The sequence below is a fragment of the Quercus robur genome, chromosome 5 (assembly GCF_932294415.1).
Source record: "Quercus robur chromosome 5, dhQueRobu3.1, whole genome shotgun sequence".
In the NCBI taxonomy this organism is placed as follows: domain Eukaryota; kingdom Viridiplantae; phylum Streptophyta; class Magnoliopsida; order Fagales; family Fagaceae; genus Quercus; species Quercus robur.
The window spans coordinates 8,655,969-8,884,982 of NC_065538.1; the positions used below are offsets into that span (position 1 = coordinate 8,655,969).

Sequence of the window (229,014 nt, forward strand, 5' to 3'; positions counted from 1 at the left end):
ATATTGTGAAAATATTATAAATATAGTATTTTTATTATAAATTAGGCTTGCACATTTACCATGGATCCCTGCAAGGAGGCAATTAAATGCTGCTAACTAAAGAATAGGAAGCTCAAAACAATATTGTTAATAGTGCTAGAAATTGTAAAAGCGCTTAATTCATGTGTATTCTCCAACGTTATGGCCATAAATCTGTGCTTTTGTAATTCAAATTGTGACTAGTTCTTTCAAACTATAGGTTTGATTTTTTACCGTTCCCCTCAATCAAATCTATCATAATTTAATAAAATAGTGATTAGCAATCTTAAATTCGAAGGATTGGGACTAGAAAATGTCCCAATCAAATAAAAATAATTTAAGGGTGTTTTGTGAAAAACTCTCTTTTAATTCACTATTTTCTAGTGAATCCTAATTTTTTCCCATGAGAATTTTGTGTGTTTTGAAAATGTACCATGTAAGGCTTTTTACAGTTGGAAAAACGGGATTTGGAATGGCTCCCAAACGATGTGGAATTCGTTCCAAACCTCAGTCATTATTGTAAAAAACTTGCATTTTTATGCTTCTAAAACCCTCGCTGCATACGCATGTTTTGGCTCGTGTATGCAGTTTGTGGCTCACGTAGCAGGCCGAGGGCTACGTTGGTCATTTTTTTTTCCCAAAAATAGATTTTTTTTGCTTATTTAAAATGTTATATTTTTCATTTTAACACTCCTTAATAGGAATGACAACGGGTTGGGTTTCTTTATACCCGGACCCGACCCGCGTGCCCAACCCCAAAACCCGAACCCGCCCCATTTAATAAATGAGTTTTTTCTTAACATCCAAACCGGTCCTGTTGGGCCACGTGGGCTCCGCCAGCCACTGCAGGGCCTTAATCCATGGCCATACAATCTTAAAAAAAAAAAAAGGTTTCCCAGTTTCCCTTTCAAACACAAAATCACACAAACCTAAACTCACAGATTTGAGACACAATCTTATAAAAAAAAAAGTTTCCTTTCAAACATAGAATCACAAACAAAAACTCATAGATTTGAGAGAGGACATGAACCCAAAATAAAAATGAACCCAAATATATATATATATATATATTGGAGAACTCGGTCCACCAAGGCTCTATCTCTGATCTCGGACTCCTACTCGGCCTCTCTCTATCTCAGACCACCAAGATCTCCGATGATCGATGGGTTTCAACATTCAATCCCACCTCTAGGCCAAAGCTTAGGCCTGACCTCAACACGACCAAGAGCTCCTCCGATCATCACCAAAGGGCCTCTCTACCTGTCACGGCCTAAACCTCACATATCTCTCTCCGATCTAACTTCCATGCTTCTCCCTAGCAAATAGCAACCATCACATGTGAGAGTGAAGGTGAGGGTGGTTCAGTGAGTGAATGAGAGTGAGGGTGAAGGTGACTGGGTAAGGCCGTGTGGGGTGGCTTGAGAGAAAATGAGACTAAGAGTTATTGAGGGTGAGGTGAGAGTATAGAAAGGTGAGTGGGCTTAAGATAAGAGAGACTTCAAAGAAATGAAAATAGGGTTAGGGCTTGATATAAGTGACATATATATAGGTAGGTATTTTAGTAATTTTACTTAAAATTTAAACGGGTTCGAGTCAGGTCTAGGTTCGGGCCGGGTTTTTACCAAAACCCAGATCCACTTCAGGTTTTTTTTTTAAACCCAAACCTGACCCTATTCATTATCGAGCCGGGCTAGGTACCCGCGGATTGGGCATAAATTGCCATCCCTTATCCTTAAGTCAATTTTATATCTAATTGGGCTCTAAACTGGCCATAGACCTTAGAGTTTGAGTATCATTGGGGAATGGGGGCCCGAGTCATAAAGGGTACAAAAAGTGGTGTCTACAGGTAAAATAGATAAATTAGGTTTTTAGGGTGTAAAATAGAACTCTTTTGGTATCCCGAATGCTAGTGCTCTAAGATACAATAATTGATTACATGCATAGGCACTACAATCTATGTCCTTGTGGTGAAACAATGAAGAGATGTTAATAAACAGTCATAATACCCTAATGATAATGAGCTTAACATTTGGCGACAAAGTTTAAATTTCAAATAATTTCTTTTCCAAAAAGATACCTACATTCAAACCAAGCTTGGCCCACGCCTAATCAAACCCACATGGCTTGGCTTGGTTTGGTTTGATGTGAGGTGACACCACTTGTTGGCTAGGGTGTCCTAAGGTTTCATGGAATAACTGATATGGGATCAAGCTTCTTTACTACCCTCAACCAATATTCAAGTAGGAAGTGGGAACTTTTGAAATCAATTTCTTATTCATTAATACGGACACAACCAAGTGATACCCACGTTAAAGGTTTTATACCCCTCTATGGCTTGTTTGGATTGAAAGAGGAGGGAGGAGAAGTAAGGAAGAGTAGAGTAGAGTAGAGTAGAGTTGAATAGATTTTCGGTCAACTCTACTCTACTCTTCATCTCTCCCTCTCAATCCAAACGGACTGCGTTTCACTAAGTTCAAGTTTGAAAAAGTTGAACTCCATTGTGAGAAGGTGTGAAATAGTGAAATACTCACACATGTCCAAAATATGTACGAGTAGATCTCTACTAGGTGAATGAGACAATTTTTAAGGCCTAATTGATTATTTTATAGATACTGTATTGTTCAGATTTACAACAACAATTTTCTTCTAAAGATATATATATGTATATATATATATATATATATATGAAATGGGTTCAAGTTACACCTGGTACACATTTTTTAAACCGTTAGATTTAAGTAGACCCAACGGTTAAAAAAAGATCCTCATTATTATAAATATTCTTATTAAGATCTCATTAATTACCCTCATTTATTACATTTTAAACCTATCTCTAAACCCAAAAACATTTGACGTTTGACTCTCTCTCTCTATCTCTCTCTGTTTCTTGCTCTGTAATCCAATGGTATGAATCATAGATGCTTATCATGTGGGCACGACTATGAGTCTATGAAGTCTGAATTTCCCTTGTTTCCCTTCTCACACGTGACGTGCATGGAACGAAAAAGAAATTGTTCTATTAATTCCAAATTTCAGGCTATAAGTATCATTACTACTTTTCCAAGCATTCACTGAGGAAATTACTATGACAATTTCATACAATCAAGTCACTCTCCAGAGGTCTATAATGACCTCAAGGTGGAGGACAAAATGGGCTTCTGCCCTTTTTGGACAAATTAATTAGTCTTTTGCTCTTCTTCCCAAACTAAATAGGGATATACCCCTCTTTTGAAAATCGAGTTTTTCAAAATCGATTTAAACCCTATAGTAACGTTTTCAAGGACTTGTAGTGACGTTTATAAAGATCTATAGTAGCGTTATAAAACGTCACTATAGGTTCTTAAAATGTCATTATAAGTCCTTAAAAACGTCACTATAGAACTCCAGAGTTTTTTTTTTTTTTTAACTCGATTTTGAGAAACTCGATTTTCAAAAGAGGGGCATTTCCCTATTTAGTTTGGGATGAAGGACAAAAGGCTAATTAATTTTCCCAAAAAGGGCAGAAGCCCATTTTGTCCTCAAGGTGGATACATACACTATAAGAGAGATAATGCATACGATACGAGTGAATGAGATACATTCTCAAGCCTTGTCAACGAAAGGCATTATCTATTTTAGAGAAACTGGTCAACTATTTCGTGGAAAATGTATGTCATTAAAATAAAAACCACTGCATGGAAAACAAAGACAATAGGCCCCCAGAAACACTTTAAGGCCACTTCCAAGAAACTTCATTACAATTTCCTTCTCCCTTCAGTGCAGTCAACCAAAGCTTGGGAAAACAGGCAGATTCCTTGCAAATCCTATAAAGAAATAAATAGACAAAGACAAAGAAAAGCAGGCCAGCCTGATCCAAATTTGTTTTTAATTTCAAATGCTTCCAACAACAAAATTTTCCTAATAAATCGGAGTAGGGAAGAAAGTTCCCACCGACATGTCTCCAAATGACCATTTCTTAAACAACTTTTCCTAATAGCATTTAATGATATTTATTTAGCCATTAGATTTATTACAAATTTACAGTATAAAAAAGATATAACTTTATAAGAATTATATGAAGTATAACTTGAACCCATCTCATATATAAATAAAATACAACAATTAAAACAAGTGACCATTTATATGGCACGGTGGCCTAAAGACAACAAATGACAATACAAAGAAATAATAAAAGTGCTTATCAAAAAAAATATAATAATATTTTTCAAAAAAAATATAATAATAATAATAAAAGTGACACGATGATAACAAAAAAAATTAACAATACTATGACCCACACGTAAAGACTTTTATTTTCTTCACTGGCAATTGCAGCTCTCATAATTTGCCTGTGAATAAGTACCATGGCCCACATCGGCTACCCCTATAAAAATATTGTAAATATAATATTTTTATTATAAAAATTCAATAAAAACTCACATCTTTTTATAAAAATATTGTAAATATAGTATTTTTATTATAAAAAATCCCTTTTTTTTGTTTTTTTGTTTTGTTTTTTCAGGCGTCTCTTGCTCTACGTCGTGAAACGCCCGCTGAGGCTGAGTTCTACAAGTTTTAAGCTGTGATTGGATACATTCTCTCTCCTCCCTAATACTATATGCACATTTGTAAAGTACTGTAATTGTGTAGAATTTGTATTGTTTGGTTTTATCACGCATAAAATTTTTTTAAACAAGGATTGAGATCTATGTATCTTTCAAGGACTGAGAGTAAAAATTCATTTTTAACCTCAACCATTATATTTATTTTAATTTTTTTTAAATCTTTTATACTTTTTACTATATTTTTTAATTAAGAGAAATGTTATATCTACAATATTTTTACGACACTTTCACAACAAATCATAAGTAGCAGATTGATATGAATTATTATTAATAGACAAAAAAATAATTTCAGTAATAGGTTTAAATTAGAATTAATAACAACATACTATTTATAATTTATTATGAAAGTATTGTAAAAATATTGTGGACATAACATTTGTAAAAACAAAGAGGCCAACTACAATTCTCATATAAGTCATAACTACCATGATAAGAGCATTCACGTCAAGAATGCTAAATGGTATAGTATTTAACACATTAAAAGGCCACTTTATCCATTTTCACATCTCACTTTTAAATACACCCAATAGCAAAGGTTCTATTTTCACATCTCAGTAAAAATTTATTCATTTTTTTATTGATTTCTCTCTCCCCCCCTTTCTGTCACTCTCTCCCTCTCTCTCTTTGTCTGATCTGATGTCCACCCTCATAACCCATCATTCACCATCTCCACAAAACCCACAACCAACCACCACCCACAATCCGTCAAACCCATAATTTTCATTCCTTTTTCTTGATTTTCTTAGCAACCAAACAAACCCACAAGCATCAATGAAATAAATAAAAAATAAAAAATATATAGAGAGAGGGAGAAGAAAGGTGCTAGAGAGAAGGGAAAAAGAAAAAGAAAAAAGAAGAAGGAAAAAGATAGAGACGCTGGAGACTAGAGAGAAGGAAAAAGAAAAAGTGAGAAGCCGGATTGAGAGAAAAATATATTTTATTGAGAGAAGAGAGAGAGATCTTATAAAATATTATTATTATTATGAGATTGTTGCTACAGTAAATTGTAAAAAATGACAGTGTACTGTATCTAAGATGTTAAATTTTTAAGTATAGCAACCTTGATGTGTGTGACTTTTTGAAGGGATGAGAGCTAAAAATGAGATTTTAGCATTTTTCACATATTTGATGTGAATGCTCTAATGTGGGGAAGATGCAACTAAAAAAGAGGCCAACTGTAGTTTTTGTATAAGTCATAACTACAGTTCTTAAAAAAGAGGCCACTTAGAGCATCCACAGCAGTGGAGCTAAAAATTTAGCTTTTTAGCTCCACCAAAAGTTACTTTATTTATTTTACCTATATACATGCTGCAGCAGTGGATCTATTTTAGCTTTTAACACAATAAAATAATATAAACATCATAATAAAATAATATATCCATTACAATAAAATAATATATCCACTATAATAAAATAATATATCCTATACAATAAACAACAATCACAACCACCTTCAACCGCAACCGCCACCGCCACCGCTGTCACCACCGCCGCTGCCGCTGCCGCCACCGATGACTCTTTTTCCACCGCCGTCGCCGCCACCGCCACCGATGACTCTTTTTCCACCGCCGCTGCCGCATGATAGCAAATAATCGTCTAGTGTTAACAAGTGATTTTTTCAACCCTAAATTATACTCATACATTTTTTTTTTTTTTTTTACTAAAACAATTTCTCAATTATCATGATAGCCTATTATCGTCTCAATTTTCCGGAAGCAACCTTGGAACAATGTGAACTATGAAATGAAGGAACTTTATAAGAAAACAAATAAAATAGAATACATATTATAGTAAGAACAATGTAGTCCATAGATTTGCTCACATACATAACTCAAACCAAATTACAATAAAACTCACACACTCGCACAAGTTCCTATGACTCATATTTCTCAACATACAAAAAAGAAAGTTCCTACGACTCGCCTTGCAATTGCCATAAATGTTCAATAAGGTCCGACTGGAGTTGAAAATGAATTTCTCGGTCTCTAATGCATCCATGCCTCTCAATGTATGACAAAAATTCATCACTTTGTTCACATAACATTTGCAGAGGAGGATTATCCACTCCATCATTTTGTTCATAATCCAAATCTACCACTTCATTATCATCCTGCTCATCTTCCCACTCATCTTCAACAATCATATTATGGAAAATTATGCACGCTTTCATGATCTTTTTGAGTGTTTCAAGATGAAAAAATCGTGCAGGCCCACAGACAATTGCGAAACGTGCTTGAAGCACTCCAAATGCACGCTCAACATCCTTCCTATACGCCTCTTGGGTTGCTGCAAATAATTTATACTTCTATCCTTGTGGAGCTGGGATTGTTTTCACAAATATTGCCCACTTTGGATATATGCCATCAGCAAGGTAATATCCCATAGTGTAGTCATAACCATTAATTGAGTAATGTATTGTAGAAGCATGTCCTTCAGCAAGTTCATTAAATACATGAGATCGCTCTAACACATTAATGTCATTATTTAACCTAGGTAACCCAAAAAATGCATGCCATATCCAAAGATCATATGATGCTACTACCTCTAAAATAATAGTAGGCTCACGAATATGACCACAATATTGACCTTTCCATGCAAATGGACAATTTTTCCACTTCCAATGCATGCAATCAATTGAACCTAACATACCTGGAAAACCTCGATGTTTGCCATGAGGTAACAGTCTAGCAATGTCTTCATTGTTTGGCTTTCTCAAGTATTCTTCAGAGAAAACATCAATTACCACAATAACAAATTTTTTCAAACTTTCTAATGTAATAGTTTCTCCAATCCGCACATATTCATCTATCAAATCACCCGATATTCCATACACAAGCATTCTAAGTACAGCAGTTATCTTTTGTAATGAAGATAAAACAAGTTTGTTGGCACTATTTCTTTTTTGGACAAAGTAAGAGTCATGAGCTTCAACTTGAGATTGAATACGAAGAAAAAGAGAACGTTTCATCTGAAATCTCCTACGAAATAAAGCGGGTGGATATATTGGTATGGAAGAAAAATAATCAAGAAAAAACCTCTCATGGCCTACCAAATGATTACGTTGGATAGAACGACAACGACGTTTAGGTTGTGATGCTTCCATAACAAGTTCTTTGATTATCTCATCTTCATCTGAGTCATCAAGAAGGAATTTGCAAAACAAATAGTGATTCATGGAGCAACCTTCAAGACAATTGGAAATCAATTATTACTATAGATGCAAGATTAAAATCAAGTGAAATAAACCATAACAAAATGAATATAACTAATTCATGCACAAGTCACAACACAAACACATACATCTAAAAAAAAACAACTTGGAAATACTATGAATGCTCATTGTTCATAGATTTATTCTAAGATCTGTCATCTCAAAACCAAGCATATGATACTAGGAATGTTCAATGAATAGAAATAATTGGATGAAAGACACTCATAGTGGTTGTAACAACAAGATATATAATAGCAAGATATATAATAGGCACTCATAGTGGCTGTAATACTCATAGTGGATCAAATAATAGTTTCATTGGATCAAAGAATTATATCAATGCCTATCACAAGATCAAATGGAACTTAACAAAAGATTAAAAAGATTGCACTTCAAAGTCTTTGTTAGATTGCACTTTAAGTCACAACACAAATACATACATCTAGTTTAAGATAATTCATCAAGTGACATAAGCCACTACAAAATACATAAGCCACTACAAAATACATAAAAGTCTAAACTACATCCAAAATACAATTAAACCCATTAATTACGTGATCTTCGTTTTGCCATGATTTCCTCTTGGAGTTGTTCATAAAAAGCTTTTCGTGTTCCGGTTAAGCCACTTGTATCTATCATCATGATTCTCTCTTCCTCTATCCTTTCTTCCCGCTCAAATTTTTTCTTCTCAATCATCATTCTTTCCTTCTCAATCTTAATTTTTTCTTCCTACTTTCCTTTTCAATCGCAAGTTTTTCCCTCTCAAAAGACATTTTTTCCTCTTCCAACCGAGTTACATCCTCAATCAATTTCAATTTTTTGTTCAAATATTCCACTACATCTTTTCCGGTGGCTTTGTTCTTTCGAATGGCCTTTTTGGCCTTCCTACCAATAGCTCTCTCAAAATTGGAAGTGTCACCAAGTCCGGACCCACAATTCCCTTCACTAATAGATATTGCCTCTGAAGTTGGAGGCACGAATGATCTCGATCTAGCATTGTTAAGATCGGCAAACTTTGGTTGGTCCTTTAACATGAGCCAACAATGGTCAAGAAGAAAGGGTTTCTTGTGCTTCTCTAAATACAAAGCCTTCGCATTGGTAATCTAAAAAAAAAATTAAAACAAATATAACATGATTAATATCTTCAAACTATTGGTGAATGGACATGTTAACACTATTGTAATATAATTTATACCTTATCATCTTCGGTTATACCACTTTGATGAAGTGCGTTAGTTTGAGCCATACACCCAGCAAACTTATTTGTCTTTTCACTAATCGTACCCCAACGACTTAGCAAGGAGATAACAGTGTGTGTGGTACCAGATGTATTGTACTGCATGAAATATTCCCAAACTTTATGACGAAAGGTATTTTGTGTTTGCTCATTACTATTTATGGCATCAACACTAGTATTGAGCCATGCTGCCACTAAGAGTTTATCTTCCTCTACAGTAAAGTTAGAGCCCCGTTTTCCTTTTGTAGAAGAGGCATTTTCAACTTATGGTGGAGGTGGAGGTGGAGAATCAGAAACTGACACAGGAGTATTTTGAGACATTCCCAAAAATTGTGAGTCAATTTTTATATCCCCGTTCATAATACCCGTGATAAATGTTAGGTCTCTACGTAACTCTGTGTCCCTACATGACTCCATAAAATTAGAAAAAATATATATAAACTTCCCTGCACATAGAAAATTTCCAAACTAACATTTATATCAACACAACAAATTACAGAGACATTTATAGACATTTACAGAGACAAATTACACAACAAACTTACATTTATATTACAGAGACATTTATATTACATTTATAGACAAATTACAGAGACATTTAGATATTTATATTACAAATTACAGAGACAAATTACACAACAAACTTACATTTACAGAGACATTTATATCAACACAACAAATGTAAACTTCCCTGCACACAGAAAATTCCCAAATGTGACTCTGTGGTTTTGTGCAACACAACAAATTACAGTGACAACAAAACATGTAAACTTTCCTGCACAAATTACAGAGACCATAGAAACCACACAACAAATTCCTGTAAACAGAAAATTCTCAATATATTCCTCCATTTAGATGTTATACCCAGCAAAAATAGCAAAAAAATAACACCATTTGCCCAAAACAACATAGCAACAACACCATTTTTCACCACAAAATAACACCACAAAATAACACTAAACCTAGAAAAATTAAGCCATCAAAAAATTCACTACAAAAGAAAAGAGAGAGCACTGACCTGAAGTGGATCGGCTGGGACGGCGACAGCGTGGGTTGTGCTAGGACGGCGTGGGCTGGGCTGGGACGGCGACGACATGGAGAGCTTGATGAGTGAGATGAGAGCTTGATGAGTGAGAGAGATGAGAGCTTGCGACAGCGTGGGCTGGGCTGGGACGGCAACGGATGGCGTGGGCTAGGCTGGGACGGTGACGACGTGGAGAGCTTGATGAGTAAGAGAGATGAGAGTTTGCGATGGCGTGGGCTGGGCTGGGACAGCGACGAACAGTGTGGGTTGGGCTGGGACGGCGATGGCGTGGAGAGCTTGATGAGTGAGAGAGATGAGAACTTGATGAGTGAGAGAGATGAGAGCTTGCGATGACGTGGGCTAGGCTAGGATGGCGACAAACGACGTGGGCTGGGCTGAGACAGCGACGACATGGAGAGATTGATGAGTGAGAGAGATGAGTGAGAGAGATGAGAGCTATGATGAGTGATGATGGCACGATGGAGAAGAATAAAAGAATGAAAAAAAAATAAAGTGAGTTTTATTATTTTAATCAGGAGTTGGATTAAAAAAAATTTTTTTTTTTTAGATGTGTGCTATAGTGCACATCTATAGATAGATGTGCACTGTAGCAAATAAGCTAAAATTTATGGGTTTGGCTCCACTGCTGCAAGCCTTTTTTGGTATATTGGTGGTGCTAAAATAGCATTATAGCTTTTTAGCTCCACTACTACAAATGCTCTTAGAAGACTCTTTTTTCATCAATCAACTTCTCACCTTCCTCTATGTACTTTTTTTTTTTTTTTATCACAATTTTTTGTGTTATAATTTTGACGTGACAAACTGTGAATGACAGAGAAAAAGTAATAGTTTATATGAAAATGACAGATAGTTAATCACAATAATATAGAATAGTTTTTAGAAAAGTGGTGTTGATAAAGGTGAATCTTAAAATTAGTCAAGTTAAATATTGTATAGAGATTATATAATATTTTATTCAATATAAGAGTCAACCTCATATGTGAATAAGAAGAAAAATTACATAGACTCCAAAACTCTATGAAACAAAAACATGAGTCTCGAGAACCCATGCTCGTGTGGTGGATAGACCCTTTGTGGGGGGTGAGGAGGAGGAGGGAAAATCAAAGAGGATTGGGACTAGATAAGCCCAAAGAGGCCCAATGATGTATTGACGTAAGAGATATGGGCACAAACCAAGCATCATGGACTAAAGAGCAAAGGATTCGGCCTAAAAAAGACTTGTCTAAAAGCAGACCATCCTATGGTATTTTGAGAAGACTAGCCTGAGGAAGGTTTGTACCATAAACCCAGATCGAGGAGGAAGGTGAGCTCGAAAACATGGACTGGCAATTGAAGACTCGTAGGTTACTCATAGGATACTATCCAATGGAGGAATAGTGGAATCCCTAGTAAAGGTTGGAGGAAGCTTCTTGAGAAAGCAACCATCTCCTCTACATTAGATGCATTACACCAACTAGTTATGCTACATTTATGGCCGAACGACCCTCTTGAACAATTTTCCAACAATGTGTTGCATTCACATCTCATCCTCGAAAAGAGAGAAAGGAGAGGATGGGACAAGTTTCCCACCAAGGGAAGTATCTGCCCTCTATGTGTGGGGGGTCTAAAAAAGAAGGAGATTAAGTGCATATAAAATATTATAAATAGCCTTGTAATATTCTTGTGTCTACACTATTACTATCCACGGGTATTCATCTCCCTTGGATTGGCTGAGGAAAGTTTATATGAAAGAGACAATATTTATTTTTCCATAACATCTGATATTCTAATCTTTTTATTCTAAATATCTTTCTTATTGTCAAAGAATTAACTTTTAAACCTATCTTTACAAATTAGTTATTTCGGTTAGAAGACCAACCCAAAAGGTTATTCAGTTTTTACCGTACACACCCTCCATTTGAACATATTTTCTCTGGTTTGACAATTATTTTGTTTCATTTTCTCTTTTAGAAAACGAATTAGATAACAAGGAGAACACATGGACGGAACCATTCATTGCCCCCCCCCCCCCCCCCCAAATTTTTTTTTTTTTAAATATAACTATATATTTAGGTGCTAATTTTAGCAACATCGTTTAATAAAATTATATTTTGTCCCTCTTTGTTAAGGACATATTTTGTGTAATTGGCTAATCCTTTGACAAAACGCACTTTACTTGTAATTGGGTAGATCTAGGATGTGTTTAATACTTCAAGAAACATGTTGTTCAAGTCTAGTATTAAAGTCATGAAGATTGGATCAAGAAACAAGTGAAGAAAAGCTGTTCATTAAAGCTGGACAGATAGCTCGACACCTGCGGACAAATAGCTCGACAGCTGCTCGAAACCTCTCGATAGTTGCGGATAGATAGCTCGACACCTCTCAATAATTGGTGGATCGATCAAGAAAGCTCTCGTCTCCTTGACAGCTCCTCAATAGCTTCTCGATAGTTGTATCTGTCGAAGTGTAAATCTCGACACCTGCTAGACACCTGCTATCTATCAAGGTTACAAAAATCAGAATTTTTAGATCTGATTTTTGGGCCAGGCTTTTGTATTTGTTTAGGGTTTCTTTTCTCACAACCCTAGACCTATATAAGGCTTATTTTAGAGGCCATCACATGAGAGAATACAAGGAGAATATATGCAAAAGGTGACCGATGCCTTATTCTCTTTGAAAGAAGTTACTGCGTCTTTGCGCCTTAAGATTTTGTAACCAAGCGCTTCTTGATCTTCATTGTTGATGAAGTGAAGAACTTTGCAGCTAACAATCTTCTTCAAGTTGGTGAGTTAGTCACGTACTGGCATTTGTGCATTAAAAGGGTAGCGTTCATATATTGAAGAATTCAAAGGTTTTGAAGCAGTAGAAGGTTTTTGTTATGAGTTCATCTACGGGGATTGTAGAGTCTAAAGACAAAGGTTTTGTACTAGATCTTAAACTTCTCTTTACTATAGTGAATTACTTTTTGGGAAGGTTTCCCCCTAGGTCTTTTTTACTGTGAAACTAGTTGGTTTCATTGGTTTTCGTGGGTCATCATATCTTGTCTTATTTATTTTTTCCGCTGCATTATTTTGACATGATATTGATGTTTGTTTCTTTTAACAAGTTTTATTGATAATAAATCTAATTAGTAACTTGGATTTAAAACTTGTTAATTCTATCAATCGGGGTCTAAATTGCCCAACAGGTGGTATCAGAGTGGGTTCACTCTGATTGGATTAATTTCCTGAGTGTGATCTTTGACCCCTGTTGTCATGGATCGTGGACAATCTCTTTTGATTCCTCCTTTATTTGATGAAACTAATTATGCGTATTGAAAAGTTCGTATGAAAGTTTCTTTACAGGCTCTAGGTGAACAGGTATGGCAAGCTGTTGAAGTTGGCTGGATTAAACCAAAGGAAGTGCCAGTGGATTGGGATGATGCAACAATCATAGCCACAAATTTCAACAGTAGGGCCTCAAATGCTTTATTTTGTGAGGTGACTAATGAAGAATTCAAGAAAATATCATCCACAGAAGTTGCCAAGGAAGCATGGACCGTTCTTGAAACCATCTATAAAGGTACCAAGGCAGTAAAGACTATGAAGCTTCAACAACTCACTAGTAGTTTAGTAGAAATAAATATGGAGGAGGATGAGAACTTTAATGAGTTCTATGCCAAACTCAAGGATATTGTGAATTCTGCCTTCAACCTTGGACAATGTATTGCAGAATCTAAAATTGTTAGGAAAATCCTTAGGTCCTTACCTGAAAGATTCCATGCCAAGATCACTGCCATTGAAGAAGTGAAGGATATTGATCAAATTACTTTGACTAAGCTTGTAGGGAACCTTCAAACCTATGAGATGGGATTAGGCTTAATGGGAAAAGGTGGAAAGAGTAAAAACTTGGCTCTTAAGGGTATAGAGGAAGAGATTGAGGAATCTGAAATTGAAGATGAAGATGATGATGATAATGATGATGATGATGAGGGTGAAGATCTAACCTTCATAAATGATGAGATTATCAAGCTTCTTCAGTTTAGGAAAAAGGATGAAGGCAAACCTCCTAGGAAACCTAAATCCACAAGGAAGGGAAAGAATGAGAAACCCCCCATCCAATGCCATGAGTGCAAAGGTTTTGGTCATATGAGGATAGAGTGTCCAAACTATCTCATGAAGGAAAAGACCAAGGAATCCAAAGATAAAGGGTTGGTTGCTACCTGAAGGGATACTGAGCATGACTCTTCTGATGAGTATGTGGGTGAATGTAGTCATGTTATGGCCTTTGCTGCCATAACCAATAAGGTGACTGTGGAAAGTGCTAGTGACAGTGAGGATTCTTCTGATGATGAAGTACCCAAGAAGTTGACCCTTCAGGAAGCTTATGATAAGCTATGCACTGAATTCATAAAATCTGAAAAGACTTCTCATCTTTGTAGAAAAGAGCTTAATGAGGTAAAAACTGAAAAGGCTGATCTGTTAGTCAAACTAGATGAGACTATAAGATTAGTTGAGACTCTTGTTGTGGAGAACACCACATTAGAAGAGAAGGTCAAGAATCTTGAAGTTAAGCTTAATCAAGCTAGAACTCAAATAGAGAGGATGTTTAGTGCAAAGCTTGATGAGGTCTTGAGTACTCAAAAGCCTAGTTCTGATAAGACTGGCTTAGGATATGCTGTTTCCTCCAGTCCCTCCTCTTCCACGGCTTCTGAATCAAGGACTGTCTCTGTGCTCTAATCTAAGAAAGATAATAAAGGTATGAAATCAAAAACTGATTTGACTAATTCTAAATCCTTTGTTAGACCTCATGTTTGTCACCATTGTGGTGTTTCTGGACACATTTGTCCTAATTGCTTTAAGTTGTATCCTCATAAGCAATTCTCCAAATGGTCACAGGTTTCCTTTCAAGGACCTACACTTTTCTTTGGAGAGTTATTAAAAGTTTTGAGCTTTTTAACTCAATTTCAGGAGAATTCTAATTCTTCTATGTCCTTTAGTAGACATACTAAGACACGTGTCTTTTCATCTTTACAGCCAAAGACTCATGCTGTGTAGGTGAGAAAGGAGCCTAAGACTTAATTCTCTTTTCTGTTTGTCCTCTACTTTAATTCTTTCTATCTAAAGTAGGACTCTCTTTGCTTGATTTCTTATCCGCTTTTGGAATCATGCTTTCATGCATCTGCACCCTTCTATCATGCCTTCATGCATATGCATCTTTTTTTCATGCTTTCATGTTGTTTGTCTGTTTTTGTTTAGTTGTTTAGTCTTTATTTTATTTGTTTTTCAAAATAAAAGGAGAAAAATACAAAAACAGTGTGTGTTTTGTGTACATTGGTACTTGTGTACCTTGGATGCCATTGAAACAAAGTTTTCTAAACTTTGTATCTTTTATAGTTTAGATGAGCATTTTTATGCACAACTAAGCAAATGAGCTATGTGGCTCTTGTTTGTGATGAGTAAGATTAAATTATCTCTTGTACTTAACACTCATATCATTCTTTTTGACGGGAAGGACTAAAAAATCCTAAGAGAAAGGCATTAATAACCATCTCATCACTGTTGCTCGCCAATCATAATATGACACCTGTATGCTTCGGCATAGCAAAAGTGCAATGTCAATGTCATTTATGTGCTTAGGCATAGCAAAATTGAAATGTCAAATATCATTGGATATTTCTTTTCTCTCTATAATATGCCCATGCATGATATGCTTAAAAGAAAAATATGCAAAGAAAAATCAAAAGCAAAAAGATAAAAAATGCTTTAAAAATGATTGTAGGCGTGTATTTTTGGAGATGTGAGAGTTATAAGATGTACCTCGAAGGTGATAGTCCCCATCAAGTAGTTATGATTGTGTGTGAATTAAAGCGATTTTCTCATATCTCAAATCGTCATAACATGTATACACTTATGCAATCTTGCGATGTTTTTCACACACAACACGCAATATTCTTTGCTACTCTTGATATACTTGCAGGTACAATGTGATTTGGCCATCACAAGTTTTTATATGTGTTAATGTATGCTTACTAAACCGTCTTGACTTATTTTTGAAATATAAAATTAGTTAGACTTGCTGTGTGTGTGTTTGTTTTTGGAATCTATGTGCATAACATTTTTCTTGTTAAGAGATTTGTTTTTCACATGTTTTGCATATTTCTATTATCTTGTCATCCATAGCATCTTGTTTCATTACATTCATGCATTTATGTGGATTTCTTTGTTCCCCCTTGATCATCTTTGATCATCTTTATATTTCTCGAGTGAAGCATTCTAGCTTTTTGTTCCCTTTGTCAATCATGACAAAAAGGGGGAGAACTTATGGAGACTTTGTGGTTTTTTTTTTTTTTTTTTAAGATTCTACTTGTTAGGGGGAGAAATACATGGCTTTGTAAGGGAGAGATGTGTTTCATCCTGTTAGGGGAAGTGTTTACCTCCTTGTTGTTGTAGGAGCTTCTTTTAGCTTCTTCTTCTTGTACCTTGGGTCTTGTGACCATGTTTGCATACATTGAACTTAGCTTCTTTATATGTTGATGTATGTCTTCTTCACCTACCTTTACATGTGTTGTTTCTTTTCAATCTCCATACACATGTTTCTTATATCTTGTATGCAATCTATTATTTCTGTTTCACACAAAGATGCCTTAATGAGTTTTGTTTAAAGTGTTTTAGAAATACAGGTTGTCAAAGTCTACTTGCCATAAACTCTCTTCTTGCAAAGTTTTCCAAGAGTATGTTTTAAGATAGATTTTATTGTATTCAACAAGTGAATAAGTGTTAAGTGATTTATGACTTCTCTCATATGTTCATTTGTTTATTGTGGTTTTGTCACGGATTATCAAAGAGGGAGATTGTTAAGGACATATTTTGTGTAATTGGCTAATCTTTTAACAAAACGCACTTTACTTGTAATTGGGTAGATCTAGGATGTGTTTAATACTTCAAGAAACATGTTGTTCAAATCTAGTATTAAAGCCATGAAGATTAGACCAAGAAACAAGTGAAGAAAAGCTATTCATTAAAGCTGGACAGATAGCTCGACACCTCTCGATAGCTGGTGGATCGATCGAGAAAGCTCATGTCTCCTTGACAGCTCCTCGATAGCTTCTCGATAGCTGTATCTGTCGAAGTTTAAATATCGGGGTTACGGAAATCAGAATTTTCATATCTGATTTTTGGGCCAGGCTTTTGTATTTGTGTAGGGTTTCTTTTCTCACAACCCTAGACCTATATAAGGCTTATTTTAGAGTCCGTCACATGAGAGAATACAAGGAGAACATATGCAAAAGGTGACCAATGCCTTATTCTCTCTGAAAGAAGCTTCTACGTCTTTGCGCCTTAGGGTTTTGTAACTAAGTGCTTCTTAATCTTCATTGTTGATGAAGTGAAGAACTTTGCAGCCAACAATCTTCTTCAAGGTGGTGAGTTAGTCACGTACTGGGATTCGTGCATCAAAAGGGTAGCGTTTATATATTGAAGAGTTCAAAGGTTCTAAATCAGTAGAAGGTTTCTGCTATGAATTCATTTATGGGGATTGTAGAGTCTAGGGACAAAGGTTTTGTACTAGATCTGAAACTTCTCTTTACTATAGTGAATTGCTTTTTGGGAAGGTTTCCTCCCAAGTTTTTTTACTGTGAAACTAGTTGGTTTCATTGGTTTTCCTGGGTCATCATATCTTGTCTTATTTATTTTTTCCGCTGCATTATTTTGACATGATATTGATGTTTGTTTGTTTTAACAAGTTTTATTGATAATAAAACTAATTAACAACTTGGATTTAAAACTTGTTAATTTTATCAACTGGGGTCTAAATTGCCCAAACTCTTAATAATATCATTGATCATTATAAGAGAAATGCCACAGCTAAAAACTTTTTTACAACATTTTTACAAACTATTGAGGTAACAAATTCTTACTGGTTTGCAACTAGGTCTATCACTTATATCGCTTTTTCTACCACTTATGTCACTGTTTTACTTTCTAATAACCATAATCACAACAACAATTTGTAAAAAGCTTTGTAAATCTAGTATTTTCCTCCTTTTAAAGACCATAAAAAAATTTATAGATCTAAAATATAAAAAGGTAGATATATACAAGCCCAAAATATTAGTCCAACATCAAAAATTACCGATAGGCGATAGCAAAGCTTAAAAAAAAAATTTGAGATTAATCAACCAATTTTACCAAAAACAAACAACTTAGCCATTTAAAAAACTTTAAACAAAATAATTTTGTCCATGCCAACAAAAGACACACTCTACACATACATAATAATAATAGAAAACTTTTGCTGGCTAAGCAGTAGAGTCGAAAACCAAAACCACTGCATGCAGCTAACAATAGAACCGCCCCCCCTAACTCCAAGTCCTAGCTCTGTCCCCAAGAGAAAACAAACAAATGGTGAAGGTCTTTGACTCTTTCAATGTTTACTATACACTTAGGTTATGTTTGGTTACCGCTTATTTTGCTGAAAACTGAAAACTTATTGCTGAAAGTACTGTAGGAAAATAATTTATAAGCTAGCTGATTTTTTGGGCTAAAAGTATTGTTGTTTCAGTTGAATAGTAATGTGAACAGTAATATGAATGGTACAAAATAATTCATCTGCGTTTTTCATCTTTTTGTGGGGTTCATAAACAGTAACATGGGACCTAAGTAATTTTCAACCAAATGCGCAAAATGTGGACACAAAACTCTATCCAAACACTCATTTAGTCAGACACTTTCCCACCAAGTACTTTTCCAGAACAAAAGGATCAGACTAAAACTAGCATTGTATTGTGTCAAACTAATGTAAAATAATCAGTATTAATAATAAGATTAATATTAGGGTTATATTATATGTAATATAATACTATAACAATTGAAACTAGGATAATATATAATAAAGACTAGGACAGTATATGATAAAATGGGATTTGGCCTTTAACTCATGTCTATAAGATCCCTCCAAACTGAATGTTTTAAAATCCAGTCCAGGAAAAAGAATAAGTTCGGAGGTTTTTTTTTTTTTTTTTGAAATCCCATACTTTAATTAAAATTAAAAGAAGAATAAGGAGGTATATTAATTCTATTTGGGGTGTGAGTCCCACATTGATAAGAATAGTAATCTTATTCAAAAATTTAGTCCCACTAATTCTAAAAAGTGAGCTACATTAGTGGAGCTAAACTTAAAAATTTTAGCTCCTCAATTATATCTCACTTTTTAGAATTGGTGGTACTAAAAACAGCTATATAGCTATTTAGCACCACCATTTTAAGGGATCGAGCTATTAAAAATTTTAGCTCCTTAATTGTATCTCACTTTCTTAATGTTTGGCAACAAAATTTAAATTTCGAATAATTTAGAAAAAGATACCTACGTTCAAACCAAGCCTAGCCCACGCCTAATCAAATCCACATGGCTTGGCTTGGCTTGGCTTGGTTTGGTTCAGTGTGAGGTGACGACACATGTTGGCTAGGGTGTCCTAAGGTTTCATGGAATGACTAATGTGGGATCAAGCTTCTTTACTACCCTCAACCAATATTCAAGTAGGAAGTGGAACTTTTGAAGTCAATTTCTTATTCATTAATATGGACACAATCAGGTGATACCCACGTAAAAGGTTTTATACCCAGTTTTGGTTTATTTGGTTTGAGAGTGGAGAGAGGAGAAGCAAGGAAGAGTAGAGTAAAATTGGATGGATTTCCGGCCAACTCTACTCTACTTCTCCCTCCCTCTCAATCCAAATAGGCTGCATTTCACTAAGTACAAGTTTGAAAAGGTTGAACTCTACTCTGAGGAGGTGTGAAATTCTCACGCATGCTTGAAATATGTACAAGTAGATCTCAAGTAGGTGAATAAGACAATTTCAAGGCCTAATTCATTATTTTATAGATATTGTTGATTGTTTTTAGACCCCTTAAAAACACAATTGGATTAACCTAGGTAATTAGCCAAGTTGTTACTTAGTCCAAATTCTAAATCTAGGTTATCACAATCAAACAATCATATCATGCAAAGCAGCGGAAAGATAAATTACACAATGAGATGATCACTCAAGAAACCAAACCGATAAAAACCTGGGGAGGATTTAACCTAGCTATCCTCTAGGTAAACCTGAATCCACTTATGAAAGAATCGAAGTTGTTCAACAGGACTTAGACCACTAACGTCCTATTGCTACCCACCAGTAGAAACTTACTGACATGACCACGTGCAAGCTTCAAAACAACGGACTCCTTCTTTCTTGGATTCTCCAGCAAGTACAAGCACACCCGCTTGTGTTTCTTTAAGTTCTTATGGCAGCAACTGAATGATCATCAAGTTCTTGAACGAATCTCCTTCTTAATAATTCTAAACTTGTGTAAAGAAAAGCTCTTCATAGATCTCACAAGAGATTTACACAAACAGCAATATGAGCAACACCAAAATGTGGCTAGGTTTTGCCTTATATACCTAGGGCAAAAATACAAAACCCTAAACGTTTTAAATAAACTAGGGCTGAGTTGGAATTCTGTAGAAAACACATTCTGCCCGAATTTCGATTGATCGAGCCTAAGCTTTGATCGATCGAACCAAGCTAAAATGCTTTATTAAATTTGCATCAACTTAAATCCAACTTTACATAAATGAACTAACTTTGAGCAAGTCCAAACACGACTAAACATCTTGTTTTGATCATGGTTTGTCAACAATACATATTAGAGTTCTAAATACATAAGATCCTAAGTCTTTAGAACCTAACAAACTCCCCCTTTGGCAATCCGTGACAAAACACAACTAGTAGACGAGATATTGCATTTAGTGTTGGTGTTTGTGCTAGATATCAAGCTGCTCCAAAGGAATCACATCTGACTACGATAAAGCGAATTATACAATATATCAATGGAACTCCAGATTATGGGTTATGGTATTCAAAGGACTCAAATGCATGCCTTGCCGGTTATTCAGATGCAGACTGGGCTGGTAGTGTGGATGATAGAAAGAGTACTTCAAGAGGATGCTTCTACCTTGGTAACAATCTCGTCTCTTGGATGAGTAAGAAACAAAATTCCGTGTCTCTCTATACAGCTAAAGCAGAGTACAAAGCCACTAGAAGTTGCTGCACACAACTCCTTTGGATGAAGAAGCACTTCATGAGTATGGGATTCCTCAAGATACAATGTGTTTTCTGTGATAACACCAGTTCTATTAATCTCTCTAAGAACCCAGTTTAGCATTCAAAGTATAAACACATAGAGATACATTATCATTTCATTTGGGATTTGGTGGAAGAAAAAGTTGTATGTCTTAAATTCATACACATAGACAATCAAAAGGCTGACATCTTCACCAAGCCTCTCGATGGTCCACGGTTTGAATCCCTCCGCAAGACCATTGGTGTTGGTACAATCCCTTGACTCTCTTGTGTGCTGTGTGCTTCACCACTTTATATTGAGTTAATTTGTTAGTAAGGCACACACTTTTCTGTTGGCTATCTGTATAGCATTTTTTTTTTTTTTAATGCTTTTTCTACCTTAGTTCTCTGTACTTAATTGTTTTTAATCAATCTTTTCCTTCTTGTGTGTCAAAAATCCAAAAACCACTTAAAAAGTAGAAAATCCAAAAAGATTGATCGACATTGTTGAGTTTTGTCTCAAAATATGTTTTACCTTGTACCTTTGTGCAAATGGCTTTGTGCATCTACGAGAATAGCTTGTTCCCTATGCACTTATATCATTGTGGGATAAATTTTGAAATCTTTGTTACTGTTGTAAATAGATTTTCAACCTTGACATGAATGATTAGTGAATGGTTTTGTTGATCTTGAGACATGCATAGACTTGTGTTTATATATTTTCCCACTCTTTATTTTATTGTTTTTGCTAAAAGAGCTCACCAAATGTAAATCTCCAAATGAAAAGAGATATTGAGCTGCAAAAGCCTGTTGCACATACTAGTATTTGACTAGGAAAAAGGGAAAGCGACCAAAAATTAAAATTGTATGATGCCTAAAAGGCCAAAGGCTAACTCATCAAAATGAAATATCAAAAATTTTAGGCATCGATCTAAAAAATGAGATGTGTTGCTTCAAATATATCAAATGATATGTCAAACATGGAGCCAAATGAAAAGCTTCAAAGATACTGTACTCAAGCCTTTGTGGGAGGTCATATAAGCATATTTTTATGATTGAGATGGATCACATTATCTAGTGCTAGTTGTGTATGCCTTGATTGAATTGATCATTGAAGCTTCACATTAGACTAAGGACTATCTCATCTTTGATATTCACACACAACACACATGCCTATGTTCAATGAATGTCATATTCATTCGTGTGATTATACTTGATTAAATGTGTTTTCACATGCTCTATCTTTGTTGATCTATTACAAAAATATTTTTGAGTGTTTTAGTTGTTTTTGGAAAGTACTTTGTTTTTGCAAAAATTGTCAAAAATGACAAAAATTGTTTTGCCTTGTTCTGGCGACTCAATTGCCGGTTGAACCAGTCGCATGCCCTAGTCGTAAGTCCATCACAAAGATTTTTTGTGACTCACTAGCGACTCATTGGCGGGTAAATGCTTTAGTCGCGAAAAAGACTTAGAATATTTTTCAAAAATTTAGCATTTCATGCTTTTCGCTGCTCAGGCTGGTGACTTGTTCGCAGGTGGAAGGTCTAGTCGCGAGCGGTACACAGAGATTTTCGCAGCTCAGTTTGCGACTCTCTCGCGAGTGGAACTTCCAGTCACGATAAACACTTGGAAATTTTTTTCAAGATTTCTCTTTCAAGTGTTCTGGTGGCTGGTCCTGGCGACTTGAATGCAACTTGTCTCAGTCACGAAAATCGCGTGTTTTGGGCAAACTTGGTCAGTTTTTTAAACCTTTTCAGTTTTCCCTCGAACATCTCTGACTGTTCATCTTTTTCCTTACTTGACACACTCTCAAACACACCGTGTCTCTCTTAAACAACCTCCGTTCTAGCATAATTTCATCATTCAATCTTCAAGAAAAGGTTTACGTTTTGTCTCTTACTCTTTATCTTTCACATTTACTGCATATTCCTCTTGGATTGTGTATTTCTTCTGATATCTGTATATCTCTTGATTGTACATGGGTTTCTGTTATTCTGGTGAAATCAATGTGTGATTTTTGGTGGTTATTTTCTCATCTACTCTATCTTGAGTTAATATTAGGTCATTAGTGACACACACACACACACTCATTGTCATGTTTAGCACATACATCTCAAGGTTTTTAAGGTTTTCATCATTATCCTTGTTTTTGAACTGACCCATTGGTAATAATGTTTGTGGTTTTGTGGGGTTTCTTTCTTTATGAAATATGATGCAGAGTGAAAATGTCTCCATTTAAGAGAGCAGCATTGAAAGGAGGTACTAACAAAGGGAAGGACCTTGTCATTGATGTTGATGACCTCTCACCTAGAACAAAAAAGACTCGTTCATCATCAGGAGTGTTCGATCTCACCAAGTTTAGATCCTATACTGCTTTTTAGACTCATAAGAATTACTTCAGAGATGCTACAACTTTACTTGACAGGGTTGTTGATCAATCGTCACTTTTTGACACCGACATCCCAAAATGGTTTGCCTATAAGGATTGGAATTACCTTCTTTCCGACCTTGGTGTCGCCTATGAGAATTTGGTAAAAGAATTTTATGCCAATGCAATTATGGAAGGTGGAGAACTTAAGTGCTGGGTTAAAAGAAAAAGCTTCTCAGTCTCTCCCGCATATTTGGCAGAGATCCTTCACATCAACAGACCGATGCTCAAAAACTCACCAGTTTATGATGATCTATGTCCAGACGAGGAACTTTTTCGGGATGGTGTTGGACAAGACTTGGAATTCTCATCCAATGGAAACTCCGCCAACGTTTCTTCTCTCCCTCCAAAATTGAGAGTGCTTACAATAGTCATGTTTCATAACCTGTACCCTTTATCCAGCACAGGGTATATGAACCTTGGAAGTGCCTTGTTTCTTCATGACCTAATCTCTGATGTAGAGATTGACATCTGTGCTCATATCTTTCACATTCTATGCAAAACGGTTCTACAAACTGAGTCAAGGATATGCGTTCCCTTTTGCTATCTCATTTCTAGAATTTTGAAGCTCAAAGGGATTCGGCCAACAGATGATGACTCCCCCTGCACAAAACCGAGTCCAATCACCATGCGTACATTCAACGCTAGCATTGGTCATAGTCGGAAGAAAGTCAAATCAGAAACTTACGCATCTCCCAGTGGTTCGCGCTCCAGCTCATTCTCCTTTGACGACAAACTCGACAACATTGTGACATCTGTCCATGAATTGAGCACCAAGATGTTCAGACTCACATCTATCTTACATTATCATAGCATTCGGTGGGATATGCAATTCACCTCCCTACAAGCTCAATTGGATTAGATTCAGAGGAAGCTAGAAGAGGATATGGACTAGTTATTCCATGACGAAAAGGGGAGATGATGTTCATAGGGGGAGAACAATGAAAGGGGGAAAAATAGCTTGATCAAAGGGGAAAAAGACTATCAAAGGGGGAGATTTTAGCAAGCAGGCCTATGTTCAATATTTCTATTTAACTTTTTGCTCCTTATTAGCTTTTGCTATTTCAGTATTTTATGGAACTTGTTTATGGTAGTTTGTGCCCATGTTGCTTTTGTAAGCATTTAGGGTTTGTTTCCATGTGCTTGTAGGCTTTTATGGTTTGTACCATGCTATGCAGCCTTTATGTTCTGTTGCCTAATACTTCTAACTAAATGTTTTGCATTTTCTTTAAGTATTCTCACTCTTGTGCCCTAGTAGGATTTTGTTCCTAGATGCATATACTTTATGTATTGTGCATTGGTTGAGTGTTGGGTATGCAAGTGATTTGCATTGAGCTTATTAACTTGTATTTTCGGATGTTCATTTCAAGTGTGAATAAGCATTGTGGGTACTATTTTATAGTGATTGCCTGTTTGGTCAAGCCATGGTTTATTTCTTATTCCATTTTGCTCGATTGCATTATGCTTGTCTTAGGAGATTCCATTTTGCTTGATTGCATTATGTTTCAGGAGATTCTTGTTCATATGATTCATGAGCTTAACAGATTCTACAGTTAGGTGTGAGTGAGTTTTGTTCAATTGTTCCCAACTCACATGTTAAGTCTAGAGTTTGTTTTAGGGTTTTGTTACGGAATAGCCAAAGGGGGAGATTGTAAGGTTGAATTTTATCAACCATCTTGTTGACTTTATTCCATGCCAAATTTGCTTGTATTTTAGCAATTAGTAACCCTGTATTTAGGTGGGAATCATGTAAGGGTAGTGTGTGAGAGAGTGTGAAGAAATACTCAAGATTGTGCAAAGAAGCAAGGACTCATGACTGGATCTCGCGGGTGGCTCGCGGCTTGCAAGCTATCAGAAGTTGCACACATGCCAAGCATGCTAGAAGCTAAAAAGTCATACCAACTGTTGCACTATAGGACAAAAGTCCTAGGCTAGCGAGGCCTTTAGCTCGCAGCTTGAATTCGTGACTTAACCCAGTCACGAAGTCAAGCCACCATAACACCCTATTTGGGAAAAATTGACTTTTCATATTCCTTCTCACCCTACTATATATATATACCCTTATACCCACGATATTTAGAGAGTTTCCAGAGAGAATTTTCAAAGAGAAACCCTAGAGAAAAATAAGATTGATTCATCCATAATCTTCACATAGAGACTCTTCAAATTCCTCTACTTTCTTCCTCTCCATTGTCAATTCCTTAAGAGGTACATTACCAAAACCTTTTCTCACCATACCCATATTTGTGGAGGCCATTTGGTGTTTAGGAAGCAGTTAAGAAGGGACCAATTTCATATTGGTAGATGCTATGGTCAATTAGCGGAATCTGGCAAGTTAAAGAAGAAATATGTTTGGCGTAACCTCGTTGTAGTAGGAGCATGGAGGGTTTAGGTACATTGGGTAAATTAGGCTTGGAAGGTCTTCTACTGTTCATGTATCCCAACTACATTCTTTAGTGGATTGTTTACTGCTTGGAGGGCGACGAAGAGGTTTTACGCCGAGGGCTTCGATTTCCTCTTCGATAACACATCGAGTATTGTCCTTGTGTTTTCATCTCTCTTCCCTTAATCTTTTCCATTTAATTTCTGTTGTGGATGTGATTTTATTTAGTTTAGATTATTTATCAATTCTGTACTAAGCTTATGTTCATTTTTCGCACATTAATTATTTGATATTAAGCTTGAATTGGTAATTTGTAAATTGGGGGTTTAAACATTCAAGGTATTTTATACACTTATTGAACTTTCAGCATTCATAGCTTTGCTATTGAAGGCTACTACTTCTTTCTGAGAAGTTTGCCACTCACTAACAGGAGTTATGGGTTTCTCCCATCTGTATTCAACAGAGTTTCAGACTCTCTCATCAATTGATTTCAGGAATGCTTTCATCCTTACTTTCCAATAAGCATAATTACTCCCATCAAAGTGAGGAGGAATAACTAGAGAGTGTCCGTGTTCCATGAAAACAGAGGTCAAGGATCAGCTCAGAGATCAAAAGATCTACAACAAGAGAGCAACTTGCTCTGATACCACTTGTTTGTTTTTAGACCACTTAAAACACAATTGGATTAACCTAGTTAATTACCCAAGTGATTACTTAGTCCAAATTTCAAATCTAGGTTAACACAATCATATAATCATATCAATGTAAAGTGCGGAATATAAAGAATATAAAGATATGATGACCTAGGAAACCAAACCAGTATAAACCTGAGGAGGATTTAACCTAACTATCCTTAAGGTAAACCTGAATCCACTACGAAAGAATTGAAGTTTTACAATAGTGACTTAGACCACTAACATCCTATTGCTACTCACTAGTAGAAACTCACTGACACAACCACGTGCAAGCTCCGAGACCACAGACTCCTTCTTTCTTGGATTCTCCAACAAGTACAAGCACTCTTGCTTGTATATCTTCAAGCTTTTATTGTAGCAATTGAATGATCATCAAGTTCTTGAATTTAATTCTCATTCTTGATAATCCTAAGTATGTGTGAAGGCAAATACCTCTAGATCTCACAAAAGATTCACACACAAAGCAAAAGGAGCAACCTAAAATGTGGCTAGGGTTTCCCTTTTTATACTTAGGGCAAAACATAACACCCTACACATCATATGAGCTTAGGGCTGAATTGGAAAATTTTACAGAAAAACGTTATGCTCAAATTTCGATCGGTCAAGCCTAATTCTCGATTGATCGTGCTAGGTAGAATCATACTATAACTTTTGCAGCAACTCAATTCCAACTTTACATAAAACGCATTCACTTTGAGAAAGTCTAAACAAGACTATAAAACCTGTTTTGATCATGGTTTGCCAGTAATACAAAATAAAGTTCTAATACATTAGTTCCTAAGTAATTAGAACCTAACAAATAACAATTAGAAGCAAACATAAATAAATTGTTTCTATATACTAGGTCATTTTAACTATGACTTTGTTTTCTGAATTATCTTGTTTGTTAGCTCTGCATATGAACTATATGCGGCTATTGGTACTGGCTAGTTTCACTAAGGATGTTGTTTGTAATGTGAAAAGATAGTGACCATATCAATAGTGTAGACCATTGGATTGGTTGTTAGAGAGATTGATAAATGTAATGTTTGAAGTCCAATTCTAGAACCAACTCAAAGCTTTGCCTGAAATTCTTGACATGGACATATCTAAAAACTAAGGGATCTTTGTGATTGTAGCCATGAAGGAAAATTAGGACCTATCTTGATTGAGCTCATGGAGGCATAGTCATGTTGGAAGGGGGGAACCCAATTGGAATTGACATTAAAGAACAAACCTACTTCAGACATATAGAGATCCTTTAATTTTAGATTTTTCTAAAATGCCTTTCATTTACGGTACCTGTTAAAGAATTTTTTCTGACATTCAATGTCTCTAACTTATAGAGAAGCCCAAGACTCTTTGGAATGGTGCCATTCAACTGATTTTGGTCTAGGAATAATGTTCTCATACGAGATAAATTCCAAACGAATGAAGGTATAGGACCATTTAAAAAATTAGTTCTGAGATCAAGATATTCTAATTTCTCTAAATTGAAAATGCTAGGTGGTATATTGCCTTTCAAATAACTATTGTACAGGTTAAGCCTTAAGAGGCTAGTATTGAGATTAGAGAACCAATTAGGTATCTCATGATTGAAATGATTTCCAGAAAGATAAAGGACTCAAAGAGACGTGAAATTCACAAATCTAAGAGATGGATTCAGGCTATCAAGCTGACCATTGTACAAGTATAGCTCTGAAAGAGATGGGAACTTACTCATTATTTGAAGCCAATCAACTTCTTTGTGAAGGTCAAAGTAGCCGAGGTGAAGATATTGAATGGCAGAGAGACCAGACATCCAACGAAGGTTATCTACATAGAGGTTAGAATTATATCCAAGAGATAGATAGCGAAGGCTTGAAAGGTTCCCAAGCTGATGAGGAATGAGTTCACTAAAGTTAGCGCCTGAGAGGTCAAGATGTGTGAGCCTGAACATTAAACCAAGGAAGGTCGGCAATAGGCCAAGAATGTATTGACCCCTTATGATAAATTAACCAATTGATTTAGCCAAGTTAATTAATTAATTCAATTAACATGCGAAATGCATGGTAGCACAAACAAATCACCAATTAACTAAATATAGCAAAAAATTAAATTGACACGATGATTTGTTTACGAATGGGGCAAACCTACACAGCAAAAACCCTACCAGGTGATTTTAAGGTCACCACTCTCGAGAATCCACTATTATCAAAACAAGAAGTTACAAGTAAAGGAATCTCAGTACCTTGTACCAACCTATAGTTGAACCCTTACCTCAATACCCAATTGGACTTATTCTGTAGTAACAATCTCTCATTTTCAATGCACAGCTCCCAGTACGTGACTAACTAAAAGATGCGCGGATCCCAGTACGCGACTTGATCACCAACTTGAGAAAGATGTTGGCTGCAAAGTTCTTCAGTTCATCACATGATGAAGATCACGAAGCTCCTTGGTCACAAAACCCTAAGGTGTACAAACACAACAGCTTCTTCAAGAAAAATGAACTAGGGCAAATTCTATCTCTGGTCACAATTTACATGAACAAAACTTTGCTTCACAATCACGTAACCTTTGACGGCTCTTAAAATAATCTTTATATATGTTTAAGGTTGAGAAAAAAGAAAACCTAAACACATACTCACAGATTGGAGTGAAATTAGCTCTGAAAAACTGAATTTCATAATCCTCGACAGATAGGGTATCTATAAAGCTAGCTGTCGAGCTTTGGGCTTTAGCAACTTTTTAAACCTCGATAGATGCTAGCTATCGAGCTTTAAAATCTAGCACTTTCTCACTTGTTTCTTGGACAGATTTGCATGGCTTTAACGCTTGAACTTGAAACCTTGTTCCTTGAAGTATTAAACACATCCTAGATCTACCCAATTACAAGTAAAGTGCGTTTTGTCAAAGGATTAGCCAATTCTAAATTGACATATTTTCCTAACATCAAATCACATATGTCCTAATAGTTGGGATCGGAGTACAATTATAGTCATTGTAACTCAAATCCAAGTAATTCAAATGTTCAAATTGGAGCAACGAACCACTAATCTCACCGCCTAACCTCGAATTATTGAGGTGGAGCTTAAAGACTTGCCCAATTTTCTTGTCGCAAAAAACTTCGTCTCATATACAGCAATCTTTATGGTTAGTACAGGATGAGAGGACGTGTTCATGATCAATGAGACCACATTTGTGGGTTAGAAGAGCTTGCTTGTCTTTTTCATTGCAATAGACATTTGAGATTGACTCTACTTTGAGGAAGAAGAAGCTCAAACTAAAGGTAGTGGGAAGGAACCATACTAAGAAAAGCACATGAAGAGTTGTAAAAGAGGCATCCACAGTATCGAATAAGGAGAAGTTTGAAGTAAGAGAAGCTGAAATGTGAGTAGTGGAGGTGATGTTATTGAATATTACTACAGCTCGTGATAATCTATATATATATATATATATATATAACCAAAGCCTCTAAAGCTCCCACAATTTTCCACATCAGTACAATATTTAAAAAATAAAATAAAATAAAAAACTCTTTTCACTCAAAAACAAAACCGGATACTTATCTTTAAAAAAGAAAACAAAACCTAGCTTAACCCGCCTCCTCTCTTTCAAACCTTGCTCATTCAAATTTCAGATGCTCTCTCTTCCCTTCCGATTCTACTTTTCCTTCTCCTTCGACAAGTTCAGCCATTCTCTCTTTCTTTCTTAAAACCAAAAACCGTTTAGTGCTTTTTCCGTCAATGTTAGAAAGAGAAAGAGATCTGAGGGCTGCCACCATGTGAAACCATCACCCCCCCCCCCCCTTTAGCCTAGCCTCCACCCATATACCACCAGATTCGCTATAGTGCAAGTATTTTTAAACAAGAAAAATTGGTGTTAAATATGATTCAAGTTTTGTTATTTTGGGTTGATGGTCTTTAATTTAGGCATTTGGTTTATTGGTTTTATTTACAAACAAAAAGAAGCCGAGAATGGGTTTTTTCAATATTGGTTTCTTTTGAATTGTATGTACTAGTTGATTTTTCTGATTGATTTTATTGAATTTTGGTTTGTGTATGTGATTCAAATTTGAGAAAATTTTTAGTTGAAATTTCAGATACAATAGGTTTGGATAGATTAGTGGTTGATTAGAGTTAAAATTTTGTGTTTTTGATGACCAAGTTTATGGATATCTAGATTTGTTTTTATTTTTTATGGATGACCAAGTTTGTGATTTTTTAGGGATATTTTTGGGTTTTGCATGTTGGATTATATTCTCAAAATTTTAATTAAGCTTCTATTTAGGTGTTGAGTAGAGAAAAACATTGAAGCACAAGATAAGGGAAGCTCAATAAGTTGTGAAGGGTCTTTTAGATACATTGGTGAATTGTGAGTTTTGCTTTGTTAATTAATTTGTCAATTGTGGATTACTTTATAGGTTTTGGTAGATAATTTGTCAATTGTGGAATGAACCATAGATTTGCTGTTAATTTTTTTCTAATAAATGTTTCCTTAATGTTCTTTCTATTGCAAGTACTTTCTACTGTATGAATCCATATCTTGAGTAGGAAAATTAAAGAAGAAATCTCAACCTTTATGAGATTTTTTTACCCCAAATATGTGTTGGATAATTTTGTGATTTTGAAATTTATGCTGATAAGTTTGTTTTGTATTCTAGAGTTGATTGAATTGTAGTTTTAGCTGTGTTCCTCTTTGTATCTATGATTGAGTTTGTGCAGACACTTATATAAGTCTTTGGGTTTGGAACTCTGTAACTGAGTTTAGTAATGTGTTCCAGTAAAAGTCCTTGCTTATCAAATAAATATCTGATTGTTGACGATAATATTTTTTGAAGTGAGTCACATCTTCAATATTTTAAATAGATATTAAAATGGTGATAATCAATTTGAATTTTTTTTTTTTTTTTTTGGAAACTGAGCTATGGATTTGAATTTGTTTATTGGAAACTGAGATTGGTGTGGAGTATGTTGGTTCTAGTGGAGTTATCAGCTTCCTTTCATCACACAACATTCCTGATAATCTTAGTGAAATTGGTGTGGAGTACGTTGAGGTTAGACATTCATTACATTGTTCAAATTATGTGTTGCAACACAATCTAGATTTTATATGTTGAGGATGCTATGCTACCCTAGCCTGTTATGTGTCTAAGACTACTTCATTAGGTAGGGGGAATGCTACCCCTGAGGTGTAGCACATATTCATATTGGGATCCATAACTTTTCCCAAGTCAGATATAAAATTGGTTATAATTTATAGAATTTGCTTTTTGTGGAGTAATCTCTCTCTCTCTCTTGAAAATGATATGCACCATTTATAAGGTCTACCTTTTTATTATGACTCAGTGCAAATCACAAACCCCATGTAGCTATAGGTATTATGACAATGTACAACAATGGAGATGACAATGGGAGAGAGATTTTCCAAAGATTATATTGAAATTTTATTGTTTAATAGATTGAGGTGATTATTTTTGGAACCAATTCTTTTTATGTAAATAATTATATTAGAGTACTTATTATTGTCACTATCTAGAATAATTCGTGCATCACGTATCTTAAAGAGCTTATTTGGGATCATAAATAAAACTGTCTTTTTAATATATATGTGAAGATTCCTGGGTATCATGGTCATAATTTCAAACCCATTGCTAAGGAGAGCTTAGTGGTTCAACAAGCCTTTGTGGTTAGTCAGCTAATTGATTCCATAAGTTTATAAAAATCTACACTACACTGCATTGTTTCAAACTTTCTGCACTACACTATTTCTCTTCTATTAATGTTTCTTGAATGTTGGTTGAAAATTGAATTCTTACTGTTTTGCAGTTAGGGATTTGGCATTTTGTTATTTGGATTATTTGGTAATACGACTACAAGACAAGGACAATCAGTTTATTATCAGGATTCTTACTGTTTTGAAGGTAGGGATTTTCAATTCAGTTTTTTTGGATTTAATTTTGTGAATTCTTATCTAGGTTCATGTATGGCTGCCAATGTCTGAATTCAATTTTGATTTTGAAATTTATTCTGATGTTAGGGGTATTCCTATTTCTATTTTGTATTCTAGATTTGATTGAATTGTAGTTTAAATGAGTCTTTAGGTTTGGAACAATTCTTGCTTATCACATAATTAAGCTTTGTCACTTCAAGCATCATGGAAGGTTAATCGATAGTAGATGCACAAGATCAATCTTCACATCATGTCTACTCTTGATTTGTTGCTCTCTGAGTTGATCTTTCTCATCAACCAGTGGGAAGTCTTCCTTCTCAGTAGTAAACAACATATTTGATTCTCCATCAGGTTGACTTTTATGTTTGAAGTTTGTTCTGTGTGTAGCACAAAAAAGATACAAAAAGAGTAATTATTTTACATCAATTTGGTTTGTATTACTTGATGGATGCAATCAGGCTGAGATAGACAGGTTTTGCTGTTGACAGCTTAGGTGACATGGGGGGAGGCATTGCTTACTTGAGTGGTAGTGCTTTTGCTCTGTCCCTGTGTAGATACTATTTCATGTGATGGAGATCAATAATGATTATTCTAATGAAGCCACAAATGTCATTGCAGAAAATTTTATTAATTTTGAGTGAACATATGCAACAAATATCTTCTCAACTAAATCAATATCATTAGGAAACAAGCATGATGGGACATATTCCTAGATTGGCATATGGAGTTCATACATAACCTATTTTGCTCCTTAATTGTATCTTATTGTGAAGGAAAATCACTCACTTTGGACTTGCCCACTCTATGCTTTGACTTTGCGTTCATAAACTAGAAAAAGGAGAATTGTATGAGGCAAAGATACTGCTCACTTGAGTCACTTCTTTCCATAAAATATAGATTAAAGCTTCTCAGATTGTCGAAGAATCTATTGCAAAGAGATAATTAGAGTCAAAGCAATTATGTTGCTACTGCAATTCTTATAATTCTTTTGAATAGAAGTATGAAATTGAAACTTTGAAATTTTTTTGTTTGTTTGTTGTTGGTGCTTCTAACTACTGGAAAATTTCATTTATTGTTGTTCTGGTTATCATCAACTGTCTCATGAAAGAACAGCTATAATCAATTTGAATATTTTTAGTGGAAACTGAGCTATGGGTTTGAATTTTTTTATGATTCATATGTTAGAAATTGAGATTGGTATTGATGGTGAGATAGGTTTATATAGTAGAAAGGAGATTAATTGAATCATAATGGTCTCTAAGGTTATCAATTTGAAAGTTTAAGGGATATTGATAAGTAGGTTTGATTTTTAAATGATTAGAGTTTTGAACATAATGGTTTCTTCTATTAATGTTTCTTGAATGTTGGCTGAAAATTGGATTCTTATGGCTAGATTGTTGAATAAATATATTGCTTGAAATTCATATAGATTGTCAAATTGATTGCTGCTCATTCTCTCTCAATCGCACGCTATAGTCCACCCCCTCAATCTTTGCCTTTTATCAATGCCACCACCAAGGTTTGCTACTTTCCTCTAATTTTTTTTTTTTTTTTCTAGCCTACTTATGTATAAAATATATGATAGTTGGCCATCACGAAACCTTCTTGAAGGTTGTCCAAAAAGGGTTTCACTATTGGGTCTATGAATCTCTGTCAAAACTAATGAAAAAAGATGGAACTTTTCAATCAAATATTATTGGCCTTCTCTTTAAATATTGTTGCAGCAAAGGACTAAGCACACATGCTACTGATACAGTCAACTTCCAAGGAATGATTTATAATTTATTAGTGAATCTATCAAATATCTGCAAAATTTTCACAATCACTAAATCAGTTTTGCTTCTGACCATTTATGTATAACATTTTATCCTTCAAAATAGTCAGCATTCATCATTAAGTTTACTTCCAAGCAATAAAAAGGTTTGTACATACCTCATTATGAGACATCCAAAGGAAACATGGATCAATAGAACTCCCGTTTATTGCTATGAAAAAAACTTTTTTCAGTAGAATGTCTTTGTCCAAGTTTTACTTGAGTGTACAATTTGAAAAATATTACTTTTGTTAGGTGCCGAAGAAGTCTTACTTCCTGTGCAAATAGAAAATCTAAATGGAATATGTTGGTTTTAAGACCCCTTAAAACCATAATCAGATTAACCTAGATAATTAGCCAAGTGATTACTTAGTCCAAATTACAAGTCTAGGTTATCACAATCAAACAATCATATCATGCATAGCAACGGAAAGATAAATAACACAATGATATGATAACCCAGGAAAACCAAACTGGTAAAAAACCTGGGGAGGATTTAACCTAGCTATCCTCAAGGTAAAAAGCAAATCCACCATAAAGAATCGAAGTTCATACAATAAGACTTACAAGTCCCCACACTCGACTTCTTATTGCTACCCACCAATAGAATTTACTGACACGACCACGTGCAAGCTCCGAATCCATGGACTCCTTCTTTCTTTGGCCTTTGCAAAACACAAACACCCCCGTTTGTGACTTTGAGATCCCACTCAAAGGTTTAGCAACACAAACTCTCCTGTTTGTGACTTCAAGACCACCCTTAAAGGTTTAGATCATCAACACCTTTGATGACAAGAGAAGGCAGTAACTTCTATAATACCGGATCTTGAGATTCTTCAAGGAATAACACCAGTAGAAGACATAAGAAAGCTTTTGGGTATAAAACCCTAGATCTACAAAAGAGGCACAAGATGCACTCTAATCTCTCTAAAAAAACTCTCAAAAACCCCATTTAGGGTTAGCTTATAATGTCCTTTAAATATTGGAAAAAACAGCTTGCGATTTGGGCTTCAAACGGATAAGTTATGGCCTTTTTACGTTTTTTGATTTTGCTAATATGCGATTTTGGATCGATCGAGCCTGTCTTTCAATCGATCGAACCAACTAGCTTGTAACTCATTTGTTTTTATCCCAAACTTGATTTTTTTGTCTTGGGCTTCAATGTAGACCATTCTAAACTAAAGAGACTTAGTTTTTGTCATGTTTTGTCATGGTTTGCTAACATTACAAACTCAGTACCTAATAATCTCCCCTTTTGGCAATCCGTGACAAAACACACATACAACATAATGCCCATATACAATAAAATGCCCAAATACATCACACATCCCAATCTAAGACTCCTAATCTAGAAGTTGCCAATAAGAGGTAGAAGGTCTTGATCAGAATGTACCTGTCTTTCCTGAAACACTCAACAAACACATCACCGCATGTGTGGAAAGAAAGACAATAATATGAAACTAAATACAAAAAACAAAAGTAAATTCAAACTCTCCCCCTAAGTTAGATACATCAAAAAGTTTTTATATTCTCCCCCATTAAAAAACAATTTCAACTCCCCCTAAATAAAACAAACAAGATTCCCATATTTCATTTATTTCTCCCCCTTTTTGTCATGTATTGGCAAAGACAACTCAAACAAAGAGTAGAGTGACAGTAAACATGAGAGAAAAAAAAAAAAAAAAAAAAAAAAAAAAAAAAAAAAAAAAAGAGAACCAAGGGAACAAAAAATAGTTCAACTCTATAAAAAATAGAGGCAACTCCCCCTATGAAGAGCAACAACTCCCCCTAAGAACAACAAAGGTTAAAAATAAGCTTCTCCCCCTATAAAAATAGGAAAAACAAAACAAGTTTTGGGAAAAACAGTTTTTGGGAAACTTTAGGAGGTGGGGAAAATAAAACACACAAACCTAATCTTAAAAAAAATTAAGTTGAGGATACACATGAAGAAAAATATTCTCTCTTTCAATAAATGCAAACTTGACACTATGTGACCCATAAACAGTTGCAATAGTAGAGAAAATATTAGCACATTGATTATCCATCATATCTCTTAAGAAAAATATTTTCTGTAGTTCACAAATAAAAATAGCATATACTAAAAAGTACATAGCTCAAAAATTAATCAATCAATTTTTAAATCAAGTTGAGTACCCAATTTAGCAAAGTGTATGCATGTTATGTGTGAAACAATGAGAGATGTGATTGCAAAACTGCTAGATGGATACAAAAAACAATGCAATGCATGTGAAACCTAAACATAAATGATGCATGGAAAAATCAAAATTTTGAAAAATAGAACAATTTAATGCAGAAACTCCTCAAAGCACAATATTTCATGAATGAAATGCATGAGTATGATATTAGAAGTTTTTCAAAAACACATGAATTTAACCCAGATCTTCCAAAAACAAGATTTTCAATCAATTTGTCCTCAAATCTCAAACTTTAAACACATTTTGCATCAAAATCCAGGAACATGTAATCTTGGATGGCCACAACAAGATCACACATAATATAATGTACCAAGCTTAGCAAAGAATAACTTGTGTAGTGTGTGCAACTAGCAAAAACTTGAAAAAACATGTGAGGTGATATGTAAATAGAAATCAGTCACGATTTCTACAAAATTCATCACATAGAATTTGAAAGAGACTAACACCAAAAGAGTTACAACATATAACTCCCACATCTCCTAGAAAACAAACTTGCAATCATGTAAGTTTCTTGATTTGCCTCATATTGTACACACCAATTTTATTTTTTTGATTTAACATTAAGTCCAATAATGTACAACCAATTTTAACATTTAAACCGAGGCTACACCTTATGTTCTTTTTGTACATGTGCTACACTTTCTCGAGCACAAAATCTTACGATATGCACTAAGGTGTTCATGATTGGCTAGTAAACAGTGGTGAGATGGTTATTTATGCCTTTCTCAAAAGGTTCAAGTCCGACAGTCAAAGACATGTGACTTCAAGATTAAGACAAAGTGATAAAAAAACTATAAACATCTCCCACACAACATGCACTACAAAGCTCAAACTAGTAAAATGCAATACAAGAAGCTCATCCAAGCTAAACAAGGTATATAAACTTGTTATGTAAAGATAATATGGCCAATCCTTGATTATAATTCCAAGATGTGAAATACAAAACACAATAATCTTTTTGGTTTTAAAAAAAGTTATGACCAAAAACAAAAAGCATACATTATGCTAAATGAACAATGCAAAAGCAATGCATAACAGTGCTTAACTAAGCTATAGAGGGTATAGAAACAGGAAATATCAATTTCTTAATTAACCCTTGAGTACATGTACAAACTAGTACATACTCACATAAAATCAGAAATAGCTTAGCACTTATATAACATATACTATCCAAGTTTCTCCACAATGTCAAGCATGTTCTAAATTAAGAGAGAGATATCATAATTCATGTAATCCTCAAGAAAAATAAAACAAGACTCAAAATAAAATATTTTTGTCTTTTTGAAAATTTTACAATGTTTTTGGATTTTTTTTTTTTTAATAAAAAACATTCTAAAAGAAACAAAACAACCAAAAATAGAAACAAGACATGTCCACAAACAATTGAAAGAATTAAATTAGGGACAAGTTAGCAACACTCACCTTGGAGAATTTTTTCTCACCCATATAGCACGAGTCTTCGGCTTTGTAGGTGAAAATCCATGAGAAGCAGAGTGTATTTGAGGAATTACACCAATCTTCTGAGAAAGACTAAAATCCTGCAAATTCCTTTCACAAGCCGACAAGCTCAAATTTTTCAAAGGAATATGAAACAATTTATATGGACTTATGACAGGAGAAATATCATCACAAATCCTAGATTGAAATACAGAATGCTTAAATTTCAGTTTATGACAATTAGGATGAATGTGATCATGGACGCCACAAAAGTGACAAACAAGAACAAATTTAGGAACATCAGTATTCCTAACAACAAATCTAGTCTCAGATTTTGGTTTTTGTCTCAACAAAGAACAATTTGTTCTAATATGACCAACAACACCACAAAGGTGATAGGTAGGCACAAAAACAGATTTATTGTGCTCTCTAATAGTAGGTATAGACATAGGTTTAGAAACTTCAGTGTCTACATCAAAACTTTTACCTTTATCTAACCTAGCAAAATAAGCCTTTTCTTTATTGTTCCTCTTGAAAGGAGGGGTATAAACTTTCTCAATTTTAGGCTTAAGAGAAAAAGAAACACTTCTGTTATCAACAGTTGGCTTGGTACTAGTCAAATTTTCAATTTTAGTTTTAGATTCAACTAACTCTTGTTCCAAGCTTTTCATCTTCCCATCTTGAGAGGAAATTTGGTTTCTCAAAAATTCATTCTTTTTATTAGATTCATCTAATCTAAAAATCAATTCTTCTTTTTCAAGATTAGCCAATTTTAACTCTTCCTTGAATTTCTAAGCAATTTTCATAGATTTCAATAATTCCTTACAAAGAGTTTCATAGGCATCAATAAAATCAATAGAAGCATGAGCAGAAACATGATTAGAAAGACACTTCAAATTATCCATGATAATAGGGATCAAGGATCAGCTCTTAGATCAAAAGATCTAAAACAAAAGAGCAACCTGCTCTGATACCACTTGTTGGTTTTTAGACCCCTTAAAACCACAATCAGATTAACCTAAGAAATTAGCCAAGTGATTACTTAGTCCAAATTACAAGTCTAGGTTATCACAATCAAACAATCATATCATGCATAATAGTGGAAAGATAAATAACACAACGATATGATAACCCAGAAAAACCAAACCGGTAAAAAACCTGAGAATGATTTAACCTAGCTATCCTCAAGGTAAAAAGCAAATTCACTAGAAAGAATCGAAGTTCATACAATAAGACTTACAAGATCCCCTGCTCGACTTCTTATTGCTACCCACCAGTAGAACTTACTGACACGACCACGTGCAAGCTCTGAATCCACAGACTCCTTCTTTCTTTGGCCTTTGCAAAACACAAACACCCCCGTTTGTGACTTTGAGATCCCACTCAAAGGTTTAGCAACACAAACTCTCCTGTTTGTGACTCCTAGACCACCCTTGAAGGTTTAGATCATCAACATCTTTGATGACAAGAGAAGGCAGCAACTTCTACAATATTAGATCTTGAGATTCTTCAAGGAATAACGCTAGTAGAAGACATAAGAGAGCTTTTGGGTACAAAACCCTAGATCTACAAAAGAGGCACAAGATGCACTCTAATATCTCTAAAAAAAACTCTCAAAAACTCCATCTAGGGTTATTTTATAATGTCCTTTAAATACTGGAAAAAACGGCTCGCAATTTGGGTTTCAAACGGATAAGTTATGGCCTTTTTACGTTTGCTGATTTTGTTGATATGTGATTTTGGATCGATCGAGCCTGTCTTTCGATCGATCGAACCAACCAGCTTGTAACTCATTTGTTTTTATCCCAAACTTGAGTTTTTTGTCTTGGGCTTCAATGTAGACCATTCTAAACTAATGAGACTTAGTTTTTGCCATGTTTTGTCATAGTTCGCCAACATTACAAACTCAAAACCTAACAGAATAGAATTTTTTTTCCAAATACAACTAAATGACTATAATCTTTTTTGAATCTTTTGAAAATACTGACAAAGCAATTCAACTTGATAAAATGTCAAAATTACGTATTTTTTAATATAGCAAAATTACAAATTAGATATTTAATTTGTTTATGTTGTAATACATTTATCAACCTGTTTTATTGTCAAGCTTACATTAGTGATACTTCAAATGAATGTAGTAGCAACTTATCAAGTGAACAAGGCCGTGATTCTACAAAGTTTCAAAAAGTTGATATTCAAAGCAATATGCAACTCACACCTACATCTGTACTCAAGGAAAACAAAAGGACATATTTAATGACTATTACAAAGAAACAAAGGAAGAAGATACAAAAAACACATTTTAAAGTTTTTTTTTTCCAATTTATTTGAAATATTGATTAAGTAGTTATTTAAATTTTTGTTTCATACATTTTATGGATAATTTAGGATGTTAAAGATTTAATTCTTCATTTTATTTTAAACTTAAGTTTGATTTCTATTTTTCATTACGTAATTTAATGTTTCATATCAAAGATAGGAAACTATAAGACTGGAATTCTAATGTACAATCAAAGAGGAAGAGAAAAAAAATAGTTTATATCTTTATACACAATAGCTTTCCCGTGCATCGCACGAGTTAGCGACTAGTATATAGGGATTCTTCAATTACTTTTCATTATTATTATATTATTTTAAAGAAGACTTTGACTTGTTGACTTAAGCCAAATGCCAAACACCAATACTCGTGTTTGTTTCATGATTAGGTAAGGTTCATTAGTTTCTTATCTAATCATGTGTGGCCAGTGCAAGTTGATGTTTTGGTTCCCTCCTACGTTTATATATTACTGTTGTAGTCTGGTGTAATGGTTTCTTATGTGTAATGGTTTCTTGCTCGTGTAATCTTTACATTTTAAAAATTTGTAATGGTTTCTCATTATATATATATATATATATATTGTTAGGATTAGTACCCTTAAATCCTATTGTATGATGCTATGTATGACATTATGTATGACTTAATATTATGATTAATAAATTTGTTTTATTATTATCTAAAATAATAGTAACATGAATATTCGGACATTATCATATAGTCCATGAGATGCATAGTATATGATTTATGTGATTTAGTCATAGAAGATATAAGTCACAAGTTCTTTGTAAACTCAGAATTTTAGTTCGTAGTCGATGATGAAATTGGGCATTTCATCTACGAAGACTATAACGTATCAACTACGATGATTTGTCTTGATCATGAAAGTGGAGACTTCTAGTTGATATGTTGATATGTTGATATGTTTTAAGAGTTAAAACATATTGAACTGGATCGCTGTGAGATTTATTATTCTCCTAATGACTGTCAAATGAATAATAAATCTCACGACTTATATTTACATGAACTCTTAATCCTAAGAGAATAATGGACCTGATCATAAAGTGTAGGTTGCTTTGATATATCAGGAGTGAGATCTAAAGTAACGGTCAAAACCTCAGTATGTTGGGCAGCCACATTTAGTGTTGATGGAACATGTATTCTCAAGATGAAATTCATAGTCTCTTAACAGAGATACAAAACATTCCCTTGAGATAAGTTTAATGGGTTTGTTATTCAGAGAGTTAGGCCTAACCACTTTGGTAAGAAATTACTAAAGTATATATTTATGAAATTGGATTTCATAAATATATGATGAATAACTTAAAAGGATTAAACCAGGTACTCAAAGATTAAGATGTAGCAATCTACAAAGTGGCAGTCTACATTTATGACTTTGTATTACTACGAATATTTTATAAAGGGGTTGCATGTACAATAAAGTCTTGGGATATAATTTATAGATAAGACCTAGAGTGCAACTATATTTATATAGTGGTATTAAATATAGTTAATGGTAACTTTGGACTTGTCAAAAGTTGACAGAAAAGCCCAAGGCCCATTGGAGCTAGTGTCTTATTGGTCCCACTCCAATTCACATACTAGAGCCCAATTGGAAAGGCCCAAAAGGCTAGCCCAATTAGATAATCAATTATTAAGAGAGAAAGATACATATTTTTAAAATGAACAACTTGCATGAAATGGTGTATGTGAGTGTTGGACACTCTCTAATTTTCTCTTGAACAAATTCATATAACTAATTGAGAGACCACCCATCTTGGGCGTTAGTGGAATTGGAGTGAAGATTAAAAGTATTCCCAAGAGTTTACAATCTTTGTTTTGAAATTTACCACACCAAGGTACACTCTCTTGTTCTTGTATTCTGAAATTTACATAGTGCATGTTATCAATTTCGAATGAAGTAGATCCGTTAATTTTCCGCTATGCACATGCATTTTTCCGGCATATATATATATATATATATATATATAATTAATTAATTAATTAATTTTAGACTCTTCGATTTTTGTACTAGATAGTTTACTTGTTACAAAAATAAAAATAAAAACTTAGATGGACACATAGTGAAAAACTAGATTCCAATTGAAATCCAATTTAGAATTTAATTGAATTTAAACTTTTTGATTTTTACCTCTAATAATTTACTTAGCACAAAATTAAAAAAGAAATAGGTGAAGGACAATGACAGCAGGCTAAAGTAAACGCAAAAATAAGTGGAGGAAAAGGATAAACATTGCATTAAATTTGGCCCCTCTTGCAGTTGCAAGGAACTAAACCAAGAAACTACCTAATTAATAAGTTTGCAAGTTGGCTGCACAAGTAGGTGGCACCATGAATGGGTGGTTGAACTTGTTGGAAAGCATATTAAAAAAAAAAAAAAACAAAACAAAACTTCTATGGGTATCTTCAAGAAAATCAAAGATTAATAACTATGTTCTCAATTAAATATTCACATTTTTATTGTCTAAAATTATGTATAAAAAATAAGTTTATAGATTGAATAGTAAATAAAATCCAATTAACACAAAACTTTACATGTGATTTAAAAGCATAAAAAACATGTAATCCAACGGTTAGATATTCAAAATATGTAGGTATGTTAATTTTTTAAGTGGGAGTTGTAGCTATTGTATATATAGGAATATATATGGATAAGTTGTAATAATGATGTTTGAGTTTAGAAAGTATTGTTTCATAAAGTGAAAATTTAAGTTCTGGAATTTTCTAAGTGAAATTTTAACTAAAGGATTTTTGATCGGTCTAAACTTTTGCTTGATCGATCGAAATGATGAAGAAAATAATCTTAGAGTCACTAGATGATTCAATCGCTATTCGATTCCTGTTCAATCGATCAAAAAGAGCATTCGATCGATCGAAAGGAACTCTCAACCGATCGAAACTCGTAAAACTGAGTTTTCTGCAAAATTTTCTAGTAATTGTTCTAAATGTTTGAAGAGGTTTCAAGCCTTATGAACGGTTTTATGAAACATTTTGACTCTCTATACGTGCCTTTTGATGAAATATAACCCTATGGGTATAAATAGAGGCTTTACTTTGAGAAAAACACAAGAAATCCTGTGATCATTATCCAAAATTGCTATCTATAAAACCCAACATCTTGGTTGTATCCTGGAGACAAATTTGCAAAACCCTTTAGCAACAATAGTGTGGGGGGCAAATATTGTCTAAGAAAAATAATATTGTGCCCTCAAGTTATCTATTTTTTGTTTATCTTTTGTCTTAACTTTGTTCTTCCATTATTACTTTGTATATCCCCAACAATAAAAAGATATCAACAGAGTTTGAAATGTTTATCTCCGAACTCATTTTTAGTGTTACAATGTCGTCAACCTCTAGTCTCATGGGTCATATGACAAATATCCATTGGGCAGTTGCAGGTAATTTTAACTTACAGGTTGTCCATTAAGCAAGTCTATGAATTCGTTCAACTTGATAAAATTATTAAATTAGTAAGGAGTAGCCATGAAAATTACTTTATGAATGAATTGTGGTCCAATTCAGCTTTTAGATTTATATGCAAAACTCTTCCAAAGCTATAGTAACTATGAAAATTTATACTAAAACTATTCATTTTTGTATATTTTAATTTTTGCACCCGATGTGAATGTTTAGGGTGAGTTTTTGATCTGCGTTGTACATGTCTATTGGATTTTGGCTTGTGTTGTGTTTTATGCAGAGCTTACTTTACTGTCTATTGGATTTTGGCCTTTAGCATTTGTGTTCTTTTTGGTTGAATAATAAATTTCTTAATGATTTCTTATTAAAGAAAGAGGACGACAAAAGAAGCGGGATTTAAAACTCATCACAAGTATGAATCCAATTCAATAGAACTAATATGAAAAAGGAAGGTTCACTTTTGAGTTTTGAAAACTAGTCCATAAGCACCCATATGACCGTGTCAGGAGGAGGAGTAATTTTTCTTTTCTCCCTGCGTGTAATTTCAGTACTGGCAGAGAGGACACTCCAATTTGTTGGTTGGATGGGAACGAAACTGATGGGTTTGATTAGAAGGAAATTAATTTCTGAAAAGTATTTATTGGCCAAACCGAAAAATGAACAGTAAAATAAAGGTAATTTAGGCCAAAAAAATTGTTTACGCTTTTATTTGTTATAAAACATTTGTTGTCTCACTCAAAACTCGTCTATCAAACCCCACCCTCACTCACTGTCAGCCACCCAACTAATGTCCCGGTCAAATGTATATACTAAAGTCTCAAATGTCTCTAACAAGGCTCACTGCTCAATTATTGGTAGGTATAAAGATAGACTTAATTATTGGTATCTTAACCAAAATTAAAATGAAACTAAAGGAATATAAATATAGATTTTATAATAATTTATTATTCAAAAAATTGGTAGGTATATTCAAATTCATATCCATGTAGATTAAGTTTTGATATAAATTCAAATTTCTATTTCAAAAAAAAAAAAAAAAAAAAACTAAGTATTAATTCAAACCAAAATTCAAACAAAGTTGTAAAAGGGAGGGATGAGACTTTGTGATGGGAAATTATAAAAACACAATACCAAAACACATTTAAAAAAATCATCAACTTTAATTAGAGTTAAAAGAAAGAACAAAAATTTACCGAGAGAGAGAGAGAGAGAGTACTCACTGTTTTTTGTAAGAAAAATATGGATTGAATGGGATAAATGATATCAAATTTATATAAAATAAAATGGGGAAGAAAAAGAGATAAATTATAAGAGAGAGAAAAAGATGAAGGAATTGTAACGGTGAAATATAGAGTAGTGGATGATGTAAAGAGGCAAAGAGGAGAGGTAAAGGTTGGAAGAAGTGTAACTGTAGTATTAATAGGGAGAAGAAGAGGTTTTTTTTTGGTTGAGAGTAGTGAGAAGAAAAGTTTAAAACAAAAATGAAGAGATAGAAAATAAGTGGATGATGTGGCTCAGTGATTTAGTAGTAAAATTTATTGCATACATTATATATATATATATATATATATATATTGATGATTATTCCTTTATAACTCTAATCTCTAATCAGCATGAGTCTCAAAAAATTTTGTGATAGGACTTTATCATACGTACAAAATAAGCATAGATTTTTTTTTTTTTTTTATCTTTATTTTTTTTTAAAAGGATATTGCTATTGTGTTCATCCTTATAAGAATTTAAGCACATATTAAATTTTCATTATTTTTGACAATTTTTCTTTGATTACTTTATAATTTATATATTGTGTTGGTTTAAATGAATTTTTTCTCAAGCTTTCAGAGGATGGACTTTAGATAAGATGTTCAACTTTTACACGCCAAGCATTGATTGTAAGTCTTGTACATGGAACAAAAAGAGATAAGAAATTAAGAATATGGTCCATTTTGGTTGGCCTTAGCTTGATTTGTCTAGACATCAATTTTCTCTCTTGCCAAAAGTCCGACTTATTTTAGGCGGAAGTTTCCTTGATTATTACTTGTATACAAAATTCTAGGATCATTAAATTGGAATAGGTCCTTACTGGCCTAACCATTGGAATAGGATGAAATTTCTTCCCATCCACACTAAACATTGTGTACACTCCAAATTTTTTCTACATCACATAATGATACGTTGTGGAAAGGTGTCATCGAAGTCCAATATGATTGAGAGTTGTAGTTGAGACTATGGCCCAGAAGCTTTATTATTCGATACTTTGCGAGAAAAATTAAACACTCATTTGATGTAACAGGAGGCTATGGAATTTGACATTGTATACAATGGGGTTTGTTCTTGATGTTGTGAAATTGTTGTAGGTATTAAAAACTCTAGTTTGATTAGTTGGCAAGTCATGTTCTTTAAGCGTGAAAAGTCCACAATGAAAAACTTTTATGTTCCTACAATAAATGTTTTGGAGAGAAAATTGTTAGCCCGCCATCCCATTGGGATCCCCCCATTTATACAAAGGAAAAAAGGTCCAATACTCATGAGTATGACTTTGCGAGAAAAATTAAATACTCGTTTGATGTAACAGGAGACTATGGAATTTGACATTGTATACACTGGGGTTTGTTCTTGATGTTGTGAAATTGCTGTAGGTATTAAAAACTCTAGTTTGATTAGTTGGGAAGTCATGTTCTTTAAGCGTGAAAAGTCTACAATGACAAACTTTTATGTTCCTACAATAAATGTTTTGGAGAGAAAATTATTAGCCCCCCATCCCATTGGGACCCCCCTATTTATACAAAGGAAAAAAGGTCCAATACTCCTGAGTATGACTTTGCGAGAAAAATTAAACACTCATTTGATGTAACAGGAGACTATGGAATTTGACATTGTATACACTGAGGTTTGTTCTTGATGTTGTGAAATTGCTGTAGGTATTAAAAACTCTAGTTTGATTAGTTGGCAAGTCATGTCCTTTAAGCGTGAAAAGTTCACAATGAAAAACTTTTATGTTCCTACAATAAATGTTTTGGAGAGAAAATTGTTAGCCCCCCATCCCATTGGGACCCTCCTATTTATACAAAGGAAAAAAGGTCCAATACTCCTGAGTATGACTTTGCGAGAAAAATTAAACACTCATTTGATGTAACAGGAGACTATGGAATTTGACATTGTATTCATTGAGGTTTGTTCTTGATGTTGTGAAATTGCTATAGGTATTAAAAACTCTAGTTTGATTAGTTGGCAAGTCATGTTCTTTAAGCGTGAAAAGTCCACAATGAAAAATTTTTATGTTCCTACAATAAATGTTTTGGAGAGAAAATTGTTAGCCCCCCATCCCATTGGGACCCCCCCCCCCTATTTATACAAAGGAAAAAAGGTCCAATACTCCTGAGTATGACTTAGTTACAAGGAATTTTTGTGCACTTCTGCTTAGCTTTCTTTTCAAAATTTAATTATAATTTAAACTCTAATTTGGTGATTTCTATATGATTTTTTTTTGGTTTGATTTTGATTTAGTAAAGACATATTAGCCAAAAGAAATGAAGGTAGAGCTATTAAAGAAATCTGTACTTTCAGATTAGCAATTACTGATGGCCAATGCTACATTGTCATTTGTGGTTGTGGTATGAATACACGGTATGTTGTTTGGGCGACTAATTAAGGCAAAGAAACTAACCATATTAAAAGAGATTAGCAACTTTTTCTTTCTCATTTACCATTCGTGGTATGTATATGCCTTTTTCACATATGCTCAAGTGAAGTACCCATTAGGATTTCCCTTAACTATGATAAACATATTAATTTTTTTAAAGGAGGTTCTATATTTATTGAATGATATATATATATATATATATATATGTTAAGGGTCATTTAGCTGAATTGGCATCTCCCCATACACAAAGTGTCTAGGGTCTAATGGAGAAAATGTTCAAATTGAGGGAGTCAGGGAGAAAAGGTTCAAGTTGTGGGGTTAGCATACATATTGTAACTATTTCTAAATAAAAAAAGATATATATATATATATATATATTGTTTTCCTTGAGCAAAAGCAATTGCATTGGAAGTGTGGAGTGGATGGTTTTTTTTTTAGTCCTTGTGTATTTTGCGTTTTTTCAAATGAGTAATGGCTCCTCTTAGGCTCCTAAAATTTTTGGTTTATTGATTTTGTTATCTATAACTTGATTCTTCTTTACCTAATAAAGTTCAGAATTTTTTGTAAGTACATTTTTTCTTCAATAAAATGAATAGAAATCTCCCTTCATGTTCATACTCATGTTAATGTTCATATTTGTATCTTTTTCCATACTCAATAAGTTGTTTACTCATTTTGTGAATTATCAATTGTAGTTTAAAAAAAGTATAAACACAATATTGTTCAATTAAACTAACTAACAACATTCCAATCATTATGTGCACAACAGGGTGATGAAATGGTTGTTCAGTTTATTTAAGAAATGTGATCTAGCTAATAGAAATTAAAAAATACAATAACTCTTATTTTATATAAATGTATTTCATAAAATTAAAAAAAATTTATCATAAAACCCTTCATTGTACTTCTTAAAATCACTACATAAAAATGAAAGAAGTTTTTTCCCTAAAACAATGTTCTCCAGTCATAATATTTACCAAAAAAGATCATACCAAAAAAATTGTTCAACGCACGGGCCAATGACTAGTCTATATATATAATTAAAGCCAAAATTAAGAAAAAATCCAAATAGATTTTAAACTGGATTCCAATTATTGTCTAAACCAATGCACGGACGGTACATCTCAACACTTGAGTGGTTAGCGTTGATCCTTGTGGGTTTGGCTTAAAATAATATAGAAGCACTAGTCAACAAGTCAAGGTCTTGATTAAAATAATAATATAATAACAAAAAAGAGAAAGGGTTTAAAGAATCACTATATATATTATGACAAGTTAATTACAATATACTCACACTTCAGCTTCTCTTCCTTCAAACTTCTCTTCCTTCGTTACTATGGCCGCCTCTTTTGGAACTCTTCATGTGCTTTTCTTAGTATGGTTCCTTCCCGCTACCTTCAATTTAAGCTTCTTCTTCTTCAAAGTAGAGTCAATCTCAAATGTCTCTTGCAATGAAAAAGATAAGCAAGCCCTTCTAACTCTCAAACGTGGTCTCACTGATCATGGACACGTCCTCTCATCCCGGTCTGACCATAAAGATTGCTGTATATGGGACGGAGTTTTCTGCGACAAGAAAATTGGCCAAGTCACTGAGCTCGACCTCAGTTATTCGAGGTTAGGTGGTGAGATTAGTGGTTCGTTGCTCCAATTAGAACATTTGAATTACTTGGATTTGAGTAACAATGACTTTAATTGTACTCCCATCCCAACTTTCCTGGGTTCAATGTTTAGTCTCACACATCTTAACCTCTCAGGCGCTAACTTCAGTGGACTCATTCCTCATCAGCTTGGGAACCTTTCAAGCCTTCGCTATCTGTCTCTTGGATCTAATTTTGACCTCTATGTAGATAACCTTCGTTGGATGTCTGGTCTCTCTGCCATTCAATACCTTGACCTGAGCTCAGCTGACCTTCACAGAGAAGTTGATTGGCTTCAAATAATGAGTAAGTTCCCATCTCTTTCGGAGCTATACTTGCAAAATTGTCAACTTGATAGCCTGAATCCATCTCTTGGATTTGTCAATTTCACGTCTCTTCGAGTCCTTTTTCTTTCTGATAATCATTTCAATCATGAGATACCTAATTGGTTCTCTAATCTCAGTACAAGCCTCTTAAAGCTTACCATGTACAACAATTCTTTGAAAGGCAATATACCGCCTAGCATTTTCAATTTAGAGAAATTAGAATATCTTGAGCTCGGACTTAATTCTTTAATTGGTCCTATACCTTCTTCCTTTGGGCTTCTCTCTAAGTTAAAATTTCTATCCTTGTATACCAATAAGCTAACTAAACAAATTCCAGAGCCGTTAGGCCAACTTAAGCATCTAACGTTTCTTGATCTTGGAGTTAATTCTTTAAATGGTCCTATACCTTCTTCCGTTGGAAATTTATCTCGTATGAGAGAATTATACCTCGACCAAAATCAGTTGAATGGCACCATTCCAAAGAGTCTTTGGCTTCTCTCTAAGTTAGAGATGTTGTATGTCGGAAAAAATTCTTTAACGGGTACCGTAGATGAAAGGCATTTCAGAAAACTCTCAAAATTAAAGAATCTCTATATGTCTGAAGTAGGTTTGTTCTTTAATGTCAATTCCAATTGGGTTCCCCCCTTCCAACTTGACTATGCCTCCATGAGCTCAATCAAGATAGGTCCTAATTTTCCTTCATGGCTACAATCACAAAAATCCCTCAGGTTTTTAGATATATCCATGTCAGGAATTTCAAGCAAAGTTCTGAGTTGGTTCTGGAATTGGACTTCAAACATTACATTTATCAATCTCTCTAACAACCACATAGAATGTGATGTATCAGACATTTTTCTGAGTTCTACTGTCAAAGTGCTCAATATAGCTAACAACTCATTTTATGGACCCATTTCTACTTTCTTATGCCAAAAGAAATTTAGAAAGAATAAATTAGAGGTTTTAGATGCATCAAACAATCTCTTATCAGGAGAACTTTCTCACTGCTGGAAGTATTGGCAGTCTTTGATCCATTTAAACTTAGGGAGCAACAATCTAGTAGGTAGAATTCCCTACTCCATGGGAGCTTTAGTTAACCTCCAATCATTACGTTTACAAAACAATAGCATCTATGGAGATATTCCTTCATCGTTGAAAAAGTGCTCAAATCTGAGGCTCATTGATATGGGTGATAATCATTTGTCTATCATACCATTATGGATTGGAGAAATGACAAATCTTTTAGTTCTCTGTTTAAGATCAAGTGAATTCAAGGGTTATATACCTCAACAAATATGCCAACTATCTTCTCTTGGAATATTGGATCTTGCAAATAATAGCCTATCAGGATCCATACCAAACTGCTTGAAAAATATTAGCGCCATGGCATTACCAGATTCTTATGATATTTCATTTTCATATTCGGTGCCTTCTGTATATTGGGATATATATTCATTTTATGTTGAGAATGTTCAGTTGGGTCCCAAAGGGAAACAAATGGAATACGAAGAGAACCTCAAATTAGTTAGACTCATAGACCTTTCAAGTAACAACTTGTCTGGATCAATCCCTATTGAAATTTCAGATCTTTCTGAATTGCGTTTTTTGAATTTGTCTCGAAATCATTTGATGGGAAAGATACCAGAAAAAATTGGGAGTATGAAAGAGTTAGAGTCAGTTGATCTCTCACGAAATCATTTATCGGGTGAAATTCCTCCAAGCATGTCTAATTTGACATTTCTTAGTCTCTTGGACTTGTCATACAACAACCTCTCAGGTAGAATTCCTTCAAGCACCCAACTTCAATCATTTGATGCCCTTAGGTACATTGGAAATCCTCAATTATGTGGTGATCCTCTTCCAAAAAGCTGCACAATTGAGGAACAATATTTGAATGGATCACAAATTGGCAATGTTGAAGATGATTCCAAAAACTCCAGCTTCTACATTGGTATGGGAGTTGGATTCGCAACTGGCTTTTGGACAATTTGTGGAGCTCTCTTCTTTAATAGGACTTGGAGGCATGCTTATTTTAGATTTGTCAATGAAATAAAAGATTGGATTTATGTGACTACAATGATAAAGATGAATTGACTGGAAAAGCTAAGAGTCCGCCTTAGTAAGTGAGGCATTGTTATCTAGCCAAAAGGTATTGCTTCAAATTATATGTCCTTAATATTGTTTCTTTTATGTTAATGTTGTAGTAAGCTACTTTGTATATATAATTTAATTCATAGCTAAATATGATTGTCATTTGGATTTTATTTCAAAAATATGACATAACTTCAACAGCAACTCAATTAAATCAACCTGTATATTTCTTGAAATACTAAACAAAATGCATAACCGCATGTGTGGAAAATAAAAGTAAACAAACTAAATTCTTGATTTCAACCAACACACAATAAAGACATATGTCAATGAATAACTAATAAATATAAATCAATAATGTAAGGTTGAATTTATTCAACCATCTAATTGGCTTTATTCCGTGCCAAATTTGCTTGTAATTCAGCATTTAGTAACCCTGTATTTAGGTGGGTTTGTTGTAAGGGTAGTGAGTGAGATAGAGTGAAGATTGCTCAAGAGTGTGCAAGAAAACAGAGTGTCACGGCTGGGACTAGCGGGTGTCTCGCGGCTGCAAGCCGCCAGAAGCAGCACATGTGCCAAGCATGCTGGAAGATGAACAGTCATGCTAGCTGGAGCACTACAGGATAAAACAGGACAACTGGCCATACGGTTAACTCGCGACTGGATCTCGCGACTTAGTCAAGCCGCGAGGTCAAGCCGCAAGCCACCCCTGTTTTGTAAAACCTGACGTTTCACATTCCTCTCCCACTCCAGTATAAATACCCCTTTTACCCACGATTGAAAGAGAGCTTCCAGAGAGAATTTTGAGAGAGAAACCCTAGAGAAAAACAAGATTGTTTCACCCACAATCTATACCTTAGAGTCTCTTCAAATTCCTCTACTCTCTTCCTCTCCATTGTCAAATCCTTGAGAGGCATTATACCAAACCTGGTTCTCACCATCATCATCACTGTGAGATAGTTGTTTGGATTTCTGGGAAGCAGTTAGGAAGGAACCAATCTTCATTGGTTGATGCTATGGTCTAGTAGCGGAATCCGGGAAGCTAGAAAAGAAAAAGGTTCGGCGCAACCTCATTGGAGCAAGAAGCTTGGAGGGCTTAGGTGCACTGGGTAGATTAGGCTTGGAGGGTCTATTGCTGTCCTTGTATCCCAACTGTATTTTCTAGTGGATTGATTACCGCTTGGAGGGCGGCGGAGAGGTTTTACGCCGAGGACTTCGGTTTCCTCTTCGATAACACATCGCGTGTTGTCTTTGTGTTTGCATCTTCCTTCCTCTCTATCTTTGCCTTTTTATTATCTGCTGTATTTTTATTATGTTATGGCTTCGATAGTTTTTTAACCAATTTCGTTATATAGCATATGTTAAGTTTCCGCACACTAGTTGTTTGACATATTGCTTGTATTGGTTAAGTTGTTATTTGGGGGTCTAAACGTTCAAAGGTGTTTTTGTACACGTTTTTGAACTTTCAAATAAGCAGTTGAAACAAGAAACATATAAAATAATAAAAGTATCTCCCCCTAACATGAATAGCCCAACAAAAATATGGCAAGAGCTAAAAAGGTAAATACAATGTGAAGCACCAAGATACAATCTAAACTCCAGAAGCTCTAACCAACAAAAATGCCCTCCCCCTAAAAACAAAAACTCTACAAGTGCTCAAATATGTACTCTCCCTTTTGTGATGGAATGCCAAAGGACAATCAAAATCCATCATCAAAGGAGGTGGCGGTGAGGATCGTCGAAACTGGGCCAACTCTACGTGCAAAGCACAGATCTCATCGAGCACGTCCACCAAAATCTGGCCATGAGCCGTCCGAGCAGTCAAGACATGATCCAACATACGTCGAATGTCTGAATCATCCGAAGTAGTCGGTGAAGGATCATCAGCATGAGCAGCAGCAGCACCAAATGCCTCAACCGTATCAGCACCTATAGAAGAGGGAGGAGGGGGAACAACACCAAATGACGCACCTCTAGGACGCGTATGACCAACTCTCAAGTGAGCAGCCCTCTACTTGAGAAAGGTGGCACCTATGGGAGCTATGACATGAACGGGCTCACCGACAGGGAAATCTACTAGACCAAGAAATAACAAAATCCTATGAAATGAAAATTGGATGGATAAAAGCATGCGCTACGACAAAACTCCTATGAACTTCGTTCAAAGAACGAAGAAACAGATGTGGAAAGCTGATAGACGCACCAGAAACAAAAGTGTACAAGAACACACATCACTCAAGAGGGATGGTGTGGAGATGAGAAATAGGCCACAAAGAATGACACGCTATCCTAAAGAAAAGATAGGCAGTCTCAGTAAGCTTAACAGACGTGATCCGAGAATCAGAACCCCACTGGATAGAAGACCTAGTGATGTATGACATAACGTCATCTAAAGGTGGAGACTCCTCATAGGGATAGATAGGCTCCCTAACAACCGAAACCCCAAGAGCATCAGCCACTATCCGAGGGGTAATGGTGAACTCAACACCTCGTATCCAACTCCTAACAAGGGTGTTGGAATCATAAACGTGGCAAGAGAGATTCGAGAAGAACTCTCTAATCAGGGCGGTCAGGGGTGGATGATCTACCTCTAACAAGGACAACCAACCTTGATTCTTAAGGTTTACCCTAATGGCAGGATCTACCTCATCTAGCACAACAGAACGCTCAGCCCAAATCTTATGCTTACAGTTTAGTTTCTTATAGACCTCTCTACTTTTGTCATTCCTAAATAAATCACTCCTAGAGGGAGACTCAGAGGAAGTGGAGGGGGTCCTATGGACTCTAGTCTTCCTAGGCATGGTGCTAGGATAAGGACAAAGACACAAAGCAAGAAAAACAAAAACCAAGGGAAGACTGCAAGTTAGCAAAAAAAAAAAAATAGAACAAAAATCTATATGATGCATGAATAGTTTAAATGTCATGATGCATGCTCTAATGCAGTGCAATTAAATTCAAATTTAAATCAAGTTCACAAAATTGGCTTGGGCATAGAGTTTCTACCAAAAATTGAAAAACCACTTGCTCATTTTGTAAAAAATTTGACCAATTGATCATTACACAAGTTAGATTACATAAAATAATGATCAATTATATCAATTCAACAAGCCAATTTCATCAATTGAAATCAATTTGAACAAAATCCCCAAATTCGGATAAATACAAACCCTAGAATTTTCAATTTCGCACAACACACAAAATTGATCAAATTAACCATCACAGATCATGATTATAATATTATAGGAACAAAACCCAATGATCAATTGCAGAAAAAGAAGCTTGAATCAACAAAAATCCCAAGTTGAAAAGTTCTGAAAATACCCATGAAATTCATGTAAAAATGTATGAAAACTTGAACTAAAATGCAAAAGGAAGGGCAAAATAGACTTATCGGCTTATTAGAGAGAGGAAAACCTTGCAAAAAATTCGGAGGAAAACGACAAAAAATTGGTAGGTGAGCTTTGTCCAATTCGGAGAGAGAGAGAGAAAAGTTTGAAAAGAACTTTTGAAAAGAAAGTATGAACGAGTCAAATCTGCTTTTTTTAAAAAAAACCTAATTCACGACTTTCGATTGATCGAAACAGATAGAGGCTTCCTTTAAAAATTTTAAAACAATTTCGATTGATCGAAAACAGATTGGATCAATCGAAGCAGACAGAGGCTTCCTTAAGACTTTTAAAACAATTTCGATTGATCGAAAAACAAATTGGATCAATCGAATTAGACAGAGGCTCACAAAATTTTTGAGAAAAAACACGGTTTTTGAAAATAACAAAGACACATTTTAGAAACACCTCAATGCATTGAAATTGATGAACAAAACGCATGAGATGTGATGTAATATTTTTCAAAAACAAAGTTTTAAGCCCAGTTTTCCCAAAATTAAGATTTTCAAGCATTTTCCATAAGATTTTCAAGCATCAAAATTGTTTTGCATAAAAACTCAAAGTAATTGTAAACTTGGTTGGTCAGACCAAAGACACACACAGTAACATGTACAATGTTTAGCAAAGAGTAACTTGTGTAGTGTATGCAACTAGCAAAAGCTTAAGATACATGTGAGGTTATATGAGTATAGCAATCAAACACAAAGCCTATCAAATTCATCACATAGAATTTGAAAGAGACTATTACCAAAAGAGTTACATCATATAACTCCCACATCTCCTAGATCATAAGCTTGCAATCATGTAAGTTTCTTGATTTCGCCTCATATTGTACACACAAATTTTAATTATTCATAAATTTATTAAAAGGGCCAGGATAATGTACACACCAATTTTAGCAATTATTTGATTTAGCTTTAAGTCCAATAATGTATACACCAATTTTAGCATTTAAACCGAGGCTACAGATTATGATCTTTTTGTGCATGTGCTACATTTTCTCGAGTACAAAATCTTACAGTATGCACTAAGGTGTTTATGATTGGCTAGTGAACAGTGGTGAGATGGTTATTTATGCCTTTCTCTAAAGGTTCAAGTCTGACAGTCAAAGACATGTGACTTCAAGATCAAGACAAAGTGATCAAAACCATAAACATCTTTCCCACACAACAAGCACTACAAAGCTTTAACTAGTTAAGTGTAATAAGTAAGCTCATCAAAGCTAAACAAGGTACAAAAGACATGTTATGTGAAAATAAATTAACCAACCTTGTTTTCAAAAACCAAGAAAATAGTGCAAAACACAATTTGCTTCCTATTTCTTTTCTTTTTTTATTATTTATTTTGAAAAAAAAAAAAAAAAAAAAAAAAAAAAAAAAAAAAAAAAACAACCTAGAATGAAATGCATGAATGTTATGCAATGCAAATCCTAGAAACCAAAAAAAAAAAAAAAAAAAATGGTCACAAAGAATAGCAATGAAGCACAAGGACCATGTTAAAAAGACTCAATTAAATTGAGCCTTTTGCATCCAAAAACTTTTTAGATACACCACGAGCATGGTAGTTCTTATTCACATGGGAATGATTTCCAACTCCAGAATTAGAATAAAGGTTTAGAGCCTTTACCAATTCACCAATGAGTACCATAGGATCTTGTGCTTATGGCACAAGTACTTTTGGTATGTTTGCTCTCTTAGTAGCTTGCAGCATGTAACAGTTTGGACATATGTGTCCAAACTTTTCACAAAAATGACAAACCCATACATGCTTATCATGTGGCTTGTCCTTATAAAGGGTAGGCTGCTTAGGTTTAGACTCTTTCAGATCAACCCTAATTTTCCTAGGAGGTGTAACTTCTAAGGGCTTGACAACCTCACTCACAGGGGGTTCAGAAGAAGATGAAGGAACAAAGATAGTGGAATTGGGTGCAGACACATTGATGCTTTCTACAAAACCTAACCCAGTTTTGTCAGAAGGAGACTTTTGAACACAAAGCATATGATCAAGTTTGGAACTAGCAGACCTATTAGATTGTTCTCTAGCAACAGAAAGCTCATGTTCCAAATTCTTAACTATATCAAGTAAAAGCATGTTCTCAGTCTTCACATTATTCAAAAGTTCAGTAGCATCAAACAGTTTAACAAGCAAATTTTTCTTATCAAGCTCAAGAGATGCAATTTTTTTCAAGCCTAATTCAACATTCATAGCATCCTTTGCAGCAACTTTGCAAAGTTTATTGCAAGCTTCTTGAATATTTGCATCCTTAGAGAGTTCCCCATCAGAAGGTTTCTCTTCACCAGATATGCTTTCATTGACTACAGCAGTAGTAGTGAAGACAATGAAGTTTCCATCCTCGTCACAACTAGACTCATCATCAGAAACTTCACCATCACTAAAGGTTACAGTCATAGCCTTACCCTTAGACTTCAAGTAAGTAAGACATTCAGATTTCATATGACCATACCCTTGACATCCAAAACATTGAGGACCTATAGAATTATTTGAAGATTGACCTACTTTTTCTCTAGGTTTATCAGTGTTGTTAACCTTAGTGGGATCATTCTTCCTAAAGTTTCTAGGTTCAACAGTATTCTTATCTGTTGCCCTTCTGTTGTTGTTTCTAAGAAAATTCCTAAAGTTTTTGGCAAGGTAAGCAATCTCTGTAGCAGAGAGCTCATCATCAAATCCACCAACATCAATATCATCAACTGACTTAAGAGCCATTGATTTAGATTGGCTAGTCTTAGGTAGGTCCAACTCATAGGATTGAAGAGATCCTACAAGTTCATCAACAGTGATGGAGTCCACATCCTTGCTTTCAGTGATGGCAGTCACCTTGGGTCTAAAATCTTCAGTCAAAGATCTAAGAATCTTCCTAATAATTTTAGGTTGATCATAGATTTCACCCAAGTTTTATGCAGAATTAATAATATCATTAAATTTAGCATAGAATTCATCAAAAGATTCATCATCAAACATCCTAATGCTTTCAAATTTAGAGGTTAACTGCTACAATTTGTTGATTTTGACAGCCTTTGTGCCTTCATACACAGTCTGGAGAATATTCCAAGTAGTATGAGCAATATCAACATTAGAGATTCTCTTAAATTCCGCCATAGAAACAACGGTAAAGATAGCATTCATAACTTTGCTATTGAACGCGGCTACTTCTTTTTGAAAAGTTTGTCACTCACTAACAGGAGTAGTGGGCTTCTCCCATCCGTATTCTACGGTGATCCAAACTCTCTTATCAATTGATTTCAGGAATGCTTTCATACTTACTTTCCAATAAGCATAGTCATTCCCACCAAAGTGTAAAGTGAGGAGGAATAACAAGAGAATGTTCATGTTCCATGACAATAAGGGTCAAGGATCAGCTCAGTGATCAAAAGATCAATAAACAAGAGAGTAACCCACTCTGATATCACTTGATAGTTTTTAGACCCCTTAAAAACACAATTAGATTAACCAAGGTAATTAGCCAAGTTGTTACTTAGTCCAAATTTCAAATCTAGGTTATCACAATCAAACAATCATATCATGCAAAGCAGCGGAAAGATAAATAACACAATGATATAATCACCTAGGAAACCAAATCGATAAAAACCTGGGAGGATTTATCCTAACTATCCTCAAGGTAAACTTAAATCCACTTACGGAAGAATCGAAGTTGTTCAACAGGACTTAGACCATTAGCATCCTATTGCTACCCATCAGTAGAAACTTATTGACACGACCATGTGCAAGCTCCGAAACCACGGACTCCTTCTTTCTTGGATTCTCCAGCAAGTACAAGCACACCCGCTTGTGTTTCTTTAAGTTCTTATGGCAGCAACTGAATGATCATCAAGTTCTCGAACGAATCTCCTTCTTGATAATCCTAAGCTTGTGTAAAGGAAAGCTTCTCACAGATCTCACAAGAGATTTACACAAACAGCAATATAAGCAACACTAAAACGTGGCTAGGGTTTGCCTTATATACCTAGGGCAAAAATACAAAACCCTGAATGTTTTAAATAAACTAGGGCTGAGTTGGAATTTCGCAGAAAATGCATTCTGCCCGAATTTCTTTTGATCGAGCCTAAACTTCGATCGATCGAACCAGGCCGAAATGCTTTATTAAATCTACATCAACTTAAATCCAACTTTACATAAATGAACCAATTTTGAGTAAGTCTAAACACGACTAAACATCTTGTTTTGATCATGGTTTGCTAACAATACATATTAGAGTTCTAAATACATAAAATCCTAAGTTTTTAGAACCTAACAACTGTATTGTTCAAATTTACTACAACAATTGTCTTCTATATATATATATATATATAATACAACAATTAAAGTAAGTGACCATTTCTATGGCATGGTGGCCTAAAGACATCAAATGACAATACAAAGAAATAATAAAAGTGACATGAAGATAACAAAGAAATTTATAATACCTAGAAATAATTTCATTATGTTTTCATAAAAAAAACCATGAGTTTCAATATGTATATATAAAAGATAGAAATTTTACTCTAACCTAATTTAAGTGTATATGTGCGTGAAGTTCCGTCTTAAAAATTTGAACCCTGACTCTTACTCCCCCCACCCACCCCACAAGAACTTAACTTTGTACTTGTAAAGTGACCATTATGTCAGGGATACGCAATAATTGTATGAATTTCAATATGAGAGTACTAAGTAACGGTGCATAAGAATTTGGGCCTCTATTTTATTATAACGTTACTGGGTTTGATCTTATTTGTTAATGAACATGGGCCTTAAAGGGGGGAAACAAACCCCCCCCCCCCCCCCAAAAAAAGGCTATTTTTTTCTTCTCGTTTGTTGTAAAAATGATGGTTAATTATAGATATGCTAAATATAACAACTCTTTTTGTCAATCTCGGAATAAACTTTGTTGAAGTATAGAAGAATATTTTAATTTTTATAGCACACATTGGATTATAAACTACTTAAATTATATCTTTAGTTGTGATTACATTATATATATATATATATATATTTATTTATTTATTTATATATGTATATATAATTTTATTTGGCTCCTCTAAAGAAAAAGTCTTGATTCCACCACTGAATAAAGGGTTTTAAATAGATTATAAAATGCAACTAGAAAATAACAATGGTATTTCTATTTGCAATAGTATGTAGTGGTGGAGCTACTTGAAGACTGGTGTGTGTGTGTGTGTGTGTGTGTGTGTGTGTGTGTGTGTGTGTGTGTGGGGGGGGGGGGGGGGGGGGGGGGCTTGGCACCCCCAAAATTTTGTAAAAAATTAAGAATATTTTTTTTTGGAAATAATTTTAATTTTTTTTTTTTTAAATAACTATATCATTTTGGCCTCCCATACCTAATAATATACATATATATATATATATATTTAAGAAAGTCTAAAAATAAACATTGTAAGGACACAATTTGTAACGACCCATAATAATGTTGGGTTCGCACGTAAAAAGGCCCAAACAATATCACTTATAGAGCGTGGGTTTGAAAGGCTAGATTTTGGTCACCAGGCGAAGGTTAGTCATTTTGTTCATACAGAATTAGGCCGTGTTCGCTCGAGGAATCTTTCTCCTTGAGGCGGTCTGGGAGGCCCTGGTTCTTGGCCTTTTTTCCCAGCCCCCTTCTTGGTGCATCAACCTTCACATTATATAGCCCTTCTTGGTTGATCTTAACCCTCCACTTGTTGATCAGGCAGGTGCCTACTTCAGTACCCGTCCCATCAGCTGTCCCTCCTTGCTTTTTGTTAGTTGCGATGATCGAAGTCACCCTGTCCAGGCGTCTTTTCTCATTAACATGGTTAGGACGTTGGCGGGTGCATTTAATGCGGAGGGGACGCATTTACCCTGAACCAGTTTCGCACCGTACCCCCACGTGGATCCCATTCTACTCGCATCTCCTTCAGGGGGCTTTTTGGGGACAGCCTTCAACGAGATGTTGCTCTTCCCTTTGAAGTCTTGGAGTGCCGAGGATAGGGTCATCCTCGGCTGTGCCCCCGGCAATTCGGCCTTTCCCCATTCCTCCTCGGCAAATACCCTCCTCGGCACGGGCCCTGGGCCCTAGTAGAGCGTGGGCCGGATTATAAGTTCCCTGGCCCCACAAACATAATTTTTATTTAAATAAAATACAATCCATAAATACATATGTCAACAAATTACAATAATTAAATATTCAGCTTCTTTAAAGTGAACACATAGGTATTTTAATATTTACCTCAACAAATAAAAAGGGAAACAATTTCTAATTTTCATCCCAACACATTATCTAGGGCTTACTTGTTGTTGAGGACTGTTTTTTCGGCCCACGTGGCATTACTTCATTGGCACCCCATGCCACATCAACATATTATTGGTTTTTTTGGGTAAATCTATTTAAAGCCCAAAATAAGCTCATATCTCATTCAACGACATGGATTAGGCTCACATGGCTCGTAAGATCCTTACTTCAAGAGGCGGATTCATGGTCCACATTTCCTCTTCATCAATTGGGATCAGAACCCCACAACATTATCGACATCAACATATGGATTGGGCTTAAGCAATGAATCAAAGCTCACGACCCATATTACCTCTCTTACACTCATGGCAAGCGGCTTCTTCAACAAGAGCCCACATTTAGAAAAAAATAACAATAAAACCTGAGGTACGTCATTTCATCTTCGGCTTATGACCCAAGCTCATAAGTCTCTTTGGGGAAACTTTGGGAGTCATGGTTTGGAGGGCCAAGAGGTATTTTCAATAAAGCTCCAGCGGTTTAAAGTTGATAAAAGAAACATGTTACTTAGCGTGTCTTCTCCAACTCCCTAAACTCTTACGAGTTCGTGTGTAGCGGGTAACATATGGTAAGCATCTCTTATCACATAACACTTTAAATGATAAAATTCCCCATTGTTCTTTTCCTAAAACTTAATATTTATCATGTGACAAACACTTAATATCTCCAGCCATCTAACTGCTGGGTAACTGTTCATTCATTCCCCAGCTGTTGCTATACAAATTTAGAAACTTCATTATATTATTCTACATAAATCTCATCACTTCTTTTAGCTAAAATCCAACTCAAACACTGGCCTAATCTAATTAGCTATCTTTTATGTCCAACTATATACAAAATATTCATGATATCTTTTATACCTAGCTGCTGTCTGCCACAATCAGACCATATATGTCTCTGCCAGCTGCTAGAGCAGAGCATTAAATACTCTTCTTTCTCACCAAGATTATGTTACAACACAATTAGACATTGACCAAATCTCTAAAGCTTCCTTAGCCTTCAACCAATCTTTCTATTACTTGCTAGAAATGTGTTGTAATGGAACCTTGAACCAAAAACACAAACACCCTAAAAGGAAACATTTCCAGCTGAACCCTAGCAGCGCATTCAGCACTTGACACCTGGTTGGAAGTGATATCATCAACCATTTAATGCTGAAATTCCAGCAACCAGCTGTTATACCCAAAATAGCAAGATACCCATCAAAGTGATCTTACCATTTTTCAGCCAAATCCATCCAATAAATGTTGAATGTCCTCTCCAGCAGTCTAAAATCATCCATCTGACCTCATTAGCTTCTGCCTAAAGCACAAAGCTTTTCCTGACAACTGGAATAGCCTTTTCAAAGTAGCTATGATAGCTGACCCAACAGCCTGAGCATTATTGATTTTCCACATTTGGCTAAAACCGAAACCAACTATTGAAACTACCTTTCTCTTGCTAAAATACCTTCCTTATCTGTTACTTTTTCCCCAGTAACTCTTACCCAAAATAGCAAGAATATCTTAAAGTTAAACATACCATTTTTGGCCAAATCTTAAGATGGATTCTCTGAAGATTCATTGTTGTTTGGGACAGATTTTGGCTGATATTCTTTGCTAAAATACCCCTTTAAACTTAGCTAAATGGGACCCTTCATCAACACCTCAAAGGGGGACACCAATGGAGAAGAACTCTCTCATAAACTTCTCTCTTCCTCTAATTATCTACTGAAGCTCTTAATGAAGTACTGAACTTCTAAGTTTTTAGTTTCCAAATTAGGAACTAAACTCTTCAGCCCTTAGCTCATAAATGCCTTCATAAGCTCTCATACATCCTCTAGCACTAAATCCAATAGCTTTGCTAAACACACTACAAAACTATTACTCTCTTATACGTATTATCTCACTTTCCATATTCTGAAAGTACATATATCTTGCTGCCCATATCTCTAAGCATCTCTTTCTTCACCTCTTTTACACAATCTCATATACACTTACTACACCATTACATATAACACACCATAACTCTTCTAAACTCCACTCTCATACTCTCTCACTCTGAAACACTACTGTTTTGCTATCCATAAACACACCTCAATACTCTTCTACACTTATCTTACTGCTCCTATCTCCAAATGCCTAAACTCATTTTCATACTCTTCTCTTACAAAATCTTTCCTCTTGGAAAGCAATCTCTACAACATCTCCAGCAGTTATAATCTCATATTTTTACTATCTTTAACCACCATATCTCTCATACTTCCATATATCACACATATTATAAATACTACATCCCACAAAACATCTATATCTTTTAGCATCTCCACACTTATCAAGAGATATCAAACACTCATACTAAAAGCCTTTCTTATGGAAGGCATAAACTTCTATTACTAAAGCCCTTCTCCTAGAAGGTACCAAGACCTCATATCAAAGCCTTTCTCTTAGAAGGCACAACTACTTCTTATAAAAGCCCTTCTTTTAGAAGGCATAACTACTTCTTACATAAAGCTCTTCTCTTAGAAGGCACAAATACTTCATACAAAAGCCCTTCTCATGGAAGGCAACACTATTCATAACTTCACAACAACTACAAGAGTATTGTCAAAGGGAAAAATCATTTAAGTGCATGATAAGAAGAGCAAGCTTAACCAGCCCCTACACACAGCTAGGCATACTCTATCTCCCTCTAGTTGCACCCATTTTTCCCCTTCAATCTTGAAGTTGTCATGACAAACTGCCTCTTTACCGCTAGGGTCACCTGCTAGGATATTATCAACTTACAGAAGCTATAAAGCTGGGTTACAAACCATATAAAGATAAGTGACTTTACTTCCTTATCTTTAAATTTACATAATTAAGTATATGATTACTTCACATTTAAATGCAAATTAATTTATTCCAACTACTATTACAACTATTAACCGAGGCTTAAACTCATTTAAATGCATGATAAACTAGCCTCTACCACTGGCATTCTGTTGGAATCCTATCAACCCACTAATGCTACATAGCTAGGCTACAAACCATACAAAGATAAGTAACTTTGCTTCTATATCTTTAAATTTACATCATTAAGTACACGATTACTTTACTTTTGAATAAATACTATATTTCAACTATTATTACAATTACTATTCAAAGCTATCATATCAAAACACATATTATATATTTATTCGACCATTATCACGATTCTTAGACTTTGGCTTTAATGATTTTATAGGCTTAAAAAATACGCCAGTAGCCGTTGGACCACGTGGCCCAATGTTGAGTTCCGGATGCAACTCCCCAAAAAGAACCCGGGCCTAGTAAGGTCATCCCTCCAATGGATCACACGTGGCTGGGCATCCGAAAAAGGCCTCCAAACATTTGCTGACTCCACTAGGGAGATACATGTATTGCCATGTCATGCCTCTAAAGTCTAGAATCACATGTCATAAAGGAGAACTCGACTCCAAATACTCAAAGTGACTTGATCCAGCAGCTCGCGGCGCTGAGTCACAACAATATTATCTTATATTTATTCACGGAAATGCTATTCTGCATGCCTTTCTCTCTATACTTCGAGCTGCACAAAGGCTTGCAACATGCTTATTATGAGCTTATTGACTCCATAAAAGATGCTCTTTCATCATTCCAGCCATAGAGGGCTTCAACGGCAGAAAACCCTCTTACCGCTAGAGATATTCACTGTTATCCATCATCCAAGCCACAGAGGGCCTCAGCAGCAGGAAACCCTCTTACTGCTGGAGATATTCACTATTATCCATCATCTCAGCCATAGAGGGCCTCAACAGCAGAAAACCCTCTTACTGCTAGGGATTTGCACTCTTATCCGTCATTCCTCCATAGAGGGTCTCAACGGTAGAAACCTCTCTTACTGCTGGACATATACATTGATATCCATCATCCCAGCCACAGAGGACCTCAATAATAGAAAACCCTCTTACCGCTGGAGATATGCACTCTTATCCGTCATTCCAATCACAGAGGGCCTCAGTAGCAGGAAACCCTCTTATTGCTAGAGATATTCATTATCATACTTCATCCCAACCACAGAGGGCCTCAGCAACAGAAACCCCTCTTACCACTAGGGGTCTCCGTTATTATCTATCATTCCAGCAATAGAGGGTCTCAGCAGCAGAAACCCCTCTCACCGTTGGAGGTTTTCACTATTATCCATTATACCAGCCACAGAGGGCCTCAATAGCAGAAATCCCTCTTACCATTGGAGATCTTTCCTATTATCTATCATTCCAGCAACAGAAGGCCTCAACGGCAAAAACCCCTCTTACCGTTGGAGATCTTAGCTACTATTAGTCATTCCAGCCACAAAAGGCCCCAGCAGCAGAAACTTCTCTTACCACTGGGGGTCTCTGTTATTATCTATCATTCAAGTGACAGATGGACTCAGCAATAGAAACTCCTCTTACTGCGAGGCATACTTATCTCTTCAACAAGAGAGAGCCTCATACAGCTAGGTAGATCTATTGTTATCTAGTAGTCCAACAAGAAAAGGTCTAATCAACAGTAACCCTTTTTATTGCTGGACATGTTCATCTCTCCAGCAGCAAAGGGCCTCAGCAACAGATTACCCTTTTTTGGCTACACTATTACCCAGCAATTTAATATCAGAGGGCTTTATCAGCAAACCCTCATACAGCTAGGCAGATCTATTATTATCTAGCAATCTAATAAGAAAGGGTCTAATTGACAGCAACCCTTTTTATCGCTGGACATATTCATCTCTCCAGCAGCAAAGGGCTTCAGCAATAGATTACCCTTCTCTGACTGCACTATTACCCAACAATTCAACAACAAAGGGCTTGATCAACAGTAAACCCTCATGCTGCTAGACATATTCATTGTTATCCATCACTTCTGCAACAACAGGCCTCATCAAGCAGGAGGCCCTTATTTTGCTGAACAATCTATTCTCTTCCCCAGCAGTTCAATCAAAAAAGCCACCAATAGAAAACACTTCTTTAGCTGGATGAATTATTACATCTCAAATCCTTATTTATCCACTCACCAAATACAAAATACTCAAATAACCCCCACAAATACTTCCCACATATTACCCAAATACTCTCTGTACACAAGCCCATAAATTGCCTTGGGCCCTCTCACAAATATTACCCATTATATCCCACATATCATCTAACTTAAATTCTCCATAAATAATACTCATCATATTACTACCAAAATTGGGCCGGAAAATTACATTATCTCCACAAAGAGTCCAAACTCCCTAAAGTCCCACTACGATGTGCCTAATTCAAAGTCCAACCACGATGTGGCAAATTCAAAATCCCACTACGATGTGGCAAATTCAAAGCCCACTACGACATGGCAAATACAAAGCCCGCTACGATGCGGCACTATTTACAAAGCCCGCTATGATGTGGCACTACTTACAAAGATTGTTGCTACATGGCACCATAAACCCCGTTGCTACAGGGCACCTCTAAAACTCATTGCTACACGGCACTCTTACAAAGCCCGTTGCTACATGGCACCTCTAAAGCCCATTGCTACACGGCACCTCTAAAACCCATTACTACACGGCACCTTAAAGGCCGTTGCTACACGGCACTCTTTCTAAGCCCGTTGCTACATGGCAATATTTTTACAAAATCTCAAACTATTTATAAAAGCCCAAATGTTGATTTGGCACCTATTTTACAAAGCCCAAATACTATTTTGGCACCAACTTTTACAAAGCTCAAATACTAATTTGGCACCTATTTACAAAAGCCCAAATATTATTTTTGGCAACTACTCATAAAGCCCAAATGTTAATTTGGCACCTATTTTACAAAAGCCTAAATACTAATTTGGCACTTATTTTTATAAAAACCAAATACTAATTTGGCACCTATTTACAAAAGCCCAAATGCTAATTTGGCACCTATTTTTATAAAGCCCAAATACTAATTTGGCACCTATTTACAAAAGCCCAAATATTATTTTTGGCAACTACTCATAAAGCCCAAATGTTAATTTACCACCTATTTTACAAAAGCCCAAATATTAATTTGGCACCTATTTTTACAAAAACGAAATACTAATTTGGCACCTATTTACAAAAGCCCAAATACTAATTTGGCATCTATTTACAAAAGCTCAAATGCAAATTTGGCACCTATTTTTACAAAACTCAAATACTAATTTGGCACCTACTTATAAAAGCCCAAATATTATTTTTGGCAACTACTCATAAAACCCAAATGTTAATTTGCCACCTATTTTACAAAAGCTTAAATACTAATTTGACACCTATTTACAAAAGTCCAAATACTATTTTCGGCAACTAGTCATAAAGCCCAAATGTTAATGTGTTACCTATTTTACAAAGCCCAAATACTATTTTGGCACCAACTTTTACAAAGTCCAAATATTAATCTGGCACCTATTTACAAAAGCCCAAATATTATTTTTGGCAACTACTCATAAAGCCTAAATTTTAATTTGGCATTTATTTTACAAAAACTCAAATACTAATTTTGGCACCTATTTTTACAAAGACCAAATACAAATTTGGCACCTATTTACAAAAGCTCAAATACAAATTTGGCACATATTTACAAAAGCCCAAATGCTAATTTGACATCTATTTTTATAAAACCCAAATACTAATTTGGCACCTATTTACAAAAGCTCAAATATTATTTTTGGCAACTACTCATAAAGTCCAAATGTTAATTTGGCACCTATTTTACAAAAACCCAAATACTAATTTGGCACCTATTTTTACAAAGACCAAATACTAATTTGGCACCTACTTACAAAAGCCCAAATACTAATTTGGCACCTACACATAAAGCCCAAATGTTAATTTGCCACCTATTCTACAAAAGCTCAAATACTAATTTGGCACCTATTTACGAAAGCCCAAATACTATTTTTAGCCACTACTCATAAAGCCCAAATGTTAATTTGGCACCTATTTTACAAAGCCCAAATACTATTTTGGCACCAACTTTTACAAAGCCCAAATACTAATTTGGCATTTATTTACAAAAGCTCAAATATTATTTTTGGCAACTACTCAAAAAGCCCAAATGTTAATTTGGCACCTATTCTTACAAAGACCAAATGCTAATTTGGCACCTATTTTTACAAAGCCCAAATACTAATTTGGCACCTATTTGCAAAAACCCAAACACTAATTTGGCATCTATTTACAAAAGTTCAAATGCTAATTTGGTACTTATTTTTACAAAGTCCAAATACTAATTTGGCACCTACTTACAAAAGCCCAACTATTATTTTTGGCAACTACTCATAAAGCCCAAATGTTAATTTGACACCTATTTTACAAAAGCCCAAATACTAATTTGGCACTTATTTACAAAAGTCCAAATACTATTTTTGGCAACTACTCATAAAGCCCAAATGTTAATTTGGCACTTATTTTACAAGCTCAAATACTATTTTGACATCAACTTTTATAAAGGCCAAATACTAATTTGGCACCTATTTACAAAAGCCTAAATATTATTTTTGGCAACTACTCGTAAAGCCCAAATGTTAATTTGGCACCTATTTTATAAAAGTCCAAATACTAATTTGGCACCTAATTTTACAAAGACCAAATACTAATTTGGCGCCTATTTACAAAAACCCAAATACTATTTTGGCACCTATTTACAAAAGCCCAAATGCTAATTTGGAACCTATTTTTACAAAATCCAAATACTAATTTGGCACCTATTTACAAAAGCCCAAATATTATTTTCAACAACTACTCATAAAGCCCAAATGTTAATTTGGCACATATTTTACAAACGCCCAAATACTAATATGGCACCTATTTTTACAAAGACCAAATACTAATTTGGTACCTATTTACAAAAGCCCAAACACTAATTTAGCACCTATTTACAAAAGTCCAAATACTAATTTGGCACCTATTTTTACAAAGCCCAAATACTAATTTGGCACCTACTTACAAAGGCCCAAATATTATTTTTGACAACTACTCATAGAGCCCAAATGTTAATTTGGAACCTATTTTACAAAGCCCAAATACTAATTTGGCACCTATTTACAAAAGCCCAAATACTATTTTGGGCAACTACTCATAAAACCCAAATGTTAATTTGGCACCTATCTTACAAAGCTCAAATACTATTTTGGCAACTATTTATAAAAGCCAAAACACTATTTTGGCAACTATTTATAGAAGCTCAATATTATTTTGGCAACTATTCATACTACTCAAAAGCCCAAGTACTATCCTTGGCAATATTTTATCAAAAGCCCAAACACTAGTTTGACAAAATTTTACAAATACTCAAAAGCCCAAGTACTATCCTTGGCAATATTTTATCAAAAACCCAAATGCTAGTTTGGCAAAATTTTACAAATACTCAAAAGCCGAAGTATTATCCTTGGCAATATTTTATCAAAAGCCGAAATGCTGGGTTGGCAAAATTTTACAAATACTCAAAAACCCAAGTACTATCCTTGGCAATATTTTATCAAAAGCCCAAATGCTAGTTTGGCAAAATTTTACAACAACTCAAATAAGCCCAAGTAGTATCCTTGGCAACATTTTTTCAAAAGCCCAAATACTAGTTTGGCAAAATTTTTACAAATACTTAAAAGCCCAAGTACTACCCTTGGCAATATTTTGGAAAAATTTTACAAAGCCCAAGTACTACCGTTGGCAATATTTTACAAAAGTCCAATGCTATTTTGGCAATATCTTACCAACAACCAAAAACTACTACTTTTTTTTTGACAAATAATTATTTCATAAAAGCCTAAATATTATTTGGCAACTAATATTATATTATACTCAAAGCCCAAAGTTAATACTTTGGCAACAATATATTTCAAAAGTCCATGATTCAAGTCCATGACAAAACTATTTTATCAATGGAATTCAATCCCATATTAAAAGCCCATGGCAATTACTTATCAAAGCCCATGGTAAATCTCATGGCAATTATCTCTATGTCACTAAAATCTCATGGCAATTATCTCTATTTCACTAACATACAGGTTATCATTCAAGGCCTAAATTCAAGAAATGGAGAATTTTGCAAGAGAACCTTCTTAATCCATCTCGAATCATGCCAACATTTTGCTACATTACTCTTCAGCCTACTTCCATTGCTACATGGGGAATCTTTGCTAAAAAATGTTCTCATGAAGAATTAAGGAGCACTCTTGCTGCCCTCCACAAACAAAAATCAAATCCAAGTCTTACTTGAATACATCCAGCAATTCCATGGCACTATTCCAAGCTACCTACTGCTATATCTTCACATCACACAATCTACCCAGCTGCTGCAAAGGTCTGAAAAGTTACTGCACCAGCAAAAGTCTTGCACTGTTGGGAAGCAAGATGAGTACTCCATAGTCTTTGTTACTTCTGATCATAACCCAGCGAATGGTGAAAAATGCAAGAAGCCAATGGCCAACAACTTGACAAGAATCCACCTACCTCTGGGAAAGATGAAGTAGTCTCCAAACTATTCAAGTCCAACAGAGAATCATCTACCAACATTTCCAAGTGGCACCCTTATGATTAGTCTAGCTAGATGTAGCATCTTGCTTTCTCGAAGGTTTTATGCGGTTGTTTACTAGCTATCAACCAAAGAAAGTGCTCTTTTTCTGTTTAAATGAGTTCAACTGATTTATATGCATACATACATAGATACATACATACATACATACATACATACATATATATATATATGTATGTATGTATGTGGGTCAACTGATTTAAATGAGTTCAACTGTTTAAAGTGATTCGTGGTTCAAATAAAAAAGGATCTATATCATCTACATTCTTCATAATTAATCTGTGGGTCAACTGAAAAGAATCTATATCTATATCAGTAGCAGTTTTGGTAAGATTCTTAAGCTAGCATAATTAGGAAGCTAAGCTTGTACCCATATGTAAACAGGTGTGTGATACACAACTAAATAAAAAGCTCTCACTGGAGACAATCTTTTATGCTAAAAGCATTTAATTTTGATTTATCTGTCACCACAACATGTTTTGAATGGCTATATATTGCTCAATTGTTAGACATGCCATGATGAATCAATGATTTATGATAATAGAATATGGAATAGTAGGTAGTACTAAATGGCCTCAACTTTTGTTCTGGAATGTAAGGAAATCATCATTCACATCATTGTCCTATCACCTATGTATTGCTTGTGTAGAAGCACTGATGAGACCTTGATCGAGTTTAAAAGAATACGGTTGCTACGACATGAATTATGTAAAATTCACAGTTTAAAAGTCTTAATTATGTAAGTTTTTATCATAAGATTTTTGTGCTTTTGTCTCTTAATGTACTTGAAAGTTTTTCCACCTTTCTAAAACTTTCACTCTGAATCAAATTATTGGCTTAAGGTTGTACATACCCATTTCAGATCATTACCAGACCAGGTAGAGCTGACACAAACCAAAAGACCTATCTCCAAATCGTACCTTAATTAGATTATACCCAGCAAAGGGACTTGACTAGAATTTAAATTAAAAGGACAGCAATAGAGGGTAGAGAACCTGACCATACAACAAACTTGATTATATATTACTAAGGAATGTGTAAATAGTGCCATGGGTCCCGTGAATAGTGCACAGGACCCACTGAATAGTGCATATTCCCACTTGTGGCGCTCTTCTCAAAAAAAAAAAAAAATGTGAAACGCAAATCGCTGGGTTTTCATCAGTATCCAAACAAATACTAAGCATATCATCTGAGACATGTTCATCTTTATAGTAATCAGACTTGAGAAGGCAAACAACTGTGCTGACATGGTTGAAAGTTGTAGAAGGTAGCCTGCTTAGTGCTTAGATTGGTAAGCCCTCCTGTTTTACTTGCTATCATTGTTGTATTACATCTAGAATTAAAGTTTTCTCATATTATTCCCATTGGGTTTATTATTTAGAAGGATGTATCATAATCATAGTGGAAAGATGTTAAGCTTTCATAATCATAGGAATTTAAAGTTATCTTGACACTTCGACTTGGAACAACACTAGGTTAGGGAGTGATACTCTCCTGAGGTGTCTGGTCAAATTTTAGTCACCCCTATCTCAAGGTAAGGAGCTATAGATGAGCTGATATGGCCTCAATCATATAAGGTCAAAATAAGCTACCATTGAAAGTAGGGGAACTTAGGTTATAGGAGACATTTTTGTGTGGATTGAAGCTTCCTTTGAAGTTAATAATTTTTGTGTGGAACGCATGAGGACTTACTCATCAAATCAAAATAGTGAAACGACACATAGTGAGTGACAGTGTGTCCTACGCAATGAGGAAGAGGAAAACTTGGATCTTTTATCCCTTAAGTGCTCATGCTATCTTGTTTGGATTAGATTTGAGCCTTGGAACTGAGTTAATTTCTCCTTGCTCTTTGAAGCAGTGGCTGGCTCAATGGATGGAGGATCCAGATTTGTATAGATTGATGTTTAAGGGTGCAAGACAGCGTGCTTAAGAAGTGATAATGCTTTGTTTTGCAGGTATGCATAAGCCTCTATTGCACATCAAGCAGATCAGAGTGACTGCAGGAAAGTACCAAGGCAAGTGTATCCAGTTCTGGAGGATTGTGGGTGTTGTTGACAATTGAAGGACACTAGCAGAGATGGTGTGGATGGGGTGGTTTTGGCTATGAAGCCAAATCATGTGATGGCAAGCTATTGCAGTTCTTCCATATGCAACCAAATGGCATGTACCTAGATGCCTGGCTGTGCAAAAAGCATTAACTGAGGCTATATAGCTTGATTTTTGCAGAATTATTTCAGCAATATCTAGAGTGGAGGATCTCTTTTTGAGAAAGAAAGTCCCTTGGCAAATTTTTGTGCTGATTGAAGACCACAAGTGCATGGAAGTTGGTGAACGCTAGTGGTTATGTATGTTGTGCATAAGAGAGTCATTGCAGATCTTGGGGCCTTGGCTACTCTTGCTTTCTAATCTTATAAACATTTTTGGACTCTACTAATAGCCAACCATTCTGATATTATTGTATCTAAAAACCAAACCAGAAAAAAATGTTATCTTTATACCTTTTTTGGACTTATTTAAGCCTTGGGCATATGTCTGTGTGCATTCATTAACCTTTTAAGACATTACATAAGAGATTTGTTTCTTCGTGTAAATTCCTGTTAAAGCAAATAAGAGCAATTGACTTGACCATTTAAAATTGCTTGAGACCAGCTTTTCTTGCCTCTGGAAGCTTCTGCCATCCTGGGTATTCCATTGAGTCGTCGCTGCCCTCCAGGTAAAATTGCTTGGGCTTACTCCCCATCGGGTTTGTTCACCACAAGCAGCGCCTATAAGCTCCTTGTTTCCTGTGATGCTGTCAGACAAGCAGGAAGCTCGAATGTGGATACTCAAAAACATTTTTGGAAGGGAGTTTGGAGGCTACGGGTTCCTAACAAGATTAAACATTTTATTTGGCGAGCTTGTAATGACGCTCTGCCAAATATGAGCAACCTCTTTCACTAGCAGATTACGTCCTCTGGTAAGTGTGAACTTTGCCAACTCTGCCCAGAAAATCCGTTGCATGCCATCTGGTCTTGCAAGAATGTTGAGAGTACTTGGAGCTCAGTTCAATGCTTCCACCAATCGAGCACCCCCCAACCCCTGAATTTTTGTGACTTACTCTCTCGGTTTTTGCAGGTTCAGGAGGATTATAGAAAGGAGGTGTTTGCTATATCAGCTTGGTTCTTGTGGAATCAGAGAAACGCTATCCATTTTGGCCGACCGGTGCACCCTTCGGTTCATATCATCTCATGGGCGGGTAACTTGCTGCAAGATTTCTTGGGTATTCAAAAACTGGAGCCGGTGGTGGCTCGCTCCCCCATCCTGCAACAATGGCGCCCTCCGGAGCTAAACCAGCACAAAGTCAACTTTGATGCTGCAATATTCACAGCTACAAATTCGGCTGGAATTGGAGTGGTTGTTAGAGACTGGAGAGGTGAATTTGTTGGCGCGTTTTCTATCTCTGTGCCGCTGTCTCATACCGTTGCTGATATGGAAGCCTTAGCGTGTCGAAAAGCTGTCGAATTTGCTGCCGAGATTGGTCTGCAGAAAGTAATTTTTGAAGGGATTCAGCCATGGTTATCAATGCTTTAAATCAAGGTAGTGCTGGATTATCAACCTATGGAGTCGTCATTGATGACATTCGCTGCCAAGCTATGGTTTTTCTGTCCTCTGTTTTCAATCATGCTAGTCGTTCTTGTAACTGTGTTGCTGATGCTTTAGCGAAAAAAGCTAAAGGCAGTCAGGGTACCCAGGTGTGGCTCAACGATCCCCCTATAAGGATATTGCCTCCTCGTTGTTATTTGATGTTCATCAAGTTCTTGTTCTAATTCAATAAAATCCCAGGCTTCTTGTCTGGTTTCTCAAAAAAAAAAAAAAAAAGAGAACTTGACCATTTAATGGCTCCAGCCGAGTAACTATTGTATACATTTTTTGTTATGCATCAACAAGATATGCGTCTTTTTGAGTCACGACGTCACGTTATATAAATTTCCAAAAGAAAAACTTTGCTCAAATGGGTTAGAATGGTAATAATAAGAAGACAAATGAAGTTTAGAATAGCTTCTCTTGTTTGTTAATGGAATGATGAAAATTGCATAATTAGTTCCAATTTAAAAGGATCTAGGGCAAAACCATCTAGTCTTTTCAAGCGTGTAGTAATGAATTATTGCTATGCTGCATAACATGATCATTTTGGTTTCAGCCAAGGAACGCAAACAGTTGTAGAGAATTCACAACACTTGGTAATGTATTGGGAAATCTCATTAGTGCTTAGAGAATTTAGAAGTCATTAGTGAACTTATCAAAACCCTCATATACCTCATGACGCAAATCCATTCGCAAAGTCAAGAATTTTGAAGATGGGGTTCCCACTAAATTTTTTTAGATTACATTTTCAATCTTCATTTATTATTATTCATTTTTAAAAATGGTTACATCTGAAATCGTTAATAATGTCTTCGACTACCTTTTGTTCATCTACCCAAAAAAAAAAACCTTCAACTGCCTTTCAAAATCCCCTGCCTCTTTTTTTTCATCTCTCTCTTTCAAAGAACACAACAAGCTTTCTCTTCGTATCCTATCAACAATTTCTAGGCATTTGCTATAACCTTTTGGATTTGCAATGCAACAAATCACAAAAACTACATTACACATAAAAAAATTTCCTAGTCTGTAACAATCATCAATTCATTAATGGAAGTGAAATGCAGCAAAGGAACGATTGCATGACAATCCTTTGACTTCCAAAGAATTTGGGTGCAATTGTGAGACCAATATAGCTATTTTGTTTGAAAAGATGGAAACCAAGATATAAATCATTGTGATGCAAAAATTTCACAAGTCTAGGTTCTATGAAAGAAACAAATTTTATATTATTGAAACCCTCATATAGTTCCCATTGAATTTTATATTACATTTCAATCTTCAGTTAATATTAGTTTATTACTAATTTTGTAAAAACGGTTACATCTAAAACCAGTAATAATGTCTTCAACTACCTTTTGTTCATCTAAAAAAGAATCTTCAATAGAAAAGTAAGAAAAAAAATTAAAGAAAAGTTTCATTGTATTCTTTTCCATTATGTTCTTCACTTTTCATTGCTTTTCTCAGTTACCAAACACATCCCCAATTCAATGCAACTCCAATTTGCATGTACAAACACACTACTTCCAAGATCTACACAACAAATTTAACTAAAACACACCATATAATCGCCAATAGAACACCATTAACATGATCATCATTAACTCTTATTTTCTCATTCTTTCCAAAAAAAACCGAAAAATAAACTCAAGGCACAAGATTTAAAATCAAACACTTTATTTTTCCTTTTCAATTATTTAATTTTTCTTTGGTTTTCTAAGTAACCAAATGTAATGTAAAAAAAAAAAAAAAAAAAAAAAAAAAAAAAAAAACTAAATTCTACCAAAATTTTTATTTTAAAAAATATACAAAAATGAAAAGATTGAATAAAATAATTAATACCAGTAATTTATGTATGAGTGTACGATTTTGAAAATTAAAGGATCAAACTGATCTCTTTGAGCTCTAGAAATAGGGGAAAATGAAAGAGTGGAAATAGAGCTACTCCGTACTATTTTTCCTTTTTTGGTGGTAATTTTAGACTAACAGAATGGGTATACATGTCATTTTGAATATTTGACGGTGGATTTGGTGGTTTATGTGACAATTAATAGTAGATTAGTGGGTTTTTTTTTTAAAAAAAAAGGATAATATGTACAATTTCAATAGTTATAACAAGGGGAAGAAAGATTTGAAGGTTTCTATTGAAAATACTAGCTCTTGGCAGTTTAGTTGAGTAAACTATTTTAAAACACTACTAGTAGTATATCCTCGAATTAATTGAAAAATTTAAGCAAAATAGATAAAATATTTTATAAATATTATCAAATTGTATTAATAATTAGTTAATGAGCCACTTACTGAAATGTAGAGGATTTTATTCATGAGATTGTTTCGGAATTTGAACCTAAAATCCTTACGAAGAAAGTGAAAAGATTAGATGAAAAAGAAGAAGAGTAAATCATAGTTTTAACTTAGTTGATGCTGAGCTAATTTTTTATTTATGTTTGTCTAGAGGAAAAAATTTATTTAAGTCCATTGAATACTAATGTCTCTCGTAATAGAATTCTCTTCATTTTATCAATTTTATGGTTAAGATTTCTATTTTGTGAATTTAACAATGATAAAATATGTTCATGTAAAAATTTAAATAACTTGAAATTCATATACTTTAAATTTGTAAAATTTAATTTAAATTATGAAATAGATTGATTTTAAATAGAGATTATCATTTTCCATAAAAGAGAGTGAGGTTTTTAGCCTCAGTAATTTTATAATAAACTTCTTATTCATAGTCCTATCTTACAATAATTTAGCACTTTATACAATAATCTATGATTCATGCTACCTTTTTCAAACGATAATGTATTTCCATATCATATGGAATTTGATGAAGGAGAGCTTCCTTGAAGGTGCATAAAAGGAATATTTTTCATTTGTGATTTTGATTTGATTGTCAACTCAACTTGATGGAGAAGCATGCTTTAAGATGCCTACAATTAGCTAATATTAATGGTACAAAGGGTATAAAAATTTTGGTGTTATTAGATTTATTTTTAATTTACTAGTACTTACTACTGGGTCTCTGCAGTCTCTTTTCTCTTCTTCTTCGTATTTTCTCTCTCAACCCGGCTCTGCTTCATCTCGTTCTTTTTTTTTCTTTTTTTTCTTTTTCTCCTCTTTGCGATGATCCAGTGTTTTAAGGAGTTTACTTTGTATCTATTGGGCTAATAGATTTTTAAAATTTTTTTTTTAAAAAAAAGTTTTTGTTTTGTGAAGTTTTTGGGTTTGTTTGGGGGTGTTTGGATAGAACTTATTTTGCTAAAACTGAAAACTGAAAACTGAAAATACTGTAGCAAAATAATTTTTAAATGTGTAAATAATGCCGTGGGACCTATTTTTAATGAAAAAATTGATGAAAAGTGAAGTTTGTGAGTCTATAAACAGTACATCTATATACTGTTTATGAAAGAAAAGTCAACATAAGCTGCTAAAGAAAAAAAAAAAAAAAAGAAAAAAAAAAAAAGAAAGAGAAAACGTAGGAGAAGAAAACGCAGCCGTCAAAAGTTGGATTCAAACATGCACGTAGTCAGTTGGGCTGGGTTGGACTGACTGGTTTGATTCATGATTAGAGGGGAAGGGCCAACTGTAATAATGAAAAAAAAATGCCTAATAAAAAAAATTTCTTAGGGTCAATGGCCCGGGCCCTTTGGGCCCCCCACCGATCCGACCCCGCCACTAACTATTTGAAAGCAAAATTAAACAGTACAATAAGATGTACAAAAGTGAAGAAAAGTGAGCATAATAATGGCGGATGAGTCACATTGTGTGTCCTATTTCAGTCAGCCATGGGGACCAGGTGTTAGAATTATAACATGATATCATCATTACACTGAGCAACGTACTTTTTTTTTTTTTTACTCCTGCTTTTCTTTTGCTTTGTAGACTATATAGAAAGCCAAAAACCTATGTTGGTAATCGGCTAAGGATGGCTACTAGAGCTGCATCACATGTAAACATGCTAATCTTATCATGACTTTTGTTTTAAAATTTTCTTAACTTAAATCATATTATGATCTCTCTCTCTCTCTCTCTCTCTCTCTCTCTCTCCAAGTAGACTATTGGAAATTCTAAGTGGAAGATCAACTCATCAACCACTTCTTCAGCATATGTACTCTAGGGAGGAGAGAATGTATGGATTTAATATCTATAGTTTTATGGGTCTTTTAAAAACCAAATCGGACTATAATTATATATAGTCACACACATTCTAAAAGCCAAGGTTTCGGTTCTTAAATTAAAAGGCATGCTTATAAAAAAAATTTAAAAAATTTAAAATTATAATCTAAATTCAATTCATGGCAATCATGTCAATGACTTATTCTATAATGTTTTTTATTAAACACCTCAAATTTGGCTAGTTAAAATTAAAGATGCCTAACCTTTTATGTTATATTAAATTTCGTTCAAATAGGATGTTATTTATTATTTAGTTAATAAACTTATTTTTTATGTATAATTTTATATATTATATTAAATTTCGTTCAAATAGGATGTTATTTATTATTTAGTTAATAACCTTATTTTTTTCATATAATTTTAAATATTTAATTGATAACATTTTTTTTTCCCTTTCTAAACACGCAATGCAATAGTGGAAGATAAACCTTTTCCGACTAATAAATGCCAATAACTTTGATTCTATTTTTAGGAGCGGAGATACAGAGAAAATGGGACAAGGATCAATTATCCGGTCCCACGAGAAAAGGCAATTCCAAAGATGAAACTTCCAAGTTCCTACAGCTTTTCTTAAACTCTCCAACAAGCTATTATAGTTTTCCTCTTCAATTATTGTCTCTCTATTTTTCTCTTTTTCAAACTGAGCACACGGAATGTTTTATTTTTTTACCACCAATCGTTCAAGCCTACTCGAATCCTCAAGGTCCTCTCTCTTCTCTTATGCAATGCTGTGTGTGAATTCTCTGCTTTCTTTCTTTTTCAAACAGAGAATGTGAATGCCCAGCAATACTAGGATCACTACAGAATTCACAAGAGTTTACAATACCAATAAATGAGAGATATGTTGTAAAAAATAACTACCCCACTAACTTCTTTTTTTTTTTTTTGGTGTGGAATTAAAGACATATTAATGGGTAGTTATTTTTACACACATATCTTTTATTTATTGGATTTGATACAAATGACATGATAATATTTGATACAAAATACTTTTTTTCACCTGGCACTACCCACCAGCTTCTTTTTTTCTCATATATTTATTTTTTAAAATGGCCTATGTGCAAGGTAGTTGGCAACTTGAATGTAGACGTAGTTGTGAGAAGTGAGATTGTTGAGAATTTTATTGTGACCTCCGCCCCTCTTTCACATATTCACAAAATAATAATAATAATAACAACTAGCCTCTAAGCATGCGCGTGAGTGCATGCTTAGAGGCTCTTCTATATTTTTTAAAGGTTAAAATTTTTTGTTGATGTGAAATGCTTAAGACTTATTAAAGGTAAAAAATAAAAAATGAAATTTTTTTTTGAAAACATGAGTTTAGATAGTTGGAGCATTTCAAATACCCGAATAGAGTGTATTCTTATTTTGTAGGCAATGTTTTAGTATAAGTTAGACATATTTTTACATAACTATTCTTCAATTTTTTCTCCACTCTTTTTTTTTTTTTTTTTTTTTTGAGAAACAATTTTGTCTCTACTTAAACTTAGGAGTGTTGAAGGTATTTTTGAAGCAACAAAATGTCCGATCCAAATTAAAAAAACCCCTTAAATAGTAGTATAGATAAATAGGGAAATTATCATGTAGTCCCAACCAATAAATACAAGACACCTCATTAAAAAAAAAAAATGCTTACACAGGCTTTTATGCCACATCAGCTCAATAACCCCAGCCCATCTTAATGTCTGTTAACCCAATGTCTATTAACCCCGTTTGAGTAGAATTCAAAATTTAGAAGTGAATTGGGCGGGCTTCACTAGAATTGCAGTCTTAGTCAAACTTTCAAATTTCAAATTTCATTTTTTAGATATGCCATCTACATCAAAATTCCAAGAACCTACTCTTTCACAGTCTCCTTGCCATAGCAGTGTCCACCTCTCCTCCTTCAGCTCTCAGATCGATCTCTACAGGCCCTCCTCTCTCTCTCTCTCTCTCTCTCATTTCCTTCCATTTAGAGTTTTGGTTCTTACTATTGATTGTACTAAAATTCCTTTCTCTCTCTCAGGGTTTTTTTTTTTATTTTTTTTTTTAGGACTAGGTTCATCTGGAGTTTATTTTGCGGTTTCTGAATTGAAGAGATTGATTTAGTTTGCATTTAGGATTTTTCGTTAGATTTGATAAAAAAGATTTTTCACCTTTGTTTCTTTGGTACCGATGCTTTGATAGGCAATCCAAACCTTTTAGATTTCAATTGAGTATTTCCTTTTGGTTCTTGTTTCTGTTCTAAAAATTCATTTCTTTGGCTTGATTGAACGGTTCACTTTCTTGAATATTTACCTTTATTACTGATATGTGAGTCCAAGCATATTGTAGTTAAGTATTTCATGAATTTGAAGTTGATAGTTCACTGAATATTCATAAATTTGTAAATGGACTTTCAAATTGAAATTTCATATGATTGACCTCTTGAGAGATTGCCTTTAAGGTGTTTGTGGAAATGCTTGTTTTTCTTGGCATTTCTTTGTTGGCTTATGCTCTTATTTCTGGTGGGTGGGTATATGAAAGTGTCATTTGTGGTGGGCATGTTTTAGCTGTGTTAGGGTGGGAAGTGGATTTAGAAGGGGGAAATATATGCTTTGGCCTGAATGAGGCACTTGTAAGAGCATAGTTTCTTTTTCCTATTTTCATATGTTCATGTGTTTTATAATTTTGCATATGAGGTGTTTAAGAAAAATGCAACTTAATGATAACTATGGATGTTTGTATGGTGTAAATTAAAATGGTTTGTTGGGTTTTACTGATGTAGAATCAATTTGAATAAGAAGCAAATGCAACAATGCATAAGCATCTCTTGTTTAGTTCCATTAGAGTTGATGTCACATGCATATTACTTTTAGCAACCATGTGCAACTTCATTTTTAATTAATATTCACGAATTTTTACTTGCAGAGGCAATTAGCATTGATGCCCAAATTAGAGCAGTTGAAGTTGCCCTATGAATGAAGGTTGAGGGCTAGAGGTTAAACTGAAGCAACAGTGGGAGAAAAAGTAAAGTTGCTAGGATTGAAGTCCAAATTGGAACATTTAGATTTATTCATCTAAAATAATCAGGTCAATGTAGATGGGAAGGATAGGGAGATTTTTCCCCTCCCCCTAAGTTGAACTCTCTTGTAGTCTTTATTTAGAAGGGGTTTTTTTTTGTTTTTTTTATTTTTTTTATTTTTTTTTTTTTTCACTCTTTGTTTATATCCGCATAGTAGAGGGAAATTTCTTTTCTTTAGTTGTAAGAATCTTTTTTGATCTTTTTCTTGTTTATGTGATAATAGAGGGAAAAGAGATTGGTTGTAAATGACTATAATAGAAAAGAGATGCAAAAAAATATTGAACTTAAGACCTTAGCAACCTTACCTTTCTCTCAAATTAAGAAATATAAAGTCACGGTTTCTGCAAACTCTCTCTTTCTCTAGACGTAGGAAGCCCTAAAGCATTCAAGATCTACAAAACCCTAGCAACCTTACCCCTCTCTCAAGTTAAGAAATATAAAGCCACAGTTTCTGCAAACTTTCTCTCTTCAGACGTAGGAAGCCCTAAAGCATTCAAGATCTACAATGCACGGTATAAATTTTAGCTTATAAAGTTCAGTTTTTGTAAGATTAGTTTTGTTTATATATTAATTAATACATAGTACTTTGTTCACCATTGAATACTTATATAATCAATTTCCAATTCAGTGTTCAAGAATTAAAACAAAATTCTAACTGCGCTATCATAAAATATTATTATTAGTGTGAATTTTATGGAGTTGCGGTATTCAAGAATTAAACCAAAATTCTTTTAAATTATCTATAATATTTTGGCCTCTGAAAATTTTATCTTTTTGATTTTAGTATATTGTGTTTCTTAAGTTATAGAGAGATTATCTTTGGTTTCTGCAAACTCTCTCTCTCTCCAGATGTAGGAAGCCCTAAACGCACGGTATAACATTCAAGATCTACAACTCACGGTATAGATTTAGTCCTTACGTTTAGGTTTAGGTTTTAAGAGATTTATATATTACTACTATGTGGCTGAATTTCCCATGACATCAGTTTTATGTTTTTTTTTTTTATAATTTGTTTTATGTAAGATTAGTTTGTTTACATCAGTTCTTTATTTCAAAGATAAAGTTTTTATTTCTACCGCAAGAACTATTTAGGTATGTATCATTTGCAAGCATACATGAACTTAAATTGTCTTTTAATATATGCATGCTTTATTATTTTCTAATAGTTTTCCTGTGCATTGCACGGGTTAGCGACTAGTAATCTTAAATTTGTATACCTTTAAATTTTAAAATAGATTCATTTTAAATAGAGATAATAATTTTTCATAAAACAGAGTGAGGTTTTTAGCCTAAGTAATTTTATAATAAACTTCTTATTCATAGTCATATCTTACAATAATTTAGCACTTTATACCATACATGATTCATGCTATCTTTTACAAATGATAATGTATATGCAATTTGATGAAAAGTGAGCTTCCTTGAAGGTGCATAAAGGGAATATTTTTCATTTCTGATTTTGATTTGATTGTCATCTTGATGGGAAAGCAAGCTTTAAGATGCCTGCAATTAATTGATATTGATGGTATAAGGGGTATATTTGTTATTTGAGTATTTGATTGTGAATTTGATTGGAGGAGATGTTAGAGATCGAGATGCCATTATTGACAATTTGTTTGAAATTGATGCAAATCTTGAAGTTTTTCTTTAGAATAAAGAAATAAATAGAGTCGAAGACTCATAAGTTGAATTCTTCATTACAGAAAAACAATACTATGATAGAGTGTAATTTTAAACTAGGAATTGTATTTTAAATTAGATTTTTCTCTACAAATTTTTACATTTTTTACATATGCTTTTGTATTATTTTTCATATGTGTCTGTAGTTGCACGATTTCCCTGGCCCAACTCCTATTGATCAGGCCTTGGCCCAAAGCACAACCCACAATAAGTATTTGTAGAGGATGGGTCAAAGAACTTAGCCTCAGTGAACCTATTTGGTCTGATGCATGGACTGTACTGTTTGCAAAAAGAAATAAAAACACAAGAATGGATCTCTCACGTGTGATTCTATTATTTTCTTCAGTTCCTGATACAATTCTTCCGTCCTCTTCTTTGAGGGACTCCACTACATTATATAGTTCTCTTCCTTTCATCTCAACCTTACGCCTGTTGATCATCTAAGCATCCACCTGAGCACCTGTCCCATCAGACGCCCTCATCAGTCCCTTTGTGAGTTGCAGAGGCCAAGGTGGTACTGTTCAGGGGTCTTTTCCTCATTAATGCGGCCAAGAGGGTGGTTGGGGCGCAATTAATGTGGTGGTAGCCTTCCATGAGATATTTTGGATTTTATTCATTTTATATGTTGGGAAGATGAGCTGAAATGGCTGGGGAAAGTTCCTCGTCTGGGCTTCGTGATGTCCGAGGAGGAGTTACTCCTCGGACAGGTTCCCTTGGCGCTATTGGGATTGAGTAATGCTTCATATGAGGCTTCTCTTTGGACAGGACGCTCCTCGGACGGGCCTGAGTTTGGAATAGCCCATTATTTTTGGGCCGGGCCCCACAATAGCCCATCAAAACTCCGGTTTTTACCTCCCTCCGAGGAGAGAAGCGGGGTTTTGATGTTTGTGAGAGGATGGAAATAAGGAGATCGTGTGGCACGCGTGCGGATCGTTACTTTTGACGCGCTACAATTTACGAGGCTCGGCCATTAACTTCTGGAGGCGTTATGTTCCCTTCATCCAACGGCTTGGCGTGGATCGAACGGCCATCGTTCTTTCCCGTATTTTTAGGCAAGGGTGATCTTTTCTCTCTCCTCCCGGCTATATAAGACGTCAGAGGGGTTCAGTTCCTTCTTTTATCTGCATTTCACAAACCTCAAAGGACTCCAGAGAACTCCATCGAATCCCAGAGATATACGAACACTTGCGTCCGTTACGCCACCGTAGCCGTTTTTGTGAAGCGTTTCGTCCAAGAGAGATTTCCAGGCGTCCCATTGAGCGTTTTGTGAAGGTACCAGTACATTTCGTTCTTCTCGCCGTTTCAATTCCCTCCTCGGACTCTACTTTTCTTTTTGGTCTTTACTTTCATTTCCCCAGTTCAGTTCAGATGGGTAGATTCGAAAAATTAGTAAAAACTCCAGCCGCTATGGAGGCCTTTAGGGCGAAATACCACATTCCCCCGGGGGTTGGGCTACGGTACTGTCCTTTTGAAGGAGTATTGACAGATAGAGTTGAGGGAGAAGTCGTTATCCCCATGATTGCTTTCATAGAGGGAGGGATGACACTTTCCATGCGTAGGATTACAAGGGAATACCTGTTCAACCATAGGTTGACGCCGTATCAGTGTGCCCCGAATATGTTCAAGATACTAGGCTGTGTAGACGTCTTAGACGAGCGGATGAATCTAGGCCTCACTTGGCACGATGTGGCTTATCTGTACGAATGTCACCGCCTCGGGGATGATGGGTATTATCTTATATTCCGGAACGAGGACGTTAGGTTGATCTCTTGTCTCCCAGTATCCAATAAGACCGTGAAGAATGACTTCCTCATTGCTTCTGGGGAGTGGTTCGACGGTATTCATTGTCCAACTCGGGCAGGAAACCCAGGTGCGGCGTTTTTAGGATCGGTCCTTTTTGGGAAAGGATTTAGTATTAAGGGGTTATTATTTTTTCTTGCTTTCTGTGTAATTGGAAAATTTCATGGACTAACCCCACTTTTCTTGGTTGTTTGCAGACAAAGTTCACGTCGCTCCTCGGATAAACTTTGTGAACGTGCCAACGCTGAACTATCTTCTTAGGTCGGAGATTTAAGTTTCCGAGGACGGACAGTTGCGTGCGGCCCATCTGGTTCTGGGCTATCAACCTCTGAGCAGCGCTTTCCAGGCAATCGGTCACGCTATAAGGGCTGAGAGTCCGAGGCTGGCTAGGATTGACGTGTCCCAGGACGGGTTCCTAGCTCAACACGATCTGCCACCAGTTGTGTTGCCTGGTGTCAGAAATCCCTACTTAGCAGAGCAGCTACCTCCGGTAAACGAGCCTGGTGCTGCTGTTTTGGTTGAAGAAGGAGTTGAATCATCTCGTCTTTCCCTTGAGGAAGAGATAGACAAGTTTTACTTCGAGGAGGAAATTCAGCAAAACCCCTTGGTGGAGCTTTCTAATCCTGAAGCAGAGCAGGACCAACATTCCGCAGTTGGTGTTTCCTCAATCGTTATCTGCTCGGACGATACTTCAGACGAAGAGGCAGAGCCCATGGCAGGAAAAGGAAAGTCTCTAAAGGAGCTGATGTCCTCCCGAGGGAAAGGTCAGTCGTCGAAGGGTCAATCATCGAAGGGACCAACTCCATCACAGGTCAAAACCCTTCCCCCTGTGGTCCCTCAGGGCGTCTCGGACCCTGGCCTTAAGGTCAATCCGGACCTGAAGAAGAAAAGGCCGGTTGACACTCCTGAGGAAGGCGAGGTGGCTGCCCAGCCGACCAAGCAACAAAAAACCACACGGGCGCCAAGGAGCAGAAGGGGTAACTCCTTGGAGAACCGGGATGAGGAGAACCTTGCTGAAGTGCGCGCTGCCCCTCGTCCATGGGACCCAAAGTTGGAGCTGGATGGGGTTGCCATTCCTTTCAATGCTTCGGTCCGAGAGTATAATCGAGACCGGGCAGGGTACGTGGCGGATGCCTTAGAGCAACCCCTACTTCTTCCTCGGGACATGGAGGCCTATAGGCGGTTCTCTCAGTCCGAGCTCTTTCTATCCCTTAAAAGGGATCTCGCGATGGTAAGTAATCCTTTTACTGTTTTATTAATTTACTTACCCCTGTTAGATTTCTTTTAAGGCACTCTTGTTTCGTTCGCAGATTACTCAGCAGGTGTTCGTGGCTGAGGAGTTTTGCCGTGATAGCCGCAGTCGGGCTGAGGCTGAGGCCCAGGCTCGGACGGAGATGGAGAAAGCCTTGGGGTCCCTCAAGCACGATCACCTTAGACTCACGGACGAGTTCAAGGAGTCGGAGAACCGGCGCAAAAGTGCAGAGGCTGGTTTGAAGAGCGCCGAGACCCAGGCGGAGGACTAGCGCAAAGAGCTGTACACGACACAGCTTAACCTCGTCACCGAGAGGCAGGCAGTGCAGGATCTCAAGACTGCCCTGCAAAAAGTAGAGGATGAGTTGAGGCGGGTCAAGGAGGAGGCCCAGCTGATCCGAGAGGCTACAGAGGCCGAGAAGAATGCTGCTCGCCAGCTCGGGGCCGAAGAGACGGAGGCCAGGCTATCCGAGGAGATCCCCGAGGTATGCAGGGAGTACTGCGGTATTTCATGGGCTCATGCTCTCGACGCTGCAGGAGTTCCTGCGGATTCGGCACTAAGACTGCCCGAGAGCATCTTCTATCCTCGGGAGATCCGAGCGAATCCTGATGACGCCCAAGTGGCTTCAGAGCAGGACCTGGCGGTGCCTGATGCCGTCCTTGTGCCTGATATGGCGGAGGATCCCGCCGCAGACTCTACCATCGAGGTTTCTCTTCCTCAGCCCGAGCAGAAAGAAGATCCTCCTGCTAAAGCTTAGCCTTTTAGGCTTTCGATCTTTGCAAATAGTTAATATTTTTTTATTATTATTATTTTTTTTTTTTGAATGAGAGTTATCTTACTTTTCCCTTTTTTTGTAAGGACCTCTCTTTCTAATGTACTCGGAATATTAATATAAAATGTTCGTTTTGCTTACTACGGATGTGTGTCAGTAGCGCTCTTCTTTAAACATTTACAATCAATGTGGATACAGGTAATCGGTCAAAACAAAATGGGTTTTTGGGGCTGCACATTTGACGGTTGCGATGGTGCTAGGCTGCGCGCACGCCTTAAAAACGATTTCCTTTAAGTAATAATCTCCCAATCTATCATAAGTAATAATTTCCCTTAAGTCTGTGGTCCGAGGAACCATGCGAGACTTAGGTTCTGTTTAAAACTTATGAATAGTTGCCTTAAGTATTAATTTCCCCCAAGTCTGTGGTCCGAGGAGCCATGCAGGACTTAGGTTCTGTTTAAAACCATGAATTGTCATGAGTAATAATTTCCCCAAAGTCTGTGGTCCGAGGAGCCATGCAGGACTTAGGTTCTGTTTAAAACTATGAATTGTCATGAGTGATAATTTCCCCAGAATCTGTGGTCCGAGGAGCCATGCAGGACTTAGGTTCTGTTTAAAACTATGAATTGTCATGAGTAATAATTTCCCCAGAGTCTGTGGTCCGAGGGGCCATGCAGGACTTAGGTTCTGTTTAAAACTTATAAATAGTTGCCTTAAGTATTAATTTCCCCTAAGTCTGTGGTCCGAGGAGCCATGCAGGACTTAGGTTCTGTTTAAAACTTATAAATAGTTGTCACGTAGACCAGTAAGCGGCGGATAGTCATGAAAGAAAACGTATGCTAAGCCATTCTCATTAATAATAATACCTCCTGAGGTTATTTACATTCCATGGTCGAGGTACAGCTTTTTCATCCAAATCTTCTAGGTAGTAGGCGCCTATTCCGACCACGGATGTGACACGGTATGGTCCCTCCCAATTGGGCCCCAACTTGCCCCAAGAGGGGTTCTTTGCGCTGCCAAGAATCTTCCTCATCACGAGATCACCTGGACCTAGAGGCCGCAATTTGACGTTAGCATCATACCCTTGTTTCAGCTTCTGGTGATAATAGGCCATGTGAATCGTGGCCTTTTCCCTTCTTTCCTCGGTTAGGTCCAGACTTCTTCCTAGCAACTCATCGTTATCGCTTGGGGTAAACGAGCTAGACCTCAACGTGGGGAAATTGTTCTTGATCGGAAGCACAGCCTCAGTCCCATAAGTCATTGAGAAGGGGGTTTCACCAGTTGAACGCCGCGGCGTTGTCCGATAGGTCCACAAGACGTGCGGTAGTTCTTCTACCCATCTCCCCTTTGACTCATCTAGTCTTTTCTTCAATCCGTTCACTATGACCTTATTTACGGCCTCGACTTGCCCATTTCCTTGGGGGTATGCGGGGGTGGAATATCGATTAATGATCCCAAATTCACGGCAATACTCCCTAAAATTCTTGCTGTCAAACTGAAGACCATTGTCGGAAATGAGTGTTCTCGGAGTTCCGAAGCGGGTGATAATGTTCTTCCAGATGAATTTCTGGGCATCCACGTCCCTGATGTTGGCCAAAGGTTCAGCCTCCACCCATTTAGTGAAGTAATCGGTTCCGACTATTATGTATCGCTTGTTCCCCGCAGCCTTGGGAAAAGGCCCGACAATATCAAGACCCCATTGCGCGAACGGCCATGGACTGGAGAGTGGGTTGAGAACCCCTCCGGGTTGGTGGATATTCGGGGCAAATCTTTGGCACTGATCGCACTTCTTAGCGTATTCCTGGGCCTGTCTCTGCATGTTCGGCCACCAGTATCCTTAGGTGAGTGCCCTGTGCGCCAGCGATCTTCCTCCGGTGTGACTTCCAAATACTCCCTCATGTAACTCCTCAAGAAGAGACTCGGACTCTTCTGGATGTACGCAAAGTAAGTACGGTCCAGAGTAGGAGCGCCGATAGAGTTTGCGGTTCTCTGATAGCCAGAAACGAGGAGCATTTCTACGTATCTTCTCGGCTTCTAGTTTTTCTTCCGGTAGGATATCGTCTTGGAGGAAATTCCTTATGGGGTCCATCCAACTGGGACTCTGTCTAATCTGATGGACTTGTGTCGGGTTTCCGCTGATGGGACTGGCCTTGACTAGATCTTCGACTAGGATCATTCGTGGCAAATTACGTGCCGAGGACGTGGCAAGAGTGGCCAACGAGTCTGCATGAGTGTTTACGCTCCTGGAAATGTGCGTCAGACTGAAGGATTCAAAACTCGTCTGTAGCCGTTTGACTTGTCCCAAATACTCTTGCATCCTAGTATCTCGAGCTTCAAGCTCTCCCATCACTTGTCCAACCACTAATCTGGAGTCCGAGAATGCTTCTATTACTCTTCCACCCAATCTTTGAACCATTGCCATCCCTTGAAGTAAGGCTTCGTATTCGGCTTCATTGTTCGTAGCCGAGAATCCGAGTCTTAACGATTTTTCAATGACAGCGCCGTCTGGCGATATTAAAACTATCCCAACTCCTGATCCTCTCTGGTTGGCCCCGCCATCCACGTAGACCTTCCAATGCATGGTCCCCCCGGCTGAAACTGCGCCAACCAGTTTTCCACCCAGGTCTTTCTTCTCGGTCATCGTTTCTATAGAGGGCTCAGCAAACTCGGCTACCAAGTCTGCGAGGACCTGTCCTTTGACGGAGGGTCTGGGCATATATTTAATATCGAAGGCCCCCAAAAGAGCACTCCACATGGCGATCCTTCCTGTGTAGTCAGCGCTTCGAAGCACGGCTCGAAGGGAAAGCTGAGTTAGAATGATGACCGTATGCGCCTGAAAAGAATGAGGAAGCTTCCGGGTTGCATGCACTATCGCGAGAATTGCCTTTTCTAAAGGTAGGTATCGCACCTCGGCCTCATGTAGTGATTTGCTCACATAATACACCGGTCGCTACACCCCATTATCATCCCGTATTAACACCAGGCTTACGGCGTGGGGAGCTACGGCGATGTAGGCAAACAGCACCTCGTCTGCCTCAGGACTGGACATGATGGGTGGTCGGGACAGGTAGTCCTTAAGCTGTTGGAAAGCCTGAACGCAATCCTCCGACCATTTGAACTCTTTCCACTTGTTTATCGGGAGGTAAAAAGGCCGACATCGATCCGCCGATCGCGATATGAACCGGTTTAATGCCGCAATCAGCCAGTGAGCTTCTGCACCTCCTTCGGGTTCCGAGGAGTCTATAGGCTGTTAATGGCTTTGATTTGGTCGGGACTTACTTCTATTCCCCTGTGGGTGACCATGTACCCTAGGAATTTCCCAGACCCGACCCCGAATGAACATTTGGAGGCATTCAGCCGCAACCGGTACTCCCTTAAGATAGCGAAGACTGTTCCAAGGTCTTTCACGTGCTCGGACACCCTTTTACTCTTCACAACCATATCGTCTATATACACCTCAATGATCTTGCCCAGTTGTGGCTCGAACATCCGAGTCATCATCCTTTGGTAGGTTGAGCCCGCGTTCTTTAGCCCGAATGGCATCACCTTATAATGATAATTTCCGATGGGCGTCATGAAAGCCGTTTTCTCTTGGTCCTCTAGCGCAAGGGGTATCTGATGATAGCCCTGGAAGGCGTCCAGGAAGCTCATTCGAGGGTGCCCCACGGTTGCATCCACCAATCGATCGATTTTGGGTGGGGGGAATGGGTCCTTGGGGCACGCCTTGTTCAGGTCCGTGAAGTCCACGCAGACCCTCCACTTCCTCGTCTTCTTCCTTACCACCACTGTGTTCGCCAACCATTCGGGATAAAAGACCTCTTTGATAGCCCCTGCTCTTTTCAATTTTGCCACCTCGTCTCTTACGGCACTAGCGTGTTCCTTTGAAGGGCGTCGGGGTGGCTGCTTCCTCGGAGTGGAAGAGGGGTTGACGTTCAGGTGGTGACAGATGAGGCTAGGATCAACTCCCGGGGCATCATAGGCGTCCCAAGCGAATACGTCGACATTTTCTCTGAGAAATCTGACCAGTTCCTCCTTTTCTTGAGAGGGCAATTCAGAGCCGACCTGAAAGAACTTCTCCGGGTCATCGTTGACAGCAATCTTATCTAAACCTTCACACCTTATCTCCTCGGCCAGCCCATCGTCTTGCTTTGCCGAGGAGGCTGGTTGCTATAAGCTCTTTGGGACCGAGGACTCGACTAAGGGCCGATGTAAAATGGCGGCCACCACACACTTCCTGGCCACTGCCTGATCTCCTCAGATCTCTTCCACTCGTCCTCTGGATAGGTATTTTACTTTTTGGTGAAGTGTGGAGGTTACGACCTCTAGGCTGTGGATCCATGGCCTTGCAACTATCGCGGTGTAGGGTGAATAAGCGTCGACCACGATAAAATTCACCTCCACCACTTCCGCCCCAGTCTGTACGGGCAGTCGGATTTGCCCCTTTGGCGTAACAATCTTCCCCTCGAAGCTGAGAAGGGGGGAGTCATAAGCTGTCAAATCTTTCGGCTTCAAGTTCAGCCCCTTGTATAGGTCGGGGTACATTATCTCCACCGCACTTCCCGAGTCTACCAACACCCTTTTCACATCGAAACCCCCAATCCGCAAGGTGACCACCAAGGCATCATCGTGAGGTTGAACCGTTCCTCTCTTATCCTCATCCGAGAATCCCAGTATCAAAGAGCTTCCCTTTTTCAACCTTTTGGGCTCCCTTTGTCTGCCCTCGGAGGGGAGGCGATCCACGGCTAATACCCTGGGGATGGGTGGCCCAGTTTTTCCCGGTGCAGCGAGGATGACATGTATCGTCCCGGTGGGGGGTCTTAAAGACACGTCCCTTCGAGGTTCTTGTGTTGCTTGGCCGGGATGGCCGCTCGATGGGTGCAGCAGGTGACGTAGCTTTCCTTCTCGGACCAATTGATCTAGGTGATTCCACAGATTCCTGCAGTCCTCAGTAGTATGCCCGTGGTCCTGATGATAGTGGCAATACAAGTTCTGGTTACGTTTGGCAGGGTCTCCAGCCATCTTTCCCGGCCACCTGAAATAGGGTTCATCCCTTACTTTCTCCAGTACCTGTTGTATTGGCTCTCTGAATACGGCATTCACTGTTTGCGAGTTGCTCTGCCCAGCCTGTCGCGGAAAATCTCTCCTCGGCTGACCAGGATTGTGACGTTCCGTCCTGAAATCATTTGGTTTAAGGGGGGTAACCTTCTCCTTTCCCTTCCCTTGCAGCTGATCTTCCTCCACTCTTTTGTACTTGTCGATCCTATCCATTAGCTGTTGGACGTCAGTAACTGGTTTTCCGGTGAGGGATTTCCTTAAGCCATGCCCGGTGGGGAGACCGCTTTTGAACGTGCTGATAGCAACAGTTGTCATCTAAATCGTTATACACCTCCCAATACCTATCTGAGTACGCTTTCAGGGTTTCTCCTTCGTGCATGGATAAGGACAGTAGCGAACTAAGAGGTCGAGGAACCCTGGTGTTTGTAATGAAACGGGAGCAAAAAGCTTGAGTGAGCTGCTTGTAGGAGCCTACGGAGTTTGTCTTCAGGCTGTTGAACCACCTCATTGCCATCGATCCCAAGCTGGATGAGAAGATTTTGCACATTAGGGCCTCGTTTTGCGAATAAATCGCCATTTTTTGGTTAAACTGACTCACGTGCTCCACCGGGTCTGTTTTGCCGTGATAGATGGCGAACACCGGTTGGTTGAAGCGTCTTGGCAGCTTAGCCCCTTCGATTCTATTCGTGAAGGGTGACCTTGAGACCTGATCCAGCGCCTTCTTCATGGCGTCGCTCCCCGAACCTTTGCCGGACGGTCTCTCATACTTCCGTACAGGGCGTGGTTCCTTTTCGTAAGAAAAGGTTTCGCTTGGGGGGGGTCCTTGACCTTTGTCTGTAACTCACGTCTTCCGCATTAGAAGACTCGCCTGAGTCAGAGGGAGATCGTCTTCGCTGCGCACGTCGTAACTTCCTTTTTAGGTCATCTATCTCTCGCTGCATGGCCTGGTGACTATTTCGCCTCTGAGACACGTGACTTCCTATCTGAGTGTGACTCTGGCTCGTCCGGGTGGTATGCACACTCCCCTTACGATTCCCCCTGCCGCCTGGGTCGGTTGGGTTATTTTGCCTTTGGGACTCGGCGGGTCGTGTCCGTTGGGAGTTAGCTTGGTGAGGATCCTCCTGGTGCGGATCTAGTTCTGCCATGCTCGACCGTTGCACTAGCTGATGCCTTAGTTCTCCCCACAGACGGCGCCAATTGTAGTTGCACGATTTCCCTGGCCCAACTCCTATTGATCAGGTCTTGGCCCAAAGCACAACCCACAATAAGTATTTGTAGAGGATGGGTCAAAGAACTTAGCCTTAGTGAACCTATTTGGTCTGATGCATGGACTGTACTGTTTGCAAAAAGAAATAAAAACACAAGAATGGATCTCTCACGTGTGATTCTATTATTTTCTTCAGTTCCTGATACAATTCTTCCGTCCCCTTCTTTGAGGGACTCCACTACATTATATAGTTCTCTTCCTTTCATCTCAACCTTACACCTGTTGATCATCTAAGCATCCACCTGAGCACCTGTCCCATCAGACGCCCTCATCAGTCCCTTTGTGAGTTGCAGAGGCCAAGGTGGTACTGTTCAGGGGTCTTTTCCTCATTAATGCGGCCAAGAGGGTGGTTGGGGCGCAATTAATGTGGTGGTAGCCTTCCATGAGATATTTTGGATTTTATTCATTTTATATGTTGGGAAGATGAGCTGAAATGGCTGGGGAAAGTTCCTCGTCTGGGCTTCGTGATGTCCGAGGAGGAGTTACTCCTCGGACAGGTTCCCTTGGCGCTATTGGGATTGAATAATGCTTCATATGAGGCTTCTCTTTGGACAGGACGCTCCTCGGACGGGCCTGAGTTTGGAATAGCCCATTATTTTTGGGCCAGGCCCCACAGTGTCTTTTGTAACTAATTAGAATTAGTTATTTGTTAACTAGTTTGTTAGTATTGTTTATTTAATTGTAGTTGTACTTCCTCACTTCTTCTTCTTCTTCTTTTTTATTTTTTATTTTTTTTTTAAATACTATTATGGTGGCCTCGTTTATTAAAGTTCTGGTTCCTAATCGATTTTTTTTTTTTTTGGTAATCAATCTAAATTTCATTAGTTGTTTAAATGAATCATCTTTTTCGAACCTCATTAAGGTTCTTGAATCTAATACTCACAACAATTTCTATGATTATTTTATGATAGTTTTATATTTATTGTGGCCAAATTCCATCTACCAAGAAATAATAAATTCATTCTCCAAAAAAAAAAATTATTAGTAAGTTTTTTAATTTTGTTATTAACATTACTTATAAATTAATAATTAATTTATAAGTAATGTTAGAGACAGAAGTATTTGACTTTTGTCATTACTTGATAAAATGGTAAGTTTTTTTTTTTTTTAATTAATTTTTTTATAGAATGATAAAATGGTAAGTTGTGATCAAAGTAAGATTGCTTTTACCTTAACTTAACACTAATACCACTTTTATTATACATCAATTATAACAAATCATGTAAGTAATTATGAAAAATGTATAAAAAAAAAAGTAATTACAAAAAAAGTTAAATGTCGTTAGAGTTTTTATTTATTTATTTTTAATTTACTAGTATTTACCACTAAATTTGATGGTAAGGCCAAAAGTGATCTTAAATTTTGAAAAAATGACATTTTAATGGGTGTTAATTAAATTAAGTGGACAACTGCTGAGAGTCTTATATCTCAAATGCTACCTCTTGCTATTTCTAATATAGGTATTTAGAATTCGAATCTCCCACCCCAATTATCAATACATTAAAAAACAATTTAAGTGGGTAACTATTAAGAGTCTTGTAGTTCAAATGCTACCTCTTGATATTTATAATATAGATATTTAAAATTCAAATCCCCCCATTCCAATTATCAATATATTAAAAAAAAAAAATTTAAGCAGATAACTATCAAGAGTCTTGTAGTTCAATAATATGATTGATTTCCTTTATGTGGAGAAACAAGATTCAAGTCTCCCTTCTTCCATTTGTTATATATATATATATATATATATATATAACCTCTACCTTAGATTCACTTTTTGGAACTCAAAAGGCACACACAAATGCCTATGGAACAACAATGCTAAGACCACAATAAATTATATTACTTTTAACACAACACACCACTTAGCACAATAGATTATACAACTTCCAGCACAACTCACCAATTGGTAAAAAGTTGTGTTCTTAGCATTTTTTCCTATGGAATACCTACGGATTTAGGATAATTATATTGTAATGGTATGTGGTGAGTTGTAGCAAAACTAGTGTAATTTGTTATGATTTTAGCATTTGTTTTCCTATGAAATACCTATGGATTTTGGATAATTATATTGTAATTATTTAGTTTAGTGGTTAAACAAAGTTCTTATTTCTGTTTTCTACCATGTAGTTAGGGTTGATGAGGAGGTAGTATTAGACCATGTATCGGGTGTATGTATCGTCCCACCTTAATGTGAAACAGGCAATACATGCATTGGATGCATAGTATATCTTTTTATGAATAAAAAAAAGATAGATGTATGTTGTCGTCCCATGAGCTCTACTTTAATTAAATGTTAAAGGGCCTTACATGTCATTTTTCAATTTAAAATGTTCACTTATAAGGTCATTGGGGGCAAACTTCTTGTACAATTGGGTCTCAACTGTGGTTGGGATAGTCGCATTTGGCCTAGACAAGCCGAGCGAATAAGGCAATTTATGGGTCTGAATGTCTGATGAATGATTTTGTGGATGGTTAGGAACACAGTCAGTGGATATTTTCTCAAAGATCCCATGGAAATGCCGAGCCTATAACGTGCCGAACCTAAAAGGAAAAATGTGGCTATCAAGTAAATAAAATAAAATAAATTTGGCCACCAGCTTTTTAAAAGCATAGTTGAACGGTAAAAAAAAGATGTACAGAAGTCAAGAAAAGTGAGCTTAATAATGGTGGATAACTCACATGGTGTGTCCTATTTCATCATTACACTGGGCAAAGTACTCTCTCTCTCTCTCTCTCTTTTTCCTCCTCTTTTCGTTTGCTCTGTAGACTATTGAACATAATGGAGAGGAATCTTCCAACTAAAAAAAATAGCCAATAAACTAAAATCAAACAAAGATGAATTATTCGGTCCCACGAGTAAAAGCAATTCCAATGACGAAGCTTCATAGTTCATACAACTTTCCTTAACTCTCCAACTTTAACTATAATAGCGTTTCTCTTCAATTATTGTCACCCTATTTTTTTTCTCTCTCAAACTGAGCGCACACAGTTTTTTCAACCACCAAATCGTTCAAGCCTACTCGCATTCTTAAATAGTGGTAGTTTTAGAAATTTTTCTCAAAGTATTCTTTAATAAGAATAAATTATACAATCTAATAAAAAGAGAAATTATTAATTATTATTGTTTAGTTATTTTATTAATTTATTTGTCTTTTATAAACTATAGTAATTTGTTATATTGTTGTTTCATTAATTATAAAATTATTAATTATTGTTTAGTCTAACATAATTTAATTTATTTTTCTTTTATAATGTATTGATTAATTAAATTATTAATTATTATTTATCAGTTGCTTCCCCCAATTAATTATTGATTAATTAATTTTTTTTTGAGAATATTATATATTAGTTGCACTAGCACACATCCCATGTACATTTACTTCCCCTAAATCAAATATCCCACTCCGCCTCATGCCCCCATTTACCCCCACTCAATAGACAAGCCCCATGAGCCCACTCATAAGAGCCAATTAGATAAATTTACAATCACAAATCATAATATACTATTGTGGGGCCCGGCCCAAAAATGATGGGCTATTCCAAACTCAGGCCCGTCCGAAGAGCGTCCTGTCCGAAGATAAGCCTCATATGAAGCGTTACTCAATCCCAATAGCGCCAAGGAAACCTGTCCGAGGAGTAACTCCTCCTCGGACATCACGAAGCCCAGACGAGGAACTTTCCCCAGCCATTTCAGCTCATCTTCCCAACATATAAAATGAATTAAATCCAAAATATCTCTGGAAGGATACCACCACATTAATTGCGCCCCAACCACCCTCTTGGCCGCATTAATGAGGAAAAGACTCCTGAACAGTACCGCCTTGGCCTCTGCAACTCACAAAGGGACTGATGAGGGCGTCTGATGGGACAGGTGCTCGAGTGGATGCCTGGATGATTAACAGGTGTAAGGTTGAGATGAAAAGAAGAGAAATATATAATGTAGTAGAGTCCCTCAAAGAAAAGGGGGGGAGAACTGTATCAAGAACAAAAAAGAAATAAAATCAGACTTGAGAAAGGTCCATTCGAGTGTTTTTATTCTCTTTTTGCAAACAATATTGTCCATGCACTAGACCGAGCAAGTTCACTGAGGCTAAGCTCTTTCACCCATCCTCTACAAATAATTATTGTGGGTTGCGCTTTGGGCCAGGGCCTAATCAATATAAGTTGGGCCAGGAAAATCGTGCAACTACAATTGGCACCGTCTGTGGGAAGAGCTAGGGCATCAGCGAGTGCAACGATCGAGCATGGAAGAACTAGATCCACACCAGGAGGATCCTCACCAAGCTAACTCCCAACGGACACGACCCGCCGAGTCCCAGAGGCAAAATAACCCAACCAACCCAGGCGGCAGGGGGAATCGTGAGGGAAGTGTGCATACTATCCGGACGAGCCAGAGTCACACTCAGACAGGAAGTCATGTGTCTCAGAGGCGAAATAGTCACCAGGCCATGCAGCAAGAGATAGATAACTTAAAAAGGAAGTTACGACGTGTACAGCGAAGACGATCTCCCTCTGACTCAGGCGAGTCTTCTAATGCGGAGGACATGAGTTACAGACGAAGGTCAAGGACCCCCCCAAGTGAGACCTTTTCTTACGAAAAGGAACCACGCCCAGTACGGAAGTATGAGAGCCCATCCAGCAAGGGTTCGGGGAGCGACGCCATGAAGAAGGCGTTGGATCAGGTCTCAAGGTCACCCTTTACGAATAGAATCGAAGGGGCTAAGCTGCCAAGACGCTTCAACCAACCGGTATTCGCCATCTATACCGGCAGAACAGACCCGGTAGAGCACGTGAGTCAGTTCAACCAAAAAATGGCGATCTATTCGCAAAACGAAGCCCTAATGTGCAAGATCTTCCCATCCAGCTTGGGATCGATGGCAATGAGGTGGTTCAACAGCCTGAAGACAAACTCCGTAGGCTCCTACAAGCAGCTCACTCAAGCTTTTTGCTCCCGTTTTATTACAAACACCAGAGTCCCTCGACCTCTCAGTTCGCTACTGTCCTTGTCCATGCATGAAGGAGAAACTCTGAAAGCATACTCGGATAGGTATTGGGAGGTGTATAACGATTTAGATGACAACCATGATAATGTTGCTATCAGCACGTTCAAGAGCGGCCTCCCTACCTGGCATGGCTTGAGGAAATCCCTCACCGGAAAACCAGTTACTGACGTCCAACAGCTAATGGATAGGGTCGACAAGTACAAAAGAGTAGAGGAGGATCAGCTGCAAGGGAAGGGAAAGGAGAAGGTTGTCCCCCTTAAAGCAAATGATTTCAGGACGGAACGTCACAATCCTGGTCAGCCGAGGAGAGATTTTCCGCGACAGACTGGGCAGAGCAACCCGTAAGCAGTGAATGCCGTATTCAGAGAGCCGGTACAACAAGTACTGGAGAAAGTGAGGGATGAACCCTATTTCAGATGGCCGGGAAAGATGGCTGGAAACCCTGCCAATCGTAATCAGAATTTGTATTGCCACTATCATCAGGACCACGGGCATACTACTGAGGACTGCAGGAATTTGTGGAATCACCTGGATCAACTGGTCCGAGAAGGAGAGCTACGTCACCTGCTGCACCCATCGAGCGGCCATCCCGGCCAAGCGACACAAGAACCTCGAAGGGACGTGTCTTTAAGACCCCCCACCGGGACGATACATGTCATCCTCGCTGCACCGGGAAGAACTGGGCCACCCATCCCCAGGGTATTAGCCGTAGACCGCCTTCCCTCCGAGGGCAGGCAAAGGGAGCCCAAAAGGATAAAAAAGGGAAGCTCTTTGATACTGGAATTCTCGGATGAGGATAAGAGAGGAACAATTCAACCTCACGATGATGCCTTGGTGGTCACCTTGCGGATTGGGGGTTTCGATGTGAAAAGGGTGTTAGTAGACTCTGGAAGTGCGGTGGAAATAATGTACCCCGACCTATACAAGGGGCTGAACTTGAAGCCGGAAGATTTGACAGCTTATGACTCCCCCCTTCTCAGCTTCGAGGGGAAGCTTATTACGCCAAAGGGGCAAATCCGACTGCCCGTACAAACTGGGGCGGAAGTGGTGGAGGTGAATTTCATCGTGGTCGACGCTTATTCACCCTACACCGCGATAGTTGCAAGGCCATGGATCCACAGCCTAGAGGCCGTGACCTCCACACTTCACCAGAAAGTGAAATACCCATCCAGAGGACGAGTGGAAGAGATCCGAGGAGACCAGGACGTGGCCAGGAAGTGTGTGGTGGCCGCCATTTTACATCGGCCCTTGGTCGAGTCCTCGGCCCCAAAGAGCTTATAGCAACCAGTCTCCTCGGCAAAGCAAGACGAGGGGCTGGCCGAGGAGATAAGGTGTGAAGGTTTGGATAAGGTTGCTGTCAGCAATGACCCGGAGAAGTTCTTTCAGGTCGGCTCTGAATTGCCCTCTCAAGAAAAGGAGGAACTGGTCAGATTTCTCAGAGAAAATGTCGATGTATTCGCTTGGGACGCCTACGATGCCCCTGGAGTTGATCCCAGCCTCATCTGCCACCACCTGAACGTCAACCCCTCTTCCACTCCGAGGAAGCAACCACCCCGTCGCCCTTCAAAGGAACACGCTAGTGCCGTAAGAGACGAGGTGGCAAAGTTGAAAAGAGCAGGGGCTATCAAAGAGATCTTTTATCTCGAATGGTTGGCGAACACAGTGGTGGTAAGGAAGAAGACGGGGAAGTGGAGGGTCTGCGTGGACTTCACGGACCTGAACAAGGCGTGCCCCAAGGACCCATTCCCTCTACCCAAAATCGATCGATTGGTGGATGCAACCGTGGGACACCCTCGAATGAGCTTCCTGGACGCCTTCCAGGGTTATCATCAGATACCCCTTGCGCTAGAGGACCAAGAGAAAACGGCTTTCATGACGCCCATCGGAAATTATCATTATAAGGTGATGCCATTCGGGCTAAAGAACGCGGGCTCAACCTACCAAAGGATGATGACTCGGATGTTCGAGCCACAACTAGGCAAGATCATTGAGGTGTATATAGACGATATGGTTGTGAAGAGTAAAATGGTGTCCGAGCACGTGCAAGACCTTGGAACAATCTTCGCTATCTTAAGGGAGCACCGGTTGCGGCTGAATGCCTCCAAATGTTCATTCGGGGTCGGGTCTGGAAAATTCCTAGGGTACATGGTCACCCATAGAGGAATAGAAGTAAGCCCTAACCAAATCAAAGCCATTAACAGTCTACAGACTCCTCGGAACCCGAAGGAGGTGCAGAAGCTCACTGGCATGATTGCGGCATTAAACCGGTTCATATCACGATCGGCGGATCGATGTCGGCCTTTTTACCTCCTGATAAACAAGTGGAAAGAATTTAAATGGTCGGAGGATTGCGTTCAGGCTTTCCAGCAGCTTAAGGACTACCTGTCCCGACTACCCATCATGTCCAGTCCGGAGGCAGACGAGGTGTTGTTTGCCTACATCGCCGTAGCTCCCCACGCCATAAGTCTGGTACTGATACGGGATGATAATGGGGTGCAGCGACCGGTGTACTATGTGAGCAAATCACTACATGAGGCCGAGGTGCGATACCTGCCTTTAGAAAAGGCAATTCTGGCGATAGTGCATGCAACCTGGAAGCTTCCTCATTACTTTCAGGCGCATACGGTCATCGTTCTGACTCAGCTTCCCCTTAGAGCCGTGCTTCGAAGCGCTGACTACACAGGAAGGATCGCCATGTGGAGTGCTCTTTTGGGGGCTTTTGATATTAAATATATGCCCAGACCCTCCGTCAAAGGACAGGTCCTCGCAGACTTGGTAGCGGAGTTTGCTGAGCCCTCTATAGAAACGATGATCGAGAAGAAAGACCTGGGTGGAAAACTGGTTGGCGCAGTTTCAGCCGGGGAGACCATGCATTGGAAGGTCTACGTGGATGGCGCGGCCAACCAGAGAGGAGCAGGAGTTGGGATAGTGTTAATATCGCCGGACGGCGCTGTCGTTGAAAAGTCATTAAGACTCGGATTCTCGGCTACGAACAATGAAGCCGAATACGAAGCCTTACTTCAAGGAATGGCAATGGTTCAAAGATTGGGTGGAAGAGTAATAAAAGCCTTCTCGGACTCCAGATTAGTGGTCGGACAAGTGATGGGAGAGCTAGAAGCTCGGGATACTAGGATGCAAGAGTATCTGGGGCAAGTCAAACGGCTACAGGCGAGCTTTGAATCCTTCAGTCTGACGCACATCTCCAGGAGCGTAAACACTCATGCAGACTCGCTGGCCACTCTTGCCACGTCCTCGGCACGTAATTTGCCACGAACGATCCTAGTTGAAGATCTAGTCAAGGCCAGTCCCACCAGCGGAAACCCGACCCAGGTCCATCAGATTAGACAGAGCCCCAGTTGGATGGACCCCATAAGGAATTTCCTCGAAGACGATATCTTACCGGAAGAAAAACTAGAAGCCGAGAAGATACGTAGAAATGCTCCTCGTTTTTGGCTATCAGAGGACCGCAAACTCTATCGGCGCTCCTACTCTGGACCTTACTTACTCTGCGTACATCCAGAAGAGTCCGAGTCTCTTCTTGAGGAGTTGCATGAGGGAGTATGTGGAAGTCACACCGGAGGAAGATCACTGGCGCACAGGGCACTCACCCAAGGATACTGGTGGCCGAACATGCAGAGACAGGCCCAGGAATACGCTAAGAAATGCGATCAATGCCAAAGATTCGCCCCGAATATCCACCAACCCGGAGGGGTTCTCAACCCACTCTCCAGTCCATGGCCGTTCGCGCAATGGGGTCTTGATATTGTCGGGCCTTTCCCTAAGGCTGCGGGGAACAAGCGATACATAATAGTCGGAACCGATTACTTCACTAAATGGGTGGAGGCTGAACCTTTGGCCAACATCAGGGACGTAGACACCCAGAAATTCATCTGGAAGAACATTATCACCCGCTTCGGAACTCCGAGAACACTCATTTCCGACAATGGTCTTCAGTTTGACAGCAAGAATTTTAGGGAGTATTGCCGTGAGTTTGGGATCATTAATCGATATTCCACCCCCGCATACCCCCAAGGAAATGGGCAAGTCGAGGCCGTAAACAAGGTCATAGTGAACGGATTGAAGAAAAGACTGGATGAGTCAAAGGGGAGATGGGTAGAAGAACTACCGCACGTCTTATGGACCTATCGGACAACGCCGCGGCGTTCAACCGGTGAAACGCCCTTCTCAATGACTTATGGAGCTGAGGCTGTGCTTCCGATCAAGAACAATTTCCCCACGTTGAGGTCTAGCTCGTTTACCCCAAGCGATAACGATGAGTTGCTAGGAAGAAGTCTGGACCTAGCCGAGGAAAGAAGGGAAAAGGCCACGATTCACATGGCCTATTATCACCAGAAGCTAAGACAAGGGTATGATGCTAACGTCAAATTGCGGCCTCTGGGTCCAGGTGATCTCGTGATGAGGAAGATTCTTGGCAGCGCAAAGAACCCCTCTTGGGGCAAGTTGGGGCCCAATTGGGAGGGACCATACCGTGTCACATCTGTGGCCGGAATAGGCGCCTACTACCTAGAAGATTTGGATGAAAAAGCTGTACCTCGACCATGGAATGTAAATAACCTCAGGAGGTATTATTATTAATAAGAATGGCTTAGCATACGTTCTCTTTTATGACTATTTACCGCTTGCCGGTCTACATTACAATTATTTGTAAGTTTTAAACAGAACCTAAGTCCTGCATGGCTCCTCGGACCACAGACTTGGGGGAAATTAACACTTAAGCCAACTATTTATAAGTTTTAAACAGAACCTAAGTCCTGCATGGCTCCTCGGACCACAGACCTTTGGGGAAATTATTACTCATGACAGTTTATAGTTTTAAACAGAACCTAAGTCCTGCATGGCTCCTCGGACCACAGACTTTGGGGAAATTATTACTCATGACAGTTCATAGTTTTAAGCAGAACCTAAGTCCTGCCTGGCTCCTCGGACCACAGACTTTTGGGGAGATTATTACTTGTGATAGATTGGGAGATTATTACTTAAAGGAAATCATTTTTATGCGTGCACGCAGTTTAGTGCCATCGCAATCGTCAAATGCGCAGCGCCAAAAACCCATTTTATTTTGACCGATTACCCATATCCACATCGACCGTAAATGTTTAAAGAAGAGTGCTACTAACGCACATCCGTAGTAGGCAAAACGAACATTTTATATTAATATTCCGAGTACATTAGAAAGAGAGGTCCTTACAAAAAAGGGAAAAGTGGGATAACTCTCATTTAAAAGAAAAATAAAATAAAATAAAAAATAAAAACTATTTACAGAGATTTAAAGCCTAGAAGGCTAAGCTTGAGCAGGAGGATCTTCTTTCTGCTCGGGCTGAGGAGGAGGGACCTCGACGGTAGAGTCTGCGGCGGGATCCTCCGCCATATCAGGCACAAGAATGGCATCAGGCACCGCCAGGTCCTGCTCCGAAGCCACTTGGGCATCTTCAGGATTCGCACGGATCTCCCTAGGATAGAAGATACTCTCGGGCAGTCTTAGTGCCGAATCCGCAAGAACTCCTGTAGCGTCGAGATCATGAGCCCATGAAATGCCGCAGTACTCCCTGCATACCTCGGGAATCTCCTCAGACAGCCTGGCCTCCGTCTCTTCAGCCCCGAGCTGGGGAGCAGCATTCTTCTCGGCCTCTGTAGCCTCTCGGATCAGCTGGGCCTCCTCCTTTACCTGCCTCAGCTCATCCTCTACTTTTTGCAGGGCAATCTTGAGATCCTGCATTGCCTGCCTCTCAGTGATGAGGTTAAGCTGCGTCGTGTACAGCTCTTTGCGCTGGTCCTCCGCCTGGGTCTCAGCGCTCTTTAAACCAGCCTCTGCACTTTTGCGCCGGTTCTCCGACACCTTGAACTCGTCCGTGAGTTGGAGGTGCTCGTGCTTGAGGGACCCCAAGGCTTTCTCCATTTCCGCCCGAGCCTGGGCCTCAACCTCAACCCGACTACGGCTGTCGCGGCAAAACTCATCAGCCACGAACACCTGCTTAGTAATCTGCGAACGAAACAAGGTTGCATTGAAAAAGAAATCTAACGGGGATAAATAAATTGATAAAACAGTAAAAGGATTACTTACCAACGCAAGATCCCTTTTTAGGGATAAGAAGAGCTCAGGCTGAGAGAATCGCCTATAGGCCTCCATGTCCCGAGGAAGGAGTAGGGGCTGCTCTAAGGCATCCGCCACGTACCCTGCCCGGCCTCGGTTATACTCTCGGACCGAAGCATTGTAGGAGATGGGAACCCCATCCAGCTCCAGCTTGGGGTTCCATGCACGAGGGGAGGCACGCACGTCAGCAAGGTTCTCCTCATCCCGGCTCTCCGAGGAGTTACCCCTTCTGCTCCTTGGCGCCCGCGTAGTCTTTTGCTGCTTGGTCGGCTGGGCAGTCATCTCACCCTCCTCAGGAGTGTCAACCGGTCTCTTCTTCTTCAGGTCCGGATTAACCTTAAGGCCAGGGTCCGAGACGCCCTGAGGGACCACAGGGGGAAGGGCTTTGACCTTTGATGGACTTGGTCCCTTCGATGGCTGAACCTTTGATGACTGACCTTTCCCCCGGGAGGACATCAGCTCCTTTAAAGTCTTTCCCTTTCCTGCCATGGGCTCTACCTCTTCGTATGAAGTATCGTCCGAGCAGATAACGATTGAGGGAACACCAACTGCGGAATGTTGGTCCTGCTCTGCTTCGGGATTAGAAAGCTCCACCAAGGGGTTTTGCTGAATTTCCTCCTCGAAGTAAAACTTGTCTATTTCTTCCTCAAGGGAAAGACGAGATAATTCAGCTCCTTCTTCAACTAAAACAGCAGCACCAGGCTCGTTTACCGGAGGTAGCTGCTCTGCTAAGTAGGGATTTCTGACACCTGGCAACACAACTGGCGGCAAATCGTGGTCGGCTAGGAATCCGTCCTGGGACACGTCAATTCTAGCCAGCCTCGGACTGCCAGCCCTTATAGCGTGACCGACTGCCTGGAAAGCGCTGCTCAGAGGTTGATAGCCCAAAACCAGATGGGCCGCACGCAACTGTCCGTCCTCGGTAGTTTAAATCTCCGACCTGAGAAGATAGTTTAGCGCTGGCACGTTCACAAGACTTAGCCGAGGAGCAACGTGAGCTTTGTCTGCAAACAAACCAAGAAAAGTGAGGTTAGACCATGAAATTTTCCAATTACAAAGAAAGCAAGGAAAATAACCCCTCAACACTAAATCCTTTCCCAAAAAGGACCAATCCTAAAAGCGCCGCACCTGGGTTTCCTGCCCGAGTTGGACAATGAATACCGTCGAACCACTCCCCAGAAGCAATGAGGAAGTCATTATTCACGGTCTTATTGGAAACTGGAAGACAAGAGATCAACCTAACGTCCTCGTTCCGGGACTTGAGATAATACCCATCATCCCCGAGGCGGTGACATTCGTACAGATAAGCCACATCGTGCCAAGTAAGGCCTAGATTCATCCGCTCGTCTAAGACGTCTACACAGCCTAGTATCTTGAACATATTCGGGGCACACTGATACGGCGTCAACCTATGGTTGAACAGGTATTCCCTTGTGATCCTACGCATGGGAAGGGTCATCCCTCCCTCTATGAAAGCAATCATGGGGATAACGACTTCTCCCTCAACTCTATCGGTCAATATTCCTTCAAGAGGACAGTGCCGCAGCCCAACCCCCGGGGGAATGTGGTATTTCGCCCTAAAGGCTTCCATAGCGGCAAGAGTTTTTACTAATTTTTCGAATCTACCCATCTGAACTGAACTGGGGAAATGAAAGTAAAGACTGAAAAGAAAAGTAGAGTCCGAGGAGGGAATTGAAACGGAGAGAAAAGCGAAATGTACTGGTACCTTCACAAAACGCTCAAGGGGACGCCTGGAAATCTCTCTTGGACGAAACGCTTCACAAAAACGGCTACGGCGGCGTAACGGACGCAAGTGTTTGTGTATCTCTGGGATTCGATGGAGTTCTCTGGAGTCTTTTGGGGTTTGTGAAATGCAGATGAAAGAAGGAACTGAACCCCTCTGACGTCTTATATAGCCGGGAGGAGAGAGAGAAAATCATCCTTGCCTAAAAATACGGGAAAAAACGATGGCCGTTCGATCCGCGCCAAGCCGTTGGATGAAGGGAACATAACGCCTCCAGAAGTTAATGGCCACGCCTCATAAATTGTAGTGCGTCAAAAGTAACGGTCCGCACGCGCGCTCCACGATCTCCTTATTTCCCTCCACTCACAAACATCAAAACCCCGCTTTTCTCCTAGGAGGGAGGTAAAAACCGGAGTTTTGAGGGGCTATTGTGGGGCCCGGCCCAAAAATGATGGGCTATTCCAAACTCAGGCCCGTCCGAGGAGCGTCCTGTCCGAAGATAAGCCTCATATGAAGCGTTACTCAATCCCAATAGCGCCAAGGAAACCTGTCCGAGGAGTAACTCCTCCTCGGACATCACGAAGCCCAGACGAGGAACTTTCCCCAGCCATTTCAGCTCATCTTCCCAACATATAAAATGAATTAAATCCAAAATATCTTTGGAAGGATACCACCACATTAATTGCGCCCCAACCACCCTCTTGGCCGCATTAATGAGGAAAAGACTCCTGAACAGTACCGCCTTGGCCTCTGCAACTCACAAAGGGACTGATGAGGGCGTCTGATGGGACAGGTGCTCGAGTGGATGCCTGGATGATTAACAGGTGTAAGGTTGAGATGAAAAGAAGAGAAATATATAATGTAGTAGAGTCCCTCAAAGAAAAGGGGGGAGAACTGTATCAAGAACAAAAAAGAAATAAAATCAGACTTGAGAAAGGTCCATTCGGGTGTTTTTATTCTCTTTTTGCAAACAATATTGTCCATGCACTAGACCGAGCAAGTTCACTAAGGCTAAGCTCTTTCACCCATCCTCTACAAATAATTATTGTGGGTTGCGCTTTGGGCCAGGGCCTAATCAATATAAGTTGGGCCAGGAAAATCGTGCAACTACAACTATCAAGGATTTTGTAACTGAATTGACATCTCTCTATACACAAGGTGCTTAGATGTTTAGGGAGGAAAGAGTTTAAATATGTTGTAATTATCTCTAAAAAAAAATCATAATATACTAGAAGACAATTAATTAATTGTATCTCAATAATACCAACACCAACCATCACCAACAACCAAAAAGGGGAACAAATATTAATAAAGTGACAAGGTAATATAAAAATTTATAAATATAAAGTGACAAAGGTAATATATAAATTTATATAGATATTTATATAAATTTTTATATAATACTTTCATATATATAAGTCCGTTAAAATGATATATAAAAAATATCTAAAATTCACAACTCATTAGATATAAGTTCTTAGTCGTTTCTCAAAAAAAAAAAAAGTTCTTAGTGATCAGTCAGTGGGCACCTCACTAATCACTAGCCCTTCAGGTCAAGCCTTAGACCTGGTTTCTTAAGTTTAAAAATAAATTAAACAAAAGATGAGAAAAGACTTGCCTTTTTAAATTTGAAAATAATTAAAACAAATAAAGAGACAGCTCTGCTCATTCCCACTGTCACATTTTCCAAGCAATCTGAATCTGATAAGTGATAATTTCTGCCGGTCTTTAATGAGCTTTCCTTCTTCCCAAACATATGCTTCTCTGTCTCTACTGTACTTCGTTTTCCCCAGTTTTTCAAACAGAGTAAAGCAACAAATTATTTCTCTCTCACAGCTTCAGCCTTCACTTGCTCTACCTCTTTCTCTTCCTCTCTTACTTTTTCTTCTCTGAAGAATAGATCCAGCAAACAGGTAATTGCTTTACATGAAGACCCAATCCGTGGGTTTGCATCTGTAATCCGTGGGTTTGCTACCATCTGTAATCCGTGGCTTTTTTTTTCCCTGGTGAGCTTGCTCTGTTACAATTTTTTTTTTTTTCTTTTCAGATTTTAGTTCAAAAAACTTTTTTGGGTTTTTTTTTTTTCTTGAAAGTAGGACAAATAATTTTTTTTTTTTTTTTTTTTTATTATTTGAGGATGTTCCTAATTTTACTTGAAGGTGTTCCTAATTTTTTTTAAGGGTAAACAAATAAAAAAATTTAAATTATTATATATAATTTTTTTTTCAGGTCAGGGTGTGGCGCCGCCACTGCCTCAAGGTCCTATCTATTCTCTTATGCAATGTTTTGTGTGAATTCTCTGTTTTATTTCTTTCTTTCATTCTTTTTATATTTATTTATATGTTTCGATTTCTCTTTTGGATGATGAGAAAGCGGAGGGAAAGGTGAGGAGGAACATACAGATTTTTTTTCCTGGGTTTTGACCTTTTGTTTTATAGTATCTGAATTTGTCTAGTCTTATACGAACTGTGATCGTTAAATTACAAACACAGAGGATGCTTTTGAAATGATTTAACGTTAGTTAAATAAATTTCTGTATAAATAACAATCATAATACCGTGAGTTATCCACTTTGTTTAAAATATAAACAAACAAAAAATGTTGAATTCACTGAAAATAGAGGATGTGAATGCCCAGCAAGGCTAGGATCACTGACGCTGGCTTGTTTTTTTATTTTTTCCTTACTATTATTTTTTTAACAAAATTAAATGGTGTGAGGTAATTAGCAAATTGGGTGTAGTTGAAAGATTGTTGTGACCTTTGTTTATTTTATTAATGTCTTTCGTCTCTCTTTCACATACTCGCAAACAAAAGAAAAAATAATAGTCATTCCTTTATTAAAAAAGCAATTATATAATAGGAATTGAATCATGTGTTGTTTCTAAGATATTTTTGAGCTTTACAATCACTACTGCAAATTCATTTCTCAAATGCATAAGCTTTCACTTTATACACGTCCATCTCTTTTATTCTATCCTTTCACTCCCTCCTTAAAATAAAAGATCCATATCAAATCATTCCTTTTTTCTCTAAATTTTTTTCTTTTACTTTTTCTGTCAATTTTAATTGAAAACTACCTCTTTTATTTATTTATTTATTTTTCTTTACTGTAGTTCAATACTTGCCGCCAACAAATCTCCAATGTCTTCCATTAGCTCTCAGAAGGCCTCCTCTTCGTCATCATTTTCATCTTCAACACCTCGGTGGAAATATGATGTCTTTCTTAGTTTTAGAGGTGAGGACACCCGCACTAGTTTTACAGACCATTTATATACCGCTTTGAGGCAGAAGGGCATAGCTACCTTTAGAGACGAGGAAAATCTTGAGATAGGAAAACCTATTTCACCGGAGCTCTTGAAAGCAATAAAAGAATCGAAATTTGCAATTGTCGTTCTCTCAAGAAACTTTGCATCATCAACATGGTGCTTGGATGAACTTACAAAGATAATTGGATGCATGACTGTTTTGCCAATATTTTATAAGGTGGACCCATCTGATGTACGAAAACAAACAGGCACCTTTGCCGAAGCCTTTTTTAAACATGAAGAACGCTTCAAGGACGATATAGAGAAAGTGCAAACATGGAAAGCTGCTTTAGAAAAAGTGGCAAATCTCAAAGGGCGGCACCTACAGGATGGGTAATCCAATTTGACATATTACTTGTTTTTAGATGTTCAAACTTCAAATAAATTATCTTCTTATCTTAAGACTTGTTTTGAACTTTAAGTAAAGCAACGTAGATGTTCACACTTCATTTTTATTTTTACTTTATCTAACTAATTTACATTTTGTAATTCTTTCAAATTTCTCTTGCACCAAGTTATTTACTTTTTCTTGGTTTAACCAACAGAATAGAACATTGGATGTCTACTATCTTTTTTGGTACTATTTATGGATGGTATTTACTAGATATCATTCTCCCTTCATTGTAGGTCCGAGGCACAACTTATCCAAGATATTGTGGGAGAGTTATGGCATAAATTGAATTATGCATTCTTTGAAGATATTGAAGACTTTGTAGGAATAGAATCACAAGTGATGGAATTGGAATCATGTTTGGCTATAGGGTCTAATGATGTTCGCATAATAGGGATTTGGGGGATGGGGGGAATAGAGAGTTGTTTTTAGTAGGGTTTGGAGGGAGTTTGATGGTTGTTGCTTTCTCGATAATGTTAGGGAGGTTTGTGAAAAAGAAGGTGTACTTTCATTGCAAAATCAACTTATTAGAAAAATATTAAACGAGAGTATACAAGATGTCAATGAGGGAGTTTTTGTGATAAAAAATAGATTAAGTCATAAAAGAATTCTTCTCGTTCTTGATGATGTAAGCCAATTAAACCAGTTGGAAAAGTTAGTTGGCAAGCATAATTGGTTTGGTTCTGGAAGTAGAGTTATCATAACAACAAGGGACAAGCGTTTTCTAGATATACTTGAAGTAGATAAAATATACGAAGCTAAAGGATTGAGTGATGATGAAGCTCTTCATCTTTTGAGTTTGAAAGCTTTTAAAAAAGTCCGCCCTCCCGAAGATTATCTACAGCTATCCAAAGATGTCGTACAATATACTAAAGGCCTTCCTTTAGCTATTGAGATTTTGGGTTCCACTTTGTTCAATAGAGACATCGATCAATGGGAAAATATATTATTAAGGCTTCAAAAATTCTCGGATCGTGCAATTTTCGAAGTACTTAAAATAAGTTATGATGAACTACACGATACAGAGAAAAAAATATTCTTGTATATTGCATGTTTCTTTAATCATGAGGACAAAAATTGTGTAGTGAGGAAACTACATTATCTTGACCTTTACCCTGGTATTGGATTAGTGGTTCTAGTTGAGAAATCTCTCATAAAAATAAATTCCCTTGGAGTGTGGATGCATGATTTATTACAAGACATGGGCAGGAAAATAGTTCAAGACAAGTGCCCTGAAGAGCCTGGAAAGCGTAGCATTTTGTGGTCATTCGAAGACATTAATAGTGTACTAACAAAAAATACGGTAAGAGGTTATTTAGAAAACTTGAACATATACCCTATAATATTATTCAAAAAAGTTCAAATTAAAGTAGTTTTGGTAATCATTCATTTTGCAATTAACTAATCCCCTTTGTTCATGATTATTAGGGAACAGAAACAATTGAAGGCATAGTCCTAAAGTTGCCTGAATCAAAAGAGGCATATTGGGATCCTGAATCTTTCTCAAAGATGCATCATCTTAAATTGCTCACAATTTATAATGTTCAACTTCTTCATGAACCCAAACATCTTCCTATTGGCTTAAGATTTCTTGAGTGGTGGGGATACCCTTCAAAATCTTTGCCATTAAATTTCCAATCAAATGAGCTTGTTGAACTTTACATGTGTGGAAGCTACATTGAACAACTTTGGAAAGGAACAAAGGTAATTTAAGCATCCTTGTTCTTATTTATATTTAAGTTCCATTAAATTGTAGGGATTTGATGAAGCTAATTGTTCTTTTTTTTTTTTTTTGGTTGCTTTTAATAGTCTTTTGAGAAGTTGCAAATTATCCAAATGAATGGGTCTACAAACCTTAAAGAAACCCCTGATTTGCTCAGAGTCCCAAATCTTAAGGAAATGGTTCTTGAAGATTGTTTAAATTTACGTGAGATTCACTCTTCAACTTTGGTTCATAATAGGCTTACTCTTCTCAATCTCCAAGGCTGTGTAAATGTCAAAACTCTTCCAAGCAAGTTTGAAATGGAGTCTCTCGAGGTTCTTATTCTTTCTGGTTGTTCAAAACTAAAAAAGATTCCAGAATTTGGAGAAAACATGCAACGTGTATTAAAGCTTTATTTGGGTGGAACTGCTATTACTAAATTACCCACATCAATTGGGCATTTGACAGGCCTTGTTTTATTGAATATGGTAGATTGCAAAAGTCTTACGGGTCTGCCAAGCAACATTTTTAATTTGAAGTTGCTTAAAGATGTGAATCTTTCGGGATGCTCAAAACTTGAGAGACTACCTGAGATTGTGGGTAACGCTGAAAGTGTAGAGGAGTTGGATATAAGTGGAACTGCAATAAGAGAGGTGCCTTCTTCCATTGGTCTCTTAAAAAATCTTAAAGTGCTATCTTTCAAGGGATGTAAGGGATTATCATCATTTAACTCTACATCTTGGTATGATCTCCTCCAATTTTTTTCAAGGCCAAAAATTACAGATCCCGTGGGGTTGTCCTCTCTATCGGGTTTGTGTTCTTTGACTGAATTGAATCTACAAGACTGCAATCTCAGGGAAATCTCTAATGATATTGGTTGCTTATTCTCTTTAGAATTTATAAATCTAAGTGAGAATAGTTTTGTTTACCTTCCTGATAGCATCAGTCAACTATGTAAGTTGGCAGCATTAGATTTGACGAATTGCACGAGTCTTCGATCATTGCCAAATTTTCCAATAGATATCATAATAATTAGGGGAGATGGTTGTACCTCACTGGAAACGGTACGAGATCTCCAAAAACCTAATTCTTCTTGTAAGGGACAGCTTTATCTTACAAATTGCTGTAAACTGGCTGATAATGAAGATTTCATTGACATTTTTTTGGCAGTAATAAGGAAGCACCATCAGGTCTCTCTCTCTCTCTCTCTCTTTCTCTCTCTCTCTCTCTCTGTATTTTATAAACAACTTGCTTTGTTTGTTTTAGGGATTCTCTCGTCGTATATATGCTGATTTATTCAATTGGAGATATGATATGTTTATTCCTGGAAGTGTAATACCGAAGTGGTTTATCTATCAAAGTATTGGGGCTGAAGTGAATATAAAAGAACCTTCTTCTCATTTGTGTGATGACTGGATGGGGATTGCTGTTTGTGCTGTACTTTCTTCTCTTCTTAAATTTCCACCAGGTTGTCAGTTCATAGCAAATGGAAAAGTAATGTTTACTGACATAGGCAGTGATCTCATGCTTGATGAGTCATTCCCAGATGGTTTATTTTCAGATCATATTTGGCTAGTTTATTTGCTTCCTCAATTCTTCGAGGAGGAGGACATAAAATTACTGAACGAATGTGAAGCAAATGAATTGAGTCAGATTGGCATTAAAATTGATCCCCATGATTCGGTGAAGAAATGCGGGTTCCGAATGATATATAAGAAAGACATAGAAGAACTCAACCGAACTATGGTTCAGAGTAGCAACACCAGCATCATTCCTTGTGAGGACTTGGATGTTCCCCATCATAATTTCGACAATTTGGCAGTGGTAGTGGAAGGTAAAAGAGCAAAGCGAATTTGTGACGATTACAATGGTGCAGGACCTAGTGGAGAAGGAAGCTCTAATGATGTGCCACACCCAAAAAGGATTGAAAGTCTCACGGAATTTATGCCCCATGGTGACTCTGACTGTGAAGAGTACTTCGAATGTGGTGAGGAGATCAGTGATTAGCAGGAATCTAGAATACTCTGTAAGTCAATGAATCCAATTTTATCTTTTTTACCCTTTCCTTTGAATTAACTGTCATTACATATCTTTTTTAATCTTAGTTTTGGCGATTGCTGCATTATCTTTTTTCTTTTTCCTTTGAATTAACTGTCTTTACATATTATAGATGTGAACTCATGTATAGATCACAATCACAATGATTAGTCTACTAGATATAGGCATCTAGCTTCCTCGAAGGTTTTATATGGTTGTTTACTAACCTTCAACCAAAGAAAATGCTCTTTTTCCGCTAATTTTTATATTCTTTTTTTTTCCTACTCTGCTCTGAAATTTTTACTATTTTAAAGTGGGATAACAATTATAAAATTTATTAAAATGATTTGTATTAGCATGTTTGAGGACATTGTTAATGTGATTCTCATAAAGCAACAAACTTCAGATTAAAATTGCAATTACTGAATGTTCAACATTTCAAACATTTGGACCTTGAGCAAAACTTACTTTTATGAGTAATAATTGTGGATATGCAAAATGTCCTCATTGACCAACTAATTCAACTGAGTTCTTGATATATCCAAATATCATCTACATTCTTCATGATTGATTCATGGGTCAACCTAAAAGGACCTATATCTGCATCAGTAGTGGTTTAGGTAATTTGCTTAAGATATCATAATTAGGAAGCTAAGCTTGTACCTATATGTAAACAGATGTGTGATAAACAACTAAATAAAAAGCTCTCACCAGAGACAATCTTTTATGCTAGAAGATTTAATTTTGATTTATCTGTCACCACAACATGTGTTGAATGACAATATATTGTTCAATTGTTAGACATGCCATGATGAATCAGTGATAAACCATAATAGAATATTGAATAGTAAGTAGTACTAAATGACCTTAGCTATGTGCAACTTTTGTTCTGCAATGTAAGGAAATCATCATTCACATCATTGTCCTATCACCAATGTAATGCTTGTGTATAAGCATTGACAAGACCTTGATCGAGTTTAAAAGAACATGGGTGCTACTGCTACGACATGGACTATGTAAAACTCATAGTTCAAAAGTCTTAATTATGTAAATTTTTAGCATAAGACTTTTATGCTTTTGCCTCTTGATGTACATGAAAGTTTTTCCACCTTTCTAAAACTTTCACTCTAAATCAAATTATTGGCTTAAGGTTGTCCATACCCATTTCGGATCATGACCTGGCAAAGCTGAAACAAACCAAAAGACCTATCTCCAAAACGTACCTTATCCCAGTCAAAGAGACTTAAATAGAATTTAAATTAAAGGACAGCAATAGACAATAGAAAAACCTGACCATACAACAACCTTGATTATATATTACTAACCATATCATCTGAGACATACTCTTTTTTACAGTAATATGACTTGAGAAGGCAAGCAACTGTGTTGACAAGGTTGAAAGTTGTAGAATTTAGCCTGCTTAGATTTGTAAGCCCTTGTGTTTTACTTGCTATCATTTTTGTATTACATCTAGAAATAAGTTTTCTCATATTCTTCCCATTGTTTTATTATTTTGCAGAATGTATCATAATCATAGTGGAAAGATGCTACACTTTCATAATCATTGTCATTTGTTTTTTGAAAATCTTATATTTTTTGTATTTAATCTTGGGATGACCTTAGAAAATTTAAAACAATCTGCATCTATTAATAGTTATGTAAAGTTATCTTGACACGTTGACTTGGAAACAACCCCAAGTTAGGGAGTGATACTCTCCTGAGGTGCCTGCTCAAATTTTAGTCACCCCTATCTCAAGGTGAGGAGCTACTGATAAGCTGATATGGACTCATGATATAAGGTCAAAATAAGTTACCATTGAAAGTAGGGGGAACTCAGGTAATGGATTCTCATTTGAGGGTCATAGTTCTTAGATGGAGACATTTTTGTGTGGAATGCATTAGGACTTACTCATCAAATCAAAATAGTGAAATGAAACGTATTGAGTGATGGTAAGTATTTCTTATGCAAAGAGGTAGAGGAAAAATTTGATCTTTTATCCCTGAAGTGCTTAGGCTATTTTGTTGGGATTAGATTTAAGCCTCGGAATTGAGTTAATTTCACCTTGCTCTTTGAAGCAGTGGTTGGCTTAATGGACGGAGGATCCAAATTTTTATAGATTGATGTTTAAGGGTGCAAAAGAGTGTGCTTAAGGAGAGATAATGTTTTGTTTTGCAGGTATGTACAAGTCTCTATTGCACAACAGGTAGATCAGAGTAACTGCAAGAAAGTACCAAAGCAAGTGTATCCAGTTGTGGAGTGTTGTGGATGTTGCTGACAATTGAGGGACACTGGCAGAGATGGTGTGGGTAGGGTGGTTTTGGCTATGAAGCCAAATCATGTGATGGCAGGCTGTTGCATTTCTATCATATGGATGCCATTTCATGCGATGGCAGGTTGTTGCAGTTCTTCCTTGTGCGACCAAATGGCATGCAACTAAATGCCTGGTTGTGCAAAAAGCATTAACTGAGGCTGTATAGCTTGATTTTTGCAGACTTATTTCAACAAGATCTAGAGTGGAGGAGCTCTTTTTGAGGAAGAGAGTTCCTTGGCAAATTGTTGTGCTGATTGAAGACCATAAGTGCATGGAAGTTGGACAACGCTAGTGGTTATGTATGTTGTGCATAAGAGAGTCACTGCAGATCTTGGGGCCCTGGCTACTCTCGCTTTCAAGTCTTGTAGACATTTTTGGACTCTACTACTAGTCAACCACTCTTAACATTATTGTATCCAAAAACCAAACCGGAAAAAAAATATCATCTTTATACATTTTTTGGACTAATTTATGCCTTGGGCATATGTCTGTGTGCAATCATTAACATTTTAGGACATTACATAAGAGATTTGTTTCTTTGTGTGAAAATTCCTTTTCATTTCTCTTGTTAAAGCAAATAGGAGCAATTGACTTAACCATCTAATGGCTCTAGTCGTGTAATTATTGTATACATTTTTTGTTGTGCATCGACAAGATATGTCTTTGAGTCACATTATATAAATTTTCAATAGAAAAACTTTGCTCAAATTGCTTAAAAGGGTAATGATAAGAAGGGAAATGAAGTTTAGAATAGCTTCTATTGTTTGTTAATGGTAGGATGAAAATTGCCTAATGAGTTCTAATTTAAAAGGATATAGGGCAAAACCATCTAGTCCTTTCAAGAATGTAGTGGTGAATATTTACTATGTTACATAACATGAGCTTTTGGTTTCAACCAAGGAACTTAAAACAGTTGTAGCGAATTCACATCACTTGATAATGTATTGACTCTATTGATAAATTTCATTAGTAACTAGAGGGGGAAAAGTCATTAGTGAACTTATTGAAACCCTTGTATAGTTCATGTCGCAAATCCATTAGCAAAGTCAAGAATTTTGAAGATGGTGGGTTCCCATTGAATTTTAGATTACATTTTCAATTTTAAGTTATTATTATTCATTTTTAAAAACAATTACATCTAAAATCAGTAATAATGTCTTCAATTGCCTTTTGTTCATCTTAAAATAAGTTCTTCAACAGCCTTTCAAAATCCCCCCACCCTTCTTTCTTTTCCTCTCTCTTTCAACAAACACGATGAGCTTTCTCTTTCCTTTCTATCCCAAACGATTTTTGTAGGGAGGGCAATTTAGATCCGACCCACGGATACCCGGCTCGGCCCGATAAAGAATAGGGTCGGCTATAGGTTTTTTAAAAAAAACCCGAAGCGGGTCCGGGTCGGGTTTGGGTTTTATAAAAAAAACTCGAAACCCGACCCGGATAAGACTCGATTATATATATAATTACTAAATTACCCTCACATATATATAGTTAAAAACCCTAAACTTTTCTACTTCTCTCTGCATTTCAGGCTTTCAACTCACACCTCTGCCTCTCCCTCTTCATCTTTCAGCTCTCTCACACACACGACCACAAGCCCACAACACACACGACCACAAGCAGACTGAGTCCTCTGCCCCTCTCATCTTCCTCACGTTGCCGTCGCACCGGCTTTACCCCACGCCGCCACCACACAGGCTCTCTACTCTCTCAACTCCGTTTCGTCCTTGCCGTCGCCGATCTCGCACTGTCGCATAGTCCTCTGCCCCTCTCATCTTCCTCGCCCATGGCCACAAGCGTGACACGGCCTCACTCCACCTCATTCTCCATTTTTTTTCTTTTTTCTTTTTTTTCTTTTTTTCTGGGTTCAGTTCGCCTCAATCATGTGAGTTTGTGTTTGTGTTTATGATTTCTAAAAGGGAAAAATGAAAATCATAGATCTGAAATTTGTGTTTAGTTTGTGATTTTGAAACGGAAAATCGTAGATCTGAAATCTGTTTTTGTGATTTCTATGTTTATGTTTGTGATTGTGTTTGGATTTGTGTTTGTGTTTGTGATTTTGGGCCGAAAAATCATAAATCAAAATTTTTGTTTCTAATTCTCTCAAAAAAAAAAAAAAATTTGTTTCTGATTTTGGGCTGGAAGTCTGGATTGGTCATGAGGGACGGGGCCCGGAAAAAAAATCCGTTTAGTAAACGGGCCGCGGGTCTTGGCCCGGGGGTCGAGTCCGGATATGAAAAAACCCGGCCCAAACCCGACCCGTTGCCATTCCTAGATTTTTGGTCATTTGCTATACCTTATAGATTTACAATGCAACAAATCACATAAACTTCATTACACATCAAAACCAACTAGTCTGTAACAATCATCAAATTCATTAATGGAAGGGAAATGCAACAAAGGATTGATCATATGACATAATCCTTTGGCTTTCAAAGAACTTGGGTACAATTATGAGACCAAGATAGCTATTGTTTAAAATGACCGAAACCAAGAAATAGATTCAGGTGAAATGTCAACCAATTCCAATTTTTTTTTTTTTTTTTTTTTTTTTTTTTTTAATTGCAAAGTAAAATACTTGATTGGACATTGGGGAACTCTCTAAACCAATTGATTTTTAATATCTTTAGTAATTTGCTAATCATATACTTTTTTGAGAGAAAATGAGACAAGACCATGCCCTTGAATATATATTTCTCAATCCTTCAAAAAGATGTAGAAGTCAAGCCCAGTGAAATTGTAGACTTGATAGCCACAAACACATTGCAAAAGGTTCAGACGCTCCACAAGCATACTCATTATGGTGCAAAAATTTCGCAACTCTAGGTTCAGCGAAAGAAACAGATTATTAGAAAAAGAGATAAAAAAAAGAAGGTGGAGAGCAAAGGCAGAAGCTGCAAAGAAAGACTAGAAAAAGGAATCATCAAAACTAATTAAGAATGACATCGTCAACATGTTCCTATAGAATTTGTACCATATTCCATCTGCTAACCATAAAAGGCACAAAGAAATCAAAACTCACCAAAGAACTGAGTGAAAATGCATGCGAAGAAGTTCAAGTTGCGGGAAACATTGTACATCACTGCACGTGGAAGAGGTTTCTCAATGGTGTCAATGCTGAATACTAGTTGAGTATCATATCTCAAACTTAATTATGAATGGATTAAATGCAAAATTATACAAAGGAAGCAAATGAAAGAAGAAAATAAGAGTAAAGGTTTTATTGAGAGCCAAATAAACATAGATGTAAGCTGTATATTTCCAAGAAGTGAGTTACAGATAACTATATTAGTGTCGAAAGTGTCAATTGACAGAAAGAAAAAAAACCATAATATTTATTATTGTCATTATTTTGGTGAAAAAAAATGGTTAGGTGGGGATAGTGACACCCCCTAATCGCCCTTGGGCAAAACCTCATTTTTATGAAGTGTAAGGAGCACCACTGCTTTGCTAGTAGGGAAAGGACTCGAACCCATGCCACTAGTCCAATCTCAACGGTGGTGAGCGTAATATATTTGGAGAATATCAATCAATTGATATACATCCTACAGACATGCCTTTGCCCATAAACAACAATGTGGATGTTGATGGCTTTCACAAATAAAAATTTTCAATCAATTTCAATGATCTACAATCATAGAAGGAACAAATATGTAACCTCACTTCATAAAACTGAGGCTTTCAACCATATTAGGAATAAAAAATATTAAGCCTCAATAATAAGAGGCTTCAACGATACATTAACTACCTTACCACTTATACCAAAAACTTAAACGGTTAGGAAATGATAAACTTAAGTATTTAACCATTATTATAACACTTCCTCTAATGTGTGAGATTATACTTCCCTTTAATATGTTGGACCCAACACAAGTGATTTTTAAATTTCTTAAATGGGAGGTAAAGAATAGATAAGATTCCAACTCAAGATCACTTACTTTAATACTATGATGAATTGTTGGTTATCCCAAAAGCTTAAACTATTAGAAAATTGTGAACTTAATCATTTACTTATTATTCTAATGGTTTGAAACAAAAAGACATGTCATGGTCTTTCAACTTGAAACTCTATATTGGGTATAAATTCTCATCCACTACTAGAATAAATTTCTTCTTCTTTCCTTGTGTTTTTTAGTTTTCTATGCTGGGCAAAAGTTCTCATCCACTACTACAATTGGGTATCCCTGATTGTATATCTAATTTTGGTTTGTTGTGATAAGGATTCATAGTCGACCCCAAAATTTAGGACTAAGATTTCTTGTTGTTGTTTTACTAAGTTCCTTAAACACATTTGCCAATTGGTGGAAGCTCACATTCCCCAATTATCCTTAAACAAAAAAACTAACTATTAAGAACAACCAAGAATCCCCTAAAAAAACTAACAATTAAGAACAACCAAGAATCCCCTAACACTGCAAAATGGCTAGTACTACTGAGAAAGACATGATCTTTAAACCACCAATAGCAAGTAAACAAAAAACCTAAATAAGAATTGGCTAACCAGAGAAACACAATTTAAAGCAAGTAAACAAGAAACTAAGAATTGGGTACTCAAAGACACAAAATTCAAAGCAAGTAATCAAGAATTCACTCAACTTGGTAAGTAAAAATAACCAAGAAACAAAAATAAAATCTAGAAAATTGAGACCTAAAAGTTGTAGCGAAGTTGGAGGTCAACCTCAACGAGGGAATCATCATCGTTGTCATAATTTTCGGGGTGTTTGGATTTGTCTTTTTACTAAATTCCATTTTTTCATTAACAGTGAATTCTGTTCGGACTTGTGTGTTTTGTCAAGTTAATAGTAAATTTTTCGTGTTTATAAAAGTTTTTGCAACTTTTTTCATAACTTGATGAAATACTGAAAAAAGTAATATCACTTTCACTTTTTTTAAAAGAGGAGTATTACTCTCACTTTAACCTAATATTAATATCACTTTTATTATATACCAACCATAATAGGTCACCTAAATAATTATGAAGAAGTTATAAAAAATTTGGTATCATTAGATTTATATTTCATTTACTAGTATTTACCAAGAGATGTGATGTTAAGGTTAAAAGTGATCTTAAAGTCTAAAATCTCAAAAAAGTTCATTTTAATAGATGTTAAATTAAGTGAATAATTGCTGAGAGTTTTGTAACTCAATCGGCACCTCCTCTTATTTTTAGCTCAATGATGTAACTAATTTTCCTTTATGATGAGAAAAAAAAATTCAAGTCTTCCCTTTTCCATTTGTTATATATATATATATATATATATATATATTCTTCACCTCAAACTCACGCTTTTTTGGAACTCAAAAGGTGCAACAAATGCCTACAAAAGCCGATTGCTGTCTTGGTCTGACGATAAAAGAACTATCATCAGGAGCAGACGCTATAGGTTGAAAATCTCTAAAAAAAAAAAAAAAAAAAAAACCCTACAAAGTACCTATCGATTTATGATAATTGCATTGTAATGTTATGGTTTATTAATTAAAAAAAAAAGTTAGGGTAAATTCCAAAGTTAGTCCTATTGTTTACACCATATCTCAATTTGGTCCCTAACGTTTCACTTGTGTCAATTTCCCTAACCTTTTAATGTCGTGTCAATTTAGTCATTGCTGTTATCTTTTGGATGAAAATTGCTGACATAGTAAACGGTCCAAATAAAAATAAAAATAAATTTCCACATTGACACTTGTACTGCCACATTATCTGACAACCAAAATCCCAAACTCAACTCCATTTGCTCTCCCCCTCTCTCGTTAGTCACCACCAACCAAACCCATCTTCATCTCTTCTCCCTCATCCTCTAAGAAGTTGCAGACACCAGCGAGTTCAACTTAAGAATAATTGATTGAAATATTTATCTTATGTTACCTAGCAAATATACAGAAGTCGTGTCAGTCCATCCAAAGTGAGAAAATATGGAACTTTAGAAGTCTGGGACCACATAAGACTTTCACCATATCCTAATATTTCAACCAGATCCTAAAATCAACCATATGTATAACAAATGAAATAAAACCCAAAACACATAACTTGGTGGGTTTAAAAAAAACAAAGGAAGAGTTCCTAAGTCTATAACTATGGATACCGCCACAGCCAAATTTGCTTTAGTTTCATCTATCATTTTGTTTTAATAACAACAATCTACCAACTGCTATGTCGTTAGCTTGTAAGGTAGATTGCCCTTCAGTTGTTCCCTTCTTTGGTTGGTGGAGACTAACGAGAGAGAGGGGGAAAGGAGATAAAGATGAGTTAGGAATTTTATTAGAGTCTAGGAATTTTGATTGTCGTGTTTCAAATTTAATTTGTTTTTTTTTTTTAATTAAAAAAAAAACTGATGCGGTGGAATAGGTGTTTGTTGATGTGGCAAATAAATAATTATTTATTTTGGCCATTTGCCACATTAGAAATTTTCATTCAATAGATAACGGCAAAGACTAAATTTATACGATACTAAAATGTTAGGGACCAAATCAAAATATGATGTAAGAGATAGAGACCAACTTTGTAATTTACCAAAAAGTTATTAATACTGTCTTTAACTAGACCTGAAACAGTTCATCAATTTCGTCCCATTGGCTTATGCAACACCCTTTACAAAACTATGACAAAACTTCTCGTCCAAAGACTAAAACCCTTCCTCCCCGACCTCATTCATCCTTTTCAATCTAGTTTTATTGTGGGAAGGAAAGCTAGTGACAATGATTCTAAATCAAGAAAGTATTCATTCCATGACCATCTCCAAAAGCAAGCAAGGCCTTATGGCCCTCAAAATTGATCTTGAAAAAGCTTTTGACAGACTCGAGTGGAACTTCATTCACCATTTCCTCAAATAGTTTAACTTTCCAAATGATTGGATTGAACTTATCATGTCCTGTCTTACCACCTCTGTCCTCTCGGTCATGATTAATGGTGAGAAACTTGATCCTTTCCTTCCCTCTCACGGCATCCGCCAAGGCGATCCTCAATCCCCCTGCTTAGTAGCGGCTGGTGGGCTTATAAGAGATCACAACGGATCTTGGATCGCTAGCTTCACTAAATCCATTGGCTTCACTCACCCCATGGCAGCAGAGCTTTGGGGTCTCAGGGAGGGCCTTGTCCTAGCAAAAAACCTTAACATCAAGAATCTGCTGATAGAAATTGATGCCAAAGCTATGACTAATATCATTAGCTCTCAAAATGATACCTCTTTTGTTACACATCCTTATTCTAACCTCATTCTTGAATACAGGTCCCTGCTCCAGTGTTTTGAAGATGCTCGGATCAGTCACACCCATTGTGAAGGAAACTATTGTGCTGATATTTTGGCTAAGGAGGGAATTTTTAGTTCTAGTTCTTTTGTTTATCACTCTTCTCCTCCTTATTGTATTATGTACCAACTTTTGGTTGATGCATGGGGTGTTTGCTACCCCAGAAGTTTTATTTCCTAGCTTTCATTTAATTCAAGTTTCGGTTTACCAAAAAGAAGAGAAAGAGGAATGTTGTTGGCCTATGGGCCTAACTTCAATTAAATGTTATAAGGGCCTTACGTGTTTCTTTTGATTTTTAAAATGTTCACTTACAAGGTTGTTGGGCCAAACTTCTTATGCAATTGGGCCTCAACTGTGTCTGGGATAGTGATTTGGGCCTAGACAAGCTGAGTAAGTAATGCAAATTTATGGGTCTTTTATTTATTTATTTTATTTTTATTATTTTAAAGATAATGCAATTTAGGGCTTGGTTAATGATTTTGTGGATGATTGAGAACTACGAGAGTCTGAATCTTTTCTCAAAGATCCCATGGTCCATGGCAATGCCAAGCCTTAGGATGCGTTTGGATACCACTTATTTTGCTGAAAACTGAAAATAATAAAAAGTTACTATTCACGTGTGGGTTACTGTTTATTTACCTTAATGCACTGTTTATGTCCCATAAATAGTGCAAGAGGCGCTAGACAAAAAAAAAAAAAAGAAGAAGCCAAAAACGCAGAAACGCAAGACGCATTAGCCCAATCCAAACGTTTACTAACATGCCAAACCTAAAACGAAAAATGTGGCTATCAAGTAAATGAAAAAAATAAATTTGGCTAGTAAATAATTTCACACGTGTTACTCAATATTTTCTTCTAGGTAGATAGGGACAGATCTTCAATTATCCTCTTCTTACTTATCTCTTAAGCATTTCCAAGTGCCACTAGCCATTTATAAGCATAGTTGAACGGTAAAATATGATACAAAAGTCAAGAAAAGTGAGCACAATAATGGTGGATGACTCACATGGTGTGACCTATTTCATGCAGCCATAGGACCGGGTGTTGAAATTACAACATCATATCATCTAATCACTGAGCAAAGTACTCTTTTTTTCCTCCTCTTTTCTTTTGCTTTGTAGACTATATAGAAAGCCAAGACCTATGTTGCTAATTGGTTCATTGGCTTCATTGGATAAGGATGGCTATTAGAGTTGCACCATATGTAAGCATTGCTTATCTTATCATGACTTTTTTTTTTTTTTTTATTCAAGAATTTCTTTACCTAAATCATGGGAAGATGTCTTTTTTTTTTTTGAACTTTTAAAGTAAACCATTGTGCATTATAAAGTGAAATATTATCCACGTATTTAGCATATATATGCTAGGGAGGAGAGAATGTATTAGTTTAATATCCAAAGTTTTAAGGGTCCTTTAAAAACCAATTCGGACTATACTTATATATAATCACAAATTCTAAAAACCAAGGGTTTGGTTCTTAAATTGAAAAGCATGATTTCAATTCATGGTAATTATGTAGATGACTTGCTTGATAATTTTTTTTTTTTTTTTTAATTATTAAACCCCATCAAATTCGAATGGCTAAAATTAAAGATGCCTAGTATACACCCATTATATTTGCAAACATTCAAAGGATTTTATTCGTGATTCGCATGTGTCATAGATAAGTCAATTCATGTGGTAAGGGCAAATGTTGACCTTAAAAGATATGCTAAAATATCATTCATACAACCTAATTTAAGATTGCCTTTAAATTGGTTGATTAATTATAAAGTATATGAAATTTGCTTGAGAAATTATTTCCTAACTCATTTATATGGATTCAACCTATATATGAAAAGTCAAAGGCCTTGTAGTTGAATTGGCGCCTTCTCATGCACAAAGTGCTTGGGGGTCTAAGAGGGAAAGGGTTTGAGCTGCGGGATTAGTATCATGTTGTAATTATCTCTCAAAAAAAAAAAAAACCTTTATATGAAAAGAAAGTGTAATAAACCAAGTACGTTAAATAATTTTTTTTATCCAGTAATCATTAAATAAATTCATAATTTACACAATGGTACCTTCTGAAAAAAAGAAAAGAAAAAGTATTACAAGACCCTAGATTTAGAGGGTGTGAAATGTATTTTACCCTAAAATTTAAGATGTTACATAGCCTTAAGAAATATAAATTTTTTTATTACAAATATTTGTAATTGATCCTATTAATGAGAATTAACCCCTTTAAGAATATAGGCTAATATGTAACAGACTTGTGATCCTTTTTTTTTTTTTTTGGGAGAAGCAACTTGTGATCCATTTAAGGTGTAATTAAATCATCTTTCATTTATATGTTACTTCAAGGAATATTTTTGAAAAAAAAAAAAAAAAGCATCACCCTAATAAACCCTAGTACATGTCATGATTGTCATCGTGCTTTGTGATAGATTTTTAATTTTAAGTGTTTTACTAAATGAATAACATATTATTTTAAAAGAAAAATACCTTTATAAAAAACCCTAATCCAAACAAGATTTAACCCAAAAAAAAAAGGTTTATACAATTTTTTTTCAACCACAAATTCTATTACCAAAACTTGTAACAAACCAAGTACTCATAGCCCTTTCAGTTTCTATTATTAAACTAACAAACAAACAAAAACCAACCTTTTCCACATAATTTTCTCAGCAAACAAACAGACTTCAAGTAATAAATCAAAACCCCCAGGGGTAAATCCGGAAACCAAAAAAAAAAAAAACCTAACCTAATCTAACAACGCAAACAGAAACACACACAAACACGAACACAGAGAGAGACATAGGAATATATATAAAAGGCTCGCTGTTTTCACCTTTCGCCTCCTCTTTAACATTCCAATCAAACTCCATGGCGCAGATCCGAGGAGTTTGGAAAAACCCTAGCTCTCTCTTCAAACCTCTTTCAATAATCTTTCACTCTACTTTTCTTCAACACATTCATTGGAATCTTGTCAGTATTCCACTCAAAAACAATAAGATATCACTTTCAATAGGAAAATATAAAACAATATTTTTTTAGGTGGATTAACCACAAAAATGCGACAGACTATAATGAAAATCGACACATTGATGTTGTTGTAATTATAAATGGTGTAAATTATAAGTTTTAAAAGTTAATGAACCGATCTAAAAGTGACCCTAGATTTAGAGGGTGTGAAATGTATTTTACCCTAAAATTTAAGATGTTACATAGCCTTAAGAAATATAAATTTTTTATTACAAATATTAGTAAGTGATCCTATTAATGAGAATTAACCCCTTGAAGAATATAGGCTAATATGTAATAGACTTGTGATCCCTTCTTCTTCTTCTTCTTTTCTTCTTTTTTTTTTTTTTTTTTTTTTTTTTTTTTTGAGAAGCAACTTGTGATCCATTTAAGGTGTAATTAAATCATCTTTCATTTATATGTTACTTCAAGGAATATTTTTGAAAAAAAAAAAAAGCATCACCCTAATAAACCCTAGTACATGTCATCGTGCTTTGTGATAGATTTTTAATTTTAAGTGTTTTGCTAAATGAATAACTTAAATTAAAAGACAGTATTATTTTAAAAGAAAAATACCTTTATAAAAAACCCTAATCCAAACAAGATTTAACCCCAAAAAAAAGGTTTATACAATCTTTTTTTTCAACCACAAATTCTATTACCAAAACTTGTAACAAACCAAGTACTCATAATAGCCCTTTCAGTTTCTATTATTAAACTAACAAACAAACAAAAACCAACCTTTTCCACATAATTTTCTCAGCAAACAAACAGACTTCAAGTAATAAATCAAAACCCCCAGGGGTAAATCCGGAAACCAAAAAAAAACCTAACATAATCTAGCAACAAAAACAGAAACACACACAAACACAAACACAAACAGAGAGAGACATAGGAATATATATAAAAGGCTCGCTGTTTTCACCTTTCGCCTCCTCTTTAACTTTCCATTCAAACTCCACGGCGCAGATCCGAGGAGTTTGGAAAAACCCTAGCTCTCTCTTCAAACCTCTTTCAATAATCTTTCACTGTACTTTTCTTCAACACTTTCAGGTCCCTGTGTGTGTGTGTATATGTTTCTGTGTGATGTTATGTATGTATAGGGATGTGTATTTGGATATTTGAGTTGATGGGTCTGTTTTAAATACGCATGTTTCTTGTTTGTTCTGGTTGAAACTTGAGAGTATGTATCTCTGTGTGTGTATGTGTGTGTGTGTGTGTGAAGCTATATATAGCTATATGTATAGGACTGTGTATATGGATGTTGGGCTTGATGGGAAATGCTGAAATTGTAAAAAGTTGTGATTTTTTCTTCCTGTTTGTTCGGGTTGATAGTATATATATCTCTGTGTGGGATTGAAGGTGTATAAGATATATGGGCAAATATGTATAGGACTGTATATTTGGTAATATGGGGTGATGGGTCTGTTGTAAAAATGGCGAATTTGTATGAAGTTGTTATTTTTTTGTTTGTTTGTACTGGTTGAAAGTATGTATATATTTGTGTGTATGTGAAGCTTTATGTACAGGACTGTGTATGTGGATGAGTGGGTTGGAAAAGCGGTGAATTTGGTAGAAATTTTTGGTGTTTTTTGGTTGAAAGATTTGATATTGGATGTGAGTGTGTAGTGATTGCTTTTTGTATGTGCTATGTGTTTCTTTTGGGATCTGGGATTCGTCTGTTTGGCTTGTGATTATTGTTGTAGTTCTTTGTTAGCTGTTTGATTTTTGTGATTGTGTTTACTGGGTGCTGTGTTTGGTTTGTGTTTTGTTTGTGACAATGGTTGTAGTTCTGTATTAGATGTTTGATTTTTGTGATAATGTTAAATGGGTGCTTGTGCTTGGTGATTGAGAAGAGTAGTGGGATAGAGAATGTGATTGATGCGTGGGAAATTGATGGAATTTAGTGATTGAGGCTTGTGGGACTATTTAGTTTGATATGTTTTTTGAGGGATTTTTGGGAAGCTACACATTTGATGAAGTTGGAGTGAAAAGGCCTAGTTTTGTGTTCGTGTGTTTTTTTCTCAGTAATCATCTAGAGTGTGAGGGAATTTTTTCTGGGGAACTGTTGGCTTTAGTGGTCTTTGTAGGAAAAGGGAGCAGTTTTAGTGTCATCTCTTTCTGAGTGCTCAGAGATTCAATTACTGTATTGGAAAATAAGTATTGTTTTATGTATTCAAGTCATGTACTATAGGGTGAACTTATCGTGAGTGTTATGATTCTCAAGGGAAAATGTTTTTTTATCCATGCAGTATTTTGTGTTATATTTTTTTATATGTTCCAAGGTTACTCTGGTGGCATATTTATTATTAAGTACTGAGTGGTAACAATGGCAATGCATATTATGTTTAGTCAAACTTTGGGGGAGTGGGTGAAGTGATTTTTGTTGCTCGATGATTTATTTCTATCATGACAGATTTCTATCTACTCCTCAGAATATCTTCCACAGACATTAAGACAGAAATCTATTACTTGTATACCACTTTGTTTGGTTTGCAACTTTGGCTCTTCTGTTACATTGTTTAGCAACCCTTTTTTTTTTTTTTTTTAATAAAACTTTTCGACGTGAGGTTTGGTTTTCCATCTTTACTCGTACGCTACTTTGATCCATGCCGTAGTTTTTGTTATATTTTTTCTCCTATATTCCAAGGTTACCGCAGTGGCATATTTATGATTAAGTACTGAGTGGTAAGAGTACTATTCCGTTTTGTGCTGGATTCTGCTAATTCTAAGAGAAACAATGGCAATGCATATTGCATTTAGCAAAACTTTGGGGGAGTGGGTGAAGCGGTTTCTGTTGCTCAAGGATTTATTTCCATCGTGACAGATTTTCGTCTACTCCTTAGAATATCTTCCCCAGACATTAAGACAGAAATCTAATACTTGTATGCCACTTTGTTTGGTCTGCAAGTTTGGCTCTTCTGTTACATTGTTTAGCAACTTTTTATCACATTTTGACATGTCGTGTGGTTGTCCATCTTTACTTGTACACCACTTTGCTCCTTGAATTAGCCCGATTTTATTTATTTCCACTGAACACATAATGGTTTGATAATGATTATCTACTTTTTCTTGTGTGTATGTATTTATATTTGACAAATCATGGGATCTCTGAATTGATTCTGGAGCTTAAATATGCTATTCTGTTTTAGTCCTATGTGCTCGCTCTCTCTCACTGAAGTTTCTTATTAACTAAATATTTGTTTCTGTGGACAGCTATGGCAGGTGCAGCTCCAGAAGGTTCACAATTTGATGCTCGTCAGTTTGATGCTAAAATGGATGAGTTGTAAGTTTATTTTCTATATTCTTTATCATGGTTGCTGTTCTTCCTATTTACATATACAGCTTTTTTTACTCTTAAATTTGTTGGATCATATCATGCATGCTTTGTGATTTGTGCAAATTTTAATTATTTTTTGACAAATTGGTTGTTGCAGACTCTCAACTGATGGACAACAGTTCTTCACCTCATATGATGAGGTTTATGAAAGTTTTGATTCAATGGGATTGCATGAAAACCTTCTGAGAGGAATCTATGCTTACGGTAGGAATATAACAAATCGAACTGAGAAGAACAAATCGAAGGTGATAACAACTGGTGGGAGTTTCGGTGCTGCAGAAGGAAGAAGGAAACAAACAAAAGGAAAAAGTAAAAATAAAGAGTGAATGAATGTGCGGTGGGAGTTTGGAGAGAGAGAGAGAAGAAAATTTAAATAAAATAAAGATTGTTTGGTTTTGGTGAGAAGTTGACCTGACAATTGGCAGGTACGGAGGAGGGAGGGAATACAGGATGAAATAAAAAGAGGGAAAAGTTTTGTTTTGGATTTGGGCTTAAGCTTAACTTTTAAGCGTAGCTTTTGGTCAATTTAAATCAACTTAAAATTAAAATATAACTCAAAATTAAAATATAACCTAACAAAGATAATTATTTTATTATTATAATACAAAATTACAAATAAAGGTAAAATAAACTAAATTGAGAATTTTATTTATATTTTGTAATTTATTTATAAATTACAAATAAAGGTAGAATAAATTAAATTCTAGATATAAACGTATTTTATTTTTAAAAATATTCAAAAATATGTTTAAATATAAAATTTAATTAATTATTTAATTACTGTACTCACACCGTATTGTATCTCAATTTTTCAAAAATTGTCGTAATCCTATATCCGTACCCGTGTCGTATTTGTACCTGTGCTCATGTCGGTGCAACTTTTATGCGGTTGTTTACTAACTGTCAACCAAAGAAAATGCTCTTTCTGTTTAAATGAGTTCGACTGATTTATATACATACATATATATATTTTCAGTTCTGCTCTGAAACTCTTATTTTTTTAATGTGATTTGTGGTTCAAATGAAAAGGATCTATATCATCTACATTCTTCATAATTGATTTGTGGTCAACTGAAAAGAATCCATATCTACATCAGTAGTGGTTTTGGTAAGATTCTTAAGCTAGCATAATTAGGAAGCTAAGCTTGTACCCATATGTAAACAGTTGTGTGATAAACAACTAAATAAAAAGCTCTCACCGAAGACAATCTTTTATGCTAAAAGCATCTAATTTTGATTTATCTGTCACCACAACATGTTTTGAATGACTATATGTTGCTCAATTGTTACATGCCATGATGAATCAGTGATTTATGATAAAAGAATATGGAATAGTAAGTAGTACTAAATGGCCTTAGCTATGTGCAGCTTTTGTTCTGGAATGTAAGGAAATCTCATTCACATCATTGTCCTATCACCTACGTATTGCTTGTGTAGAAGCATTGATGAGACCTTGATCAAGTTTAAAAGAACACAGTTGCTACAACATGAATTATGTAAAATTCACAGTTTAAAAGTCTTAATTATGTAAGTTTTTACCATAAGATTTTTGTGCTTTTGCCTCTTAATGTACTTAAAAGTTTTTCCACCTTTCTAAAACTTTCACTCTGAATCAAATTATTTGCTTAAGGTTGTCCATATCCATTTCAGATCATTACTAGCCAGGCAAAGCTGAAACAAACCAAAAAACCTATCTCCAAATTGTACCTTAATTAGATTATACCCCGTCAAAGAGACTTGACTAGAATTTGTTGTATTGGACAATATTTTTGTAATGGATTGTCTTTATGTAACTTTGAGCACTTTGTTTAGTTTGTATTTTGTCATAAATTGTCAAAGGGGGAGTTTATTAGGTTCTAAGGAATTAGAAACTAATGTATTGGAACTTCATTTTGTAATGTTGGTAAACTATGATCAAAACGTTTTAGTCTTATTTAAACTTGTTTAAAGTATATGTTTTTTATGTAAAGTTAGAATCGAGTTGCTGCAGGATTTATTGTGTAAATCTGCCTAACTCAATCAATTGAGAATTAGATTTGATCGATCGAAAGTCTTACAAATTGTTTTTTCTGTAGAATTTCCAACTCAACCTAAGCCCGTTTGACGTGTAGGGTTTTATGTTTTGTCTTAAGTATAAAAGGGAAAACCTTAGTCACGTTTTCTGGTGGCTCCTTATGCTGTGTGTGTGAATCTTTTGTGAGATCTAGAGGTGTTTGCCTTCACACATACTTAGGATTATCAAGAATCAAGATTATATCAAGAACTTGATGATCAATTTAGTTGCTGTATTAAGAGCTTAAAGATACACAAGCAGATGTGCTTGTACTTGCTAGGAATCTTAGAAAAAAAGTAATCCGTAGACTCGAAGTTGTCACGTAGTCGTGGTAGTAAGTTTCCTACTCGAGATAACAATAGAATGTTAGTGGTCTAAGTCGCTATTGTGTAAACTTCAATTCTTTCATAATAGATTTAGTTTATCTTAAGGATAATTAGGTTAAATCTTCCTTAGGTTTTTTACCGATTTGGTTTTCCTGGATTATCATATTATTGTGTTCTTTATTTTCCGCACTTTACAATGATATGATATATTTGTGTTGACCTAAATCTGATAATTTAACTAAGTAATCACTTGGCTAATTAACTAGGTTAATCTGGTTGTGTTTTAAGAGGTCTAAAAACGTACAACTTGGATCTTTTATCCCTTAAGCGCTTAGGCTATCTTGTTTGGATTAGATTTGAGCCTTGGAATTGAGTTAATTTCTCCTTGCTCTTTGAAGCAGTGGTTGGCTCAATGGATGGAGGATCCAAATTTGTATAGATTGATGTTTGAGGGTGCAAAAGAGTGTGCTTAAGAAGTGATAATGCTTTGTTTTGCAGGTATGCATAAGTCTATTGCACATCAGGCAGATCAGAGTAACTGTAGGAAAGTACAAGGCAAGTGTATCTAGTTGTGGAGGGTTGTGGATGTTGTTGACAATTGAGGGACATTAGCAGAGATGGTGTGGATGGGGTGGTTTGGCTATGAAGCCAAATCATGTGATGGCAAGCTGTTGCAGTTCTTCCATATGCAACCAAATGGCATGTAGCTAGATGCCTGGCTATGCAAAAAGCATTAACTGAGGCTATACAGCTTGATTTTTGCAGACTTATTTCAACAATATTTAGAGTGGAGGACCTCTTTTTGAGAAAGAAAGTCCCTTGGCAAATTTTTGTGCTGATTGAAGACCACAAGTGCATGGAAGTTGGTGAACACTAGTGGTTATGTATGTTGTGCATAAGAGAGTCATTGCAGATCTTGGGGTCCTGGCTGCTCTTGCTTTCTAATCTTATAGACATTTTTGGACACTACTAATAGCCAACCATTCTGACATTAATGTATCTAAATCCAAACCAGAAAAAAATGTGATCTTTATACCTTTTTTGGCCTTATTTAAGCCTTGGGCACATGTCTGTGTGAATTCATTAACATTTTAGGACATTACATAAGAGATTTGTTTCTTAGTGTGTAAATTCTGGTAAAGCAAATAAGAGCAATTGACTTGACCATCTAATGGCTCTAGCCGAGTAACTATTGTATACATTTTTTGTTGTGCAACAAGATGTGTCTTTTGAGTCACGTTATATAAATTTCCAATAGAAAAACTTTGCTCAAATGGGTTAGAATGGCAATAATAAGAAGATAAACGAAGTTTAGAATATCTTCTCTTGTTTGTTAATGGAATGATGAAAATTGCATAATTAGTTCCAATTTAAAAGGATCTAGGGCAAAACCATCTAGTCTTTTCAAGCGTGTAGTAGTGAATTTTTATTATGTTGTATAACATGATCATTTTGGTTTCAGCCAAGGAACACAAACAGCTGTAGATAATTCACAACACTTGGTAATGTATTGAGAAATCTCATTAGTGCTTAGAGAATTTAGAAGTCATTAGTGAACGTATTAAAACCCTCATATACCTCACGACACAAATCCATTTGCAAAGTCATGAATTTTGAAGATGGGGTTCCCACTAAATTTTAGATTACATTTTCAATCTTCATTTATTATTATTCATTTTTAAAAATGGTTACATCTAAAATCATTAATAATGTCTTCAACTGCCTTTTGTTCATCTACCAAAAAAAAAAAAAAAAAACTTCAACTGCCTTTCAGAATCCCTGCCTCTTTCTTCTCCTTTTTCTCTCTTTCAACGAACACAACAAGCTTTCTCTTCCTGTCCTATCAACGATTTCTAGGCATTTGCTATACCTTTTGGATTTGCAATGCAACAAATCACATAAACTACATTACACATAAAAAAATTTCCTAGTCTGTAACAATCATCAATTCATTAATGGAAGTGAAACGGAGCAAAGGAACAATTGCATGACATAATCTTTTGACTTTCAAAGAACTTGGGTGCAATTGTGAGACCAAGATAGCTATTTTGTTTGAAATGTTCGAAACCAAGATATAAATCATTGTGATGCAAAAATTTCACAACTCTAGGTTTTGTGAAAGAAACAAATTATTAGAAAAAGAGAAATAAAAGGGAGAAAAGTTGTGCCAGGAGAAGGGGGGGGAGTGGGGGGTAACCACAAAAGGCACAAAGAAATCAAAACTCACCAAAGAATTGAGTGAAAATGAAGAAGTTCAAGTTGCAAGAAACATTTTAGGTCATTGTTGGCGGAAGAGGTTTCACGATGGTGTCAATGCTGAATGCTACTTGAAGAAAATGTATACACAAAAGAAGTATCCTATCTCAAACTCAATTATGAACAGATTTAGATGCAAAATTATACAAATGAAGCAAATGGAAGAAGAGAATAAGAGTAAAGAAATTATTGAGAGCCAAATAAACATAGATGTAAGCTGTATAATTCCAAGCAATGAGTTACAGACAACTAAAAAAATGTCAATTGTCAATTGACAAAAAAGCATAACATTTTCTTTTTTGGTGAAAAGAAAAATGGTTAGGAGGGGATTGTGGCACCCCTTAACCGTCTCCAAGCAAGACCTCATTTTTATGAAGTATAAGGGGCAGCACCGCTTTGCTGGTGGGGAAAGGACTCAAACCCATGATCTAAGGCCACTAGTCCACTCTCAATAGTAGTGAACATAATATATTTAGAGTATATCAATTAATTGATATACATCCTACGAACATGCCTATGCCCATAAATAACAATGTGGATATAGATGGCTTTCACAAATAAAAATTTTCAATCAATTTTAGTGATCTACAATCATGGAAGGCACGAATAAGTAACCTCACTTCATAAATCTGAGGCTTCAACAATTTTAGGAGTAAAAAATATTAAGCCTCAATAATAAGAGGCTGCAACCATACATTAACAACCTTACCACTTATAACAAAAGCTTATATGGTTAAGAAATTATAGATTTAATCTTTTAATCATTATTATAATACTCCCCCCAACGTGTGAGATTATACTCCCTTTTGACATGTAGGATCCAACACAAGTGATTTTTAACTTTCTTAAATGGGAGAAAAAGTAGAGATAAGATTTGAACTCAAGACCACTTACTTTAATACTATGATGAACTATTAGTTGTTCCAAAAGTTTAAACTATTAAAAAATGGTGAACCTAATATTCTAATGGTTTGAAATAGAATGACATGTCATGGTCTATCAACTTGAAACTCTATATTGGGTAAAATTTCTTATTTCCTAAGACCGCTACTAGAATGAATTTCTTCTTCTTTCCTTCTGTTTTTCAATTTTCTCTATTGAGTAGAAGTTCTCATCCACCACTTCAATGGGGTATCTCCAATTGTATATCTTACTTGGTTTATTGTGGTAAGGATCCATAACCGACCCCAAAATTTGAGACTAAGGTTTCTTCTTGTTGTTATGCTAAGTTCCTTAAAGACATCTACCAACTGGAGGGAGCTCGAATTCCCAAATTATCGCTAAACAAAAAATTAACAATTAAGAACAACCAAGAATCCCCTAACACTGCAAAAGGGCTAGTACTATGGACAAAGACGTGATCTTTAAACCACCAATAGCAAGTAAACAAGAAACTAAGGGCTCGTTTGGTAATGTTATTCTAATAACGTTGTTTAAGTGTTGTAGAAATACATGTGAGTGAAAAAATGTTGTGGAAATATGTGTTGTATTGTTTAAACAACGAAAACTGTTATTCAAACAACGTTACCAAACAGGCCCTAAGGCTCTGTTTGATACTGTTGTTTAAACAACAGTTTTCAGTGTTTAAATAACAATAACACTTTTAACATGTATTTCTGTAACATTCAAACACGTATTTTCATAACACACAAAACTAAACAACAATACTTAAACACTGCTACCAAACGGGCCCTAAGAATTGGGTAACCAAAGAAACACAATTCAATACAAGTAATCATGAATTCTCTCAACTGGGTTAGCAAAAATAACCAAGAAACAGAAATGAAAATTCAAAAAAATTGAGAGCTGAAGGTTGTAGCAAAGCTGGGGGTCAATCTTGACGATGGAATCATCATCATTGTCACCATGGTCGTGGCGTTTGGACTTGTCTTTCTACCAAATTCCGTTTAGAGTTGTGTGTTGTGTCAAATTAACAATAAATTTCTTGTGTTTATAAAAGTTTTTACAAATTTTTTTTAACTTTTTTTTTAGAAAGATTTTTTTATAACTTGATAAAATGCTAAGTTGTGATTGAATTAAGATCACTTTTACTTTTACTTTTTTTTTTTTTGTTTTATAAGAATGTTGCTTTCACTTTAACTTAGCACTATTATTACTTTTATTATACATTAAACCACAAGTCACCTAAGAAATTATGAAAAAATTATTAAAAAAATTTGGTATCATTAGATTTATTTTTCATTCACTAGTATTTACCATAAAATGTGATGGTAAGGCCAAAAGTGATCCTAAAGTCTCAAAAAAGTGACATTTTAATAGGTGATGGTAAGGCCAAAAATGATACCTTCTTTTATTTTTAACAAAGACATCTAGGATTCAAATCTCCTACCCTCAATTATCAATATATTACCAAGAGTTTTGTAAGTAGTAGCTTAATGATGTAACTAATTTCCTTTATGATGAGAAAAAAAATTAAAGTCTCCCCTTTTACATTTGTTTATTTAAATATATATATATATATATATATATATATATATTTCCTCCACCTCAAACTCACTCTTTTTTGGAACTCAAAAAGTGCAATAGACTCCTACAAAGTACCAATCAATTTAGGATAATTACATTGTAAATTTGTAATGTTATGGTTTAATGGTTAAAAAACAATTATTAATTCTGTTTTCCACCATGTAGTCGGGGATTGAAGAGAAAGAGAGAGAGGTATGTTGTTGGCCCATGGGCCCAACTTCAATTAAATGTTAGAAAGGCCTTACATGTTCCTTTTAATTTTTAAAATGCTCACTTACAAGGTTGTTGGGCCAAACTTCTTGTGCAATTGGGCCTCAACTGTGTCTGGGATAGTGATTTGGGCCTAGACAAGCCGAGTAATAAGTAATGCAAATTTATGTTTATTTATATTATTTTAAAGATAATGCAATTTAGGGTCTGGTTAATGATTTTGTGGATAATTTGGAACTGGGAGAGTCTGGATCTTTTCTCAAAGATCCCATGGAAATGCCAAGCCTAACATGCCAAACCTAAAACGAAAAATGTGGCTATCAAGTAAATAAAATAAATAAATTTGGCTAGTAAATAATTTCACACGTGTTATTCAATATTTTCTTCTAAGTAGATAGGGACAGACCTTCAATTATCTTCTTCTTACTTATCTCTTAAGCATTTGCCAGTGCCACTAGTCATTTAAAAGCATAGTTGAACAGTAAAATATGATTTACAAAAGTCAAGAAAAGTGAGCACAATAATGGTGGATGACTTACATGGTGTGACCTATTTCATGCAGCCATAGGACCAGGTGTTGAAATTATAACATCATATCATCTAATCCTTGAGCAAAGTACTCTTTTTTTCCTCTTTTCTTTTGCTTTGTAGGCTATATAGAAAGCCAAGGCCTATGTTTCTAATTGGTTCATTGGATGAGGATGGCTATTAGAGCTGCACCACATGTAAGCATTGCTTATCTTATCATGACTCTTTTTTGTTTCAAGAATTTCTTTACCTAAATCATGTGAAGATGTCTTTTTTTTTTTTTTGTGTTGAAGTTTTGAAGTAAACCATTGTGCATTATAAAGTGAAATATCATCCACGTATTTAGCATATATATGTTAGGGAGGAGAGAATGTATGAGTTTAATATCTAAAATTTTAAGGGTCTTTTGAAAGCCAATTCGGACTATACTTATATATATTCACAAATTCTAAAAACCAAGGGTTTGGTTCTTAAATTGCATGATTTTAATTCATGGTAATTATGTCGATGACTTGCTTGATTGTTTTTTTTTTTTTTATTAAACCCAATCAAATTCAAATGGCTAAAATTAAAGATGCCTAGTATGCACCCATTATATTTACAAACATGGATATGTAATGCAATGTTTGATCAACAAGATTCAAGATTTCAAATGATTTTATGTGTGATTGGCATATAGGTCATAAATACGCCAATTCATGTGGTAAGGGCAAAAGTTGATCTTAAAAGATATGCTAAAATGCCATTCACACAACCTAATTTAAGATTGCCTTCAAATTGGTTGATTAATTATTGTAGGTTCCAGTTAGCTCAACTGGTAAAGTCTCTGATGGTTATATAAGAGATTTGGGGTTCAATCCCCGCTCACACCAAAAACTGATTGGTGTCTTGAAAATTTCTCAAAAAAAAAAAAAAAAAAAGGACTATGATGAAATTGACACATTAATATTATTGTAATGGTAAATGGTGTAAATTATAAGTTTTTAAAGCTAATGAATTGATTTAAAAGTGACCCTAAACATTTAAAGTGTAAAATTTACCTTGAAATTTAAGATGCTGTAGCCTTAGAAATATAAATTTTTTATTACAAATATTTGTAATTGATCCTATTAATGAGAATTTACCCCTTTAAGAATATAGGCTAATATGTAACAGAATTGTGATCCATTTAAGGTGTAATTAAATCATCTTTCATCTATATGTTACTTCAAGGAATATTTTTGAAAAAAAAAAGAAAAAAAAAGCATCACCCTAATAAATTCTAGAACATGTCATCGTGCTTTGTGATAGATTTTCAATTTTAAGTGTTTTACTAAATGTATTGAGAAATCTCATTGGTGATTAGAGGGGGAAAAAGTCATTAGTGAACTTATTGAAACCCTCATATAGTTCCCATTGAATTTTGTATTACATTTCAATCTTCAGTTATTATTAGTTTATTACTAATTTTGTAAAAACGGTTACATCTAAAATTAGTAATAATGTCTTCAACTGCCTTTTTTTTTTATAGAGATATTACAATATGCTGCTAACTCCGCAGCTTGAACCCTTTCTCCCCTAGACCCTCAAGCATTTTGTGCATCAGAATGTGCCAATTCAGCTACAAAACTTTTGGCAACTGCTTTTTGTTCATCTAAAAAAGAATCTTCAACAGAAAAGTAAGAAAAAAAATTTAAGAAAAGTTTCAATCAATTGCTGAACAAGTGAACCGTCCATTTTCATGTGAGGTTATGGTGCTGCCACTTTAAAGCACTTAATTTATGTATTTAGTTATTTTTCAGTCCTCAAAAAACAAAAACAGCTAAAATAAGATTCCAAGATTCAAATTTCTACATTATATATATTCCTCCATATTTTTAGCTACAAAACTTATGCTAAAGGATTTTCAATACAAGTTTTCTACTTGGGGATCAACCAATTTTTAAGACCAATGGGCATGAATTAAAAAAAAAAAAAAAAAAAAAAAAAAAACTAATATACTTATAAATATGAGCAACCCCATTGCAATCCAAATGAAAATTCACAATAGTGATTAGTGAGCCTATTCTAATCATTTAGCTAACCAATATATAAATTTATTCTCCTTTTCATTTAACATACATACAAAGCCAAACAACTCAAACTAAGATTCAATTCAATTCTTTGACTTTTCTTCTGTTTTCCTCAACTTTCTCAGCAACCAAACCAATAATAATGAAGCCAATAAGATTATATTCACATTTCTATCCTTTTCATTCTACTTACATCACAAAACCAAACAAGTCAAATAGTAAGGTTCTTTCCTCAATTCAATTCTTTTACTTTCCTTCTCTTTTCCTCAATTTTCTCGGCTACCAAACAGAGAGTAAGGAAACCAACAAAACCTAAACAACAAAACAAATATTCAAATCACAGAAAATAAGCTCAAGAATTGAATCAAATCACAAAAACAAAAGCCAAGCACCATTGAAATCACAAAACCAATCAGCAAACAGAGAAAACAATCAAACTCCTCAAATCAATTCTTTTCCATTATATTCTTCACTTTTCATTGCTTTTCTCAGCTACCAAACACATCCCCAATTCAATGCAACTCCAATTTGCATGTACAAACACAGTACTTCCAAGATCTACACAACAAATTTAACTAAAATGCACCGTTTAATCGCCAATACAACACCATTAACACGATCATCATTAACTCTTATTTTCTCATTCTTTCAAAAAAACACCGAAAAAATAAACTAAAGGCACAAGATTTAAAATCAAACTCTTTATTTTTCCTTTTCAATTATTTAATTTTCTTTGGTTTTCTAAGTAACCAAATGTAACGTAATAATAATAATAATAAATAAATACATAAATTCTACCAAAATTTTTATTTAAAAACATATACAAAAACGAAAAGATTGAATAAAATAATTAATACTAGTAATTTCTGTATGAGTGTACAATTGAAAATTAAAGGATCAAACTAATCTCTTTGAGCGCTGGAAATGGCGGAAAATGCAAGAGTGGAAATAGAGCTACTCCGTACTATTTTTCTTTTTTTAGTGGTAATTTTAGACTAACAGAATGGGTATACGTGTCAAATATGAATATTTGACGGTGGATTTTGTGGTTTATATGACAATTAATAGTAGATTAGTGGTGTTTTTTATTTATTTATTTATTGGGTTTGAGAAGAAGTAGATTAGTGGTGTTTTTATAAGTGTCCATTTGAGTAAACATTGTTTTTTTACAATATATATAATTTCAATAGTTATAAAGAGGGAAGAAAGATTTGAAGGTTTTCATTGAAAATATTGGCTTTTGGCAGTTTAGTTGAGTAAACTATTTTAAAACACTACTAGTAGTATATCCTCGAATTAATTGAAAATTTTACGCAAAATAGATAAAATATTTTATAAATATTATCAAATTGTATTAATAATTAGTTAATGAGCCACTTACTGAAATGTAGAGGATTCTATTCATGAGGTTGTTTCGGAATTTGAACCTAAAACCCTTACGAAGAAAGTCAAAAGATCAAATGAAAAAAAAAAAAGAATTAATCACGGTTTTAACTTAGTGGATGCTGAGCTAATTTTTTATTTGTGTTTGTCTAGAGAAAAAAATTTATTTAAGTCCATTGAATACTAATTTGTCTTGTAATAGAATTCTCTTCATTTTATCAATTTTATGGTTAAGATTTCTATTTTTTGAATTTAATAATGATAAAATATCTTTGTGGGGATGAAAGGCCCAGGAGTTCATATTTACATATGTATTGGGCTAAGGGCCTAATTCGAGGACATTGAGTAGTCTAAGGACCAAAAAACACTGTCATAAAGATCCGTGTTAGTAGGTAAAAGGTAAGGTAAGGTCCGATCTTGATCGTTCAGGATGGGGTCCGAGGAGGAATGTCACCTTGGCTGAGCAAAGCCGAGGTCAGAAGATGTGGCCTGCCATCAAGAGCAACATTCCAGACCATTCCATGGATAGGGATAAGTATCAGGAAGGAATAGTACAGAGGAAAGCTATGAAATATGTAAGGAAAAGCTACTACCACTGCATTGAATGTTCTGCAGCTAACTCTCTGGTCATATTAATGAGGAAGTGATACTTGAAAAGTAGTTTTCAGCCTTCCAACTACTACCCAAAGACTTCAGGAATGTGCTGATGGGATAGAGACCAACACCAACAATCTGATCTACACGTGGATGGTAGGGATGAAAGGGGGAGATAGTATAAAATAGAAGAGAGACCCTAAGAGAAAGGGATTGGAGAATTTAAGAAGAATCACTGTAGCCATCAAAACTGTATCTGTAACCAACTTCAAGTAATATATACACAAACTGATTTTCTTGGACTGTGCCGAGGACGAATTTCCTAAAATAAATTCAGCTTACTTTTACTTTATTGTCTTCTAGATTCATTCTAACTGTTACCCAACTCATTAGAACCTAGTTTTCCAACCCACTCTCTACAAATTCATTGTATTGAGCTTTTTGGGCCTAACTCCTTTTATCGTTTGGCCTAAGTAATTTTATAATAAACTTCTTATTCATAGTCCTATCTTACAATAATTTAGCACTTTATACCATATATGATTCATGCTACCTTTTTCAAACGATAATATATTTCCACATCATATGGAATTTGATGAAGAAGAGCTTCCTTGAAGGTGCAAAAAAATCATATGGAATTTGATGAAGGAGAGCTTCCTTGAAGGTGCATAAAAGGAATATTTTCATTTGTGATTTTGATTTGATTGTCAACTCGACTTGATGGAGAAGCATGCTTTAAGATGCCTACAATTAGCTAATATTGATGGTACAAAGGGTATAAAATTTTTGGTGTTATTAGATTTATTTTTAATTTACTAGTACTTACTACTTACCACAACATGTTATGGTAAGGTCAACCGTGATCCTAAAGTCCGGGGGCGTAGCTATGTGTAAGGGTGGGGGGCCATGGCCCCCAAAATTTTGAAAATTTTGAAAATATATATAACTATTTTAATGTTTTCAAAATTTAGTCTACAAAAATAAGAGTTGGCCCCCCCCAAATATTTGATTTAGTCCAATGATGCTTTTAAAAAAAAAATTGGTCTAATAATTATAGAGACAGAACATTATTTTTCACAATTTTATTTTTTATTGTAAAATATGCTCTTATATCTGTTAAATATTTGATAAAGTTTGGCACCAAATATATTTAAATCTATATATTTTTCAACCAGTTATGTGGCAATTAACAAGTTATTGACTCATTAAAAAAATAATGTCACTAAACTATACATGAAATGTCTCTTTAGTTACTACATAATAGGTTAGAGTAAGATAACTTAAAATATGTTTGAAGTCTAACTTATTCCTCAAAATTTTGGATCATTCATGTTTTTGAAAATTTCACTTGTTCAATTGAAAGATTTTTTACTTACTTTAGTATAAAATTTGATAATTTGTATCGAAAATGAAATTTTTTAAGAGTTTCACTATAAAAATAGTAAAAAAAATTTTATTTCATGTAAGGTTGCCACCAAACATAATTTTGATTGAAATTATTAAGCTCTTTTTGTTGTTGTTTGATGTGTGTATATATATAACTTATCAAATAAAAAAGTGTGTATATAATAAAAAAGCGTATGTATATGTGTATTCTGAGTTGTCTTGATAAATATATTAGAGCTGCAACTTGGTTCCAAACAAAAATTCTTGGCTCCGCCATGCTAAAGTCTCAAAAAAATGACATTTTAATAGGTGTTGAATTAAGTGGATAACAGTTTAGAGAGCTTTGCAGCTCAATTGGCAATATATTTTTGGGAAAAAAAAAAAAAAAAAGTGAATAGATTCTAATTGTTATTACAAAAATATTTTCAACAGTCTTTTTGTAAATAAAACAAACAAGTTGAGTTATTATATAGAAGAACGTTCCAAAATGTGACCATCCACCCACTTTTTCCATTTCCCCAAACCAACTCACGTGACCTACTCAGTTTATTTCTCATCTCAATAAAAATCTTGACCATTTTTACTTCCTATTCTCATTTCCAACGTCTGTCGCTTTATGATATGTGCTTTGAGTCTCTTTTCTCTTCTTCTTCTTCTTCTTCTTTGTACTTTCTCTCTCAACCCGGCTCTGCTTCATCTCGTTCTTTTTTTGTTTTTGTTTTTCCTTTTTCTCCTCTATGCGATAATCCAGTGTATTAAGGCAGTGGGTTTGCTTTGTAACTATTGGGCAAATAGATTTTTTATTTTTATTTTTTAAGTTTTTGTTTTGTTAAGTTTTTGGGTTTGTTGTTATCAGTTGGTCTGGGTTGATTCATGATTGGAGGGGAAGGGCCAACTGTAATAATGAAAAAAAATATGCCTAATAAAAAAAATTTCTTAGGGTCAGAGGGCCCGGGCCCTTTGGGCCCCCACTGGTCCGACCCCGCCACTAACCATTTGAAAGCAAAGTTAAACAGTAAAATAAGATGTCAGTGAAGAAAAGTGAGCATAATAATGGTGGATCAGTCACACTGTGTGTCCTATTTCATTCGGCCATAGGGACCAGGTGTTAGAATTATAACATGATATCATCATTACACTGAGCAAAATACTTTCTTTCTTTCTTTTTTTTTTTTTTCTTTTAACTCCTCCTTTTCTTTTGCTTTGTAGACTATAGAAAGCCAAAAACCTATGTTGGTAATTGGATAAGGATGGCTATTAGAGCTGCATCACATGTAAACATGCTAATCTTAATCATGACTTTTTTGTTTTAAAATTTTCTTAACTTAAATCATATTCAGATCTCTCTCTCTCCAAGTAGACTATTGGAAATTCTAAGTGAAAGATCAACTCATCAACCACTTCTTCAGCATATGTACTCTAGGGAGGAGAGATTGTATGGATTTAATATCTATAGTTTTATGGGTCTTTTAAAACCAAATCAGACTTTAATTATATATAGTCACACACATTCTTTTTTTTTTTTTTTTCTTTTTTTGAGAAAAAAGTAAATAAATTTTATTAAACTAAATCAGATTGGAAAACAATATCCAAATAACTAGGTAGAGATTCTATCCATATATCTGTGTCTACAGATAAAACTGCTTTTCTAGTTAAAGCGTAAACTAATCTATTTCCTTCCCTTCGAATATGCTGGAACTTGAAATACTGAAGAGTAGTGCCTAAACTTCGACTCTCATCTATCACATGACCAAACAAAGCCAAGGTTTTGGTTCTTAAATTAAAAAGCATACTTATAAAAAAAATTAAAAATTAAAAAGTATAATCTAAATTCAATTCATGGCAATAATGTCAATGACTTGTTCCATAATGTTTTTTATTAAACACCTCAAATTTTACTAGCTAAAATTAAAGATGCCTAACTTTTTATGTCATATCAAATTTTGTTCAAATATAATGTTATTTATTATTTGATTAATAAGCTTATTTTTTTAATGTATAAATTTAAATTTTAAATATTTAAATATTTAATTGATAACATAACTATCATTTTTATTTTTATTTTTCTGAACACGCAATGCAAAAGTTGAAAACAAACCTTTTCCAACTAAAAAAAGGCCAATAACTTTGATTCTATTTTTAGGAGCGAAGATACAGAGAAAATGGAACAAAGATCAATCATCCGGTCTCACGAGTAAAGGCAATTCCAATGATGAAATGAAACTTCCTAGTTCCTACAGTTTTTCTTAACTCTCCAACATGCTATAATTGTTTTCCTCTTGAATTATTGTCGCTCTATTTTTCTCTTTTTCAAACTGAGCACATGGAAAGTTTTATTTTTTTACCACCAATCGTTCAAGCCTACTCGAATCCTCTCTCTTCTCTTATGCAATGTTTTGTGTGAATTCTCTGTTTTCTTTCTTTCTTTTTCAAACAAAGAATCTGAATGCCCAGCCATACTTGGATCACCACAGAATTCACAAGAGTTTACCATACCAATAAATGAGAGATATGTCACAAAAAATAACTACCTCACTAACCTTTTTTTTTTTTTTTTTGTGTGGAATAAAAGACATGTTAATGGGTCGATATTTTTGCACACATATCTTTCATTTATTGGATTTGATACGAATGATGTGATAACATTTGATACAAAATATTTTTTACAAACTTAAGCCTAACACTACCTACCAGCTTCTTTTTTTCTCATATATTTATTTTTTTAAATGGCCCATGTGCAATGTTGTTGACAACTTGAATGTAGTTGTGATAAGTGAGATTGTTGAGAATTTTATTGTGACCTCTCGCCCCACTTTCACATATTCACAAAATAATAATAATAATAATAATAACAACTAGCCTCTAAGCACGTGCATGAGACTAGTTGTTTTTTTTTTTTAAGGTAAAAAAAAAAAATGATTTTTTTTTTTTTTGAAAACATGAGTTTAGGTAGTTGGAGCATTTCAAATACCTGAATAGAGAGTATTCCTATTTTGTAGGTTGTAAGGACACGATTTTGTAACGACCCAAAATGATATTGAGTTCGCACGTAAACAGACCCAAACAATATAATTTGTAGAGCGTGGGTATTAAGAACTAGATTAACTTTTGTGGAATGAAAAACTTCACCCTCATGTATATTGAAGGCCCAGAACTGGCACAACAATCGGTTCTCTTTTGTAATCGATAAAGTTCTTTTGCTTTTTACGTTCTTCTTCTTCTTCAGTCTTTCTTTCTCTTTTTCTCTTTTTTGTTTCTTTTTTCTCCCCCCTCCTTGCATGTTCTTCTTTCAATTTATATAACACCCTCTGTGTTCCATCCTCACCACACACGTGTAGGTTGGGTTCGGGGGATTTCTTTCTGGCACCTCTTGGAACTTCCTATGGGCAGCTGTAAGGCTGCCTCCTTACTGTTCAGGTATCACTTCCACATTAATGCGGCCAGAGAGTTGGTTGAGAGGTAATTAATGCGGAGGCAGCTGTAGTTATAGATATTTGTTTGTCTTTTCTTTCTTATCCTTGGTCTGTTATCCCATCTTCAGTAGTGATATAATTTCGAGGTCTGGTTGTAACAAGACCGCGTCCTGATCGTCCTCGGACGCTTACTGCCGAGGAGTATGGCGTCCTCGAACGAATACAGAACTTTACCTTCGTGATATTAACTACCACCCCCCCTCGGTAATTACCCTGATGACCTGACTTGGCCTCCTCGGACAGATATGCATTCTCGGATGGGCCACAGGCCCAACGATCCTGACCTTAATGGGCCTGTTGATTGACTGGCCCCCACATGGGTAATGTTTTAGTACAAGTTAGGCATATATTTGTACCTGACTATTCTTTAGTTTTTTCTCTACTTTTTTTTTTTTTTGTTTGAGAAACAATTTTGTCTCTACTTAAACTTAGGAGTGTTGGCAATATTTTTTGAACCAACAAAATGTTTGATCCAAACATGAAAACCCCCTTAAATAGTAGTATAAATAGAGAAATTATTATGTAGTCCCAACCAATAAATACAAGACACCTCGTTAAAAAAATGCTTACATAGGCTTTTAAGCCACATCAACCCAATAACCCCTACCCACCTTAACGTCTATTAACCCCGTTTGAGTAGAATTCAAAATTTAGAATTGAATTGGGCGGGCTTCACTAGAATTGCAATTTCAGTCAAACTTTCAAATTTCAAATTTCATTTTTTAGATATGCCATCTGCATCGAAATTCCAAGAACCTGCTCTCTCACAATCTCCCCGCCATAGCAGTATCCACCTCTCCTCATTCAGCCCTCAGATCGCTCTCTACAGGCCCAAGCTCATATCTCCCTCCTCTCAGGTTAGCTTTCTCTATCTCTCTCTCTCTCTGATTTCCTTTCGTTTAGAGTTTTGGTTCTTACTATTGATTGTACTATTTCCTTTCTCTCTTCTCTGTTTTTTTTTTTTTTTTTTTTGGGTTATGTGGTGACTGGTGAGCAACTTAAAATTCCTTTCTCTCTCTCAGGGTATTTTTATTATTACTTTTTTTATAGGACTAGGTTCATCTGGAGTTCATTTTGTGGTTTCTGAATTGAAGAGATTGATTTAGTTTGGATTTGGGATTTTTCGTTGGATTTGATAAACAAGGATTTTTCACCTTTGTTTCTTAGGTACCGATGCTTTGATGGGCAATCCAAACCTTTTAGATTTCAATTGAGTATTTCCTTTTGGTTCTTGTTTTTGTTCTAAAAATTCATTTCTTTGGCTTGATTGAATGGTTCACTTTCTTGAATATTTACCTTTATTACTAATATGTCAGTCCAAGCATATTGTAGTTAAGTATTTCATGTATTTGAAGTTGATAGTTTACTGAATATTCGTAAATTTGTAAATGGACTTTCATATTGAAATTTCATATGATTGACCTCTTGAGAGATTGCCTTTAAGGTGTTTGTGGAAATGCTTGTTTTTCTTGGCATTTCTTTGTTGGCTTATGCTCTCATTTCTGGTGGGTGGGTATACGAAGGTGTCATTTGTGGTGGGCATGTTTTAGTTGTGTTGGGGTGGGAAGTGGATTTAGAAGGGGGAAATATATGCTTTGGCTTGAATGAGGCACTTGTAAGAGCATAATTTCTTTTTCCTATTTTCATGTGTTCATGTGTTTTATAATTTTGCGTATGAGGTGTTTAAGAAAAATGCAACTTAATGATAACTATAGATGTTTGCATGGTGTAAATTAAAATGGTTTGTTGGGTTTTACTGATGTAGAATTGATTTGAATAAGAAGCAAATGCAACAATGCATAAGCTTCTCTTGTTTAGTTCCATTAGAGTTGATGTCACATGCATATTACTTTTAGCAACCATGTGCAACTTCTTTTTTAATTAATATTCATGAATTTTTACTTGCAGAGGCAATTAGCATTGATGCCCAAATTAGAGCAGTTGAAGTTGCCCCATGAATGAAGGTTGAGGCCTAGAGGCTAAGCTGAAGCAACAGTGGGAGAAAAAGTAAAGTTGCTAGGATTGAAGTCCAAATTGGAACATTTAGATTTATTCATCTAAGATAATTAGGTCAATGTAGATAGGAAGGATAGGGAGATTTTTCCCCTCCCCCTAAGTTGAACTCTCTTGTAGTCTTTAATTAGAAGAGGTTTTATTTATTTATTTTTTTTTCCACTCTTTGTTTATATCCGCATAGTAGAGGGAAATTTTTTTTCTTTAGTTGTAAGAATCTTTTTTGATCTCTTTCTTGTTTATGTGATAATAGAGGGAAAAGAGATTGGTTGTAAATGACTATAATAGAAAAGAGATGCAAAAAAATATTGAACTTATTTTAAATCTTGTTGCTCAAGACATGCAGTAAGCTTTGGATGGGTTGTTATAGCTGCTTTAGGAATGACTAATACTGAAAATACTTTCAGAAAGCAACTTAGGAGTAAGAAGCTGCAATTCCAAAGATTGTTACTACAATGCTCAAAATTGAAATGCAAGCTTATAAACATGGATCATCATTCTTCGTGAGAAGCAATAGTTGCCTGGTAATAGCTATCCAATGTTCATAGCCAGACATTTCAACCTAAAATAACTTCAAATGCTCCCTGTCATTATAACAACCATTATATTAATAAACACTATAGAATGTTATGAACTAGCCTCTTGAAATTGTGAGGGAAAAAGAATTTGAGTTCTAATTTTCTGCTTTCATCTTTATTAATTTGTTTCTCTTTAAATAGCATACAATACATGACATATGTACAATACAACTTATGATAAACACCCAACTCATAACAAAAGCTTGATAAAAAACTAGCAAACAACCCAATCCTCCTCTACACTTCAGAAAGTCTAGGAAATAAGCTATTAATAATTTTTATCTCTAACTAATGAATCCATCTCATCCAAAGCCAATAATGACAGCTCCTTCATGTTCAACTTGTTGATCCTCATCTTTGGCCTATTGCTCATCCTCGATCATCTTTGGCAAGCCGAGATTCCCTCTACTCCAAGCATCTTCCAAAATGCAAATGCCTTCTAGGTTTTTTTGAATCATAACACAGAATCATTAAATTATTGTTCATCAATAAAAATCTATTGTCTAACTACTTCATGGTTTCAACTATCCAATATCCACCACTGCATCATTAACTATATTCAAAAGTACATTAAAATGCACACAAGTTTGCTAGCACAAATGTCAATTATTATTATTGTCAATTAGATTGACAAGCCTTTATACTATCAATCATTACCTTTGGTTGTGAAAATAAGATTTTTTTTTCATGGTAAGGATAACTTGAACTTCATATAAGGCATAAAAGCCAATATCTAACCAACGATATATTCAAAGTTCTAAAGTTTTTGCCTATCCAAATTTTCACCATATCTACTGAAGTTAGGAAACCATAATGCACATTAAACTTTATTTCAGGGATTCAATTCTCTCTTGCTTTGTCATTGACCTTCATTCCATGCGAATGGTCGCCAATCGAAAATATGACCAGACACCACTGCTCATGCATGTATGCCTATAATTATCACAACACTCATAAACAAAGAATAAAACTTATAGCATAGTCATAGCATTAATCTTGATATAGTATATAGAGCATTGCACCTCAGATCTAGCAACTGAAATTGCTTGCAAATTAAAGTTAAACAACACTCAAGAGTTCACGTGAAAACAAGTCCAAGAATGAGTCTTGATGATTGAACTAAGCTTTTCTCATGGAAATAAACAAGTTGAATGAAAAGCCTATACCCAAATTCTTTAAAAATGACATGGTCTTTTCATTGGGGCATTTTATCAAACACGTTGATTACAATGAGTCAGTGACAGGAGGAATGAACATAAATTGTGAAATTAATTGGCCATAAATACCTAAATACCCAAAAGAAAAATCATCAAAGAGATCAACATGGATATCAATGGCAACTAAAGAAAAACAAAAAAAAAAAAAAAAAGATCACCAAGAACACCTATGGAATAAAATGTCTTGGGCTAAGAAATCCGGCAATTTCATCCCACAAAAAGAAAGGGAAAATAGAACTCACCCCATTCATTGCTTGAATCTTGAAGCATTATCATCCTTTGTTAAAGGAACAACATACCTCTCAAATCTAAAAATTTGGATTACCCATCAAAGCATTTTGTATATCCAGGATGAGGAGGCAAGGGATTACGATAGAGAAAACATAGAGGAGGCGTGCGGTAATAAGCAAGGCAATGTTGAGGTTGCTGTTGCTGGTGAGTGGAACGTTGGAGGCGATTTCGCCAGAAATACATTTTGTTTGGTGTTGGGAAATATGTGATATTCCATAAAACAAATTTTGAAGAAAAGTTTTTAGATCCCGCCATTTACATCTCAAATTTGAATTTGGTCTAAAAACAAAATTTGAAAGCACTCTCAGAAGAACTGACGGGGTTAAAGGGACATTAGACATAATGGGTGACATGGCAGGTTAGCTTACATCATCAGTTTTTAATGATCTATCTTCTTCTTATTGGTTTGGACTACACAACAACTTCCCACGTTTTTGTATGTTTTTTCATGTGTCTTTCGTAACGTATTAGAATTAGTTATTTGTTAACTAGTTTGTTAGTATTGCTTATTTAATTGTTGTACTTCCTCACTTCTTCTTCTTTACTATTATGGAGGCCTCTTTATTAATGTTATGATAGTTTTATATTTATTGTGGCCAAATTCCATCTACCAATAAATAATTAAATTATGAGTAAGTTTTTGACTTTTGTCATTAACATTACTTATAAATTAATAATTAATGGTAACATTGCTTTCACTTTAACCTAACAACAAAGGTCTCTTTGGGATCCGCTTATTTGCTGAAAGTACTGTAGATAAAGGTAAATATTAGTTGAAATAGTACAGTGGAATCTATGAATAGTACCAAAAAGTGCAATGAAACTCATAAATAATAACAAAAATAAGTTAAATAGTAAAATAAGTTAGCAAAAATTAAGCTAGCCAAATAGACACTAATACTACTTTTATTATACATCAATCACAAGTCACGTAAGTAATTATGAAAAATGTATAAAAAAAAGTAATTATGAAAAAAGTTAAGGGTCTGTTTAGGATCTGCTTATTTTGTTGAAATTAAAATTTTTTTACTGAAAGTACTGCAGATAAAGATAAAAGTTAGCTGAAATAGTACAATGGGATCCATGTATAGTACCAAAAAGTGCGGTAGGGCTCATAAATAGTAGCAAAAATAAGCTAAATAATAAAATAAGTTGGCAAAAATTATTTTTGCCAAACACACACTAAATGTCGTTAGATTTATTTTTAATTTACTAGCATTACCACAAAATGTGATGGTAAGGCCCAAAGTGATCTTAAAGTCTGAAAAAGTGACATTTTAATAGTTGTTAATTAAATTAAGTGGACAACTGCTGAGAGTCTTGTAGCTCAAATGCTACCACTTAGTATTTCTAATAGAGATATTTAGAATTCAAATTCCCCACCCCAATTATCAATATATAAAAAAAATTTAAGTGGATATATATATATATATATATATATAAAACCTCTACCTTAGATTCACTTTTTAGAATTCAAAAGGCACACGCAAACGCCTATGAAACAACAATGCTATAATCACAATAGATTACATAACTTTTGCCACAATACACCACCTAACACAACTTCCAATACAACTCGCCACGCGGCAAAAAGTTGTGTTTCTAGCATTTTTTTTCCTATGGAATACCTATGGATTTAGGATAATTATATTGTAATGATATGTAGTGAGCTATAGCAAAACTAGCATAATTTGTTATGGTTTTAGCATTTTTTTTCCTATGAAATACCTATGGATTTATGATAATTATTTAGTGGTTAAAAAAAGTTCTTATTTCTATTTTCTACCATGTAGTTAAGGGTTGAAGAGGAGGTTGTATTAGACTATGTATTCGGTGCATGTATTGCCCCACTCAATATGAAAAGAGCGATACATGCATCAGATACATAGTATATTTTATTGTTCAAGAGACAGATAGAGATATGTTGTTGTCCATGGGCCTAACTTTAATTAAATGTTAGAAGGGCTTTACGTGTCCTTTTTATATATAAAATGTTCACTTACAAGGTCATTGGGCCAAACTTTTTATGCAATTGGGTCTCAATTGTGTTCAGGATCGTTACATTTAGGCCTAGACAAGCCGAGTGAGTAAGGTAATTTATGGGTCCGATGAATGATCTTGTGGATGATAAGGAATTACAGTAAATAAAATAAATTTGGCTACTAAAAGCATTTCCAAGTGCCACCAGCTTTTTAAAGGCATAGTTGAACAGTAAAAATAAGATGTACAGAAGTCAAGAAAAGTGAGCTCAATAATGGTGGATGACTCACACGGTGTGCCCCATTTCATCATTACACTGGGCAAAGTACTCCTCTTCGTTTTTTCCTCCTCTTTCCGTTTGCTTTTTAGACTATTGAACATAATGGAGAGGAATCTTCCAACTAAAAAAAAAAAAAAAGCAATAAACTAAAATCAAACAAAGATGAATTATCCGGTCCAACCGTGGGACTCCCACGAGTAAAAGCAATTCCAATGACGAAACTTCATAGTTCATACAACTTTCCTTAACTCTCCAACTTTAACTATAATAGTTTTCCTTTTCAATTATTGTCTCACGCGCCCATAATAATGTGTGCTTACTATGTGAATATCATTACCTCATATTATTCCATTCCACGCGCAATCATGAGCGTGGGTGTGGGTTTTTATACTATTATTATGTCCCTCAATATCCGTCATCGCTGTACTTTTATACTATTATTATGACGAAAGTCAAAAGGTTAGATGAAAAAAAAGAAGAAGAAAAAAGTAGATCATAGTTTTTACTTAGTGGAAGTTGAGTTAATTTTTTATTCATTTTTCTAGAGGAAACAATTTATTGAAGTCCATTGAATTCTAACGCGTCTCGTAATAAAATCCTCTCCATTTGATTAATTTTACGGTTAACAATTCTTTTTTTTTGAATTTAGTAGTGTACAAAAGTATCGCTTATTTAAAATTTTAATAATAATCTTAAATTTAATAATTAGCACTAAAAAATGGACTTGGCCTCCCCAATTATTTGAGTTGGTCCAATAATGTTCTTAAAAAAAATTGTCCAATTTGTCTAGTAGTTACGGAGAACGTATTATTTCTCAAATTCATTTTTTATGGTAAAATGTGTTCTCGTATTTTTTAAAGTTTTGGATCATTTATATCTTTGAATACTTCATTAATTTAATTGAAAATTTTTTACTCACAACGGTAGACAATTTTGTAAATTATATTGAAAATGAAAATTGTAAGGATTTCACTATGGAAGATGGTAAAAGATTAATTTAATTCTATGAAACATTTAATTTTTAGGATTCATCATAAAATATACTAATTTTTTATGTGTATAGATACATGTATTTATATATATGTATAAAAATTTGCATAAACTAATAAATTAGCAACACAAATCGACTCCAAACAAAAATTTCTGTCCCCGCCGTGCACTTTATACAATACATGATTCATGCTATCTTTTTCAAACGATAATGTATATGCAATTTGATGAAAAGTGAGCTTCCTTGAAGGTGCATGAAGGGAATATTTTTCATTTCTGATTTTGATTTGATTGTCAACTTGATGGGAAAGCAAGCTTTAAGATGCCCACAATTAATTAATATCGATGGCATAAGGGGTATATTTGTCATTTGAGGTTCTGATTGTAAATTTGATTGGAGGAGATGTTAGAGATCGAGATGCCATTATTGACAATTTGTTTGAAATTGATGCAAATCTTGAAGTTTTTCTTTAGAATAAAAAAATAAATAGAGTCGACGACGAAGACTCATAAGTCGAATTCTTCATTACAGAAAAACAATACTATCATAAAGTGTAATTTTAAACTAGGAATTGTATTATAAATTAGATTTTTCTCTACAAATTTTTACATTTTTTACATATTCTTTTGTATTATTTTTCATATGTGTCTTTTGTAACTAATTAGAATTAGTTATTTGTTAACTAGTTTGTTAGTATTGTTTATTTAATTGTAGTTGTACTTCCTCACTTCTTCTTCTTTTCCTTTTTTTAAAAATACTATTATGGAGGCCTCTTTTATTAAAGTTATGATTCCTAATCGAAATTTCATTTTTTTTGGTAAACAATCGAAATTTCATTAGTTGTTTAAATGAATCATCTTTTTCGAACCTCATTAAGGTTCTTGAATATAATACTCACAACAATTTCTATGATTATGTTATGATAGTTTTATATTTATTGTGGCCAAATTCCATCTACCAAGAAATAATTAATTTATTAGTAAGTTTTTTACTTTTGTTATTAACATTACTTATAAATTAATAATTAATTTATAAGTAATGTTAGAGACAGAAATATTTGACTTTTGTTATAACTTGATAAAATGGTAAGTTTTTTTATTAATTTTTTTTTTTTATAGAATGATAAAATGGGTAAGTTGTGATCAGAGTAAGATTGCTTTTACTTTAACTTAACATTAATACCACTTTTATTATACATCAATTATAACAAGTCATGTAAGTTGTGGGGGCCTGTCAATCAACAGGCCCATTAAGGTCAGGATCGTTGGCCTGTGGCCCATCCGAGGATGCATATCCGTCCGAGGAGGCCAAGTCAGGTCATAAGGCAATTACCGAAGGGGGGTGGTAGTCAATATCACGAAAGTAGAGTTCCGTATTCGACCGAGGACACCATACTCCTCGGTAGTATGCGTCCGAGGACGATCAGGACACGGTCTTGTTACAAACGGACCTCGGAATTATGTCACCACTGAAAATGGGATAACAGACTAAGGGTAAGAAAGAAAAGGCAAACAAATATCTATAATTACAGCTGCCTCCGCATTAATTATCTCTCAACCAACTCTCTGGTTGCATTAATGTGGAGGTGATACCTGAACAGTAAGGAGGCAGCCTTATAACTGCCCATAGGAAGTTCCAGGAGGTGCTAGATAGGACAGAAAGAAATCCCCCGAACCCAACCTACACGTGTGTGGTGAAGATGAAACACAGAAAGTGGTATATAAATTGAAAGAAGAACATGCAAGAAAGAGATCAGAACAAAAAAAAGAAAGAAAGAAAGCATAGACTGAAAAAGAAGAACGTAAAAAAGCAAAAGAACTGTATCGATTACCAAAACAAAACGATCGTTGTGCCAGCTCTGAGCCTTCAATATACGTGAGGGCGAATCTTTTCATTACACAAAAGTTAATCTAGTTCTTAACACCCACGCTCTACAAATTATATTATTTGGACCTATTTACGTGCGAACCCAGTATCGTTTTGGGTCGTTACAAATCGAGTCCTTACAATTGGCGCCTTCTGTGGGAAGAGCTTGTATTAACTTAAAGGACTTCCGGTGTAACGTTTCTGATAGAGGAAGTGGGTCCGCATTACCACACGGCGGGACCACATCAGGAGGATGCCAACCTGCACCAGGCAGAGTCAAGGGGCTCCCAGCATGGTGATCCCCGAAGGAGTCCCGAACGGAGAGAAGGCCATGAGGGAAGTGTACGCATAACTTATACCACCAGAAGCCACTCTCGTGGGAAGAGTCACGTCTCCCACGCAGAGCGTTATGGGAATCTGCAACGTGAGATTGCAGATTTGAAGAGAGAGTTGCGCCATGCACGGCGGGAGCGCTCCCCACCTTGCTCCGAACCATCATCTGAGGAGTCGGATGGAGCTAGTTATAGGCGGAGATCGAGAACTCCGCCAAGCGAGACTTTCTCCTATGAAGAGGAGCACCGCCATCGACGTAAGCGTAGAAGTCCACCTAGCAGGGGCTTGGGAAACGATGCCATGAACAAAGCCTTGAGTCAAATTTCCAAGTCGCCCTTTACAAGAAACATAGACGATGCGATTCATCCTCGGCAATTCCATCAGCCTACGTTCTCTCTGTATGATGGCCGATCAGACCCGGTAGAACATGTAAGCTATTTCAGCTAGAAGATGGCTATCTACTCGAGGGACGAGACTTTGATGTGCAAAGTTTTTCCATCGAGTTTGGGTCCGACGACGATGAGGTGGTTCAACGGCTTAAGGGCCAATTCTATTGGATCTTTCAAAACACTGACTCGGGCTTTTGGTGCTCGCTTTATCACATGCAGCAGGACTCCTCGGCCTTTGAGATCTTTGCTGACTTTTTCAATGCGAGAGGGCGAGACTCTTAAGAATTACTCGGATAGGTACTGGGAAATGTTTAACGAAATAGAGGGAAAGAACGATGCTGTGGCCATAACCACTTTCAAAGCTGGCCTCCCAGCTGATCACGATTTAAGGAAATCCCTGACGGGTAAACCTGTTACCAGTGTGCGTCAACTGATGGATAAGATAGATAAGTACAGAAGGGTAGAGGAGGATCAACTTCAGGGAAAAGGGAAGACCAAGGTGATCTCTCAGGAGAGGAGGGATTTCAGGTCGGACCGTTATAATAACAGCCGACCCTGGAGGGATTTTGTTGGGCATTCAGGTTCGGCGGACGCCCAGGTGGTTAATGCAATATTCCGAGAGCCAGTGCAGCAAGTTTTGGAGAAGATAAAGAACGAGTCATTCTTCAAATGGCCAAACAAGATGGCGGGAGAGCCTAGGAAACGCAACCCGAACTTGTACTGCCATTATCATCAAGATCACGGGCACACGATGGATAACTGCAGGAATTTATGGGACCACTTGGAACAGTTGGTCCGTGAAGGGAAATTAAAACAACTCCTGCATCACTCCAATGGAAGGGCGAGCCAAGCAGGTTCAGAGGTGCGTGGGGACGTTTCATCAAGACTCCCTCTGGGTACGATTAATGTTATCTTTGCAGCCCCGGGAAGGACTGGATCTTGCCCCTCTAGAGTATTATCGGTGTTCTGATCCCCGGCCGAGGATCATTCCCAAGCATTGAAGAGAGCCAGGGTGCGTGTCCCCCTGATTCTGGGCTTTTCAGATGAGGATATGGTTGGGACCATACAGCCCCATGAGAATGCTTTGGTGGTAACGTTGAGAATTGGCGGGTACGATGTCAGAAGGGTGATGGTTGATCAGGGTAGCGCTGTGGATGTAATGTATCCAGACTTGTACAAGGGGCTAGGTTTGAAGCCAGAGGACTTAACAACCTACAACTCTCCTTTGGTAAGTTTTGAGGGAAGGATGGTCACTCCTAAAGGACTGATTAGGTTGCTTGTGCAAGCAGGTACAGATGTGGTGGAGGTGGATTTTATTGTTGTAGATGTTTTTTCTCCGTACACGGCTATTATGGGCAGACCTTGGCTTCACACCCTTAAAGCGGTCTCATCCACTCTGCATCAGAAGGTGAAGTACCCATCCGGAGACCAAGTGTTGAAAATAGTAGGGAGTCAGGCAGCTGCTCGGTAATGCCTAATAGCGGCTATACAACATCGGCCAGAAGCAGAAACCTTAGCTACGGCCGACAATGGGTTATAGCAATTAAAGTCCCCAGTATCAGGCTTGGACGTACCAGCTGATGGGGTAGAGTGTGAAGATCTTGAGAGGGTAGTTGTTGCTGGCGATCCGGAAAAATTCTTCCAGGTTGGGGCTAAATTGCCTTTGCAAGAGAAGGCGAGGTTGCTGGAATTCCTCCGAGCCAATGTGGACGTTTTCGCATGGAACCCGTATGAAGCCCCAGGGGTGGACCCAGATTTCATTTGTCATCGACTCAACATGAATCCCGCCGTTATGCCCAGGAGGCAACCTCCTCGGCGACCATCGAAGGAACATGCCGAGGCGGTTAGAAGTGAGGTAGCCAAGCTCAAACAGGCTGGGGCTATCAAGGAAGTTTTTTATCCTCAATGGTTGGCCAATACGGTGGTAGTAAAAAAGAAGACTGGAAAATGGCGGGTGTGCGTCGACTTCACGGATCTCAATAAGGCTTGCCCTAAGGATCCATTTCCCATGCCGAAGATCGATCAGCTGGTGGATGCGACCGTGGGTCACACTAGGATGAGTTTCTTGGATACCTTCCAAGGGTATCACCAAATACCGCTGGCCGCCGACGATCAGGAAAAGACTGCTTTTGTAACCCCGATTGGGAACTACCATTACAAGGTGATGCCCTTCGGCTTGAAAAACGCTGGATCTACCTACCAACGCATGATGACAAAAATGTTCGAACCGCAATTGGGTAGAAGCATTGAAGTTTATATCGATGATATGGTTGTGAAAAGCAAAGTGGCGTCCGAACATGTGGAAGATCTCACGAGTATCTTCGGGATACTGAGAAAACATAAGTTACGCTTGAATGCTTCGAAGTGCTCCTTTGGTGTAGGTTCTGGGAAGTACTTGGGGTACATGGTGACCCATAGAGGAATTGAGGTGAACCCAGACCAGATTAAGGCCATTAACGATTTGCAAGCACCTCGGAATCCAAAAGAAGTGCAGAAACTGACCGGGATGACTGCTGCGTTGAACCGGTTCATCTCCAGGTCGGCTGAGAGGTGTCGTCCTTTTTTCCGTCTGTTGCATAAGTGGTAAGGATTTGAATGGACTGAGGAGTGTGCTGTAGCATTCCAGCAGTTAAAAGAATACCTGTCCAGGCCACCTATCATGTCTAGCCCTGAAGTGGATGAGGTGTTGTTTGCTTATTTGGCGGTTGCTCCTCATGCAGTTAGTTTCGTCTTGATACGGGAAGACAATGGCGTTCAAAGGCCAGTTTATTATGTAAGTAAATCCCTCCATAAGGCCGAGGTGAGATATTTGTCATTAGAAAAGGCCATATTGGCGGTGGTCCATACAACACATAAACTTCCGCATTACTTTCAGGCCCATACCGTGGTTATCTTGACCCAACTGCCTCTTAAGTCCATACTCAAAAGTGCTGACTATACTGGAAGAATTGCTAAGTGGGGTACGATTCTGGGTGCTTTCGATATCAAGTACATGCCTCGCACCTCTGTGAAAGGTCAAGTCCTTGCCGATCTGGCGGCTGAGTTCGCCGAATGCCCCGAAGAAGTTAATGTGAATCAAGGTCACATGGATGAAAAATCGGTTGGCCTAATATCCACACAAGGTGGGTCCTTTAGGAGGGTGTACGTGGATGGGGCCGCAAACCAACGGGGAGCAGGATTGGGATTGGTGTTGATATCCCCCGAGGAGGTTATCATTGAGAAGTTGTTAAGATTAGGGTTCTCGGCTACAAACAACGAATCAGAATACGAAGCTTTGATAATGGGAATGAGTATGGTCCAAAAAATGGGTGGAAAGGTAGTGAAGTTATTCTCAGACTCCAGATTGGTAGTCGGCCAGGTGAGAGGAGAGCTGGAAGCCCAAGACCCAAGGATGCAAGGGTATTTGGACCGGGTTAGGCATATGCAAACGAAGTTTGAGTCTTTTGACTTATTGCATATTCCTCGAGGTGAAAATACACACGCTGATTCCTTGGCAACCCTTGCCACCTCCTCAGTACGAAATTTTCCTCGGGTGATTATCATTGAAGACCTATGTACCTCCACCTCACCAGAAAAGAAGGTTTGCCAAATCAATCAAACCAGTCTGTCACCAAACTGGATGGATCCCATATTAAAATTTCTTGAAAGTGACATATTGCCCGAAGATAAGGTGGAAGCTGAGAAAATACGAAGGAAAGCTCCTCGGTACTGGTTATCTGAAGATAAAAAGTTATACAAACAGTCATTCTCTAGGCCATATCTGCTCTGTGTGCCTCCTGAGACAGCAGAGTCAATCTTGGAAGAATTGCATGAGGGCATTTGTGGAAGCCATACAGGAGGAAGGTCTCTATCATGTCGAGCCATCACACAAGGATATTGGTGGCCAAATATGCGAAATGAAGCGCAGGAGTACGTTAGGAAGTGCGATCAGTGTCAAAGATATGCTCCAAATATCCACCAACCGGGAGGAGTTCTTAACCCTCTCTCTAGCCCTTGGCCTTTTGCCCAGTGGGGGCCGAACATTGTCGGCCCTTTTCCTAAAGTCATAGGAAACAAGAAGTACCTGCATGTCGGCACAGACTACTTCACTAAATGGGTCGAAGCTGAGCCCTTGGCGAACATCAGAGATGTAGATGTGAAGAGGTTTGTTTGGAGGAACATTGTTACGCGATTTGGAGTTCCCCGCACTCTTGTCTCAGATAATGGACTCCAATTTGATAGCAATGCCTTTAGGGAATATTGTTCAGAACTGGGTATAAGAAACAGATATTCCACTCCGGCTTATCCACAAGGCAATGGGCAGGCTGAAGCTGTTAACAAAGTAATAGTCAATGGGCTTAAGAAGAGATTGGATGACGCGAAAGGAAAGTGGGTGGAAGAATTGCCACATGTGCTTTGGACGTATCGGACAACACCCCGACGTTCAACGGGGGAAACTCCCTTTTCCATGACCTATGGGGCCGAGGCCGTTATTCCTTTGGAAACTGGATTCCCAACGTTAAGGACTAGTACATTCTCTTCGGATAGTAATGATGCGGTGTTGGAGAAAAGTTTGGACCTGATTGAAGAACGAAGGGAGAGCGCGATGGTTCAACTAGCTTACTACCAACATAAACTCAAGCAGGGCTATGATAGCAATGTGAAGATGAGGCCGTTAGCCGTAGGAGATCTGGTGCTGAGGAAAGTTCTGGGGGCCACCAAGAATCCAAATTGGGGAAAACTGGGACCTAATTGGGAAGGACCATATCGGATCACTTCTGTAGCGGGAATAGGAGCCCATTATCTAGAAGACCTAGATGAAAAAGCTGTACTTCATCCTTGGAATGTAAATAATCTCAAGAGGTATTATTATTAATAAAAGTATTTCAATTCAAATATTTCTTTTAATTTACGTCAACCATACATCCTGTACTTCTGCGTCCTATGACGTGTATTGAATTGTTAAACAGAAACTAAGTTATGTCAGGTCCTCGGACTGCAAACTTGGTGGAAATTAACGTCCTATGATGTATATTGAAAAGTTAAATAGAAACTAAGTTATGTCAGGTCCTCGGACTACAAACTTGGTGGAAATTAACGTCCTATGATGTATATTGAAATGTTAAACAGAAACTAAGTTATGTCAGGTCCTCGGACCGCAAACTTGGTGGAAATTAATGTCCTATGATGTATATTGAAATGTTAAACAGAAATTAAGTTATGTCAGGTCCTCGAACCGCAAACTTGGTGGAAATTAACGTCTTATGATGTATATTGAAATGTTAAACAGAAACTAAGTTATGTCAGGTCCTCGGACCGCAAACTTGGTGGAAATTAACGTCCTATGATGTATATTGAAATGTTAAACAGAAACTAAGTTATGTCAGGTCCTCGGACTGCAAACTTGGTGGAAATTAACGTCTTATGATGTATATTGAAATGTTAAACATAAACTAAGTTATGTCAGGTCCTCGGACCGCAAACTTGGTGGAAATTAACGTCCTATGATATATATTGAAATGTTAAACAGAAACTAAAGTTATGTCAGGTCCTCGGACCGCAAACTTGGTGGAAATTAACGTCCTATGATGTATATTGAAATGTTAAACAGAAACTAAGTTATGTCAGGTCCTTGGACCGCAAACTTGGTGGAAATTAACGTCCTATGATGTGTATTGAATTATTGAATAGTAACTGAGTTATGATAAATCTCCTGATCACAAACTCAATGGGAAGCAACGCCTTGTAATACTCATTGGGGAATTAAAGAGAGATCTATGGACGTTAGTTGGCGTACAATCAAGGTACTGAAGGCATGATTTTATTTAGTTTATGAACTTTCGTGAAAAATTGCAATTGATTGGAAAGAATACGAGCATGTCTAAAACGTCTCCCTAAGACTCTGTTGTATTAATGCTTATTGCCTATTGCTAATTATCGATTGACGATATGAGTGAGTAAAGTTGCCCCATACAAGCAAAAGGTAGTTGAAATGAACCTATCCGAATTACAATAACACAGTGAACGAGTACAAAAATAACATAAAGCAGTAAGAGCGGTAAGAAAATGGGCAAGGAGGTCCCCTGCTAAGTAACGCCTTGTAATACTCATTGAGGAATTAAAGAGAGATCTATGGACGTTAGTTGGCGTACAATCAAGGTACTGAAGGCATGATTTTATTTAGTTTATGAACTTTCGTGAAAAATTGCAATTGATTGGAAAGAATACGAGCATATCTAAAACGTCTCCCTAAGACTCTGTTGTATTAATGCTTATGGCCTATTGCTAATTATCGATTGACGATATGAGTGAGTAAAGTTGCCCCATACAAGCAAAAGGTAGTTGAAATGAACCTATCCGAATTACAATAACACAGTGAACGAGTACAAAAATAACATAAAGCAGTAAGAGCGGTAAGAAAATGGGCAAGGAGGTCCCCTACTAAGTGTCTAGTTAAACTACAAAGCAAGTCCTACTTTTTCAATTTCAGTTGGATCTTTGGGTTCTGACCGGCGGATATGTCTGCCTCCGAAGTGGTGACTCCCTCTTTGGCTTTGGTAACGCCCCCAGTTGGTAAAACTGTGGAGTCCAAATCCTGTTGAAAACCTTGGGAGGCCGTCTCTGCCTCCGAAGCGGTGGTGGTCTTGTCTAGGGAAGCTCCTGGAGGGGCAAGTCCCCCTTTAGCTAATTCCGGCTGGCCAAGGGGAGAAAAACCATGAGGCGAAACCTCCTCATTAAGGTTAATAACTGTAGAAGGAGCATCAGCCTGATGGGATAGAAGAACTGAGGGGCGAATCGCCTCGGGATAGAATACGTTCTCTGGCTTACGTAACTCAGATGAGGCTTCAACTCCAACACGGTTAAGAGCCTCACTCCAAGTTCTTGCGCAGTAGATACGGCATACCTCCGGAACCTCAGCTCTCATAGCCTTCTCAGTTTCAGCTATACCAACCTCGTAGCCTCTCTGCTCAGCTTCATTCATTGCCTGTTCGGCATCGATTTTTGCTTTCTCGGCTTGTTCCTTGGACTTTTCAGCTTGCTCCCTTAGCTTTTGAGTTTCCTCCAGGTGCTTCCTAAGAACTAGGACTTGCTCCTGAGTCTTCTTTAGCTCGGCATTCGCCTCACGCAGAAGTTTCCCTTGGTCCTCGGCTTGCTTTTGGTGGCCTGCTTTTGGTAGCCTTCTAATGCCAACTCGGCGCTCTTGCGAGCTTGCTCTTCGACCTGTAACTTTTTCCTTGCATCGGCCAAGTCCTGTTCAAATTTGGACAAGGTCTGTACAGCCGTTGTCCGTCTTTTTCTTTCATCATCTAGCTGATCGGAACAGGCGTTGAGCATCTCATCTAGCTTGAAAGTATTTTGGATAATCTGTAGGAAAAAGGTTAACACTGATGGTGTCACAAATAAGCCAAGTCCATGACTCGTCCATATGTCTCGTCCAACAAAAGAAGCTACATATGGCGAACCTCGTCCATATATGGACGAGCAGTACCTAGGGAATCTACTTATCATTTACAAAGGATAAGCCTTCCAAGATGGTTTCGTCCATCTTCCACTAAAGGTGGAGGAGCTCATCATAGAGGTCTCGTCCATCTTTACTAAGGATGGATGAGTTCATCGGCCCGTCCAACCCCTAGGTAACTTCCATAGCGGTTATGGAAGTTACCCCCAATTCTCCGGGCTCCTCGACATTGGGAACGGTTACCAAACAGATAACCGTTCCACACACACACTATATAAGGCTTCTTCGATGAAGGGTAAGGGGGCGAGAGACAATTTCACTTTTGAGAAAATATTTCTTCGTTACAGAGAGTTCAAAGTAACTAACTTGATCATCGGAGGATTTTTGGCCGGTCCCCTCTGATTCTGTGTTCTTTGTATTACAGGAGATAGTCCAAAGATCAACGTTCGAGTCTTGTCAACCCACTGATATCCAAAGAATTATCAGTTGGCGCCGTCTGTGGGAAGGAATTGTTTCACAGTTTACTTCTCCGTGACAAAGGGTTGATGGTTCGGACTAGATCAAGGGCTACTAGCCCAGGCCATCAGGGAAGTAGCAACCCGCATCGTGATCGCCAGTCTGCACCGGTCATGTAGTCATCTGCCCAACATGCACAATCTATGGCAGACGCTATGGCGGAGTTGACTCGCCAAAACCAAGAATTACGAATGGAGATTAACATGAGGAGGCAAACACATGAAGAGCGTGAAGGTGGACAAACACAGAGTCATGGCGGAAGAGAGAATACCGAAGTTGGAAGTCAGTTTAGAGGCACCACTTCACGAACGGTACCACACTTCAAGGAAGAAATGGACCAAATGAAGAGAGTTATGGAGGAAATGAAGGAAAGTATGAAAAGGGCGAATCCGATAGAAGATTTGGTTCACAGGACTGATTCTCCCTTTACGGCTTCCATCAACGGTCACCCCCTACCATCAAAGTTCAAGTTGCCTTCTCTGGATTCATATGATGGAACACGTGACCCGTTTGATCACATAGCCACTTTCAAGACCACCATGCATCTTCAAGGGGTGCCTGATGAGATAATGTGTAGAGCCTTTCCTACCACCCTTAAGGGTTCAGCGCAAGTTTGGTTTAGCAAAATACCTCCAAATTCGGTGAGTTCTTTTGAAGAGTTGAGTAAGTTATTTGTTAACAATTTCATTGGAGGACAAAGGCACAAGCGTTCCTCGTCCAGTTTGTTGACAATAGAGCAGGGAGAGAACGAGAGCCTTCGGTCATTTATCACCTGTTTTAACAGAGAAGCTCTCAGTGTGGATGAAGCAGATGATAAGCTTCTACTGGCAGCCTTCCACAATGGGGTGAATTCGGATTTGTTTATACACAAGCTCTATGAAAAAGAGCCCCAGTCCATGGCCGAACTCGTCCATTCGGCTCAGAATTTTATGAATGCAAAGGATGCAATCATTGCTAAGAAGAGGAAGAGGTCCGAGAGAATGGACGCGAATCCCAGTCGTCAGCACGAGCAAGGTACTCGTCCAAAGAAGGGACGGACGGAGGAAAGGAGAGACCGAGAAAGTAAGAGGCCAGGCCCTCCGGTACGGAACCAGTAGTATACCCCTTTAAACGCCCCGCTTGAGCAAGTCCTTATGCAAATCAAGGATGATCCTTCCCTGAAATGGCCGGAGAAAATGAAGGGTGATCCCAACAAGCGCAACAGGAACAAGTATTGTCGCTTCCATAGGGATCATGGTCATGACACGGACGAGTGTTTTGACTTAAAGCAACAAATTGAAAATCTCATAAGGCAAGGGAAGTTGAGGGGTTTCCTTGGACGAGACCAGAGGGACGAGAAACAGAAGGGAAAGATGGAAGAATCATCGCGACCACCACTCGGGGAGATAAGAGTCATCATTGGGGGAAGTTCAACTGGCCAGTCGTCCAAGTCCAAGAAAGCATACCTGAAGGTAGTACAGAGCGTCCAGCTTTCTGGACGATCACCGAGAGCAAGGTCTACGGACGAGCGAGCAATCACTTTCACGGACGAGGATGCTGACAGAATTCATCACCCTCATGATGATGCCCTCGTCATCTCCTTACTAATTGCAGATTACACAACCAGAAGAGTGCTTGTGGACAATGGAAGCTCAACAGACATTTTATACTATCCAGCTTTTCAGCAGATGAGATTAGGACGAGACCAGCTCCGTCCAGTGAACTCCCCCCTAGTAGGTTTTGGTGGGATAAAGGTGCAACCAGTGGGTACCATTTCCTTATCCGTGGTAGTGGGGGCATATCCACGACAAATTACCAAGGATGTGAACTTCCTTGTGGTAGATTGTCCATCCTCCTACAATGCCATCATTGGGAGGCCAACTTTGAATAGTTGGAAAGCTGTTACCTCTACTTACCACTTATCAGTCAAGTTTCCAACGGAACACGGGGTAGGACAGGCACAAGGTGACCAACTGGCAGCAAGAGAATGTTACTTGGCCATGCTGGCCATGGATGAACAAGTTCAAGCAATGAATATTGAAGAAAAGAAGGTTGTAGCAGAGCCTACTGAAGCATTGGAAGATATTTCCTTGGATGAAGATAACCCTGAGAGGTGTACCAGGGTTGGAGCAGATTTAGAAGAGAAGATTAAGAAGGACCTCATCCAATTTTTGAAGAAAAACATCGATGTGTTTGCGTGGAGTCATGAGGATATGCTGGGTATAGACCCTAATGTCATTACCCACCGTTTGAATGTATGTCCTTCCTCCAAGCCTGTGCGGCAAAGGAAGAGGGTGTTTGCCCCTGAGAGAGATAGTGCAATCAAGGACGAGGTCCAAAAGCTGATGGTAGCAAAGTTCATTCGGGAAGTGTACTACCCGGATTGGTTAGCCAATGTAGTAATGGTCAAAAAAGCGAATGGCAAGTGGAGAATGTGCGTGGACTTCACTGATCTGAACAAGGCTTGCCCTAAGGATAGCTATCCGCTACCGCGCATTGACCAGTTAGTAGACTCAACTGCAGGCCACAAATTGCTTAGCTTCATGGATGCCTTTTCAGGATACAATCAGATAAGAATGGACGAGGCTGACTAAGAGAAGACATCTTTTGTCACCAGTCAAGGTTTATTTTGCTATAAGGTGATGCCGTTTGGTTTAAAGAATGCAGGGGCGACATATCAGAGGTTGGTCAACCACATGTTTCGTCCGCAGATTGGGCAGAATGTGGAAGTCTATGTAGATGACATGTTGGTGAAAAGTCAGGACGAAGGAAGACATCTAGACGACCTGCAGGAGACATTTGAGACATTGAGGCAGTATCACATGAAGTTGAATCCTAGCAAATGTGCCTTTGGAGTATCATCAGGGAAATTCCTTGGCTTTATGGTATCCCACAGGGGAATTGAAGCGAATCCAGATAAAATTCAAGCAATATTGGACATGAAGCCACCACAAAATACCAAGGAAATCCAATCCCTCACTGGATGAGTTGCTGCGCTTAACAGGTTTGTCTCTAAAGCTACTGATAAATGTTTGCCATTTTTTAAGGTTCTCAAAAAAGCATTCGAATGGACCGACGAGTGTCAGAGAGCTTTCGAAGATTTGAAGGTGTACCTTACCATGGCACCGCTGCTGAGTCCATCAGTGGAAGGAGAGGAGTTATATTTGTACCTAGCAGTAACCCCGCATGCCGTGAGCTCAGCATTGATAAGAGAGGAAAATAAAGTGCAAAGACCTGTGTACTATACGAGCAAGGCATTGAAAGGAGCGGAAGGACGGTATCCACAAATGGAAAAATTGGCCTTCGCACTAATCACAGCTTCAAGGAAGCTGAGGCATTATTTCCAAGCACATGTCATTAATGTTATGACAGATCATCCGCTCAAAAAGGCAATGAATAGACTGGAAGCTGCAGGACGATTAATCCAGTGGACTGTGGAGCTAAGTGAGTTCGATATCAAGTATCAACCAAGGCATGCTATAAAAGCTCAAGCCCTAGCAGATTTTATTGCGGAGTTTACCCCAAGTTATAATGAGACAGAAGATAGTAAGAGATGGATCGTCCACGTGGATGGTTCGTCTACACGGCATGCAGGAGGAATTGGTGTGGTCCTGCAATCCCCAGAGGGAGATAAACTGAAACATAAAGTCCGTCTACAGTACCAAGCGACTAACAATGAAGTCGAATATGAAGCCCTCCTCAAAGGGCTAGAATTGGCAAAGTCTGTGGAAGCCAAGTCCATATGTGTCATGGGGGATTCCCAACTGATCATGGGGCAAGTGAATGGGACGTATGAAGCGAAGGAAGAACGAATGAAGAAATACCTTGGTAGAGTGATGCGCCTTGTGAAAAGGTTTGAAAAAGCTGACTTCGTTCAAATCCCAAGGGAGGAGAACGTGGAAGCTGATACTATAGCAAAAGAGGCCTCAGCAGATGAATCATTAGAGAAGTCAGATGAAGTTCAATATATGCCAAGTATAGATGTCCAGGAAGTACAGCAGGTGGATAATAGAGAAAATTGGATGACTCCCATTGTATCATACTTGAAAGACGGACGATTACCAGAAGAGAAGGACGAGGCCAGAAAGGTGAGGGTAAGATCAGCTAGATACGTCCTTATGAATGAAGTACTATACAAGAGAGGTTTCTCTCAACCTTACCTTAGATGCTTAGCTCCGGACGAAGCAAACTATGTGCTGAGAGAAATTCACGAAGGGGCGTGTGGCAATCACTCAGGAGCCAGATCACTTGTCCACAAGGTCGTCCGTGCAGGATATTACTGGCCGAACATGCAAGCTGATGCAAAAGCATACGTTAAAGTCTGCGACCAGTGCCAACGATTTAGCAACGTCCCCAGACAACCATCCGAATACCTCACTCCAATGGTGGCACCGTGGCCCTTCGCACAATGGGGATTGGACATTTTGGGTCCCTTCCCTTTGGGAATAAGGCAGATGAAGTTTTTAGTGGTGGGTATCGATTACTTCACCAAATGGGTGGAGGCAGAACCGTTGACAAATATCACACAACAGAATGTGAAAAACTTCGTGTGGAAGAACATTGTATGCAGATTTGGAGTGCTGAAGGTATTGGTATCTGACAACGGACGACAATTTGACAATGCACTCTTCAAGGACTTTTGCTTACACTTTGGAATTCAGAACCATTACTCCTCGCCTGCACACCCCTAAGCCAACGGCCAAGCTGAAGTTGCGAACCGATCCTTGTTGAAAATCATTAAGACTCGGCTCGAGGGGTCAAAGGGAGTATGGCCAGATGAATTACCAGGAGTTTTATGGGCATACAGGACCACAGTGAGGACCCCTACAGGGGAGACTCCTTTCAAGCTAGCCTATGGAAGTGATGCAGTCATACTTGCAGAAGTACATATGGCTAATCAAAGGGTGATGATGTATCAAGACAAGGATAATGAGGATCAGCTTCGTCTGAACCTCGATCTAATAGACGAGGTAAGGACCAACGCAGAACACAAGGCAGCAAAGTATAAGAACCTCATGGCTAGGCAGTATGATGCGATGGTGAAGCCTAGGCGTTTCAACATAGGAGATCTCGTCCTGAGAAAGGTCTCTTTGTCAACCAAGAACCCAGCACATGGGAAGTTGGGCCCAAACTGGGAAGGACCCTATAGAGTTATCAACTGTAAAAGGCAAGGATCCTACTACCTGGAGGCCCTAGACGAGAGAAAGTTGGAACATCCTTGGAATGTGGAGCACCTGAGGAGGTACTACCAGTAAAAGTGAACCCATGGACGAGACTGGGTCTTATCTGTCTACTAACGTACTACTATGTATGATGCTGTTTGTGTTTGATACTACTATGTTTAGTGTTGCTTGTGTGTGGAGTTTAAAACTACGATTTTAATACTTATTATAGTTGTGTTATGGACGAAGTCATGAAGTATGTATTTATTAAATAAAAAGGCATCAGTGTGCATATGCCTTGTCTGTAAACAATATTTGTGTTATGTACAAAATGTTTGTGTGAATTCTCTATGATATTGTCGTCCAAGTCAATCCTCAAAGAGGGTTGAAAGATCCAAGACGAACAAAATCTCTGGACGCAGAGATGTAACGTCTAAATTTTCTTGAATAAAGCAAGGAAAAACCACGTCCGCACTCGTCCAACTCATGGACGAGGCGGAGACAACTGAAACAATCCAAACTCTGGACGAGAGAAAAAGTTGGCAAAAGAAGTAAGATGGTAAGTAAAATTAGTTTGCAAGTCCTGAGACGAATCAAGCTAATTAAAAATACTACCTGCTAAGACGAGTTAGACTACATGAAAAATATGTATTCTCGACATGGACGAGTTAAAGCTGGAGTTAAAATAGCTTAGCAGCATTCGTCCATGCAAAGAAAGTGAAGTCACTCGTCCATGCAAAGAAAATGAAATCACTCGTCCATGAAAAGAAAATAAAACTTCATTCAAAGGGTGGACATCCTACGTCCAAAAACCCTTGATTAGTTTGAAAAGCAGAAATAGTATACTTAAAAAACCCGTCCTAAAACCATGGACGAGTATAATGTATTCTTGTTACATAAAGAAGGTCCAAAAACAATGGACCAAATACAAAAAAAAAAAAAAAAAAGAGAAAGAAAGCCACTAAGGTTAAAAGTCTCGTCCTAAGAAGGGGGAGCATTCACAACTGGTTCGTCCTGAGGCTGGGTACTAGCGTCGTCTTCCACGTTGACGTCATCAGAGCCAGTTTGGAGAAGAGAGCTTGTGGCAGCAGCAAGGTTAAGCTTGATTGCGCTAAAGTCAACTTCAGGGAAGTTCTCAATAGCGTCCATTCTGAAATCTTCAAAACCAGCTGCATAATTGCGATCCAAAGTGTCTGTATATGCTTTGGACGACTTGAACTCAGCCACAGCGTCCTCTTTTGCCTTGGAGAGACGAGCATTCAATTCATCGTTCATCTTCTGCAAGTGATCAATGCGCGTATCCTTCTCCACTGCATCCGTCCTTAGCTCCTCAATCATCTTGTTACGTTCCTTGATCTCGTCCTTAGCTTTTTCAGCAGCCCCAGCCCATTTCTTACAGTCAGCGTTCACCTCCTGAATCCTTGTCTCCAACAAGACTCTCGTCTTGTCCAGCTCCGTTGCCTGTCTAGACGCTGCTATAAACTTTGACATGGCCTATGAATAGACAGAACAACATAGAATGATTAAATGAGGAAAAGTTGCTAACTGAACAAGGACGAGAGATACTGGCATACCTTGAAGAGGTCATGGACGCCTGAATGCTCAAATTCCTTCAAGCCCATATTATAGCACATGTTTATATCCTCGTCCTTGACGGCTATCTGGAAACGTTCCCAAGCCAGGTCTTCATTTGCAATGATATTCGTAGAAGGCTGGGACAAGCCAGGCGTAGTAAATTTGGCCAAAGGAGTTCTGGGAGGAGTCTTGGACGGAGTGGACTCAACTGGAGTGGACGAGTCCACATCGACTATCTGGACGGCAGGCTGAGGCTGGGGTGGTTTGGACTTGACCACCTTGGACGAGCCTTGTTTAACCCTTTTGTCTCTTCGACTGGGGAGCCCTTCCAGGTCAATGTTCTTAGGCAAGAATTTCCTTTTGTCCCCAGCCGTTGGACGTGTCTGACCCTCAGGACGATCCTGGGCCTGACCCTCAGGACGTTTCCCCTCTCCTGCGATCTCCTTCCCTCTGTTCTCTTTCATTGTTGACATTCTTAGGACGAGATGAACAAATGAGGAATGTATACATAAAAAAGAAAAAGAAAGGGAGGTTTAGCTAAAAACTTACTTTTTCGCACAGTAACTTCGTGGGCGATAGCTTCGTCTGAAGGCTCAAGACCTAAACCCCACTTGGCTAGACGTCTAAGCGTGACAAGAGAATGAAAGCTCCTATTTGTGTGTAGACGAGCCCTGTGGACGCGGTCACGGTGAAATTTGCTCAAGGACGGACGTTTGGCAGCTACAACACAATGAACAAACAAAGGTTAGAAATTGTAAATGTACCAAATAGGAGTAAGAATAAAAATAGACAAGGGGAAAGGACGTACCTTCTGGACGAAGGTTCCCTAGGTCCCCAGTGTAAGGGGGAAAGGGATCCCTGCCAACGTCCACAGGGTTCCCTACCCAGAAGCCTGAAACAAAAATGAACTCCGTCTTCCACTTCCTATCAGACGAAGCTAGGGACTTGATCAACCTACAATCATTCCCCCTAGCAGTAAACTGATAAAAACCTTCAAATTGACTTATGGCAGAAGGTTTATAACAATAAAGGAACTCGTCCACTGTAAGAGGACGGTCCCCACCAAAAACTTCCCTCCACAAAATTTGCATGGAGATAATTAATCTCCATGCGTTAGGATTGAATTGACAAACACCTAAACCTAACTTGACTAATAACTCTCTAGCGAAGGCATTTAAAGGAAACCTAAGACCACCTAAGAAGTAAGATTCATAGACGCCTATTCCAAAACGGGGCTCACAACACCACTCTCCACGGACGGGCAGCCTAGGGTTAAACTCGTCCGGGATTTGATACCAGGATTTAAGGCTACCTAACCTTTGTTCGTCCGTCTTAGAATGGACGCCTACAACGCAACTAAAGACGGTCTCTACCTCATCCGTAGGATTGGACAGAGAACCAGCTTGAGAGCCAGAAGCTCTCCTAAGCTGTCCTTGGACGACCTCAATAGGGTGCCCAGGGGCCCCAGAAGAGTAGTTCTCGTCCGTGCTTCCTCCACTCTCATCACTAGCACTGCTAGAGCTAGACCTATCACTAGTGTCCTCACAGTACTCGTCTATAGCCTTATTAAGGCTATCAGTAGACGAGGAAGCAACAGACATCTCTAACAAGAAACTTAAACCTACAGACGAGGAGAAGAAGAGTACCTGGCTCTAGACGGAAGAAGACTCTAGACGCAGAGAACTCCTAGATGAGGCTCTAGACGATGGATGTCAAGGAAGAAAATCTCTGGAATGAGGAGGGTTAAGGGGGGCATTCCACTATTTATAGGATGTTGACCTGGGTAATCGAAACGACCCAACCAATACGGAAGCAACACGTGGCATCTACCTCGGAAAAATAAATCGACGAAATCAGTCTCCAATAAGAAAATGACACGTGGTGCAGTAATTATTAACCAATTGTGTCCAAGAACGTTCAACCCTTTGGACGACTCACATGGACGAGGGGGCAACTGATGGTGTCACAAATAAGCCAAGTCCATGACTCGTCCATATGTCTCGTCCAACGAAAGAAGCTACATATGGCGAACCTCGTCCATATATGGACGAGCAGTACCTAGGGAATCTACTTATCATTTACAAAGGATAAGCCTTCCAAGATGGTTTCGTCCATCTTTACTAAGGATGGACGAGTTCATCGGCCCGTCCAACCCCTAGGTAACTTCCACAGCGGTTATGGAAGTTACCCCCAATTCTCCGGACTCCTCGACATTGGGAACGGTTACCAAACAGATAACCGTTCCACACACACACTATATAAGGCTTCTTCGATGAAGGGTAAGGGGGCGAGAGACAATTTCACTTTTGAGAAAATATTTCTTCGTTACAGAGAGTTCAAAGTAACTAACTTGATCATCGGAGGATTTTTGGCCGGTCCCCACCGGTCCCCTCTGATTCTGTGTTCTTTGTATTACAGGAGATAGTCCAAAGATCAACGTTCGAGTCTTGTCAACCCACTGATATCCAAAGAATTATCAAACACTATAGTCAATGAAAAGTGCATATTAGTGAGTAACAGTCACAGAATGAAAAAGATAAAAGTTAGCTCCTTACCATGCCCAAATATAGTTTGTTGTCGAGGACGAGTTCATTCTTCCTTATATTCTTTATTTCGGCCATATCTTTTGGGAGCAATAAGGCTTCTTCTATGGCCGAGGCTACGTGACACCCTATGCCGTCGTTAAAGTCCCTTATAGATGCATCATCTCGTAGGGGCTCTCCACCGTGCATAGGTGCTGGCAACCATGCTTGTGGTTCAGGATGTTGGGAATCAGATTTCTCTTGGCCCCGCGCGGCCTAATGCTTGGTTTTCTGCTGCTTTGCAGCTCGTTGGGCATCCTCCTCTCGAGTTGGACAAGACTTGCTCGTGTCTGCCACCCCCTTGCCCTTTTGTTCCCTGCGCCTTTTCTGCTCGGCAACGTTAGGAAACGCTGGTTGTGATGATGGCCGAGGAGGTTGACGAGGAGCAGGAGAAGGAGATCTAGCTGGAAGAGATGAAGCCTGGGATGGTATTGATTTTGCAGGCGCACTCTTTCCCGGCTGACCTTCCATCAGCTCCAGCAAGCTTTTCTGGGGTTTTCTTTGTATCCCCATCTCGACAGGATCTTCCTCGAGGCTTATGGGTTGATTAAAAATCCCGAAATCGTCCGGGGACTCAGGGACTGCTACAACCTCTTCCTCGCCTTTCTTCTTTTCCTTTCTCCCTTTTATTTCCTTTTCCCTAAGGGTAGGTAGGGATGACGAAGTTCCTGTCGAGATGCTGGCTACGAAAAGAGGCTCTGTGCGAGGTGTGTACTGGGGAAGCGGAATACCCTCTGGAACAATGAACCCTTCATAGGAAACACTGATACGGTGAAGCCGAGGATCGCAGGCTCTAATCACGCACTTCGGCGCCTGAAAAGCAAAAGAAATGGGGGTATAGCCGAGAATTAAGTGTGCTGCCTGGAGCTGACCGTCAGCCTTGTTCACGTATATTTCGGCTTTCAATAATTTATCCAGGCTCTCCTTATTGACTAACCTAAGATTGGGCTTTGTGTAGCGTCTATCTGCAAAACCGTTGAGTCGAGAGTGAAAATTGTTGGAGACAAAAACGATTAAAAAGAAAAAAGTAAACGAAATGTGTTCGCGAGCTAAATATTATAGATTTGTGACTACGCGCCCACTTGGTGTTCCCTCTACTGTCGAGCAAGGCAGACCATCGTGCCATTCCCCAGAGAGAATAAGGAAATCCTCCTTTAGGTTCTTGTTTGAAGTGGGAAGGCACTGAATCAGCCTTACCTCAGGATATCTCGACTTGAGATAATACCCCTGACCGGTTAGGTGATGAAGGTTGTACACCCAATTCACATCATAATGGGTTAACTTTAGGTCCATTCTCTTATTCAAAGCGTCTATACTTCCCAGGACCCTAAACATGTTTGGAGCACACTGGGTGGGGGATAGCCTAAAGAAGTTGAGGTAACTCCTAGTAATATTACCCATGGGGATAGTCATCCCGCCCTCTATAAAGGCAATCATGGGAATAACTACTTCCCCAGTTTGTCTGGCATCAGCCCATTCCCCTTGGGCTGCGTACCTTATCCCTACCGTTGAAGGGATTTTATACTTAGAGCGAAAGTTTCTAATACCCTCCTCAGACTCAACAAAACATCGAAATGGATTCTTTTGTTTCCCCATTTTTCTAAAAGACTTAGCAGAAAAGACTGTTGGGTTTGAAATAAAAGTGGTAAAAACTTCGAGAAGACTTACAGGTTCAAAGGAAGGACCTCGGACAAAGTACGATTATTTGTAGTCGCCAGGAAAATAACGAAAATAGAGAAAGGCAGGTTCAATATATGAACTCTGGAACCACGTAATCATCGAAGGTAAAGTACAGGGTTAATTTGAGAATGCCTTTATAGTCATATAAGGATTGTGAGCGGTAAAATTCCCGCTCACAAAACAAGGGAGGCCTTCTGCCGTTTGATTTAAATCTCACCGTCGAACGTGGGAGACAAGGGCGTTGCCAAAATTTAATGCTGCCAAAATCGAGATGCTGAAGCGTCAGGGGCATGCCCCAAAACACGCATAGGTATGGGCTTATGACGTCAAAATCCACCTTCTCTCCCGAGGAGTCGAAAAGTAGGATTTTGAGGGGCTATTGTGGGGGCCTGTTGAGGTCAGGATCGTTGGGCCTATGGCCCATCCGAGGATGTATATCCGTCCGAGGAGGCCAAGTCAGGTCATAAGGCAATTACCGAAGGGGGGTGGTAGTCAATATCACGAAAGTAGAGTTCCGTATTCGACCGAGGACACCATACTCCTCGGCAGTATGCGTCCAAGGACGATCAGGACGCAGTCTTGTTACAAACGGACCTCGGAATTATGTCACCACTGAAGATGGGATAACAGACCAAGGGTAAGAAAGAAAAGACAAACAAATATCTATAATTACAGCTGCCTCCGCATTAATTACCTCTCAACCAACTCTCTGGCCGCATTAATGTGGAGGTGATACCTGAACAGTAAGGAGGCAGCCTTACAGCTGCCCATAGGAAGTTCCAGGAGGTGCTAGATGGGACAGAAAGAAATCCCCCGAACCCAACCTACACGTGTGTGGTGAGGATGGAACACAGAAGGTGGTATATAAACTGAAAGAAGAACATGCAAGAAAGAGATCGGAACAAAAAAAAGAAAGAAAGAAAGCATAGACTGAAAAAGAAGAACATAAAAAAGCAAAAGAACTGTATCGATTACCAAAACAAAACGATCGTTGTGCCAGCTCTGAGCCTTCAATATACGTGAGGGCGAATCTTTTCATTACACAAAAGTTAATCTAGTTCTTAACACCCACGCTCTACAAATTATATTGTTTGGGCCTATTTACGTGCGAACCCAGTATCGTTTTGGGTCGTTACAAATCGAGTCCTTACATAAGTAATTATGAAAAATGTATCAAAAAAAGTAATTACAAAAAAAGTTAAATGTCATTAGATTTTTTTTTTTTTAATTTACTAGTATTTACCACAAAATTTGATGGTGAGGCCAAAAGTGATATTAAATTATGAAAAAATGACATTTTAATGGGTGTTAATTAAATTAAGTGGACAATTGCTGAGAGTCTTATATCTCAAATGCTACCTCTTGCTATTACTAATATAGATATTTAGAATTCAAATCTCCCACCCCAATTATGAATATATTAAAAAACAATTTAAGCGGATAACTATTAAGAGTCTTGTAGCTCAAATGCTACCTCTTGATATTTCTAATATAGATATTTAAAATTCAAATCCCCCATTCCAATTATCAGTATATTAAAAAAAAAAAAAAAAGCAGATAACTAAGAGTCTTGTAGTTCAATAATATGATTGATTTCCTTTATGTGGAGAAACAAGATTCAAGTCTCCCCTCTACCTTAGATTCACTTTTTGGAACTCAAAAGGCACACACAAACGCCTATGGAACAACAATGCTAAGACCACAATATATTGGTTTTTAAACCCCTTAAAACCACAATCAGATTAACCTAGGTAATTAGCCAAGTGATTACTTAGTCCAAATTACAAGTCTAGGTTATCACAATCAAACAATCATATTATGCATAGCAGCGGAAAGATAAATAATACAACGATATGATAACCCAGAAAAACCAAACCGGTAAAAAACCTGGGGAGGATTTAACCTAGCTATCCTCAAGGTAAAAAGCAAATCCACTAGAAAGAATCGAAGTTCATACAATAAGACTTACAAGCCCCCACGCTCAACTTCTTATTGCTACCAACTAGTAGAACTTACTGACACGACTACGTGCAAGCTCCGAATCCACGGACTCCTTCTTTCTTTGGCTTTTGCAAAACACAAACACCCCTATTTGTGACTTTGAGATCCCACTCAAAGGTTTAGCAACACAAACTCTCCTGTTTGTGACTCCAAGACCACCCTTGAAGGTTTAGATCATCAACACCTTTTATGAGAAGAGAAGGCAGCAACTTCTACAATACCGGATCTTGAGATTCTTCAAAAAATAGCACCGGTAGAAGACATAAGAGAGTTTTTTAGGAACAAAACCCTAAATACAAAAGAGGCACACTCTTTTCTCTCTAAAAAGCCACACAAAAACGTGCTTAGGGTTTCCTTTATATACTGGGAGAAGTAGATTAGAAACCCTAATCCTAAATGGGCTTGAACTGTTGTTTGGGTTTAATTAAAATTCTGCAGATACGACTTTCGATCGATCGAGCCTGTCTTTCAATCGATCGAACCAGACAGATTATGAAATCTTCTTCCTGCAGCTTGTATGTTCTTGAATCTTGACTTGAATCACCTTGAGCATTGTCTAATAATATCTATAGACTCTAAGATCTAAATCTAGACAAGTTTGTGTTCACGATTTGCCAATTGTTCTAAACTTTTAGAACTTAACACAATAGATTATATAACTTTTAACACAACACACCACTTAGCACAATAGATTATACAACTTCCGGCACAACTCACCAAGTGGCAAAAAGTTGTGTTCATAGCATTTTTTCCTATGGAATACCTATGGATTTAGGATAATTATATTGTAATGATATGTGGTGAGTTGTAGCAAAACTAGTGTAATTTGTTATGATTTTAGTATTTTTTTTTTCCTATGAAATACCTATGGATTTAGGATAATTATATTGTAATTATATAGTTTAGTGGTTAAACAAAGTTCTTATTTCTGTTTTCTACCATGTAGTTAGGGGTTGAAGAGGAGGTGGTATTAGACCATGTATCGGGTGTATGTATCATCCCACCTCAATGTGAAAGAGGCAATACATGCATTGAATGCATAGTATATCTTCTTATGAAAGAAAAATATAGATGTATGTTGTCGTCCATGGACCCAACTTTAATTACACGTTAGAAGGGCCTTACATGTCCTTTTTCAATTTAAAATGTTCACTTACAAGGTCATTGGGGGCAAACTTCTTGTACAATTGGGTCTCAACTGTGTTTGGGATGGTCGCATTTCGGCCTAGACAAGCCGAGCGAGTCAGGCAATTTATGGGTCTGAATGTCTGATGAATGATTTTGTGGATGGTTAGGAACTACAGTCACTGGATATATATATATATATATATATATTTTTTTTTTGGTAAAAGGGAAATATTATTAAACACAAGAGAAGTAACTACATATCAACAGAAGCCACACTGGCAGCAACAAGTCTACAATAGTACAAACCATTAATGTCCTTAGCTAATACAGTCACTGGATATTTTCTCAAAGATCCCATGCAAATGCCAAGGCTATAACGTGCCAAACCTAAAAGTAAAAATGTGGCTATCAAGTAAATAAAATAAAATAAATTTGGCCACCAGCTTTTTAAAAGCATAGTTGAACGGTAAAAATAAGATGTACAGAAGTCAAGAAAAGTGAGCTTAATAATGGTGGATGACTCACATGGCGTGTCCTATTTCATCATTACACTAGGCAAAGTACTCTCTCTTTTATTCCTCCTCTTTTCGTTTGCTCTGTATAGTGTAGACTATTGAACATAATGGAGAGGAATCTTCCAAGTAAAAAAAAAAAAAGCCAATAAACTAAAATCAAACAAAGATGAATTATTCGGTCCTACGAGTAAAAGCAATTCCAAGGACGAAGATTCATAGTTCATACAACTTTCCATAACTCTTCAACTTTAACTATAATAGTGTTTCTCTTCAATTATTGTCACTCTATTTTTTTTCTCTCTCAAACTGAGCACACACAAAGTTTTTTCTACCACCAAATCGTTCAAGCCTACTCGCATCCTCAAGGTCCTATCTATTCTCTTATGCAATGTTTTGTGTGAATCTCTGTTTTATTTCTTTCTTTCATTCTTTTTATATTTATTTATATGTTTCGATTTCTCTTTTGGATGATGAGAAAGCAGAGGGAAAGGGGAGGAGGAACATACAGATTTTTTTTCCTGGGCTTTGACCTTTTTGTTTTATAGTATCTGATTTTGTCTAGTCTTATACGAACTGTGATTGTTAAATTACAAACACAGAGGATGCTTTTGTAATGATTTAACGTAAATAAATTTCTGCATAAATAATAATCATAATACCGTGAGTTATCCACTTTGTTTAAAAAATAAACAAACAAAAAAATGTTGAATTCACTGAAAATAGAGGATGTGAATGCCCAGCAAGGCTAGGATCACTGACGCTGGCTTGTTTTTTTTTTTTTTTTTTTTTCCTTACTATTATTTTTTTAACAAAATTAAATGGTGTGAGGTAATTAGCAAATTGGGTGTAGTTGAAAGATTGTTGTGACCTTTGTTTATTTTATTAATGTCTTTCGTCTCTCTTTCACATACTCGCAAACAAAAGAAAAAATAATAGTCATTCCTTTATTAAAAAAGCAATTATATAATAGGAATTGAATCATGTGTTGTTTCTAAGATATTTTTGAGCATTACAATCACTACTGCAAATTCATTTCTCAAATCCATAAGCTTTCACTTTATACACGTCCATCTCTTTTATTCTATCCTGTCACTCCTTCCTTAAAATAAAAGATCCATATCAAATCATTCCTTTTTTCTCTAATTTTTTTTTTCTTTTTACTTTTTCTGTCAATTTTAATTGAAAACTACCTCTTTTATTTATTTATTTATTTTTCTTTATTGTAGTTCAATACTTGCCGCCAACATATCTCCAATGTCTTCCATTATCTCTCAGATGGCCTCCTCTTCGTCATCATTTTCATCTTCAACACCTCGGTGGAAATATGATGTCTTTCTTAGTTTTAGAGGTGAGGACACCCGCACTAGTTTTACAGGCCATCTATATGTTGCTTTGAAACAAAGGGGCATAGTTACCTTTAGAGACGAGGAAAATCTTGAGATAGGAAAATCTATTTCACCAGAGCTCTTGAAAGCAATAAAAGAATCGAGATTTGCAATTGTCATTCTCTCAAGAAACTTTGCGTCATCAACATGGTGCTTGGATGAACTTACAAAGATAATTGGATGCTTGAAAGAGACAACCACGACTGTTTTGCCAATATTTTATGATGTGAACCCATCTGATGTACGAAAACAAACAGGCACCTTTGCCCAAGCCTTTTTTAAACATGAAGAACGTTTCAAGGACGATATAGAGAAAGTGCAAACATGGAAAGCTGCTTTAGAAGAAGTGGCAAATCTCAAAGGGTGGCACCTACAAGATAGGTAATCCAATTTGACATATTACTTGCTTTTAGATGTTCAAACTTCAAATAAATACTCTTCTTATCTTAAGCCTTGTTTTGAACTTTTAGTAAAGCAACATAGATGTTCACACTTCATTTTTATTTTTACTTGATCTAACTAATTTACATTTTGTATTTCTTTCAAATTTTTCTTGCCCCAAGTTATTTACTTTTTCTTGGTTTAACCAACTGCATTGGATGTCTACTTTCATTTTTGGTCCTATTTGTGCAAGGTACTCACTAGATATCATTCTCTCTTCATTGCAGGTCTGAGGCACAACTTATCCAAAATATTGTGGGGGAGTTATGGCAAAAATTGAGTAATGAATTCTTAGAAGATACTGAAGACCTAGTAGGAATAGAATCTCAAGTGAAGGAATTGGAGTCATGTTTGGCTATAGGGTCTGATAATGTTCGCATTATAGGGGTTTGGGGGATGGGGGGAATAGGTAAAACAACTCTTGCTAGAGTTGTTTTTCGTAGGGTTTCGAACAAGTTTGAAGGTTGTTGCTTTCTCCGTAATGTCAGGGAGGTTTGTGAAAAAGATGGTTTAATTCCATTGCAACAACAACTTATTAGAAAAATATTAAATGAAAGTATGAGTATACAAGATGTTGATGAGGGAGTTTTCATGATCAAGAATAGATTACGTCATAAAAGAATTCTTATCGTTCTTGATGATATAAATCAATTAGACCAGTTGAAAAAGTTAGTTGGGAAGCATAATTGGTTTGGTTTTGGTAGTAGAGTTATCATAACAACAAGGGACAAGCATTTACTACGTATACTTGAAGTAGATGAAATATTTGAAGCTGAAGGATTGAGTGATGATGAAGCTCTTCATCTTTTGAGTTTAAAAGCTTTTAAAAAAGGCCATCCTCCCAAAGATTATCTAGAGCTATCCAAAGATGTTGTACAATATACTAAAGGCCTTCCTTTAGCTATTGAGATTTTGGGTTCTTTTTTGTTTAGTAGAAGCATCAATCAATGGAAAAGTACATTAATTCGGATTAAAGAGTTTCCCGAACGTGCAATTCTCCAAGCACTAAGAATAAGTTATGATGGACTACATGAAACAGAGAAAAAAATATTCCTATATATTGCATTTTTCTTTAATCATAAGGAAAAAATTAGTGTAGTAGAGAAACTAGATTATTTTGGCCTTTACCCTGATGTTGGATTGGAGGTCCTAGTTGATAAATCTCTCATAAAAATAAATTACCTTGAAGTGTGGATGCATGATTTATTACAAGACATGGCCAAGAAAATAATTTATGAAGAGTGCCCTGAAGAGCCTGGAAAGCGTAGCATTTTGTGGTCATTTGAAGACATTAACAGTGTACTAACAAAAAATACGGTAAGAGGTTATATAGAAAACTTGAACATATACCCTATCATATTATTCAAAAAGTTCAATTTAGAGTAGCTTTGGTAATCATACATTTTGCAATTCTCTAATCCCTTTTGTTCATGATTATTAGGGAACAGAAGCAATTCAAGGCATAGTCCTAAAGTTGCCTAAATCAAAAGAGGCATATTGGAATCCTGAATCTTTTTCAAAGATGCATAATCTTAAACTGCTCATAATTAAAAACGTCCAGCTTCTCCATGAACCCAAACATCTTCCTATTGGCTTAAGATTTCTTGAGTGGATAGGGTACCCTTCAAAATCTTTTCCATTAAATTTCCAATCAAATGAGCTTGTTGAACTTTACATGTGTGGAAACTACATTGAACAACTTTGGAAAGGAGCAAAGGTAATTTAAGCATCTTGTACTTATTTAAATTCAAGTTCCATTAAATTGTAGGGATTTGATGAAGCTAATTGTTCTTTTTTTCTTCTTTTTGGTTGCTTTTAATAGTCTTTTGAGAAGTTGCAAATCATCCAAATGAATGGGTCTACAAACCTTAAAGAAACCCCTGATTTGCTCAGAGTCCCAAATCTTAAGGAAATGGTTCTTGAAGATTGTTTAAATTTACGTGAGATTCACCCTTCAACTTTGGTTCATAATAGGCTTACTCTTCTCAATCTACAAGGCTGTGTAAATGTCAAAACTCTTCCAAGCAAGTTTGAAATGGAGTCTCTTGAGGTTCTTATTCTTTCTGGTTGCTCAAAACTAAAAAGGATTCCAGAATTTGGAGAAAACATGCAACGTGTATTAAAGCTTTATTTGGGTGGAACTACTGTTACTAAATTACCCACATCAATTGGGCATTTGACAAGCCTTGTTTTATTAAATGTAAGAGATTGCAAAAGTCTTACATGTCTACCAAGCAGCATTTTTAATTTGAAGTTGCTTAAAGACTTGAACATTTCAGGATGCTCAAAACTTGAGAGACTGCCTGAGAATGTGGGGAATGTTGAAAGTGTAGAGGAGTTGGATGTGAGTGGAACTGCAATAAGAGAGGTGCCTTCTTCCATTGGTCTCTTAAAAAATCTTAAAGTGCTATCTTTCAATGGATGTAAGGGGTTATCATCATTTAACTCTACATCTTGGTATGATCTCCCCCCATTTTCTTCAAGGCCAAAAATTGCAGATCCCGTGGGGTTGTCCTCTTTATCGGGTTTGTGTTCTTTGACTGAATTGAAACTACAAGATTGCAATCTCAGGGCAATCCCCGATGATATCGGTTGCTTATTCTCTTTAGAAGAAATACATCTAAGTGGGAATAGTTTTGTTTGCCTTCCTGATAGTATCAGTCAGCTACGTAAGTTGGAAAGAATGTATTTGAAGAATTGCACAAGTCTTCGATCATTGCCAAATCTTCCAGTAGATATCATAGAAATTTGGGGAGATGGTTGTACCTCACTGGAAACAGTAATAGATCTCCAAAAACCTAATTCTTTTTGTAAGGGAGAGTTTTATCTTTCAAATTGTTGTAAACTGGCTGATAATCAAGACTTCATTGACATTTTTTTGGCAGTGATAAGAAAGCACCATCAGGTCTCTCTCTCTCTCTCTCTCTCTCTCTCTCTCTCTCTCTCTCTCTCTCTCTCTGTGTATTTTATAAACAACCTGCTTTTTTTTGTTTTAGGGACTCTCTCGTCACGGTAGATATGATGATGCATCATTCAATTGGAGATATGATATGATTATTCCTGGAAGTGTAATACCAAAGTGGTTTATCCATCAAAGTATTGGGGCTAAAGTGAATATAAAAAAACCTTCTTCTCATTTGCGTGATGGCTGCATAGGGATTGCTATTTGCATTGTATTTTCTTCTCTTTTCATTGCTTTACCATCTTGTAAGTTCATAGCAAATGGAAAAGTAATGTTTTCTATAAAAGGCCCTCCTGGCGTACGTGACGATTTATTATCAGATCATATTTGGCTATTTTATGTGCTTCCTCAATACTACAAGGAGGAGGACATAAAATTACTAAACGAATGTGAAGCAAATGAATTGATTCAGATTGGCATTAAAATTGAAATCAATGATTCAAGCTTGAAGGTGAAGAAATGCGGGTTCCGAATTGTATACAAGAAAGACATAGAAGATCTCAACCAAACTATGGCTCAGAATAGCAACACCTGCATCATTCCTTATGAGGACTTGGATGTTAAAAGGGCAAAGCAAATTTGTGACGATTACCATGGGGCTGGACCTAATGGAGATGGAAGCTCTAATGATGTGCCCCATGGTAACTCTGATAGTGAAGAGTATTTCGAATGCGGTGAGGAGATCAGTGATTAGATGGAATTGGAGAATGGGTTCAAATACTCTGTAAGTCAATGAATCCAAATTAATTCCTATTTTTCTTTTGATTCCCTGTAATTCATTTTCTTTTTTTATTAATCCTAGTTTTGCCGATTACTGCACTATCTTTTGTTTGATTTAATTTTCAATTCCAAACAAGTATATTCCAACAAGGGCATCATTGAAGATTGTTGAACTTCTTGCCTTTTTTTCTTAATCAACTTTTTCTTTTTAATTTTAAAGTTTTGTTGGTTGTTGCATTATCTTTTTTCCCTTTCCTTTGAATTGATTGTCATTACATATTATTTATGTGAACTCATGTATAGATCACAATCACAATGATTAGTCTAGCTAGATGTAGCATCCAGCTTCCTCGAAGGTTTTATACAGTTGTTTATTAATCTTCAACCAAAGAAAATGCTCTTTTTCTGTTTAAGAGTTCAGCTGATTTATATATATATATATATATATATATATTTCCTGCTTTGCTATGAAATTTTTATTATTTTAAAATATGATAACAATTATAAAATTTATTAAAATGATTTGTATTAGCATGTTTTGAGGACATTGCTAATGTAATTCTCATAAAGCAACAAACTTTAGAATAAAATTGCAATTGGTGAATGTTCAAAATTTCAAACATTTGGAGCTTGAGCAAAACTTACTTTATGAGTAATTATTTCAGATATGCAAATATTCCTCATTGACCAAATATTTCAACTATGTTCTTGATATAACCAAATATCATCTACATTCTTCATAATTGATTTGTGGTTTTGGTAATTTGCTTAGGCTATCATAATTAGGAAACTAAGCTTGTACCTATATGTAAACAGATGTGTGATAGACAACTAAATAAAAAGCTCTCACTGGAGACAATCTTTTATTCTAAAAGCATTTAATTCTGATTTATATGTTACCGCAACGTGTTTTGATTGACTATATATTGCTTGATTGTTAGACATTCCATGATGAATTAGTTTTTTTTTTTTTTTTTTTTTTTGAGAAAACAGATTGATACTTTATTGAAATTAGCTTGCCAAATTGGCTACATCTTGTTGAACAATTGTGAATAATGGATCGGGAACTCCCTCCATCCAAACTACATAGCTTGAGACATTAATAGAATATCTTGCTAGACTATATGTTAATCTATTGCCATCTCTTCTACAATGAGAGTATAGCAATTTTGCATAACGACTAGAGAAAACCATGGCATCATGAAGTAAAGGCTCCACTGAAGCAATTGAGTGTCCTCCTCCTTTAAGTGAGTTTATAATCTGCTCTGAGTCACCTTCAAGTACAGCCTCTGTTATGCCTATTTCCTCTCCAAACTCCAGAGCCCGAGTAGCAGCTACTGCTTCAATCTCCATGGGCTGCATAGTAGGTGCAACGGTTTGAGCAAGAGAGGCCATAACAGCCCCTGTGTGATCACGAATAACCACCCCAATCCCGCTCTTATTTTCCTACTTGAAGATTGCGCCATCGAAATTTATTTTGAAACTTCTCGCATCAAGTGGTTTCCACTTCATTCTCTGTCGAGGTAAGGTCGCTGGTTTGGCTGGGATTGTAGCCATGAATTCCTCCAATTTTTCCTTCGCCTGGGCTTCAATTAGGTCCGATGGGCAGCAAGGCTTGTTGAGCCGAACCTGATTCCTATGGTTCCATAAGCTCCACGTCACCATCGCAAAGAGCTCCGGATTACCATGGTTTTTAAGTATCCACGATAATAGCTCCTTAAAGTTTACGGGGCTTATGTTCTGGCAGCCGTTCCACTTTGATGACGTCCAGGCAGACCTGTTCTTGCTGCAAGACCACAATGCATGTAATGTGGTTTCATCCTCCATCATACAACGCTCGCACCTGTCGTTTTCCAGAATGTGACGTCGCTTCAAATTTGCTTTTGTTGGGACTGCCTCACGGCATGCTCTCCACAGAAAATTTATAGTCTTATTTGGGACTCGCAAATCCCAAATGCTGCGCCAGAAATTTCTGTCCTCTGCAGTGCTTCCGTCACCCCTGAAACTTCATCTTCATGCTTTAAAAATCTGTAACCAGATTTGCAGTTGTACTTCCCTGTTTGAGTCCATGGCCAAAACAGTTTGTCTTAAGTGGGGAATCTTGAGAGCGGGATTGATTTAATGATGGCAGCTTCCCCCGGAACAAAAAGGCCATCAATAACATCATCATCCCAAGTCCTTGAATCTTCCTTGATGAGTTTGTCAACTGAGGCTTCCTCCCAACCTTCAAGAACGGGTGATAAAATTCTAGCCGGTGGTTTAGATGGTAACCAAACATGATGCCATACCTTAACTTTCTGCCCATCACCTATTCTCCAACATGCACCCCTTTTGATCACATCTCTTCCTTGGAGTATGCTTTTCCAAGCATAAGAACCTCGGCTAGATTCTGGCGCCTCCATAATTGTGCAATTTGGAAAGAAACGAGGTTTGAAAACCTTGTAGAATAGGGAAGTTTTATCCTCCAACAACCTCCAAGCTTGTTTGGCCAAGAAGGAGTCATTGTGTAATGCTAAATCACGAAAGCCCATACCCCCATCCTTTTTGGCTTTTTTCATCTCATCCCATTTTAGCCAATGAACCTTTCTCTTCTCCCCTTGTTGTCCCCACCAAAACTTCCTGACCATCACCTCAATTTCATTGCACAACCCCAAAGGTAGTTTGAAGCAACCCATTGCATACGTAGGTATGGCTTGGATGACCGCCTTAATAAGCACCTCCCTTCCGGCTTGGGAAAGGAGTTTTCCTTCCCATCCTTGTAGCTTCCTCCACACTCTCTCCTTGATATAATTAAAGCTTGCTTTTTTTCCCCTTCTAGCCAAAGATGGCAGCCCTAAGTATTTTTCATAGTGATGGATTTCACGGACTCCCAGAATGCCTTTGATGATTTGGCGGTTTGCTTCTATAACTGCTTTGCTGAAGAATAAGGCTGTCTTCTCCCTGTTTAATTTTTGGCCAGAGACTTCTTCATACACTGATAGCAACTCCAAAACTTTACTGCATTCTTCAGAGTTGGCCCTACAAAAGAGAAGGCTATATCATCTGCAAAAAATAAGTGGGTTAGTTTGGGTCCTCTTTTGCACAAACTGAATCCATGGATGTCACCATTATTTGCTGCTTTATTTATAAGGCCATGAAGGCCCTCGGTGCAAAGGAGGAAGAGAAAAGGAGAGAGAGGATCTCCTTGTCTAAGCCCTCTTGAGGGGTGAATCATACCCTTTGGTTCTCCGTTTACAAGTATAGAGTAGGTGACTGATCGCACACACACCATAATAAGCCCAATCCAGCTTTCTGAAATTCCCATTTTCCTCATCACATTTTCTAAAAACACCCATTTAACCCTATCATAGGCTTTACTCATATCAAGCTTCAAAGCCATAAACCCGATGCAACTTGAATTATAATTTTTCATGCAATGTAAAGTTTCGAAGGCAATAAGGATATTATCTGATATGAGGCGGCCTTTTGCAAAAGCAGATTGGTTTTCATTGATAACTGAATTGAGGAATTTTTTTAGTCTATTGGCAAGGACTTTAGCAAAAATTTTGTAAAGCACATTGCATAAACTAATAGGGCAATAATCTGACACTAAGCTTAGGTTTTTCTTTTTTGGGATTAGAGTAATAAAACTATGATTCAGTGGGTGTGGGATAGTACCTGAATTTAACCAGGATAGCACCGAGTGAGTAACATCACCTTCAATCATAGGCCAAAAATGCTGAAAAAACATGGGGGGTATTCCATCTGGTCCTAATGCCTTCATAGGTGCCATTTGTTTCAATGCTTGGAGTACTTCCCATTCCTCAAATCTACTAGTCAATTCACTGTTCATATCATCGGTGATCACTTGAGGAATGTGGCTTAGAGCTTCATGTTGAGTGGGCGGATTTGAGGTAGTAAACAAGTCACTGTAGTAGTGAATGAGGATAGCTGCTACTTCATTCGGTCCTTCCTTCCAAACTCCATGGCTATCATTCAGCCCCAATATCACATTTTTTCTATACCGGTGGGAGGCTCGACTATGGAAAAATTTTGTATTTCCATCTCCATTTTTTAGCCAAAGAATTCGAGAGCGTTGATTCCACATCCTTGTTTCTCGGTCCAGCAACTCATTTATCTCTCTTTGCAATTCTCTGATCCGTACATTGCTTCCAGTTCTCAATGCCACTGCTTCCTCTTCAACTAGCATATCCCTCTTCTTTTTTAGCTCCCTCCTCACATTTCCAAATACATTGTAATTCCATCATGTTAAGTCTCTGCCACATTTTTCTATTTTTCCAAGGATTTCCTTATTAGGATCTAATGATACACATGACCTCCATGCTGCTTCAACCACCTCCCCACACCTACTATCAGCCAGCCACATCTCCTCAAACCTGAAGGGTTTTTTATAGGATGGAATTTCAATTCCTGAAGGGTTGATAAACAATGGGCAATGATCTGAGGAAAGACAAGGTAAAAGGTGAACTTTAGTGCCCGGAAACTGTAAGAACCACGAATTGGTTGCTAATCCACGGTCTAGCCTCTCCCAAATCGAATATCCATCATTAAAATGCTTTGCCCAAGTGAAATTTGGGCCAATAAAACCCAAGTCCATAAAACTACACTCATCTATAACATCCCGGAAAGCTTGCATTTGACTATTTTCACAACGTACACCTCCTCTCTTTTCTTCCTGTCTTGTAATTTCGTTGAAGTCCCCTGCACACAACCAAGGAATGTGTGGCTTATCATTTAGGGTTCGAAGTTTTGTCCATGCCTCATGCCTTTTATGTGTCATTGGTTCGCCATAGAAACCCGTGAACCGCCATTCTTGAGGTGGGTTTTTCTCAACAAGTGCATCAATACAATACTTTGATGAATCTTCCACTGAGACTCGAATATCTTCCTTCCACAACAAAACCAAACCCCACCTCTATGGCCACTAGGAACTAACCATTTATTTCTAAAACTAAAATTTCGTAACACTTCATCTAGCCTTGCATCGTCTGTCCATGTCTTGGCTAAAAACACAATAGCAGGATCTTTTGCCCGGATGTAATCTCCAAGCTCTTTCACTGTACGTGGGTTCCCAAGCCCACGACAGTTCCAAACTAAGAGACTCATTGTGTAGGGCGGGGCTGAGCATCAGCCTCCGCCAACTTTGAAGAAATAATCTCAACAGAAAACGTGCGTTTTTTACTTGGTAAACCATTGGGATTGGATAGTTCCTCATACACTCTTTTGGTTGATAGCACAGACTCAATAGTGCTAGATTTTCCGACCGGCTTGCTGGGTCCATCTGCTTTGTTTAACCTTTTCCATGACCCTTGTTGCCGTGGAGATGGAATATTCTGTGCTTCAGTAGTTGCTGCACGTGGGTATGCATGATTGACACCCTCTAGGACTTGAGAAACCCTAGCTGCCTCCTTTACTTCCTCACTAGTCACGTGCACATTGATTGGAATTTTTGCATTCAATGAATCAGTAACTGTAATTGGCCCGGCCTTTAATTTAGATAGCCCCTCATCAATTTCAGCAAGCTCAAAAAGGAAAGCTTCCTTTTGCATCGATTCCCTTGATTTCATAACTTGATCCGGGTCATTAGTGGAAGGGAGTAAATGTGGATTAATTCCTGGTGGGCTGGCAGTCCGTTCCCCTACAGGTGGCTCATCATTCTTCTCTACATCACCTACCTCTCTCTCTAATTTATTCTCCAACGGACCAACCTGAAGATTGCTCTGCTCAAAAATCGTGGGAGAATTAAGTGCATCTGCTGTAACCGATCCACTTAAATGGTCCATTGATTGTTCCACGTTGCATTGGTCCACGTCAATTGGTGTTGTTTGAGCTGTTGAGGACATCGTGGACTTTGTCGGGGCTTGCCTTGGCTGAACCGGAGCTGTTTGAGTAGACATGCTTCCTTTCTTTTTGTGAAAAATTCCGGGCACTGAGATTACATTTTTTTGTACTCGACTTACAGGTGGAGCACGAAGCCAAGGGCCAAATTTCTGTTCTTCAACTTTTAGGGAGCCTTCACTATCAAGCCACACCTCACAGTCCCTATCATCATGGTTAAGACAGCCGCACCAATAGCAAATATTAGGTAGGCGCTCATACTTGAAAGGGACCCACTTTTCTCTGCTTTGTCCAACTGATACCATTCTTCCTCGACTTAGTGGACGAGTGACATCCACGTTGACTCTTACCCTCATAAAACTCCCCCCATTCATCTCCGTCTTAGACTTTCGGACAACCATGCCCACAGTACTACAAATCCCTTCCGCCACCTTTGGATTCATGAACCGCACTGGGATGTCATGTACCTGCACCCAAAACGTTGTACTATTAAATTTCAAATCTTCAATTGGCTCATCCTTGTTGTAACGTTGCAGCACCAAAAGGTGCTTGTCAAAGCTCCAAGGTTCATTTGAAAGAATGGTGTCCACTTCATGTTTATTATCAAACGTGAAGAGGACTATGTGGTTTCCCATATTTTTGACTTTGAAGCCATTCCTAGATCTCCACAATGGCATAAAAGTCGAAGCTATAGCTTCCATATTCAGAGCCCTTCTTGTATAGAATTTACCAGCAATGATATATTCTGGCATAGCCAATTCCTCCTCAAGGTCGAAAGTTGCCCTTCTGTGTCCGAAATCGACAAACCTTTACAATGGTTTGTAAGATCCTCCATGAGTTCACTGTTTCCCTAACCCCCGAAAGAAAAAAACCACTAGCCTTAAGGATAAACTTGTTATCCTAAGGGACAAAAGCACCTACACGTAGGGACACAATATTCTACAGCCTAGGAAAAGTTCACAGAGAAACTTTCGCTAGTCAGAGAAACATTAGAAGTCGGTGCATTGCCATGATGAATTAGTGATTTTACCATAATAGAATATTAAATAGTAAGTAGTACTAAATGGCCTTAGCTATGTGCATCTTTGTTCTGCAATGTAAGGAAATCGTTATTCACATCATTGTCCTATCACCAATGTAATGCTTGTGTAGAAGCATTGATCGAGTTTAAAAGAACACGGGTGCTACAACGTGAATTATGTAAAATCCACATTACAAAAAGTCTTAATTATGTAAGTTTTTACCTAAGGTTTCAGTGCTTTAGCCTCTTGATGTACTTGAAAGTTTTTCCACCTTTCTAAAACTTCCACTCTAAATCAATTATTGGCTTAAGGTTGTCCATACCCATTTCGGATCATCACCAGGCAAAGCTCAAACTAAGCAAAAGGCCTATCTCCAAATCATACCTTATCCCAGTCAAAGAGACTTGACTAGAATTTAAATTAAAGGACAGCAATAGACAGTAGAAAAACCTGACCGTACAACAAACTTGATTATATATTACTAACCATATCATCTGAGACATATTCGTCTTTACAATAATCAGACTCAAGAAGGCAAGCAACTGCGTTTACAGGGTTGAAAGCTGTAGAAGGTAGCCTGCTTAGATTGGTAAGCCCTCCTGTTTTACTTGCCATCATTGTTGTATTACATCTAGAATTAAAGTTTTCTCATAGTCTTCCCATTGGGTTTATTATTTAGCAGAATGGATCATAATCATAGTGGAAAGATGCTACACTTTCATAATCATTGTCATTCATTTTTGGAAAATCTTATATTTTTTGCATTATATCTTGGGATAAACTTAGAAAAGTCAAAACAATCTACATCTATTAATAGGTATTTAAAGTTATCTTGACACTTTGACTTGGAAACAACACCAGGTTAGGGAGTGATACTCTCCTGAGGTGGCTTCTTAAATTTTAGTCACCCCTATCTCAAGGTGAGGAGCTATTGATAAGCTGATATAGCCTCATGACATAAGGTCAAAATAAGCTACCATTGAAAGTAGGTGGAACTTAGGTAATGGATTCTCATCTGAGGGTCATAACTCTTAGATGGAGACATTTGTGGGGATTGATGCTTCCTTTGAAGTTAATAATTTTCATGTGGAATGCATTAGGACTTACTCATCAAATCAAAATAGTGAAAGGAAACATAGCGAGTGATAGTGTGTCTTATGCGATGAGGTAGAGGAAAAATTTGATCTTTTATCCCTGAAGTCTCAGGCTATCTTGTTTGGATTAGATTTGAACCTTGGAACTAAGTTAATTTCTCCTTTCTCTTTGAAGCAGTGGTTGGCTCAATGGATGGAGGATCCAAATTTTTATAGATTGATGTTTAAGGGTGCAAAAGAGTGTGCTTAAGAAGTGATAATGCTTTGTTTTGCAGGTATGCACAAGTCTCTATTGCACAACAAACAGATCAAGGTGACTGCAGGAAAGTGCCAAGGCAAGTGTGTCTGGTTGTGGATGTTGTTGACAATTCAGGAACACTAGTAGAGATGGTGTGGATAGGGTGGCTTTGGCTATGAAGCCAAATCATGCGATGGTAGGCTGTTGCAGTTCTTCCATATGCAACCAAATGGCATGCAGCTAGATGCCTGACTGTGCAAAAGGCATTAAGTGAGGCTATACAGCTTGATTTTTGCAGACTTATTTCAACAAGATCTAGAGCGGAGGACCTCTTTTAATGTTCATTGGCAAATTGTTGTGCTGATTGAAGACCACAAGTGCATGGAAGTTGGAGAACGCTAGTGGTTATGTTTGTTATGCATAAGAGTCACTGTAGATCTTGGGGTCTCGGCTACTCTTGCTTTCAAGTCTTATAGATATTTTTGGAATCTACTAATAGTTAACCATTCTGACATTATTGTATCCAAAAACAAAACCAGGAAAAAAAATGTTAATCTTTATACCTTTTTCAGACTAATTTATGCCTTGGGCATATGTCTGTGTGCAGTCATTAACATTTTAGGACATTATATAAGAGATTTGTTTCTTTGCGTAATTCCTTTTCGTTTCTCCTATTAAAGCAAAAAAGAGTAATTGACTTTACCATCTAATGGCTCTAGCAGTAACTCCTGTATACATTTTTTTGTTCTGCATAGACAAGATGTGTCTTTTGAGTCACGTTATATAAATTTCAAATAGAAACACTTTGCTCAAATGGGTTAGAAGGGTAATGATAAGAAGAGAAATGAAGTTTAGAATAGCTTCTCTTGTTTGTTAATGTAATGATGAAAATTACATAATGAGTTCTAATTTAAAAAGGATCTAAGGAAAAACTATCTAGTCTTTTCAAGCATGCAGTAGTGAATTTTTGCTATGTTACATAACATGAGCTTTTGGTTTCAGCCGAGGAACGTAAACAGCAGTGGAGAATTCACGATACTAGGTAATGTATTGAGAAATATAATTAGTGAACTTATTGAAACCCTTATATAGCTCATGATCCATTTGCAAAGTCAAGAATTTTGAATTTTAAATTACATTTCAATCTTCAGTTATTATTATTCATTTCAATCTTCAGTTATTACATTTCAATCGAGTTAATTTCTCCTTGCTCTTTGAAGCAGTGATTGGCTCAATTGATGGAGGATCCAAAATTTTATAGATGATGTTTAAGGGTACAAAAGAGAGTGCTTAAGAAGTGATTATTCTTTGTTTTGCAGGTATGCACAAGTTTCTATTGCACAACAAGCAGATCAAAGTAACTATAGGAAAGTACAAAGGCAATTGTGTCCAGTTGTGGATGTTGCTGACAATTGAGGGACACTGGTAAAGATGGTGTAAATGGGGTCGTTTTGGCTATGAAGACAAATCATGCAATGGCAGGCTGTTGCAGTTCTTCCATATGCAACAAAATGGCATGCAACTAGATGCCTGGTTGTGCAAAAAGCATTAACTGAGGCTATACAGCCTACTTTTTGCAGACTTATTTCAACAAGATCTAGAGTGGAGGAGCTCTTTTTGAGAAAGAAAGTTCCTTGGCAAATTGTTGTGCTGATTGAAGACCACAAGTGCATGGAAGTTGGAGAACGCTAGTGGTTATGTATGTTGTGCATAAGAGAGTCACTGCAGATCTTGTGGCCCTGGCTACTCTTGCTTTCAAGTCTTATAGACATTTTTGGACTTTACTACTAGTCAGCCATTCTGTCATTATTGTATCCAAAAACCAAACCAGGATAAAAAAATGTTTTCTTTATACCTTTTGTGGACTAATTTAAGCCTTGGGCATATGTCTGTGTGCAATCATTAACATTTTAGGACATTACATAAGAGATTCGTTTCTTTGTGTGAAAATTCCTTTTCATTTCTCCAGTTAAAGCAAATAGGAGCAATTGACATAACCATCTAATGGCTCTAGCCGTGTAACTATTGTATACATTTTTTGTTGTGCATTGACAAGATATGTGTCTTTGAGTGACATTATATAAATTTCCAATGGAAAAACTTTGCTCAAATTGCTTAGAAGGATAATGATAAGAAGGGAAATGAAGTTTAGAATAGCTTCTCTTGTTTGTTAATAGAAGAAGGAAAATTGCCTAATGAGTTCTAATTTAAAAGGATATAGGGAAAAACCATCTAGTCCTTTCAAGAATGTAGTAGTGAATATTTACTATGTTACACATAACACGAGCTTTTGGTTTCAACCAAGGAACTTAAACAGTTGTAGAGAATTCACAACACCTGATAATGTTTTGAGAAATTTCATTAATTCTTAGAGGGGGAAAAGTCATTAGTGAACTTATTGAAACTCTCGTATAGTTCATGATGCAAATCCATTTGCAAAGTCAAGAATTTGAAGATGGGGTTCCCACTGAATTTTAGATTACATTTTCAATCTCAAGTTACTATTATTCATTTTTAAAAACGGTTACATCTAAAATCAGTAATAATGTCTAAACTGCCTTTTGTTCATCTTAAAATAAGGTCTTCAACAGCCTTTCGAAATCCCCCCATCCCTCTTTCTTTTCCTCTCTCTTTCAACAAACACGATGAGCTTTCTCTTCCCTTTCTATCCCAAACCATTTTTGGTCATTTGCTATACCTTCTAGATTTACAATGCAACAAACCACATAAACTTCATTACACATCAAAAATCAGCTAGTCTGTAACAATCATCAATTCATTAATGGAAGGGAAATGCAACAAGGATTGATCATATGACATAATCCTTTGGCTTTCAAAGAACTTGGGTACAATCATGAGACCAAGATAGCTATTGTTTAAAATGATCGAAACCCAGATATAGATTCAGGTGAAATGTCAACTAAAAAAAATTGCAAAGTAAAATTCTTGATTGGACATTGAGGATCTCTCTAAACCAATTAATTTTTAATACCTTTAGCAATTTGCTAATCATATACTTTTTTGAGAGAAAATGAGACAGGACCATTGCTGTGACCCGGTTGAATGAATAGAAATAAATAGTCATATTCGAGGCAACAACCCTCCAAGAACAAATAGAAAAGAAAGGAATTTTGTAAATATTATCAGCTTGCCTCTTATTCCATAACTCTTAGTTTAAATACATCAACCACAACTAACTCAAATAAAAGGATAACCACAATTAAAAAGATAACAACCAGCCTAATAGCTAAGTCTATCCAAGATAATAGGATGAGTCCTATCTCAAGGAAGTTTATTGATAACAAAAACTAATGACAACATCCTAATTCAAATACAAAACTATCAATTAATTCAAATACGACACTTGAGGCATTTATCTTCAGCTGCTCTGTTTTATCTTCGGCCACTTCTAGAGTCCAACTTCAGTTGCATCACTTGTTCCCTCTTCCACGTGTGCTGCAAACATAGCAACCATGCCCTTAAATTTATATTTCTCAATCCTTCGAAAAGATGTAGAAGTCAAGCCCATTGTAACTTCCAGTGAAGTTGTAGACTTGATAGTAGCCACAAACACATTGAAAAAGGTTCAGACGCTACACAAGCATACGCATTATGATGCAAAAATTTCGCAACTCTAGGTTCGGTGAACGAAACAGATTATTAGAAAAAGAGAAATAAAAAAAGATAAAAAAGAAGGGGGAGAGCAAAAACAGAAGCTGCAAAGAAAGACTAGAAAAAGGAATCATCAAAACTAATTAAGAGTGACATTGTGGACATGTTCGATAGAATTTGTAATATATTCCATCTGCTAACCATAAAAGGCACAAAGAAATCAAAACTCACCAAAGAACTAAGTGAAAATGCATGTGAAGAAGTTCAAGTTGTGGGAATCATTGTAGGTCACTGCATGCAGAAGAGGTTTCACAATGGTGTCAATGCTGAATACTAGTTGAGTATCATATCTCAAACTTAATTATGAACAGATTAAATGCAAAATTATACAAAGGAAGCAAATGAAAGAAGAAAATAAGAGTAAAGATACTATTGAGAGCCAAATAAACATAGATGTAAGCTGTATATTTCCAAGAAGTGAGTTACGGATAACTATATTAGTATCAAAAGTGTCAATTGACAGAAAGAAAAAGAATATAATATTTATTATTGTCATTATTTTGGTGAAAAAAATGGTTAGGTGGAAATAGTGACACCCCCTTACCTCCCTCGGGCAAAACCTCATTTTTATGAAGTATACTACTACTTTGCTAGTAGGGAAAGGACCCCAACCCAAGCCACTAGTCCAATCTCAACGGTGGTGAACATAATATATTTGGAGTACATCAATCAATTGGTATACATCCTACAGACATGCCTTTGCCCATAAACAACAATGTGGATGTTGATGGCTTTCACAAATAAAAGTTTTCAATCAATTTCAATGATCTACAATCACGGAAGGAACAAATATGTAACCTCACTTCATAAAACTGAGGCTTCAACCATATTAGGAATCAAAAATATTAAGCCTCAATAATAAGAGGCTTCAACGATACATTAACTACCTTAACACTTATACCAAAAACTTAAACGGTTAGGAAATGATAAACTTAAGTATTTAACCATTACTATAACACTTCCTCTAATGTGTGAGATTATACTTCCCTTTAATATGTTGGACCCAACACAAGTGATTTTTAAATTTCTTAAATGGGAGGTAAAGAAGAGATTTGAATTCAAGATCACTTACTCTAATACTATGATGAATTGTTGGTTATCCCAAAAGCTTAAACTATTAGAAAATTGTGAACTTAATCATTTACTTATTATTCTAATGGTTTGAAACAAAAAGACATGTCATGGTCTTTCAACTTGAAACTCTATATTGGGTATAAATTCTCATCCACTACTAGAATAAATTTCTTCTTCTTTCCTTGTGTTTTTTAGTTTTCTATGCTGAGCAAAAGTTCTCATCCACTACTACAATGGGGTATCCCTGATTGTATATCTAATTTTGGTTTGTTGTGATAAGGATTCATAGCCGACCCCAAAATTTAGGACTAAGATTTCTTGTTGTTGTTTTACTAAGTTCCTTAAACACATTTGCCAACTGGTGGAAGCTCACATTCCCCAATTATCCTTAAACAAAAAAAGCTAACAATTAAGAACAACCAAGAATCCCCCAACACTTCAAAATGGCTAGTACTATTGAGAAAGACATGATCTTTAAACCACCAATAGCAAGTAAACAAAAAACCTAAATAAGAATTGGCTAACCAGAGAAACACAATTTAAAGCAAGTAAACAAGAAACTAAGAATTGGGTACTCAAAGACACAAAATTCAAAGCAAGTAATCAAGAATTCTCTCAACTTGGTAAGTAAAAATAACCAAGAAACAAAAATAAAATCCAAAAAATTGAGACCTAAAAGTTTTAGCAGAGTTGGAGGTCAACCTCAACGAGGGAATCATCATCGTTGTCATAATTTTCGGGGTGTTTGGACTTGTCTTTTTACTAAATTCCATTTTTTCATTAACATTGAATTCCATTTGAACTTGTGTGTTGTGTCAAGTTAACAGTAAATTTCTTGTGTTTATAAAAGTTTTTGCAACTTTTATCATAACTTGATGAAATACTGAAGAAAAAAAAAAAAAAAAAGTAATATCACTTTCACTTTTTTTAAAAGAGGAATATTACTCTCACTTTAACCTAATACTAATATCACTTTTATTATATATCAACCATAACAGGTCACTGAAATAATTATGAAAAAGTTATAAAAAATTTGGTATCATTAGATTTATATTTCATTTACTAGTATTTACCAAGAGACGTGATGTTAAGGTCAAAAGTGATCTTAAAGTCTAAAATCTCAAAAAAGTGTCATTTTAATAGATGTTAAATTAAGTGAATAATTGCTGAGAGTTTTGTAACTCAACCGACACCTCCTCTTATTTTTAGCTCAATGATGTAACTCCTTTATGATGAGAAAAAAAAAATTCAAGTCTTCCCTTTTCCATTTGTTATATATATATATATATATATATATATATATATTCTTCACGTCAAACTCACGCTTTTTTGGAACACAAAAGGTGCAACAAACGCCTACAAAAACCAATTCCTATCTTGGTCAGATGATAAAAGAACTATCATCAGAAGTGAACGCTATAGGTTGAAACTCTCTAAAAAAAAAAACTACAAAGTACCTATCAATTTAGGATAATTGCATTGTAATGTTATGGTTTAGTGATTAAAAAAAAAGTTAGGGTAAATTACAAAGTTAGTCCTATCGTTTACACCATATCTCAATTTGGTCCCTAACATTTCACTTGTGTCGATTTCCCTAACCTTTCAATGTCGTGTCAATTTAGTCATTGCCGTTATCTTTTAGATGAAAATTGCTGACATGGTAAACGGTCCAAATAAAAATAATAAAAAAATAAAATAAAAATTGCCACATCAATGGACACTTGTACTGCCACATCATCTGACAACCAAAATCCCAAACTCAACTCCATCTGCTCTCCCCCTCTCTTGTTAGTCACCACCAACCAAACCCATCTTCATCTCTTCTCCCTCATCCTCTAAGAAGTTGCAGACACCAGCGAGTTCAACTTAAGAATAATTTATTGAAATATTTATCTTATGTTACCTAGCAAAGATACAGAAGTCATGTCAGTCCATCCAAAGTGAGAAAATATGGAACTTTAGAAGTCTGGGACCACATAATACTTTCACCATATCCTAATATTCCCACCAGATCCTAAAATCAACCATATGTATAACAAATGAAATAAAACCCAAAACACATAACCTGGAGGGTTTAGAAAAAACAAAGGAAGAGTTCCTAAGTCTATAACTATGGATACTGCCACAGCCAAATTTGCTTTAGTTTCATCTATCATTTTGTTTTAATAACAGCAATCTACCGACTGCTATGTAGTTAGCTTGTAAGGTAGATTGCCCTTCAGTTGTTCTCTTCTTTGGTTGGTGGAGACTAACGAGAGAGAAGGGGAAAGGAGATAAAGATGAGTTAGGAATTTTATTAGAGTCTAGGAATTTTGATTGTCGTGTTTCAAATTTAATTTGTTTTTTTTAATTAAAAAAAAAACTGATGCAGTGGTATAGGTGTTTGTTGATGTGGCAAATAAATAATTTTTTTATTTTAGCCGTTTGCCACACCAAAAATTTCATTCAATAGATAATGGCAAGGACTAAATTGATACGACACTGAAAGGTTAGGGACCAAATTGACACATTTAAAAGGGTAGGGACCAAATTAAAATATGATGTAAAAGATATGGACCGACTTTGTAATTTACCAAAAAGTTATTAATATTGTCTTCAACCAGACCTGAAACAATTCATCAATTTCGTCCCATTGGCTTATGCAACATCCTTTACAAAAGTGTGACAAAACTTCTCATCCAAAGACTGAAACCCTTCCTCCCCGACCTCATTCATCCTTTTCAATCTAGTTTTATTGTGGGAAGGAAAGCCAGTGACAATGTGATTCTAACTCAAGAAATTATTCATTCCATGACCATCTCCAAAAGCAAGCAAGGCCTTATGGCCCTCCAAATTGATCTTGAAAAAGTTTTTGACAGATTTGAGTGGAACTTCATTCACCATGTTCTCAAATAGTTTAACTTTCCAAATGATTGGATTGAACTTATCATGTCCTGTCTTACCACCTCTATCCTTTCGGTCATGATTAATGGTGAGAAACTTGATCCTTTCCTTCCCTCTTGCGACATCCACCAAGGCGATCCTCTGTCCCCCTACATTTTTATCCTTTGTATGGAATATTTGGCAGAGCTCATCAAAACTGAAATTTCTCTTGGCAACTGGTCAGGTATAAAGACTTCAAGAGATGGGCCATCCTTCTCTCATCTTTTTTTCGCCGCCGACTTCATCCTTTTCACCAAAGTCACAAAGAAAAATTGTCTTGCTATCAATAAGGTTTTAGAGACTTTCTGCACCATCTGAGGTCAAAAAGTGAATTATGGCAAGTCAAAGCTTTTCTTTTCCACTCATACCAATGAAGCTAATGCTACCATGGCAAAAAGGGAGCTTGGCATGGAGCGTGCCAACGATTTTGGGAAATATTTTGGTGTCCCCATCATCTCCGATGGTCGAAATAAGAGAGCTTTCAGCCTTATTGTCGAAAAAATCCGAGCAAAGCTCTCAGGTTGGAAATCCCACTCCCTCTCCATGGGGGGCCGACTCGTGCTCATCAACTCCGTCACCTCGGAAATGCCCATCCACTTAATGCAGTGCACCCTCCTCCCCGCAAAAATCTGCCATGAGCTTGACAAGATCAACTGAGATTTTCTCTGGGGTGAGATCCAAGAAAAAGATCCACGCTATCAATTGGACCACAGTCACCAAACCAAAACATTTTAGTGGATTGGGTATTATGCGCAGCCTCAATCGCAATAGAGCTTTGCTTGCAAAAAGGGCTTGGGAGCTCTGCCTTAAACCAAATAGCATATGGGTCGAAACCTTTAGGAAAAAATACCCTCCTTCCTCGGATGCCACCAAAAGAAAATCTCCTGTTTGGGCCAGTCTTCAAAAAGCCCAAAATATTTGCTAGGAAGGCACCCGCTAGCTTATCCGCAAGGGAGAAACTCCCAGGTTTTGGCTTGATAACTGGACGGGCCACGGTAAACTCCACAATCTTATCGAAGGGCCTCTCCATGAGAATAACATGGTTCTTAAGGTGAAAGACTTTTGGGACAGCAATGGTAATTGGGACTTCTCTGTTTCATCTTTCGACATTCCCCTACACATCCGTAACATCATTCGAGCTACCCCTCGCCCTATTCACTCCGTCCTCAACAACAACCCCTGTTGGAATTACTCTCCCAATGGTCAATTTACTTCTCATTCTGCCTATCTCATATCTTCAAGTCTGCCTTTACTCGTACCACACCCAACTGGAACTGGCTCTGGAAATCCCACACTCTCCCTCGAGTCAAAACGTTTCTTTGGCTCGCATGCCATGATCGCCTTTCCACAAAGAACCAACTCTTCAAGCGTCACATTCTATCTGAAGACTCTTGCCCTCTCTGCCTTTCATATGCTGAAACCACCATCCACATCCTTTGGGATTGTCCATACATTTCAACCATTTGGCAAAATTCCTCAAACCCCACCATTCCTCACAACTTCTTCACCCTCGACCTTCCCAACTGGCTCAAGCTCATCTCATCCCCCACACCTCAAACCTCAAACCTCAAACCATAATACCATACCTTGGCACATCATCTCCCCCTTAACTGCTTGGTGCATTTGGACAAATTGCAATAAGTTCCTCATGGAGAACATCCCTTTCTTAGCCCAGGCTATCTCAATAAAAGCCAAATCCCTAGCCCAAGATGTATGGCATCTAATCCCTACAAAAAATGCTCCCATCAAGAATAGCACTACCCACATCGGTTGGACCCCCCCTCTCATTGGCTTTTTTAAACTCAACACCGACGGTTCAGCCAAAGGAAACCCAGGCTTAGTAGCGGCTGATGGGCTTATAAGAGTCACAATGGATCTTGGATCGCTAGCTTCACTAAATCCATTGGCTTCACTCACCCCATGGCAGTAGAGCTTTGGGGTCTTAGGGAGGGCCTTGTCCTAGCAAAAAACCTTAACATCAGGAATTTGCTGATAGAAATTGATGCCAAAGCTGTGACTAATATCATTAGCTCTCAAAATGATACCTCTTTTGTTACACATCCTTATTCTAACCTCATTCTTGCATGCAGGTCCCTGCTCTGGTGTTTTGAAGATGCTCAGATCAGTCACACCCATCGTGAAGGAAACTATTGTGCGGATATTTTGGCTAAGGAGGGAATTTTTAGTTCTAGTTCTTTTGTTTATCACTCTTCTCCTCCTTATTGTATTATGTAACAACTTTTGGCTGATGCATGGGGTGTTTGCTACCCCAGACGTTGTATTTCCTAGCTTTCATTTAATTCAAGTTCCGATTTTCCAAAAAGAAGAGAAAGAGGTATGTTGTTGGCCCATGGGCCCAACTTCAATTAAATGTTAGAAGGGCCTTACATGTTTCTTTTGATTTTTAAAATGTTCACTTACAAGGTTGTTGGGCCAAACTTCTTATGCAATTGGGCCTCAATTGTGTCTGGGATTGTGATTTGGGCCTAGACAAGCTTTGTAAGTAATGCAAATTTATGGGTCTTTTATTTATTTATTTTATTTTTATTATTTTAAAGATAATGCAATTTAGGGCCTGGTTAATGATTTTGTGGATGATTGAGAACTACGAGAGTCTGAATCTTTTCTCAAAGATCCCATGGTTCATGGAAATGCCAAGTCTTAGGTTGCGTTTGGATACCGCTTATTTTGCTGAAAACTAAAAACAATAAAAACAAAAATAAAAATGTTACTGTTCACGCGTGGATTACTATTCATTTGTCTTGATGCACTGTTCATGTCTCATGAACAGTGCAAGAGGTGCTGGTAAAAAAAAGAAGAAGCTAAAAACGCAGAAATGCAAGACGCATCAGCCCAATCCAAATGTATACTAACATGCCAAACCTAAAACAAAAAATGTGGCTATCAAGTAAATTAAATAAATAAATAAATTTGGCTAGTAAATAATTTCACACGTGTTACTCAATATTTTCTTCTAGGTAGATAGAGACAGACCTTCAATTATCCTCTTCTTACTTATCTCTTAAGCATTTCCAAGTGCCACTAGCCATTTAAAAGCACAGTTGAACAGTAAGATATGATACAAAAGTCAAGAAAAGTGAGCACAATAATGGTGGATGACTCACATGGTGTGACCTATTTCATGCAGCCATAGGACCAGGTGTTGAAATTACAACATCATATCATCTAATCACTGAGCAAAGTACTCTTTTTTCCTTCTCTTTTCTTATGCTTTGTAGACTATATAGAAAGCCAAGACCTATGTTGCTAATTGGTTCATTAACTTCATTGGATAAGGATGGCTATTAGAGCTGCACCATATGTAAGCATTGCTCATCTTATCTTGACTTTTTTTTTTTTTCAAGAATTTCTTTACCAAAATCATGTGAAGATGTCTTTCTTTCTTTCTTTCTTTTTTTTTTTTTTTTTTTTTTTTTTTTTCAACTTTTGAAGTAAACCATTGTGCATTATAAAGTGAAATATCATTCACGTATTTAGCATATATATGTTAGGGAGGAGAGAATATATGAGTTTAATATCTAAAGTTTTAAGGGTCTTTTGAAAACCAATTTGGACTATACTTATATATAAAATCACAAATTCTAAAAACCAAGGGTTTGGTTCTTAAATTGAAAAAAGCATGATTTCAATTCATGGTAATTATGTAGACGACTTGCTTGATAAATTTTTATTATTATTAAACCCCATCAAATTCGAATGGCTAAAATTAAAGATGCCTAGTATGCACCCATTATATTTACAAACATTCAAAGGATTTTATTCGTGATTGGCATATATGTCATAGATAAGTCAATTCATGTGGTAAGGGCAAATGTTGACCTTAAAAGAAATGCTAAAATATCATTCATACAATCTAATTTAATATTGCCTTTAAATTGGTTGATTAATTATAAAGTATATGAAATTTGCTTGAGAAATTATTTCCTAACTCTTTTATATGGATTCAACCTTTATATGAAAAGAAGGTGTAATGCACCAAGTACATTAAATAAAATTTTTTTTTTCAGTAATCATTAAATAAATTCATAATTTACACAATGGTACCTTCTCAAAAAAAGAAAAGAAAAAGTATTACAATGGTATCAACATGCCCTTTTCATCAACATTCATTGGAATCTTGTCAGTAATCCACTCAAAAACAATAAGATATCACTTTGAATAGGAAAATATAAAACAATATTTTTTTAGGTGGATTAACCACAAAAATGCAACGGACTATAATGAAAATCAACACATTGATGTTGTTGTGATTATAAATGGTGTAAATTATAAGTTTTAAAAGTTAATGAACCGATCTAAAAGTGACCCTAGATTTAGAGGGTGTGAAATGTATTTTACCCTAAAATTTAAGATGTTACATAGCCTTAAGAAATATAAATTTTTTATTACAAATATTTGTAATTGATCCTATTAATGAGAATTAACCCCTTTAAGAATATAGGCTAATATGTAACAGACTTATGATCCTTCTTTTTTTCTTTTTTTCTTTAGAAGCAACTTGTGATCCATTTAAGGTGTAATTAAATCATTTTCATTTATATGTTACTTCAAGGAATATTTTTGAAAAAAAAGCATCACCCTAATAAACCCTAGTACATGTCATCGTGCTTTGTGATAGATTTTTAATTTTAAGTGTTTTGCTAAATGAATAACTTAAATTAAAAGACGATTCTCAAAAAAAAAAAAAATAAATAAAAGACAATATTATTTTAAAAGAAAAATACCTTTATAAAAAACCCTAATCCAAACAAGATTTAACCCCAAAAAAAAGGTTTATACAATCTTTTTTTTTCAACCACAAATTCTATTACCAAAACTTGTAACAAACCAAGTACTCATAGCCCTTTCAGTTTCTATTATTAAACTAACAAACAAACAAAAACCAATCTTTTCCACATAATTTTCTCAGCAAACAAACAGACTTCAAGTAATAAATCAAAACCCCCAGGGGTAAATCCGGAAACCAAAAAAAAAAACCTAACCTAATCTAACAACACAAACAGAAACACACACAAACACAAACACAAACACAGAGAGAGACATAGGAATATATATAAAAGGCTCGCTGTTTTCACCTTTCGCCTCCTCTTTAACTTTCCATTCAAACTCCACGGCGCAGATCCGAGGAGTTTGGAAAAACCCTAGCCCTCTCTTCAAACCTCTTTCAATAATCTTTCACTCTACTTTTCTTCAACACTTTCAGGTCTCTCTCTCTCTCTCTCTCTCTCTCTCTCTCTCACACACTGTTTCTCTGTGTGTGTGTGTGTATGTTTCTGTGTGATGTTATGTATGTATAGGGATGTGTATTTGGATAGTTGGGTTGATGGGTCTGTTTTAAATACGCATGTTTTCTTGTTTGTTCTGGTTGAAACTTGAGAGTATGTATCTGTGTGTGTGTGTGTGTGTGTGAAGCTATATATAGCTATATGTATAGGTCTGTGTATATGGATGTTGGGCTTGATGAGAAATGCTGAAATTGTAAAAGGTTGTGATTTTTTCTTCCTGTTTGTTCGGGTTGATAGTATATATATCTCCGTGTGGGATTGAAGGTGTTTCATGATATATGTATAGGACTGTGCATTTGGTAATAAGGAGTGATGGGTCTGTTGTAAAAATGGTGAATTTGTATGAGGTTGTTATTTTTTGTTTGTTTGTTTGTACTGGTTGAAAGTATGTATATATTTGTGTGTATGTGAAGCTTTATGTACAGGACTGTATATGTGGATGAGTGGGTTGATGGGTCGGTTGGAAAAGCGGTGAATTTGGTAGAAATTTTTGGTGTTTTTTTTTGTTGAAAGATTTGATATTGGATGTAAGTGTGTAGTGATTGCTTTTTGTATGTGCTATGTGTTTCTTTTGGGATCTGGGACTCGTCTGTTTGGCTTGTGATTATTGTTGTAGTTCTTTGTTAGCTGTTTGATTTTTGTGATTGTGTTTACTGGGTGCTGTGTTTGGTTTTGTTTTGTTTGTGTGACAATGGTTGTAGTTCTGTGTTAGATATTTGATTTTTGTGATAATTGAGAAGAGTAGGGCAATGGAGAATGTGATTGATGCATGGGAAATTGATGGAATTTAGTGATTGAGGCTTGTGGGACTATTTAGTTTGATAGTTTTTTTGAAGCTACACGTATGATGAGATAGAAGTGAAAGGCCTAGTTTTGTGTTCTTGTTTTTTTTTTTTCTCAGTAATCATCTAGAGGGTGAAGGAATTTTTTCTGGGGAACTGTTGGCTTAAGTGGTCTATGTAAGAAAAGGGAGCAGTTTTAGGTATCATCTCTTTCTGAGAGCTTAGAGATTCAATTACTGTATTGGAAAATTAGTATTTTTTTATGTATTCAAGTCATGTACTATAGGGTGAACTTATCACGAGTGTTATGATTCTCAAGGGAAATTGTTGTTTATCCAATGCAGTAGTTTGTGTTATATTTTTTAATATGTTCCAAGGTTACTCTAGTGGCATATTTATTATTAAGTACCGAGTGGTAAGAATACTATTCATTTTTTCCTAGTTTCTGCTAATTCTAAGAGAAACAATGGCAATGCATATTATGTTTAGTCAAACTTTGGGGGAGCGGGTGAAGTGGTTTCTTTTGCTCAATGATTTGTTTCTATCATGACAGATTTCCATCTACTCCTCAGAATATCTTCCCCAGACATCAAGACAGAAATCTAATACTTGTATACCACTTTGTTTGGTTTGCAAGTTTGGCTCTTCTGTTACATTGTTTAGCAACTTTTTTTTTTTTTTGTGTGGTTTGGTTTTCCATCTTTAATTTTTGTTATATTTTTTCTCCTATGTTCCAAGGTTACTGTAGTCACATATTTATGATTAAGTACTGAGTGGTAAGAATGCTATTCTATTTTGTCCTGGATTCTGCTAATTCTAAGAGAAACAATGGCAAAGCATATTGCGTTTAGCAAAACTTTGGGGAAGTGGGTGAAGCGGTTTCTGTTGCTCAAGGATTTATTTCCATCATGACAGATTTCCGTCTACTCAGAATATCTTCCCCAGACATTAAGTCAGAAATCTAATACTTGTACGCCACTTTGTTTGGTCTGCAAGTTTGGCTCTTCTGTTACATTTTAGCAACTTTTTATCACTTTTTGACACGTGGTGTGGTTGTCCATCTTTACCTGTAAACCACTTTGTTCCTTGATTTAGCCTGATTTTATTTATTTCCACTGAATACACATAAATATTTATCTATTTTATCTTGTGTGTATGTATTAATATTTGATAAATCATGGGATCAATGAATTGATTCTGGAGCTTAAATATGCTATTCTGTTTTAGTCCTTTGTGCTTGATCTATCTCACTGAAGTTTCTTATTAACTAAATATTTGTTTCTGTGAACAGCTATGGCAGGTGCAGCTCCGGAAGGTTCACAATTTGATGCTCGTCAGTTTGATGCTAAAATGAATGAGTTGTAAGTTTTTTTCTATATTCTTTACCATGGTTTCTGTTCTTTCTATTTACATATACAATAAAGCTTTTTTTACCGATCATATCATGCATGCTTTGTGATTTGTGCAAATTTTAATTATTTTTTTTTGACAAATTGATTGTTGCAGACTCTCAACTGATGGGCAAGAGTTCTTCACCTCATATGATGAGGTTTATGAAAGTTTTGATTCAATGAGATTGCATGAAAACCTTCTGAGAGGAATCTATGCTTACGGTAGGAATAGAAGATCTTTTGTTTAATATCTTTTCTTCTGATTGTAAAAAAGAAGTGAAATTGAAATTTTGATGGCACCCAAGTTGTTAGCCTGCATCACCCTCTGGAAAACTTCTTTTAAAATTTATGAACAAATCATTCTAAAAACTCATGAATTGTAGGCTACCAGTTATTAACTTGTTATAAAATATTGTAAAAACCAAGTGGGCTAGGGGTCCATTTAAAAAAAAACAATTTATTATATGTATGTTTATTTATTTGATTTTAATCTAAAATATGGGTATATGCATTTTGCACCCCGAATATGAAAACTTGCAATCACCACCCCAATCGTAAGAGACTCTGCAAATTGCACCTCATAAATTGATTGACTGTTAAAATTAGTGATCACATACAAGTCACATGATCGTCAAAAGTTGATTTCTCGGTTGTGCCCTGTTTTGAGTTATTGTCCCAAATTATTACAGTTAATCAGGCTATGGGGTGCAGTTTGTGAAGTTTGTTATATCGGAATTGTAATTGCAAATTTTCATAATTTCAGTACAAAGTGCTGTACCCCCAAAGTTTAGGGTGGTTTTCAATTTCATGGTTTTTGCAATGAACATGCCATCATGGAAATTGCATGGTTTATCATTGAATCTATCATCATGTACCCTGGTTCTATTCTCCTGCTTCTTGTTTATCTTTTGCTTGGATATGTTTTAATGAAATTCTCTACTTAAGGTTTTGAGAAGCCTTCTGCAATTCAGCAAAGGGGGATTGTTCCTTTCTGCAAAGGCCTTGATGTAATTCAACAGGCTCAGTCTGGAACTGGGAAAACAGCAACTTTCTGCTCTGGGATTTTGCAACAACTTGATTATGAGCTTGTCCAGTGCCAGGCTTTGGTTTTGGCACCCACTAGGGAACTTGCACAACAGATTGAGAAGGTTATGCGGGCACTTGGTGATTATCTTAATGTCAAGGTTCATGCTTGTGTTGGTGGCACAAGTGTTCGTGAGGATCAACGCATCCTTCAGGCAGGTGTTCATGTTGTTGTAGGCACCCCTGGTCGTGTATTTGACATGTTGCGAAGGCAGTCACTTCGTCCTGATTACATTAAGATGTTTGTACTGGATGAGGCTGATGAAATGCTTTCTCGTGGTTTCAAGGACCAGGTTAGTAAATTTACTTTGATCTTGATCCTTTTATATGTTTGCAATGCATATTGCATACATAATTTCTCTTTGACATCTAAATTTTTTTTGTTGGATGGGTGCTTGCACGTGTTAGATGTATATTTTGCAATATCTTGTTTTTGATGAACAACATGTGGGAGGGAAGTAAGATGTATCACAGTAAGAAATTAAATATTGGAGCAGTGTAGGGGTGGCAAAGGAAGCCCAAACCCATTTGCCCACCCAAACCCACCCACTCTAATTGAACCCAAACCCACCCAATTATTAGTTGGGTTAAATGGGCATCAACCCAATTAGACCCAATGATTATTGGGTTTTAACTAAAAACCCATTGAACCCCATTTAACCCAAAAACAATATACCCAAATTCAACCCAGCCCTTCCCATTTAAAAAAAAAAAAAAAAAAAAAAAAACCCAGCCCTCAGACATTTCAGTGTTTCACTCATTTTCCCTCATTGTCTTGCCTTCCAATCACTTTTTAGTTGGAGACCCAGTGATCTTTTTCCTTTCTTTCTATTCACCACTTTGCACTGTTAGTCGGAGCCCACCAATTGCATCTACAAGCAAGAATGCTGCCTCTCTTTCGAACACTCCAGTAATCTTTTCTCTTCCCTTAGTTTTCCGTTTGGTTCCTGAGAAAAAAAGACAGAGGAAAGTGTAGTCCGAGAAAGAAAGCTTATCTTTCTGGCTTTATGTTATAGTTTCGTTTCATTTCTGTTCTTGTTTTCGTTTTCCCCAAGTTTTACTGCACTGAAGCTCATGTGTCTGTTGAAATGTCTCTTCAATGATTTTTCTCTTTTCATTTCCGTTGGTGGCTGAGAAAATGAAAGCGTAGTCGGAAAAGAAAGCTTATCTTTTTGCACCATTCAAATTTCTTTGAATTTTCTTGGATTACCTTTTTTCTGATTTTGAGGAATATAGAAATTAAAATTTGGAATACCATTTTTTTTTGCCAAACAAACTCTGCATTCTCTCCTGTCCAACTTGTTTTGAAGATATGGTGTTCCATTATCGGTACTATGCTCTCTGTGTTTGTGTGTAATTACTGGCCATCGTTGTCTTTTGTTTGGTTGCTGAGAAAGTGGAGGTAATGGAAGGAAAATGATGTTTGCTTAATTTTAATGTTGGTGTTTTGCTGGCATTTGAATATTGAGAGATCTGGATTTCTCATTTTTTAAATTTCTCTTCTCATTTTCTCTATCATTTTATCGGCAACCAAATGCGGAATAGAGGTTTTGTCTTCTTTTATTTTTGTTTTCTTTTTTTTCTTGGCAACCAAACGGTGGACTTCAATGGTTGATTTTTTCTCAGCTGAGCTGAGCTGAGATGGAAGCAACCAGAGATGATCACTTATTTTTTCTTATCTTATTCCTCTATTTTCCTGTCTGAGCTGTTACTGTGTTTATGGGCATTTTGGTAATTTTGATAATTGGGTAATTGGGTGGGTTGGGGTTTACCCATTATAATTGGGTTGGGTTGGGTTTGGGTTAGAAGCAATTAATTAAATGGGTTTTAATAGGTGAATGGGTTTTGATATACCCAACCCAATTATGCCCACCCCAAACCCACCCATTTGACACCCCTAGAGCAGTGTTACCCTAATTAAAGACAATTGGAGTCTTTCAGGAAGAACATATCAGTTTAGGGGCCACTTTGAATTTGAGGCACTTGACTTGTTGGATTAACAGTACTTTCCTCGTGTTCTTTTAGTGCCGTTTCATTTACAAGTCAGATCTAATTCTGTGGTTATCTATAATTTTTTAAGTTCTATTGGGTTTTTGGGTCATGTATAAGGTTACTTGGTTATTTTAATGGTTTAATAATTGAAAATGAACCTATCTTTCTTTTTTAAGGAATAATGGGATTAGGTCTGTGTGTGTTTTCTGGTTAAATTGGATTAGGTGTGTAGTGGTTTTATATTCTGCTGTTCAGGTCCAAAAGCCTGATGATGACTATTTACTGCTCCCTTTATAATAAGAAATTTTTTTTGTTTTGTTCATGAATAATCCATGTCTAACTTCATATACTAATTTTACTGATGAAAGGATTGAACTTCTATTAGGTTTTTTCTCCATGTGCTCTCTCATATCTTGTTCAAAGATTTGCAGTTCTTGAAGGGCTTTGGATATTATGTTCTAATGTTGTTATTATGGTTGTCAGATCTATGATATTTTCCAGCTACTTCCCGCCAAGGTTCAGGTTGGGGTGTTCTCTGCTACAATGCCGCCTGAAGCCCTTGAGATCACCAGGAAGTTTATGAACAAGCCTGTGAGAATCTTGGTGAAGCGAGATGAACTCACCCTTGAGGGTATCAAGCAGTTTTATGTGAATGTTGAGAAGGAAGAGTGGAAGCTTGAGACACTATGTGATCTCTACGAAACCCTGGCCATCACCCAAAGTGTCATCTTTGTGAACACACGGCGCAAGGTTGACTGGCTCACTGACAAGATGCGTGGCCGTGACCATACAGTCTCAGCCACCCATGGTGACATGGACCAGAATACTCGTGATATAATTATGCGTGAATTTCGCTCTGGATCTTCCCGTGTTCTCATCACCACTGACCTCTTGGCTCGTGGTATTGATGTGCAGCAAGTCTCCTTGGTCATAAACTTTGATCTGCCGACTCAACCAGAAAATTACCTTCACCGTATTGGACGAAGTGGACGGTTTGGGAGAAAGGGTGTTGCCATTAATTTTGTTACAAAGGACGATGAGAGAATGCTGTTTGACATTCAGAAGTTCTACAATGTGCAAGTTGAGGAGCTGCCATCAAATATTGCAGATCTCCTGTGATGAAGTCTTTTTTGGTTTTGTTTGAGGCATGGGGTTCTCTTCCTTTCATAGTACTATTTATTTTTTATAACTTCTTAATTTTGTTTTGTTTTTTTTTTTCCCATCTAGTGTCCCAAGTTCATGTCGGCAAACATATCTGACCTTTTAATGAATTGGGTTTAGGGCTTGCATATTATTGCAACATAAAGACAGTTCAGTTCCTATTTCAGCTTGGAGGGATTATTTAAAATTTTGTTTTGGGTAGGGTTTGTATTCTAAGCCCCCTTATTTATTATTATACTATCATTATTATTGTTTTCTTTTTTGAGTTATCAGAGGTGTTAGATTAGTACTGATTGCCTTTATAATGTTTAAAACTCTGACTATTGTTTCAAGAGATGGTTTTTACTTTGAGGCTCTTTATCCCAGATGATATTTATATCTGCCCTCTTCTGTAGTGTTAACCTACATTTTATTCATCCATCTTTTGTATGCAAGGATTGTAGTACGTTTGTTGCTGCATCTGCTATCATCTGGGGATGCAATGGTGGGTTGTGCAAGATTTTGGTCTTGGCTTTACCTCTTGGTAATAACCTGGTTTTTCACTTCGAAACATTTATGTTTAAATTCATTGCCAATTTAACACAATAATGTCTGACAAACAAGAAACAACCTTCCCTCAAAAAAAAAAAAAAACAACCGATGACATAATCAGCTCTATTTTTTCTGTCATTTTCGCTGCATACAACCAAATTATTTAACTAGCAAAGTAAAATCCATGTCAACACGTAAAATCGCCATTCTTAGTTTGGACAAATCGCTTTAGATTATTGAAGTTTGGGCTTAGAGAAAGGAGACGAATGTGCATACCAGTCAGAATGTAAAATCTTTTTCATACAATTTTGTTGGTGGCAAAGATTGTGACATTGTGCATTGACTTTTGAGTTTGATTGAAAATTATTAGGGTATGATGTGGATGACTGACTTGGTCTTGGTAAGTTGTCAACTTGGCATATGCCTGTTACCAAGAAAAACTTGGATGGATGTAAATGTAATGCTTGTAGAAATTGCTGAAAGCAGATACATCCACGAGGGTATCTAGCACATTACATGTGGATCAAATGGGTAGGAAACACATGGGGTTTCTCTCAATTTTATAACAAGGATAGAACTTTGGTATAAAATTTAATTGGGAAATACCAAAATAACACACGCTCTCTCTCTCTCTCCGGTTCCATGTTGTGGGGTCTTGCTTGTTTATTCTATTTCATGAATTAGTTGTGTTAGTAGTTGTCTGAAAATAAATGACAATTCTCCCATGCTGTTGTGGATGGCACTAGTGAAACATGCCATGAGCAACAAAGGTCCACTTCTAATTTTTTGTTTGGATACAAGCTATCCACCTGATCCTACTGGATCTATCTGTCTTATTGGGAAGAGACTGAGTCCTTCAATAAACATGATCGTTTCACAGGCCCCACCAAAGATTTCATTAATGAAAAAAATGGTGTTGATCAATTCATAGAATCATAGTTATAGCATATAAAAGCAACTTTACAGAATTACTTTCCTTGAGATAATTATCCATTAGATATGGTCAACCAATTCAACATAATTGGTCATTGCTGATCTTACTGTGCAATCTACCTTGCCTACCTATTTCCCCTTTACCCATGGCAAGTTCTGACCAAATGATGGGAAAGTAATCATGGTTTTTTTTTTTTTTTTTTTTTTTTTTTTTTTTTTTTGGTTTAATCAGCCACTTTATGGTTTATGTTGTAAATTTCATACGACAAATAAGACCAGTGAGATTCGGAGATTCATCTTCCACGTTATCATCATTTATATAATAATTTTTTTTAAAACAAAATCTAACAAACTTTTTTTCAAGGAAAATTGGAGTAACTACACTCTACTCCCTTGAGGTTTAAGGGAATGATACTCTACCCCAAACATGAAAGGAAAAAATACTTTTCCCTTTAATATCCATTTGACCAAACTTTGTTAAATTGATGCTAAAAATATTATACAATAGCCTGCCTTTTGCTTAAAAATAAGTGCATTTTAAAATATTTAAAATGACTGTTGTTTTTTTTCTTTTTTCTTTTTTCAACTACCTAAGAAGAGACTTGTTGTTGCAAGTTTTTTGGTGCTTGATAAACTTTGAATTTTAATTATAAATTTATTAGTTATGTTTTTACTCATCATGATTAAACTTTGTTAAAGAAAATCTTATAAATTTAGAATATTTCATTATTAATATAAACATATGGGGGAGTGTTATTTTCTTCCAACATTAAAAAAATGTGAATGTTTTCTCCCTTCAAGAAGAAGAGTGTAATAATTACCCCCAAGAAAATTTAGTAAACCTTCTTTTTAGCTTTAAATTTAGGCCTTTTATTCATGACAAAGAAAATTTATAAGTTAAACTCATTGGAACCGACAAAGTGAGCAAGTCTGAATAGAATATGGTATTTATCAAAGATGTTTTACTGTTTCCACATCAGGAGAGTAGCATTTTCCTTGGTCAAAATTAATATGGATTAGTAGTACTGCATTCATTTCACGGCAATGACTTCAAACATTGAATAGACATCTCAATTTTGATACTCCACGCACTCTATTTTTCTTTTTTCTTTTTTTCTTTTCTTATATAAACCAGTCAAAATTTAACCATTCCACGTGTAAAAAGCCAGTCAAACTAAGCAGCCTCATCCTCATGCAACTCCACAGTGAAGCAAAGTTGGAAAAATCACATTCCCTCAAAGTCCGATTAAAGAAAAGCAATATTGATATTATTATATTAACAACTGAAAGAGACAATCTTGAGCTGTTCCCACATTAAAAAATGATTGAAAAATATCTAAGAAAAGTTTATAGCAATGAATAATTCTAATTAAAACACCACAAAGAAAAGCAAACCAAACAAGCCCTTTTTTTTGTTTTTTGCCTTTTCCTTTCTTTTCTCCTACTCCATTAGTTCTCTCATTCATTCTTGAACCTTTCAAACTCTTGTGACCTTGTTCCTGTTCCCTCATGGAGGATTTCAGATCCAAGTCATGCAGGGATGGGAGGATGATGCAGATTGAGAGCTACTATGGAGGAAGAGGTGCCCCAACAAGCATGCAAGATCTGAGGTCTTACAGTGTGAATTATGCAGGTTCATCTGTACAGACAAATAACCAGATAGTACCAAAGGAGCTGAAGATGAAGAAAGGGAAAAGCAGTGTTGGGGCAGTCTCTAAAAACTGGAGCTTCAATGACCCAGAGTTGCAAAGGAAGAAGAGAGTAGCTGGGTACAAGGTTTACACTGTGGAGGGCAAGATGAAAGGATCACTGAGGAAAAGCTTTAGGTGGATGAAGAACACATACACCCAAGTGGTCTATGGATGGTGGTGATTCATGTGATGGGTATATCTTCCTTTTCATTTTTTTTAAGGTTTCTCTTTTGGTTTGTAATGGATTGTGAAGTTCTATTAAGAGTTTGAATATCATAGGACTTAAAAAGTCCTATTTTTATGCCAATTCTCTATATATACTATAGTTCTATTATGAGTTCGAATATCATTGGACTTAAGAGTCCTATTTTTATGCCAATTCTATATACTACAGATGTGGAAGTACTTACTGTCTTAGTTTTGTTTGAGAAGCCTATTCTATAAAACCTTATCTTTCTCTTGAATTTCCTATGCAACAAAATTTGCTTATTTTAGGCCTCACATATTTTATCCTATGATCTCACTGTAATCTTGGCATGGGTAATGATTGATTTTTTTCCCCTTTAAGCATTGAACTCTGACAGAAGATAAAGAATGCTGAAAAAGGAGGAAAAAAGTGCCATTAGAATTCTGTTTGGTTAGCCTAAGGTTTGCTTCTTGCATGTTTCACTTGGGGAACCTTTGAATTCCTTCTTGAATCCAGTAATAGGTGACATTTTTGTAAAATGGGTAGCCTGATTTTTTTTTTTTTTTACTCAAATGTCAAATAATCCATCCTTTTATTTTTCTTCATCAATGGTCAAGAAAATTATGAAGATTTGCCATTGTGGTCTTAGAAGATTTGCCATTAGAAATTTTTTTATTCTCTTTCAATTAATTTTACTGCAAGTAGCACAAAACAAGAAGTACTTTTTATATGGATATCCCCCCACATCTACTGATCATTATGACTTATAGCAATAACAAATGACGAGCTCATATGAAATATCCTCATTAGCTTTGAAACTTCAATCCTAAGGCGTAACTTCAATCCTCACACACATTTCTTATATAAGTTAATAATTCACAAAGCCAAGATAGACTTTGTTTTTGTTCCCCACCCCAACCCACACCCCCCCCCCCCCCCCCCCCACCAAAATCTGATTAACGAATCCTTAATCCCTTAATTTTCACATCCACCATTTTTTTAGGACTAATAAGTAGAAGTAAAGTGTACCACATATGGGCAGTCAGTGGGTCGAACCAGTGCTCAGCCTTTTAAGGAAGTTGTAGACATCACTACACAGTACACAATACTCATTATCATTAGGCCAAGAGGCCTTGAGCCACGAATGATGGTTCATAGTTCGAACTTCCTTGAGCCACTAAATTGTACTATATATTATTAGGCAAAAAAGAGAACTGATTTAGAGATCTTTGATGGGCTAAGGTTCAAACATTGAAAGAGCTGGAAATCAAATGAACTTTTCTCTAAGATTGAAATGTGTTGGGCAATGTGGATCTTAGATTGCGTTTAATTAGAATTATGACCCGATTCGATATATAAGTGTTACAATTTTTAATGGAAGTTTTTTGAGGTTTAGTACTTGGACAGGAGGTTTGGACCGATATGCCCTTGTGAATCTGCTATGTGGGATATAAATACCAATGTTTTAGATTAAGTTTGGTGTGTTGTTTTAAAGAGAAAAACTGTAATGTCGCATCTTATATTTTTTCTAAAAGTAGTGAAATCATTGCAACTCCATAAATATATAGGCCAAACCACATAATTTCTTGTGTTTTGTGACTATCTTTTATTGTTAGTTTCTTTTTGTTTTTCGTATATCACAAATTTGGGTATATCACAGATTTGAAAATTCGTGTATATTTCTAATTTTCCAAAACAACGCAACTTTTGATTTCACATTTTAGTTTGATGAAACTATTAAAAAATTCCTTCTAGAAAAGAAAAAAAAGAAAGAAAACAAACAAAACAAAAGTCATATAGGATTTCGTCAAACTTCAGTGTGAAATGACCAGTATAATAATTTCCAAAGGACCAAAAGAATGTTATTGGACTATTTAATTTTAAAAGTTTTGTTTAGACTCATCATGTGTAAGTCTTATTATATTAAGTAATTATTATTTGTACCGGGTCTTAAGGGAAGCCATAAAATTTTCAAAACAAAGCCATATAGTTCCTGTTCTAACATTAGATATGCCTTGAGGCTCTCGTATTTATTACCGAGAGGGCATTTCATGTGGCCTTAGGCATAAGGTTGGGACCATATATGTTATTTTAAATCCTAGGTAGGGAATTTTGAGGTTAAAAGATGAAAATACTCTTGTTAAATATCTCTAATCCCTATGCATGTGTCTATATGTGAGGATGTTTAATAAAAAAATTTATTTATTGTTTTGAGGATTCTCGGGAGTCCTAGGTCAATTTAAGGATCAAAATATATTGAAGGAATTGATAGAGAAATTCTTAGACCTAGGTGGATGGGAGGATTGGTACAGGGAATAGGGATGATTACAGAGAACATACTGAGAATCAAAGGATTTTGTATTAATACTACTTACTTTGAACAAAGTGAAACAATTGTGATAATATGGATCTAATAGAATAAAAAATAAAACCTTAATTGAATCAGTTCGATACCTATACATATGTGCCTATAATATATACATACATATACAAGTTTCAACAAGCGAGATGGAAAATTGAATCGTAGAAGTCTTTGCAATAATACCCTCTATTTCTAAGGCTTCATAACAGAGACAATTAATAGCTTAACAACCTAACTAATTGGCAATTACCCATTACAATCAATAATAGACTAACCAATTTTAATTGCCTATACTAACTGAACAACTAATCAGATATTTACAAGTGTATTACATCACATGTGTTAGTATGAGTTACTAACTGAACCGTTAATTTTAATTTTTGGGAAAACTTAACGGATGTTCTATAAGGGTATTAATTGAGGAACTACTTTTATAAATTTTTTATAGGAAAAAAAAACATCTAATTTTTTTGACAATTTTTTATATTTTCAGTATTAAAACTTTTTAAAAATAATTTATTAATAAATGCCTTAAAAACACTCGTTAACCAAACCCTTATTCTTTTACCCTTAACTTATACGAGTATGACTAGTGCTAGACGACATCTGGACAATATCTTTTAGTTCTTGATACATGAAATTTTTTGAGTATTTGTTCCCAACTGTTTATCATCACTACAATGAGGTTTGCAATATCCCCTCTCAATATGGCAGTAGAGGTTATAGTGAGAATGTCTACAAGTTGGTGTACTGTTGAAACATGGAGAGCATGCAGCTGTAACCCTCTCTTACTCTTAGTCATGCACAATGTGACAATCTATCTCAATATATTTTGTTAGTTCGTGAAAAATAGGACTTTTTGCAGTAACTCACCTTGATTATCAGAAAAAAGAAAAAAAGAAAAGAAAAGAAAATGTAGCTCGTAGGTGTTCAACCTGAAAGTCTCGAAAGATACATTAGCCACGGCATGATACTCAACTTTAACAGTGGATCTGAATACGATAGTTTGTTTTTTTAGATTTTCAAGAAATTAAATAATCACTTAAGTAAATACAAAATCCAGTGATAAACCTACGAGTATCTGGACATGTAGCCCAGTTTGCAACAAATGCCTAGAGATGCGGTGCAACTTTGATCTCTGGTTGTTTTAATATACTGAAGGATTGCCTTGGCTTCTAACCATTATAATATTGATTAAATTTATATTTCAATTTTTTTAATGCTAAAGATAAGGAAATTACAGAACAAGAAAGTGTAGTGCTAGGATAATCACTATAAAATGGTTGGGTATATATTCTGAGGCTAGACAAGTTATATATTTTACATTTGATATGATCATAGGGATAGTTCCTTTTAAGGTTTACAGTTATCCTAACATGCTTGATATTTTATTTTCTTAGTGAGACAAATGACATTCGAACGACCTAAATCCTTAACCATCAACACGGCTTTCACTCCAACTTTCTGGCTTTGCCATTAATGCAATAATAAATAAGGTAAGTCAGATGGTTCAGTCAGTAGCTGATTTCAACAGTCAGCCAGCAAGTTCAGATAGAATAAATTTGTTAAGAGTTGTAATAACTTACATTCTAAGAGATACAAAAAGTAGTTTCTTGATAAATTAAGTTGTATATTTTATTTCATAAAAAAAAAAAAAAAAAAGGTTGTATATTTCATTTGTTTCTAATCAATTCAAATTTTATTTCTCTTTACAGTTGTTTTTCTGGAATTTTCTTTTTAAGTCATAGAGACAGTGATAGTAAACTACGATATCATCTTTAAGAAATGGTGTTCCTATTCTCTCTTTTATTATTTGCCGGTCCTATTGAGTGTTTTATTTTCTATCTTTTGGATGTGGCATGCTTTTTTGTTATAGGCAGCTTAATACCTTAATGGAAGAAAACTTATTCTCTAATAACTACTACTTTCATCCACCATGGAATGTAAAATGTGAAAGAAGTGAAATATGAAGAACATAAAATTTAACAAAACTTCTTGGTAATAGAATTGATATTCTCTTTGCGATTTTTATTTTCCACCAATATTTTACATTAAAATTTATATAAATAATAGATTTGTCGTTTATAGGCTTTGATCACATGAAAGAGATGTTCAGAGTAAATGTATGTATGCATGCAACTATACTTTTGTTTGTAAAAAGGAAATTTGGGTTTTTGTAGTGTTTTTTTTTTTTTTTTTTTTTTTTAATACTAAGAGATTAATATTGTTATGACTAGCAAGGAAATAATACAAAAGCACGATTAAAAGAAAATTTTGTAACATAATAGGCTATTATTGTTTTGCCTCCACACACTTAAAAATAATGCTAGTTGAGTTACAAGACATTTGGACTAGAGTTAGCATAACATTTTTGAAAAAATAGATTATTTAGTACTTTATGTAAATTAAATCACATACGTCCAGTGACCCAAGATCTTATAAAAAAATCCAAACTTTGTTTGACAAGGTCCAAAGCCAAAAGCCAACGGGGACTTGGCTGAGTGGATAAGGTTCAGACACTTCGTGCAACACACCTAGGTTCGAGTCCCGCTATCCGCAGGAGTCTGTTGGTGGGCATCCTTAGTGGGGTTGACCCCCCACACGATTGTTGATGCTGCTGAAGCCGAGAACGGTCCCGGCTGTCTACCTCCGATCGACGCCTTGCCCAGGGTGTAATATAACCATAAAGACCCCCATTTTTGCTTCTCAAAAAAAAAAAAAAAAAAGGTCCAAAGCCAAAGTTTTTTAATTAGCTACCTAAACGATAAAAAAAAATTATCATAAATTCAACCCCAAATCCCAATTTGTGTCATATGTTTCTCTTTTAATATGAGCTTCTTCCTCAATCCTGATTCCCTAACACACGCTCAGTTATTATAAACAACACTAGTTGCAGCTTCAACCAAGTGATGGAAAATTTCAACACTTTTGATGAATTTTGACAATTTATATTTGTAAATTTAAGTTCTAGCTTATGTTTGCAATTTGTTACCCTTAATAAAATAAAAAGGCCATATGTATTAGAACTAGCACCACTAATTCATATTTTGTAGACTAATAAATGTGGAATACTTATAACTAATCAAATAATTAGTCTCATAGTTTAGCAAAAAAAAAAAATTAGTCTCATATGTACTATTACTTAGTACTAGCACTACTGCACTAGAAAGTAATGCAGTCATCCTTTCTCGCAAAACCAAAAGGCCATAATTACTGCGAGCAAACATATAAATGATGAAGAACAGAAGTTTGTTATTGTAATGACATTCTGCCCAAGTCCAGCTGAAAAATAATTACTAGGAAAAGAATAAAAAAAATCCCATATATAATGCATATAGATTCTTATCTATTACTATTAGTTTTTAAATAAACTTAAGAAAATTTTGTGCCATCAAAACTCATAATAACCTGGTTACTTGTGACAATGAGGCTTATATGATCTTTATGAACGGAAAGTTTGCCACTGCAGGATCAGCATTGCATTTCTGATCCTTGTTTCGGAAGCGTTTTAACTTGGACCTAAATTTTTCTTGGTATGGAGCTTCAAACATGGACCTAGCACAAAAACTAGGAAAAGCATAATAACTGATGAACATTGATAAGCTAAATACATCAAAATTTAAGCTTTAGATAATCCCAATTCAAGGATTGGAGATAAGAATCATTTTTTTTTTTTTTTTTTTTTTTCATCTGAGGATTAAAATACTTGCATAGAGTGGGATACTTATATTGAAAGATATTACATAAGGAACCAAATGTGGAACCACACCAGATCACTGTCTGTGCATCAAAACCTTAAAACATTACTGTCTACGCTTATTTACACACAATAAGGCACTGGTTTTTGTGTATTTTGAGCTTTGCCTTTGGTTTGAAGGGAACTACAACCAAATAAAACAAAAAACAAAGGCAAAGTGGGAAACCATTATAAAAAAATACAACAACAATGCAGTTTCTTTTGTTGTGTTTAAGGGGGAGAATTGGATTAGGGGAGGGGAGGAGGAGGTGTTGTGTGCGGATTGTACCCTTCCCCTGCCCTCTAGATCCTTCAAGGCAATGAAAATGGGTGTGCTGATAATACTGTACCCTCTAATCATTATTAATGTGCATGCCCTCAATAGCCCTAAGAGTGGAGTCAAAGTACTTTGCATGTGAGGCATTTCTACCAGAAGATGTACGGTGCTCTGATGATACAACAGGTGAACTTCTTTGCCCACTAGAAATCTTACGAAGAGTTCCTGGGCTTGCATCCGTAGTGTTCAGGCGAGAAAGGTCACCTTCACCGCTAATTATCGCATCACGACTGCTAGAGACAGCAGGTCGCCTTGATGATCCACTTGACCGCAAGAAACTAGCACTTGATAACTGCATGAACACAAGGACACAAGAAGTCCTGAGAAAAAAAACTAGAACGAAAATACAATATCATTGACGCAAAAGGAAACACCGAATTCATTAGGATTATCCAAATAGGCCTGTAGTTACCGGTGGTAAAATGACAACATATAAAAAATATTCAAGCTTGCAAAATTCCTAGTATCCTTGGTGAAAAAACACACATCGTGATGCCTTCATTTTATTCTTCGCCTGTTGTTTTAAAACTGAAATTCTCATCTTTGTTTTATCCTTCACTAAAAATTTTATGATAATTAGAAGTAATTGGCCCATACATCATTATCCAGTACCTTCCTAGTGGAAAAAGCTCAAAATCTCAGTATTTGAGGTTTAGTGGTTGTTAATAAATCCTTAAGATGCTGCTTCAAAGGCACGGAAGCTTTGGTCGAACAGGCAACCTACAGCCAATAAGGCGGCTCCTTTGTGTTTATAGAGGTATATTTAGCTGGAATGCAAAAGCCCAAATTGAAGGAAGAGGGGGTGTAATGTGTTGGATCTCAAAGGAACTTTTTCAGCAAACTTTATGCAAATGGTAGTAGAGGCAGAGTGGAGACTGGAGATAACTACTCCTTCCATTCATTTTTGCCTTTTTTAGACTATGTAATCTTTCATTTTCTTTTAATGTTGGTTTTATTTTCTAATACAATTGTGTACTTCCTTGCATCTGCTTCACATTTTCTATAAATATTTTCACTCATCAAAAGGGAAAAGTAGACCCTACAAGAGAAAAATTATGTTTTGAAGTTGTTTCTATAAAAAGTCTAGTCCACTGGTTAAAAGAATCAATCTCTCAGACTAAAGCTTATCATCTCCACTTACTATCAATTTGCCTAAATAATCAGGGACAAAATTGTCACCCAACACCCTAGAAATAACAATACATTCAAGGATATCATAGGCATCTGGAACAGGTTTACTGGGCTATGATGAGTAAAGGTATGATATTTGACTTTCCAAAATAATAAACTTGGTTAACTTAGAAGCATGAGCAAGGGGACTGAAAAATTTTAAATCTGGATTTAGTCAGAAATCAAGTACCACAGCATCTTTAGATGAAATTGGATCATTTGCAGCTGGACTTTTCTGTTTAGAAAGGTTTCCAGCACTCACAACTGGCCCAGAGTTTCTCCTGCGAGAGGGATCTGACAATGACCAACCGGTAAGTCTACCTTCTTCCCCACCTGCAATGAAGTTAAATAATTAACCATATTAAACATTTCATCCTCGAAATATGTATAGTGAAACGACATCCCAATTACTGGACTAAAATAACAGATTGCAAAAGTATACGTAGGATGTGTATTTGAATTTGAACTCATTCAAAAGACCTTTCAGTAATCTCAACCCAAGTATGAAGGGAGGGGGGAGGGGGATTCAAAAATAGTTGATTATTTGAGGGTCCGACGTCCTACAAAATAACCAGCAGATTGCAACTATAGAAAGCTTATGCTAAAGCAATAAGGCGGATGTATATAGATAAGTGAACATTACATAGAAAGAAATTTTTAACAATGTAGTGGATCACAATATGTGCATGAAGTAATACATTAAGGAAATACAATTACGGAAACACAACTGGAATTACCTGATTGTCTATCAGCATTTGCAGCTATTGGTGGCATGCCAGAGCTGGGTCCAGCACCAGGACCCTGTAATAAGATAAATGAAATAAATAACACATTAAAAATTTTTAGACCAGTAGCTAAAAACCAAAAGCCATAGAGGTTGATCACTTACAAGAACACGAGCAGGTGGAGTGGCAATCTGGGACTGCTGATATTTCAAAATGGTCCAATCAAACACGTAATCAAACTGGAAGCCTGCAGTCAAAGAAACAATAATGAATCTCCAATTTTGAGACTATTTATTAATTATTTAGTGAATTGGGAGCACTATTGTCATATCAGTTGATCCAGTAAAGCATCTAACTGCATAGAAAACATTGAAGTCCAACGTTCAGGTGAGAATATTTGACAATGATAACAGAAAAATTGAGAGCATTGCTGTCTTATTTTTTGAGCACATGAAATGTCTAAGAACAGCACAGATGACGTTAAAGTTCAAACCTTCATGAATGAAAAGGTCACGGAAGAGTCTTTTGAGATACGCATAATCCGGTTTATCATCAAATCGTAGAGAACGACAGTAATGGAAGTATGAAGCAAACTCTGTAGGATAACCACGACATAAAGCCTAAGGAAGAAACAGTGACTTTTGCAGTCAGACTAATGTTACTGAATACATAAATGACATCAGAACGCCATCCTAAGACATGATTCTACCTCAATGGAAGTTGAAACTTTCTTCTCACTGATCTTCTCATACTTTTGCTTCTTAGTTCCTGCTTTCAGTCCCTGCCAAGGAAGACTATAAAGATAGACGGTCATAACCAGACAAACTAGGGAATGAAAGAACAGTATAAGATAACATTGGTGCCAATGAATCTTCACCTTCCTCTTAAGAAATACATAAGAACATATCCAAGTGATTCTAAATCATCCCTGCGGCTTTGTTCTACAAAGCAAAAAAGCAACATAGCTAAGAGTCAGAACCGTAATTCCAAGAAAAATGAAAATACACAGGACCAAAAAGGATAAAAAGAGAGGGCGGGAGAGGGGGCGGGGAGGGTGTCAGAGCTAGCTACAAAGGTTGACATCTACATTTATGAACACAAAAAGGTAAACTAAAAATTGATAACAAAAAGAAGCCAGAAAAATAAAATTAATAGGTATACCAATGCCAAGGTGAGTATTCATGCTTGCATATCTTGCAGTTCCTGTTAAATTCTTATTTTCTCTGCAAAGAATATGAGAATGTCAGAATTGATGAAAGAGAGTGAAAAACTACCTGAAAATTTTTGGATAAAAATATTAAAAAAATCAGTAATGGCCTAGAAATCTTAATCATGGTAACAAACAAGGGAAGGACAACCAAGCACAATAAAATAAGTAACCCATACAGGTAAAACCCCATTAAGCTTTATCCTTTTGTTTCCTCTTTTCCTATGAATATGTAAATCAATGTCAATTAAAAGCTAATCCAAACAAACTAACCTATAAGGAATATGTTGATGGGTTGAAGCATCTCTATACTTCTTAGCCAGACCAAAGTCAATGACGTACACCTACATGAAAGAAGATATCAATTAATGCATCAATACAAAACATGAAATAAGTATATATCACTTGATTGATAAAAGAAGGGTGTTCAACAGTAAAACCTGATTTGCACGCCTTCCTAAACCCATAAGAAAGTTGTCTGGCTTTATATCTCGGTGTAGAAATGACTTGGAATGAACAAACTCAACTCGATTGATCTGACAGGAATATCAATATTAGATTTCCAAGAGATAACTAAAACTTGAATAAAAGTGAATTCAAAAGGGATAAAAATGCAATAAGGAACCCTACCATCTGATCTGCAAGCATAAGTACGGTCTTAAGGGACAATTTCCTACTGCAAAAGTTGAATAAATCTTCAAGACTGGGTCCTAATAAATCCATCACAAGAACATTGTAGTCTCCTTCAACGCCAAACCATCTCACATTCGGAATTCCAGCTGCCATGATAGGAAAAAATTGCCAACCAATAAATATCTAATAAATGAACACCAGAATTTGCAAAAAAAAAAAAAATCAAAAGGCACCAAGTATATAGCAGTAAAGGTCATTACTTCCTCCCTGTAGTATTTTATACAGCTTCGATTCATACAGCAATTGAGGATGCTTTGTCTTGACATTTTCCTGAATCAAATATGCATTATTAGAACTTACACATATCATAAAATATGCATTCCAAAATTTCATAATAATTGCATTCTAAAATGTGCAGGTGTTGGATGTAACTGACTCAACAAAAACATGACTAACCAATGCGTAATCAGCTTAAAACCCAACAAATTCAGACCCAGAAAATAATTAAGTTCTCAATACTAAACGTTTGCAGAACAAAAGAAGCACATGAAGAAAAGAAATAGTATTACAAATTAAGTGTGCTGGAATACGTGCATTACAAAATTTCATTTTATTTGCTTCTAGGATGTGTAGGTGCCAAATGTAGCTAGAAACAGCAGAGCAACAACCAACAGTTTAATCAGCATAAAGCCCAACAATCAGACTTAGCAAGTACAGATTCCGAAATTTCATTGTATTTGCATTCTAGAATGTTTAGGTGTCAAATGTAATGGACCCGTTTCTAAGCAATGACCAGAAGTTTAACCAGCATAAGACCAACAAAATTAGACTTAGCAAATACATAAATTCTCAGTAGTAAACCTTTGCTGAACACTACAAGCACATGAAGCAAGAAAACAGTATCATAAATTATGTATATTAGAACATACATTTGCATTCTAGAATCTGCAACTAACCCAACAGAAACAGCTAAGCAATAACCAAAACTTTAATCAGCATAAAACCGAAAAAAATCAGACTTAGCAAATTCTTAAATTCTCAATACTAAATCTTTGCAGAACAGTATAAGCACTACAAATTACACATGCTATTACACGCACATTCAAATTACATTTGCATCTTACAAACTAAGCAATAACGAAGACTTTAATCAGCATTAAACCCAAAAAAATTCAGACTCAGCAAATACTTAAATTATCAAAAACTAAACCTCTGCAGAACACTACAAGCATTACATTTTACACACGCTAGAACATTCTCATTCCAGAATTTCATTACATTTTCATTTGACAATGTATAACTAACCCAACATAAACAGCTAAGCAATAATTGAAACTACAATCAGCTTAAAACCCAGCAAATCAGACTTAGCAAATACTTAAGTTGTCAAAACTAAACCTTCGTAGAACACTACAAGCATTACAATTTACACATGCTAGAACATTCGCATTCCAAAAGAGCATTACATTTTCACTCTACAATGTATAACTAACCCAACATTAACTGCTAAGCAATAACCAAAACTTCAATCAGCATAAAAAGCAACAAAACCAGACTTAGTAAACACTTAAATTCCCAACACTAAACCCACACCGAAGCAACTCCAACACTCCGAAAACAATCATCAAATTTCTAATACTTAATTTTCACACAAACCCCATTTCTAACTCTTCACAAAACCCAACAAAATTACATCCAAATTAATCAATTTCAGCCATTTCAGAAAAACTAAAACCACAATCTAAGCCCACCAAGCAATCTAATTTTCCCAAATAAAAAAAAAAAAAAAACCAATTTAGACCCAACTAAGCACATAGACACAAAAAGCTAAAATTGGGGTCAAATTTTAACTAAAACCCATAATTCCAAAAACCCAAAATTCAACCAATTCCAAAGCTTTTAAAAAAAAAGTCAAAAGTGAATTACTCACAAGCTTAATTGCAACCTCCTCATTGGTCTGAATGTTAGTACCTGATTAAAAAAAGATTAAATTTTTAAACCAAATTAAGAGCACCCACAAGCTAAAAAATCCAAAAAAGTCAAAATTTTCGCCAAAAAAAATTAAAAGTACAGACCGAGATAGATCTCTCCGAACGATCCACTACCGATCTTTCTGCCAAGTCGAAACTTGTTTCCAACTCGGGGCTCCATAGCTCCGAGAATCCACGATCAAGCAATCCGGACCGTCCAGAGAGTGGAAAATGGGAGAAGCAATCGACGGCGGAGATGTGGGGAGGACAGAGATGAAGATAAGATGAAAGAGCGAGGGCAGAATTGGAAACAGGAATTATCAAAGTGAAGAAGAAGAAGAAGAAGAAGGAGAGAGAGGAGGCATTGTGTGTCTTTTAGACATTCGGACAACAGAGAGAGTTTGATTGAATCGTTAAGACAAAAGGGTTTGGTCTCTTCTTTTTTTTTTTTTCTTTTTTTTCCTTTTTTATAATATTAGTAATCATCAAAAAGACAGTAAAATATGGTTGTTTTCGTGTGAAGGTGTTTTTTAAAACGACGATGTTTTATTGGTTGCTTAGTGTGGTTAGCTTTGAAAAAATATATGAACTACTTTTTCTTTTTTTATGAATTTTATATATAGTGATTTGGTGAGTTGGTAGTTTGGAATATTCGGATACAGTGCTTTTTTTTTTGTGGGGGGGGGGGGGGGGGGGGGGGGTGATAAACCTATGACTCTATCCCTGTTGAGTTATTCTAACCCAAAAAGATTTTAAAATATAAAATAAAAAGAAGACAAAAGAAAGAATTTTGAAAACCAAAACAAAGGGGTGATTTTGTGGGGAAAGATGACAATTTCTAAGGGGGGTATACAATAGGGAGGGATTAAAATATGTATCTTAAATTACAATGTTTAAACAAATCTAGTGAAGAATATATGAGAAAAGATTGTAATGATTTTAGTTCAATCAAGCATAGAATGGATTCTCAAAAAAAAAAAAAAAAAAAAAAATCAAGCATAGAATTTAAGTTGCTTACAATTTACTCACCTATGGTTTGGACAAAATTTAGGTTGTTTACCTGTGATTTGAAATTTGACATACCCATTTAAGGTTAGCTTGGTTAGATTTCTATAATCCACCTCTGTTAAAAACAGAGCTAAATATGTAATTTTACTTCACTTTTATGTTTCTCTTCCAAAAACACAAAAAACATAAAAATACAAAATCAAGTAAAATAAAAAACTATCCATCAGAATACTTGCATTATGGAATTTCAGATCATAAGTAGGCAACTTAAAATTTAGTCAAACATTAAGTGGGTAAAATGTCAAATTTTAAATCAGAGGTAAATAACTTAAATTTCAGCTAACGACATGTGGGTAAGTTATAATTTGCCTAAGACAATTTAAGTTCAATGATAGATCGATCATTCATATCCTTCAAAACTTCTAGAGTTCATCTCCTATAATAGACATCACATTAGGTAATATGGAACAATCTTCTAAATGCTTACGTTCCAATGTTGGCCAATTCTGTCTTGCCAAGAAGCTAACAAATCCAAAATTTGTTGTGGCATGACCTTTTGAATTTCAAACAAACAAAATACCATAGATCACATCTCATAAGCTATAAGGCAATGAAGAAGAAGATGATTC

At 36.6% G+C, this 229,014-nt stretch overlaps 5 protein-coding genes, 1 long non-coding RNA gene, 3 other non-coding genes and 1 pseudogene across 21 annotated transcripts; 8 read left to right on the top strand and 2 right to left on the bottom strand.

The window, feature by feature from the left end:
* The first annotated feature begins 48,763 nt into the window (after positions 1-48,763).
* On the top strand, positions 48,764-73,329 carry LOC126725049 (receptor-like protein EIX2). Its single transcript, XM_050429539.1, has 2 exons — positions 48,764-51,566; positions 72,650-73,329. The coding sequence occupies exon 1, from the start codon at positions 48,794-48,796 to the stop codon at positions 51,509-51,511; it is 2,718 nt and encodes a 905-aa protein (XP_050285496.1). The 5' UTR covers positions 48,764-48,793; the 3' UTR covers positions 51,512-51,566; positions 72,650-73,329.
* A 34,511-nt stretch (positions 73,330-107,840) lies between these two features.
* LOC126725047 (disease resistance protein RUN1-like) lies at positions 107,841-194,296 on the top strand. 8 transcript variants are annotated; one of them, XR_007655276.1, is made up of 8 exons: positions 107,841-108,138; positions 180,039-180,578; positions 180,866-181,955; positions 182,080-182,355; positions 182,461-183,543; positions 183,635-184,324; positions 191,698-191,769; positions 192,550-193,167. XR_007655276.1 is itself a non-coding variant. In XM_050429537.1 (7 exons), the coding sequence occupies exons 2-6, from the start codon at positions 180,067-180,069 to the stop codon at positions 184,292-184,294; spliced, it is 3,621 nt and encodes a 1,206-aa protein (XP_050285494.1). In that variant the 5' UTR covers positions 178,940-179,178; positions 180,039-180,066; the 3' UTR covers positions 184,295-184,324; positions 192,550-193,167. The 8 variants fall into 8 exon arrangements, 2 of the variants coding, with proteins under 2 accessions (XP_050285494.1, XP_050285495.1); XR_007655279.1 differs by lacking the exons at positions 107,841-108,138; positions 191,698-191,769; positions 192,550-193,167 and adding exons at positions 178,939-179,178; positions 193,515-193,554; positions 193,832-194,296; XR_007655274.1 differs by lacking the exon at positions 107,841-108,138 and adding an exon at positions 178,939-179,178.
* Positions 108,083-116,521, top strand: LOC126725051 (disease resistance protein RUN1-like; annotated as a pseudogene).
* On the top strand, positions 127,100-212,061 carry LOC126725050 (eukaryotic initiation factor 4A-11-like). Of its 6 annotated transcripts, none has more exons than XM_050429544.1 (6): positions 127,103-127,264; positions 129,428-129,451; positions 207,584-207,629; positions 207,775-207,881; positions 208,605-209,035; positions 211,218-212,061. In XM_050429544.1, exons 2-6 carry the CDS (start codon positions 129,430-129,432, stop codon positions 211,851-211,853), a joined length of 1,242 nt encoding a protein of 413 aa, XP_050285501.1. In that variant the 5' UTR covers positions 127,103-127,264; positions 129,428-129,429; the 3' UTR covers positions 211,854-212,061. The 6 variants fall into 6 exon arrangements, with proteins under 6 accessions (XP_050285503.1, XP_050285502.1, XP_050285501.1 ...); XM_050429542.1 differs by lacking the exons at positions 127,103-127,264; positions 129,428-129,451 and adding exons at positions 205,219-205,404; positions 206,388-206,468 and having other exon boundaries at positions 207,560-207,629; XM_050429546.1 differs by lacking the exons at positions 207,584-207,629; positions 207,775-207,881 and adding an exon at positions 129,649-129,755 and having other exon boundaries at positions 127,100-127,264; positions 129,428-129,497.
* LOC126732017 (small nucleolar RNA snoR98) lies at positions 129,045-129,143 on the top strand. Its single transcript, XR_007659208.1, has one exon. It is a non-coding gene; the product is annotated as a small nucleolar RNA snoR98 (small nucleolar RNA).
* Positions 148,977-150,855, bottom strand: LOC126725052 (uncharacterized). Its single transcript, XR_007655280.1, has 2 exons — positions 150,349-150,855; positions 148,977-149,325 (listed from the first exon to the last, which is right to left on the bottom strand). It is a non-coding gene; the product is annotated as an uncharacterized LOC126725052 (long non-coding RNA).
* Positions 206,828-206,926, top strand: LOC126732018 (small nucleolar RNA snoR98). The gene has a single exon (XR_007659209.1). It is a non-coding gene; the product is annotated as a small nucleolar RNA snoR98 (small nucleolar RNA).
* On the top strand, positions 207,183-207,285 carry LOC126732020 (small nucleolar RNA snoR98). Its single transcript, XR_007659211.1, has one exon. It is a non-coding gene; the product is annotated as a small nucleolar RNA snoR98 (small nucleolar RNA).
* A 2,608-nt stretch (positions 212,062-214,669) lies between the features above and the next one.
* On the top strand, positions 214,670-215,467 carry LOC126725053 (uncharacterized). Its single transcript, XM_050429548.1, has one exon. The coding sequence runs from the start codon at positions 214,869-214,871 to the stop codon at positions 215,229-215,231; it is 363 nt and encodes a 120-aa protein (XP_050285505.1). The 5' UTR covers positions 214,670-214,868; the 3' UTR covers positions 215,232-215,467.
* A 5,835-nt stretch (positions 215,468-221,302) lies between these two features.
* Positions 221,303-227,827, bottom strand: LOC126725054 (casein kinase 1-like protein 2). The gene is made up of 14 exons (XM_050429549.1): positions 227,483-227,827; positions 227,338-227,378; positions 225,668-225,737; positions 225,405-225,553; positions 225,215-225,310; positions 225,048-225,118; positions 224,729-224,790; positions 224,445-224,508; positions 224,277-224,361; positions 224,061-224,187; positions 223,732-223,814; positions 223,580-223,643; positions 223,033-223,175; positions 221,303-221,964 (listed from the first exon to the last, which is right to left on the bottom strand). Exons 1-14 carry the CDS (start codon positions 227,556-227,558, stop codon positions 221,689-221,691), a joined length of 1,407 nt encoding a protein of 468 aa, XP_050285506.1. The 5' UTR covers positions 227,559-227,827; the 3' UTR covers positions 221,303-221,688.
* Positions 227,828-229,014: the final 1,187 nt, after the last annotated feature.

Excerpts from the sequence above, each read along its gene's own strand:
- LOC126725054 (XM_050429549.1), bottom strand. The coding sequence starts at position 227,558 with ATGGAGCCCCGAGTTGGAAACAAGTTTCGACTTGGCAGAAAGATCGGT. Across the intron at positions 224,509-224,728 it reads GAATACTCACCTTGGCATTG|AACAAAGCCGCAGGGATGAT; the intron begins GTATACCTATTA and ends TTTGCTTTGTAG. Across the intron at positions 223,176-223,579 it reads AAATGCTGATAGACAATCAG|GTGGGGAAGAAGGTAGACTT; the intron begins GTAATTCCAGTT and ends ACTTCATTGCAG.
- LOC126725053 (XM_050429548.1), top strand. The coding sequence starts at position 214,869 with ATGGAGGATTTCAGATCCAAGTCATGCAGGGATGGGAGGATGATGCAG.
- LOC126725047 (XM_050429537.1), top strand. The coding sequence starts at position 180,067 with ATGTCTTCCATTATCTCTCAGATGGCCTCCTCTTCGTCATCATTTTCA. Across the intron at positions 181,956-182,079 it reads GTGTACTAACAAAAAATACG|GGAACAGAAGCAATTCAAGG; the intron begins GTAAGAGGTTAT and ends CATGATTATTAG. Across the intron at positions 183,544-183,634 it reads TGATAAGAAAGCACCATCAG|GGACTCTCTCGTCACGGTAG; the intron begins GTCTCTCTCTCT and ends TTTTTGTTTTAG.
- LOC126725050 (XM_050429546.1), top strand. The coding sequence starts at position 129,430 with ATGGCAGGTGCAGCTCCAGAAGGTTCACAATTTGATGCTCGTCAGTTT. Across the intron at positions 129,498-129,648 it reads GATGCTAAAATGGATGAGTT|ACTCTCAACTGATGGACAAC; the intron begins GTAAGTTTATTT and ends TGGTTGTTGCAG. Across the intron at positions 129,756-208,604 it reads GAGAGGAATCTATGCTTACG|GTTTTGAGAAGCCTTCTGCA; the intron begins GTAGGAATATAA and ends TCTCTACTTAAG.
- LOC126725049 (XM_050429539.1), top strand. The coding sequence starts at position 48,794 with ATGGCCGCCTCTTTTGGAACTCTTCATGTGCTTTTCTTAGTATGGTTC.